Source organism: Sceloporus occidentalis, unplaced genomic scaffold (assembly GCF_023333645.1).
Source record: "Sceloporus occidentalis isolate IW3139 unplaced genomic scaffold, rSceOcc1.0.p SCAF_15, whole genome shotgun sequence".
NCBI classification, from domain to species: domain Eukaryota; kingdom Metazoa; phylum Chordata; class Lepidosauria; order Squamata; family Phrynosomatidae; genus Sceloporus; species Sceloporus occidentalis.
The window spans coordinates 2,954,676-3,243,033 of NW_028316995.1; the positions used below are offsets into that span (position 1 = coordinate 2,954,676).

The 288,358-nt window shown below is 37.6% G+C and overlaps 4 protein-coding genes across 4 annotated transcripts; 3 read left to right on the plus strand and 1 right to left on the minus strand.

Moving 5' to 3' along the window:
* Window positions 1-22,330: 22,330 nt before the first annotated feature.
* Window positions 22,331-28,576, plus strand: LOC149303145 (protein phosphatase 1B-like). Its single transcript, XM_089481561.1, has 5 exons — window positions 22,331-23,176; window positions 24,401-24,518; window positions 25,150-25,261; window positions 25,706-25,763; window positions 28,547-28,576. The coding sequence occupies exons 1-5, from the start codon at window positions 22,331-22,333 to the stop codon at window positions 28,574-28,576; spliced, it is 1,164 nt and encodes a 387-aa protein (XP_089337687.1).
* A 9,138-nt stretch (window positions 28,577-37,714) lies between these two features.
* LOC149303146 (amino acid transporter heavy chain SLC3A1-like) lies at window positions 37,715-49,949 on the plus strand. Its single transcript, XM_089481634.1, has 10 exons — window positions 37,715-38,126; window positions 39,642-39,821; window positions 39,997-40,151; window positions 40,460-40,585; window positions 43,009-43,128; window positions 43,461-43,585; window positions 46,420-46,621; window positions 47,649-47,790; window positions 48,533-48,651; window positions 49,509-49,949. The coding sequence occupies exons 1-10, from the start codon at window positions 37,715-37,717 to the stop codon at window positions 49,947-49,949; spliced, it is 2,022 nt and encodes a 673-aa protein (XP_089337760.1).
* A 3,174-nt stretch (window positions 49,950-53,123) lies between these two features.
* Window positions 53,124-68,513, minus strand: LOC149303147 (prolyl endopeptidase-like). Its single transcript, XM_089481351.1, has 14 exons — window positions 68,394-68,513; window positions 64,180-64,308; window positions 63,248-63,314; window positions 62,813-63,016; window positions 62,161-62,284; window positions 61,245-61,461; window positions 60,527-60,712; window positions 56,797-57,000; window positions 55,760-55,935; window positions 55,464-55,680; window positions 54,892-55,041; window positions 54,631-54,757; window positions 54,331-54,416; window positions 53,124-53,171 (listed from the first exon to the last, which is right to left on the minus strand). The coding sequence occupies exons 1-14, from the start codon at window positions 68,511-68,513 to the stop codon at window positions 53,124-53,126; spliced, it is 2,055 nt and encodes a 684-aa protein (XP_089337477.1).
* A 655-nt stretch (window positions 68,514-69,168) lies between these two features.
* LOC149303148 (calmodulin-lysine N-methyltransferase-like) lies at window positions 69,169-224,060 on the plus strand. The gene is made up of 11 exons (XM_089481352.1): window positions 69,169-69,309; window positions 70,102-70,277; window positions 74,152-74,216; window positions 180,506-180,566; window positions 181,757-181,811; window positions 182,905-182,968; window positions 187,746-187,812; window positions 203,672-203,746; window positions 210,109-210,172; window positions 213,242-213,373; window positions 223,983-224,060. The coding sequence occupies exons 1-11, from the start codon at window positions 69,169-69,171 to the stop codon at window positions 224,058-224,060; spliced, it is 978 nt and encodes a 325-aa protein (XP_089337478.1).
* Window positions 224,061-288,358: the final 64,298 nt, after the last annotated feature.

Genomic DNA, 288,358 nt, shown 5'->3' on the forward strand with positions numbered 1-288,358 from the left:
TAAACCGAAAGCACATGACATTTTGTTCTGGAGAGTCAAACTGAGTTATGTATTTGCAGAAAATAAACAGTAGTATGAGCAGGCGTGCTCACACACGCACAAAACAATTTCACATGTCTATAAAAACGCAGTGTTATGCTAAATGTGCTCTCCCAGGCAAATTGCTTCTTAAAATAGCATAATGACTAATCAATAGAGAAAATAAGGTGCCTAAAAGTGTAGAAAGGGGCCTTCCCATGCATCTCTACGTGTTGAGTTAAGAAATACATTTGGCAGATGCAGTATATTAGATCGATGCATCTCTACACGTCATGTTAAAAAAAAAAAAAACATACAGAATTTGGCATAACAGATCCAGTATATTAAATCTAGCTAGTAAGAAGCGTGAATTTGACTTTTATAAGAAATTAAATATAAAATATCAAACAAAGCAATATATCTAGTCATATTATTATTATTATAACATTTTATTAATGCCGCACCAGCACATTCTGCAACAATAGGGAATACAAAATGGACAATTTACAAAATCACATACAGTAAAACGTGCAGAAAACAGAGAAAGAAAGGGCCCTCCTCACTTGTTTCTGTAAATCAATTAGTAATGTTACATACTACTTGTTGTGTCCTGTCTACCCATTGTACAGCGCTACGGAATTTGATGGCGTTATATGAAACAATAAATAATAATAATGACTAAAAAGTTTATTTTAAGAAAAAACTGAAATGTCACATCTTAAAAAAAAACAAAACAAACAAAAAAAAACCTGGGATTGAAAACCATCCCTGTGATTTTTGTTTTATTTTTTTTTCATTTTTAAGCTATTACAATTTATTTTTCTGGTCTAGAACCAGAACTGCTTAGTATAGTAAGAGAATTTCATGGAAATTGTCTATTATTTGCAATAAGTCATTACTAAGATTGCGCTCCAATATTTATATTCCTCCTCTGCTCTAGTTACTTTAAGTATTTTTTTGTTCACACTTAAGAAAAAATAAGCATGATAAGTATGTTGCATTGTGCTCTAGGTGACTGTAACAGGGACTGTTGCTATATCATATAAGTAAATCAGATGTTTTTCCTTTTGCATGTATTTGATTGTGTATGGTATGTTTTCTAGCTGTCAACATAGTTACTCTTATATTTCATAAAGAGTGAATGTATCTATTTGCTGGTATTTGGATAAAATAAACTACACATACATATAAATACTGTTATACAATATATATATATATATATATATATATATATATATATATTATAAAGGTATGCAGGCCAGGCATTGTAAACTTTCCTCAGTGTTATGCTAGCATAATATAAATATAATATTTTAAATACCAGAGCAATCCTCCTTGGTTGTTAATATATATATATATATATATATATATATATTGTAATAAAAAAATAAAGTGAAAATACAAATGTTCCTTTTAAAACAAAACACTTTTTTGTAAAGAATAAAAAGAGGTGTAAAACTATGTATTTAATCTATGTTTCCTGTTCTCTTATTTTTCTTTCCCTTTTCACTTAATTGTGTACAGAGACTTCATACAGAAAGAGACAGAAACAGTTTAACCCAACGCACAGGACGATCACTTGAGTGGAATCCGAATGTAATGTATCATCAGAGCGTAGCTAAAATGGGGGGAAAAAAACCAAAGATCAAAATCTGCAAAAATAGCTAATCATAGAAATCACATAAATTGAAAGTTGAAGAAGTTTTTTTTTATAGGTCCTTTATTTATGTCTAGACATGTGGAGAATAATACATATTCATCAACATTTTAGTTAATATCAGGATTACTTTCACTGTATTTCACTGAAAAGGGAAGCTCTAAGTTTTAATGTGTGTACAGTTATGAAACTGTTGAATTTTTTTTTTTTTTTTTTTTTTTTTAAGGTGGAGATATCTAAGTTGGAAGCTTAATGGAAAATCAAAAGCTAATCAAAAAGCAGATAAAGTAGAAGAGAACCACAAATCAATTTTAGGTGAATTTGATTATTAATGTAGTAAAATATTTGGCTGATAATGCCCAAAGAATGATGAATATTGCAAAGGGGTTCAAAGCTAAAACAGGGCTGGGAGCAAAGCCTCTGAAGACAAATCCATACATCATAAGTAGTAGAGGTATACAATTGTGGTGTATTAGCCTTGCAAAGAAAAACAGCAAAATTTGGTGACCATGGTGCGATTATTAGTTAAGTGAGTTTCATTAGATTGAAATAACGCTTTCTAAGGAAAAAGCTAAGTATTCTTGAAAGCTTGGAATCAAATAATATCTAATTAAATAAAATTTACTAATAAAGGCATACCCCTCTAATTAAGGCTATTGGGAGGTATGATAAAAGTATAATAATTATAAATCACTATTTTATATAAATACAATAAAAAAAAATAAGAAAATAGTTATTTTTATGCCAGCATTCATCGTTTGAAATGTAATACATTTACGCTGTACTTATCAGCTTTTAGTTACATATGCTTAAAAAATAAGCTTGGCTTATATCAAGATGCATAATTGTGTTTATGATTTAACCTTTCCATTTTTTTTAAATATAATTTCTTCCTTTTCAATGGCTATTGAAATTTTAGCCGTATTAATATTTTTCTTTAAGTAAAATATATTGCTTTTTTTTAACAAGCTGGGGGAAATAATTTACTGTTACACTGATATATTTGAGCACTTCTTGCGGAAATAAATAACTGCTCAATAACAACAGGAACTTAACAAAAAGGGAGATATAATACTGATGAATAATCATGCAGAATCTGAGAGGAGGACGTTAAGATGGCTGCTCCCAAGGTATAGGATGGGTTTCTTGCACATATATTGCATATTCTTTGTTTTGATCTGGAAACGCTGATAGAAAAAGTGACGGATCCACTTTAAGATGGGAATCCTGGGTTGATTTAGAATAAGAGACAAGGCTAATTTACAATCATTATTAACAGAATTTTACACTTCTTAAAAGCATAAATACACGTAGAACGCTTAGCATGTGTACAAGTGTGCTGCTAGAAAAGTAGACATATGACACTTGCATGAAACAAAAATTATTTGGCAAGCACCGCAGTTATATAATGTTAAAGCCAAAGCTATTTATTGCTTACATATTTTTATCTATCTTTTAGAAGCAGAACATATTTCCTCTTGTCATGCTGCTTAACTAATTTTAGTGCATAAATTCCCTCTAAACATTTTCGTCAGCCTAATTGTGTTTCATTGACCAGCTCTGTCCAGTACCCCTCTACAGACCACTTCGAAAACACTCTGCATGAGATAAGCTCTTCCCGTTTCCTTTATCTCAGGGTCAGTCTTCTATTCTATTCACATTTCTGGGATTTTAAGAAGAAACAAAAATCATAATTTGCACTCTGATTCTGAACAAAGGTAAGTGCTATTTCTGAACCTGTTGTGTTAGCACCTTAGCCAGAGCTAAGATCCAGTAAGTGGTAACCTGCGTAACCTCGTCAGAGCGCTATCCATTACCTCATCCTTCCAGCTGTGTGTATTTGTATTGTGGCCCTTTATTACTGTTACCAAGGCTTTTTATGCCTCTTTGTTACCATTTAGAATACAGTTTTTTCCCCCCACAATTTAATTTATAAACACATTTTCTGTTTGCAGTCGCTGTTACAGTTTGGGGTATTCAATCTGTGGTTCAATGTTTCAGATTTTTCCTCCCTGATTTGATATTTGTGTTGATCCAGAACTTTAAGATGCATTGGCAGTAGTAGGACTTTTTCCGTTTGTTTACCTGACTTTCTATAGTTACTTATACTACTAATCATTACTAGAAACCGGTGCCTGATTTCATATGATTGTTGTTAGTCCAAAATGGTCCTATTAGCAGGCAGCACAATAGTGTTTAGTCATAAAGGAAATAGTTAAAATGTATTTTTTGTTAATATATGCTTAGTAAAAGTCCTTATTCATCATTTATGGATTTTTTTTTCACTAAAGATGGAGTTAGCAGGATAGTTCTCAGGACAGTTACCTGACTTCACTATACATTTTGAATGGCAAACCGTATTGAGCTTCTGCTCACACGAATAAATTAAATGACGGTGTATAAAGCATACTTAAATCAGTTACATTTCTTGAAAGTCATGTCACTGTTTGAACTATACATTATCTTCATACTGTATAGCAAATTCAGAGGGTTAAGATCACCTCTCTCCTGCAAACCCCCTTACCAACTCTCCTATAGTGAATAAATCTGTCAACTTTCATGTTACCTGCCATATTTGTACTAAGAACATTGAATAAGAGTCTTCATTAACAAAAGTAATGTATATAGATGTGTATTAGTAATCCATTTTATCCGCCTACCACTGGGAGCAGCCATGTTAACATCCCGTTCAAAGAATCAACATGATTGCCTATCACTTTTAAGTTGCTGATTGCCTTTGGTATACGCCGAATCCACCTTTATTGAGGTAATACACTCACTTACACTTAAACCAAGAATCTCACAAAACTACTAACAGCTACAGCTACAAGTCTACAATACTCTATATAAAGACAAATTGGCAGACTAGACAGGCCAAATGGTTATTACCTGCCTTCAAATTCTATTTCTCTATCAAAAGTTAGCTTAAATGATGTCAAAAGCTTGGCCAACAACGCTTCCTCTGAAATCATATGAAGAATCAATATGCATGGACAGTGGTGTAACAAAGAAATGTTGCCTTCATGGAGAAATTGGAGAGATACATTAAGCTGCGTTATCCTTTTTGCAGGTGGTCTGCTGTTCTTTTAGCAGGGGTACTTGTTGTCTATCTCTAGTTACTCTTTTGTATTTGGCATAAGATTACATAGTATATAAAATATATATAGATATGCGCAACAGTTTGATATGCATCCCCCTTTTATCTTACAGCACTACACCCATACTATTAATTGTACCTCCATGCATCTGATGCTGAATAATGCGCACATTTTTCTACGTGTATTTTTGTAGTGGGACTATATCTCGGTATTAGTTTCCAAATAGTGATGGCTGTTTTTGTTCTAATAAATGGCACAGCTGGGACCCTTTTTATTTTCTTCAGACAGGATTCCTTTTATAGCCATGCTGGTTCATCTGTCAGTGCCCTACCCTGAAGGTTTGAAATATTCTTTACAGATATCTTTCAACACACTAAATAAGTTGGCATTGATAGGAAATATGTATCTTGGATCCATTTATAGTGACCCTCATGTGTTACATACCAGCATGCTTACTTCTCTTGCATCATGTTGTTGCTGACGAATGTGGTTTCATTTGCAGTCATGCTTAGAATATAGCAATACGTATTAAGATTATCTTCCATTTACACAAAGCTCTACAGAATGCTAAGCAAATTAACCGTTGCAGTTCTGTTCATTTCAGTTTTCTCTCTGACCTTTCAATTATAGAAAACAACAAAAAAAAATGCCTTTCAGCATCTATAGTAACAGTCAATCAGTGTCAGCTTTTGTGTAACATAACAACTCCACATTTCCTGAACAGTTCAAAAATGGTATAATATAAGGCGGATGTAACTAAACTAATAAAACATATGTTTTAAAAATCAAATAAATCCAGAATAAAATATTTACAAAAAGTAAAGTCCAGGAACTGCAATGCCATCCATTTCTGTGCTTCTTCAAAGCTGCTCCTGGCAACTTCCAAATGCCTCCGAAGGCGTTCAACTTCCACATTAATGTCAGAAAATATGTCAAAAATCTCAGTCAATTTTAGAATATAAATTCTGAACATCCTTTTCTGTTGCAACAACCAAAGAGTTTGGCTAAATAACAACAAAGATTGAAAGGATTGTTTCCATTGCCTTAGAACGAATTTCCAACTCCTGATGAAACCGATCAAGGCACTCAAACATAGCCCTTTTCATTTCCTCGGGCAATGTGAGACCAGCATCCTTTGCCTTCTCCCCTAGCATTTTTTCTATGCTTTACTTCCTCTCTTCTCTACATGTTAATTTTCTCACATAGTAGTTGCAATTTTATTGATCTGCCAGAAACAACTTCAGAGCTTGTAGATCCACAATAGATTACTCAAGAGTAATTCCCACTGTTTGCAAATACTTTTGTGTGATATTAGTTCCTTCCAGAACTTCACACCAGAAAGAAAGGTAACACAAAAATGAAAAATCATATACAGCAGACAGCAATGTCTGGGCTGATCCTCTTGTGTCAACATTTTCTTGGATATTTCACAGAATTTCAAGGGCTAAGGTCAGTTTTTCAAAATTTGCCCTCACTGGCTTCACCGCGTCATAATGAACACTCCATCTTGTCTGGGAAAGTCTTTTCATTGTCATGTCTATATTTTCAATCAGTAGTTCCATGATGTGTGGCAACTGAAAAGAAGGAATACACTCTCTCCAATGTTTCAAAAAAAAAGTTCCAACACTTCCAAATGAGTGCACCCTACAACGGTTCAGAAAATGGTTTGCACATGGCACAAAGCCTTACGTTTAATCTATTTTATCATTGCCTGAACACCACCACGAATCCCTGCCATAGTTGCAGCATTGTCATATCATAATTTCATTGTCAGCATCATAATTTGAGAAAAATACTACCAATTCCAGGCCTTTGTTTCCTGATGCCAATGTTTTTGCCAGAAACAAAGTTACATCCAAGAGGTGATGCGCAAATTGTTTGACGGTGGTACAGCATTAACGCTATCATTATATACAGAGGCAAACATTGATGGTGCCACAGCATAACTGCTATCATTATAAACTGAGACAGACATTGACGGTGGTACAGCAAAAATGCTATCTTTATATACTGAGGCAGACATTTACGTTAGTACAGCATAACGTCTACCACTATATTATTATTATTTATTGTTTTATATAGCGCCATCAAATTCCGTAGCGCTGTATACTGAGCCAGGCATTGATGGTGGTACAGCATAAGTGCTATCATTATATAGTGAGGCAGAAATAGCAGTGGAACAGCATAACTGCTATCACTATACACTGAGCCAGACATTACAGACGATCATAACTACCATCACTTTACACTGAGCCAGATATTGGTACAGCATGACTGCTTCATTATATAGTGAGGCAAACATTGATGGTGGTACAGCATGACTACTATCATTATATACTGAACCAGACATTGACAACTGCTATCGTTATATACTGAGGCAGACATTGAGGGTAGTGCAGCATAACTGTCATCTTTATATACTGGGCCAGACATTTACGGTAGTACAGCAAAACGACTATCACTATATACTCAGCCAGGCATTGATGATGGTACAGCATAACACATATCACTATATACTGAGGAAGACATTGACGGCGGTACAGTATAACTCCTATCACTATATACTGAGACAGACATTGATGGGGGTACAGTGTAACCTCTATCACTATACATTGAGACAGACATTGATGGTAAGGCAGCATAACTCCCATCAATGTATACTAAGCCAGACATTGATGTGGTAGGCCTCTACCATACTGACTATTAAGTAAATTATAACCTCATGAGGGTGGGTCATTCCAAGACTAGGGACAGACTATGCAAAGTCTTGTAAAAGAGCTTGAGGCATAGATATTATAGCACAGGACAGGCAAAGAGTGGAGGGACCAGATAAGGGAGAATATGTAGTGTCAGATATTTTATGATAGAAAACATGTATTCTATATATTCTGTATTTTACATGAGCACAAAATGGAGTCAAAGCCATTTTATTTTACTTAATCATATAATGATTATTTCTTTCTATCTTTGTTCCCTCTATAATTGAGAACAAAGAAGTATTCATGTATATAGATGTTTCAGTATATATGATCCAATTAACGTTATCTTCCATGAGAAAGTTAAGGAGTAGACACTACATATCCTTAGGAATGTAAATTGGAATGGGAGGTATGGGTGACTACAAAGACCTGATTTACTATCTAGGAGGTAACATCTAAAGATAAGGTGACCAAGGATAAATTCCTAACACATATGTAATGGTCTTAAGTTATTTCTTAGACCAGAGCGTCTCTCGCAGGTAAATTAAGAAATTACAACGATGTAAATACGAGTAAAAGTCCTAATTATAATGGGTAAAACCCACCATTATGATTGGAGAATTCCAATCAAGAGGTGGAGGCTATGATAATAAGCCCTGTCTTTAAAAGCTTAGGTTTTTAATAATTAAGGGTCGGACCTTAAAAAAAAGAAACGGACCTGAAACAGACAGACCCTGACGGACTCATTTAAATTTACCCCAGAGAATCGGAATCTCAAGATCCTGGCACCATAATCTTACTCTTAGAATTACTTTGAGTCCCAACCTATATAACTTTTAGAAAGTATATTTCTTTCCGCTTAATTTCTTGCCACTGAACCTGGATTAACTTCTACAAGGACCAATAGGACAACAGCAACAAGTGGTGGTAAATATAATTGTTTTATTATGCTGAATAGAGATAAATTTTGTCTTCTTCATATAGAATTCCCTGTTTCTGGGAAATAAATAATATATTGCATTATTGTATATGACGGCTTGTGAGACTGCAGCTTATAACCCGTGATAGTGACAATAATGAAAAGGTATTTTTACCTGTAGATGAAGTTTTACATTATTTGCATCTATTAGGAATTTCACTAAATACTCTTAGACATTATTAAATTATTTTAATCTGTCATATTAGTTGAACTAATATAATAGAGTTAGTGATCTTTTTATTACCGCCCTGATTATCATTTTGGTTGCTGAGTGGGATGGAAATTAATTGTGTGTGTTAGACTCATAAAGTAGTAATTCATATTGATAATATCGATAATATATTGTAATTGGAACTGATTCAATTTGACATGTTTTATATCATGCACTGTGTGACTCATATATATATTTTATAAATTGTGTTTACAATAAATAATATTTTTGATTGATTATTATGGTGATATATATCTAATTTGAATTATAATTTTCGGCGATCTGAAAGGATTTAGGATCGGAGATAAAATATAGGGTATCTCCTTAAATTAACATTGTGGATGTGGTTCTACAATCTTTGGTAGCGTCGTTATTTTGCGTGTGTGATAAAATATTGGTTTTACCTATTTTGTCTCATTAATATCCCTAACAGTAGGTATGGGAACAGTTATGAAGAGCTTTGTAGGTGAAAGTCAGGATTTGAAATAAAATCCTTATACCTATAGGCAGCATGTGAGGAGATTGACAGAGGGTAGAGGTATTAATAAAGTGATGGATAAGGAAGATTAGCATGGTGGCAGTATTTATGATGGATTATAAGAACTCCTATCACTATACACTGAGCCAGACATTACAGTGGAACAGCATTTCTACTATCACTATACACTGAGCCAGATATTGGCGGTGCTACAGCATAACTGCTTCATTATATACTAAAGCAGGCACTGTCTGTGGTACAGCATAACTGCTATCATTATATACTGGTCAGACATTACAGTGGAACAGCATAACTCCTATCATTATACAGTGAGCAAGATATTGACGTTAATACAGCATAACTGCTTCATTATATACTGATGCAGACATTGTCAATGGTACAGCATAACTGCTATCGTTATATACCGAGGCAGATATTTATGGTAGTACAGCATAACGCCTATCACTATATACCGAGTCAGGCACTGACGGTGGTACTGCATATCTTCTATCATTATATAGTGAGGCAGACATTGCAGTGAAACAGCATAAATCCTATCACTATACACTGAGCCATACATTACAGTGGAACATCATAACTACTATCACTGAGCCAGATATGGACGGTGGTACAGCATAACTACTTCATTATATACTATGGGAGACAAGGCAAGACAAATAAAAGGGAAAACAGTTAGGACCGAGTTGCAGCATTCAAGTTGCAGATGAATACAAGGAATGTTTTTAAAATGAAGGCTACAATTGTGACACAAAGGAAGTGACCATTGGGATAAGAATGGCATTAAGAGCATCTAGCAAAGGAATGTTAGAATTCGTGGGATTGACGATAAAAAATTTAATTTAGAATTTCTAAAGAAGTTTAAGGAGAAAGATAAAGGGACAAAAAGGTAGTCATCAGCATATAGGTGGGTACCATAAGTAAGAAATTAGTTTGACAAGGGAAGAACTATGAAGCGGTTCAATGTGTCCTGAAACAGAGCTTTGGGGTATGTCAAGTGAGAGAGGAACCAGAGCGGATGAGTTACTGGAAATGGAGTCACTGGAAGTGTAATTAAGTAGGATGAGAACTAGTAGAAAAGAGTGTTATACAGAGCAATGTAAAGGGTTTGAAGAAAAAGATGGTGGCCCATTGAAAGATCTAAAAGTAGTGAACTTTGGATTTGCCAATTTTTCCTTATTCTTTAGTGAAAGGTGTTTGGTTCAGGCATCATGTTAGGTTGAGGTGCATGTGAAGGAAATTAACCCCCTTAAAAGGAAAATATTGCAACCCTTTTCCAAAGAGGTAAGCTATTGAAATGATTGAAAAAATGACACAAGCTGTGAGTGCAATAAGTAAATCTGAAGATGCTAAAAAATAAGTGGCAGGTCCCTTTAAATCCACCTTCCCATTATCACAACTGTGATGGTCATGCTGCGAGGGTGTGTCAGTGTTAGCTTTTATGTTCTAGTATATGGCCCAACATGGGCCATGTTGGCCCAATAAAAGGTTAGATTAAAAGTATTGTTCTTGTGAAAAATTCTAAAACTATCATGATTGAATTAGAAGTATAGCTACTAAGAAAGTACTGTTGGATCTGGTAATTACTTGAAATGTAGGTATTGTGTAAACCTATTATCACCCATTAAATCTGTTCAACTACTTTTAGACTGACCTTAAAAAAGGAAATCCAATAAAGTTACTTAACCTGTTGAATCTGTGGATAACGGCATTAACTCCTGATCAGCAGAGTAACTCACAACAGAGCAATTCTATACATTAATCATATGGCAAAATTTATTTCAAGCATTAGTAAATTTTGTTCGAAGTAAAGGATCAGTTTCCAATAAATGTGATAAGTACTATATTCTGTAATATTTATATGATTTAAATGGTTAAATAATGGTGTGGTTTTCAGAATAGTTACACTAACCACCAATAACATGCAACAATTCACAATGGGAATAAGAACACGCTTGTATATAAACAGTCAATATCTTGGAATTTGGGTGCTATGGACTACCACTCTTGTGATGCTTTTCCAATTTATCATCTCTTCCTTAAATATAAGCTACACTATATGACCTAAAGTATGTAGACACCCTCCTAATTATTGAGTGTAGCACAGTCTGCAACCTTAATTCCAAGAGGGGGTTTGCATCTTGGAATCCAAAGCAAGATGGGAGCTATCTTGATTTTGTCATCTTTGACAGGATGCCACCTTTGACACAAGCCGGTTTGTTAAATGTTTGCCCTGCTAGATCTGCCATGGTCCACTATGAGAGGTAGTATGAAGCAGATGTGTCTAAGAGTAACAGCAGCTCAGCCATGAAGTGTTAGTGTAACGGGTCTCGGTACCCCAAATGGGTATATCTGGTTAAGTCAGCTTTCACTGCTACTCCAACCACTGAACCTCTCGCTTATTATCGACCGATGTCAGAATGTCCAGCGCTATCGCCTTCTCCTGAAAAAACTTCAGCCAAGAGTAGATAGATAACAGTACAAGGGGGTAATTTGCATACAATAGTCACAGCAAGACAAACAGTTCTCAATCAGGCCCTCCTTTGCACACTGCTCAGTCGTTGCGCTCTGCGCCACCTAAGCCGAGTGGGGGGGTCACTATTGTAGTCTCTGGTCAAGATGGTAAACTCAGGCAGTTCCCTGACTTCTTGCTGAAACCAGTTTAAACTGAACATCAATTCTTGGTGTAAATACTGGCCATACAGGTTTCTGTCCTGTAAGTCCTGACCCGATGGAGAGTAACACACCACACATAAAACCCACTCCCAAAATGCAGGTACCCCAAATCTGTGTCTGAGCTGCACAGACTTTCTCTAGAGTCTCTAGTAATTGGGGAAATGTGGCACTCTGTGCCTGGGGAAAGTAGTAGAACCAACAGACCCCTTGTACCCAACTCCCTAGAAACAGAAACCCCAACTCCAAGGTCAGGGCCCATAGTCTATAGGGAGGCCCTCGGGCTCCTCCAGAAGCCAAGGGCACCATGCACATTAACAGAGCAGGGCCACCATGTGAAGCACTCAGCGCATAAAACTCACCTTTCGTCTGTAGCATCACTTACTACAGAGTTGATTGGTGTACAGCGAGCAGAATCACTTTGGACAAAATTTCTGCTTCGTTTTTGCTGTGTTTGTTTTCTGGCAACAAATTTAGTTTCCCCGCTTTTCGGCTTGGACTAAATTCAGAAGCCTTTTTTGATTTGGAACAACTTTTAAGCAGCGTGCCCAGAGGAGATCAGTACAATAATATAATATACATTTAGGGCCAAAATCCCAAGGCATTTCCATGAATGTTATAAGGAGAAAAATAGCTAATTTAGAATAGTGTGCCACAATTTAACAGATAAGTTAAACTATATCATAATGGAAGGATATCTTGGCCCATTCCCATTATGTCAGCTTGTTAAAGGGATAATCCAGTGTACTAGGCACTCTTTGTAAGTACCTTAATATTTATTCTACAACCTGTATAAAAAAAAGATGATTTACTTTAAGTGAAGCTGTAGCTCCAGAAGAGACCACTTAGCTATGATACGTATATGGCGGCTGGACCTAAATTAAACCGGAGTAAATAACATAACAAATGTTGCTGAAAAAAGGAGAACCAACTAACAGCTACATTCCCAGGTATGCTTAAGAGGTTAGCGGCTTTTCATTTTTAAGAATTTTTTTTTTTTACGTCATTTATTTCTGTTTAGTGGTAATTTACTGAGCGGGAAGTGGGGCATGTCGCAACTCCACTACCGCGGCCTGGAGTTTCCCTGCAGCGAATAAACCCCTCTGTGACGTTCCATGCTCTTGCATTAAAACAATGGCCCATAAGAAAGGTTGCAGCAACATAGAGTGTCGCTATGAAATTAGCTTTGCGTGCACATGTAGGTATCAGTCAGCTCAGTGTCAAAATATGAGTATACACATAGGCTATATTATTATTCATTGCTTTACATAGCGCAATCAAATTCCATAGCGCTGTACAACGGGTAGACAGGACATCAAAGTAGTATATGACATACCAATTTTACTTCTGTTTACAACCTAGAGGGGTCATCTTTCACTTCTATAGCGCCAACAATGTACACAGCGCTTCTTACAGTCCATACATTCAAAGAGTCTGAGAAAACTAGAACTGGGAGACTTAGGCGAACCCATACATTAAAGAGGGCCCAGCTCACACTCTGATACAAATGATTGATACCATGTATTTTTGGCATACATGCATTTTCCGCCATACGTTCCTCACACTAAATAATTTGCAGGGCTTAATTTTGTTCAGCGTTTATGTAACAGTTTGCCAAACTTTTAGGACATGGTAGCTTTATCTGTCAGCAAATCGCCCGCGCAACCCAGTATGCCTGACAGAAACGCAGTGAGACTTGTTTTGGTGAAGCGATTGGCGTCACCCTCTTCGCGCATTGGCTAGCGATGAGCTCATGTTACATCCGGGGCTATCTCCCCCCCCCCCTCTTTCAGAGATTCGCATTGAGGAAAACAACATTCATTTTGCATTTTCTCGCGGACACGCCCTCCTCTCTATAATTGGTCATTGTACACGTCCGTCAAGCTACAAGATCCAATGAGAGTTCGAAAGACAGAGCAACATCTTCCCTTCACGCAAGGTTGGTTACGTCTCAAATTAAAACAACTCCCCACCCGCTTTCGTGACCGGCTGTCGTCGTCGCTGCTGCCTAGAGCTGTAGTTGCCGCCTTGTTTCTGCACAGGTGTGAAAGTCATTCATCCTGTCTTTTTAGCGTCCCGTCACCGCGTCCAATTCAGAAAGAAAGTGCTTGTCAGAGACAGAGCCCAGCACTTTTGCACAGACTGTCAGACTGACGTCCTCGCAAACCAATCATAACCTGGCTTTCTAGGCCGCTGCCGGAACGTCTTAATTGACAGATAGCACCAATGGCCAATCAGATACCTTTGTGTCATTAGCTGGCTGGAGGGATTGGCCAATAGCAGACTAGACTGCTATATCTTCTTTCCCTTCCCCCACGCCGCTGAGCTCGGTCGTTGGTGTAAAGGATCCGCGGCCGGTTAATGGCTTCTGTAGCGTCATGTAAATTGGCTGAGCTGTGAAAGCCCGAGTTCCGTTCCGCGTCTTCCTGTCAGGATGAGAATTTAAAATAATATTTGAAGTAAAAGGGGCGGTTCAGCTTCTGACTGGCGTCTGGCACCCCGCAGGAGAAGGGCCCTGTCTTTCCTTTCACCTTCGTTTGGCCCAAGATGCGCGAGGCGCCTGCTTCCCTCAGAGCGGCGTCCAAAGGCGTCATAGTCTAACAGGCCAAGCGAGGCACAGCGTCCGGTGGGTGTCATTAGGAAGAAAGCCGCAGTCATTTGTGCCGTTAGGTAAGTGCCCTCAGGCGCCCTCTCTTTTCGGTTCACCCTGTCATCCCACCTGCTGGTGACACGCAGAGAGGTCACCCTGCTAGGGCCGGGGCATCCTGTGCACATGGTGATTGGCGGGGTCACGGCCTGAGGTAGGGCATGGCTCCGGGCCCACATGCCCCAGTGACAACGTTTGAGTTGAATAATTGGTAAAATCTCACTGTAACTTAATGGGTCTAGCGTCTCGAGTGTATAAAACTCTTATAGGCTCTATCCAATGCTTGCAGTGATATGTCATATATAATTATAAATACATACACACTTGCATATGATGTACCTTTTCTACGAGGGACTTAGGTGCAGATATGTCAGGGATCAGAGAGGCAGCAACAGCTTATTAGCTGATGTTCCTACAATATACACGTTCTTAAATAGATACCTCATCAGTGTTTGTTGCACACCTAAAAGGTGTTGCCAAAATAAGCTTGGTGTCATATACACTTATTGTGACGCCCTGTGGCACGCTTACCTAATACACTTCATACATATGGCCAAAGCGTGAATACAGAGGCTGGCAGCACAGGGATTCCACTATATTTGTCTTACTGATCCCTCTACCTTTCTCAAGCCCTTGGATCCAAGCATATTTTGGTAATAAAGCTGGATTCTGTATGGTGATATTTAAGGGTGCTGGGAAGATTGCTTTCTGTTGCTTTATATAGCTTTAATTTTAACCTATTAATGAGCCCCCCTTAAACATATTAATACCATAACAGTTGTTGGCCATTGTTCCAATTAATTGCATGTTTCCAGGTAGCCTAAAACGTTTCATATTTTTTTTATTATTATAAATGATTTTCCCCTGTTTTATTTGGGTGATATGTTCTCTACTTTTCCTACATTGTTACTGTCATCTCAAGGGAGATATTTTCAGAACGTACACTTTCCTTTAAATAAGGATAGGGAGCTTTTTGGATTAATGATTATAAACATCAGGTGACAGACAAACTAGATATGCCGAATGGTCCTCTTATTTTTTTTTTATTTTTTTCTCAATTATTGTAAGTCTATGTACTAAGTCATACACACTCTTCTGGCCTTCATTAGGCACGGCTATGCAGATCAGTAAAAATCTCTTGGCCATAAGGTTTTGCCTATAACTTCAACAAATGCGTCCGGATCTGACAAATTTTCTTTGAGGTTGGATGAATGTTGACTGATTGTCTGGTATCGCGCATTTACAAAGTTTAAATGGTTTCTTATGCACAATGTTCAGCCTTTATTAATAGCGTATGACTTGAATAGGTTTTTGGAGTACATATAAATAAAGGCAATAAATGATCTTTCTTTTATGTTATTTAAAAGTGCTATAACCATGTAATTCAAATCTGACAAATCTTAATTTGGGAAACTCCAAATATACCAACAATAATAACTTGTGTTGGGTTTGCATATGTGGTGTGTTAAGGAGCTGCACAGGAAAGTATTTTGTAAGTACTTAAGTATCCGTTCTTTACCTTTAGCGCCCGTTGTGGCTGCTTCTGAAATGAGCATGGGTGGTCTTCTTAAACCCCCTGAAATTCTTATGGAAGCCAGCCTTGAAGAGGAGCACAGCATGCATGAGCACTGGCGACCAGGGTATGTTTAGCTAAATATATCAACTGGAAGCCATGGGCTGGTGCACCGTGGAGTGGTAATGAACGTAGGGATTTCTAATTCGTCCTGCCAAGCATTTGTTGGGGGGGGGGGCTGTTAATTTAAAGAGGACGGTATCGTGTTCACAACGACCGGAGCGTCTTTTTAAATGTCTTCCTGTGTTTTCATACTTTCACTTTAAGACAAAATGAGGGCAGCACATACGCTGTTAAAACAACTATAGCTGTTGGGATGTAGACTGTGCCCCAAAGACATTTATGAAAAAATTCCATGCAGATCCTTACATTCTTGTGATCAACTCCACATTTTAAATATTTGTTATAGAGCGCTTATACAGACGATAACATTTAAAGGTGCTCCACCATAGTGTTCACTTTTCCCCAGTCATCTAGACGCTCTATACTTGACAAACTTAGTATGGAACTAGAAGCAAGCCCCGTTCATTTTATTTTTGTATACTAGGATACAACGTAAAAACCCACTTCATTGCAAGGGGTATTTTATACCATAGACTGAAGCTAAGCTTGTATTGTTTAACCATAATTCTTAACACATTACAGTAACGCAAAAGCTAACATTCTATACTTGCATACACACATGCTAACACCGTACACTAATGTGCACACTACATGTAGACACACACTCATGATGATGCCGTACTGTGACATACACAACACCATACACTCTTAATGTTGCTCTTTTGTAGGCGAACGCTATATACATGTATAAAGACGCACTCAAACACTATTCACACATACCCACTCAGTCTGACACAAATACAATACAAAAGATATACTGACTCTGACACTACATCTGTATAATCCCATACACACTGATATTGCAGTACACGCTCTGACGGACTCGGCACTACACGCACACACATTGAATCTGACATAACAGTAAACACGCTTACAGACGGACTCCAGCCAGTGTGAATCTGGCGCCCTACGCGTGGCTGTGGTGAAGCGAGTGCTGTGAGGCGACTTGCGGGGGTCGCTGGGACCCTCTTGGGCAGTGTTCTGGGCAGTTTTGGTGAGCGTGCACTGCCATATTGGAACTCCTGGAACTGCCACCAGCTGTGCTCAGAAAACGTATTTATTTATAGGTGTGTTTGTATATTTAATATATACAGGGGTTGAGAAATCTAATTTGGTTAGGGGGAAAAACAAACAAACCCAAATCATGACTTCTGTAAAAACCGTGCCATACTCTAACGCATGCTAACACCATACGCTAATATCCACACTAACACTATATGCTCACATACACACTCATACTAACGCCATACATGCTAGCACCGCACTCAGACATTAACATAAACACACTGGTTAAAACTATATGGACACAAACATACAATCTGGTACTATGATACAGTAGACATGCTGACTGGCACCAAACATTTACACACGCACACGCTGACTCCAGCACTATACATAAACACATACACTACAGTATACATGTACCCGGTGATACTGCAATACACACACATGCAGACTGACTCCAGCACGGTACATACACACCCGGGCTGACTCGGCACTATACAGTAACACATGCACACTGACTTACACTACAGTATACATATACTGGCTCTAGCCCTATACATACACATACATATACATGCACTCTCCCTCCTGCCTAGTGGAGACCAGCCACACTCCTGGTCCTCATCGCGCCCCCGCAGGAAAGTGCAGGGGGCCGGATTTAATGACGGCAAACATGCAAAATCCATGGCACCAGGAATGGGTTTCTAGTCGCCATGGTGCGTTGGGATTGTTGAGCCCTGATATGTTTCTAGTCATTTGGCTAGCAGTGTCATACTTACCTGCAGTGTACTTGGTCATCAACAGTTTTTTGGGGTTTGTTTTTTTTTTTAGCTGTTTGCTAGAGCTTATTTGTAAGTGATCCCCATAACTGGTTTCCATACCTTATCCCTGTTGGGGTCAAACATCATGTAACTACAGAAAGAAATGATCTGTTTTTTTATTTGTTGGCAGGTTAATGTTGGTGCCGTGTCTTTTGCTTCTCTTTGAATGGTGTTTGATTATCCTTGGCTGTAGTTGAATGGCTTCCTTGGTGTCAGTAGCTCATTTCTTTTTTTTCCATTACACTTTGAAGTAAATGCTTGGTCGCAGCAATTTATTTTTTAGTTGTAACTGTTGATTGTTAGAACCCCTCTTCCTTTGCTTACTTAAGTTAAGCCAGGAAATGAAGCACAAAGGAACTGTTTGGCCAGCCAATTAATGCAACATTTTGTATGTGTGTGATTATGATATGTAGATATATCTGTGTTAAAACTATTATAGCAACTGTCACTAGGCTTTAATGTGAAAATTGTCTTTACATTCCTCTTTAAGCAATGGTGTACTTGATTCTGGTTTGTAATATCTTTGGATATATTTATCTACGGTTTTGTGCACATGAACATATAACCTCAGTTCATCTACCGGTTTCAATGGCATAACTTAAACGGTGTGTGTTTGAGAATTACAGGTTTATAACGGTCATCAATATGTTTGTATGGAGAACAAAGGTCCTAATTGTAATTTGCAGCATGTCTGTATGGACATGTACTCCTGTGTTTTAAGCTACCTATGCTGACAGGTTTTCTGCCTGTGGTGTATGACGAACATCAGTGGGCGTTAGTGTGGTCTGTGGTTAAGAGCGTTTGGTGTTAAGTTTATCAGCCTTTAAGAGTGATTGGTGTGTTTGCATCATACCGGTGAAGTCTGTGTGAGTTTGCCATGGTGGCGTGATGTGTGGTCAGACCTCGGCCCTGGTTTTTGTAAAATACATATTAAAGTTCACTTTAGCTTGCTTTTTCCTGCATATATTTGTTGTTGGAATGGAAAAACTGTATTCTGTCTCACTTTCCTCCTCTTCCTGGCTACTGAAGTGTACTTAAGTATATTTCCTGCTTTTAGTGCAGGTGGGGTAGGTGGAAGATGAGACAGCCATCTCTAAGTGTAAGCACTGGCTTATATGGAGTAAAATGCATACAAAATCGACTTCAATATACATTCTTAGGGTATCTATTCTTGTAAACAGGGTCCTCTTAATATATTGATTCGTCTGTCCGTCCTAGTTTTGTCGCTTTGAAATTGTGTAATGTAAGAAGTACTGTGTAGGTTGTGGATGCTATATAAGTAAAAGATGAGCATGCAAAAACTGTTAAAGCAGTGGAAATTTATCTCAAACGTTTTTGTGAAACCCTTTAGCTAATTTATGTGCCCATATGGAAGTACCTGTACGTTCTTAAAAAAAAAAAAAAAGGCTTAAAAGCCTGTTGAGACGTAATAGTACGTCCTGACTTTCTTGCAGAGACCCCCTGGACTCCCCACATGCCAGCATTGCTGTTTTAACAGTGCTGGTATGCTGCTGTGTCAAGGAATCGCATTGCCCTAGCAATAAATGTAAAAAGTATAACCCCGCAAACCCCTTAAGCCAAAAGTATTAAAAATACTACCCTACAGGGTACTATGCAAGGGATGGCCCAGGCCCTCTAGAGCATAGGGAAAATGTTTGTTGGGTTTGTCCATAATCGGGTTACTGAACATAAATTGGGTAACTTTTCCCAGGGGCATTGAAGATTTTCTAAAATTGCAAAACTTTTTTTCTCTACTAGCAATTATTTTTTTGCATGTTTCTATAGCGTCAAGTGAAAGCCGGCCCCCCAACAAATTTTATATATCAGTGTAATATAACTTGTGTGTACGTCAAACACTGAAAAGCAACTCTTAAACCCACAAACGGTAAAATGGCAAAAAATGCTTGGTCTTTGAGGTTTCCAAAACCATTGAAACAGGCCGACTGATGCATTCTGCCTTCCAGTAATTTAACTCTTTCTCGGAATGCGTATAGTATTTACACCTTAAGGCTTACAAGTACTTTGAATACATTTTACAGTATAGGTAAAATTTTGCTGGAACTTTTATGTAATATTCCGACAAACTATGTTGAAATATGCGCTTCATCGTTTATAACATGAGTTGTACACATATTGGTCTTTATTTACTAAACCTCACCTATAGGAAATGTGAGGAACGAGCCTCAATTTTTCATTTAAAAACGATCTGGTCCTGCATTCAGCTATACCTTTTACAGGGTTATGTCTGACTTCTTATAAAAAGTCTATAGGTGTTGCCTTTTGTAATGCATAATTTAAATCACTCGGGCAAAAATTGTCACCTGAATTTGTCTTGTAACAATTGTTATGCTGGATCATGACAAATGAATGATATGCACCATAATCTCCATTACTGTCAGTTGTCATAAAGAGGTTATTCCTAATCATGTCCTCACTGATTGGATGATAGTCCACCATTTACAACAATGTGATAAAACTTTGTGCCTTAGAAAAGTGTCTAAAATCTGTCTAAATCCTCACCCAAACCAGCGTTTTTACCATTCGGTTGAATATGACTACACGGTGACTTTAAGAGGTATTCGCAAAACTTTGCTCTGCGATAGAGATGGATCTACATGTACCTTTTTACTGCGGCCAAGATGCAGAGCGCCGCTGTCAAACATGCAGCTGCCTGTAACTCATCCTGACACAATGTATGGCCGCACAGAGCTGGCTTTAGTAGCTGTAAGTGGCTAGTTCTTCAGTGAGTTCCTCCAGCTGCCCAAGCCAGCTCTGCGCAGCCCCTAGGCTTCGGCTTGGCGGCCGTTCTGCTGGCAGCCTCGGTGCTGTTGTAGCTCTTATTCTAGAAAGAAACCAGCAGAGAGCTTATCGAAGCCTCACATCTGACTTGCAGGTGTGAGGGAGTGCGGTGCAAGTTTGGCGGCCTTGGTTTTTATTCTAGTTCTTTCCTTACTATGGAGGGTGTTTTGTCGGTTTGTTGATCTGCTCGCCTGTTAAAGCCTTTTATTATAAAAAAACAAACCTGTCTGCTCAATCAGCCAATATAAATAAAGATATGAGCTTTCTTAAACACTCTTCACTATTATACAGCACTAGAGGTAGTAAGAGTGCCTGTATGTTTCTTGGAGATAAAGGTTCTTTGAAATAGTGCCTGTCCTGAATCTGGAGGTTATAACATAGGAACTCGCCACTCAAATGTTATATATATATAATTTATTTATATATTCTCAATGCAGTTGGGTATCTTAGTGCTTGTATTGTTCAACCAAGTAATTATGCATGTTTTTTTGTTTGTCTAGTCGTGCTGATGTTGCTTTTCTTAGTTTAGTCAAACTGGTTCGCTTGAATTAAGGAAAATGTAAATGCTAAGTCTCTGTCCCCACCCAAACGGGAAAGTAAACTTAGTTTCTCTTTGGCACGTGTTCAGAAAATCTTAATGGCGCATTTGGCAATTCTGCTTTTTTTAAATTATCAGCTATGTATCTGTGCCGTGTTCATCATTTACAACTGTGATGTTTTTTGTTTTTTTTTTCTTTTCTTTAGGGTGCGGGATCACTTGTTTAATAAAAATTTGCAATTTTAATAAGTGTCCCCGGCTTGCATTGAAGCTATTAGAATTTTTAGTTACTAGTGATATTGGCTTAACAAATGATGGCCTGAAAAGTGCTGAAACACGTATTGTACAGAGGAAGCTGTAGAAGGGAAAAGCTATCTGTGTGCAGACTGTTTGGTTTTTCCAATAATTTAAAGCAACATATAAAAGGAAGACATAAACTAACAAAATCAAGAGCAGAAAAGCCATTAAACCTCAATTCAGTAAACTGAGGAGATCTGTATAAGAATACCACATTCATAACTCACGACAAAGAAACATGCGCAGCAAATAAACAACTTACAGTACTGTTTTATAGGGAGCCCTGTAAGCACTTTGATGTTTATAATCTTCAGGGACTTCACATTTTTTGCATGATAAGTATTGGTATGAGAAAACCCAATTGTTAAATTGGATTTTTATTAATTCAGACCACAAATATCCTAATATAAATATTTTTTTTTGGGGGGGGGGGGGGACTGTATATAGAATATATTCCGCATTTTTTCCTGTCTTAAAACTTGCTACACAAAACATTCTGCTTCATGCAATTTCAGTTGAGTTGTGTTTTTATGCACTAAGGTTATTAATATACTCTTTAGAAAGTATGTATGCGCTTACAGATCCAGAGCACTCCTCCCGTGTTCTTCTTGTGAGCTCTTGCAGTATGTATGTGTGACACAACAATAATTCTGTTATTAAAATTTTCCCCTTTAATTCCAGATTTAATATTTGAATATGGGGGCATTCTTGGACAAACCAAAAACTGAGAAACACAATGCCAACGGAGCAGGCAATGGCTTACGGTATGGACTTAGCAGCATGCAAGGCTGGAGAGTAGAAATGGAGGATGCCCACACGGCTGTTGTGGGTATACCTCATGGTTTGGAGGACTGGTCCTTCTTTGCGGTCTATGATGGCCATGCAGGGTCACGTGTTGCAAATTATTGCTCGTCACACTTATTAGAGCACATCACTGACAACGAAGACTTCAGAGCAGCCGAAACTGCAGGGTCCACTCTGGAGCCATCGGTAGAAAATGTCAAAAGTGGCATTCGAACTGGGTTCTTAAAAATTGATGAATACATGCGCAACTTTGCCGACTTGAGGAATGGCATGGACAGAAGTGGGTCTACTGCTGTGGCGGTCCTAATTTCACCTACTCACATGTATTTCATCAACTGTGGGGACTCTCGGTCTGTATTGTATAGGAGTGGACAAGTTTGCTTTTCGACACAGGATCACAAACCCTGCAATCCAAGGGAGAAGGAGAGGATTCAGAATGCAGGCGGCAGTGTCATGATCCAACGTGTCAATGGGTCGCTGGCGGTTTCTCGTGCCCTGGGGGACTATGACTACAAATGTGTTGACGGGAAGGGACCTACTGAACAGCTCGTTTCTCCAGAGCCTGAAGTCTATGAAATTGTACGAGCGGATGAAGATGAGTTTATAATATTGGCTTGTGACGGCATTTGGGATGTCATGAGCAATGAAGAGCTCTGTGAATTTGTGAAGTACAGGCTTGAGTTGACAGATGACCTTGAAAAAGTGTGCAACTCGGTAGTGGACACCTGTTTACACAAGGTGAGGGCACCGCAGCCAAGTGTATATGTATATATAATGTGTATGTGTGTATATAGGAAGTAGTTACTGATAATTTTGTGTAATGTAAAACGAGCTGTTGATGCAGCTTTTATCTAGTGTGGAAATTGTAACACTATAGATTGAAACGCACAAAACTGCTCCTGGTAGTTGGCGCACATTTAATGGTTCTGAGAGGATTGTTGTGGAAATTGGTAAAATTGCATCAATAATCTCTTAAATAGTGCTTATTAGTAACTGAGTATTCGCCACCCTTCTAATGGCTGCTAACTATACACTGATGCTTCGGTGCGTTGCTTACTTCCTCTGGACAGAATGTTTCTGTGCCTTACATTGACTAATCCTGGCTTTACTTCTGAAACGTTCAACTTTTACAGTAGCTTATACTTTTTTTTTTTTTCCTCCATAAAATGAATCTATTCAATGAAACAGGACAACATCCTAAACGGCTTAATTACCTGATGCTTTTACAGTTTGCCGTGTAAATGCTGGTTTCAATTGCGTTAAATTCTCTTGACTCACTAAGAGGGTCTCAAGTTTAACTCAATAAACGTGCACTTTAGCAATGTTTTCTGTAGCTATGGCAGCAGACTTGCGCCTGTTGGCTGCGTGCTTCTCTGTGTATGACCATAGACTACAATTAAGAATATACCGAGAAAATATGAATGGGGTGAAAGTTGAATTCTAAACCATGCCCAGAAGAGGTAAATAATACAAGGAACAATAACAATCAAACCTCTTGTAAAGGCGATTAACCCCCCCCCCCCAGACCCCTCTTATCCAATAAGGCCAGATATAATGTGTAGCTATATCAGTTGTCGTCATTAAAAATAACCTTCCTGAACTGTGCTTTGAGTGCCAACTTTAGTTTTTTTGGGGGACTTCAGCATATAATCTATATAGCAAGCTACCTTACGTGTCTTGTTTTTTTAACAATAGATATGTCTCCTTCCATAGCAGTTATTGTACTTGATGAGGACAGTTGGTTCTGATGAAGGTTTGAAGCTGCATAAGCTGGTAGAAACGGCATTCATGGGAATTTATAGGAATCTTTCCGTTTTATTTTGGGTGTAATAGTGTTACATAGATTTTTATAAATGTTTAGGATTTGATATATGGAACAAAATGCTGCTTAAAGGATAATTAAGGTACGTGAAATGTTGGACGTCATTTTTTTTTTAAAATTTTTTATCTTTATGTACGCAGGGAAGCCGTGATAACATGAGCATTGTGCTAGTGTGTTTTCCCAATGCCCCTAAGGTCTCTGAAGAAGCGATCAAGAAAGATGCAGATTTGGATAAACACTTAGAATCAAGAATTGAAGGTATTTTCAGTGTTTACATTTTTACTTCAATTTTACAGTCTTAACTTGTAGTGGATATTTTTTTTTATTTTAGGACCTGAATGTTTTCTTTCTCGCTCTTCTCCAGCGTCTTGTGGGAAAACATAAGCCTTGATTCATCACTACAGTCTCCTGATTCTTAGAAATGTTCCTCCGTTTCAGAATATTGAGATATTTGCATACAGTGGTGTTGATAAACCGTGAGAGGTAGCAGTGATGTTATTGCTCACAATCTAGGCCGCATTTAGTGAAGTAAAACCCACATGTATCTGATACAGACAAGACCTGTTTTACTCAACATGCTGCAAGACTTTTTTCCTCTTTAGAAACACATTGCCTGCTTCAGAGATCAGCACGTAGTGTATGAACCATGTGTTAATTTCTGAGTGTGATGCAAATATCTTTTTTTAATTAAACAATTTACCTCCACGGGTGCCGAATTTAAAGAGCTATTTTTATTGCAGTCACTAATTCAACATTCCCAAAAGACTTTAAGCTGTGCTTGCAAGTAATTGGGGTTTTTTTTTTTGTTTGTTTTTTTTTTGACAGGTGACCTTTAGTTTTCATGCAATATGTTGTATTGTAACACAACTTCTTGTTTGATCCCACTTAGAAATCATGACAAATGCTGGGGAGGAAGGAATGCCAGATCTTGCGCATGTGATGCGCATTTTGTCTGCAGAGAACATGCCTCATTTGCCACCTGGAGGTGGTTTAGCTGGGAAGTGAGTATGAGTGTCTGTAAAACCTAGCTGCTTTTAAGAATGGCAGAGATCACGGTTATAGTAGCGTGTGGGGTAAGTGGGTGACTTGATTTGAAGTAGCGGGGAAAACCTGCGTGGACAGCTTGAGGTTAAGAAGCTAAACAGGGTGAGACAGGAAGATGCATATTTAATTTTTTAGGTGGGGGTTACACAAACTATATACTGTAAATCCAGAACAGGCAACAAATGGATTTCAAGTTGTAAGTCTATAATAATTTAACCCCATGTTTGGATTGTTGTGAATGTGTAATAGTCCAACGGTGTAAAATGTTGTAGCTTTAGAAGTGGGAAAACAAATACATCTGCCTTTTGTGTTGGACAAATAGTAACTTTTGCCTGCAAATTGATTAAACGTCCACTTGCCCCATGCATATGAATTTGACCTTATGGTTGTTTTTTTTGCAGACGCAGTGTTATTGAAGAAGTTTATAATAGATTGAATCCACATAGAGAGAATGACGGGGTAAGTAGGGAGTAACAGAGTAAAGCTAGCCTACAACTGAATATAAATGCTTTTTTATAAGATTATTTGTTTTTAATGTACTTGGTGTTTATCTGTATTGGTACATAAATAGTGAGTGTCTTAAGTGCTGTCTGGGTTTCATACGATCAAATAGCATATTCTCATTGTCATTCTGTTTTAGAATGGTACTTAATTGCTTACAATATGTATTTTTTAATTCTAGATGCATTATTTCACTTAGGTGTGTAATTTCAACTGTGGTAAGAGCAAACTATAAATGTCTAGATTTTCTGTGTGCCTACTTACACTGGGGTCTTGAATCTTAAACAAGGACCCTACTGGAAGCGTGGAAAGCGCAGCGCATGGGAAGGTGGTGGAAGCTCTCAGGGAGCTGAGGATTAATCATAGGGGAAACTATCGCCAACTCCTGGAGGAGATGCTATGTAGTTTCAGGCAGGTTAATGTGCAGGGTGACGATTCCACCTCTGCCCCAACAGAAGCTTCGACTTCCAGCAGTCCTGTGGATGCGCCAGTCACTGGAATAAGTGAAGAGGAACCTTGAGCTCCACTTGCGTGGTTCTTGTGTGTTTTGTGAAAGGCTAAGCTTTGATATTTGTATTGTTAGTCTAAATATTGGAGAAGGTTTTCTGTAGTTAAAGTTGTCTTCAGGGATTATGAACTCTTCTGTGGGTTTTTTTCTCCTCTTCACTTGAAATGTCATTTCACTTGTCATAAACAAATGCCACATATGAGAACTTCAGGAGTGCATTGCACCTTTGTCTGGGGGGGGGGGTAGTTTTTGGGGATATTAAGGAGTAGAAACTGAAATATTATAACATGGGTCATATGAGCCCACACCTTAAACTGTTTGCATTATACTTATGTCCACTGCTTGGTAGAAGTCTGTCTAGACCCCTAATGGCTGAACAAATGTGCCACAGAAATGACCAGCCTTGTTAAAGGTATATATTGTCAGAATAATTACAAAAAACATTGTAGAGCAACTTAAAACTATACCTTGTGATAAATTAGTGAATAAAATGTTTGTAGCATTTTAATGTTATAAGAAACTCTTGCTTTGTGTCCACTGGAATTCTGATGCACAGAGCCCTCTTATGTTCGCTTTCTCTGCCTCTTCTGTGTTTCATCTTTCGCCTTTCTTGTATTATTGAAGTCTTTCTCAGGATAAGCCTGAAATCTTTGAACCGTGAGATTATTTGTACCAAAGGGGAAAATACTTCAATGAAATGAGAGTAAATAGAATTTATGTGAGAGTCAGTTAAGGGTTTTTTCTCCACCAAAAGTTTCGTTCTTTGTTTCACAAACTCTAAATATTCTTACCTAAAGATATGAAAGGAAGTCTGAGCACACTTATGTGGATTTCATAGTTAATGTATGGTTCTTTAATAGTGTATACATTCCTTACACCCTGGGAAAAAAATCCGCATAGACGATTAAAGGGCAATACAATTCAAGGCTTGCTATGAAATCCTCCAAAATTGCTGAATTGTGGTAAAGAATTGAAACTTTTTGTTGACCCATGCCCTGCCATGACGCATTAAAGTCAAACATTCCATTATGTGTATACACTACCATCCAAAAGTCTTTGGTTCACTTAGTAATTTCCTTGTTTTTGAAAGAAAAGCAATTTTTTTTTTCCAATAAACCATGAAAAGAATCAAACAGAATCAAGGCTGGTTTTTAATGGAATATCTTCATGAGTGTACAGAGCCCCTTTTTGCAATTATGTTAGCTACAAATGTACTTATTTTCCACAAACAGTTAAGTGACCCAAACTTTTGAACTGTGGTGCAAGTTGTACTTCTTATAGGATAGTTCGGTTTTTTTTTGGGGGGGGGGGAGTCCCCCATAAGTGTTACCTAGGTGAATTGATGAAAGCTCTGTTCACATAATGCTGCGTTATAATTAGATTTACTTAGTTTTTAAGCAACAAATTATATTTCCCAACGCAAGGAAGTGCATACTTTATGGATGGGGCAGAAGATTAGCCCAGGCAGCATGTACAAGCGTTTCCTTTTGCCCTTTCTAATAACCTGCAGCAGAGTTACAATGTAATTTAAAGAATGAATAGTCCATTATATTGCACAGATGTAACGGTCTAAGCAAATGCATCATTATATCATTTGTATAACTAAAATGGAATGCATTATTCATCTCATGGCTTGTGTTTCTCAGTCTTTCTGCCCTGTAAGGTGGATAAGTTATTTTCCAAATAAATCTGGCTTGGGAAACTATTTGTATTGCTCTCTATTCATATGGGATTCTTCAGTAGCTCTTTAAAGTATATTCTTTGCAACAATTTTTATCCTGATGACTGGAAATGTATACTTCTAGGTAACTTAACCGTTAATCTGTAATATTGCATTTTGTTTTCGGCCAGTTGGGTAGGGGTGGAAAGTGACAATTTTTGTTTTTCCTCCCCTTTCTGAAAATTGGCCTCTAATGTACAAACGAAGCTTTTTTTTCTGTAGTATCTAAATTTTTATACGCAATAAATATTAAAATGGTTGAAAATATCAGTACAGCATGAAGTATCTTTTTGTTTTTCTATTTATTTTTTTATATAAATGTAATATTTTTCAGTACTTCACTGCATAACATGACTTTCAAACCTATTTGTCGGCTATATTGCCAGTGTTTGCATAATGTGAATCAGCCAGGTAGGAAACAAAGCTGGTAATATGACTTCCTGTTTTCTTCTCTGAAATACCTGAGTGCAGTGAAAGATATGGTAAAGGTTTTGTTCTTTTGTTTTCTTGTAGGGTGCTGGCGATCTAGAAGACCCATGGTAGCCTTACAAAACTCCTAATGTTTTTGGTCTGGAAAAAAGGGGGAAAAACTTTTAAACACCGTTCTCTTCAAACCAATGGGGAGATCTGGTGAAGCGACAGCTATGTAAAAAAATAAATAAATAAAAAAAAAAAATTAAAAAAAAAAAATGGGCAAAAAGAGAAATGATTAGTATTTTGCACCATTTGTTGGTTTGTTTTATAACATTGTCACACGTAGCAGTATTTTGCCAGCCTCAGGATTTCTGGTCACGTGCAGTAACACCACTCCGTAACACTTACACTTCTGTGCGTCAGAGGGGCGCGCTTTGTGCGTTGCTTTGCAGTGCGGTACCCGCTCCTCTGGAACTCAGTCTGGCTAAATTGGAGGGCCTCGCAGTGTATTGTCTTGCAGGCACCTTTGGTGCTAAGAGCTTAGGAAGAAATACGATGCCTCGTGCCGTTTTATTAGATGTACCAAGGTGCATGCAGCTGTACTCGAAAGGTACAGTGCTTTTGAATTAAACTGTCTCGCATGTAAGAACACTTAATTGTATGAGACGTTACTTTTTACTTTTATCATTTTATTGGCTGCCTTATATCCCCCACTTATTTTTAATTTTTTTTCTTCTTGCTATAGCTGCAGTCAAAATACACGCCACCTTGTCCCCCTTCATTTGTTTCTAACGACTAACCAAATTTTCACGAACTGAGACTGTCCATCATACACTTACGGCCAGGCAGATTTACATTTTCTCTGTCCGTCACTGCTGCAGTCTTTTTTTTTCCCTTTGTTCCAATTTTTCCCCTTTAAACTATCCTTTTTATAATGTAAATCCTGATTTTGTTCAAAGTGGTTTTCTAGTTTTTTTTCTTCTGATTTATCTCTGTGTAAAATGGTAGCATTGTGTAATGTGGGTAACTTTTTAATTGTTTGCATTATTTTTGGAGCTCAACTTATCAATTTGAAATGACTATATATATTAAATCTATTTTAAATCTTAGCAAATACAGATATTTTCATGGGTTCAATGACTTTCATTTTATAAGCAATGGGCATGGTACAGAGTGGCTGTTGTGAGGTACTTGAAGATTGTCTAATTCTATTTTTGCAATAACTTTTGGTTTTCTCCCTCTGAGTTGTGCATGTAAAATACTGTTATGCTGAAGACTGAGCAGGAGAAATATTTAGGGGGTAAAACAATGGGAAGGGCAACAAGGAATGTATAAATCTTTTCATTTACATGCTGTGGATGCCTTGTGACTTTTTTGTTTCCCCTCAATAGACTATTTCATTCTTCTCTGTAGTTTCAGCTGTTGGGTTGTCGGCTCGCTTTCAATCAGATTACATTCACTTTATTTTCCTTGCTGGAGCTATAGACATACTAAATGGTACGGAGTTCAGCTACCCCAACTTTTTTTTTTTGTTTTTTTTTTGTTCTTATCCCCCATTTTTTTTTTATTGTTTAAAGACATGCTACCATATTTTTATTTATTCATTAGATTTTAGATTTGTAAGTTAGTGTTATATTTGATAATGCAGATCTCTATACTTTGTCCATTGGCTGGGATTTCTTTTAATTGACATTTAATGAAAGAGCACACAGAATGGCTTGATCAGTATCCACTCTATTCCAAATCTTACTGATACCTTCCCAGTATGATATTGTGATGTTTCATACAATACAGTGAACATAACCAACTTGTTACCTTCAATAAAGGATTGCTAAAACACTGTGGTATTTGCTTTTTTTATTGAATTGTGCTCAGTTGCAATGAAAGTTGTAAAGTCCACACACTAATCTGATACTGTATTTCATGTGTTATTGTTATGATTACTCTTGTTTGCACATTTAACTTCTCCGTGGAACATAGTCTGCTATCTAGGTTGCTGTAAAACTAACTGCTGTGGAAAGCTTGGTCCTCTGGCATTAAGGCTGTGGGTAATTGGAGCCCTGAGGTCTCTGAGCGGCCCCGTACTTGGTCCAGTCAGGGGGTGTGGACACAATTTAGTGATTTGGGGCTAGCACGCTTGTTGGTAAGCACACTGAGTGCTTTGGACCCCTCCAGGCACTTTTACACTTGCGTGTTTCTATCCCCAGCCTTTTGGGCTAGGTGTGAGGTGCACAGAAATGTTTTCAGTGTGTAGGCAGTTTTTATGCTTGCACTTTCTTTTCCTTTGCACAGTGCATGTTTGTGTTCGTGAGGATTTTATACTTATTTGTGCCCACCAAAAAATTGCCAAAGTATATCCCGTGTTTTTTTTTTTTTTTTTCTCCCCACATCTCTTCAAAGAATCCATTTAAAATAGGCTTGCTTGGTTTGTCGTTAATAATAAAACTATATAGACTCAACTAATTTAATTGGGGAAGATGTTTGCCTTAATAATCCCTAAACAAGCTTTCAGATAATTTATATGCCACAGATGTCAGGCTCACAGGTATTTTATGAAGCCGTCTGTTAACAGGTTTAAAAACATGGGCAAGTACGTTGTACAAAATAGTTGAATTCAGCCAGAATATATTTTCCGGCCTCTGGCAAATCTTGATATAAAGACCCTTAAGAAGCTGGTAGTTGTGAGCAGTTAAATCCAGCCAGTATGTTGGCAGGAGTTCTACATGGTTCCTAAAAGCATACGTGTGAGCTCTCTGCCAAACATACTGGGTATCCCTCCAAAGGTTAATCAGGGAGTTGTCCTATTTGAGACAAGTCCATCGTTCAGTTAATCACTGAAGCCTAATTACGCTTTTTTGTTTTTTTTCTTTTTTTCTTCTTTTGTCTATCATATCATGAGGTGTTTTCCTGTAGTAAGGCCAGATCAAAAACCAAAATAGCCAGTATGGTTTGTTGGTCCTAGGGAGGTCTCTGGGTGATAGTAGCACCACTCGCCTCAGGGGTAGTCTAATGGCTCAGTTATCGCGGTGGCTAGCGTTTTGCTATACATCACGGGTTCTGAGCCCTTTAACGTAAAGATACTAATCAAGTGGTTTTGCCGTATTTCAATTGGGCCATAATTTTCTTAAAATACCCTTTTTGCTCAATTTTATAAGATGACCCCCCCACCAAAAAAAATATGAAGGAAAGACTGAATATTACTATCCTATAGGAAAAATTTTACTAGTACTTATTCGCAAACTATTCATGTTTCATAAAAACTGATATGCCACTTAGCCCCCTGAGACTTACCAATGCACCCACAGGCTCGATGTTGAGGTCGGGGTCCTCTGTGAAGGCCGTACTATCGCTTCATAGGGCTGAATTTTATGCTGAAGATAGTTTTTAATGAGTTTGTGCGTTTGAGGCAGTTGTCATGCTGCAGAAAAATATGGGGCCAATCGGATACCTCCCTGATGGTATTTCGTGATGGTTAAATGTCTGTACTACTACACATTAAGACCAGTAATTCTGACAACCTCCCCAACTCTATTTGCAAAATTGCAGCTCCAAACCTAGAAGAACTGATGCTGTTTTAAAGGCAAAAGGTGGTCACATGAAATTTTTTTGTTTATTCTGCTCACTTGCTTTTTGTTTCATAACATGAAAAATGTGTGCCCAGAATGCCTTGTGCTCCACTACAAATCTTTTTTTTTTTTTTTTTCTTTATTTTAAATACACCCTTTTTTTAATAAAATAGTCTAGTATTTTAGAACATTTTGTTTCCTTTTTTAAAAAAAAAAAACACATTTATGTATGGGTGTTGAACATCAGTAGGCCCTACAATGGATATAAAAAAAAAAGTCTACACACCCTTAAACTAATACTTTGATGCACCTTTTTGATTTTTACAGCAATCAGTCTTTTTGGGTGGGAGTCTGTTAGCATGGCACATCTTGACGTGGCAATATTTGCTCACTCTTCTTTGCAAAGCGCTCCAAATCTCAGGTTGTGAGGACATCTCCTGTGCACAGCCCTCTTCAGATCACCCCACAGATGTTCAATTGGATTCAGGTCTGGGCTCTGGCTGGGCCATTCCAAAAACGTTCTGGTGAAGCCATGCTTTTGTGGATTTGAATGTGTGCTTTTGGGTCACTGTCATGCTGAAAGGTGAACTTCAGCTTCCTAAGGGACGCTTGAAGGTTTTGTGCCAAAATTGCCTGGTATTTGGAACTGTTCATAATTCCCTCCACCCTGACTAAAGCCCTGATTCCGGCTGAAGAAAAACAGCCCCAAAGCATGATGCTTCACTGGGTATGGTGTTCTTTGGGTGATGTGCAGTGTTCTGTGCCAAACGCACCTTTTGGAATTATGGCCAAAAAGTTCAACCTTGGTTTCATCAGACCATAACACATTTTCCCACATGCTTTTGGGGGACTTGATTGTTTTTGCAAAGTTCAGCCGGGCTTCAATGTTTTTCTTTGTAAGAAAAGGCTTCCGTTTTGCCACCATACCCCACAGCCTCTTCATATGAAGAATACTGGAGATTGTTGTCGCATGTAGCACAGGGGGGTGTAGACTTTTTATATCCACTGTAATCCTTGCTATAATTGCAAAGAGGGAGCCCCATCCATCACTAAAAAAAATGTGCGGATAAACTGAACATGGAAAAAGGGGATCATTGAAAACAAAGATGCTAAAATAAAAGCTGGTGTCGCTTAGTAAATTTAAGGTTAACCTTGTTAAAAAGGGTTATACTTCGCTAACTTTTTGTTTCCTTTTTACTCGCTGCTTGCCAATCTACGATCTGGTTTCCATCCACAGCGTTACTGAGACACTAATCCATCACCTTTTGATAGCTTCTCTAGATTATGGCAACTCCCTACCAACTGTCTCCTGCACTTCGCAATTCCATTCCATCCTGAACACTGCTGCCTGGTTAATTTTTCTATTCCAACGCTTTTCATCTGCTGCCCCACTTTTGTATGTGAAATTGTTCTGTTAACTGTTATAATTTAATGTAATGTTGCCAATCACCCAGTTGGCTCCCTATATACCATCCAGCATTAATTCAAGCTCCTTGCCTATAGAGCATTTAACACCCCCCTCTTAGCCAAATACTCCTAACTGTCCTCTTCATTCCTCCCATGACTCGCATCTATCATTAACCATTACCTCCTCCCACTCGCGTGTCCAGGATTTTACATGTGCTGTACCACTTCTCTGTAATATCCACATCATAGCTGTTTGTTTTTTTTTTTTGTTTTGTAATACCACTGAGTTTGCTGATTTTCTGTAAATACAGCCATATGAAGCCAGGAGATGGCACTGTAGGGTTTTTCTTAAATGGCCATTGTTTTTGGGTTTGGTTTTTTAGATGTCAAGTATTTGCAGCAATATTAAATATTAAATGAACACACTATGGAAGATTTACCCAAGGGCTCAAGAGAATCGAAGATACCTGTGTTTTTGCTCTTTAGTGTTAATTCTTTTCCACACGGGTGCAAATCATTAGTGGTTCTGTTAACCAATAACGTTATTCACAGGGTGCTAAACCAGTACTGAAGGACCATACTTTTCTTAAATTTAGGGATTACCTGTGCTTATCGGGAATATGTGGAAATGGGGGGGGGGGGGGCGCTCATCAAGTGTACTCACTCTAGTTTAGATGGAATGTTAATTGGTAGCCACAAGACTGCAATACTCTAGTAGGAAGGTCATGACAAACACTTAATAGTAGAGCTTTCTTTACTCAGTACCTGAAGGAGTTTTCTGCTGTTGCTGTTTTTGTTTTTTTTAATGGAATCGTATCTAATCATAAGAATGGACCAGGTAAAATCTGTAGATATATTTCCTGCTCTCGAATATTGGTGTGTCTCAAGCAGAATGAGTGGTAAAAAATATATACACACCCCCACACCAACAGATAAAATCAGATCTATAGACCCCTCAACTCTGTACCCTCCTACCCAAATACACCCCTAATAACCCCTTTGTTCCTCTCATGACCTGTGTCTCTCCTACCATCATTACCTCTTTGGTGCTATACCCCATCTGAACAACCAACAACCTCAACAGCTCATCCCGACTCGACCATCTTCCCACTTCCCCCTAATCCACTTGCCCTAATACAAATAGGAGGAAATAGTTTATTAACCAAGGATTTTGATATCTATTAAAGGTCCTGGGTGATGTGTGTGTGTATATATATATATACCCCTCAGTTGTTTTTTTTTTGTAGCCATTGTATGTTCAGCCCTACTAAGTTTAATGGAGAATAAATGTTATGGATAAACTATAAATGTTTGACTTTTGTTGCTGTTGGCTCCTAGGACAGTTTAGATACACTAAATCAAAGTTAAGGGTGTGTATCAACCAATCTCTTATAATTATGTTTATAACCATTCTGTTTATTGCTGAATAGACTGCCTTCATTCGTACGATTGCTGAAGTTTGACCCATAGCTCTAGATTATGAGCGAATTTCTGAACTCCATGACACAATGGAATGATAATCAAATATGAATCTGCAGAGATACTTACATAAGCACATGATTGTTAATGATTTATAGAAATTATCATCTTATAAATGTATAATTTACAAAGGGCAAAACCTAGAAATGGATTCTCATTGTTTGCATCCAGATACACACACGCAATGTAGATGCTGTAGCAGTATTACGATCAATGAAACATTAAAATTAATCATCTATATGAAAATTACATTAACACCGATCCGACATGTATGGAAAAAGAAAAGGCCCTCCTCTCGCGAGTTTACCATCTAAATGGAGGTTAAGGTGAATGAGGGACCTGTTTACATTATGGAAGCAGAGCTGGCACAGCCGCCTCGGACTACTTTATAAGGCACCACATGCCTTTAAGTCACTGAGCGCTGGGATATGACGCCATATCCGCCAGTCCACAGCGATAACGGGTCCATGGAGGAAGCGGGTGGGGAGACTGTTCAGGGTCTGATTGAATAGCGTAGAGCTCTACACGCTGCCCGGGCTAAGCACCGGGGACTCAGAAGCACCGGTAAGTTGGGGGGTAACACAGGAGGATCCAGGTCCCCTGCATCGCTGCGGGGGATCTGGATCTTAGTCTCATAATCAGACTCGTCTTATAATCGAGCAAATACGGTATTTGTGTAATGGCATTTACTCTTTACTGACCTGTATAACCTTTGCCAGCTCTTACCGACCAGCGCTCGAAATCTGATCGCAGTGCCAGCCGCTTTTCCTGGAGATCCGCGGTTTCACCACATCTTGGAAATTTTTTTTTCAACTTGAGCCTACAGTCAGTTGGCACGGACAAAAACCTGGTTTTACTTCATTTGGTTCCAATAAACTTACTTTATTTGCAGACCTGGAGGCTGGCATTGTTGTCAGCTGTGATATTTTGGGTGACTTTCATTAGCCAGAAGTTTCCAGCTGGGTGACCGAGACCGAGACATTCTATTGTTTACTGCTGTTAGCATGAGAAGGACCCGGTTGCAGCTGCCTGAAAACATTATATAATGCAAAAGAGTAGAACAATTGGGGGGGGGTTAACAAAAAGAATACGTATAAAAGTTTCCTTAAAGTGGAAATAAACTTTTTACTTAGAACACTGCTTGTGTATTCTCACAATATCCTCAATATCCTAGCTGCTGGGAATTGATTATTAAAGGGTTGCAGGGAAATTTTATTAGACTCATTTTGTATTTTATCATATTCTAATAGCAACTTATGCCCTGACCTCTGATTCTGTAGCAGAGGGGCCATCGTTACACCCCATCTCTACATGCCATCTCCAGCCTAGGCGAGGTGTTACTTATCAAATCCCATAATCAAAACTGGTTTCAGTGAACTTTTTGTTTTAATCCAGTCCATTTGACTCTTTGTTTCCCTTTCATGTCTTGAAAACAACCCCCCACTCTTCTCTGTTTGAATTTAGGTTAATTAGATATGAAGGTTCCCCCGATGGGAGGAGAGGCCAGGGCTGCGACTAGGGCTACTGGTGCATGAATGTTGTGGGGGGTTTTTGTGAGTGGGGCTATATTTATTGAGCCTTTTAATAATGACCCACTTTCGTAATACACAGACAACAAAAGGGACGTTATAGAAACCCTAAAACAATGCACAAAAATATTCACAATTCCCTTAGTTCGCAAAGACAGCATTAGCCGGTGTAATCAGATCAAACGATTTTAGTATTTGGTATCTTGCGGCTACATAAGTAAATTACAAATAAAAATTAAAACACAAAACTCACAAAATCACACTATTACCTCAAACATACATTTGTTAATATAAAGAGTATATATTTTATTTTATGTTCACCATATTATCATGTCATATCGTGGCCCTCTGTCATAGGACATTGTACGGTCTGGGAGGATTGTGATATTTTTTTCCTCTGTAATAGCCCCTGGGGGGCAGAATTTGAGACCTGAATGGGGACTAGCCATAGGGCAATTTATTAAGCGTTATCCTTTCATGGATGAGCTGGTATCATGCTTCTTTCCATGTCATTATTGAAACCCAAAACCTCTACTAGTAGAGACCATTCCATGTATCCACGGAATCCAAAGCGAAAAATAATTGTTGCTGTTTTTGCAACAATTTCTTCCCTCTATTCTCGTTTAAACACCGCCTTACTGTAAAATATTCTGCCTTCAGTATTTTACCATCCATGATATAAGATTTTCATTTCTCGGTCTTAACCTATCCATGCATTTTGTGTTTCATTTAACATGTTTATCGCAGGTTAAAAAAAGTCAACACATCTTTTGTTTAAATCCCTAACATATTTGTTATTCTAGGTAAATGAGAAGTGGTATCGCTGTTGCACACAAAGCTTGTGCCATGCAAACAAGTTAACAATATAGTATTTATCTTAATCTAAATATGTCAAAGGCAAATAAACCCAGACAATGGATTCCTTGTCCTGCTTAGAGCAGAAATTCCACTTTACTCCGCATTCCATTTCAGTTGAAACAATCGCCCTTCTTCCATACAAACATCACATTGCCAAGAAGGACTTGTAGGAACTGCACAGATTGAGATGTGATTTCAAAACCTTATTAAATAGAGAGCAGGATAGAGACGATTTGCCTACAATTACCAAGCTCAGTATGCAGCAGTGGGAAATTAATGATTACCTACACTTTGTATTCTTTTGTTTGACTGTACCTTGACCTACGAATGTGTATTTAAGGGAGTTGTTTCGGGGCAATCGTACACACGCTTAACTCTGATTAAGTGCAGGGGCATAGCTTTCCTAGAACACAGAAGCCTCTGCAGTTATGGCTGAAGATTCGGTTGAGTTAAAACAAAAAACAGGGTTAGAAAACAATGGTTTTGTTGCTGACCATGGCTACGATGGTGAGGGCAAGCCAACCACCACCCAAACTGAAGATGGCCATACTCACGCAGTTCATGTTGATGCGTTGCCCGAAGATAATCTGATCTTGAAACCTTATGCTGGGATGCCTAAAGATGTATTACTTCAGTTTTCGAGGCGGCCATGCTACAGAATAACTCGAGAAATTCTTTTCTGGTTGATCATTGCAGCGACGGTAGTAATTGTGGCTGCAACCATTGCAATTATAGCCCTGTCTCCAAGATGTCTTGATTGGTGGCAAAGTAGTCCTATTTATCAAGTCTACCCAAAGTCTTTCAAAGATAGCAACAATGATGGAGCTGGAGACCTCAAAGGTAACTATTTTTTTTTTTCTTCTGGCTTCTGTAAAATGTATGGTTTCTGATGCAGATGTTTATGGGTTTCACAGAGCAGATCATGGTAATTGTATGTGATGTAGGGGGTTCCGTGTAATCGGTGAAATTTCAGCAAATCCTTAGTAGGATAAATGTTAGGGTCTTTTTATTATTTTTATTATAAGAGGTTGTGATGGTGGCTGTTGCAGAGCTGTGGTTGGGCACACCATCATCTTTGATCACCCTAATCTAACGCTCCCTGTTAAGAAATAATCCCTGCTACACAGCTAGCGAAATATATGTGTATTTCCTCTATATTCACCAATAATAGGAACTTTTTGGAACACGGTGTGATCACATAAGCAGCTATGCATTCTGAAATAAATTGCATATTATTATTTTTATATCTATTCCGTCTGCCCAGTTCACTTATTAACCTTACTTGAGTGCCACCTAAAATTCTCTTTCCTAAGTTTCTCTGGAAGGTTTATTCATTAGTGAGTTGTGGGTGTTCTTGTCTGTACGCTGCTTCTTCACACTCCAATTCACAGTTTAGTGAATACATTCTTAGCATTGCTTTGGGTTCCTCTCTAGATGAAAAGCTTCTCACTACCCTTCTTCTGTGATGCCATTGGGTGCGCAGCTGTGTGTAGTAGTTTCCCACATTCAGGAGTCATAAAGATTTAGTTTGTTGAGTGTTGTATAAAACCGCTACCTTAAAACCAACGAAAAAAACACATGATCTATTTTGGTAGACAAAAAGCAGCGTTTCCCTTTACAGTGGATTCGGTGATGATGCTGGAACTCAACACAAACAATAAAATGCAAGAGGAATGAGATCAAGCATCACCTATGTATTCTCATTTCTGGAGAGGGAGAGATTAGCCGCTGTATGTTTCTGTATGTTACTCAGCCGTGTTCTATGTGATAACACTGGACTCCTTGTGAACACACGACAGTTAAAAATAGAGAGCTCCATTTACAGCCCACACTCAATTTCCACAATTCATTTCCTACTCTTCATTTACATAGTTCAGAGCTGTGAACAACCCACCACTTAAAGGGGTAACCCCTCGCATACGGAGGAAGGACGAGTTAACCAGAAGAAAATATAAAATGACCATTCCTGTATTGTGATATACAAAGTATTGTGAGCTATAGATGAATCAGGGGTTTAAAAAGCTGCCTTGGTTTTCCCCACTTGTGTTCTCTTAATGTTGGAGATTGTCCCAGTCTTAGCCAGATGCATACAAAGTATAATAAATTGCATAGTGATAACTCACTAATAATCAGTAATGGTCTTGCATGAACACCTGTCTCTAGTAAAGGAAAGGAAGCCATTTTACGGTAATTTTCCCATTTTAAGATGGAGAACCAGAGATGGCCTCCTTATTATCTGAATCCCTGTATTCCAGAAAACTCATACCTAAACTAACCAAAGGACCAAATACAACTCATCCCTGCCTTCAAGTGCTAGAATAACTATTAACATTCATTTTGTCTGTGGACATTTAGGAATCCAAGAAAAAATCGACCATTTTCTGTATCTTGACGTGAAAACAGTCTGGGTTGCTCCTTTCTATAAGTCTTCACTAAAAGATTACCATTATGCTGTTGATGACTTCAGAGATGTTGACCCCACATTTGGAACCATGGCTGACTTTGACAACATGATCTCAGCTTTGCATGATAATGGTGAGTTGGTGGTTAGGCTTCATCATGCTTTCTTCTCATATATATATATATATATATATATATATATATATATATATATATATATATATATATATATATATATATATATATATATATATATATATATATATATGCTTTAACTCTATATTTAACTATGTGTTTCACCTGTTTCTAGGTTTAAAGCTAATTATTGATCTAATCCCAAATCATACAAGCAGAAAACACAACTGGTTTCAACTGAGTCGTAATAAAACTGGGAAATACACGGACTACTACATCTGGCATGATTGTCAATATACTGCCGACCAGGCACTACCTCCAAATAACTGGGTCAGTAGACTTCCTTGTCTATTTATTAAACACGTGTTTGTCTGCGAAGCTCTTCGTGCGAGCTGGTGCATCACTAGTATAGCGGGGGAACATAATGCACGTTACACGACCCCACTGGGTGCTTCAGTTACCAGTGTGCTTCCGAGTATCCCTGTGGTCAAGCACAGGTGAGAGAACATGAAGGCCTGTGAAGCCGGTGCCGACATGCTTTACCCTCACCCCTAAAACAAAAGTGTCCCACTCCAAATGTTGGAGTATATTTAAAAGATATCATTAAAATAATACTTTTTTATTTTCATTCTTTTCAGGTCAGCGTTTATGGAAATTCCGCATGGGAGTACGACGACACCAGAAAGCAGTGCTATTTTCACCAGTTCAAGAAAGAACAACCTGATTTAAACCTCAATAATCCAGATGTCATAAAGGAAATTGAGGTAAGAAATAATCATATGGAATGAAAGGATTTTATATTTGTCCGTAATGTGTGTATTGTGTTATAGTGAAGAAGGGAAGAGGGGCAGAAAGCATATGGATGTGTTGATACTTGCTTATACTTTCCTCCTCTTCCGGCACATGGAAGGTGTTACTTTCCACCCGTTTTAAGAGATTTTTTTCAGCTAGCAGTATCTCTGTTTCTGTGACATACAAAAAAATAACTAGTAATACGGCCCTTGGACCGAAGGGAATTTTGTTGTCTCAAATTCCACATCTAATCTAATCTGTCACATTATATGCTCTTCCGTTTTCAAATATTTATGTTGGAAATTGCTAATCATGTTACATGATAATCACAGCTAGGACCTTGTGATGACGCACCATAAGTTATCATATTGTTTATGTATTTCTATATCGGCCGGATCTTCTATTTGTACAGCAGCGCTTGACTATTTCAGCTCCTCCGCATTGCTTTCTATTGGTGGTTTTAACGTGTAAAGATAATTTGGGGGCTGTTAAAAACATGCTGGTGTTTCCAGCTTCCTTTAATAAACCGGGCGCCATAACTGCAAGGGTCTCCTTATTAAACCTGCGATGCAACCAGCACTTTACTTTTCGGGCTAAAACTGTGGCCCTTGGTTTATATTGTTCTGCTCTGAAATATTATCAGACAATAGTGAATAGCTTAAAACAGCTGCAACGAAGTATGGAGTACCCCAGAATGAGCATGACCCACATATTTCAAACATATTGCAAAAGATCAATTATGATCTAGAGACACATTCAACATGCATGTAAACATAAAACCTAATTTTAATGCAAAGCAGTAAAGATGGTGCAATGGCCATAGTCGCTATGGTTACTGCATCACTTTATAACTGAATTTCTATTTATAAGTAACCCCTATTTTGCATTCCCCTCTGTTTTACTCTGTTAATATAGTCTCTTTATAGCACAATCACACAAATAAATACATTTTAACTAGCATGTTTTTTTTATAAGTACTCCCGGGGAGTAATGGACCAAAGACAGTAGCCCTTTTACCCTTCTGACCGCTCTATCTCGCCTCTTTTCCCCGTGTACTTGTTACTTGCTCAGCCGTCTATTTCAATGTTCTACTAAAAGCTTGACGCTGAAAGTTAGAAGGTTAACAAGTTTACTGTTCAATCAGTCCGTGTGTCAATAACTTATAACATCTCTGAACTTCACCCTTACAGCCTTTCACAGTAATTAGGAACTGTCTCTGCATACTTCACATTGCTGACAAGTTGTCCAAGAAACCTTTGAAACATCTTAGATTTATAATTATTAACACCGTTTTATGAGTGACACAAATTATCTGTTAAGCAAATTATAATTTATCACCCTGAGCGATGAAAGTGTTTAGAAGGAGGCAGAATGTAACTGTGTATCAAGTTATCTTCCAAATCATGTTCTGAAGTACCGTTATCGGGAAAGAATTCTGAGCAATAAGACTCATGACAAGGTCCTTTATTTTGAAGGGGAGGGCCAGTAAGGGACAGAGGGGCTTGCAACCTCCCAAGGGCTGCTCTGGTTTGAAGATCTTGCTTAAATATCGTTGTGTGTCTTACTTGTAATTCCAGTTATAGCCAATTGGGTATAGTATTTTTTAATGAACTAGATTGATTCATTGATCAGTACACACATTTTCTATAAATAGCAAACAGAGCTGTGTGTGAGAAAAGTGAGTGAATAAAGAATAAGACATAAAAAAAACCATAAAATCCAGTGCTGTATACAGTAATACATTTCTCACGCCTATGGGTATACCACCCATAGGGGTGAGAAATGTGTTACTGTATACAGCACTGGATTTTATGTTTTTTTTTATGTCTTATTCTTTGTCACCAGAGCCCTGGGAGTTGGAGGGTTCTGCGCAGTATCTTAGCTGTCCCTAGCGCTGCACTCTTCTGGACGGAGTGTTCTGATGTCATTCCTGGAATCTGTTGGAGCCACCCTCCCAGTTTAGGAGTCACAGCCTCGAGTGAACCTATAACCACTTGGCCCACTTTGGCCTTTACTTTCCACATCTTCTCTAGTTCTCCTTTCAGGCCCTGGTACTCCTCCAGCTTCTCATTCTCCTTCTTCCTAATGTTGCTGTCACTTGGCACCGCTACATCTTTCACCACCGCTGTCCTTATCTACCACCATGATGTCGGGTCGATTGTCCGGCACCTGCTTGTCCATCTGGATCTGGAAGTCCCACAGGATCTTTGCCCTGCTAATCTTCACAACCTTCTGTGAAATCTCTCATTTGGGAGGGTTTAGCCCATACATGTGCAGAGATTCCTGTACACAATGCCAGCTACTAAACACTTTTAATCTGACTCTAGTAATAAACACCTGGGATGAAGGAGAAAATACCTTGTACTGAAACTTATTGACATTTTTCATTGTGTAGGACATTATAAAATTCTGGCTAGAGAAAGGTGTTGATGGATTTACAATTGATGCCGCAAAATTCCTTCTGGAGGCTGGACATCTCAGAGATGAACCACAGGTCAACAAATCACAAAACCCAGTAAGTAACCTCATTTAAGAAAATACCTTTTAGAACACTCAAGGAATTTTCTGTGTGCAAATTTAGTCAGACTAGCTACCTACATGTTTCCAGTGGCTGGCAATATCTGCATGTTGCTGACATCACATAGTAATAAGTAAAATGTATTTTGATTAAAAAACCCAAAACTTAATTATTGTGAAATATGTGTGTATATGTGTATGATTCCATAGCATTTAAAATGTTGTCATATGCAGAATAATACCTTGTCCAGAAACAAACATTGTATTTTGCATCAGGTCTTAACTGTTCCATCATGACATTTAAGTATCATGTTATGTGTATGATTACAGGATACAGTTACAAATTATACAGATCTGTATCATGACTATACAACCACCCAAGTGGGAATGCATGACATCATTCGCAGCTTCCGTCAAGCAATGAACGAGTATAGTAGAGAGCCTGGCCGTTACAGGTAAACAAAACGAGATAAAGCAAGAAATAAGTTCTGTAAAAAAAAAAAAAAATAGCAAGTACAAACTCAACATTGCAATTTCAGATGGACTCTTGGAAGTGCAAGGTTTTGCTTTTAAGTAATACCGTATTTGCTCGATTATAAGACGACCCTGATTATAAGACGACCCCCCAAAATCTGAATATTAATTTAGGAAAAAAAAGAAAAAGCCTGAATATAAGACGACCCTATAGGAAAAAAGTTTTACCAGTAAATGTTAATTCATCTAAACTATTTTTTTGTTTTTAATTTCCTCTTATTTACCAACCTGCCCCCAGTTATGCCCATCTGCCCCCAGGCATGCCTTTTACCCTCCTATATGCCACTCTGCCTCCAGAAATGCCTTATACCCCTATATGCCACTCTGGCATATAAGGGGTTAAAAGGCATATCATGGGACAGAGTGGCATATAGGGGGACACTTACATACGCAGACACTTACCTACCCACCCAGACACTTACCTACCCACCCAGCAGGGGAGGGCTGGCAGCCTAAGGCCTGGGGGGCAAGTCTAGTCAACTGGCCCGTTGCACCATCAAAGCGGCTGCGAGCGACATTGAAAGCGGCCGTCGTGCGGCAGTCACTCCACCAGCGCCTAATGAAATTAAAGTGGCCGGCGTGCACGCACCGCATGCCTCAGCTCTTCATCCCACCACTTTTAAGACGTGGGAAGAGGAGCTGAGGCATGGCCATTGGGTCTGACAGCCGCATGATGCAGGGGGGTACCTAGAGTATTTGGCACCTGTGGCAGACCCTGTATGTGGCACCCCCCCACACACACACACACTTTAAAACTGCATAGTTTCTATGGTTAGGCAAACATTGACAGGGGTACAGCATATTTGTTATCATTATATGCTTAGGGATTATGCGGTACCACCGTCAATGTGTGCCTATACATTGAGCCAGACACTGACAACCCCTATCACTATATACTAAGCCAAACATTGATGTGGTGTAGGCGTACCACTTTAGTGACTGGCATAGTATATAGTAGGGATGCAACGAAATGAAAATTCTGGACTGAAACTAAAAATTCAGCATTCACTTGGCCAAAACTGAAAAAAAAAACAAAAAAAACCTTTAAAATACTTTATTAAAAGTAACACCAAAATTAGACAAAAAAATCAACAACAATATTAACATATATATACACACAAACACACATATATATAACAACAATCACAATCCTATCATGCCCAGGTTCTAGCATGTGCTGGCTGACTTAGCATGATAGGAGTGTGATTGCTGTTTGCAATTATATATATATATATATATATATTAATACTGTCATTGAATTATTCTGTCCAATAAAAGTGTTAACACACCGAAGTTGGACCAAAAAATAATTTATAACAGCAATCACACTCCTATCATGCCTAGGCAGCCACTACATGCTGGAATCTGGGCATGAAAGGAATGTGATTACGGACTCCCTATGCCAAGCTATCCCCCAACACTTACACATCCATGCTATCTGAAACCCTCATTCACAAACATTCAGCATAACACCCATCACTCTCACACACTTACATTCAGCATAACACCCATCACTCTCACACACTTACATTCAGCATAACACCCATCACTCTCACACACTTACATTCAGCATAACACCCATAACTCTCACACACTTACATTCAGCATAACACCCATCACTCTCACACACTTACATTCAGCATAACACCCATCACTCTCACACACTTACATTCAGCATAACACCCATAACTCTCACACACTTACATTCAGCATAACACCCATCACTCTCACACACTTACATTCAGCATAACACCCATCACTCTCACACACTTACATTCAGCATAACACCCATCACTCTCACACACTTACTAATCCACTCTTTCCTACCTTTTCTTCTTTCACTCTCACTTTTCCTCCTCCTCCTCTTCTTCTTCTTCCTGTCCTTCCGGTGCACTGAGCGCGGAAGACGGTGGGCGTGGCTTCAATGTTGTGGCGCGCGCATCGTTTCTGAAGGCGTGCCGGCATGGTGGCACCCCTCAGATGAGCGGCAGCCGGGACGGACCGCCCCCCTCCCCACCACGCCAGGTACGCATGACGGCCGCATTCAATCCTGCTCGCGGCCGCTTAGTTTTTAACTTTGCGGCCGCAGCCGCATTGAATGCTCGTCAGTCCGGCCCACCGGCCCGGATTTAGGGCGGCCTGGGGGGCAATTGCCCCCCTGCCCCCCGGCCCAGTCCGCCCCTGCCACCCAGACACTTACCTACCCACTGAGACACTTACCTACCCGCCCAGACACTTACCTACCCACTCTGACACTTAGATACCCAGACACTAATATAACCACTCACGCACTTCACTCACCGTGATGCCTCAGCAGGCGCTTGCTGCAGCTCCCACGGGATTACGGCATGACGCTGTGTGACCCCGCTAGGCCCCGCCTCCTCCAGAAAATTGAAGAGGTCTAGCATTTGCTCTGAAAAAAACCTTGTCTTATAATCGAGCAAATACGGGAATTTGCTTTATACTGGGGAGGTTTGATGAGTTTGGCTAATTACTAATTAAATACAAAAAAACCAAAACAAAACACAAACAAGCTTAAAACAAGAAAGAAAAAGGAACGTGGAAATTAACAACAAAAATATAATGTGAAATATGCAAAATGGACAAAAGGACATGTTAGGACATACGGGTACAGTAGGAGAAGAGGACCCTGCTCTCAGGGGCTACAGTCCATTAGTGTTAAAAGCATAAAGAAAATTACAAAAAAAGTTGTAAATCGAGAATTGTTTTTAAAGTTTTGTAAATTCCCTTTTAGGTTTTTGGGTGCAGAGTCCAATGATGAGAATATGGTTAGAAACACTATGATTTATTATGGCAATTCTTTCATCGAAGAAACAGATTTCCCGCTTAATTTCTACCTGTTAGATTTGGGAGAAGGTATTTCTGGTAATTTAATATTTGAAACGGTGGACCTCTGGATGTCATCTATGCCGAAAGGAAAGTGGCCCCAATGGATGGTAAAATATATTACATACTTAACAAGACTTTCACTGCACTTTGATGCGATTTTTTTAATATTTAAGGCTTTTTATGCAGGGAATTACTTCTTGAATTGGCAGTTTACCAACCCCCCCCCCCCCCCTCCAGCAGGGCACTTAAACTTAAAACTTAGGGAAAATACCTATACAACCATGCTTTAAATAAGCAAGAATGTTTATTAGTTACAAATAGAAGCAACCAACTTTTTGACCATCAGCGTCAGGAATAAGTATTACAGACATGGATGGCCGTGGTGGTTTCTATATGACTTATAAACTTCCTTGTTTATATAGAATGTGCATGGTTATTATTTTTTGGGGGGAATAACTCCCAAACCTGCTTCATACCTCTTGTTCGAACTGAATTTAATTTTAGGTGTGAGCATGCCCGCCTAATCGTCTTGATGATACCTCTTCCTCTTGTAATAGTTGGTCATATCTGGGTTTGTGAGATGATGAAACATTTATTACTTAATCCCCGCCTTCCGGTGGGGGGGGCTGCAGTTTTAGGTAGTCATTTTTGTATATTAAATGCCTTGGCTTAGTGGGGTTTTTATTTGTACAGTAAACTAACAAAATGCTACATTTCCCTATAAATTACATGTGTTGTAGAATATAAACTCCGTGCATCATAGATCTTTGCTCTTCTTTAATTGAGTGGATTATAATCATCAATTCTCACTGGCAGTATGTTTCACTTTTATAATTGGTTTGGGAGGTGAATTCAGTATCTTTGGCCGGCCAGTTGGGTCGGCTAACATACAGCTTTTGTTGTTTGTCATTACAATGTAATAAGATGTATTTTCTACATTTCTTATACATTTGCTTCAGAACTGAACCAAGTTCTTCAAGATTATATAAATGGAAAGAATGTGTTTGACTCCTAAGTGATTTCTACAAGAGTATAAACACATTCTGGTGTTGTAGGGGCTTCTTACCGTCATTTTCAGAGCCTTCACGATATCCCTGTGCAATTCCTGATAAGTATTTCTGATATCACAATTAGGTTGGAAGCCCAAGTAATTCTCGCATTGCATCACGGGTTGGTAGAGAATACATCAATGTTATCAATATGCTCCTACTGACACTCCCTGGCACGCCTATAACGTATTATGGGGAAGAACTTGGAATGGAAGATGATCCTTTAGCTGATAACCCAAATATGAATGAAGAATATGATCGCGTAAGTAAAAACAGATTATTGTTGTGGGTAAAAAACACTTATTTTTTTAGGACTGGATAAGTAGATTGTTTCTCCAGCCGCCCCCTTTATGGCCCTACTTAGTCACCGGACCCTTTTCTGCTTACAAAACGCCCAATTGCCACATTTACAAGATGGCCCTATTTTTGATAATGAAGATGTTCGACGGCACTTCCTGTTAATATACCACTTCAATTATAATTTTCACTATGTATAAGTGATATGTTAAGAAGGCGTGAACAATAGCAAAAGACAACGGTATAAGATGATGATAATGAGCAGTTCAGCCAGATGTTAGCACTCATGGCACGTTGCAAACTTTGACAGTCAAATTGTTTGTGTAATTGTTTTGGAAACATTTAGTTTAAATGTTAACCTCTTATGAAGCTGGGATCAGTGGCAAAATGTGGCAGGGTCAGCATTATCTAAACAATTTCCTCTCCTTTCTCCTCGTTCATCTTTACAAAGGCTGCTAAAACCAATCAACAAGAATCAGCAACTTAACAGGGAAGAGATTACCATGCAGATCATGGAAACGTCCTGTATGGCATACGTTAGGCAGGGTTTTAATAAGTGTAAACATCATTATCTTTTTATGTAGTATAATCAACAGTTAAATGTAGGGTTTGAAGAAAAAAAAAAGTTGGATCGGCTTTAACTTCATTGGTGCCTCTCGTTGCATAACCTGTAGACTGAATTTCCAGAGAAGACGCCGATGCTGTGGGATTCACATCCAAACGCTGGATTTAGTGAAGCCAACGCAACATGGCTTCCAGTCAACCCGAATTACGCAGAATCAAACGTGGAAGTAAGTATTACTACCCAGTAACAGTTCCTCTCGTTTTCCTCCGTTATGCCCCATTATAGATCCGGTGAGTCACGCTGACATCCTTCACACCTTGCGTGAGCCTACTGTTGACCGAGCCAGAGCTGTATTCATTAACAATGACTTTTAATTTTAAGTCACTGTGTAACGAAGTATTGATTTTCTGATGATGAAATATTCATAATTCTGTTTCCTAATTATTGATTTTCACAGCTGGGTTTTCTAAGCTCGTAATAAGGCTCCAGAGCATTTAACCCTCACAGTGCTATCTGTATTAAATGTATTAAAGGGCATTCTTTTGTTCAAGCCTTTAGCATAATGAAGACATAGATATTGAATAATGGGCATTTATACACTAAAGGCAAGTTTTAACACACTTGGTTCAGTATGCATTATAAAGGGTTAACCCTGGCAGGTTACTGGCAGTTTAAGGGCAGAGATGTATTTAGTCATTTAACTGATTTAACCATGCATTATACAGGCCAGCTCTTATTGCAGGAGAAGCTCACTGTATGCCCCTGATTTAGTAACTAAACTCCTTTGTATTTCCCTGATTTTCACTCAAAGGAGGATTAACCCTTGGAGAACCAACCACATAGGGATATATGGTTGGCCAAGCGGATCCAGTAGGCTCCCTCACCCATTGAGCCCCCTTCCCACATATGTAAATCTAACCTTATAATTAATAATACAGATGGGCTTTTGAGACAACAGTCATTAGGTGTTTTGACTCTAGATTCTACTTTACTTTGTTCTGGAGAAGCGACAGGTTATATTCTGCCTACAAAAAAAAATACCATGAAAAACGTTTGTAATATTTCCCTTCTATGTTTTCACAGACTCAAAAGACCAAACTAGATTCACCGCTAAGTTTATACAGAGACATAAATTTACTACGAAATAACGAGCTACCTATTCACAGAGGATGGCTGTGCTACGTATGGAATGATTCCAACATTTTTGCCTATGTCAGAGAAATGGATGGCTTAAACAAAGTTTTCATGGTTGTGCTGAACTTTGGGACTGGATCAACTATAAACATGAAAGCGTCAATTCCAGAACTTCCAGCCAAAGCAACAATTAGACTCAGTACGGTGTCTGCTAACAATGGCAAACAAGTTAACACAGACAGTATTCAAACACAGACAGGAGAAGGCTTGATACTGCAGTATAAAACCAGCAAACAGCTGCATAAAATGGACTCGTTCAGGGATAAGTGCTATGTATCTGAAAAGGCGTGTTATTCCAGCGCCTTCAATTTGCTTTATAAAAATTGTTAGGCATTGATCCTTGTGCAAATTTCGTGTGAGCTCCGTACGAGGATTTTGGAATCTTTAAATCCTACAATGAAGCATTGCAGCAGTCTCCAGCCCTGTGAATGCCAGCTAATAATGATGGGAGCTGCACATGGTCCTTCTCTGGTCCGTGTGAAATGCTACTCCCATGATTCTTAGCAAGTCCCACACTCACGGGACTCTTTATTCCACAGTAACTGGAATATCTCATGTATCTTCAGCCTTTTATGGTCCATCGCAGAAGATATTACAATCCTGAATGGTTTCTTTTTTCATATAAATGATATTAAACAATATAAAACATGCCTGGTGGCATTTAATTTTCATAGCAATGGGTGTGATGTATTCAAAAACAAACATTGGAAGCAAATATCCATCTGAAATACTAGTGGAATTGAAATAGCTCAGACATTTCATTTATTTAATGTAAAAAATGCTTACATTTGCCCAGTTATTATACTTTTAAGCCTTAGAGGGAGATACCTGTAAAGAGAAATTGTGTGCAAAGTGGTCCTACTAGTCCACCACTAAGCCCTGGCCAATTACCAGGTATGTCACAAAAAGCTGGTCACACAAGACCAATGATGTAACTGATAAGCCATGTGTTAAAATGGCTTTGTCTGATATCCCAGTCTCCCCTCTGCCAGCAAGAACCATCATTGCTAACTTTCATCTGACATATTTAATGTAACAGCACACGGCATGATGACAGTTACCCTGAAAGTGTTCTTTTTTTTTTTTTTTTAATGCTCAAAAAGAAGTTCAGGTTTGTGACCACTGGAAGCATCGGACAACGTAATAGAGACCCCAAGACATCTGTACACCAACTTCTGGGGTCTCTGATGACCGTCTCTCCCGCCTGATCACTCATGCTGTAATCATGAAAGCATTAGCAAAAAGCAAAACAATAAAACATAAAAAATAAGGTAGCAATTATTTAAAAATTAAAACAATCAAAGGTAAATATGTGGGACCCCAGTGACATTGTTATGGATATCATATAAGACGGATCCCTGTGGTCTACAAAGCCTCAAAAACGGCAAAAAAAAAAAATTAAAAGGTTTTATCATAAAGCATAACAAAACCAATCGTAATATTACAATAACCAATGTGTAATAAATTAGGCTCAAAGTACAGGCAATAAAGATCAGTTTCTATTATGCTGCCTTCCGTTGTGATGTTAATTAGTGTTTACCTGCCAGGAAATTAACCCAGACGTTAATTTAGTGATCCTAGTTTAGAATCTTGGTTTGCCACTCTAGAAATAGCTCCTGAAATTATTTTCTGGTAGAAATCAAAATAAATATGTTTATAAAACTCAATTTACATCGATGCTCAGGCTGCAGCTGATCAGCTCATGAAATAACTTTATTTGGTCATATAAAGGAAACTTGAATCACTTTATCCTTCATTCCATTTTGGATTTCAAGGAAGCGGTAGAGAAAGTAGAGCACAAGTGATGTGTCCGGTTACTGATAATATAGACAAGCGGGTAATCAAGCTCCAAATTGATTTTTTTAAAATTTTTATTAACAGCAAAAACTGGTTTCTTTAATACATAGGCATGGTAATTATAATACAACAGGATGCTATATATACACAACCCCCCAAATGAACAGCAGAGGTCTGATGAAATATATAATTATGTATGTTAACTCGAACCCGAAACAACTATATGTCACAATTTACATAATGCCGCATGCTCCGGTAATTACCAGACCTTTAAATCACTACAAAATCAGGCCAGTTTGTAGCTAAAATAATCTGAGAATCTTAATTTTCACATAAAAATCTGACTCTCGCATGAAAATACACATTAGGTGATTCAGGGGCATTGAGAGAATCGTGCCGTACACAGCTTTATTATTTATAGAGCGATCAGACCAATTCATAGTCTGATCCCAGGGGACAATGCCCAAGCATGTTTAATGTTAAATACCGTATTTGCTCGATTATAAGACGAGGTTTTTTTCAGAGCAAATGCTCTGAAAAATACCCCTCGTCTTCTAATCGGGGTCGTCTTCTAATCAGACCTCAAACAGAGTCTGATTAGGAGACTAAGATCCAGATCCCCCGCACCGCTGCAGGGGACCTGGATCCTCCTGTCTCACCCCCCCCCCCATCATACACACTTACCGGTGCTTCCTGCTGTATTGCCGGGGCAGCGGGTTGACGTCTACGCGATCCGCGTAGACAACGTCCGCTGCAGCCGGAAGGAGGTGTGGCTAGCAGCGGGGGTTGTCTGCGTCCGTCGCGTAGACCTTCCCCGACTGTCAGAGATCTCTGACAGCCGGGGAAAGTATATGCGACGGACGCATACAAACCCCCGCTGCCAACTCCACCTCCTTCCGGCTGCAGCAGAAGGCGACGTCAACCCGCTGCCCCGGCTGGAAGCACCGGTAAGAGAGGGCTGAGAGGGGAGAGAGGAGAGAGGAGAGGGGAGGAGAGGGGAGGAGAGGGGGAGGGGGGGGGGAGAGTGTGTGTGTGTGTGTTAGTTAAATGGGGGCATAGGGCATTTCTGGAGTGGCGTTAAGGGGGCATTTAATAGAGCACTCTGCCTCCTGAAATGCCTTATACCTCCCTATATGCCACTCTGCCCCATAATATGCCTTTTAACCCCCTAAATGCCAGAGTGGCATATAGGGGTATAAGGCATTTCTGGAGGCAGAGTGCTCTATACAATGCCTTTTAACTCCCTTAATGCCACTCTGCCTCCTGAAATGCCTTATACCTCCCTATATGCCACTCTGCCCCATAATATGCATTTTAACCCCCTAAATGCCAGAATGGGATATAGGGGTATAAGGCATTTCTGGAGGCAGAGTGGCATATAGGGGGTCAAAAGGCATACCATGGGGCACAGTGGCATATAGAGGGTTAAAAGGCATATCATGGGCCACAGTGCCATATTGGTGTGGCAAGCCTGGGGGCAGATGTGCGTAACTGGGGGACAGGCTGGAAAATACAAGAAATAAAAACTTTTTTCCTAAGTTAATATTCAGATTTTGGGGGGTCGTCTTATAATCAGGGTCGTCTTATAATCGAGCAAATACGGTATGTATACTAGTGCTTCGTTTTAGCAGTAAACCATGGACACCATAAGGATGTCTACATTCTGTATTACATATCTCGTCGGCTTATCATTCTCAGGAGTTTTCTTTAGGCAAGTTGAAGTTCTCTGTACAGAAAAGCAAGCTGCATCGCTACCTGGAACACAGGAACAGATATGTATTAAAGTGATTCCTCCTTTCTTCAAGTGAATTAAAATATACGCTGTTGGCTTTTACACTTTTTAAAATGGTTCCACTATATATAATGTAGCTATTACATTTAGGTTGGGTTTTTTTAAGCATATTTTGTTATTTTCTGTCTGGTACATGGTACTAGAACAGATTATAAATAGAGAAATTAACCAAATAAGAGGAGGAAAAGGTTATTATGTTATAATTTACATATATATCATATGGCCTGTATAAGGCAAAGTTTAATCAAGACATTTTTAGAATGTCACCTAACCAAAGTACAAGCTCAGATTCTATAGGTGAATTTTGCAATAATGAAATTAGTAAATTGAAACTGCAAATCTCTAAATTACCAATATTTTGATCATATTTTATATATATAAAAAAAAAATAATGGGACAAATTGATTGTAAACACCTAGACAAATATTTTACTCATCTACAAAAGCTAATGAAAAAACCTGCTAAATACCCAAATTTTAAATGTTTTTCTTTGCAAGTTATAGGGCGATAAGGGTGTAAAATGTCCCTTACATTCTATACTATTTTTTTCCTATTTTTGTACTTTGGGGCAAGAAAGAGATTTTTTTATGTATATTTCTACAAGGTGTTAGGGCACCTATTTAAAAAACAGAAATACAGGTTTTTCTTTAAACTGCATGGTTCCCCTTATGATGTAATGGTGATCTCACTGGAGTCTATATTTTTAATTTTTACATTTTTATTTTTTTATTATGCTGCCTTCCAATATGGCGCTTGTGATCATACAGCACCTTGTTTTTGGTGTTGCTGAATGCCTCAATCGTTGATTGCTTCCCAAGATCCCTTATTCCTATGATGTGCCAGGCACGCAATTGTCGTTAACTGCATGTTTTTCCGTGATGTGCCTGGCACGTCAGTTGTTGTTAAGGGGTTAATAGGTGTTTACATTGAGATATGCTTGCACAGCTGGTCATCCTCAACCATTTTCAGTTGTGTGTTATATACCCCTACCTTCTTAAAGACTTTAAGCTTATTCTGCAATGCTGTACAAACATGATGGAGCTATATTATGAAGCTGTTATTGACCCAAAAATGATACGTTCCACATTGCATTTGCTTTGGCATTATTAAGTATTTATGTACCTTTTGCAATGAATCTTGCCAGGAGAGTGAATCGCAATGGCTACCCCCCGCTTGAATATCTAACAATATAGATGGCATGGCAGATGCTGAAAAAAAGGGAACAATAAAGAAGAGAAACTAGATAAAGCAGAAATACTATACAGAAAATGTAAATCAAACACACAAAAAAATCACTGCATTGAATATATCTTGCTTCTTGTTTTACATTTTCTCCAAGCAATATTAGGTTAAAGGAATATTCTTATGATACAAATAATTCCAAATTCATTTAATAGCACTAACAATATGCAAAACAATTACCTGGACTAATTGCATTATGGCAATAATTGTCAGCTGCGTTCCTAAGCTTTTTACTGTATCTCAACAATCCCTTTAGCGGAACGCGTTGGTCATTTTCATACGCTGTAATTAGAACTGAAGGGTAATTCTGTAAGATGAATCACAATGAGTACATCAACAAAAAGCAACACAACTGAAGTATTAAAACCATTCTCAAATGAACGTAAAATGGCAAAAATGTGGCTGCATGGGTACTTTACATCTCAGTTTGCTTTTTCCCACCTGTGGCCTGATATTCTGGTAAGGACAGTACATTTTAATGCACTGATGGTGTTTGCTGTTAGAGACTGGATCCCCCCACTCCTCTTGTTCTTCCACCGTCAGAGGCAATGTTGTATCCATCATGGTGTTCAATACATCCAGGAAAGGAGCCTGGGAAGGGAAGTGTTCCTGGTTAAGCCCTGCCATACATAGATATATCAGCCAGAGCTTTGTGAACCGAGGCTGAATCAGACCAAGGCCTAGCGATTATGCGGGCTCTAATATGCTCTCAAATGGAACCCATACAGTATATGGGGGGAAAGTAGGCCTGTGTACATGAAAGTAAACCGAATGGAAGTTGGTTAACAGTATAGGGGGGTAGCTACCTTGGCTTTAATGTACAATAAATACAGTTGAAATGCCTTTTTTCTATTTTATTCACACACAGGGCAATAATGCAATATCTGGGTCTGGTGGCTGGTTACACTGCAAATTAACACGCCTACTCCGCCAGTCGCATGTGTGCTGGTTGAACGATGTCCATTCACTTTTCACCACTGCATTAATGTGAGCTATTACATGAACTAGGTTACCTCTAAGACCACTGTTTTAAAGAGTCCTGGAGCCGAGTTATGCAATGCCCCAGCTAGGACTCCTCCGGCACTTGATGCTTCCAGTGCTGTCCTGTTGGACTGGGAGAATCCCTGTTCATGCAGATGCACAACACAAGCGCGGAGATCGTCAAGGCCATTCTGCTTTTTATCCAAAATCCCTTCTTTATGCCAGTTATGGCCTTTCTCACCACCACCTCTGCAACACAAACATGTGCTTAAACATACATGTGATGAGTGTATTTATTTATGTGCACACATTTCGATGGGGTTTTTACCTAACGTGGCAATAGGCCAATATCCAGCCATCGTCAACGAGCAGTCGTTTCTCAGCTTTGAAACTCATGTCTAAATCCATGCCATAAGCTCCGTAGACGTGAATCAAAAGAGGCCTTTGTTTGAGGTCGCCACTAGATCCTTTATAAAGGACTGTGACTGGCACCCTCGTGCCATCCTGTGAGATAAAAACAAATAAGGTAACGTTAATTCTGTACTAAAATATTTATCATTTTACTAAATTATATCTAAACTACCCACAATAAGGTTAAAGAATAATGAAAAGTAAGGTACCACAGACGTACCAGTACAGAAGGGGAAAGGGGCCCTGGTGTTGCAAGCATGCAGTCTATATTTTAAAGCTATATAGCAGGGCTTAATACATCCTAAATCCTTTATGTCCCTGATTTTAAGGAGAAGACGGGGTTCAGAAGGGTCATCTAAAGTTGCTTTACGCAACGGGAGTAGCGCGGTTGTATTGAAGAGTGGCTGAGGGTAAGTGAGTTACATGTGTTGTATTTATCAGCTTTATTTAATTAACATTGAATTGATTTTTCTACAATTATTTCATGTATTTATATTTTAAATATTTAGATTTTTAATATTTATATTATTACGTATTTACTTGATTTATTTAATGCATTAATTTTTTCACTATTGTTTAATAAACGGATAATAATTTATACTTCTCAATATTTAGCGTATTCATCAATAGTTTACTAAAAAAAAATTCTATTGCGTTTAGCAATTATATTTAGAATGTAACATATTTCATTATTATTAACGGCAAGACGGTGTCTCCAATCATTATGTAACTTCTTTAACATTGTTGTAGAGGTCTCCAACGGACTTGCACTAAAGAAGCCTTTGGGCCGAGGGGCCTTTGGAAAGACGTACTCTGTATCTCGGCAGAGCTGGGCTAATCAATACAGAAAATAACCATTTAAGAAATGTTTATTTTAAATTCACATTGAAGCACAATTACAGCAAGCTGCAATAACAGACCAAAAAAGTCAAATTATAGCTAGTGTGAGCAAACCTTGCTTTGGGCTTCTATTCTTTCGGTGCCATAACCTTCGACATTTACGTCTTTATAACTAGCTTCCACCGCCAGTCTGTTTTCAGACAATGAATAGTTAAATAGGACAGCTTGCTGTATTGGTGATGAAAGATAAAAACTGAGGTTTTCAGCCTCATACTGGGGGTGAGGACCTGGTTCAAACGCACAGGCCCAAGCGGGTAACTGGTAGGGAAACAAAAAAAGAAAAAAAAACATTAACATTTTTGCAGCTAGTCAATTGTCCAATGATTATTCTGTTTTTCACCTCAAAATCTCTGCATATGTATGACAGATTTAATCTGAAAAGCTGTTTCACCCCAATTCATATGATAATTATATATACGGATATGAGAGCAAAAGAAAGCATTATAAACTCGGAACAAAACACTTGCTGACGGTGGTAAAGCTTTCAATGGTTCGCTGCACTCTACTTGTTAATAACCTTTTTTTAAACACTATAATGAAATTCAATCACAATTTCAATTAAAAAGTGAAATATGAAACAGGTCATGATTTTCTTGTCAAATTAAATTTGGTCTATAAAGTGATATTTAAAGTCAAATTTTTATCATCATCAAAGGGAAAACGCATTCGCCCTTCTCCCTGCTAAATGTGAACAGGTAGCGGCTTTGGGCCGAGATGCCAGATTGTTGCTGTAGGAAATATAGACGGAATGAGAAATAAATGTATTGGAACGGTCTGTATGCTACAGAAGGTGTAAGTTTATTGCGGGAACATCAAGTAGCTTCCCTCGGTAGTTTCACTTCCCTGGTTAATCTAGGTGCCGGTCCTTTTGATATACAAAATGGCAGTTTTCCCCAGAGAATGGATAGCCATATATTCACGCCTAACTGATGAGAAAGAAGGAAGATAGGGATCTTTTCACCTTAGGTCTATATCCTGGAACCAGAATAAAAAATTAAGGTGTGGGTGAATTGCTTCCTGTCATACTTGAGTATGCGGGAAAACTACACAGAGCAGAAGAAGAAGTGCAGACTCTTTATGTATAAAAACCTCACCCAAAATGAACGTTAAGGGGTTCTTTTCTAGGAGAGTCCCTAAGAAAAATCTCCTGGTAAGGAAAAGGCCTACTACAGCGTACAGACCTGACCTTGGGTGCTAACTATATTTGCTGCTGGTTTCAGACGAAGTTGTGAAGTAATAGAGTATTATCCAGTTTATGCTTTTGTAGTGTTTATTTTGCTGAACATTGTTAGTTTAAGGTGTATGTCGGTGATTTATTCCATTTTTGTTGTGATACTATAATAATGTTATTGTATATTTTAGTAACAGATTGTTTTGTGGCCTTATTTGTTACAATATAGTTATATAGATATACACCTGTGTCTGTGTCTTGTCACACAATTTCTTACACTGCCACAAATTCTTTTTTAGCTTATTTATGATCTGCAATGAGCTTCTGTTATTGGATGACTTTACCGATTAACAGTGAGGCCGGATTTTTGTAGGTTACGGAAGGTTGCTCCTGCCGGTACCCCAAGAGGAGCCAGAGGAGATGAAGCTGCAGCCAGTACCAGTCTCAGGGGGCCACTACCATGGCTGCTTTAAAACATGACTTATGTCCTGTAGTTATCCATCCGGGCAAACATCCAGCACAGAAGGTTTGCTCTACACCGCCATACACGAGAACAAATTCTTCCGACAGCCAATCATAAAGCAGACATGCACCCACATCCATATTCAAAGATCTGGGGGTCCCAAAAAACTAGATCTTTGCCAGGTCCGATGGAGACATGATGTATGTCTCTAAGTCAGCGTTGAAAAAGATGCCAATGTTACCACTGAAAACCAGTTCCTTATGTATGTGCCGCTTGTATGCAGTTTAGCTGAAGAATACAAATGTTTAATAATCACCGATGCCCATCTTGCAAGAAACATAACATAAATCATGCTTAGAACACAGCTCTGTGCACGAAGACACTATTGAGTCCAAAGTTTATTCCACTATGTATTTCAGCGTGAGCATAGGTCTCAGTTGTTGAAAAGAGGGCTACTATTATTCTGCGATTGGTTCAAAGTGCTGCGGAGATTGTTGTGTAAAGTAGTTATGAAAAATACCCCAATGAAAATCCATTTGGAATGAATAATATGTTATATTCAGTAAGTAATTCTATTCACTTCCTTCGTTCCTCGCTCTCTCCCTTACATTATGTGCCCTCGGCCAGCTTGTTCTTGTAATGTAACCAGTTTGATTTCAGCTACTGATCCTGTGCTATGGGGTCGCTCCATAGTATTTAGTCACTTGAAATTGGTGCCTTGTAAACCGAGTGCTACGGAAAACTACAGGGCAAAACAATAAGCCTTTTCTTGGCACATGTACACTTGGTGGTTAGCGGCTATTATGGGTGAGATTCTCGGTGAAAGAAGAAAAGGCAGAAAATCAGTATTCATTCTCTGTTAGCAGCTAAAAAGGCCATACGTTTCATTCTTCCTCCGCTGCTAAACATAACAATTCAAGGCGACGCAATGAAAAATTAGAGACTGCACGGCTGCAAACAGTCACGCTTTGATTACATTCTAATTTCTTTCATTTCAGGCATCGCTGATTTGTAGGCTGCAGACAGGTGAGGAGAAGCAGCGTCAGAGAGGGAAAGAAAAGATTTGATGCTCGAGTTGCGGATAGAGGCCATGTGAGCTCCAGGTAAAAAGTGAAGTTCTGATGTACTGTATGCAACCAGGCGGAAAAAATGGATCCACAAGGGATACAAATCTGTATTAGGGAGCTCTGAATTGACAGATGAATATGCAACAACAGAGAAACTTAGCAGCATACATTACTGACAGCGTCAAGGCCAGAGACACTAATGAGGAACGAGTTAAACCGGCCATACACTCCCAATATCAATCCTTTTTCCCAAAGCAGCCGCAACACCACCAGTTCCTTAGTAAATTAAGCATTAACAGCCTAAATGAGAAATAGGTAATGAAGTAGTCCTGGGATGCAGACCTAGGAGGTCTCCGGGTTATGCACTGCTGCCCATTGTCACTTTTGTCTTCATCCGGGCAGAGGAAGCAGCGTTTAGCCATTTCTGTTCTCTACCCGCTTAACATAGTGCTTAATTCTGTCCCTCATGGAGTCACATCCCCAGAAAAGGGAGAGCTCCAGGTAGCCTGCTCTGAGACGTTCTCAGGTATGACCGTTGGTCATGTAAGTCCGGCACAGGTAAATCAAACAGCTTTACATAAGTATTACCCCGTAGCTACGTCAGACTATTTGTAGAGAGGGGTAAATGTCTGACACCTCTGGTTTAAGGCATAAGAATTTCTATTTAAACAAATGGTACATGAATCTAATCAGCCTAAATGCACTCTGTCTGCTTTGTTCAATTACATATTTTATCTATAAAACAGACATCTGAATTCCCTGAAATTGGAAATTATAATTTAACTTATATTCTCCAAGAGCAATCCTTACTACTCATTATAACTGTGGGGAAAGCAGCCATTTTTACACATCACGAGAAGCTGCTCTGAACCGTTGTCAGTATTAATACACTGTATACATTCACAGGGCTTTGTGCCCTAATCAGCGGTATGAAAAATGATGATATATATGGACTCTATTGAGTAGAAAGTACAATAAGTTATTTAAACAGGAAGGTGCTGTGGGACATGATGCATTTAAATATACATTTAGTATGGTGGTAGCCAGGAAAACATTTGTAGATGTTCGCATCTTGGACCTTACCTCAACAGAATGAACAACCTTTTCACTGGTGAGGGAAATCACGTCCAAGCGGAGGTGACCGTGATCCTTTAGCACCATCATACAGTGATCCTTTAGCATCTCCATGTCCACGAGCTTCACTTTTGATTTCACTTCATAAACCGGTTTCCACTGTCCCATATCACAAAAAAGTGGTGCCTTCATTAACTGTTTCAAAAGAACATGAATTATATGCATAATGAGAAAATACCAGATTAACTCAAATAAAGGCATAATGTGTGTCACATTTGGTCTATATAAAGGGTCGGTAATATTTCCTCCTCTATTTCTTACTACAGTTTTCACTACAATTGCACCTAATTTCAAGCTAATTAAAGTGTGTGAGATCCTTGCGCTACGTATTATGCGCCCACATTATTTATCATTGGTAGCAATTCAGAAAAGTCCTCCCACCACGTCCAATTCACTCCAAAAAATAAATTATTGTTTCATAAATACAGAAAGCAAAGACCAGGTCAGTGAAGAACTTTGTGTGTGTCTGGCAGCAGGATAGCAAATCCCATGCTAAAAGCAGAATCCATGAATTACGATATTATATATAATAATGTATTATAACAATCAGAATTTAAACTATAAACACACACTTTGAAAAAATAAATGGTTTTAAATACATTTAAAACAAAACTTAATTAACATGGAGGTTCATAAATCAGACCACATGTAATGCAGTGTTAGTTACCTTATACTCTGCTGATTCTCCATGGGTGGTGAGGAGATAGAGAGACCCCCGTCTATGCTCTACATGGTAAATCATTCCTGGAACTCTTTTCTGCACCAGAACGGGATCTTCCAAAGGATGGCTGCAACGAACCAGCCAGACCTCCGAAGTGCTTTTACTGTTACTATTAATTGTCAGAAAGCGCTTGTCCCTTGTGCAGTATAAATCCACAAAATACCTGTCAACAGAAACGTACGGTTTGAGGAACATTTTTTTTTGAGGATGGGGGGGTTGTTCTAACATCACCATTTTGGAAGCAAGTTTTGCAGTTACTGCTTATTTCATATAGTGGGCGATCACGGTATTTGTCAACTTTGTATTCTTACTATTAATTTAACTAATCCTTAAAATAAACAATCCTTAAATAATACGTGAATAATGAATAATAGCATACCAAGGAACATATTATTCATATTATTTCATGTCTTTTCTTTGACTGTAGATCATCTGTTGTATACTAAGGCGGGACCTTGGAATTATGGAAATATTATTATTATTTCAATAAAAATGAAAAGCAAAGCATTAGACTTATCCATTCTTCCGACCGCAGTGCTGGACAAAGCACATCCAAAAACCCATTTAGGGTTAAACCTACAATGAAATAGTGTTTTGCAGCAAGGAAGATGTATACATTGTGTGAATTTATTTGAAACTACCTAGCCTATCTGCATTTCTGCTAATTACGCTACACAGAGCAAATACAGTAAAGAGAGACGGCCACAACCCAACCTTCCTATACAGATCATGAAATCTCAATGTTTCTCACTAATGTGTAGGTTTCCCTTCACACAGTCGCTCACTGTTTCACTACATACAATTTGTGCTGCACTTTTTCTTCCAGGAGAAATGGCTATAATAAATAAATAATTTCACTCACCGGGGATCCTGTTCACTATAAACCAACTTAGAAGTGTATTTATCTCCATATTCAGTCAGAAAAACATGGTGGCAACAAAGGTTCTCCTGCTGCGTGTAAAACAAGATGCTATCTGTCACCCACTCTGCAGACAAAATAAATGGGAAGTTTACATGCAAACAAAACTATATTCAAGTAATAGCAGTGGCAGGGAGCGTGCAAAAGGAAAACGCTCCCAAATAATGATTCATTCTGGAAAATATGTTTTTTGATGCCTGTCTTTCTGATGTGTACAGCTGCAGTCTAAAGGCTTTCATATCATACGGTCTAATAACTGGTGTCCTCCGCACCTTCTGCCTCTGTCTAAAGTTCTCATCTAAGTAAAAGTATTTTAAAATTTAAGCCTGCCTATTTCTTTATGCCATATATCCATCACATGCATGTTTACTTTCCCTCGCTGTATTAACTTTTACCAATTCTGCTAACAGGCTGTTCCACTTATATTAATGCTCCTTACTTCTAAGCCTCTGACCCTATAGTTTTGGGCTATGACTTCTTCTAATGCCTCTCCTTCTCTGAAATATACTCCTCTGGAGTCACACTCCATCTCTCCTCCAGCCTTTCAAGGGCTGACTTGCTAGCTTTAAATTGTCAGCGTATCTTTAGAACTTACCAAAACTGTGCATATTTTGTATACAATGTGCTACTTCTGGCACGCCACCTAGTTTTACAATAATGCAGGTCGATTCTTCTCTTTCAGAACTCTTGAACTTAACAGCCAAGAAGTTCTGTTTGGATGAAATTCTTATGCGTTGAACTATGTGATCTGAGAGCCCAATATCGTCTGAACGCAGCAAAACCTCAAGGCTTTCTTCACCTAGAATATACATAAAAAATTAAATATATCAGAAAGTGGAGTGTGCGCAAGATAGAGCTTTGTGCCTTAATTACCTCTCAGCTACAGTCCGTGTATCAGATATGTATTAACTGTTAAAGTTCTTGGACTGAGGCATCGCTGTGGTGTTTGGCTGGACCAGTATCTAAAGCAGAATGTTGGAATCCAGCCATGGGACAGATTAAAGACCGGTTAAACATAAATAAAAATTACCAATTTTTGGTTGAAAACGACAAATGCAGCCATTGTCTTCAAAGTACATGTAATCCCCTTGTCTTACCTGTCAAATAGAACAGAAATATTTCTTAAACACAAATGTTAGATTCCTGCAAAACAGCTTTTAATGACACATATCTTATGTCATATACATGGAGGAAAACTTTTTTCAGCTGAATCTATATACAACGTCAGAACAAAGAAACCTCAGATAAAAAATTTAATATTGAAAGAAAAAATCAATATTAAAACTGATTAAAAAAATCTACACATCAATTATTACATTTGGAACTATTGCACCAGTAAGCATGGCACGGTTTACAATAAGGCGCTATTATACTTTTATTCCACCCTCTAATATGCAAAGCAAATAGCAGATCTCTGATTTTATCGTTTCATCTAAAGGTTCAATGACATTAAAACAACACAGAAAGCTGCAAGAAGCCGTTTCAGTTTCTAATGGGGACAGCCTATCCGGGAATGTCTTTGTGTCACGTGACTATTAAGTATTCCGGGCAAAACCGCTAATTAAGGCAAAATTTAACATAATTAAATGTTTGGCAAAGTCTTGGGCATACAGCAGCACTAGGAGTGACTAGCCATAATCTCCTTAAAAAACTTGCATCAATCAGCTACCTCCTACTCCTTCCGTTGGGTGAGATGTATTCCAACCGCAGAAGAGTATGGTGGAGGTACCAAGGCTAAGTAGGCTGGTTCAGGGAATGTATTATGATCTGGAAGATGAAGCAGCCACATTTTCTACATCTACTCATCTTTAATAATGACAGCCGGAATGTTTTTGGTGTCTGTAGACACTATCACTCCGTATGCATAGTTGCATGCAAACCTTTCACTGAAATAAGACCGAATTCATCTCCATTTTCTAGCACCTCAATGTAAAAATGATTAAAGCTAATTTGTCACTTTACCATCTCGGTTTCCATTCTGCTAGGATAATTGGTATGCATCACATTTAATCGCTTCTCCAACATGTCTGCTAAGTCACGGTACTTCACAGAGACCGTCTGCCAGTGCTTCCGTTCCCAGTCTAGAAGAACCTTCAAAACAAAATCCAGTGTTCTGTAACTTAGATTTTCACCCCTAGACTTACATTTCCGCATAAGAGACACGGTATATAATTAAATATATATTTAAAATGTTTGAATTCTGAAATTCTAGTATTTATAAAGAGTCATTCTAATGCTATGTTTTAAAAGTGAAAATAAGAGAGCGGTAAGTAAGTTTCGAAAACTTTGCACCAGGTAAAAACTTTTATATAACTCATTATTATTATTATTTATTGCTTTATATAGCACCATCAAATTCCGTAGCGCTGTACAATGGCTAGACAGGACATAAGTAGTATGTAACATAACAAATTGACACTTGAGGCACATAAATATATATAAATATGAATAATACATGCGTACACTAAAATAGACTTAATGACACATATTTAACCTATAGTGCTGGGAACAGGGAGAAAGAGAGAGAAGAGCAGAGAAGAAAGACAGAAAAGAGAGAAAGCAAAGAGAGTAAAAGGTAGAGAGAGAATAAAACATGCCTAGGCTCTATTTATTTACTTGTGACAGGATATATCACATTTTTTATTTGTAACTTATATATAATATATATATTTGCCACAGGTAATTTTATCACAAGAAAATAAATCCAATCAATACATCCAAGAACCCCCCAAAACTTTAAATTCCTAATAAAAAGGAAATTATTTCACAGTGGCAACGGGACAGTTGACAGGTACACAAACACTCGCATTTATAATAAATCAGGAAATGCAAAAATATCCAAAATTCAAATGGTTTTCTCAAATGTAACCGTAATGTATATTTAGTGCTTTATATAGATTGGGACCCACATACAGTGCATCGTTGCACAAAATCCGAGAGCCATTTAAATCTCCCATCGCTTCCAACCGCTAGAACAACAGGTGTTTCCCCCAACACGTCGCTCTCTTGAATCTCACACAGTAACACTCAACGTTCACATAACAGAATCCCACAAGACTTGATTTATACATTAAAGAAACGAAGACTAATTGCACAGAACGCTAAGCCACCTTGCTATGCCATGTAAGACTTTTTGGCAACCGAAAGGTGGCTACCAGTTTTCAATCAAGAATATTGTTTTGCACACCGGTGCGCTATCCTCAAAAAGGCAAAGCAAAATAATCCAAGGGCATGTTGTTCAAACAGTTTCTGACTGATTGTGGCAGGAGGAAAATACCATAAACGCGATAGGACTAAATAATTATGCTTTTTCTCGTAACTATTTTTATTTTTGGAGTTTTGAAACTCGCCTCTTACGGTTCATAGCTCGAGAAGTCTGTCCGTTGTTTGTAAATGTGAATTTAGCATTTTTGATCATTCATTAAGACAATGAAACAATGCCCGATGCATTTAACACTATCACGCGCACTTGAGTGAAAGAAACATTGCCCTTTCAACAGATGTCACCTATTGCTGACACTTGGCTTTCTCACTCATACTTCCAAATGTCTCTCTTCATAAGAGATTCTTTGAACCCCAATCCCTTTGTTCCTTTTTCCTCCCCTGATGCCCCTCTTTTCTAGGAGCTCAGAATGATCGGTGGGTTTGAGTGTATCAGTGTTCTACAGCCCTAAAAAGCATAACTGAGAGTGTAGAAACACATAACCTGCTGCCATCTAAGAACCACTTCCTCAAACTTTATTTGGTTCTTGGTCATATTTTATGATTTAGATGTCCATCCAACTTATGTCAAGAAATCCCTTAAACTATTAAACTCTAGCGTTGCTGCAGCAGGGTCATTCAGCTACGTTTTCTGTGAACAAATACAAAAAAGCCCCCAAAAAACAGAAAAAGCCACTTTAAAGTGACCTGGCCATTTGTAGAAGAGACCTGTTAAGTCTTCTCCATGTTGGTCCGATAAAAGATATTACGTCCAAAAAAGACTCGCTTACTATGTTTGCTTATGGCAGGACATTGAATTGCAGCCCTCTTAAGTCATCCATACTAGTGTTTTAGAATTAATAAAAATAATAAAAACCTTGTGAATCCATGTGCAATGTATTGTATTGTGGAATTAAAAAAATAGGTAATTCCCTTTTATCAGTCATACTAAAACCTTTGTTGAGCCACAACTTATTCATTCAGCTCTCTGTCAGGAACAATAAAAATGGAGACACTGTTTTCTCTTAATGCTCTCATTCATTTTCTTATTTTTTCCACTAACCTGTATTAAATTGTTTGTAATAAATGCAGAAGGCTTGACATATTAAAATTATTATCGGCTTCTTGTAGCCATATGGAGTGTCTGCAGCTCTTGAATATTGGGGTTTCCACGCCTTAGTTTCTGGCCCCAGACATGTAAACATTACGGAGTTTCAGTTATTTACACCTTATCAACTGTATTAAAATATTTATAGAGATAATACACAAAAGAGATTTTCACAGTCTTAGTTTCTTCTTACCTGTTTACCCTGCTAAGGGAATCAAATCTTAAGGTACAAACAAAACGTACGTACTCATGAGAGATATCCACCACTCAATGCTACTAAAATGCACACTGGACATAATACTTAACTTTACAACAATACTGTGGTAGAGGAAATTCTACCACAGTAGAATGACTTTATTTAACATTCCAAAAAAATTAAAAAAAAAATTAATTCGAATACTGTGGGGTTTTTTTTTTTTAATACAAAAACGTGACTTTGTTTAACATTAAAAAATGTAAAAAAAAAAATACAAAAATATAAAATTCAAATACTGTGGTATTTTTCTACAAAAAACATGGCTAACATTCAAAAAAATATATACAAAAAAAAATAAAATTCAAATACTGTGGTATTTTTCTACAAAAAATGATTATTTAACATTAAAAGAAAAATAAAATAAAAATACGAAAAAAAAATTCAGATACTGTGGTATTTTTCTACAAAACATGACTTTATTTAACATTCAGCCTGAAATAAGTATTGTAGATTAAAGCAGCAGAATATAAAATAATTATAATAGATCTACATTTTCAGTGGCTTAGTTTCCATAAACAAAGTTCTACATATTAATAAATAATTTAGACAGTGAACTAACTAACCCTGGAGTGTAAAAAGAGGGGGATTCAGGTCCCGAATATTCTTAGTACCACAGTAGCCATGCAAACAAGACGGTAATAACTAAGTCCACTTTACACACAATATGGATAAATATGTAAATGCATAATGTTTTGCACGTTTTTAAGTGCTATTTTTGCAGCACAGACCCGAGAAGCTTCCTGCTTTGTTTTGTGTGCATGGTTTTGTTTTTCCCGTCACTTTTTCTGCCCTCCTTTGCAACCAGGCACATAGTTCGCTGCCGATGCCACTCTTTGTTGGCTTCAAGGTTATAAAGCAAAAAAAGTGCAGTAAAATGATGATGTTAATGGCTGACAGACAGTATTTAATGCAAGCTTTGAGGACACTGAGGTTCTGTTTCAGGCATAGTTAACTACGTGGTAACTACGCCTGAAGAAGAGACCTCAGTGTCCTAAAATCTTGTGTTAAATAATATTCTCTCAGCAAGCCATTTTTACTCTAAGTTTGCAATTATTGTCAAGTACCTTCACCTTGACTCCTGTCCATTTTACTGGTTTCCAAGGTACCATCCTTTCTCTCTTTGCTTCAGTCTTAATATATTTCTGCCAAATGTATGGACAAAGTAAAGTAAAAGAGGGCATTATAGACATTTTTTTTATTATTTTAAGTATTATACAGTCACTTTAACTTTTTTTGTAAATACTTTGTTTGTAAAAGAAACGTGCCACAAATCACATCACACAATGTGTTGCATCCGGCACAGAAAATAGTTTTGGTATTTGGGGCCAAAAAAGACATTAACCAGCATATTATGACTTATTTATTAATAAATGCAGTTTATACAAATTATGACGCAAGCATATCAAGTTACAGGGTGCTGCGCATGCAGCATTTTTGTGGAGCACCCTAAATATATATATATATATATAACAAAAATATACGTTTTCTAAAGAACCAACATATTTAGAGGAAATGCGGAAACTGTAAAAGAGAAGTATCTGCTAAAACCAGGACTGAGAAGGCTTTAGTGGACTGGAATGGTAATTAATGTAGAACTGTCTAAATTCATACCTGCCAGGAAGAGAATCCCCGGAGTAAGCCGTGCCTTGAATATTTAGAGTACTTGTGCTTTATGTCAGATCTCCGGCGGCATGTGAATAATACTTGGCTCATAATTTTTGAGTGGGTCATGTTTCTAACATTAAAAAATCCAAATGTTCTCAGAAGAACACCCATAATGATTATTTTCTCAGTAAATAATAATTATATTATCGATTCTTAAAAGTACACAAATGCACTCATCACTGTGTGTGTGTATTATTTTTACCACAGAAGGTCAAATCCAGATATGAAATAATAATAATAATAATAATAATAACGACAAATGAAAATGCTAAACGCGTGTGAAGCAGTCATACAGAACTCTCAGGTCAGGGAATTAGCCCGCAACATGTTACTGGTCGCACGATTATGACGTCACTTCAGAGCACTAAATACACGTCAACACGATTTCTCTTCACAGAGGCATTTTGGTGTAGCCAGATGTTTTAAACCGCCATGGTTATTGGTAATAAATAGTTGACTTCTTAATACAAATGCTTGTCTTCAGTGCCGGAGACGATATTTAGCTACGGTAATATTCCGTGTAAAGTCTTGATTGTTTAGAACTCTGTGCAAGCCCGTCGCTTCGGCGCCGTCAGTAACAGTGGCAGTCTCCTATTGGCTCGCAGATTTGGAAGGGCGCGGCGTTTAGGTTCTCGTGTAGTTTGTTTCCGGAAGTAGCCGGCAGCTTGTGACAGGTGCATGTGTGAGCTACCGAGATAGCGGTTCTTGTGCCTTCGGGGATATGGAGAGCACTGGGCAGGAAGCGGGTACCCGAGGAGAGGGAAATTGTGGGAACTGTACCAATACGTCGAGTGGAGAGGCGGGCAGCCCTCTGAAGAACAGAGCTGGAGTCGCGAAAGCTCGTTGGAAGCTCCTGGGACAGGTACGGCTGCAGCTGCCTATGTGCTGCACAACCTCAGAATGTGCGGGGACCCGTTTCCCGCCTGTTATGCTGAGGTGATTGTACATCCCTGTAAATGTAACCTCCTTCTTGGCCAGGCTTTAAATGCTTGCAGACAGAGGGAGTATGATAGATACATAGGGTCCATGTATGGGTTAATTGTGCTTTATGTCGGGCCTACCCTTTGTAAGGTTCTGCCTCGCCCTTTAATGTTTAATCACCAAAGGGACATTATGAAGGGTCAGCCCTGCAGTTTCTGCTACAAGATGAGCTCTGCCGGCCCTGAATATTGTAGCTGCTGAGATTTCGTCAACGTCTCTTTGCACATTGAATTATACATTATGCAGGACCAGCTTAGACCTTCTTGCTGGGAACTTGCCTGAGACGACCTTTCCTAGTGAATAGTGAATTTGTTGAAACAACAGCGCTGTATTTTAGTGAATTGACTCCTTTGAAATGAATGGATTCTTTCCTCTCCTCTGTGATCGCAGTGATGTCCCAGCTATCGCATATCATAGTGATATCCCTGATGGGTTGTGCAGGCTGGGTGTCTGCCCCTACTTTCCATCTTATATTCTGTACCATCGTAGAGTAAGCTTTAACAGCCGTTATTTCCATAATGGTGTAAATGCGTTGACATCGTAATGCTTGGTTTTAATGACACGACGGCACGATACTGCTTTTTCAGTTCCTTCCTTTGTCGTCATTTTTCTTTTTTGTAAATGCTTTTTCTGGTACGTACGGAAAACAGGATATTTATTTTCTTTGATGTAGGCTCTGAGGAAAAAAAGCTTGGATGATGACCATTTGAAGAAAGTTTCTGTCAGAAGATTTCATTCGTTCTGTCTTTTCTCAAAGACTGCTGTGGATGAGGAGATCACAGAAGATGGTTGTCATACTTGGTATCAGTACGCGTGTGCTTCTTATCCCGAGTACAGTGTTTATTTGAGGTATGTAACTCATGAATTACTTATTTTTTTTTATATAACCAAATGGACAAAAAGCCTCCAAGAGTGTCCGTGTGGGAAACTAATTGGTTGTGGCACATCTTATATGGCTGAAGTGACTCTTGAATGCTGTTGACTCTAAAGCTTGTTCCTGACACCCTCACTGATGTAGAATGCATGTTTTAGTACTATGTGAGTATTTCTATATGCCCACTTCAAAAACATAATAAAGAATTTAATTGTGGTAGAAGCTGCCACTACCACCCTCCTCAGACAAATCTTGTCTCTGGTTACTTAAAGCGGCCAGTCAGTGTCAGATTGAAATCATTGGGAGTGCTTTCCACACGTGTGCCTTGGGGGGTCTGAACAGGACCTGCCTGCAGCATTTGCCGAGCCAGCGCTGAAGGTTCAGCCAACATCTAAATGGCATCCTCTCTGAATGTTTTCTATTTAACCTCATGACGCTGCTTTTGGTACCTTCAGACTTGAGGTCCTCCGACAGTAGCAGAGTGTGAAATTGGAAATACTTTTATGAATGCTGTATGTATTTGTGTGTCCAGCTATGCTAAGCTTGGTATCCATCCTTTCTGGGCTTTGTTTGTGGAGTCGCTGCAAAGAGGTTAAAGCAATGCTTTCTTAGTTTTGTTGCATCCTGGATTAAATAGTTTCCTTTCCATTGTATGATATGCACAGTATATTATAGTGGGGAAAATACCATGAACGTTGCTGTTTAGCCAAGATGCTGTCACTGAGTTATTACAGTAGTAACAAGCTAATAATTTTTCAGATGATCTTAAGGATTTGTGTATCTCAAGTTGTCCTGGAGAAACATAATTAACTGGTGGACCAATTGGCCAGAGGTAATCTTTCTGCAGTCTGAGCCAGTAACTTTGATTCATAGGGTTAGGTTGCCTCGTCTTGCCGATGATTTCCTTAAAAGAGAAGCTAGAAAGAATTTAGTAAGTAAGCAGGGTGGTTGTCGTTGGACACTTTGTATTGCTCTAAACCTCAGAGGATCCATTACCTGCCCTCCGAGATTAACATGTGCTGAATTCATGGGTTCATTGCACAAACCTCTGTGCCTCCATGCAGAATCTTGCAGGTTTCTTGACTGTCCCTTGCAGAGTCCCCACTTACTGGTAACATAAGTTAGTTGAGTTATCTCTGCAAATGATTCCTCACCTATAATGTATGTATGGGGGGGGTAGTAATTTGTTTTCAAGTAGTGGCACTATGGCTTGCATGTTTGCTTTCCCCCCTCTGGTGGTTACATTTTATAGTGACGTTTAGTATAGATTCCTTAAATGGGTTTTCTGAATTTTAGAGCTAGTTATTTAACAAGTTTGTCTAGAAAAACTCTTCTTTTAATTATCATGTTTCTGAATGATGTCATTTACCCTGTGATCCCTGTGGCTTGAGTTATTTTTACGAGCAACACCTTTCCATATCCATGAAGCCATTTCCCCGTGCTCACTCCGAAGCCCTTGCCTTTCATGTAGAGAGGATGGTCAGAAGTCTTGACCGGTTTATTAGTATATTATGCATCCCCGGCTCAACCCTTCTTAGGCCCTTAATGTTACATAGTAAGAAAAAGTTACAGCTCTCTGGGAAATGCTATTGTTATTATCTTTATATAGCGCCAACAATTTACACAACGCTCCTTACAATACATATATTCAAGGAGTCTGACAAGACTAGAATTGACAAACCGATACATTAGCTGGAGATACCCCGGCTCGCAAGCTATAATACCCTTAAAAGTTTGCTTCACTGAACCAAAATACATTCGGCATAAGTACCTCTTTAAAATATGTATATGAGAAGTGTACTGCTGGTATTGTGTAGTGTTGGGCTAAATATATATTTTTGTTGTCTAAAAATAAATTGCATAAAAATCAGAAATTTTGCTTTGGTACATTAAAAAGAATAGTTTCTTAGCAACACAGCTGAGACAGGGGGAAAGGCATCTTAACCCGTATGGTTCAGTGTATGTTGATGTAAGATTTGCTTTTAAGCTAGAAAAACATATCACATGTATTGTATTAGAAACTATGGGGGTCATTTATAAAGTGAAGTTCAGCTGTAAAGCGCTTTTACCCTCTTAGCACATTAGCCTCTTGCCTGTAGCAAGAATAATGCCCTTCTAAACTAATGCCTTCCAAAATCCCATATCTTATCTTTCTGTACAAGTCTGAAACCTGTGTAATTAAATTTACGTGTTAATAATACAACTAATGTAACCAAAACAAGCTAGTCATGTAAATGCTGTGATGGTAGCGGATGAAAACACCAAGCTAAAAAAAATGCTAACTGTACGGCCACCTAAAGTTCCTTCTTTTCAGCGCTACAAGAGTTGATCTGCTCACATGTGCCGACTTTATATTGTGGTCGGTTTCCTCAATGCACCAAGTTTTGGGTGCAAACAGTACATTAATGGGGAGTCATCAATGCATGGAAAAAGATGTCACCCATGGGGTACGGGGAGAAACGCTATTCCACATAGCAGAACATTAAGTATCCAGTTGGATTAGTAAATAAATCAGTTTTTTTCCTGTATACTGGACGTGCTGATCATGTCTGATTTTATCAATTCAAGCTAATTTATGATTATTATGGAATAAATATCACCATTTACCCATATTGCTAACTTTTGATTCTGTCTGAATGTGAAAAAAATGTGACCTAGTGAGGATCCACAACCCCCTTGGATACCCGCACCTCGTGCTGTGAACGAATGAGAGAATCTTGAAAGAATGAGTTTTAAATTTACATAATCCTAAAGTCTCTTAGATTTTTATGTTGGAATATACTACACTTTATTTTATTTTCACTTTTTGTCTTTACATGCTTCAAGCAATCTGTACCCCGTGTTCCATGTGAAATTCCTAAGAAGTTTTTTTTGTTTTTTTCTGGTGTGGTATAAGTGCGCTTTCCTACACATAAATACATACATACTCTTAAGTCTTAATCATTTGAAAAAACAGAAGCATTGAAGAAGCTTTCTGTTTCTATGACAACCTATTTGTGCCTGTTTTTGTCTTACATGACAATTAGTCTCTTCGGTCCCATTAGGATATACAGGTACGTCCTGATTTTGTTGCAGCGCAGAGACATCTCCCTGTTGGGCTCTCCCCTGCTGGCTGATCACAAGTATTGCAATTGGCAACACAGGACTGAGGAGCCCTGCTAGCTGATCACATTGTGATCAGTATGAAGGAAGAGAGGGGGGGGGAATGTTTCTCTTCCTTCCAAAAAATTTAAAAGAAAAGAAGGTGTCCCAAGGCTTGACCCTTTCACTAAGTAAAAAAAATCACCCCAAACCCCTTAAGCTAATATTACATTTTTTTTTTAAATATTATGTAAAGCATGTAACATAAAAAATGGTTTGTGGGGTTTGACTGTAATCAGGAGATGATGCTGAACATAAATTGGGTCATTGTTCAGTTGTGGCACCTATAGTATAGAAGAAAATGCATGCAAAAATGTGATTTATTCTCTATTTTAGTACAGGGTTTTTTCCTATTATCACTAATTCTGTTATGTATTTCTATGATTTTAAAAGAAAATTCTACTTCTGAACAAAACAATGTATAACTTGTGCGTTCATGAAACATGGAAAAGAGAAATCATGGTTTAACAAACGTGGTATAAATGACAAAAAAATATTATGGTCCATTGCTTAAACCCTGGGCCTGAAGGGGTTAAGTGTGTTACATGATAAAAAAAAATGATTTCTGCAAATGGTTTGGGGATTTAACTATAAGAGGAATTTTGTATAGATCTTTGAGCTGGTAATCACTTTAACATCAGCATTATTCTGAATCTGAGTTAAACAACCTAAATGAAAATTAATAATTTGAATGAACTTGTTTTCTAGGCACAATTCTGGAGTTTTAAATGTTGCTGAAATCCTGACAAGTTTTGACAACACTGGGAATGTGTGTAAGTTATCTACATTATTTTTATGTTAATAATATTGCCACTTATTTTTGTCATTAAAATCAGTATTCTGAATGCAGAAAAAAATGTGAGCATTTCCTGCAAAAAGGCCCGAATTCATAGTTTAAATTAGTGAAGTTCAGCCTACAAAATAAATAAAGTAGGAGAAGCTACTTATTGATAGTGGAAAGTAGTGGGTCCGTAAAGCCGTTTGCAGGAAGTGGCTGCTGTTGGTTAATGTAGCATCTCGCTGGAGATCTCATGTACAGCATTGGTTGGAAGCCACTGATGAGAAAAGGTAGGTGTTGCCATAGGTGTAAAAGTGTGTGCATCTTATGACTTAAGCATGCTTTGTGAAGGGCCTATCCCATCAAGGTTGGAGCTGACCTTGTGGCATGCATTGTTAAATTATTATTTTGAATGTTTCAGTCTGAGATATGCGTAGGTCCGCTCAGCTGTTCTTGCTGGGGAAGCTTGTTGAAAGCAAGTCTCCTGCAAAATGTTCTGCAGCAAAGGAGACCGTAGCAAATAACCTTCACAATAGAGGATAATGAGGCGCAATATATATATATATATATATATATTTTTGTTGTGAGAGAATGTCCTTGTGTGTATAAACTGACAAACATTAATTTATTTAACTTGTGTGTGTGTGTGTGTATATATATGTTTTTTTTAAGTCTATCTCGATCAAATAGCACATGCAAATGTATTTGTGTAATATAGAGCAGAGATACATGCTCTAACCCAGTGCTACATTCAACCAATTGGGAGGATACATTAGCATATGAAAAACCAAGGCTGATCTTGCATAGATCAGGATAATATATATTTTAATGAATGTAGACCCTGGACTGGTATACACCCTGTTTACTGCATTTTGGGGAAAAATTAGGAATGGGTACCCTTTGCTTTCTCACAGTCTAGAGTGCATCTTCTAATCTTCCATATATAGTGTGTGTATGTGTATATATATATATATATATTATATTTTAATTGTGACATGTTCTAAGGACGTTGAAGAAGAAAGATATTTAGGACCCAAAATGCTCCATAGTCTCTACCTCTACCGCAGTGCTGCCAGTCAGAGATAAACTCTACTTCGCAAACTCTGCCCCGGTGTCCCAATTCTCCGGGGTTAGAAGTTGGTAGGAATGCCCTCACCTGTTCCAAATTAGCAGGTTCATGACTGTATGTTTCTAAAAGATTGGTTAAACCTTTCATCATTTTGGCTAGGAGTAGTAAGTAGCTTTTTATTTGTAGATTTGTTTTTGTTTCGTAAAATACTGCCTGCTGGTTTATGAAAATAAACTTGCACAACTTTTTTAAGAGCTGTGGACTGTGGTTGTACCCTGGAGAAATGTGCTTTCTGTCCATACAGGTATACAAATGAGATAAATATGTAAAATATTAAAATTGTGTATATACACACATCGCACATATACATACACTCATAAAACCAATACTTTAACTTTGCTTATACACTATTCAAGACAAGTTAGGGAAAATAAAAAAACAACATAAATTATAACACCACTTTTTTCTAGCAGTTGGGTAATCCTGAAACTGGTCATTTTGACTCCATCCTAAAAGATTGTTGTATATCTTCTACTTGGTCCCTCATTACTTACATAGTTACATAGGTCTTTTTTCAACCTTATGTACTAAGTCCATCAAGTTTAACCCTTCTACCTAACCTTCCTGGTCTTGATCCAAAAAAACCCTAATTAAGCTACTTCGAATTCTGCCATCAGGGGGAAAAATGACTCCAAAAGGCAATCGGATTTCTCCTTGGATCAAGAAGCACTAAAATATTAATTCTAATTTATAGCCCTGTATGTCATGCCTTTCTAAGAAAATATCGCTGTCTATAAAAATTTCCTACAACTAGGGCCATGTACGCCGTAGCCCAATTACTGCTGATTTGTTCATTAAAAGCGAAAGAAACAGAATTTAAACTAAAAAGCGATCGCCCCATCTAGTCTGCCCATTTGTGTTTTTTTTTTCTGCTTTGATGACCTTCACGTGCTTCATCTTGGATTCAGTAAAACTTTATTCCTGCCCCATACTGGCTTCCCTCACCGTATTGTATAAACCTCTACCACCTCTGCTGCCACTCTCTTGGTAAAGTAGAAAATGAAATCCGCGAGCGGTCCAGGACCCATCCTCCCTTTACTACGTTCTCCAGCTTGTCAGAGAGCATGTTCATTTACCAAATTTAGCAAACAATTAGCAAACTTTCAGCAGGGGGCGCTGCTGTTCCAGCTCAGGCAGTCTGTATGGATCTCACGGAAGTGTGTTTTGGATGGGAAATGTCTGGTGTTTTTATAAGTTGTATCTGCTGACCCAACTGTTTCATAATTAGAAATGCAATCCAACTACCGCGTTAATTTAATTCATACGAACCTTTAAACTTCTAGTATATAGTACTGAGTCGCATGTGGGGTGAAAACAGGCAAAAGAAACCTTTTCAATGCAGCTCTAGAATGCTGTGCTTCATTGTTCCCATACAAGTGAGTTCTTTTTGCTGTCGTAAAATCAATAAATCTGTTGTAACCGGTTAATAGCTTTCTACTTGAGCTAAAAACAGAGCATTTTTTTTTTATGCATTTTCCGTTTTTCAGTAATAACAATGTATGATCCTCTTTTGGATGTCAGGATAGGGATCGCTGGAAGCATCTGTAACATATATGAAACGTTCAATGGCATTCATATACTTAAAAACTCTGAATAAGTCCTTGAAAGTGGAATGGTCATTATTATGGGGGGGGGGGGGTTTGTGTCCAGCAACTACAGGCACTACCTGTCCTGACATAGCTCTCCTCCAAAATAAGATTGGCGTTGTGGTCAGCATTTTTTTTCTTTGAGAAAAGCTTTATTATTTTACTTTAGTTACATTCTTTGTCGGTTTAGAGAAGGGTTATTTTGTGGGTTTGTGAAGCAGGAACATTTTTCTTTCTTTCAAGCCAGTCTGAAGAGAAACTTATGTTTGAATGTTTACATTTTGTGCAATTTTTTTGTGATTCTGTGTGATAGACTTGTGCATCCAGATTCATAGGAATTTCTATGATTCTCCGAAAATGCAGAGGGCCCCCCCAATGAAACAAACGAAAGCAAAGCAAAAAGCTAAAACATTTTGTTTTGAATTTTTTTTTTTTTTTTAATTCGCCTTCATTCACTCTCACAAACTCACTCTCTGAATGTCATCTTCTCCACCAACTGCTTCCGTGTCTCTGTCTTTGTTTCTTGTTCTTCTGTCTTCTTAATTTGTCCACTTCTGCAAAAGGGTGGAGCCTCCGGGCTTCCACCATATTGGTGTAACGGGGGGGGGGGGGTCTATGTGGCTCTGCCTTTTTGCACAAGTCCACAGAGAGACCGGAATAATATTGGTAGATTCATAGAGAAAGAGAGATGCAGAAACATTTCTCTTTCTTAGCGACTCTTTCTTCGTTATTCTGGCCTCTCGTAAAATTTTGGCAGAAGGGCCAGGCACGCCCTGTCCTCGCTCCTCCTGTCAGTAAGTGGGTGACCAGGAGACTCCGCCGCATTAATTCAATTAATTGAATTAACAAGCGTTAATTAAATCATACAAATTAAGCCACTGCCACTGGAGCCGTTTGGTGCTGTGATGCAGTGCAGTCTGGGCCTGATATACTTAGTATGACTGTCATGATCAGGAAAAGAAGATTTATTTTGCTAAAAACACTTATTTGATGGATGTCCATGCAGCTTGTCGTGAAAACACAGATCAGAACTCTAGAATCAGTAACTTGAAGCGAATTGTACATTTGTTCAATATAATTGTTCTGTTAGCATGTACAGTATATCAGGCCTGGACGGCACTACATTGCCACACACCAAACAGCGCCAGTTGCAGTGCCCGGATGCTGCGGCCTCCACCTGAAGGCCAGAATAATGAAGACAAAGAAAGAGAAGTGTTTCCGTGCCTATTTTTTTCTGCAAATCTACCTGTATTATTCTGGCCTCTCCGTGGATTCAGAGTTCACCGGGAGGTCATGTCAAGTTGAGAAGCGGACAAAGGAAGAAGACAGAAGAACAAGAAGATGCAAGAGAAGAAGCTGCTGCATGGAGACAGGGACACAAAAACGGCTGACGGAGAAATTCAGAGAGAGTGAAAGAGTATGAGGGTGAGTGACGACAAATTTAATTTCCAAATACAAAAAGCCCTCTGCTTTTTGCTCAAACTGAAAGGGCAGTAAGCGAAATCCATTGTCCGAAAACAAATGGACCAAAAACAACACAATTTGTCCAGACCGTTTTTGGTCCATTTGCACAAGTCTATATATTCGTCTTAACTGTTAAGGAGACTAGAACCCAAACCTCTTATGAATGAATCAACAAGTATCAGCAAAGTAAAAGGTAACTCCCACCATCCAGAGCAATTTTATTTTTTTTAAGCATTAAGTATACATACTTACTGACTACACAACTAAACCACCAAACAAAAAAACCTATGGGAGTTCCTCTTTAACAGGTGAATGATTATGGACAGAATGAATCATTCCAACCCTGAGAACAACAAGTTAAGGTAGCTTATTCAGTGTCCTGACATACAAAATGCTTGTATGTGCTTTACCATGACAGGGACGAAGTGAATGGCATATCTAATGAAATAAGGGGATCTAACATGGAGAGTTTAATTAATAAGACATAAAAGTGCTCAAAATGTATAAGAAGAACTGTTTAACGACTTTTAAAGCAATAGCCAAAGTAGATTATTAATATTGAGAAAAGTTAAAATAACAGGTCACGCATTATCAGCACAGATAAAAAAAAATTCTGCAAAAACCTGAAAGCGAGGCATATTATTTCTGTGCAGGGTGCAAATTAGACAAAAATAGATGTATGCATATGACAAAAGGTCCTGTTCAGTTAAACAAAAGATTGCATGTGTTTCTAGAAATTGTAATTTATTAAATTGAATGTGCTTGTAGTGTTCAATATGTTTCAAGGACAATGAGGAAATTGAAAGAATTTTAGACTATAAAAGAACAAAAAGATAATTGGCATGCTGTAGCCAGACACTTAGCAAAAATGTGATAAGTAGAGAAAAGTCACATTTGTTGGTATTAACCAAGTTAAGACAAAGCTAGATAAGTCTTTGTTCTTATATTATGCAGGGTACTTTTTTGTTAATATTCTTTTTTCTTAGATGTATTATAATTTCCATTACGGAGAAGAGTTTGTGAAAATTGCAAGTTAAAAAAAAAAAAAAAAAAAAATTGGTACCATCTCAACCACGTCTCATGTGTGACATGTTTTTTTTTTTATTCTTAGCCTTCACAGATGATACACGAGGTACATATATTATATCTTACTTAGGCCATTACTATTTATTTTTTTATCCCCATTTCTGTGTTTATGCTTTTAGCTTATTTTTTTTTCTTCCCTTTTTTTAAATGAAAGTATAGAACTGCCTCAATTCCTGGTCCCTGCGTGTATAAGATACAGCTTAAACAGGCAGTATGCTCATCCTTAGGGTATGTTTTCATCATCTCGGCTATAAGCTGTTGCTTTAATTGTGCCAGAGAAGTGAAGTGAGCCTTCGGCTTTTCTGAGAGTTAATTTTTTTACTCTCACCGTGCATTGTGTGCTTGAAAGCAAGCATTTATGTTACTGAAACTGTAGCCATTGCTGCTTTACTCAAGCTTTCCATTCAAATTAAAATACAGGTAATGATGTTTTTAATTATCGGATTTGTCTCTCGAGTGGTAGTCATGTTTAGTTTACAGGTAAAATAGTCTGATGTCTTATACAGTTTATTCATTCAGACTCCTGTTGGTTCCTTAACAATTATAAATGTTGTCATTTTGCCTAAAACACCACATTCATTGAAATGGACAGACAACTTCACTAGAACTGTGCATATTAAAACAGTAGAATTGCAAAATAAGAATTTGACAACTTGGTAAATTTAGAGGGACTATTTAGAGTTTTAATGCATTAAGGACATACACCAAAACGGATAAGCATGATCTCTGTTAATATTATTTAAATGACCATTTAGATAAATTAAAATACAAATACTCATCCCCAGAGTAATATACCCTTGTAATGCTGACTACATATAAAGGAAGGGAGATCAAAAATAAGAACCCCCCCCCCCAAAAAAAAAACTACATTTCTGACTATAAATGACTCCCTAGTTCTATATGAAATCCTGATATAGAGCTTTTTGGGGGCTAAAATGGCACTTGGTTCTCGTTACAATATTTTTTACAGAATGTTCTCTTTACCTTATTTGCACTTTTTCTAACCACCTTGCTGACGTTCTTTCATCATGTCCAAAACCAATCCCGCCACGCAGACGCCATTGAAGAGTTGCGGGAGAGTAGCGACACGTCTGCTGGTGAGGGCAGCCCCCTTTAATTCATGGCCCTGTAGTATCTTTTCTTCTAGAAAAAATGGAACTTTGTCTCTCCAAATATAGCTGGGCCCCTTACAAATGTAATGGTTGTACCCCCCGTGATGGTGGCCCTGCGGGTATTTTGTGCCAGTACAGCCTTTTAATATAAGGTTTCCCATGAACTGTCCTTACGCAGCATCCATCTCCATAACTCTATATATATACACACACACACACACACACACACACACACACACACACACTGCCTTGAGATGTTATATTGTCTGAGCTTGACCATCAAAGATCGTCAGTCAGGTGGTATTTTGGGTGGAAGAAATCTGTTTGTCCATACAGCTTAATTAGTCAGGTTGTGCGTCTAGGTGATTAAAATTGAGTCATTCTTTATTCTTACTGCACATAGTACTATAAGGAGTCTCAGGGTGTATAAAAAAGAACATTTTAATTTTATTCCATAAGAATATCAGTTTTAATTTTCCTTTCTCACCCATATAGTATATACATAGGATACCATTACAAAGTTCAGTGCCTAAAAAGCTTGCCACTTTTCCTAACATTTTCTACTATTAAAACTTAGGCCATTCAAACAGTAAACATACAGGAGTATCGAATCAGTCATTTAGTCGTATACACTTTCAATGCTGGTTTGCTTCCTTTTGAAATAACAAATCACTCCTTAGATGCCATGCCTGGCGTCTATGTACAATGTTCACGGTTACGAGCAATGTTCCAAAGGACCTTCTCTAAACGTCATTCTCTCCAATTATTGTAGGGCCTTTTTTATTTTTGCTGACAAAGTGAAAGGTTTCTGGGAGCTTCTTTCATTAAGCTTTCTATGAAATGTTCACTCAATAAACCCAGCCGGTCACATAGTATTTACATGCGCTCCCACACGCTCTCCATTATTTGTACCTGAATTATTTTAGGGATAAATAACCAAAGCACATTAAACTGATATTTTGGATTCAAAAAAGCATTTGATTTGTAGTAAGTAGAAATGTATGCTGCATGCTATTTCCCTCTGTCTCCTGGAGGACATGCTGCTGCTGTGTTAGTAGTGGTTTGGTCATTGAACATCCAGAACCCTTTTTTATGGTGTATGTGCCCTTGCATAGTGTCACACGCTAGTGTAAATTTAATAGCTAAGCCAAATGAAGCTCCTCTCTAATTCAATGTTATGCATGGGCACCATGGACCAGCCTGCTTTTGCTATTGAAATCAAACTGGTGTCCCATGCTAAAATACTCGCTGTAAAGTGAGACTTGGTTTCTGGTTTACGTGGAAGTACATCTGTCTGTCTGTCTGTCTGTCTGTCTGTGAATATCCTTCTTGATCATTGTTTTTCAAGGGGTAACTTAGGCATTTTCCTCTCGAGATGTCTATTTATGAAGACTGACTTTACCGATTAGTAGCTGTTTAGATTTAATAATACATTCATTTTTGTAAGGCTTTAGAACACTGTGATACATTCAGATGCAGCAAACAGGGATGTGAAGGGAGGCGAGACGGAAAGAAAGGATCGCCTCTCCAGGAAGAGACTTTTAGGAGTTGCAGAAATGTTCTAGAGGACGTGCGTACGGTAAAAAGGTATAAAGTACGTGAACACTGCCAGTAAATACTTACTACATGTCTGGATATTACCTGTTATTCAATAAATTGATACTTGAAACTGAATTACATATTTAATATAGTTAACAGCATGTACTGCAGCCATTAACTCTAACCCATCTGCACAATTAAAAGTCTTAAATAACGAGATGTAGCATTATGATGCCTTCACCATCCCGGTACCTGCTCATGTGGAAAGAACACTGCTGAGTCTTTCCTGAGCATTAGATTTTTAAACAATAGCAGAAAGGGACAGAACACAAATTGTACACTAACTGGTATTAAACCCCCTGTCAGTAATTACTTGCAGCTTAATTGAGATTATTTCTGAATGTTTCTTTTTCTTTGCGAGAGAGAGTTTATTTCTATAATATTTTTCTTCCCTACATTATTGAATAATTGCACTATTCATAACATTTTATTAATGAGAGAACTCAGGAGTTGTTGGAAACCTTCAGCTAAGTGACCTTTAACCAGAACACAAAAGTCCTTAGAATGGATCCTTTAAATCAGAAGTTATGTCAACAGTTCTTTGTTCAGAATAAGATCACATCTTCAAGACAATGCAACCATATCGTGGAAGGCAATAACCTGAAAAAAATGAATCTGATGTAATACTGGTACTCTATTCTCTAGCATACATTTTAGTGAAATAATTCTATTAGTTTTTGGGTAAGGATAATATTATTAAAACAGTGTGGCTCTCTTATTTGGTGTATAACTATAAAGAGGTGCCATGATGGCCTGTTACAGGAGTGCAAACTAGATTCTGACAGTCTAAGCTCTGGAATTATGTTCATCATGTTCCTATTATAACCAAGCTTGTTACATCCCTATAGCGTTCATACAAGTAATAGTCATATGTGGGACCTTCACTTTCTACCTCACTCAGGTGTTTCAACACTCAATCTCACTACAATCTGAGTTTTGTGCATGAGATACATTCACCCCACACTTTGGGCCCCAGTTGGTGGCTGCCACGTATAAAAGCACATAGCACTAATGGAGGAGACCTGAGAGTACCCAGCTGTTCATTCTGTACCTAATTAAGTACATGAAGGTTTGGTGGTAGGAACCCTGTGCACTCTATATTTAAGGGACAGATGAGATGGAGAAAAAGGAGGCGAAATAGTGATATAAGTGGCCATGATGTTCCAAAGTTCTCAGAAACCTCAGCGCTTCCCGCATCTGTTTTACCAAGTCCCACAACCTGACCAAGTGGACCCCTGAGAAGCTCTTTTAGACCATAAATACACATGCTAACGGTTAACTTTAGGAATTAATCCTTTGGATACCTGTGGCTAAGGCTGGGGTGCTAAGGCAATGAATGGGGAAGGGGTTAGAATAACTGCAGTGTGTTTTTACATTCTGTACAGCAGAAGGGTAATGGATAAAGACTTATTACTCCACTAATTTTCACGAGACTTCCCTTAATCCACCGATATTGTTTGTCTTGAGGAGTGAGCCAAGACATTTTAGTAGTTTGATATTTTGCATTTCCTTAATATGTCAACATAATACTTCCAAGGCCAATTCCGGTATATTTCTGCTTTATTATTTAAAATAAAAAAATATATATTACTCTGGGCTGGCTGTGAGTGCTGGGAGCTATAGTACCACCACAGCTTGTGTAACCAAGACCTGAAGAACACAAAATGCTGACACATTTTTTTTTTTATTTATTTTTTTTTAAATGTTGATTTGCTATTTTCTTAATGTTTTAAAAAATTCTCTCTAACCAAAATAAATTCCGTAACTATTAATTTCCACCATTTAATAAATTTACGTCTGGTCCTAACGTCTTCTATAGAAACTCTTATTATCTGGCATAATAGCAAACGGGAGTCAAATGGCAAAATGATTGTTTCATTGTGTTTAGAGGAAGCTAATTGTTTATTTTGGTTGTTGCTTTTCAAGTAAGACAGAGCGAAGCGTAAAAGCTTCTCTTCGGTGGACAAACAGTAAAGAAAAACTCCGCTAATGGCCTCCTTTAGTGCAGAGAATGGTTGACAACAATTGTACATCAGCCTAAACCAGGAACTCCTTCTTTGGCTGCTAGGTGTTAATGCAAATGTGTTCTTGTGTTTATTCAGCCTTAAGGCTCCCTTCTTTTGATTTAATTAAATCTAATTGGTTATATCGCCCCTCCCAGTCCCCTGAGGTGTTTTTGTTTATTGCTTACGCTTCTCCGCAATGCATCTATTCAAGGCACAAAATGCTTGATAAATAAGAGGCCTTTATCCCACGGTGGATTTTCTGGCGGATAATTTCCCTCAAATAGTTTACTTATACTGTTAAAAGTAAATGACCAGTGAAATAACTCTTTGGGTGGTAAATGTAGCATATCTGCAAGCAAGTACTTTAATTAGGGTAATGATGAGGAAATGAAATGAAGCCAGAGTTCTGCTGTATAACATTACATTAGCACTGCTCGTGGTGAAGGTGCTTATTCTCTGTTATTAGCATGCAGGAATGATCACATATGAGGGAAATGTAAAACTACAACTGCTACCTTTCATATCATTGAGTATGATTGGAATTGTTGATTCACAAGGTATACCCAGCTCCTGGTCAGTGTGATATCCTTAATAGTTTGCTCCAATATTTAAGATATTGCGTTTGTCAGAGAACTTAATCTATCCGTTTGTCCTTTGTGTTTTAGGTGACTTTCATATGTGATTTAAACTTTATCGGTGTTTAAGGCACGGTTTCTCATAGCAGGTTGAGTTCCACAATGATGGACAATTCTACTCATATTATTTTTATTATTATTATCTTTTATTTTTTATTTATATAGTGCCAACAGTTTACGCAGCGCTTCTTACAATACATATATTCAAGCAGTGTTCCCTCTAAGCTGTGCGCTTGTGCGCGCGCACATAGCTTTTTTAGAGAGCGCACATGTCCAAAAATTGTGCACACAACTGTTTTTCTCCAAAACAGAAAAAAATTATAATTTTTTTGAAACTTTATGCGGCGCGGATATTGTGCGCGCAAAACTTTTGCTCTGTTAAACTTTTTGCACAAGAGAAATTTTCTGCGCACGCCAGCTAAGAAAAATTAGATGGAACATTGTATTCAAGGGGTCTGACAAGACTAGAATCGACAGACTAATCGATACATTAAGTGGAGAGAGCCCGGCTGGCCAGCTTACAATCTTGAGGGAATGGGGTGACAAACATAAGGAATAGTGTGGTGGTTGTATCAATGACAGGGAAGTTCTAGCAGTTAAGATTGTTATAGGCTTATGATAAAATATTTACCTTTTTTAATTTCTTCATGATTAATGTAATGGTTTATGATAAGATTAATGCAATATATAATTATCTATTAAGATTTAGTGTACTCACACTTTCATTTATAATATTGTAAGTATACTAGTAGATATCAGGCAGTCATAACGTACGATGGTCAACTGTCTACGTTTGAGCTTTGTTTTTATAAAACTTACATATTTATTATGTGTCACGATCTTATAGGTGGGTTTCGTGGTAAACAACTTTGAGCGACATATTCAAAGTTTATTCAGAGTGGCATAGTCAAGGTCATCCCATGGGGCAATGCCAACTTTTGGCTAAGACAAAAGTATATAAAATAGCGAGATCGCGAGTTTTTGAGGGGCGGAGTACGGCGCTTACTGAGAGACTGTATCTCACGGGAGAGGACTGCATTGGGACTCGCGGGACCCGCCAAAAAACTTGAGGGCGGTCTTGCTGGGGCTGCGGGCGGGAGCGGGCGGTCAGGCACTGTACCTGCGGGTCCCGGTAATCCCGCGCAGTCCCGCAAGGATGCCTTCTCGCTGCTCCATTAGTGTCTCCTTTCTTGCGCCGCCCAGGAACAAGGCGGAGTCATGTGATGTGACGTCACTTCCTGTCACTCCGCCTTGTTCCTGGGCGGAGCAAGAGAAGAGACGCTGTGAGGGAACAACTCGAGGGCAGCCTTGCGGGACTGCGCGGGAAATCAGGTAAGGAGGCGGGCGTGATTGGCCACAAATGTGGCGGGAGCAGGCGGGATTGGCCACAAATGTGGCGGGAGCGGGCGGGAGCGGAACACCCACATTGCGGGAGCCGGATTCAAAACAGCGGGAGCGGGATTAAAAAAGCAGTCCCGCGCAGGGCTCTATCTCACGGTATGTTGAAAATTATTATCTTTATTGGCAAGCATTATACTTATGAACTCTGCTTTATAGATACATTTTTCGATTCAAGTTAATTATTGTTTGTAATATATATATATATATATATATATATATATATATATATATATATATATATATATATATATACACCGTATTGGCTCGGATATAGGCCGCCCCCGTATATAGGCCGCACCCTAAAAGTTTGGTGCTTTTTTTAAAGAAAATTTTTTTTTAATAGACATGCTGCCACTCTGTCTCCCCCCCCCCGAGATATGCTGCCACTGTCCCCCCCCGAGATATGCTACCACTTTCCTCCCCCCCCGAAATATGCTGCCACTGTCGTCCTCCTCCTCCACCCGAGATATGCTGCCACTCTGCCCCCCCCGACATACCAGAGCAGACTCCCGGGTGTCTTGCGGGGCCGGCAGGGGACATCTACGCAATACGCGTATACAACTTCCGGTGCCGGGACAATTTTCAAAAATTGAAAAAACCCGGCTTTATTTCATGATGCTCCAACAAACATCCTTTATCAGTAGACCTGGAGGATGCCATTGCTGTCAGTCATTTATATTTTATATTAACACAGGAGCAGATATAAAGTGTAACAAAAGCAAGTGGGGTTATTTTCATAGTTTTAAGAGAATCATATGGTTAAATAACAGAGCATACGCAAAACCAATAGTAATAATAATGGAAGATGACCTTTTTAAAGTGGGGATGTTATTTTCCCCAAGCCATTTTTTGTGAAGGAGGCAAAGCAAATGTTATGTTTGTTTTCTACATCATTTGAGAGTAGTGTTTTACAATCCAGTGCCAGATGTTTAGACATTTTCACTGTGCTGTGTAATTAGCCTTGCAATGGGTAGACTATAGAAGCGTAGCGCTCTTGGATTCGCATTGGTATGTGACGCTTCTAAAAGAAGCAAATGTGCCTGGTTTTAAGTCCAGGGCATCCTATTTTTGTTCTGAAGTACTCTTCAGAGAAAATTAAACATGTAAGTGACAAAATCAAGTCATTATGTTAATTGACTTTGCAAGAAGAGATCCTTTTGACATTTTCTATTTCAGTTAAAATTACTCAATGTTATTATATCACAATTTCTGTGTCCTGTTTTATTATAATTGGGGAAAACAATATAATAGCATTTATAATAATTATAATATAATTACATTTCCGTGTCCATTTTGTAGCCATGAATACATATTGGATGCAAGCCAGACCAATATTTTTTCATTTTCTTTTTTTATGAAGGAGGGCAGCACCTCCGCTCCCTCCTGATGTGTGTGGTTACTATGTTTGTAACTTGCTGTTACATTTCTAAGGTTAATGTTCTGTTTGAAGGCTATTTTAGTTTTGCCATCCCCTGCAAACGTGCCTTTAGCCTATAGAAACGTGTTCTACCATCAATCCTATACATTCGCGTTCTAATATCAGTCTTTGTCATTTCTATAGTTCATACCTATTTTGAATACAATTACTCAGGAATACATTTACATTCTGTTATGGAAGTCAAAAAGTCAGAACATGAGTAGCGTTATAAATTCTTAAGAGGAAAAAGAAACCAATTGTGTTGTCTTTTTAATTATGTTAATGTGGCAAAAAAGCTTTTCGCCAAACATTTTTATGAAACCTTACTTATATTCAAATTGTAATGATTTAAGGAAACTCTGTACCCTGCGTCTAAGCCATTACTCGAAGAAACTGTATTTTTCTTTAAATGTAATGCAAATTTTAGCAGGGAATTAAGTTACAATATTTATTATTTGTTTGCTGTTGGCAGGTGCATTTTTGTACTTTTGACTGTGATTTTACAAACATACCACGAGAAAAACTGGGAAAATTGTTCTGCTGTAATCATGCAGGTGAAAGAATCCAGTGGGAAGTTCGCATTGTGAAATGTCACAGAGCGAATGTTCAGTTTTTGATTAATACCGTGAATCTTGAAACCGTTCCAAGTGGCTGCCATTGTGCCGTTTAATACCCTGCGTTGTCCCTTGCAAATGTCTTCGTTTTCCGCAGGCTTTTCTTTTTTGAACAGAGTTATGAGATTAGCAGGAAATCACTTTGAGCCATTAATAATACAACATGTACAATAACAACCAGCCTTTGGGGAAAAATTGGACTACCTAATTTTTCAATGCTAGCAATTTTTATTTTATTTTTTTTATTATTTTTCTCTTGAATGGCTTACGGATCGACAACAAATCGCTGGCTTTTTGTTTTTTTTGTGTTGACATTTTAAAAGAATTTCATTTGTAAGCATGCAGTAATGATATTCAGTGTAGATGATCTGGTAAACCTGTGTAAGTAGCTACTTTTAAAAAGGACCCTGCAGCCTTTATTTGCCCTTTATTGCATATGGTGGTTAAGTGGTACCTTTAGATTAACAGGGTTTTTTTTTTTTTTGCATGCAAATCATCAATCACCAAACTCCTGTCCTATGCGTTTTCTGTCTTTCACCATCTCCCAGCATTGTAGAAGATGTATTTGGCACTCATACTTGCCATCAGCCTATTCCTGGGAGTCTAATAAAACCCCCCTGTGTGCCGTCGCATAATGTGCTTCCATTGATGTCCAAACTGGAATAATTGCATTCCGCCGGGGTGTCCTGTTGCACCTCTGTTGCTGCAGAATTTATTTATCAGGTGAGTTTTTCTCTTTTAAAAAAAATAAATAAAAAAATAATAAAAATGTTTTTTTTTATATGCATGTTTCTTGGTGTGGATGTATGACCATTTTTAGAAAGTGTGTTGGCAAATGAAATTTAATGCCCCACCCTTTTTTAATGTTTTAATGAGTCAAACTATTGAGAGAGAAAAAAAAATATTTTCCAAAGCAGGGTGAATAATTAGACTTGTGATACTTTCTAAATCCTCCTTTAACGCAGAGCCATCTCTTCAGGCCACATGAGTGTGAGTCACGTTTTGCACAATTAATTTGGTGAGTAAGTACATCTTTAAAAGGGTTCAAACGGTCTCGTTGCCCACAAACTAACTTATAAGAGATTTTAACTTATAGATTTTAGAATATAGTGCGCAGAAATCCTGTTGTTCACATGACTGGACTTCCCTTGTAATATTCCCTATGTTTATGATATCCCATACTTATTGTAGAAGTATTTAGACCCCTTATCAATTCTGTACTTACACACGATACGTTCTGTACCGTGTGATGTTTTAAAATCAACAGGACATTTCGGCTTATTTTGGTAAAATGGTATTTAAAAAAAAAAAAAAAGTAATAAATGAATATGTACTCCACCTTCCATACTGTTTAGATGCTTTGCGATGGGTATGCTATAGCTTTGCACAGATTTGCACCAGATTATTTAGATTGGATATTTCGGACTGCAAATGCACCCTCCCATTACAGCCTATGTAGAGCCATGGTCTTGACTGGAGCGCAGTAACTTCACTCCCATTACTGATATCACATTAAAAATACATTTTAATTTTCTAGCCCTGTCTGTTTGACAAGCATCCTGACTCCTTAACATACTGTCTTAATCACCAAGAGCCAAGCACTCTAAGGAAGTTAACAGAGGAACTAACTTTATTGGACAAGCAGGACTTAATGAGCATTGCAATAACGGGGGAATTGGACAGTAAGTGTTAAAAGCGATTGGGAAGATATGCTGAGGATAGGTTTTAAATGCAAAAGTATGCTGTACCACTGTAAACCTCCTCCGTATAATTCCAATGTGCGTGAAAAGGATATTGCTGCTCAACACTAATCCAGATGTGATGTAAGGATTGGTATTTAGGCTGGCGTGACTCACCCGCAGCAGATTACACCCCGGTAGTGCCAACTTCCTCTAAATTCCCAAAAGATTAGGCCATGATATCACCAACTACTGCTGCCAGCTGTGGTTCCCCTCTGAGATCTGCTATTGTGTGAACTGAATTTATACATTACAAAACATTTAATGTGATGGTGGAATGTCTTTAAATGGGCTGTGGAATATGTTTAAAGGGGCTGTTCCACTTCGGAAAAACATCAATCGCGCTCTCTAATGTGTTAAGCAAAAAAAAAAATAAATCTTAGAACATCTACCATTTTATTCTTTCCTCCACATATTTATTCTTTCAGCCACATAAAATACACATGCTGCTAAGAAGCATCTTCAATTTCCATGACAACCAAACTGAATTTGTTTCATATGTTTCTGGCAAAAAATATGAATACGGGTAAATTTTACTTGATGTCCAAACCTTTTCTAGAAATAATTCTTTAAACAGTACTGTACTGGGAATATTGTTTCTAATGATGCAGTAAGTTACCAATGGGTTACTTTAGCAGAGTGGGCAGAACATCCCCTTTTAAACTGACTTTATTAAGGGACACTTCATCCATCATATGCATTTAACCCTTTCTTGGCTTTTCTTTATAGCTTAAAGACCAGATATTTTTTTCATTTTCATCATATGTTTACATATTTAATGTACCCACACAAATTAACCATAGTTCTGTTCAGGAGAAGAGAGACTTTCATTTGAGATGACAGAAATACATATAATTTCTAGTTCTAATATAAGAAAAAAAGTTTGTTTTTGTTTTTCTGTAATTTTGCTTAGGATTTCTTCTACACAGTAGGTGCAACTGCTGAACAAATGCCAGATTTATCTTTTGGCAACATCCAACCTGATCCAACATTATCTGATTACAGTAATACCCCACATACATACTTTTTTTGGTTCTAGAGGGTCACATCCATCTATTACATATTGCCCTATATATTTTTTATCTTATGCTTCTGGATTTTATTTTTAATATGGATAAAGAAAAACCCTTTGGGGATCTCTGTTATATATTACAGATAATCAGGCCCCTATTTTAGAGTTTTTGGGGGTTTTTTTAAGTTATTTTTTTTCCTGTAAGAAGGAGAGACTCATTCCCCCTCTGATCTCCTATGTTCTGATCACACTGTGATCAGCAAACATGGATCCATAGCCCTGCATTGTTAATCTCGATCAACAATCCGAGCAAGGTCTGATCAGACACTCCTGGGACTCTTCATTGACTGCAAGTTGCTCGTAATAGTTTGGAGCAGTCCTAAACATTGTGGGCTACATCTGATAAATGCTATTTTACCTTTGCCCTTAGTAAATTTAGTAATTTAAGTTTGGGGTCACTTAGCTGTTTTCATGGAAAACAAGCTGTAACATAATTGCCAAATGGTTCACTAATGAGCAATTGTAAATGCGCAGAGCAGGACCAGATAGACAGGCTCTACGCCCAGATAGCCTTGGCAGAACAGGCACACAAAACCTCTGTGTCCGGAAGCGACCTGCAGCTCCTCTTGTCTCTCCGGGGCGAGTTGGCCTCGATTCTCAATCGTCGACTGCACACTTCTTTTCTGAAAACCAAGGCAATATATTACGAGCATGGCAATAAGCCGGGTAAATATCTAGCTCGGGCTTTACGGGCCGTACAGAAACCGACCTATGTGCCCAAGATACGCTCCTCGAGCGGTCTCCTTCGCTCGCACCCCTCTGATATCTCTCGCTGTTTCCAGAGCTATTACGAGGGACTCTACAACCTCCGCGCGCCCCCCCCCGGCCTTCCCAGTCAGTCCCTAGAAATCAGGTCGTATCTTGATAGGACCGTTAGACGGAAGATCACGTCGGATGAGGCGGCCACGCTAGACTCCCCAATCACACTGCCAGAGTTTCTCCTTGCCCTTAAGTCCTCCCCGGCTGGGAAATGCCCAGGCCCTGATGGGCTTCCCTTACGCTACTACTCGGAATTTAAAGATATTTTGGCCCTTACTTTGTGAGTGCCTTCAACTCTATTCTGTCGGGCGGTCATATTCTGGATCATACTTTGTCAGCCGCGATTACTCTCATTCCAAAGGAGGGCAAGGACCCGGAGCAATGCAGCAGCTACCGCCCAATTTCATTGCTGAACGCGGATCTGAAACTACTGGCCAAGATCCTTGCCAACCGAATCAAGCCTTTCATGCACTCACTGGTTCATCCAGATCAGACAGGCTTCATCCCCGGGCGTGAAGCCAGGGACAGCACTATCAGAGCCCTTTCACTTATGCACTACGCCAAACCAACCTCCACTCCGACCATGCTGCTCTCCACGGACGCTGAGAAGGCCTTTGACAGGGTGGACTGGACTTTCATGCTGTCCACCCTGTCGCATATGGGTTTCGGTCCCGGATTACTAACCTGGATTCGGTCCCTGTAATCCACTCCCTCAGCTCGCGTACGGGTTAATGGCTCCCTCTCGGGTTCCTTTGCTATCCGAAACTGGACGAGGCAGGGCTGCCCACTTTCCCCCCTGCTGTTCGTGCTCTCTGTTGAGCCCTTACTCCAAGCCGTGCGGATGAACCCTGATATATGTGGGTTGCGAGCTGGGGGTACTCATCATAAAACTTTAGGTTACGCGGATGACCTACTGTTCGTTGTGTCCCACCCCCAGATCTCTCTCCCCAATATCCTCCGTGAGTTCTCTTTATATGGTGCTCTTACAAACTTCAAAATCAATGCATCCAAGTCCGAAATATTGAACATAAACCTTCCTCATGAGGTGGTCTGTCCCCTGAGGACCTCGTTCCCTTTTACCTGGTGTAGCTCTAAGCTCAAATATCTCGGGACCTGGCTATCGCCTGACGTCTCACCCTTACAGACTACCCTCCGGTCTGATCTGAGGTCCTGGAAGTCGTTGACGATATCTTGGTTGGGTCATATCAATGTGCTCAAAATGAACGTCATGCCTCGTTTTCTGTATCTGTTTCAGACCCTCCCTATCGCTGTCCCCCCCTCTTTCTTTGCTTCTCTGCGCACAGCGTTTCTGCTCTTTGTCTGGGGTTCTCGGGCCCCTAGGGTACGCCTTGCCACACTAATTCTCCCCAAATTTAAGGGCGGTCTGACCCTGCCCTCGCACTTATTACAGGGCGTGCCATCTGCTACGTGTGCTGGAATGGTCCCACAGCCTGGCACACAAGCAATGGGTGGCTGTTGAAACCGCCTTACTGGGCCTTCCTATGCGCTCTTTGCCATGGCTTCTGCCCCCTACTACACGGGGAGCGGCTTTGCCTCACTCCTTCAGACGGGCCACTCTTGATGTCTGGTTTCAGGTTCTCAGGAAGACGCGCCTATCCTCGGTACCCTCGCCGCTGACCCCTGTTCGGAATAACCCTGATTTCCCCCCTGGGATGGGCGGGGCCCTCTTCTCGGCCTCGCCTGGGGGCGGGAGGTCGGAGATCCGCACTTTCCTCTCCAGCGAGGGTCTTAAGCCTCTGGATCAGCTTTTCCTTCGCACGCCTCCCTCTTTTTTAGACGCGTTCCACTATGCAACTTCGTGCGGTCACTCCCCCGGAGACATGACATGTCGCGAGCACTCAGTGTTTGAGGACCTATGTGTTGCTGCTGAGCTCCCACCCCATGGCATCTCGCGGCTATATGGTCTGCTCCTTGAGGCACTTAACCCGGTGCCCCCTGTGTTTATGGGACGGTGGGAATCTGAGCTGCGGGTCGCTTTTACGAGGGAACAATGGGAAAAGATATGCGTCTTCACCCTTTGCTGCTCCAGGAGTACCAGCGACCAGGAAATGTCATACAAGCTGCTGGCCCTGTGGTACCGACCCCCTGCCTTGACTTCTATATACCGCCCTGACGTGCCGAACAGGTGCTGGAGATGCGACTCCTTCCCGGGCTCTCTCCTGCATTTGTGGTGGCTGTGTCCTCGTATAGTTCCTTTCTGGAAATCTATTTATACCCAGTTGCAACGCCTCACGGACCGCGTGGTCCCGTTCACGCCGGAATTTTGTCTTCTCCTTCATACCCCCCTCTCGGAACGTTGGTTCCGCAGGTCTATTACGCGCCATCTTCTCACAGCAGCTAAGGCACTCATCCCGCTGCACTGGGGTGATCCTGCCCCGCCTACCTTTAAGGAGTGGGTCCTCCTAGTTGAACAAACGAGGGTCCTGGAGGAGTTACACCTGCTTGCCACGGGTGCGGAGGAGAGATACCGGAAGACTTGGTTTCACTGGCTGGAGTTTGTCGCAGGCCCTCTATTGGATTAGTTCCAAAGAGATGTGTTCTCTTTGCATTCGGTTGTGGTGGCCAGGTGGGGTAGTTTTTGTTGTGGTGTTTGTGGGTTTTTTTTTTGTTTTTTTCCCTCTCTCTTTCCTTCTTTGTGTTTCTTTTTTCTCTCTCTTACTCTCCTTCTTTCCCTCTCCCTTCCCCCCTCCCTCTCCCGCCTCAGTGATTCCCCTTCAGTTTTGGGGCTGCTGAAACGAGAGCTCCTCTAGCTACCACGTATGCAACAACACAGTGCCTTTTGTAATAACTTGCAAACCCTTATAATAGGGGTTATCGAATGTACCTCTTTGCCTCTTGTCATATGGCTCTCTCACGCACAAGTGCGCTGTTATGTAATCTGCCCATTTTACAATGTACTGTCAACTATGTCTCAATGCCTCTTGATGTCTGGCTCTCTCTACGCACATATGAGCTATCATACTGCATCCTGCCTCTTGTATTGAGATATGTTACTGTAGGTCTGTTGTTGCGATCATTGTTTTCGGTTTTACCCCGCATTCCCCTTTTTTCCCTTCTGTATCCCCCCCCTTTTTACTGCAAAAATTACAAAATAAAGAAATTTTGATTTACCCTAATGAGCAATTGGCCATTTAAACTTAAATTTGGATTAGCGGACACAGCGTGCCATTGGCACACAGGAGTGATGGGAGTGATAAAAGGCCTTTTCCAGCTACAATAGTCATTTACAGCATTAACATCTGTGGTCTTTTCTGATCCATTTGATTTTATTTTAATAGGCAAAATTAGCTTTTATTTCAAAACAAGGCAGCTGTGAAGTTACAAGCACTGATCCCTGCATGCTAGTCGGTTGATCTCCCTTGTAAAAAGGTAAATGATGTGGCAGATATATGGCAAATTCCAAGGGTAGGTTATTCGTAGCCGACACTCATCTAGGTGGAGACAGCCTTTAACGAGTGGAGAGTGGATGCAACCAAACACCGCTTCCCTGCCTGGAGAAAGAAACCGACCTGAATGCTGCAGGTCAAACCAAGAGAGTTCCAGTGGTAATGAGTGGGGTCAAGTGATACTTCTTGCACCCTAGCGTGACTTTTCATGTGTTTTGGACCTGTCGGTTAAAAATAATCCCAGTAGAATGAGATGTATTTTCTTTTCATGCCCTGTTTACAATTAATTCCCTTTATTTTGGTAGTGTTCCTAGGAGAAAAAAAACACATGCAGATGTAGCCATGGTTACCGTGTAGTGTTAAGCAAACACTACGGTCTTTATATGATGGGTATGATGTTTTACAAAACAAAATAATTCAATTGTGTTTAAATAAAGATAACTTCTATCTTATCAGTTTCCTATCCCTCCTACAGGAATGTTTTAGACTATGGTTCATGTGGTATAACAATAATATTTGAGGAATGCGCCAAATGTAAGGCATTGTACAGCACCGCACAGCACCGCAGCACCTGGCTGCTGAATTGCATCTAAGACATCAGAAATACGATTTATCGATAAATATTCTGCATGCCTATTCGGTCCTATAAGGCTTTCTCTCGCCTGTTAACTTACTCATTTTGGGTTTTGTTGAGGAGAAGGATGTAATACCGCAAAAGATAATGTGATGATTTCATACTTCAACACTTCATAGTCCAAATAACAGTTTTTTCCACTTTTTGCTGTGAGAATAAGACCAGATCAAAAATTGTTATTAACTCAAGAAGCTGCTGCGGCAGAACATCTCCTCCATTGCCTATCATTTCCCTCCACTGATTGGCTGCTTCAAGTGGCCAGTTAATTGAAATAAATGGGTGCACTTTCTGCACATGCTCCCATGGGACTCATTATAAACACGATAGCTATAGTGTTCTCTAAATCAAAGTCTCTGAAATAAATCTACCCAGACTGTTTCTCTATACAACACTGAACACTAGGATGCTTGGCATTTTAGCGAAATGCCACGGGTCCTGTATATATCTGTTTGAAAAGATCTATATCTCCCAATGTTTGAAATGGCCAAATAGGGAAACTTTATTTTAGTGAATGTCATTTGAGGTTTATCAACATACTTTAGGTGCCATTGTTACAGATTCATGTTTTGATGAATGATTTATAAAATAAAATACTTATGATTGGCCCATGTCCACCAAACATTAACATAATTATTTATATAATGCCATCGAATTCCGCAGTGGGCATAACAATTATTAAATAATGTGGACGGTCCGGGATCAGGAACTGATGGAGTTTTACAGCTGTGGAATAAACGCAGTTGGGGTTCTGAGGTGGTGGTGGTTCCTGAATAATGGTCTGCAACTGGACACATACAACAACAAAATATGATTTTATTAATCTCAAACTTATCTACACCTTAGACGAAAAATAAATAATAAATGACAAACTCCCTTTGCAACTGTTACAATTTTTTTTCTTTTTTTTTTAATAAACATTCTAGTATTTGCAAATAAAATGTACACATTTGAAAACCACATCAGAACTGTGCAACATGAGACTTATTTAGATACCATGAATGCTTAAGTTCCAGATGGATCAGCCAGAAGGGTCAGATTGTGAAGAAAAAGCCATCACACACACTTCATCAACACTGTGGAATGAGAGACCGGTGCATTTACTGAGCAATGGATTTACAGCAAGCGTATAAACTAATTGGTGGATAAAATGCCCCAGGAGCAATGATTTTAAGGTCATAGCAGGCTCAGTGAATAGAGCTGACTTAAACTGTGTCTCACTGATAGCTGATCTTACCAATGAGTGGGCCAGGAGCACTGAAGCTTGAAGCCTTTCCGTGCGCTTTGAATGGTATGTCAGCGGTCAATGTTTCTGAAATGTTTTATATTTGTCCAGTCAGCTTAAAATCTTTAGGTTGGGCCTCAAATTACTCGGTAAAGAAAAGAGAGAAGCAATTATTTTCAGTCACTGATTTTTCGAGGTCTTTGTGTTAATTATACAAAATACTTTGAATTCAACAAATTGCAAACATTAAAATAATCACCCCGCACTCACAAAAAAAATCCTTGGGACGTCTAAATATTTTTTGCAAATATTATTCAAGACAACCAAAATGAATGATCAGACAAATTAAGTATTTCACTTTAATTTGTTAATTTTTGGATATGTTTTCTTAGATACTAAAATAAACTTCAAATTGTTTATTCTTGTTTTTACATCCAAACTTCTTTAAAAGAAATATAAATAAAATGTCTCCACCAATTTTATTTATTTTTCCTTGAATCTTAATTAGAAAATTTGCTATGAACCCATAGAAGCAGGCAAGTTTAGTTGGTAGTGGGCTAGTTGTAAATTTCAGAAAGAAAGCCCAGCCAGACCTGAGCTACGGTTTGGTGTGGCTCTAATAACCAAAAGCTTCAGACAGGTAGAAAAAGTAAATGTTATGGTATCAAAAAAACCAATTGTGTTTTCAACCTCCGTCTACCAATTTAGCTTTTGTAAATTTCAACCAAGCCATCTTTAACGAGAGACAATCAGACAATGAGCGCAATGGAATGGCCCCCATTTACTACCAACTTCTGCATGGCTCAGTTGTGATGTCTTATCGACAAAGCTTGGAAAATGGGACACTAATGACAGAGCGGTGTGGGGTTTCTGCCAGTGGCTGGTGCATAAAAGCACAAAATATTTTATTATATATCATTTTTGGTTGTGAACCTACCACGTATTTTTTTTTTTTTTTTGCTGAGCAGATCTAGTACCAAAGTGGTTTATCCACTAAAGTAGGAGTTTGCAGGAGAAATTTGGTTTCAACTCCCCAAATCCCCTAGCCATCCCTAGCAAACTTCTCAGCAGGAAATGTTGAGCTTATGCTGCGTAAAACCTAGTTCAAGCAGTGAGTAGGAAATTTCACCTTCATGCTCTATACAGGGCTAGGTAAGCTATTTTTTGTAGAAAGATTATGGAGATAACTACAGCTTCTTTGCAAACTCCCTCTTTAGTTAATAAGCTCCAATGAGTTTAGAAGCTGGAGCTACAGCTAGACCAGTATCATGAAGCTTGGTGTCGAGCCCAGTAGTCCGTCGTGAGATGCCATTCAGTGGATTGCGCTCTCGCTAAATGCTGCTGACAACTCCCTCTGGTTTTTTTGCGTTTTGCAGCAGTTTGGGCTGCCCATCATTGGCAGGTAGGGGCTCCCATTGAGTGTTGTTGGAAATATCACACAAGCCAGAGCTGAATCTGCCTGAATGAATCCCTCCATGAAAAAAATAATTTAAAGGTGACCCTGTGTATTGTGTGCATTTAAGTACATATAATGGCTGGGGTGTCCCCTTAAACAGATGTAGTATTTTGTGTATGTCCATGAAAAGCAAGAATAGCAAGCCATCATGTATTTTGGCATATTTGTGATCGTACTGAAATTGTATAATTATCTACAGCTGTCTCTCCTGGAGCTATCCTAACAAACCTTTGCATTTGAAGTCATGCGGTGCGAGAGTAATTCAGTTGTAGCTCCTCTGGTCCTTTTATGTAGTTGCAAACAATATTTCATACAAAATCATATGCTGAATTACCAAGAGAAACCGCACAGCTAAAAGATCTGTAATTGAGCCGTTCCACTAAAATATTGATTTTACATATAGGCTTCAGGCACAATCCTTTCCCAATTACCAACTAACATTGCCTTTGTATTGATTGTAGCCATTGTTTGGCTGCAGTAAATATTATCTTATTAGATGAATTATACTGTAATGGGGTTATTTTCATATGAACATCAAGAACACAAGATGAGCTAATTCTACAGCAACCTGAGATATACTCCAGCTTTTGTCTGATAGATGAGCGGAAACAACATACCGAAGGTCATTCAAGTCGTCATATTTCTTTATTCATAACGTTGCTTTTCTCTTTAGACAATAATCCATGTTGAGCAAATAAACCTCAGCAGATCTGTAAGGGTTTTTTGGGGGGGGTCTATAGCAGCATCCTATCTGTGCGTGCTTTTGTGTCCCATGGCAAATAAGCATTCCCTGAAAAAGTTTACATGAATAAATAATTATTTCTGGTGTGGACCAAGCCATCCAGCTGTACTAAGAATGTTTTCAATGCTACATTTACTTATAAAATTGTTATGTTCAGCAGCGTAGATGGAATGGTACTTTTAAGTGCTTGCCTAGCTTGCTGATCTTCTTTCCCACGATTAGTAGAATAATAAAGGAATGCACACAACGATCTTTAAATGTAAAATAACATGTTAACTGTTTTAATGTTATTGGAAGCGTAAAAGACACAAGCTAATGAGAATTAGGAGATATGGAATTGTGTACTTCCTGCATTCCAGCATTAACACAAAATGTCTTTTTTTTCTTCCAAATGTATAGATGTTTAATGATCCTCTTCTTATACTTACATACTTAACAGGTACCTGAAATGTACTATGGTATCTACAATTGTGAATTACAGGTACACCCTGTGGCATTTCGTTAGAGAACTAAATTTCAAGTATAAATGTACTTTCTTAGCAACTGGCTCAACTGAAAAGTTAACTAGTGTCTCTTGCTATTCAGCCCTGTATCCAAACCTACTGAGGTGGGCTCAGTCAATGTGCAACCCTATGCAACCATCAACTATTCTGCCTCAATATCTGGACCTACTCTGTTTTGAGGCTTCTTAATTGTTTTTGTCATCACCAACCATACTTAGCTCTTCATGCTCAGCATCCAATCCTACTCGATAATTCTCTGCTGCAGAGCCATCAGATACATTTACTTCCGTCTCACTGCTCCCAAAGATACCTTTAGCTCTGGCTGCTTTTTTCAGCCCTTATGAAAAGAGGTTGGTGGCTGATCCAGTGTCTAAAGTGTGTATATCCTTTGGAATGGTAGTGTGTTTAAAAATGAGCTCTTCTACACATTATAAATTTCAGTATCAAGAGAAAGATTTTGCTTGCAGAAGTGCTGATTGTGGGTAATCTGCATCAATATATACTGCTGCTTCTCTACATGAATATTTGTGGTCAATACAAGAGTCTGGTCACCATGTGCAGACTATCGTAAAAACCCATTAGCCCAGTTAGTGCTGTTGGAAAACATCTGGTTGTATTCTCAATGTTAGTATACAGTGTAAGAGGTGTTACTACATTTGTCTTTTTTTTCACTCAGAAAATATTTTGACAGCAGATGTGGACTAATTGTGAAACAAGGAAGTGTTAACCTGACTGCTTTAAGTCCTTAGTCAGAGTTGAAACATCATGGATATGTATGGAAATTTGCATTAGCTTTTGTGACCTCAGAGGTCCCTTCTTTAAGTGAAAACCATCTGCAAAAGAGGCATCTGAGGCCGACACAGCTTATGCAGTTGTAAAACTCTTTTTATACTGCCCAAATAAAGGGTATATTGGCTTTGACTAACGACTCCATTTTATCATGGGCTAGAATGGATATTTTTGTCATAACTAATTTCATTAAAGGGCTAGTTTTCTGTCCCATTCACCCTCATCAACAAATAATTCATATTAAAATGCATACTTTAATATGCATTCTTTACCTTTAGTAGCTGTTTGTATCAATCAACAACAACCAGGAACTACACAGTAGCACAAATAAACTAAAACATGCATATCCTGAGAAAAGAAAGTTATCCTCTTAATGAACAATGGCGTGCCTGACACATCATGTCATTAAGTGAGCTAAGAGAGAGCGATCACAGGTTGCTTTCTTTGCTCAAACAGTGTTGCTGTAATGCGTCAATGTTGAGGGACATGGAGCGTCATGTGTGTCGTATACAATATTGCGCCAGACACCTGCTTTAAAAGAGCTTATGCGGTGATCAAGAAAATATATATATCCTAAGATTTAGCGCTGGAGAGAGTTAAAATACTAGCATTTGAAATACCCAAGGGATGCCTAGTTTTCAAAAATATTGATGGGGTAAATCAAATTGGTTCTAAGATGTTGAAAAAAATGCGCACCTTCCAAATGTGGCTTTTTACCCGACAACCCGGCAAACCTTGGATGGTGTCACTGTACTCAGGAGATGTTGCTGAACATATTTTGGGGTGTTGTTTTTGTCAGTGACATATACCAGGAGCTATAAATACATACCTGAAGTACAATTTGTATGGAAAAAAATAAAAGTGAGAGTGCTTTTTTTTAATTATTTTCTTAATGTGAAATAACATAATGATCAAAATAATGGTATCTTCTTGTTTTAAAAAAATAAATATATATATATATATAACCTGTGTGGGTACACTAAACGAGTGAGAACAAAATTACAGCTAAACACAAGCACTGCAAAAATGTTAAAACAGCCTCGGTCACGAAGGGTACAAAAAGAAAAAAAACAGCCCGGTCCTTAAGGGCATATATATAGATTCCTTGGACATGTTGAAACCTGAGACCTCCTCTCCGTATACTGGCAATGATAATTCCTAGGCTGGAGCTATTTGTGTATTTTTGTTTCATTTTTAAAAATCCAGGCCCTTAAAACAAAGTTAACGAAGTTAACCAAGCTGTATGCTAGCCACCTAATGAAACCAGTCCCCTAAAGGATTCAAATGTTATTCAACCAAATTGAAACTACTTTGCCATATCTGAAAGCAAGTTTTCTAATTCATATTTTGTGTAAGTATTAATGTTTTCCTGTATATGAACCAAATATGTATTTTGGGGAGATTGTTTCTTTTTTTGGCCAAATGTTGGTATTCACCTTTTGAAATGTACACTCCTGTGTCCTGATTTCCTCCCCCCTCTGGCCTCCTATAAGCTTTAACTCTGCTCCTTGTTTTTGGATAGTGATCCCAACCTTCACGGCCAATGAGCAATTTCCTCAAACTAAGTTTGACAAGATTTTTCAGAAAACTAAAGAAGCAAAATGAAAAACACAACAAATAGTCTTCCAAAAAAAACCAAACAATTATAGCAGAAAATATTTATTCTACAGATATTAGTGCTCCAAAAAATATGTTTTCAGCTTTCAACTTAAATTGGAATGAAAATATTCAATTTCATTTTAGTTTCATTGCTGCCGCTGGTTTATTGGCAGATTTGTAGAAAATATATAATCATTTAGAGCCGGGGACACGTCCCCCTAAACTGTTTTTTAGGAGATCTATATACTGTATGTGGCCATACTCCTCCCCTCCAATTCTTGCACCCCCAACATGTGTCTCAATTTGAACACCTTAGACAGGCTGTTGCATATCGATGGTGAAAATCTGTTCTTAAGCAACAAAATCCAGTGGCAATATCAGGATCGTAAAAGGAACATTTTACATTGCCTCTACACACCAGACCAACCTCATACTGCATCACGACAGACTAAATGTTTAATTACCCTTAAACAGTGAAACTCTGTAATATAGAATATGTTTTGTTGTGTTAGGTAAAGCAGTGGACATTTTATCGCCGTATATGTACGCTTCAGTTTACTGCGCATTCGTTATATTTTTCATTAAGTGCATCGGACATATGTACAGATAAAGTGCATTGGTATGCGTGGTAATTTGTGTAAGAAAACTTGGTATCAGTTCTTAAGCATGTGACCCTATTCCATACAATTGATTTCAATATATGAAATAGACTATGGGGGGGGGGATAAAGGGCACTGATCTCACAGAAATAGCCTCTAATGACACAACGTTAGGGAATTCAACCAATCGGTTACCTGATAAAAGGTGTACCACCCTAAAGACGCCTATATTAGACAACATAGAACAAATATAAAAATGTTTATATCGCTATCATTTTATTTAGATAGATTTATATTTGTTCTGTGCTGTATAAAACAAACTATACTTTAATTTCAGTTTAGAACCTGAGCTGTACTATATGTATAAGGGCCACTTATGTATTTAACAACGTTGTTCAAGAAAATGGCAAGTATCTTGTAAAATCTTTTTTATGCAGTATTTTAAAGAAAAATTGATGTTATAGACCCACTTACATAGAACTGCGTGTGTACATATATATATATATATATATATATATATATATATATATATATATATATATATATTCACCTAATATTAGCCCAAGGGTCGTATGAACTAATACGGTAATGTGACCATAGCAAGGCTGAGTGCCCTGGTGTCTATGATACAGGTTCAGAGCTTTGACAGCCTATTACTGAATGTAATGAGCAACGGTCTTAAAGTAAGAAAAATTCAAGCTGACAGCTTGGCAATGAAATTCAGCTAGTGGCATAATTTTTGTCTTATTTAGTATAGAGAGTGGATTTCAGTTTGATTTAAAGAAATCTGTATCATGAACTACATGGAGCAAACAATTTGTGCATCAATAATCTAGAGACTTTGAATCATAGTTTCACCGGGGGCATAGAGGTCCCATAGCTACAATTGAATGCAATGTTAGAATTATGGGTTTATTGTTCTATGTGTTATATTGGATACATGGGGGTAACAGTGTTCATGGGTTAATAAACAGTCTTTCTTGGCAAAGAAAACACTATTAACTTGTAACGTTTTTGGTTGTTTTATACAGATTAGTGGACTTCTAGGGCTGTAGAACATTCATATGAAGCAAGCCTTCTGAAATTCCAAAAAAATAGATGTCATAGGGGGCCTCTTAAAGAGCCAATGAATATGTAAAAGATTCCTTTATCGCTAGAACATTGGATGTTAGCCTTTGTTAATTATTTTTTTTATATGACATCATACCACCCAACTGTACCTGCCTTTGGCCCAATTACATACCTCCATAGCGAAAAAAAAATGATGCATTTTAGTTACACAGTTTAATACCGTATTGGCTCGGATATAGGCCGCACCCAAATATAGGCCGCACCCTAAAAGTTAGGTGCTTTTTTAAAGAAAAAAGTCCCCCCCCCCAGATATGCTGCCACTCTTTCCTGAAGATGTACCCCCCCGAGATATGCTGCCACTCTACCCCCCCAAGATATGCTGCCACTCTGTCCCCAAGATGTCCCCCCCACCAGACTTACCAGTGCAGACTCTACGGGGTCTTGCGGGGCCAGCAGGGGACATCTACGCATAACGCGTATTCAACTTCCGGTGCCGGCACTTCCGCCGTGGGAAGTACCGGCAAGGAAGATTGTTCGCGCAGACGTTCACTGGCAGCGGCGATGCAAGCATAAACAACCTCCGCTGCCGGCGTGCTTTAAAATCTCCCTTGCTGCGGGGGATCTGTATCTTAACCCCGCTGCCTGCCCGGCGCCCGGAACTGCATGTCCCGGGCGTCGGGCGCTAGACCCCGAATATAGGCCGTACCCCCACTTTAACGACTTAAAGTGGGGGGGGAAGCGCGGCCTATATTCGGGCCAATACGGTATATAAACACAGTTTCTATTTAAAGAATTTAGAATGTTAGGTATATATTACATGTGTATAATACACATTACACAAGTTTCAAGGGGACATTTTATAGTAAAAACTGTAAAATCTCAGGCTTTATACTATTTTAGGAGTCTTTCAAGAAGTGCTTCTCAAAGTCTTATAAGATAGCAAAAGAAAAAATTATTTCAAGCTCCTGGGAAATAGAAGAGCAGAAGGATTTGGGTCCCAAAGAGATAGTGTCTGACGTAAATCCAAGACTATTTGGTTTATTTAAGAATGTAGCAGTGCTTTACAGCCAAAAAATACATTACATTAATTAAATTAATAAGTAGCTATTTATCACTCATAAAGTAACACACTAATGTAATGGTTGGTATAGCCATACCATAACTCCCTTCAAAACAGGAGAAATGTTAATGTTTTATGTATTTTTACACTGACCATTTAAGTCTGCATTTAATTACAGAAACATCATTATACTTTCTGGTTGTACGCCAAGTCACAGCACATGTATTTCAGGTCAGATGTTCAGGTTACATAGTTTTGAAAGGGGATCTATCATCCTCATCTATGTTGGTTAATTAGACAGGAATGACTGTCAGTCAGCATCCTGTGACCTCTCTAATATGATTACATTTAGGAAATAGAAGTCCTGTTTCTCCGGTTTTAAACAAATACGTTCAGGCATCTCTTTCTTATATAGTGTAAACCTATAAATTTTCATAGCAGTGATCTTTGGATGAGGATTGTGCCTCTAGGAAAATTCCTAAATCCTCGAATTGTGCAGTGACTCATAGACCTCAGTAGATGACCTGTTAAAATCTGTTTTCACCTAGAGGCACATGGACCAAGTTGGGCAACAAAAGGGAAAGACGCCTAACTGATTCTTGAGGAGCAACTTGGTAAACACAACCTACTAACCAAAATAATAAAACACATAATAAAATGACTGCATTAAACTTAAAGGACTTTAAGTATAATGTAAACAAGATGGGAAATGAACCTTTAAAAAAATTATATACAGTTAAGCTAGGAAAAATAAGCCATATTTAACTTGTTTGCCAATTACCCAACTTTTCTAATTGCAAACAGCAGATAAATGTGTCAGTCTTCTTTTAATTTTAGATACTAGATTTGCCCAAAAGTAGGTAACCATTTTGTCTATACATACAGTATACGGAGCCTTGTCACAAAGAATACAAAAATGTATTACGTAATTATTACTACTTTTGATCCAAAGCAAAGCATAATTTTTGTCTTGAGCTATACATTTGTCATGGTATTGAACAACTGGTGTTTTTGTTTTTTTCTTCTACATCTACAAATGTAGGTAATTAGTGCCCATCCTGTTTTGGGTCTTGCTCTACCTATTAAAAGGGTTAGCTGCGTCATGTACATAAAGCCTTGTAATTACAGATATCCATTTGAACTGGATGTCCATTTTTCTGCTAAAGTACTATATAATATATAGTGGTGATACCTTATATAAAACATGGGGTGTTTCTCAATAATGCTCTCAGTATGTGTTTTGCAGTCCATCTCAAGAAGACCAGAGGACTGTGATCTCATGCTTACCTTTTTTTATATATTTTTTCCCCCCATTCACTGTTTTGTAAACCTGGATTTTCTGGTCTCTATGGTGGCCCTATCCATAGAGAGATTAGGAAAATTAGTGGGTTAAGAATTACACGTGATTATTTTTAAGACACTACTGTCTGTGGAATCCACAGTGTGATAGGATTCAGGGGTCTAAGGGCAGGAGGGGTGAACCTGTTCAACCGTGACAAGTACCCTCCAGGTAACCTCTACTCAGTGGATAATTGGGATCAATTTTAAACCACCTTTGCGTTAGTAAATCCCTCTATTGTGCTGTTTTGGGAGGTCACAAAACTGTTTGTTCAGCACAGTTTCTTTTCAACCATGACAAGTGAATCCTTGTACATTCTTTGTAGAAAAGCCCCTCTCAGGAGTAGACTAAATTCAGATAACAAATGATCATCTCATTCTTTAACAGATGTTAGGAGTGGAAAGAAAGGAATGACCTAGGATTACAATAGTACCCTTTAACAGATCATACACAAGAAAACAATGGATACTGATTATCCTGACACCGATGGTGCTGTATAAATGGTGATAAAATAAAATAAAATTAAAAAATGAACAGGCTTTCATAAGTAACTCATTTTTTTATGGGTCAAAAGGTAAACCTAAATTTAAGGTGGGACCCATCACATGCTTCATTCTGATTTCTATGGAATCTTCTAGGATTATTTATTATTATTAATATTATTATTATTTAACCTAGTTCCCCTACAACCATTAGTGTTAAACCACGAGACCATTGCTATGAAATATCAAATCTCTAAACCAGCGTAATTATCACTCATTTTTAACTGTACAGACAACTTTTTTAATGGGTTTCTTTCCCATATGGGACTATATATTCCAGATTTAAGGGGGAACTGTTACTAGTATCAGAGAAATGTTTCCAAAGGTATTTTGTTGTTTTATCTTCCTAAAACAGATCTAGTTTTTGCATTATATTGTCTAGGTTTGTTGTGTTAGGCCAACTATTAAAAGATTTCATTGGGCAAGCAGAACTTTCTTAGCATTGCTGTAGATAATCGGCTCAGTGTGGGAAAGTCGCCAAGAAAACCACATGACTGACAACAATGGCAGCCTCCAGGTCTGCCGATAATGGAAGGTTATTGGGATAAGTGCCTGGAGCCAGGCCTAGGGCGACAGTCTCCCTGATACAAAATCAAGAGGGGAACCTTGGGGCAGATCACCTTCTCGGACGATAAAGTCCACCTTCTGCTGCACAAGGGGCCGGTTATAAGGGAGACTTTTGATCTCGCCAACCGGCCTATTCATGCTAGACTTCATTAAATGCGCTGCTGGCAGTCCGCTGGGATATGACTTGATATGTCACCACGTAAATTCTTTAAGGCGCCCGTCGTCTTTTATTGTTCCAGAGGTACTGACCACGGGTACTGCCCAAGGTTTCTTCTAATTTTTCCATCCTTACATACCCCATCACCACTCCCTCCTTCCCCCACCCCAATCCTTTCTCCCATCTCGTTCCCCATTCTTTCCATCTTGCATCCCTAACATCCTTCCTCCTCACCCCCCCCCATTGATGCTCAGTGTTCCTGATGTGAATATTTAATTTAGAGGCAAATTTACTTGTCAAGCAAATTACTGGAAATGCCAACTTTAAACACACCAAAAAATCTTATCATTCATTTTCATTTGCATCTAGCCATTCAAATGCAATTGAGAATATGACTTTTGGATGTTATTTTAGATGCCCGTTATGGGAGCTGCTTATTCTTGTATCTCTTAATAAACCTCATCTTGACATATATCACGATTCAATTCCTTAAAAAAAATTTTCACACTTCTGTTTTTTTGCTAATAGGATCTTGAGTGATTTGCCTCTACTTAAAACAGTTCTTGATGAGCTCTTTAAAAGACCAAAGAGTCCTGGTATATTTTATGCTGGAAAGCCACAACAGGAAAATGTTTGAAGTTCAGAGGGCATTTTTTTCTATTTTTTTTTTTCACAAATTCATTTAAGTACCAGTCTTAGCCATAGCTTTAACTGGGGCAGACAACCATACAAATGACTTGCGAGAAAATGAAAATAATGGACTAAGCTGGGTGCCGGGGGTGGCAGTTAGACTCCATGCACATCAATAAGCATTGAGTGTTATTCTATGCTAATGTAAGCCTGATGGATCAGCTTTCCCTTTTAGCCTAGAGGACCATTAAGCGCTGTAAGCCAGGTCAAACTGATACTGTAAGGCAGGCGGATCCCAATGGCTGGAAACAGAGCCGCTCAAAGCAAAAAACAGCCTTGAAATGATATGTCAGACCAGCATTGAGGCTTTGTTTTATCAATCACACAGTATTTGCTTAACCAGTATCAGAAAGAAATAAGAACTCGGTTAACCACTTAAATGCCAGGGACATTGGACATTTTGCCGTTTAACACATTACTCAATCTCTGGCTTTTGAAGGGTTTTTTCCCCGTATATTTTTATTACTATTCTTTTATAATTGTATTAATTGTGCAGTATGCTGAATTTGGATATAGTTTCTTCCAGATTTTTTTTTTTTTTTTTTTTTACCTCTTATCCTGGTAACACTTAAACAACATACGAAATGATAGTTGAATCAGGAATAATAAAACGCAGTGTGTGTTTATAGTTTCATAGAAACATCATGATACATTTCAAGATATTTAAATGCATTTTGTCCTCGGGGCAACAGTCTGTTAGGGCACTTATTGAGTCGATATTGTTATTTAATGCTACATCTACAGAGAAAATTATAGTTTTTTTTTTTTTTAAACTTTTCTATCTTCTAAGTGCTTTCCGAAAGAAGACACTAGAGAAATTTTAAAATTACGCTCAAAATAAAGCCTGAAATGTGTGATTATTAATACTGTAATCTCTTGGAAACCCCAAAATATCAAATGATTTTCTTTCATGATAAATATCTACTTAAAACTGCTGCTTAATCCTCTATATAGAGACAGTGTGGTGTTAAATATCTTTATGGCTGTCTTTTGAAATCATTACCCTTTATAGTGAAGAATGTTTTTTTCTCATTTATCAAAGATTTTTTGTCTTCATCTAAATACTTACATTTACACATTCCATACCATATGTCACCTGTACTGGGGTTAGTATTGTAAATGATTTTGTGCATAGGTGCATGAATGTTACCCTCCACTGCAGAATGCATCTTATATAAGCAATAACGTGGCTGTAGGTGGAATGGTCTCTGTTCTTATAGTGTTTAACGGGCTGAAATGTGTCCCATTATATAGAAACTTGACGATTATTAGACGATAGCCATTGGGATAATAACATTTTGTTTTACTTAGAGGGTGGTAGATAAGTGGAACAGTCTATTAGCAGAAGTGATGAGAGAATTTTAGAAGATCCAATAGCTTTGCACGACATGGGTTACCAACGTTAACATGTGATAAAGTGTGATTAAATTAGCCGAGGGAAACAACATTCATCCTTGTGAAAAGTGTCCCAGGGGTATAGTAGCCAAAAACACTATTGATATGGTACACATACATGGGAACTTCCCAAGGTTTGGCTACCAGGCGCTCTCCCTCTTTTGGTGGAATTGCTTAATGAGGGGGTGGGGCTAGCTGTATACAGGGGTGGGGCTAGCCTCTAGTCTTAAGTGGGCAGGAAGTAAGGGGGTGGGAAGTGCACATGCTCAAACACTCTCCCCCTGCATGGAGAAAGAGGAAAGTGACTTTGGATCAATCGCAGAGAGTTCCCATGTGTGATTGTATGGGCTCGGTGCAGTGTCCAGTCCGCTTCATGACACATTCACGTAAAAGGAGAACAGGAAGGATCCAGTCAGGGCTTTAGGTAGTGCCCAAAATCTTTAAACCGAAGAGCCCCTTTGTAAAGTAGTATATTGTGGTAGAGAGTAGGCTTTGTCGTTAAATTCAATTTACAACAACAAACAGCCACCTAATAACTTAATGGTGATAACTAATTGTGCAAAGGAACAGGAAGTCGGCTGCTCTCATGGAGCGCGGATCTTCTGTGCCACCGCGCTCTGGAGTTTTTCCACCTCTATCCTGCTTAGTTTAACCTAGGAATTCACAGTCTAAGAAAAGTTAGTAACCTTCCTACAGTTATTTTTGATCCAGTAGTTGCGCGCAAGTAGGGCAGAGGCACACAGATCTTGGGCATTTTGGGCAGGCAGCGTAACCATTGCTATATATTTTGCATACAAAATGAACAAGAGAATCGGTTAATCTGTGTATGGTTCAATTTGTAGAAAATAAGGCTAGAGAGGGAGGAGACCATACAAATCTCTCTAATCTGTTTAAAGTTATAAAACTACTGCATATGGCCGCAAAAGATAATGGCACAAAAAGGAAAAAAAAAAACACTTGTGGGTTGATTCAAAGCACAAAATGCGCCTGCTGTGTTTTCAAATCCAATATTAAAAATGTTGTGTGGGTGGCTGGAATATTGTTAAAATGTAACAACTAGAATGTCAGGAATAGCATGTTTTATAGTATTGATAGTTATGAAATAATACTAATATATCTTTCTATAGGCATAAGGATATAAATATAGTTCCATTGACACCTAACACTCTATATTCCATAAACATACACCTTTTGTAATCAAAACAGACCAACCAAATAATTTTTATTGATTTTCATGTACTCAAATAATAATTTAACCAAGTAAAATTTACTTCATTCATTCATTCATTTGCTGGAAACACTTGCCGTGTGACACAAAAGTGGGGACTGATAGCTTCTTGTCATATATGAAACTCCGTTTAATAGGGTTTTATTTGTTAAACCTCAACTTTTTTATGTTTAACCCCAAACAATGATAAAATAACACACCAATTCTAAACCTGCACTCCAAAGTGTTTTACCCAAAGTATCATGGGTGCATGGCTGCATAGTCCTATCCCTTACTAATTTGTATGAAATTGACAAATATCTTTTTATTGTGCTTTAGACTAAAAACAAGTGCCTCGTATTATGGAATTACAACTCTCATGATCCTCAGCTTGTCTTATGCACAATTATTGGATGATAGCTGAGTAACTTCTGTTTCTGCATCTGCAGCCCTTTAGCTTGGCTGAGGGTGATCTCGGTTCTAATCCTTCATGCCTTGAATAATAGGAAAGGGAATTTTTTCTATATATATATAAGAATGCATTCTTATACACTGGACTAATACGGCTACCCCAAACTACAGTATATATATATATATATTTTTTTTTAGAACTGACTAAAAAAGCAAAGTTTGAAGTTCTCGAGCGCACCTCGATGCATTCTTTTCCTTGAAGTTTAAGTTTGTGTTTGCTTTACAAAGCATGGAAAAGCTTTTACACTAATGTTTTTGAGGCAAATCTCCAGCAAAAGTGAGGACACCTGCTGTTGAGAAAAGCGCTTGCAGATTCCCCACACTTTACCAGCTCGAGCAGAGGGACCTGATGAGCAAACTGTAATATTCAGGAAATCCTATAGGTGGCAGCAGCTACTGTAAATTTGACACCAGTCGACAATAGAAAAGGTCAAGTTTGAACCGCAGACATTGATGGTCTCTTCTTTGAAATACGATACAAGTTGAAAATATCATACGTCATTGGTCTCCCTTTAAAGATTTAAGTAGATTATCTTTCTTCTAAAGTTCCATGTCACACTTTTAATTACATATCATTTGATAACCTGATAGAGGTAGGCGAGAGGGAAAGTTCATGTCTGAGTCTGTGCTACTTTTATTTTAAAGGATCATCTAGGGGATCACTGACTGCAAATATTTACCATTACTGGATAAAAAGGGGTGAAAATAGCACAATGAATTTCTTCTTGCTCTCTCAGCTTTAGATTTATACAAGATCTCTAGCATTATCTCTTTGCACTTTTGATAATGTCTGATAATTAGATATAATGAACAGGTAAGAATAGTATGGCGATAGGAATGTTCAGAATAAATACACTAGGCGTGGTAGTTCACAATATGGATATACACTGATTTACAGTATTTGTCATTATTTTATGACGCTCTACATGCTTTCTGCACATATACAACTATCTGATGCCTGCAGTTAGGACACATGTCTGAACCACCAGTATTGGGTGATACCAATTACTGCCATTGTCACGCCATACACAACAAATAGCAATATATGATAAAAAAATCTAATTTACGGAACATGGACGTTCATGTATTAAATATATTTAAAAAAATGAAATTAAATATATTTAGCCAAAACGTGTTAAATTTACTCTGCTTTGGGTATTAAGCTAATATTTCACGCATTTTTTTTTATCATTTCGCTGCCCTTCTACTTTCCATGTACAGCAAAGATGTCAATTTGTCTTTTTGTTGGGGAAAATTAAGAAAACATTTTTCAAAAAATAAATAAAAAAATATTAATGACTTCCGTATATATTGATATAGGCCCCAGTCTTTGTTGTGACAGAAGATGCAGCCTTTTCTTAAATTAGTAGGTGTGAGTATTACATTTTTTATTTTTTTTTTTTTTTCAAGGTTAAATTCCTCCAAGCACACTGAAAAAAAGGATCAAGGGTCACAAGCCACTATTTGTGACCTTAGGCAGTTTCTTTTTTTTATCTCCCTAAGGCACAGACACAAGATCACAATCTGTAATCACAGTTCTGGGGTTCATTAAGATTGTCCTCTGCACTAATAAACAATTTTTAGCAATACTGCAGAATAACACAGAATAACAATCCCATTGTACAGCGCTACGGAATTTGATGGCGCTATATAAAACAATAAATAATAATAACACTATGTTGGGTGGCAGTCTCAGCCAAACTTCTATCCCGCATCTTATCCTTATTTACGTACTTTATCTTAAAATCTATTAATGTTAGAATTGTAGAAGTTCGAGGGAGAGGAATATACTGCTGCCCATTATGTTGTCAAGTATAACTGTAATATTATTTACAAGAGAGTAATGAGGTCACAAGAGCGCATATGTCTGCGCATGTGTAATGTGCAGCAAATTGTCTTGGTAATGAAAACATTCTATTGATTACTCTTATTGCCTAGGGTAATAAATTGCAAAAAAAAAATCGCAAACCAATTAAAGAGTGTGAAAAGAATAATAATTACATTTGTGTAATCCATGTCATAAAACTTTAAGGAACACATTCAATAGTCATTAAAACATTGACAAGGTGCTTGGAATGCAACATTCTCTACCCTCTTGGCTGCTAATCGTTTGTCTCGTAAGAAACTATAATGAGTATAATGTTTACATTATATGTTTCAGAATAGCGTCTTTTTTCATCTTTTCTAACTGATCCACGGGGTAAGTAAGTGGGATGGTAAATAGTGAGATATATATCCTTTATTTAACCATTTTCTGTTGACATTACTGGATTCCAAACCATTACATGAGTATGGGTGGGATTTAGAACTAGCATCTTAGGAACTTGCTTATTTTAATACCTACTTCAGTAATATTTAGCTTCACATATTTACAGGCGCTATATTTAGTTGGGGATAGGTTGTATTTGCTTTTGGATCACTTTCCTGCATATTTGGGGACTTTTGTCAGCAGCTCGTTGAAGATATTCCACAATATTGTTTCTTCACTTAATGGAGAGTGTGTTTTTTTCTTCTTTCTTTTATATCTGTTAATCCAGCAATGCACTTGAGCAAAATGAAAGGTAGCCCAGGGAACCAATGTAACAATAGTAACTGTCAATTAATACTGTTACGGCTCAGGTGACTTCAGATTGACTGTACAATGATCAAAACCACACAGGATTCCTTGTTAACATCTCTTGTTGAAGAAACCTGTGCGGTCTTCAAGTCTTTGTATTAAATGTTAGTTAATGTATTATGCTGCCCCGTTAAAAGCTATTACCAGCAACAATCAGTGTGTGTGTGTGTATGTGTGTGTGTATGTATATATATATATATATATATTTATATATAAAGAATAAAAACAGGAGATGGCAGAGACCAGTCTATATGGCATCTTCTGAAAGTTCTTGGAATGTTATCGGATTATTGGGGCAATTTAATAATAATGCTGAAAAACATCAGCAATATTAATATTAGTTGTTGCCGATTATCTCATGGTTGTGGTGGAATCTACTTGGTCCGTCTTTCCTACTTGAGAAAGAGATGTTACGACATCACAGGGTATTGTTGATCATCGTATCTCTTACTGTGGTCTTCGTGATGAGTTGTGACAGAGTGCATGAATGTTGTCTTCGGGCACTTTGTTATATTTTAATTATTGGATCTATGACTTACATTTTAACATGATAGTATATGTTTGATAAGAAGTAGGTGGTAAATGTACCTCATTTTAAAGTAATTCTAGGTAAAGCAGTTGAGAACCGCACCATCGTACTTGATACACATGAAGGTTTTGCTTTGAATTATGTGCATGCAGACATCACCTGACTCTGCTGGTTTAATGGAAGATATTGGCTTCATAGTTAGGAAAGGACTGACAGACAAAACATAACTGGGGCACAAACCAAGTCTGACGGATCAATGAATTGATGGGTAGGTGATGGGTTTGTTGAAAGGTAAAGGTTTCTCTTCAAGAAATCCTTGTGGGGTATATTTTTTCCCCAGGGGGTTCTTGGCCATCTCACTTAATAATGAAGAAAATCTCCACAATTTACTTTTCAATAGGATGTATTTGATGGGAAATAAACCCGTGTTTGACCACATACTTAAGCATTGATAAGCATGCATGTTTTAACATAGTTGTTGTCATTCTTATTTAATGCAGTTGATATTGTGTTTTGGGTTAAGCTTTAGTAAAGCAAAATGGTTGTACCGAGGTTACAATATTCATTCTACATTTCTTGCGTCCATCAACTCTCTGAGCTCTGCTTCCTCTGAGTTTACAGAATAAGCAAGCATCCATGAATTTGTTCCTTACATGAATGGATGACCTTCCTAAACAAAACTTGATTAGGCCATCAGATTTTGGCTACGGCTCCTCGTGATTGGTATTACTCCATGCACAGGAAAGTAAGGTCTGTGCTGTGGAGCACACATATCTAAGTTGATCAACACTGATGTCTTTCATCTTTAGTTAGACCATGTGTGGAAATATCATGGTCATCAACCTTATGTGACCATGAAGCGAATAATATCTAGATAAGTGGTTAGTCTACATTCTGGGTTCTGGTTCTAGTAAACTGTTGTGTCCTTAGTGACCACATACCATAATGGCTCACCTACTTTCTTTATGTAGAGCAAATCACAGTATCCAGTTAATTATTCTGCATCTTGGCACCATGCAGTCCGATGCCATAAATCTGAGCATCACACGGATAGAGTGGAGAGCAAAAGACATACAATTTTAACATTGTACTATTAATATCTCCACTTTTATATATTGAGAGCAATTTGGGGGGAAAAGGACATTTTAGAAACAGTAAACTAGATCTATGTGTCTGTCCATCCACCGTCTAGAATACTACCATCTAGTATTCTATGCCTTGACACATCAGATATTTTAAATTACATGCGCTATTTTTCAGTAAACCAGAGAACCATCTTTCCTTTCCTCTCTAATGTCTCCTGCTGAGTAAGTGCTCCTTAAGGGAAATTATACCCCAAAAATAAGTTAAGTGTAATTGCCTCCTATAAAAAGTCTCCGGCCACCAGCTTTATGCAGTGGCAATTTCTCAGCCAGTCTTCAGCCCTCTTATCTTGACCATAGCACAATGAGCTTAAAGTGGATCTGTCGTCTAAAAAAAGCTTCATATTAACCAATAGAGAATTAAACTGCTTGTATTAAGTGTCAACATTTCTTAAGTACAAATCAGGATTTGCTTCATTAAGTCCTATACAGTGTTTCCATGAGAACTGCTGCTATAATACTTTTTTTTTATGGCTGCCTCCTGATATTGCAGGCTAATTAAAAAAGGTGATTAGTCAAGAGAAATGATTGCATATGCTTCAGATTCTTAGTGTGGTCCTTGGCATCTGGGTTCATTATGTGATATAACGGCGCTGTATATCTGCCAGCCTGTCAGACAAGAAGAAGTGCTGCATGTATGGGTTTAGTTAAGGTATATAATAACGCGCTTCTCATAAATGTCTTACAGAACCCTAAACAAACCCTCATGTTCATTTATTGGTCCAATTTTATTAAAAAAAAATATATATAATGTCCCTGGTTTTGCCAAGCCAAGTGTTTCTGTCTGAAAAACTCAAGTTGGCAGCCTAGACTGTCCCCGAGGGGAATGTGTAGAAAGTCTATTTCCTACCAACTATTGCGTTTGTTTCCCTGTTGAACTCAGCAGCACATCTGGCGGTATTATGTGGTTAATGTGGCTTGTAAACGGGCCCCCTTTACCCTTCTTCGCACAAATTGGACATCGCGCATGTGTAATGGTCGACAATCCGAAGAAAAGAGACAACATGCAGCCAGGAGATGACTTTAGTTGTTTACTGTCCTGGATAATGGGGGACTATTAGCATCGTAAATTGAAAATTAATTAAAACATTTGGTTAATTTACCAATTCAAGCAAAATGGGGTTGCCTGTTTGGAGGAACCTTTCTGAGTTTAATTGGCTCTTTCCCCGTTGCTTTCAAAATGCGTACCTGCATTTTTTTTGTTCTTGTTAGTACATTGATTTAGAATATTTTGACTTGCTTTATTGTGGTCACTTCTTTTGGTTTTAATCCTTTGCAGAGGCTTCTGTTGCCACAGAAACATCAATAAAAATCTGTAAATATAGCATCTTGAAACGCTAAAACACTTCTCATCGTAGCGCTGCTCTTAATGTTGTTATGCTATTCTTTGCTGTTTGGATTTTTTTTTTTAATGGTTCTTTTTTTCAACAATATTTATTTCTTCCATAGCTTTGCCATTTTATAATTTAATTGAACACATCTGCTGGTGTATAATATCAATAAAATCCTTATAGTTCTATATACTGTCGTCACCTCTGTATCCTTTGAGACCCAAGTCAGCCGTGTGTTCTTTGTTACTACCAAGGAAGAAATGTTCCATATTTAGTGTATGATGTTTGCATCTGCATTTTTGAAACATTAGTCATTTTATTTTTTTTATTTTATTTACTCTGTGTTCCAATTAGGTACTTTACAAAATAGATTAGCCAAAGGTGTCAGTTGTCAGGAGCACAAAGCGATCTCAGGTCTTACAAATGTCAGACCCCAGAGACTTACATGTTGCTCCTGAATGGGTTATTTAGTAGAGAAACTTGCTCATCATAACAGTCGTTAATTTATCTTAAAATAAACGCGTAGAGAACAGCTTTGAAAATCCTCGTATAATTCGATTCTTGGCTCTTATGCTCATGAAATGAATGAAAGATTCTTGACTATTAATATCCATTACACAGCAGAATGAAAAGAGAGTGACAATATTATAAATTATTAACTGGACAAGCTGAGAACTGAGTTGTATTGTGTAGCTGACCCTCACGCTTAGATGATTAAAACATTGCAATGTACGAATAAGAGAAGTTTTTAAATTAAGGTCGTGATTGACTGCATGAACGAGACATTTTGGGACAGATTTCTACGTGCATTTTTACATGTACTTTTCTGTAAAATAGAGTAGCAAAACCATTGTTGATGATATTTTTAAGATAATCTAAATTAAGGGTTTAATGTATTTTTTTTATTTTGATTTGTTTTTTATTCTGTTTATTAATTTCTGATGGTTAGTTGCCTTGAGACGGGTAATTTCCCCGTCTCCTCTGGATATGTAGGACCTGGTCTCTCCAGTGGGATGTTGGCAAAATAACTACTTAGTGGCAACACGAGCTGCCTTTAGGATGTCACCTATGAAGATAATGCTTCTCCCCCTATATTATCTATACATGTTGGTTTGAAATCTGCATTTTGTTAGTATAAGCTCTTAGCATTTTCAAAGTTCTGTCTTCAGAACAAGTCTTCTGAGGCCCTTAAAGATCATGTGATTCTATTTTCTGTAGTGTCCCAAGACTTCATCTTTTTTTTTTTTTTTTTGGAACAATATGGTTATATGTATTTTTCCTTATAAATTAACTACGGTATCTTTCAACATATAATCGTTATTTACACAGAGTGAGATTTTTTTAGATGTTTTTATTTATGCTATTTGGAAACTATATCACCCAAACTTTGTTTTAGGTTGTCTTGTCCACAGGATAATTGAAAATATCTTACTTTGATTTCAAAACTCTCCATGGCTTTAATATTTGTCGCCCAATGACTGCTGAGAAGTTTGTCAAGAACATCTGAACATTTCCTTGTAACCAGTCAAGACCAAAATGCAGCATTTATAGAAGCAAGCTCTTGGTAATTGGTTCTCTGTGGCTCTGCCATAGCCCATTGCAAAGTTCCTGCATCCCTGCTTCAAGAAATGCTGCCCACCGCCAGGGATTGATTGGAAGAAAGATGACAAATATTCTTTAATATAACACAACTGGTTGGCATGTTGCTTCACAGCTGTTACTCAAAAATTATAAAAGAACAGTACCGCTGGGAAGAGAATTCCACAATTTGAATTTGTTAAGATGACAAGAAAACATATTGAAAAATCAACATGCAAGAAAACATATTTAATTTATACAGGACACCAAGCAATCATATGAAAGCCAATCATGAGATATTGCCTTTAAAAGCGTTTCTGTCAGGAGCCTCAGGATTTGAACCAACCACCATGAGTGTGGGAGCTGATGCACTTACCCTTCTCGCCACTGGGAGTCTATGGGGTCACTGGAATCCCTGCCGCCCCTTGGACATGTCAGCCTTACCTGTTCCTGACATACCTGTTGCTGATTTAGTAATCGAGCCTTTAAATGCTGAAGCTGTTTCCGACTACCTTGACAGATTCCTCTCTTCTGCCAACCAGTTTTGAACCTTGTAGCCATTAGCACCAAGGGTGCAGAGCTAAGACTATAGCAGACATCTACCTACAAAGAGTCACAAATCCATCCGTCCCACGCAGCGCTCAGAGCTTTTAAGTTTTCCTGATCAAAAACTGCCGCCGTAATTAGAATTTGAGATTTATGGGTGTTCCTCAGGATACATTCGTCCAAAGATGTTAATGATACCAACAAAGGCACTCGAGGATCCAGTAGTGATGATGGAAGACAACCAATCCAAGGGAAGCTAAACCTAATTTAACCACTTTCAATAATATCAAAGACGAGATTAAACCCAGAAGTATGTTTGGTTCACCTACAAGACATGTCATTTTTGGAGATTATCTCTGTAGTTTATTTACAGTACTGTTGCCCTTACGGGTACCAGACACCTGTAGCACACTTTTTATGTGTCTCTATGTCTTGTTGGAATGATATTCTTCCCAAAAATCTTTTGTGAAACATTTTAGCAATCTTCTCTGGGACCATCAGAACCCGCACATGGAATACAGGTTGCTAAGCCTCCTCAGTGCCGCGTAAAAGCACAAACTAGGTGACCTGGTAGCCTTTGTTTTAGAAAATCAGCCCTACATCAAATGACTCAATAACTAGGCCAGTGATATCTGTCAAGCCATTAGCTGTTAGAGGATTAAATTGAGAGGAAAGAGCATTTTTTGGAATATTATTTTGTGTTCAAATCTTGCTGGTGTTTACCTCAGTAAGATATCAGGAAATTCACTTTATTTCCCAGCAGGGAACTCCATTGTATTCAAAACTCCGGTAAAATATACATTTTCCCTCTATTTAACTGCTAATGTTTAATTGGTATTACTTTAGCAGTTTAAATGGGCGACTTGTAGAATAATATTATTTTTAGTACTTACTCATTTCAGTAAAACGCATGATCATATAAAAAAAATATATTATTCCCCAAAAATACAACATATATTAGGTCTAATCAGAAAAAAGACAAGAGGCAAATTATGGGCAGTGTACACAAAAGCAAGGATTGAAGGCTATACTTTTACTAATACATTTTTCAAAATGTATAATGTATTAAGAACATGTGAGAACATGACAAGTAAATCAATAAGTGACAGAGAAGGGGTACACATTTGCTCAATCGCCACTGATGGCGTACTGTGATAATTGTTACTTTATTCCTTTGATACATGTAAATGCAAGGCTTAGTAATAATACATTAGGTTGGGTAAAGTTAAATCACAAGCCATTTTATAAACAGATGGAATATGAGTAGAGATTGGCACGGCAATTTAAGTAATCAGAACAGAAATATATATATATATATTTTCAAGATCCTGCAAAAATAGTACATTCTAGATCATTTGGAGATCTAATAAAAGAGGAGCTTTCTACAAACCTGAGGCTATAGAAGATTAAATAACCGTAGTTTGATCAAAAATAGATAATGTGTGTACTTGAATAGACTTTATCACATAGGTTGTACCTCTCCATGTCCAGAAGTGAGGGATTGTTAACAGCACTGTCGTTTCCTCATACAAAAATATCCACATAGAGAGCGGAAATTACTCTTTCTATGGAAGATAAAGCAAAGACTTCCAAGAGCCTCTGGTTTGAGATGTGGCCACTTCATTGGTTCAAAGTTTCTCATTGCTTCTAAAGAAGAACTAGAATTGCTGTCTTTAAAAAACGGTTTTAAACAAAGACCCCTTCATGGTATGTGTCTTCTATTAGAGTGGTCAATCATAGAAAATGACATTCCAGATATCGGTGCAAAGTCTTTGTCTAATGAGGATTTCAAGTTTCTGTGTTGATTCAGAATAGTATCTGGTAGTCATATATTTTTTGAAAATATGTTGGAGCTTCTGGCCCCAATTTCATAATCTCTTTGTTGAGGAGAATTTAAGACAGGGGTGAAATTTTCATTGAAGGTCAACAGATCTAGAAAGCGTATCTAGATGGATGTAACTTCTCCCCCACAGGGTTCTTGAAACCAGAAAGTGCAAGCAGGAACATGCTTCTTATAACCCTAATGAAATCATCGGAAGGTGAGCTACCACTAAAATCACTGGTAAAGAAGCATGGGAGTGCCACTGAGCATGTGCAAGAAGTGTCTAAATGCTTCCACTTTCAGAATAAGCCAGGGAAGGAGTTGAATAAGACAGTTCATGAAATTAGAGTTGGAGCGGTCTTTTAGGAATAGAATTTACCTTAATTTTTAGGGTACAAACGATACAATATTTCTTGAAGGCAAAAAGCAAACCCTCCATGAACTCCAGAATTGAAGTCTATACCTGTTGATAAAGGCATACAGTAGTGAAAAACATTCTTTTATTTTGCTATAAACCAACGCTCAATAGAAGAAAACAAACTGTATGAATGCTTACTAGTTTAGCACCTATATATCATAACTAATTGCTATCACCAAGAGAAAATTAATCATCCACACAGTTTTCGCATAAAAGAATAAAAACTCTTCTTTGGGGGGGGGGGGCCTTCCTTAAAGATTATATATACATATATATGTTATACTGAAACATATAAAACAATTACGTGCACATAATCTTTTGTGTTCCTTATCAACCGGTGAAAATAACACTTTCTATGATCCACGTCTTCCAACTGAGCCTAAATGATATTCATTGGAGCTGTAGGAGGAATGTGAATGCTTCTATTTGTGTGTTTGTTCTTTAGATATGCAGATCCATGGGGTGGCTGTAATAATGTGGGAAGAAGTGATAAGCAAATTCAGAAGCTCAGATGTTTTCTTACTATACACTCGTAACGTATGATTATATCAATGAACATGGAGATTGGTAGAAATATATTTTTAAAATTCCTTAGGCATGTACTCTTTGTGAGCGCGGGTCGTAGTGCAGGAACATTATCTTTTGTGGTCGTTCCTTTACACAAAAAGCTTGCAAATCTTAATGTGGAAAAGCACTTTTTTTTTTCTTCTTCCCAATATGGTCCCCCGCTTAGCTTTATAACTGATTATATTATGGTGGGAGACGTCTGCTTTTTTGAATACATTCCAAACTGTGTTTTGGGCTTTTATTTTCAATGATCTGAACCTTTATTTTTGTGTTTTTTGGAAACATGTTTATGGATTAAAAAAATGCATCATAACATTTTCATATGAGCAAACATCAAACGTAGAATGGCGCGTACTTACAAAACAATCTTTGCTTAAGATTTTGGTTTTGGAAGGATCAAATTCAGTATTTTGCCAGTTATTGTATGCAGTATAAAGGAAAGTAGAGTGTAGTAAGATCACGGTTAGAAATGGCAGAGACAGTTTCTCCTTCAAAAAAAAATTTAAAATAAATGTTAATAAATAATAAAGATAAATGAGTAAATATTTAAAGCCATCCAGTGATGCCATCATGACATTTATTGCAAGATACCCCAAAGGAGTCCATGAACACCCCAGGGGGATCTCTAGTCATTTTGCATTGCTCTTTGGTAGACCGGTACAGGAATAAAATAAACACTAGGTATTCCTATCAAATATCTTAATGTTTAATAGACTACCATATAATGTAGTGAATAAGGAATACTTTTGGCACTGTGATCTCTACCAAGGCATAAAACACCCTACGGGTCATTAAATTACCTGGGACAGAATGACCGTTGGCAAATAGGTTATCTGCTTTTCAAAAACAATGCAATCTATAAGCGCTATTAAGGCTATAAGGTCCCAGCGTATCAATATTTTGAAAAACTAAACAGAAATTATTGCACATATTCCAATACGTGCCTGTATATTTTAAACAGTTTAAATTAATTATTGAGTAATTATAGCTAAAAGTTGCGAAGGCGGTTGTTTCCTTTAATTACATCTTTAAAAGAGTAACGTTTTATATTTTAAGACCACTTTACCCCCTGAATCATGGTTGGTTAGGTTGTTTACTGGCTTGCCCACCGTGAGATATCTCTAAATACATAGACATTAATATGTAGTTGGTCCCCCCTTTGCAGCTTCCACTCTTCTGGGAAGGCTTTCCACGAGATTTTTCTGTGGGAATTAATACACAGAATTGGTATAAAACTAGAAGATACATTTTGAATGCCTTAACTTCCAACTTCCCTGCAGACTATATGCAGACATACTGAGCTAAAAGAACTGTAATTAGTCCTTCCAGGTAATAGAATCCATCCGTAAGCACAATAGCATTATCATGTTAATCACTTGAAAATCAACTTATCATTGGTATATTTAGAAGCCTGCATGAATCCATATGTTTAATGAAATGATTCATTAAGGAAAGATAATTACAACTTTCATAGTTTCATAGTTAATTGGGTTGAGAAAAAGATTCAAGTCCAGCAGTTCCAAGTACACATTTGGGGGAGCTAAAAGAAGAAATATTTAAATATTATTTTTTCCTATTTAAGTGATAAACTGATAACTCCTATTTTAGATTTTTATCGAGTCAGTGCTACTGTTCTGCTCTTCATTGTTCAAACCCTTTATGAATGCTTTCATCAGAAACCGACCAACCTTAAAACCTTTTTCGTTTAGCCGTGAATTCTGTTCCTTTACTACTCCTCCTTATTATGTGGTGTGATGCCTTGTGTGTCATCAATATACTTCTTGTTATAAAGAGATATCCAGTAAGCTTTCAGCATTTTATTACATATACTATTGGTTATCGCACCCTCGTAGGGGCATCTGCTGTGAGAGTCCCTATGCCTTAAGTTAATTTTATTAAGTATCTCTCAACATTCTCTGCGTTACTAATTTTAATCTGCCTTGATTTATTGCTTAATATTAAATACAGAAACCACATTTAATTTCTTATTTACATTTAGACCTATATATTCTCAAATGTCCAATATGAATAATAATATTTAGGAACATGCTTCTGACAGATCCTAGACAACTAGTAAACCAAGTGCCATCACAAAAGCAGTCTACTGCTCTTGGCAGCCGCCATTGAGTAAACAATCAGAGCTCTGATAGAAGTTTCTCCTGATTGGTTCCAGCATTCTGTTGCCTGATACCCTGAGGTTTAATTGAACAGAAAAAGGGAATCCCCTAAAGCCACCACTAAGGCCTAGGGACCCTCTCGACAACTAAAACATGCATGTTTATTAAAGTATTTGTTAATGCTAAAGTAAAACTCTTCCAAATGGGGCGCACATCCACATAGGGGAAAAAGAGATTTTTGACAAAAAATTGCGTAACGCTGTATGAAAATGAAGCTTAGCAGGATTGCAAGTAAGTAATGCACTCACATTTCCAAGGACATAAATGAGCTCATCATAAAATATTCTTTAATTCTTTGTAGAACAGATGAAATGTACAAAAGCGTGTAGAAGGTAATCAGCATTAAACCAGGCACAGGAAAGTCCACCGTCCAGCAGCAAGAACTTCCCAATATATCCCTCTCTCAATGCTAAAGTAAACAATACATTGTACTTATTTTTTATCTTAAAACTTTAACCCCCCCCATTCATTAGCGATGTATGAGTTATTGCATAATAACGCAGTCATGCCATCTCAAAGTTGTAACATTTAGATGTCCCACCTGGAAATATAATGTTCTTGGTTTCTAGTCATGGATTTTTATTTATTTTTTTCCAAACCATAAAAATGCTCTTATCTTGAACTAAGCCTGTGTTACAGAGAGCCAATGCAATTGAAACACAAAGCTATTTGCAATAATAATGATAATTATTGTTTTGTATAGCGCCATCAAACTCTATAGCCCTGTACAATGGGTGGACATGACAAAACAAGTAGTATATAACATAACAATTTGACTTACAGAGACAACAGGTCAAACAAGCTTACAATCTACTAGACTACATGTCCTAATAAACAAAATGATAACCATTATGTGCACAATATATAGTCAATAAATGGTCAGTCTATCTGTATCCAGATTTCAATGTGACGGTTATTTATTTTTACATTTTTCTTTACAGTGAAGAAGTACATCCAGTCCATGGCATTTTTAGAAGTGTTCCATTCCCTGCTGTACGTAATCTTCACATTCTGTAAAATTGCATGTTTAATGTAATTAAAAAACACCACTTGGCCAGAGATTAGCTGGAACGTAAAAAGAGACTTTCTGCAACAACTCTACCATACCATGCTTTGCCATCTGAGCTTTAATAGCCTGAGCATATGGGGTCCAGTAAGTTGACATATGTTTTGTTCAGTGGAAATACTGCTGTGCCCTTCTGGGCTAGTTGGACAGGATTTCTGAAGTGCGCAAATCATGCTAAATGATGACTTTCACTCCATGTAGCCATGGCCTAGAAGATATTGGGTCGCTGTGAACCCGCAATATCTTGGAATTTAAAGACGATTAAACCCTACTTGTTCTGCTCCCCATTCGCTGGTCTATAGAAACATCTGAGTTCTTTAAACGGTACGGGTTAAGATCAGCTAAAGGCACTGATTCTTTTTCTATTCATTCCATAATACTGAGCATCCCACCGTTGTATTGTTTGAGTCAACGATCCACAGGGTAGTCAATAATAGAGAAGGAAGACAGCTGGTGTCTAAGTAGTAAGGCTAAATACCCCCTATAGAGTACAAGAAGCAAACTCACCCTTTATCATTATGAAAATAATCATAGTTCAGTATAAGATGTGCAGGAAGATTCCATATACATTTTAGAATATATTATAATTCTTTCCATTTACGAGCGATACACTCACCAGGGAACCTGTGTCAGAACGTAAAATGTTTCTCAATGCTCATAGACTTTTTATACTCTGCCTGAAATAACAATAACAAATCACAGGAGGGTTTATTAATACCCCGCGGTTGGACGGTAATCCCCTAAAGTTATATGGATATTAAATTATCACCGCAATTGATAAATGAAGAGGTGTAGATGGTTAGATGCACAAATATTGACAAATCATGATAATGCATGAATGTGCTTTATCTATTTGATAGCACTCGAGCTTCCGTCTATGTGCTACAAAGTATTTACTAAAGGGATTTTTTAATCCAGATTTTTGCTGGTGTTATGCAGCATTTTAAGGTAAATCAGAATTTTATTGTAATTTTCAAATAATGCAGGGAAGGGGTACAGAAAGGAAAAAAGGGAGGGGAAGGGAAAAAGAATCTACATAAGCGATACACAGTGCGCCAAGGCGCTACAAAAAAAAAAAAAAAGGGTAATAACAGTGTACATGGACAGATCACACGCAAGAACACACGGAGTGCCCACACAGCGAAGGAACCACAGTCCGGAAACACAATGCGGAAGAATCATCCCGTGCACCTAGCCGGGCATAGCAGCTCTATGAGGATCGTGAACAGTTGCGTAGAACATATGAAAATCAGAATGAACAGCACAACAGGCAAACAGAATTGTGGGAAGTGCACTAATCAGGGGATACCACCGAATCCCCCCTCCAGATCTGGTCCCGCGCTAGAGTGGCACCATGAAAGCACTAATGATAGGGAGCTCATACGAAAGAGAAAATATGTAACATTTGAGATTGATGGAAATTATCTCAATATGTGCCAGTTTCCAAAGCCGGGAATGGTAAGGCACTGAGAGGTGGAGCAAGGCCTGGCTGTAACAGTTAAATTTATTAGCTTGGGTGGAACTGCAGCATAAATTGGAAGCGTATTGTGAGCCCTACCAACAGGCAACGCAAGAGCTCTATATAAAGCCTGAACCCAAGGGTTCACAGGCTAGAGGGAAGCGCAGAGCAGACCAGAAAGAAAGGGCAAGGAAGGAAAAGAAAAAGGGTAGAGAGGAACTGGAAGGGAGGGGCCAAAGGAGGGAGGGACAGGGTACAGACGGGAGAGGAAAACAGAGAGGACCAGAGAGGAAGGGAGGAATAGAAGAAAGAAAGAAAGAACTACAACACAAGGACAAAGAAAGACAGAGGAAGAAAGAGGGGAAAAGAAGATGGCAAAGACGTACAGTACACAAATCACTCCAACAAGGGACGAATAGCAGGGTCACTCACGAAAGACAGCCAATGGAACCACGTGGCCTGATACCGCTCCATGCTCCCAGAAGCAACATGATGAAGTTCATCCAGGACCCGGATCCGCTCCACCCTGAGCACCCACTCAGCGAACGTGGGGGGGGGGCAGGACAGCCCCAGTGTAAAGGGATTAAAGCCTTAGCGGCCACCAACAGATGGCAAAGTACCGATCTCCGAAAGCGCTGGACGGATTGGGGCATATGGAAAAGAAGGAAACACTCCGGAGTAAGAGGGGGAACCGAGTCCGTAAAGCGGTGAAGCGTGGAATGGATAGCAGTCCAGAAAGGGACAATACCCGGACACTCCCACCAGATGTGAAGGAGGGAACCCGGGGTGGCGTTACACCGCCAGCAACGGTTAGGAACATCAGGGCGGTAGGTAGAGAGTAGTGCAGGAGGTCGATACCAGAGGGCCAGTAACTTATACGACATCTCCTGATCCCTGGCACTCCTGGAACAGCGGTAAGTGCAAACACATATCCTCTCCCACTGGGGCCGCGTGAAGGTGAGTCGCAGCTCCGATTCCCAACGACCCATAAACGCCGGTGGCACGGGGTTAAAAGCGTCGAGGAGGAGGCCGTATAGACGGGAAACACCATGAGCCAATAAGGAGGGCGCCACACAGATATCCTCAAACACAGTGAGGGCACGAGAAAGATTGTGTTGCCGGGGCAGAGAGCAACAGAAACTACGTAGCTGCGCGTACTTAAAAACATCAGAAAAAGAGGGAGGTGAAGAAGGGGAGAGCTGATTCAGGGGCTTAAGGCCCGCAGGCGACCAATAGGAGCGGATACTGCCAGTGCGATCAGAGGGAAGGGCAGGGAAAAGGAACTGCCCCTGGCCGGGTGGGAAGTCAGGGTTATCCCTGACAGCGGTCAGAGGGGAGGGAACAGTGGAAAGTCGAGTGTGCCGGAGCACGGAATGCCAGACGTCCAACGTGGCCCGTATAAACGGGTGAGGCGTGGCTAGAGACCTAGCCGTCGGAAGCGACAACCAGGGCAGCACACCAGCAGGGGATCCCAAGAGGCAAGACTCAACAGCCACCCACTGCTTATGACTAGGGCCATGGGCCCATTCCACAACCCGGAGAAGGTGACATGCCCTGTAATAAGAACGAGGGCAAGGCAACGCCAGGCCCCCCTGAGATTTGGGCAAAATCAGAGTGGAGAAACGAACACGAGGGGCCCGAGATCCCCAAACGAACCGCAAAAGAGTCTGCCGCAAGGACACAAAGAACGACGAGGGAAGAGAGGTTGGGGGGGTCTGAAAAAGGTATAGTATACGAGGCATGATAGACATTTTAATAACATTGATGCGGCCCACCCAAGAAATCATCAGACATCTCCACCGTAGCAAATCTGCCTGCACCCCAGCAAGGAGAGGCAGGAAGTTATAACGAAAAAGCTGGGAGAAGTCAGGGGAGAGCCAAGTCCCCAGGTACTTAATTCTATCAGCACTCCATCGGAAAGAGAAGCATGGCGAGATGGAGCGAACTTCAGAACAAGGCAAGGTAACGTTTAGAATTTCGGATTTGGAAGGGTTGATCCTAAAATTCGAAAGGGCACCGTAAAGCGACAGTTCACGCATGATAATAGGAAGAGACAGCCGCGGTTGAGAGATGGTGAAGAGGAGGTCGTCCGCGTACGCCAAAACCTTATGATGCGTGCCCCCCACGGATAGACCGCTAATGTCCGGGTTACCCCTGATGGATTTATGCAGCATTTTAAAAGCATTCTTATGGGACAGAGATGTGACCAGGGGCTGGGATTTGGCCAAAAAAATTTTGTGTTTATTTTTGACCTGTTGATTCTGTAAATGACTAAAAAACGTTTTAAATTGTTTTTATTTATGTTTTTGAATTGACAGATATGTTGTGCTGTTACTGTAAAAATGGTTATGGTTCTTATGGCTGCCAAACACTGTGATACACTCATACCCAGCAAACAACACCTAGAAACGAAGGGTATCAGGGGACGAAAGAGGAATGGAGGGATTTGGGTCCCAAAAAGGCACTGTCACCCTAAAACTAGGACACCATACTTTTTATGGTGGATCCAATGAGCGATTTTAAGATTCTCTCCCACTTTGAGTGTTCTTTTTACATGTACTAATTGGGGTTTTTAAGATTCTATTTGTGTCCTTCCTATGCAGAATTAAAGTGTATATTCCTACCATATGTTTCTGTATTCTGATAAAGATACCTTCTCCACTTTCCTGAAAATCATGGAAGGTTTTTTGTTCAGCGGACCCAAATAGAATACCAGTCTAAACAAAGATATGTGTGTCCCCAGGAGGACATGCACTTGGATTTAAAGCCTTAGCAAACACTTTTTGCTCAGTTATATCTTATGCTAAATACATTTATTTGCTGAATATTTATTGACATGGATAGCCTACACTGAGAAGATATCATTTTCAGATTAAAAGCCAGGCAGCACATTCTTAATTAGTATCCTATGAAGCTAAAAATTAAATCACAACCAGGGAATAGTTGTCATGCAAACTGAGTCCTCAATTATACTAAAGATTCTGGTTCCTGTGGTGCTAATGTAAAAAATCTTTTACTCTTAGTGATAGCTCATTTTCGGTTAAATATACGTAAAATAAATAATTGTGCAGTTAGGCTGATTATTAGAACAATACAGGTTTTGCTGTTCGTATGTTGAAAATCCTTTTCTGCTTTTTGATTCAATTGGCTTGGCTGGAGACTAAATGCAAGTCGGGTCAGTGTAAATCTGAATATTATTCAGTATAGAATATAATGCATTTTATAAGGCAGAATGTCAGATCACGTAGACTTCCTTTTAAAGCTAATCCGTGGCACGAGAAACATTTGGAAACTCCTGGTTTTTCTGAATGATTCATGCCATCAGGCTGATAGTTATGAGAAGTAAGGGTTATTTCTGTGGACTATGTAATACATCCACAGAAGGTTCTTCGAGATGGCTGGACTTTGAGTGATATGGCTAGCTAATCATCCTAGGATTGATAGGTTGGCTTATGTACAAAAGAAAACAATAGTTGGTGCAATGGATACCAACCTATTATAATGCGATCAATACCATTTTTAACGTAACTCTGTGACCTACAGTAATTATTTATTAGCAGTTTAATGAACGAGATATATTTGTAGTGCTGGCCTTTGTAAAGTTCTCAGTTGTCTTCTGGCTGGACTGCAGCATTTGTAGGTGGAAGATAAGACGGTAATATCGCCTCAGTGCTGTGGATACACAGGTGGTAGTGGATATCGGGTGGGGCTCTGGTTCAAAGAGCTTGTGGGGCTCCTATCTCCCCCATGGGTCCCCCACTCCTATCATGCACTCTCTGTACTTTTATGCCTTACACCCAAGCTATTATATGGGCCGCATGGTTCTTATCTGCCATCAACTTCTGTGTTACTCTGAACATGGCCTTGAAAAATATTATTTCCCACCTTTCAAGCTGTCCTGGTGATGGGTCCACACGTCGGCTCTCTTGTCAACCATTAGGTGTGTGTCTAGGTAACATTTGGCTAAATACACTTATACCCCTTGTATTGAGTACCTTCCTTTGTATAATAGCTCGTAGGGCTTTTTTCGTGCTTATTTTTAAATGGTTCTATATGTCACCGGCATCTTCCCTATCATCCTGAATGTGCTCTGTACTGGTATAAATGCCTTATAATATAAGCAGCCAATAGGATGGTACTCATGAGCAGAAAAATTTTATTATATATATATATATATATATATAATAATTAATATTTTTGTAGCATTAGAAAAAGCAGCTACCCAGGTAAAGGTGTCTAACAGAGTTAATATATTACATATATATATATATATATATATATATATATATATATATATATATATATATATATATATATATATATATAATAACTAGATCACTGTATTTTCATTCCCATATGGTTACACGCAATGATCACATCCTATCACTGAAATGACAAGGAGGTGAAAACCAGTTTGTGATTATACATAATTTGTATCATAAATTTCATCATGTGAACAAAATAAAATGTTGCCATAGTTTGTTTAACCTTGGAACGCCAAAGGGATGGACAACACATTGTAGCGTTTGGGAAACGTTGGTTTGTAAATGCACTTGACGAATCTCTGTCCGATATTAGCCTCGTTTTAAGTGTTAATTCTCCTGTATTGTTGTGTTTTTTTCCTACTTGAGCTTTGATCGCATCATAGCAGGTTCTTCTAGTTTATTCACTTAAACAATGTTGTGTCATTGCTTTCTGCTGTGATGTCGACAATAACACTTGACTCCTATAAATTACAAGCGCCAAAGTGTTGCCTGGCACCGTGCATTGCACTACAAGCTGGTATGCGTTCTGTACACCCTTCCGTACATAGAGAATTACATTTTTCAGAATCAATCTGTCAAGTATTTATGAATAGTGCACATTAATTTCACTCTGTTTTTGACATCAGGGAAAAAAATATTTTACCCTGAATATTACCACTGTTTCATGCATACCAAAACAACTCATTTCAGTGTGACATTATTACTCCAGGTGGCCTCTTAAGAGTCAGTTCAGTGTGATTTCAAATGATAGGTTACAGCGCATAAAGGAAATTAAAATAGTATCATACTTCTGATTTAAAAGCCAGTTAATTGCAAAGGCTTGTTAATAAACAGTAAAAAAAAAAAATAAGCGCAGCCTTACACAGATTGCATGGTATATAAATAAATCAGGAAATGGAAAGTTAAATGTTATGACCATATTTATAGAAAATCGCTGCGAACGACAGGATTAAAGTGGGGATATTTAACAGTATATGGCAGAGCATTGGACTTCCGAAGCATAATCAAACTGTAATCAATCATCTAGATTTGGCTACTTGGATTCTAATAGCATTCAATATAGGATCCATGATTTCAATGTGTGTAATGTGACAGTGTAAACCCCAGGGAGATGCTTAGTGTGGCATTTGCGTACAGGTGCTATCCAGATCGTAAATATGGGTCCCTGGGGTGGAGCAATTGGAGAGCAGGGTGGGCCAATGCTCCGTTTCCCCATGCTGTGGAAATTCCATGCCGGGTTTTCCAGGAGGCAAGAGATCTGAAGGATCCGGTCTGGGATTCCTATGGGGCTGGCATCAGGCACAGGTGCAGGACATTAAAAACCCCTGGAGACTGATACTCAGGGAGACTGTTGGGGGTAGAGGAAGCTCCCTGTGCTCTCAGGGCAAGGAGAGGCCCTGAAGAAGACAATCCTTGAGCCAAGTGAGGCAATACCTGCCTGGACATTTTGTGTGTTGTCTGGGAGAGGTTTTCCAGAGCCTGGCGTAGCTGGGTCTGGCTGGGAGGTTGAGGTAGTGGGTGATTAGGCTGGTCAGTCTGGACCAGCATAGTTCAGTTAGAGAGGTTTTCTTTTTATGATTTGGTTTTTAGGGTTTAAGCGGTTAAAATAAAGCGCTGTTTTGTTCAAAGCTGCTGTTCCTGACTCTGATTGCCCTAGAGGACTGTGCTTAGGACCCCTAAAAGTGACATGTATGGCCCTCATGCTATAGGGTTTGTCACAGTATATATATATATATATATATATATATATATATATATATATATATATATATGTGTATGTATGTATGTGTGTGTGTGTGTAAAACCAAAAAAACACTTAATATGCACGCTATACCTTATTGTCCTGATCATAGACCACACCATTATAGGAAATATTAATAATAATACATTTTAAATTTCACTCTTTTTCGTTTCTTTCTTCGACTGCTTCTTTTCAGTATCGGCTCCTTAACCAGGCCTTCCGGAGCACCTTCTCAAAGGGGCAGAGCCTCTGCTCACACCCTCTCCCCTGATTGGAGGACTGGGGAATAGGCGCTCCACGTGGTGCGCACCGCTGCTCTGCCCTTTTGCTAAAGTGCTCCAAGAGGCCATAATAATGCCGACGGATTAGCGGGGAACGAGCAGAAACAATTCTCTCTCTCCGAAATTAAGTCTGAATAAAGAATGCAGCATATAATGGTGACAATACGGTATATTGGGCTAGCAAAATATATAATGAAAATATTATTTGTTTGATGCATTATTATTATTATTTATGGTATATTTATTGGATGTACAAGTTCCAGGCATAGAAACATAGAATTTGATGGCAGATCAGAACCATTCGGCCCATCTAGTCTGCCCGTGATTCTTGATTTAAAGACTGAAACCTTAATCAGTCCTTGGTCTTGTCTTAGATTCAGGATAGCTTTATACCTACACCATGCATGTTTAAACTCCCTCAGTGTTTTAGCCTCTGCCACTTCTGCTTGGAGGCTGTTCCTCTTATCTAGCCACTACACTCCTGATCATACACGCTGCATAAAGCATTTGCAGAAGGCAACATATTAGGGGTTATTTGTAATGAGAAATCCTAGAGGAAGGTTTTAAAAATGGTCACCACAGCAATCAATCAGCAAGAACTTTACATTGGTTGTTATGGTGATAAAAACCCTTTTCATTTTTTGCCCCAGAAGTTATTTTTCTTAATGCCACCATTATTTCTAGATTGTAAGCTTCTTTTAGCAGGGCCATCCTTATCTTTTGCATCTGTAAGTCCACATTCATAACTGATGGACTACAGGGTCCTGTTTACCCATTGTACAGCGCTGCAGAATATGATGGCGCTATATTAATCAACAAAAAATAATACCGTATTTGCTCGATCATAAGACGATCCCCCAAAATCTGAATATTAACTTATGAAAAAAAGAAAGCCTGAATATAAGACGACCCTATAGGAAAAAGTTTTACCAGTAAATGTTAGTTCACGTAAACTATGTGAACAATTGTTTGTTAATAAAAGCTATGATTGAGAAAAATATTTTGTTTTTATTTCCTTTTTTTTTTTCAACCTGCCCCCCCAGTTATGCACATCTGCCCCCAGGCTTGCCACTCTGCCCCAGAAATGCCTTGTACCCCATATAGGCCACTGTGCCCCATGATATGCCTTTTAACCCTCTAAATGCCACTGTGCCCCATGATACGCCTTTTAACCCTCTATATGCCACTGCGCCCCATGATATGCCTTTTAACCCTCTAAATGCCACTGTGCCCCATGATACGCCTTTTAACCCTCTATATGCCACTGTGCCCCATGATATGCCTTTCTGCTTCCAGAAATGCCTTATACCCCTCTGGCATTTAGGGGGTTAAAAGGCATATTATGGGGCAGAGTGGCATATAGGGAGGTAAAAGGCATTTCAGGAGGCAGAGTGGCATTAAAGGGGTTAAAAGGCATTTCACAGGGCACTCTGCCTCCAGAAATGCCTTACACCCCCCATTTAACACTCCCCCTCCCTCCTCCAAACTTACCGGTGCTTCTGAGTTGGGGGGGCACATAACACAGGAGGATCCAGGTCCCCTCAATCTGAGCCCCCGGTGCTTAGTCCGGGCAGCATGTAGAGCTCCACGCGAATCGCGTAGAGCTCTACACGCTGCCCGGACGAAGCACCGGTAAGTTGGAGGGGGGGGGCATAACACAGGGGTCTTAGTCTCATAATCAGACCTATTTGAGGTCTGATTATAAGACGACCCTGATTATAAGACGAGGGGTATTTTTCAGAGCATTTGCTCTGGGAAAAAAACCTCGTCTTATAATCGAGCAAATACGGTAGTTTAACTGTAAAATGCGCTGACTCTTTAATTAGTGTAGTTCTGGACATAAGAATCCTTTTGTCCCACCGCCTGTATATATAGTTTAGATATCTGTCTGGTCCCTCATTAACATTAAATGTCCTTTTTCCCTTGGGAAATAATTGTTCATTACTCTATGCTAATAGGTATTCTTACAGTAATGTTTAAAAGCCATCATTTAAGTATCTCATTGCATATAATTTGCAGTTATTAAGCAATAAAGGACGCATGTTAAATATTACTATGAAATAATCCAGGTACAGATCAGAGATAAACTGCCAGAGGTGACAGCGGCAGCAGCTGGCCTATTGAATTTCCCTGTGAAGATGTCTTTGTGCGATTTGCTGAGGTTTCTGTTAAAAATCACAGCGTGGGGTAACTATTATCTTTTGCTAGTGTTAATAGGACAGGAGGATTCATTTTTAATTTTCAGGAGCAACCTGTAGCATCTGTTCGGTTACCAAACATGTTTCACGATGATGAAAGTCTTCAAACAAATCTGTAGATCAGGCAGAATTCTCAGTGGCTTTGTGGGCTCCTGTTTTAGGGTAATTACATGGACGGCTGCCCCTCTAGGGTTACAGGGCCCAAGGGTATATATAAATATTTTACACTTCCATGAAAAATGTACCGAAGCAAGTTATTGTCTCGATGAACGAGCCTGACTGACATTTGTAAGAGTTGTTGGGATGCTCTTATCAGGTACATTGGAGTTTTTGGTGCAGACTAATTCTTCACAATCAGAGAAAAGTCTTCCAGCCATTTTCTTGAAGTGACGATGGGCACCTTATTCATGGGGCCCAGGACTAACGCAGTGGTTCTTCCTATATACCCCTTTGGTTACAGGTCAAAGGCCTAGATGCAGTGTAAGGAAGGTTTACTTTACTGAAAGGTAGATAGAAGAGGAGCAGCCTTCCGGCAGAAGTGTTAAAAGTTAATACACCAAGGGATTAAAGTTGTTGTGAATGTAATACTGAACATGGTTTTTAGGCTCTAGGTTTTCTGCCTACCCCATATATTTTTTCTTTTACCTTTAAAAGCTTTGGATTAGTGCAGAAGGGCTTTTATGTTATATACTGATGTTTATAGATACTAATACAGAAAATAGTATTATGGGCTGGTTGGAAAGATCCTCCGATCCCCTTGACTGGCTGAAATTGATTGAGGTCTTTGCTGTTGTAACACGGACCACAACTGCAGTTCCCATATGGCTGCGTTACCACTAAGTGAAGCTGTGTGTTGGGTTATGACATCATATCTAGTACATCACAGAGGGTATGGTAGGTAGATTGGCCTGGCCTCTTCTCTAACCCTTCCCCTGCCATCCTCTAGCTCTACCCTCACCCACCACTAGCCAAGACCCATAACTTTGATGCCCCACTTTCGACACCTGAAAACTAAATCTGGCGATTCCACAGGGATCCCTGCTGTAGTATTCACTTCCCATCTTGCTACTAATACACCAGTAAGGTCATAATAACCAGGCTGCAAAGTATAACCCACTTGAGTGCTAATGCTGAGAGCAGGGCACGGATTATAAAGTATTTCTCATAATTAAAGAGTGGCACAACCAAGATTAACCTGATGTCTTTCTGTTTCCCACACTCATCGCCTTATTTATTTTCACTGGTTTGGCCCCTTTAATTTCATAATTTACCTGTGTGTTCTTTAATTTCAGACCACCTAATTTCTTAAATTCCCTCCTTTAATATAGTTTTAAATTGGCCCGTGGCTTAATTCCAGGGGAAGCATCCTTGTCTTGCCTCTGCCTGCCGAGTCCAATGTCAATAAATTGCTTCCGGGATGCGTCCAGGAGGGCTTTGATTGCTAGGCTAGTATTTGACAATGTTATTCCTGATTACCTGCCACTGAGAACACTCATAATGTAAATCAATAATGCTTGTTCAGTAAGTGAGCTGGGAGTTACAGTACTGCAAAAAAAGGCTAGACTGCCTCGGGCAATTGTCAGGAGTGGGCAGTTTATTAACTTTTCACCAACCATGGGCGCATCGGGGTCAGATATGAAGTGCTCAAATAAGCTTGTGATTTCTTTCGACAGAGAGCTCTTAAAACATTATCACAAAATACTGATGACTGTGGCCAGTGTTATAACATAAATGTATATTTGCCCAAGCTGTAGAAACAGGAGATGTAATGGACATTAGAAATATAGATTGTTACATTTAACATGGCCATGGTCGTCATACTGGGTGGAAAACCGACATATTTATAGCTCAACATCAACCACAAAAAACATTTATTTTCTTCTTTTCCCATGAGGTTTCCCAATACACATCGTAATCGTCATACTTGAGAAGTCAAGATTTTTACACCAATCTCAGGGTGAATGGGCGAATTGTAAAGTTCTCCTCTCAATTTAGAGCTCTATTCTTTATATTTAGAGCCTAAATCCCTGCTTCAATACAGGTGACTTAATTCGGAATATCTTTACCTCTTGGCAATTGGTGGTTTTTATTAAGAACTGTTATTAGAACCATTTATCGAGTCAGTAGAAGGTTTATGGTGGACTATTAAAGGATGATTCATTGCAGAGTCACGGGGTCAGCTCATTCAGTTATGATAATGATTTATTTTCATTAATTTATTGCATTTACCCAATTATTTCCCTTTTGGCACTGTCTACAAAAAGTAAAATGCTTTATTTCTGTGAAACTTCCTACAAGGATCTTTTTAAATACGTTGATAAAAAAAATGTCATTAAACTATTGAAAAAATACAACTGTCCGCACGCTTGCTTCAGTGCCACAGAACTAATTACCTATATAAGAATGGCTCGGAGTGCTGAGGGTTGTACTCGAGTGAAACCTTTATAACTGCCAGTTATGCACCCCTGCTGTTGGGCAAAATAGGTTTGATATTTTGTCTCTCTTCACATTTCGAGCTCCTTAGATAAATATACTTCACATTCACACCCCAGAGGCCTAAGTGTAGTGAACACATCATAAAGCCATCTCTTATTATCACTCCAGTTCAGTGTGATTGACAAAGTCTCTTCTCTGGAGGATTGTGGTGCTAAGCTGCAATGGAGTCTTAATCACATTTTACTTTGGAGAGGGTGGCCCCATAGGTCAGGGCACCCGTTAAAGTCTCACGCTGCTGTGAAATGCTGTCACAGCTGAAACTGCTTTCATGTTTTCTGTGACTACACTGATCATTGTACTGCCACTGCCTGCTAAGGAGACATGATTGTACCATAATTTTCGCTGACATTTCATTGAGCAGTGTCATAACTATTTGTGCTCACATTACATAATTGCAAATCGATGCGGCATTGCATGTTATTTACATCTGAACTATGCGGATGGACTTCGAGTCCTAATCCTATCGCAGGAAGCGAAGAGAGGTGGTCGTAATTGTCCTACAACAACCATCGTTATCCTGAACAAGTGTGATACACAGTACCCAGAAAACCTTTTATTGCGCCTGACTGCAAACATCGGACTCCTTATATTCCATCTAAGCTTGCTTGGGCTTGGAATCCAGCGTCATGTGAGTGGTAGGTGCTACGTGCCCCTGTGGCACTACATTTATATATAACGTTGTACGTCAACAGAGCGACCTCCCTAGTGTCACCTGGGAGCTCAACGTGTGTGGCCGGTTCGACAACATCAAATATTCCACTGTCAAACGCATCAAATAAATCTTAATGGAACATTCATTTCAATTATAAAAGCAAAGCAGGACCTCATACCATTCCAAGCCTTACTACCCCGATATTTCAGGTGTCAAGATAGGGACACCTGGGTTCGGGGTTTAGTATGGGCATGGTTGTTGTGGAATGGTTTGGGTCCAGGTGTGGCCACCCACCTCCCGTACCCGCAGACCTACCCCATAGGAGCTATAATGGAAGTTTGTGCTGCAGAGCATCTAACTAAAGTGTCCCCGCAGCCTGCAACAGTAAAAGTGGGGCAGCTGCCCAGTTCATTCCACCAGTGTCCAAAGATCAGGACGGTCCCACGGAAGCCAGGACTGCTGGGAGATCTGCATTATGTAGGGGGCTATTAATGTAATAATATAGATTATGCTCGCTGAATGGCACCTGCCCATTGGCTCCAGCTGGACAACGGTTTGTTTAGTAGAAAGGAAGTAGTCATGCTCTGAAAACACTGTATTTACTATAGTTACTATATTCTGAAGAAGCTATTTTATTTTATTATAGTTTATTATCATATGGTCATATTAGATAGGTGTACTCCATCACTTCATGGAACATGATACGTTATAGTACAAGCTGGATTGGATCAATGGAAAATATTTCAAAAGAGTATTTGATGTCAGGGAGGGTTGATTCCAATGAGTTTACAATATAAAAACATGGGGGATTTTTTTGCCCTTGAGGGCTACCAAGTCTATTATTTTAAATAATTGCATTAGGCTATCGGTACATACATTCTCTAAACTCTGGATAATCTCAGTTGCCATTGCATTTTTTTTCATCACTGAACATCTTCATGTCCGTTTTGATCGGAATGAAATGCCAGATGTATCTTTTTATGTACATTTGTCTGACACACTGAAGACTTGGTTGGGAAATCTAAGACGTGATCAGTAAAGTGGCAGGCGCTGTTTTTGTGCCCATAATTCCCCAGCACACAAGTTGACATTTGTAAGCAATTGAGCAGTCTCCAAGGTTATTTGTGCATAGAACATATAAAGTATATATTGTATGGAACTGTCAGCACTGCTAATAAGAAAGTTAAAATCCTTTAAGATATTAAAGAGGTACTTATCTCCCACAGCGCAAAAGTTACAGCTCTGCCAAGTCCACTCCTTTTCTGTCAAAGTGGTTACTTTCTGCACTCAAGAGCAACATTCAAAGAAAGTGCTATTCACTGCTCGGGTCATCAAAATTGCAATTTAAGGCATTTAGCTAAGGTTCAGCAGTATGAGTTGTGCTAGGAGCAAATGACAGTGTCTTGCGTGCAAGACAGCATTTCCTCTTAGAGCAGTAATATCAGAGCATAAATTGTCAAAAGGGGATAGTCAGGAAGGAAAAAAAAAAGGGTAAGAACCAATATAGCAGGTCAGGATATAGAACCTGTTTATTGCTGGGTAAAGCTAATGCCGTGATCCAACCTACATCTTTAAAAAAGGACAAATTAGCCGTTTGGGTTTGTAAGGGTAGAGGTGAATAACACTGCAAGTACACTGCTCTCCAAAGGGTTAAAGGGAGTTAAGACTCAACTCAATAAATCGAGTCATGGAAAGATTATGGAATTATAAAACACTCAGCATGGAAATGTTTAGATGTATTATCAGATGTTTTTCTTGCTTGAGATTAACGTGTCAATGTATGATCAGCTCACGTTAATCAATGAAGTATATTACACATGTCCTTCGTATAAATAATATGTTTTCACTACCTGGGAAAATGTTTGCAAGCTCTGATGTGTTATTAAATATAGATTAAGCATAGATTGTAAATGTATACACTAACATCTATATTGCATAAGCATTCACAGCTTCATTTGGAAATAAACAGGGCTACTTGAATCAAAGCCACATACATGCCCCTTGTTTGGCAAGAAAACCAATAATATATGGCGTATAATTAGAATTTTAGAAAATCTACTGTAAATCATGTTTTTATTATCAATGCAACCGTGATGTTGTCTGGACCGGGAATGTTAAAGGGATGGTGAGGCTTGCAGGACAACTCTGACTTTTGTTCGCTGCTTGCCGATGGTTTGGGGTTTCTCTGTGGTGCCATCTGAATGAAGAATTGGCAGAAGCTTGTAACAGGAGACAGTAGGAAAGTAGACGGTGTACTGGAGTCCATCATTGGGCAGGAAGGAAGGGAGTTGGAGGTTGTGTGGGAGTAAGTTCACATGAAATGAGCAGCTTGAGAATAGTAGTATAAGTGTAAGAAAGAAGATATCAAAAATACAGCTTTTGGAAGCGTGGCCTCAGGGAAAAAAAAAAAATTGAAATGATAGTTTACGTCTGAAAACCTCTGTGCAACAGTACAAATGCTAGATTACCAAACTAATACATTTGAATTACTTTTACAAAGACAAAGCTGCTGGATCACAAAGACCCTCTGTAAATTATCTATTGCTTATGTGAACTCAGTATTTGCCTATATATGTGTGTATATATATATATTTTATATATATATATATATATATATATATGCAAGAAATGAGAAGCGAATATATAATTAGAACATCATATCTCCTTTTATGTATGTAGTTATCGTTTTGGATAGGTTTGAAACTATTCATGTATTTGATAAACCCATGCACCTCCCTTCTTAGGCTTTATTTCATAAACCTTCCTGCTGTTTTAAACCAGTATCTCATTTCACATCGGCTTATTCTTGATTAGATTCTACAATGTTCCAAATACAATTCCTTGAATTGGATTTTACCCCAGTGGCTTATCAGATATTGGAGATAAATGAATGATGAAAAGATGTGCTGCACTGTCCTATAACTGCAGGTAAACCGTCTCCCTGTACAGATAATATCTTATCATCTCTGTTAGGAAAGGTAACCTTTTTGGTAAAGTAGATATATTTCTAGAAATATATGAAAAGTTTATATATTACTTATTTTTCTCATAGAATAAAGGCGTTCCACAGGTCACAGCCCATATAAAAGGGCAGTGATACCTATGAAATGTGTCATTCTCTCCCACTCATTATGTAGGTTGGTTATCTACCTGTAGAGGAATATATTAGTATCCTGAATGCAACATTAATACCTAAACTAGCTTCTACTTTTACAATGGCCACTTTATTAGGTACACCTTTTCAATTGCTTGTTAATACAAATAGCTAATCAGCCAATCACATGACAGCAACTTAATGCCTTTAGGCATGAAGACGTGGTCAAGACAACTTGCTGAAGTTCAAATTTGGCGTAAACAATATGAAAGCAAGGATCCATCCTGCCTTGTATCAATGGTTCAGGCTGGTGGTGGTGTAATAATGTGGGGGACATTTTCTTGGCACACTTTGGGCCCCTTAGTACCAATTGAGTATTGTGTAAACACGACGGCCTATCTGAGTGTTATTGATGACTGTGTCCATCCCTTTATGACCACATTGTACCCATCTTCCGATGGCTACTTCCAGCAGGATAATGCACCATGTCACAAAGCTCACATCATCTCAAACTGGTTTCTTAAACATGACAATGAGTTCGCTGTACTCCAATGGCCTCCAAAGTCACCAGATCTCAATCCAATAGAGCACCTTTGGGATGTGGTGGAACGTGAGATGTGCAGCCGACAAATCTGCAGCACCTGTGTGAAGCCATCATGTCCGTGTGGACCAAAATCTCTGAGGAATGTTTCCAGCACCTTGTAGAAAGTATGAAGAATGAAGGCAAACCTAGGTCCTACCCGGTATTAGCCAGGTGTACCTAATAAAGTGACCAGTGAGTGTATATACAGTATATAATTAACTGTAAAGTTAATTTAACTATAATAATGTAAACCTAAAATAATTTAACTGGATCTGACTCTACTGGGTTGCGTGGCAGCCCCCGGGATCCACCACTTTAAATGGACACCCCAGTTTTTAAATATATATGATAGCTGGGATGTTCTTTTAACTTTCAATGATGCCCCCTTGCAAATGCTTGGAGGGATTTGGCAGAATCCCCTCTATATGCATTTGCCCTTTTCAACTATTTTCCATGCAGTAGTAGCATGACTGTGCGGCCACTTTTTCTAATGGTCAAACAAACCCTACTGGTTTTATACATACCGGTATGTTTCCATGACTTACGTTTATGAACTAATGACCTAGGGAATTACCTACGGTACTTTCTGTGTGAAGACAACATGACCAATTTTGAGAACACTGTAAGTAGGCAGAGGTTTTCAATATAAGCCCACATTGTTTAGCAGCTCAGATGGATCTTTCCGATGGCTACAAAGCCGCAGTGACCTACAAGCTGAGAAATTCCAAAATCCTATAATATTGTAGGTTATTGGCTAAAAAAGCCAAGTTGGCCTAAGGTAAGTCAGCTTGGGGTGGCTTGACACCTGCAGCCCTTCTGTGTTCCATAGAGAAAGTGAATTTTCCACAACTAAATCTTTTCCCCAGAATTGATTGTTTCAAATTCTGGCCCCGCTCTCAGATAACAGAGTCACTGCCAAGAATACTCATAGACTTTACCTAATGCAGTAGAACTATGTAGTGGATACATTACATAAGATTAAACATAAATATAGGTTAACATGAGAATTTAACCCAGGTAATAACAATAGTGACAGTTACTTCCTATAAAGTAAACCCTATTTAGTTTCTGTTTCTTATGTTACGCTTAAGTGTTGGGAAGGCTTAGAAACAATTAAAAATGTCAGCATTCTGAGAAAGACGGAGGAAACTCTGTTTATAAAGATGCTGAAATGCTGACTAGTTAATTAAATTCAGCTATTGTGATTTTTTGCTAGCATACACGTGTGGCTTCAATGACCTCGGTGTAGAACCACGGAGCATGCGCAAGACGTTTACAGACGGGTCCTGGTTTCTGTAGAGGCAGATGCCAGGAGAAATGTTAAATAAGACAGACGTCTCAGTTTCTAATAACTAAATAGTGCTTTCTACAATTTGCAAGCAGTAGCATGCATTAAAGGAGGAAGAAAATATAGCGTTACAATTGGATTTTTACTTTTGTTTAAATTGATGATTATCTACAAATATTTGTATACAGTATAGTGTACCTAATATGCTTGAAAAGTAATGGATTCCCAGGAAGAATCAATATCAGCATTTGTCTGTCTGGTCATGGGATTACAAGGAGCTTGAACGCCAGATTGACCTTTGATGATCAGAGTCTTAAATCCCTACCTCGCTAGTTTCCAGAGGCCAAGGAGACATCTTGCATTGTTACCACTGTTTTTCCCAATGTGGAGATGATGTCATTAAAAGGATAGGTGTACGTCAAGTGTAAAAGGCTATCATCATTTTCATGGAAAGAATAAAATGAGAATTGTGTATCCTTCATGCATGTCCTGTAGTTTGAGGACACAATAGGGATTGTTTTAGCTCCAGAATGATGCTGATCCAACCCTTAGTGAAACATTGATATACATACATATGTGTGTGTGTCTATATGCCAATGACATTCACCAACTTGTTGCAGCTACGTTGCTACATATTGGTCCATATTTCCTACACGAAGACCAAGCATTGACCCAACATGCTGTGCTCCAGAGGTTGTAGAAGGTTTATTGCTTATCCCCTTAACGACAATCCACGTACATGTACGGGGTTGCCGTGCAACGAGATAACGACAATGCCCGTATTGTATTGTATGGGCTGCCGTTAAATAGCTGCATCGCCGAGATTGCGGTATTTTCGCCACGATCGGCGGCTTTGCAGCATCCACGGAAGCCTCACAAGTGAGGCTGACCGTGGATCCGGGGAGGAGAGCCCTCCCCGGAAGAAAAATGGCGCCCGGCTAAAACAGCTTAGGAAGCGGTCGGAATCGCTTCCTAAGCATAAACTGTGTCGCTGACATGCCTCAATATCGAGGCATGTCAGTAACACTACCCCCCTACCCCGATAGCCTTGTGATTGCTCCGAGGAGCAACCACAAGTGCCATCCTGTAAATGACGTTGCCGTCATTCACAGGATGGCATTAACAATAGATTTGAGTTCATAGAGGGTCTATCCAGACCCTCTTGAGAACTCTCGAGCTCCTCCTGGAGGTTGAATGCAGGTACTGCATCCAACCATGCAAGGTCAATGGAGCCCAGCTCACTGAGTGATTAGTAAAAAAAAAAAATGTTTTAAAAAAAAATAAAAAATAATATGGTAACATGTAAAAATCCCCACTGTCACCAAAAAAAAATAAATTTTTTAGAAGCAAGTCCTAAAATTCTTTATCTTTACAAAAATTCCAGCATGGAAAAAGTTAAAATATTGGCATTACAAATGCCCATAGGGTGTCTCGTATTAAAAAATGCATGAGTGGATGGGGTAAATTGAATTGGCCGGGTTCAAAGATGTCCCAAATATGGGACATGGGGGCAGTAGGATCAGATGACTAAATGGCATAAAAATACACACCTCACAAAGGCGGCCTTTTACCTCCCAAATAACCCTACAAACCCATGCATGGGGGGGTATCACTGCGCTCAGGAGATGTTACTGAACATGTATTGGGGGGGTTGTTTGACACGGACATATACCAGGAACGGTAAATTTATACCTGAAGTACAACGTGTGCAAAAAAATAAAAAAAAATGTACTACCATAAAGTTTCACAAAGGCTGGTGGTAAAATTAGTGCATGGAAAGGGTTAAAATACCAGCATTTCAAATACCTCAGGGTGTCTAGTTTTAAAAAATATATGATTTGATGGGGTAAATTGCATTGGCCGGCTTCAAAGATACCCGAAATGGCACATGGGGGAAAGAATTACCAGATTTGGAAAAAAAGGTTTTGAAATAGCAAAACGCTACCTGTACTTATTGCCCCATAACGTGCAGAAAAAAGCAAAAAAACATAAAAACATTGGGTATTTCTAAACTCAGGACAAATAGTAGAATCTATTTAGCAGGTTTTTTCATTTGTTTTTGCAGATGAGTAAAAGTTTTTTTTGTTTAAAAAGTGAGAAAAAGTAATTTTTTCACAAAAAAATCCCCATATTTTATCATTTTTTTTATAGTAAATTAGATGATATGATAAAATGAATGGTATCTAAAGAAAGCCCTGTTTGTCCTGAAAAAAACAATATATAATATGTGTGGAAGCATGAAACGAGAAAGAAGAAAATCACAGCTAAACAGCAACACCGAAAAATGTTTAACCCCTTGATGACAATTGCCGGTCCGGGCACGTCACCGAAAATCGTGACGATTATGACAATTGACGTGCCAGGACCGGCACGTCTTTAAACGGGTGAAAAAATCGATCCGTGATCGATTTTTTTCACTCAAACGGTGTTGCTCTAATGCCTCGACATCGAGGCATTGAGCAACACCAAAAAAAACATTCCCGGCCCCCCCCGATCGCTCCTAGGAGCAAATAAAAAAACATGTTTGAAAGACTGCACGTCTTTCAAACATGGTGGCGCCCGCCGCCGAAAAACGGGTTTAGGAAGCGATCGCGAGTCGCTTCCTTTGCTTAGCTGGTGTTGCTAAGATGCCTCAGTATCGAGGCATCTTTGCAACACCTGTTTAGCAAAGGAAGCGACTCGCGATCGCTTCCTAAATGCTCAACTTACCTTCCCGGTGCCGGCGTCTTCGAAACACATGCGGTGTTTCAAGATGGCGGCGCCCATCAAGCCGGGGGCGGAGCCTGCTGTCATCATCGGGGGGGGTGTTGCTGGATGTCATGGACATCCAGTGAATAACACCCCTAGTGGTCAGATCACTCATAAGAGTGATCATGATTTGATAAATCAAAGGCAATGTTTTCTAAACATTGCCTTTGATCAGTATTGGATCTGCCTCCCTCCTTCACTTGCTTCTAGTGAGGGAGAGAGACAGATCAGTGTGTTTTTAGGTATTCTCAATAATATATATATATATTGATCCAAAGGCTCTTATAAGAGCCACCCATTTAATATTAACCCCTTCATTGCCATTGATCACTGCATAAACGGTGATCTTGCATAGTGGCAATTGTTTTTGGGGTTCTTTTTTTGTACATTTTTTTTTTACTTGTACTTTTTTTTTAGGGTTTTTTTAATTTTTTTTATTAGAGCCATTAACCCTTTCCTTCCCCACTATTTTTGCTGCAATTGTTGCCATGCAGCGGTATACGGCTGAGGAGGCATGTTCCAAATTTGGCCCTTTTGCCCCCAAACAATCTGACAAACCCATGCATGTGGGGTATCAATGTACTCAGGAGATGTTGCTGAACACATATCGGGGTGTTGTGTGACAGCAACAACATACCAGGAGCTGTAATTTTACACCTGAAGTACAAAGTATGTTTAAAAAACAGCAAAAACAATTACTATCACAAACTTTGACAAGGGTTGGTGGTAGGATTAGTGCATGGAAAGGGTTAAACTATCAGCATCTAAAATACCCTGGGGTGTCTAGTTTTCAAAAATATATGGTTTGGTGGGGTCAATTTAATTTGCTGGCTTCAAAGATGCCCCAAATACCACATGGAGACAGAATTACCAGATTCAGAGAAAAATGGTTTTGAAATAGCAAAACGCTACTTGTACTTATTGCCCCATAACGTGTAGAAGAAAGCAAAAAAACATAAAAACATTGGGTATTTCTAAACTCGGGACAAATAGTAGAATCTATTTAGCAGGTTTTTTCAGTAGTTTTTTATGATGAATAAAAGATTTTTCAAATAAAAGTGAGAAATTTTATTTTTTTTTCAATTTTTCGTCATATTTTATTATTTTTATTATAGAAAATTACATCATATATAAAAAATTATGGTGTCTGAAGAAAGCCCTTCTTGTCCTGAAAAAAACAATATATAACTTGTGTGGGTTTAGTAAATGGGTTAAGAGAAAATTACAGCTAAACACAAACACCGCAGAAACGATAAAACAGCCATTGTCACGAAGGGTACAAAAAATAGAATCAGCCTTTGTCACGAAGGGGTTAAATAGCCATTGTCCCGCAATATACTACGAGTAAGAACCCCTATTGTCCTTAAGGGGTTATTATGTAGCGAAACCCAATGTTTAACTTATTAAACACATTTTTTCCTTTATCTTGAAATCTTGTATTTAATATTATAACTTAGAATAATTAAAATTCATAAGTATCGACTTATAACTAATTTTGATTTTTTTTTTTTAGTAAAAGTAGAGGTCTTATTGTCTAACGTAATAAAACGTTAAGTATCCATGGACATATAACTGTGAGACATGTGCAATTATCACATACAGCACAACAGGATTTAACAGAAGTAATTTTTGTATTGTTTCTTTTATGTGGGTGTAATCATTAGCTTGAATGTGCCTCCTCTTTATATTCTATATCAAATATAAATCAATGAATGTTGAAGTATAACTACCACTATCCTCAGCCAGGGATTTGTTTTAAATGGAATAAGAACTGCAGCCATGAATGACCTTGAGGACAGACAAATCGGCTCTAGACTGGAGGCTCCAAAGGTTACCAAAAGTGACACAAAATCAATTCAGTTCAAATGTTTTAGATCCATCCATCAATACCCTGCACCTGTTTGCCCGTCTGACTTCCTATAATTATATACCTACTTGTGCTGGCCCAACAGCCTGTCCTAATTTTTAGTGGCTTTTAATACAAAATGATTACTCTGGCTTAAAAGAGTTATTACATTCTTTGCTATCAATGTAGGGAGGTTTTATGACAAATACAAAAATCATGCAGCCTGGATAATTTTCTCTTTTAACAGGATTATTCTTCAATCAGATATTCATTTAATCCAAAGTAAATCTACTTAGTAAAGCAGTCATACATGTAAGGTTAACATGAAGAATAAGTCCAATGAAATGAATACATTAGAAATGATCCCTTTATTGTATTATCTCCATTAATGTTTGTAACATTTACAAGCCGCACACAATATTTTAGTAGCCATATTCATTCGTCTTTTATTAAAACATAGCACAAAAACACGCCATTAGCTACCTTTTACTAGCCATGACTGAGAGAATCCCTAAGGTTTCCAGACCTGTATAGTATTCCAATACATTGAACATATAACCTAACAGCAATATGACTGTAGATTCAAGTGTGGCCTTATATTATACAGTTTATTTTATCTGTCTGTGTGGCAGCTAATCTATCAATCGGACGTCTAAATTATGTATTTGTCTTTGCTGTAAGAAAGTCAGCCACTTGAAGAAAATGTAAGAATGAAATAATTTTAGACCATTACATTTACTTAATTTTATAGGTATAGTCATCTGGTTGCAACGATAGAGTTCAGTGTTTCTTGGAACTCTTTAAAAGACCATTTTGTTATCACACGCTGTATACTTTGTCTAGATTAGTCTGAGTATGTAGCCATGTGTAAAGGTATCGTTGAATCCGCTGACAAAACTCTGAGCTTAAGGTACCTCATTTTGAGTGGAAAAAAGTATATAACCATATATGACCAGGAGAAAATGGAGTGTTAGTTGGGCCAACATTAAAAAAACTGTAAATTACATAAGCATGCGGGCGTTCAGAAGTCAAATGGGAATTGAAAGAATTTCTTTCATTTCTGCTCGAAGAAGAGACCTCTCGAAGCTTAGAAAAAGTACCTAATTTTGTAACTAGTCCTAATCCACAATTTGGCTAAACTGTTTTTAATCCTGGCTTTATTTTGCTATAATAGTTGGTCTTGATATAGAAATTTCAATATTCAATTCAACCTGGTAGAAACTTAAAAAAAATACTCAGCTGTCTTAACAGGTTGTCACAAATTTATATTAAATTTCCCTTGAAACAAAACATCACTGTAGTTATCGCTTTGATTATGGTTTAATGTAAACACTGTAAGAAATGGAATCGGTCATAATTATGGAAACGTATTAAATGCAATACCCACTTTAGATTGACATTGGAATGTAGTCATTGTATGCTCGGATTTCAAGGGAAATAATTAGGCTTGAGTGGGATCAGTGCATCTTAAGTCTCTATGCAGACGAGGGCACAGGTGACTACAGGCTTAATAGAGCATAAAAGGTCAAGTCTTAAAATGCATCCTTCTTTTGTTTCTTGACCTCACCAAGCTGTGCCTCTTATGGAGTAACTAAAATGCTTGAAGTCATTGCTGCTTTCATGATAAGGCCTGGAAATAGTTACAATAAAATATAAACCGTGTATTAAAGCCCTCTGTAATAGTTTCTGCGTAACATGAATCGAATGGAAATCAATCCAATGTAAGAAGTATTACTAATGTTTTCCGGTTTGAAAATGTATCCCTTTGGTTCTCCTTTATCCAGAGGTATTTTCTCCACTTTGTGTTGAGTTTAGAATTAAGGGTGTGGACCATACCTAGAAGAGTTCTCCGTCTTCTACAGGAAAACGCTTCATCAAGGGATGGAATAAGCATGCATGAAGGTGGGTCTAGACCCAGACAGCATTTGTTAGGAAAGAAAGTGGGCAGCGACTAGAAGAGAAGTGGATGGGGAATACCTGAGATCAGACATCAAAGAATGAAGAGACAGGACTTCATCTGGAGACTCTGGGTTAAACCCGGAAAGTTCCCAGGTATGGTGGTGACGTTTGTTAGTTCCTTTAGTCTGGCCTTTATTCCATCAGCTTGAGGACCTCAGACCTTTCTTGGTTCTTGGTTCTTGGTTCTTGGCCTTGTCGTATGTTCAGGATAGCCTTATGCCTCTCCCGTGCATGGATACATTGTTCATAAAAGCTGCTTCCACCCATGGCACTTTGAGCCTTGCTTATTAAGCACAGCCACCCTTGACCCACACTTTTTAAATGTATTTTCCTTCTTTTGTGCGCAGGTTTGTATTGTTGCTTCAGAAATGTGAGCACATAGCTTTGGCAAGAACTGACATGGTGCATTGGAGAATAAGTGACCCTCCAGTGGCAAAAGGACATACAACAGTCTAATATTACTCTCCATTCTACTGTCATAAACCAGTCGCAATGATACCAAAAGGGTGTTTTTTAAAGAATTAATTTCTGTTTAAAAAGCCATTAAATTGTGAATGTACCTTTTGGATTCTCTCATAGAAGCTGACTTTTTCATTCCCTGTTGGAATTTTCAGAAAACCATGTGTATCTCCTAATATACTGTTTGTTTTCTTTTGCTGACGGACTGACAGTTGACGGAGTGCTGATGCGCGCTGATACTGTCAGCATGTCTCATCCAACAAGCGGAAACTGGGTGCTGACAGAGCAATGTTTTCTCACTTTTCGTGTATTGCTCTCCGCAGAAACTGTGACACTGCTCTTTGCATATGCCCAGTGTTCCCCAAGGGGAAAAGGGTCATGTACAAAGTATGAAATTAGAGATGATTAGCCCAGTGACATGTTCTGGCCTATGCACATTAGGCCTAGGGCAGCAGCCAGAAATGATTGGGCTCCTGGCTGGTTGTAGCTCAATGAGTTGCTGGTGGAGATGAGAGATCTCCTTCACAACAGGCCTGTTTTAAACTGCTGTGGTCTGTGCTTATTCCTGTCGCATTACCTGCCAAGGCAAAGCACCAGGTATGAGAAACCCATGCAATGTAATTTCTTGTAGTTGGCTGGGGTTGTCTGGTGTAAAGCAAAATGATATACCAGTAATCTCAGTTCAGTAGATATTTATTTGGGGCTGAACCACAGTGCAAGTTGGTTCAGGCAGTCAGGCAGTAGTTTTTTTTTAATTAATAAGTATATTTAATTCTAGATTGTAAGTCTCTTTGAGCAAGCCCTTCTTTACCTTGTGTTTCTGTAAGTGAATAATGTTATGTCTTGCCATTATACAGCACTGGGAAATATGATGGCACTTAATAAATTAATTGCGGAGACATTTTTTTTCTTCATTATGTCTTAATGTTCCCTGAAACAGCAACATCCATACAAATGGTTCCTTCATCTCTTAGTGAAATACATAAAAATGATTGTTTTGTATCAGTTTAAAGGAGGACCCCACCCTGGCACACATTCACTCTGCATCAGGCAACCTACCCATGTATCATTTCGTATAACAGTTGGAGAACCCATGGACCAGCCATTAATATATGATGCATGATGGCGGGTCACCTGGTAACTAAAATCACTTCCTCGTCTACCTTGTGTGGCCCTCAACATTTCCCGCCGAACAGCAACAGGGTTGCTGAATCGCCGGTCTGCTGTGGCCTTTGGCCCTGATCTCTAATACAACTCTTTAAGCCACTGAATTCCAGTGAGAATTCATTACATTGGATGGCAATTTAGATTTCAGCTTTTCATGTCAAACACAGCACCCCTTCTTCTTATGCCCTGGAAAGCTTTGAGGTGAGCACTTCTGCTGTTTACACACCTCATTGGGCTTGCACTCCTGGAGTGACTTTCATATTCTGGCTGTCATAAAATAGTTACTTTCATGCATAGAGAAATTATAATATACTCAATGAGTACCACAATCTAACACCAATCACATTATGCTGTCAGAAATGTGAAAGTAACAAGGGAAAGGAAGTCAGATGTAAAGCTCCCTATATTGGTCCGATTGTGATGACGGAATTCTCTTGTTAGCCATAAAAGGATCATGGAATTAAAAGCCTTTTTCAGTATTATTGAATAGAAAGGTGCTTTACTAGACGGTATTCATTCTGAATCCTCCGTGCCTTATTCCAGGCAACATAAATAAAGAACAAAACAAAGAAGTGGATTATAGTACACCGGGGACATGGCCAAGAAAAACTATAACTTGCTGCCAAAACACCACTTTTGTTTCTTTTCCAGGTCAAACTGTCAGACAAAGGTTTAAGATTATTTCTTAGGTAAATGAAATCTCTTAGAAATATAGGTTAATGACTGCAGTCTAAACATAGATTATTTAATGGAAAAGAAACAGAAAACAGCACCCTCATTAGATCAGAACACTCCCAAATCTCTTTTCTGTTCCATAGATTTGTTAATTAATTACTCATATTATGTTTTAATTGTACAGCAGGAGGTTTAGAAAAAAAGTAGCTTGGAACAATTATTGGCCCAAATGTTGTGCATTACAATGAAGAAGCTCTGTTAAAACATGTCTGAATCCGATAGCTTGTAGTTTATGAAATTGACAGAAAAAAACAACAAAACCTAATTTGTGGGCTACTTCTTGGGCAGTTAGTATGGAAGAGCTCTGCATATGTTGTCCACTAAACTGTAGTACCTTCATGACATAATTTTATCCAGTAAACTTCTTAAGACTCAAGCCCTACCCCTACAAAAACCGAACCCCCCCCCCCCGAATTTGGAAATCCCCATGTTGCCCACAATGGGAAGTTCCCAGGTATTCATATAGACAGCAATATATGTATGATTGTTGAGCAGAGGTGCAATCTGATAAACTGTACAACCAAAATATATAGTATACTATATTTGGTAGTGAAGAACTTTAAAACCATTTTAAAACGGAAAAGTCACATGGAGGACTTCTCCTTGAGCATAAACACCAGTGCTGTATACAGTAATGTAGCATTAACCAAAGTCTGGTTTTATCTCCTGTCGCACCAATAAAATTATTTTATCTGCAGATCTGGAAGCTGCCATTGTCAGTCAAGTGATATTTTGTATTGACTTCCCCTGCTTTAGCACCACCCTGAGCTGATTCTTTATGGCAATGCTAATGAAGTCTGTTTCTCAAAGTTTCAGTAGTCACAGTGTCCAGCTGACAGAGCCATTCTATTTACCACAGGCCGTATGATGAGTAATGGTGGTCATTTAGTTTGTCAGATGGAGCTACATACATCAATAAATAGTAGCTATGATAGCGGTACCACCAGCGTACTGTATAGATGAATATTATGCAGTATGCAAAGTAAATCTATTGTTAGTTGACAGCTCCACTTAAAACATTAAACTGGAAAAGTGTCGGCTATGAAGCCAGGGGGCTTCTGATTTTTTTCCCTTAAGTTTTGGAGTGTTCTTTTTCTTGAAGCCAGCCTCAGACCTATCTGTAGAACACGGACTTACCGTCTTGGCGTATACATAGGTGTTATTAACCAACTGGCTTTAAAAATCATAAAGTAATAGCAACTAGCAAAATGCTATATTAAAGGAGAATGCTTTTTTAAATTCCTACCATTTAAATAAAATGGCGTTTTATACAATCAACCGTATTGATAACCAAAGAAATATTTACTTACATAGAAGGCAGATGCCAGCCATTTCACAAATGATATGTGTTAAAGAAAAGAACCCAACTGTCACAATATTGAATTTATTTAAATCATCTGTTTCAAGTTGGTCCACAGTGTAGGTCTAGAAATAATCATACTTATATCAATCTATATCGCATGACTTTTTGTTATCTGTAAAAATAGTGTTTTCCAGTAAATTGTCACTTATTATTCTTCATTCAAGGCCACTAACATAAAAACATGCCTCAGCTGCCGTGTCAGAAGAATAACGACAATTTTATGTTTTCTTTGGATGCTGTTTGTTGATATCTAGACTACTGCAGCTTGATTGCCTAACATTAAACCTGTAATAACAGTGCAATCATAGAAGTATCATCGTGAATGCCTTTGCAATAGAAATAGCATTTACACTGCTGCAGAATGGTATCAAAGTTTCACTCATAAAGCTCTTATTTGCTATCATTGATCTGCCATGGTCAGTTGTTAGCTGTTCTCATCTGAGTCGTATTGATTGTATAATCAGTAGATGGAGGCTACGGGCAGATAAAATTCAGCGTTGTTGGACAAATAATTGGCTGCTTGCCTGTTGACCTGGACCCTGCAGTTTGTACTTTGTACTCTGACGGGATTATCCCTCATTTTGAACTGACCCTATTTTATAATGGAGAACAGTATGCTATTACAAGAGATAAATGCCATCCTGCTTTGCAGTCCATATGGTGAATAATTGGGCTATCTGCAAAAGAATAAATAAACAACTAATAAAAAAGACATAGGACTTATGCAGCATTTATGTAGGTTTTACCAATAAACTTGCAATCCTCAGGAGTACCGGACTCTCGGACACAAAGTGAAATGAATCTTAGCAGGATTTCCACAGCCAGTGTTCTCATATATCCAATTCATTTAGGGGGGATGTGATTCTTCAGCGCGCATGTCCTGCCATGAGCCAGGCTGAAATGAAAATGATGCAGAACACACCTCATCCCCAAACACGCAAACACACACAAAGCGGAACACCAGTACCGGAAGCAAGAGAAACAAGAACAGCATTATATGCGAACCAAACATGAGCGATTTGAGTATTAAACCAAAAAGAGAGAGTGCAGTGCAAAACAAATTTTAAAAAGTACACCTTGTATGATACGTTTAAATATTAAAAAGAAGCAGCCACTAACTATATTGCAGGAAAGTAGAAATCACCTTCTAAAACAAGCATAAATAGCACCACCACATAGGGCACTTTGTTTTCGACGTCCGGCACTGTCCGGTACTGTCGTCTTATCCTTGCTTAAGTGTACCTCTGCGACCCAGCTTCCAAACCTCAGTCCTCGTGGCACCGTGATGTAAGGGACTCTAAGATCAAGAACCTCTAAGAGCAACATGTGTTTCACCTGATGGCTTCATCAGAGCAGTAAAGAGTGTTTTTTTTCCATTGTGCATGAAATGTTTGTGAGTATATATATGGCAAACAGGCACGTTACTTGTTTCCATTTGTCCCAGAGTACACAACACAGGGATTTCATTTGAGAACTTCGATTAATTTAACGCACGTTTACAGACAAGGGGTTTATATATCTGCCGGAGCCAGAGGCATGTTCTGCCTGCGGGATGATATTATTGGATATTAGGTATAGGTCAAGTTGGAGCTGGCTTGTTTAGCAATGTAGCTTTCACAGTGGGTGTCAAACCTCAGCAGCAGTTGGTTGCACAGAAGAAATCAAGTGTTAGAGGTCTCAGGTCATCTGGAACTGCGGTTGTTTTTCCTGCCTCCCTGATGCACGATCTGTTACTTACGCTCTCTTTCTTTATCTCTCTCTCACGGTCTTCCTTCCTTCGCCTCTGTCTCTTTTCTGCGACTACAGTTCATCTCTTGCCTCTTCTTGTCCTTCTGTCTCCATTGTTCTGTCTTCTTACTTCATCCGCTTCCCCCTGGTATCAGCTCTATTAGGCGGGCCTCCCAGAGCGTATCCCGACCCTGCCCTTGCGTAAGTACTTCAAGAGAGAGTCCTCTCAATATTGCAGGTGGATTCTCGGCCAAAGAAGCGTTTCTGCACTTCCTTCTCCACAAGTCCATCTGCATTATTCTGGCCACTTGGAGTACTTCTGTAAAAGGGTAGATCCACTGCGTGCACATTGGGGATATTGTCTCCCGCTTCCCTCCAGAAAGCCTGGTTAACGGAACTGATACCTGGGAGAAGCGGGCAAAGAAGACGGAAGAAAAAGAAGAGGCAAGAGTGGAAGAGGAGCTGCAGAAAATGAAAGGGACATGGCGGAGAAGGTACAGGCATATTGATAGAGAATATGAGAGAGAGAATTGTGAGTATGAGAGTGTCTTTCTGGATTTTGGGGCCTCCGACCCGCAACAAAAGTCCCTGAAGCCCATTTTCAGATCTTGGGACATCTTTAGTCGAAGTTCATAACTTTTGTTGGGCCAGCATAGAAAAAGATCTAATATCACATAATCTTTCTGGACCTCAGAGGTCTCTTTTTCAGATGGAATTCCTTAATGATTCCATCTAAAGAAGAGGCCTCTGAGATCCAGAAAGCTTATGCTACAATACATCTCTTACCATATTGACCCCATAAAATGGACCAACTTGAATTAAGGACTCAATTCTCCTTTTGGCCAATACAACTAAATACATATTAAGTTTGGAATTTAAAGGACAGGTTTGATGCTAATGCATGGGGTTAGGACAATCTAAAATGTATGCAGAATTACATGTTATACATGAATATGGTTTGTTTTAGTGTTTGCATCGTAAACATTTTGTGTTCTGCTTAACAGTACTGATGTATTGAAAGGGGATCTATCACCATCACGGTTTTCAGCTTTGCAAAGTTAAGTTATTAAAAATACCTTTTGCTTTTCAAGTCTCAATTTAGGATAGCGTTATCTAATTAATTTCCCCATCCTTTATTACATTTCAGATTTCAGAACAGATGAAGAAGTAGGCCTTGCACTTTTGAGCTTACAATCTATTCAGAATGTAACTTATTTATTTGAAATTTGAAATTGCATCCTTCTTCTAAATTTACAAAGGATCAACAACAATCAGCAGGGGAGGCTACCCGGAGCTCTCCCTCTTCCAGGGGAGTGGCTTCATGAGGGGGTGGAGCTGCCATATATTCCTTTATATTTTTCTATTCTATGTGAATTCGGTTTGTTTTTTGTGTACGTAGCATTCCATTTTTTTTAATATCACTACTGAATTATGTTACAAAAAGGCCACGTGAAATCGCATTTTCATATTTTTTTTCCTTTACACGTTTTACAGAACAGCTATAATTTACATTATTGTTTTTATTCACGTATTCTTTTTTTTTTTTTTAAATGCTAGACAATCATGCTTCACATGAAAAAAATAGAAATCAGTTCATGCCTCAACTGGCCAACTAAAAGCTTTGTAATGTATGACAATGTCTTCAACACCTAACATTACACAGACCTTGTTTACAGGAGTGGAAGGAATGAAAGCAGTAGGAGATCATTGATGATGGGTTATTACTTGCATGTTTGCATTCGATGGCTGCTAACTTGAGTTACGATGTCTCATCAGCCGCAAGTAGTGTTTAATAGTTTGTACACTATTAACCTAAATCTCAATTGTGATCATAATTTACTTCTTTTTTTATTTTCATGGCTGACACGAGAATGAAATACTGAACACACTGAGTGGATCTTTTTTCCACTTTATATTCACTAAGTCAGTGGACAGTGTTTCGGGAAGAGGGTTATGTTTCACTCAACTCTGCAGAATATGAGAGCGTGTGATTATGAGTGTCTTTCTGGATTTTGGGGGCTCCGGCCAATTTTCCAATCTTGGGACCTCTGATGTCTTAAGTCGAAGGGTAATGCCTGCCTGCTGCAAGATGGCACTGCCAGGTCTACCTCGAATTAATGCACATGCTGCTTGCCTTTGGCCATAACAGTACAGTTCAAAATCATGTGGATGGTAGTATAGCCTACCATGCTGTAAAAAATACAGACATGACTCTGCATGATCACTGCAACCATAGTACGGTATTCTTTTTTTTCATTGTTAGTGACTCACTGAAAAGAGTTTCGGACAGGTTTCCCTTTATTGGTGTTATCCTCCCCCCTTGAATTTTTAATTTGTGCGTGAGAAAAGGAATAAGGAAGAAGAAGATGTGTTTGCCGATGCTTACTTGTGCTGGCCATCCTTTCCTTGCAAAAGCCAGACCCTGTGGGACCTGGCTGTATCTGTGAATTAGTTGTGTGCTAATGGGGGCCGTTGGCTGTCTAAATGGATATACTGATTGATTGACCCATTGTGGTGCTGGGAATCTCTAGGGGAAGACTATTTGGAGCTACCCCTCTTCTGTGGGAATGGCTTTGTGAAGGGGTAGGAGCCTTTCGTGGGTTGAAAGTGGCATTTGCCAAACACCGCTCACCTGCCAGGAGAAGAAACTGATCTGGAAATGCGTGGAGACTCCGAGTCAAGCCCAGAGAGTTGCCAGGTGTGCAGATTGCCAAAAGTACAGAACACAGTTCTATGTTCATGCTTTCTGCCCTAGAGCAAGACGAGGTCTAGCTTTCAGCTAAAATTGCAGGTTATCAAGAAAAAAAGGTAAGATCTGGGGACAGTACAGTTCTAGGTAGCCATATAACAAGTGCTCACAGTGATCGCACATAAGACTATGACCTTGACCTATTTTCCATTGTTAGATTATTTTCTTCCTTAACTTCTCTTTCATTTTGCTTTGTCTAATCAGTTATTTTTTACATGTACAAATTATTTATTTTTCATAGAACATGTTCTTCACAAAACAGAGCCCATTGTAAAACTCTTACCCACAATTTGTAAACCTTGCATAATATTGTCTTTTGTCGGCATGCTTTACTGTCGAAATTCAAAGAACATAGTAAAAAAAAAAACATTTTCTAATATCTACACGTCTGCCTCTTAGCTGCAAAGGCTGAAAGTAAATGTTTTAGATTTTATCAAGCTATTGTGATACAGTCAGCACTAAAGCAAGGAGACCATTTTAGTTCACCGAACGACGCTTGGAAAAAAGTAACAAAGCATCTTATATATTTCCAGCTTTCACTGCCATCTCCGCAAGGTTTTTAATCATATATTCTGTTTAAATGATGAAATATTTATATGTACTAGTAATAGCTAAACATTTCTTAATGGACTGATTTCCTTTTTAAAAGTAAAAAGATGTTCTGTGTGGTCTACAGCAGGTGTGTTTTAATCTTTAATAGGTCACCTTCCCATGTGCGAGTAGGCAAGCTGTTATTGATCAAAGAGGAGGTTTTTTTTTTTCCCTGAGTTCAGCTCTGGCTTTGAGTGACAAACTTTATAGAATTTGACTTAAGATGAGTCAGAAGACAGTCGAAACATGCGCGCCCGCACTCCCATCAGAGTCATTTTTACGACAACTAAGGAGCAGAGCTCAGAGATAGATACCGAGCTCCGTGCTGGCCCTCGGAGATTAACTGAATGACAATTCCCAAGACTGTCAGCTGAACCAATTAGATTTTCAACCAGCAGACACGGAGGGTGGCACTTGAGGACCCTTTTGCTTTAGGTTGGAGGCATTCCTGACTTCAACGTGATGACACTGATGATGACACATTGAGTATTAGTTGGTTTGAAGACAAGTTAAATTAGCAGTCTTGAAATCATTGTAACTGTCTCCCTGTTGCCATATACAGTGGATCCTGTCAGAAGCAGGTTGATGATTTAATAGTCGTTCATGAGTGGATCTGAGCACTCTCTCTTTGTGTTTGTGTAGTTGTCATGCTTAAAATATTCATATGAACCCTTGCAATATTTATTTGAAAGCGCATTTTGTACAGGTCAGCAATAAAGCTGCTACAGCCTCTCTTTATGTATTTATTTATTAATTTTGCTGGTCTAAGCAGGCATTTTTAAGTAGTACTTACACAGTGCTGGATGGCAGTGTTCAGTTATCAATAAGATCCCTGACTTTGCCTTTGAAGACCCTGTTAAGCCTATTGCTTAGCCCTGTGTTTATATCCCTAAGACTGCAAATATTACACATTATGTAGAGGCTGTATCCTCCTATGCATCATATTAGACTATAAACCAGGAAATATGTCTTTATGTGTGTGTTGGAAACATAGAATAAAATATTTATGTAAAAAGTACATTTATTTACATGTGGCCCTAAAAGGGAACAAGCTACGGAGCAAGAATGAGATAAGAGTCCATCGAGTCTGCTTCAATTGCAGTCATCTGTAACTTTATCTTCTTCCCTTGTATTTTTTGGAAATAGAATGTTAATAGTCCAATCACACTACCCCCAAGAAGGTTTTGGGCCATGATCAGCCACGGTCCGTCACGACTGATGGCCCTAACAATATATTTCTTCATGCTTGTCCTTGCATGTACACCAACCTTGTAGGCTATATAAATGCATTAACCTTTGTACCCCTACATATTTATTCTACAGTACAGTACACTACAGTTTTTGGAACCAGGTACAAATGAGGTCTCTGTGTAAAATCAACTTAGAATACTATGTCTGTGTCATGAAAAGATTATTATGAAAGGCAACTTTAATATACTGTATATGATATTTATAATTTATATAGGAGGGACTCCTATGTAAACATGTGTTTATCGGTGGAGCTTTTTGGGACACTAGACTGTCTGACTGTACAAGCTGCATAAACGTTCACATTACTGTCCTTACTAAGAAGCTGGCAGCTTACACCATAGTTTCTATCATCACAACTGTTTCTGTAAAATAATTTGACCATATCCTCATGCCCAGCAGAGGACCATATCTGCGGAGCCAAACGCTGGTCTGGGGCAGATACCTAACCAAAATTCACAACTCATAACAACCCTTTTGTAGCAAATTACTTTCATTGACTTGATGTTTAACAAAGTTATTTTTGTATATTTTTTTTCATCCTTTATACTTTAATGAAGTATGTAGAAGAATGCAGTTTTTTTGTATTGGATTGGTTGGATGTATTTGCACTAGTATAATGCTTTTATTGCATTTGTATAATATCTAGAAAATGTATCCAATAAATTATTTCAGTTTTAATAAATCATTCCTTAATATAGACTACAATATTTTTTACAAATATAGTAAAAAAAAAAAAAAAAAAGCTATTAAACTCACAAATATACATTACATTCTAATTGTGTGGAGAAAAAAAATTAAAATATTTCACAGAGAAGCTGTATTATAATTTTATTAAAATAAGTAAAGTATTAATCTGAAGCCTTTTTGCAATAGGGAAACAGTTTGTATTTAAAGAGAAATATATTCAAATATTAGTAAAATAATAATAAATAAATAAAAAGTTATTCTTAAAGGGTCCTTTTCACAAGTAATTATAATATACATTATATACATATATATGAACCTCATTAACTCTTTATTCTTTTTTACTTAATTGTACATATTAGTATTTTTAAGCATTAAAAGCAAAGGATAACATACTGGCTAAAAAAATTAGGTATTTTTCTCTTTAACAAAAGAGATGTCACTTTTCGGGCTTTGGTTGCTGCATTTAAAAGGTCTTTTTCTCTTGTAGCCATATTCATCTGATTGCTTGCTGTGAAAATTATGGTACTTGGCTTTTAAGGAAATATGGTCACTACTTCCTTCTTCTCCGATTTAAAAGTACTCGTGCCTTTTATGAGGCAAGAAAAGCACCATTTCTGAATACATTTGTAGAACTCTTTTAAACTTTCTTTACACTAAAACATTCTATTTAAACTTCTTTGTTATTAGCTGAGGTCTGATTTAAAAGGTACTGTCAACCTGTCCAGTACTCAAATCAAGTATTTTTTAAAGTCATGTCTATAATAAACTATGACATTTTTCTTCTTTTTTTTTATACTTTTTTATAGTTACCCTCACTATTTTCCAGGAGTTCCATGTAATTTCTTTAATAATATATTTTATTTCCCTCATTTGTTCTATTCGTCTTTATGTTTATTGTATTAACCATACCAGGAACTGGAAATAAAGACTTATTCATGACTTACCCCTGCATATGATTGTCAAAGGGGTTTAGGTGAACAGCATCTTGCAATTAACAGTAATTTTTGCATTGCAATTAGCTTTTGTGACAAATCCACATAAAATATATTCTTAGTTTCAAACCTAGGTGTTTCTGACATTGCTTTTGGGTTGATTCATTGTATTATTTTTTGTTTGAAAGGATAATAAAATAAATATGTGTATATATATATGTATATATATATATATATATATATATATATATATATATATATATATATATAATCTCCTTTTAAGGCCTTGTTACTTGTTCATTTTAGTTTTTCATAAATGGTCACTAAAAATAAATAAAAGTCAGGGGCGTACCTAAAGTATTTGGCACCTCTGTCACGCTTTTTCTCTCAACGTCTCCCCAATTTTGCCATTGACTTCCATGTCCCTTTCTACTTTCCTGCAGTTTCGCTTCTTTTGTTGCTGCTTCGTTTTCTGTCTTCTTCATCCACTCTCCTCTTGTCTTCTTTCTTCGTCTGCTTCTCTGTGAACCAGGCTTCCCGGAGCACTTCTACAAAAGGGCGGAGCCTCCGCGAACACATTCTCCCCGGTTGAAGGGACAGGGGAGAGGCTGTGACTCTTTCTCTCTCAGAAGCGCTTCTGTACCTCTCTTTCTCTGCAAATCTTTATGCATTATTCTGGCCTCTTGGAGTACTTCCACAAAAAGGTAGAGACACAGGGACAGCCTCTCCCCCGTTCCTCCAATCTGAGGCGAGGTTCACGGAGAAGCAGATGAAAAAAGGAGACAAGATGAGAAGCTGATGAAGAGAAAACAAAAGAATGAAGAAAGAAGAAGAAGAGACAAGAAAAGAAGTGGAACAGCAGGTAAGGAGACAGGGGCATGGAAGTTCATACTTACCTTACTGTTTAGTATGTATTAAAACAGAATATCTGAGCTAATTTGGATCTTGGCTTTGTCCCTCAACTGTATTATCCCTGTAACCTTGTATCGTTGAATTTCACAAGACTAAAAATGAGTACGTTAGTTCTTGGTGACAGCACCTATCACTTTAATGTTACCAGGGCCAGCCCTACCATGGAGCAGAGTGGGGCAATTGCTCCAGGCGGCACTTTTGAAGGGGCGGCACTTTGCCTCCCCAAGCCCCTTTTTTTTTTTTTTTAAAGCGCAAGAGAGTGGTTTCCGCTTACCAAGTTGTCAGTACCCGCTCGGCGCCCCTCTCTCCTCTGCGAGCCCTCTAGTTCGGTCTTGGTGCCGGCATGTAATGCTGAGCACCGGAAGATGATGTCATTTGCGGCTCTCAGCATTACAAGCCGGCACCGAGACCAAGCAGGGAGACTCACTGCAGGACTGCTGAAAGGTAAGTACAAAGGGGGGTGGATAGGGCAAGATAATAGGGAGGGAGGGAGATGAAAGGTAGATAATAGGGAGGGAGGGAGGGAGAGGAAGGGTAGATAATAGGGAGGGAGAGGATGGGTAGATAATAGGGAGGGAGAGGAAGGGTAGATAATGGGGGGGGGCAGCAGAGGATGGGTAGATAATGGGGGGGCGGCATTTTAAATTTCACCCCAGGTGGCATTATGCCTTGAGCCGGCCCTGAATGTTACCATAGCCAAACAAACACAAGATTGCCCACTGCAGAACTTTAAAAAGTGTCAGTCCGATTATAGTCTCTCTACATTTACTGTGTCTCCCTTATTGAGAATATTTCATACAAAATATATATTTTTCTCATTAAGTCTCCATGTTCAGTGGTAAGTGGAATAATTTTGGTTCCAGTGTGCTTGGAGTTGCAAAACTTGTAGTTTTGCCTGGAGCTCCTGTCATAAGTAGGTTTGGATTTATCGAACACTTATTTTCTTTGTGAGAAGAAGGGGGCTAACTTTGCTTCCTTCCATTATCTGTTACTATTGATTATCTACTTATGACAGATCAGTTGTGCTCTTTTATCTTTGCAGGATTTGTATTTGATAAGCTTATTTATCTCTATCGTAATTCCTCTCTACATCTCCACTTCATGCATTTATTTATTGTCGAGAAACCTGAATATAAGCAAATATGTAATTTGTAAGCACTTGTAATACTTTATATCCCCATAAACATAGACACTTGAGATGGTGCAATTGGTTAAAAAAAAGTTTCTTAACCCCTTGGTACCTTAAGTCCCAGAGCAATTTTGCCATTTTCACGCTATGTCAGTTCAGCGATTATATTCTTTTCCTGTGAATAGTGTACCCACGTAAACTATATATTGTGTTTTCAAGGAGAGATAGAGCTTTCTTTTGATACCATAGTTAGATGATTAGCTGAAAATTTAGGGTGAGATAATTAGTAAAAACTAGGGAAAAATAGAAAAAAAAAAACAAATTTTTTTTATAAATTTTCCCTCTGAATCCTCACAAAATTAGGTAAAGTGATGGAAAATCCCCTCCAAGTTTATCAATTCAGGTGTCCTGATTTCAAAATACCTAATTTATATAGATTTTCCATAATTTCCCAGCACTTATAAGGAACCTACTATAAGGTATACATTAGAATTAGAATTTTTATGCTTATGGCTTAACAGGTTTGGGGGTTGTGAACGGCAGCAGGGGGGGTATACTTTTTAGATGTTGTGTTAGGGCAATGGGATGTGTTTTTTTTTCTTTTTTATTATGTTTTATATATATTTTTTATTTTTATTTTTTATTTTTTTTTAATGGTTAGATGTCCTCTTAGGGACCTCCTGAACATGTTGTTAATGCCAGTGATGTCTCAGTGACATCACTTAGCTCACTTTTTAAAAGTGATTTCTTTTGTTTCTTTAAAACCATCACATTTCTTTTTTTAAATCAGTAAAAAAAAAATTCTTCATTTCATTTTTCAGCATTAGAAAAGAGTGAGAAACATGGTTTTTCCTCCCACCGATCACACCGTGATCTCTATGTAAGTCCCCACAGACTTGCATAGAGATCACAACGTCTATGCCTCACTGGAGCGATCGGATATCCCTGCAGAGCCTCATCTGCCATGTAGCGGCAGGGATGTGTCCCTGCCGCTGCAAGAAGGATAGGACGTACCGGTACGTCAATAGGGGATTCTTGGGATGCATTTTTTTTTACGTACAGGTACGTCCATAGGGGACTGAAGGGGTTAAAATTAAAATATACATGAAAAATAAATATTGTGAGTTGGTGTAAAGATATTTGAGCCAAAGTTCCCATGTGAATGTATGTGCAAACCTGCCAATTTTCGGGTCCTTTTTGCTGTAATGTCTAGGCATACCTGGAAACTCCTGGGTTTGACCCAGAGTCTTCCTATGATCCTGGGTATTTAATGCTGCAGTGAGAATTTTTAACCCATGACTTACAATGTGTGTCACTGTACCTAAAGGAAGTACCGACAGTACCAACTTCTGTAGGGGTTCCTGTTCTTTTTTTCAGTTTATAAACATCCAGTGACACTCGGTAATGTGAGTGTTGCAAGATCTTCATGTATGTGTAACGTTGACAGTTGTCTCCATTAACCAAACATCAGAAAGGACCCCTACCATGTAAAAGATACAATTTGTGTCTTTTAAATGACCTTCCATAATGCAGGATCTTTCAAGCTACCTGTAAGAATTTCCTTTTGTAAATCTAAGCAGCTGCACTAATGCCTTATGACATAATGTGAAGGGATTAAAGCAAATCAATCAACGTAAACATGTTTTTGACAGGCATGTGGTGGTTAAGTGGCAGTATATAGAGTGGGAGATATATGTATAACTGAAGAAAAAAGGAGCACAAAAGCCAGCAGCATATCTACATTGTGACAGCATCAGATTATCCTTACATGAAAATCAGTTATCCTTCATTTGCATATTAGGGCAAAATGCCATGTTAGGAGAATTTAGCTAATTAACGTAAAAAGTATTTTTGTTGGTCTCGTTCAATATATAAACCAGTTTTATGTTCTGCAGATCAGTACCTGGAAAGCATCCACTATAGAAAAGGGATCTGCAAAAATTAAGCTTTTACAGACTTTGCCAGAACATTCGTCATTTACACCTTTCCTCGGTCGGAGGCGTTGGAATACTCATAGGAAGCTCGCAGTGCTCCCCACTAAAGAGAAATACCTTAAGATTCTTTAGTGACTGCTACGTGCCAACTAGGGCAGGATCGGGTGGGACTTTGGGGCAACACTGTTACAGGGGGCATCCCCAGAAATCTTATGTAAGGGACAGGTTAAAGCCCACAGAGAAAGCAAGTTTTTGTTCCCACAAGGCTGCATGAAAACTAAAGGCTAACTGAATGCCCAAACATAATGAGCTATCTATCAGATAATAAAGTATAAAGGAGATCTTTACATATGTCATGGAAGCAAATAAATTTTTACACTAATATACAAAGACATGCAAAGCCATAATTCTTATACACACACACACACACACACACACACACACACACACACACACACGTATGCAACCACTTAAGAAACACATGCATTAATATTGATACATCTCCAAATAAATACAAATCCAGAGTGTCTCTGCTCCTGTGACTGCAGGCTTCTGCCTGGGGGACACAGTTACTCTGAGCATTTCCTTTTCATTACAAGTAGAGAGTAATGCAGCTTCCATTGTTACTTACAAACCCATGTGATTAAAGGAGTTTCTTGCTGCATGATCCTGTCACATGACATAAAGCGAGAAACTCATTCTTTCATCATTTATCACTGGGTCCCTGCAATTATCCCTACTGCAGGACAGGGAGCGCAATGAAAGCTGCCCCTGATAACACCTTGGCCTATAGTGAATTGCAATAAGGCCTTGAGATGGGGCTGCGGACCTGCATATTAAAACAAATACCGCAAGAGGGACATAATGTGCATTGATTACCTCTACAACTTTGTGATCATAATCCAGCACTGTGTGACCCTAATCTGCTATTGAGTGAAAGGTTTTCTTGTTAACTCTAGTAGCAGAAGTTCTGGTTCTTATGCAGTAGGGGTCCTAAGTGTGAAAAATTGATTCTCTTGTGGACTGAGTAAACAGTTTAGGATTGTATGCAGTGACTAAATTTTGGAACTTTGTTATACCCTCAGATCTCACTTAATGATCAAGGAAACATTTCTCTTGAGAAACAATATTAAAAAGCGAAATAACTGCTGCTAATTTCAAGCAGTTTATCTGTGACTAGCAGAATCTGAAATGCCACCCTCTGGGTTATATTCCCAAAACCTCATTAGTTAAGTATTCTATATTCTTTATAAAACACCAAGATCTCATTACCTTTCAATGAAGATATGTTGCTAAATCCCTTCGAGGAGGCATGTTCTGCCAATGCCTCTGCTCAAGCATGTACAATAAACCTGTGTTTTTTGCATCTGCAGGAAGCTACGGGGTGACCCACCAAGCAGCGCCCCCCACTGAAAATTGAGAGCAACATCACATTAGAGGGATAAGCTAAACAAACTGCATGCTCAGTTGATCATGTACCGTACAATGAATTTTTAAAGAGGCCCTCTCTAATAGTACAAACAATTTTTTATTGAATATTAGGGTTATGTAGCCTGGACGCTAATTTATTTTGCAAGCAAACATGATTTGACATTTAAAAACTATATAGCCTCAGCTTAAGGGAAGTATAAAGAACTAGAAATTCCCTGGGATTTATTCACTAAGGTGTGAGTTTGGTTTCTACTTCCTGGAGTCGCTATGCACTAATGTTAAATTAGGGATAGACAACTCTTGCAAACTGTCTCTTAAGTGAATAAACTTCTCCGGTAAAGCGCATGAGGCCTTGTTACTGACAGCTGCATAAATGTCTCTTAGGCTTGTAGAGCCCCCCAAGCCTTTGACATTGGGGTCTGTCTGTAGACACTTTGCTTGATCCATTAAGGCAGAGTGGGTACTGGTCTGTGGAGCTTACTTAACCCTTGGGATCTCCTGTCTTCTTCCTCAGATGGAGTTAAATCTTTTTTTGAGTTGGCTCAATAAATGGTATCAGCTTAAACCAAATACTCCATTTTCTCTTGGTTTATATGGCTATAGCTATTTTATCTAAATAAGCAAGCAGGGGATGGAGAAAACAAAGTTGTATAGGTATTGATACGCATATCCCTTCCACTATGGGTTTGAAGAGTAGCTGGAGATTTGCATACTAAAGAGATTGTGCAAGCTCTATGGTATCATTGATTGGAACCATCCAAATCTGGCTTTTGATACAATGTTACATCTGGAAAGGGTGTATTATTATTTGGCCAATGTAACCAATATTTAGCAGGTTCTATAAATATCGCTCTAAAAATAAAATGCAATAATAATAACACAGTACACAAAATAATGTGTGTGTATATATGATATATATATCAATATCTATTGACAAGTGTAACATTATTTGCAATTAAAGAAAAAAGAAAGCTGTAGTCCTCATAATGTCATATTTCCATAATAATTTGATTACTTTCACAGTCACCGCCATTTGTTGCAATCCTCTCATGGTAGACAAAAGGTTAATGGCGTCAAGAAAGTACTAAATCAAGCCATGAATTTTCCATAGTAGGGTATTAATTCTAGACACGGAACATTATTTTTGTAAACGTTGCAAAGCCTACTGTATATTATCAGCAACATTCACAGTTGGCTCATAGCAGAATGCAAACCACTCTTGCCTGTGAATAAACATAGGTCTGACTGTGCAAGATGATAATTGCTCTGTATGCACTTCCGTTGGTACCTACTGATCTCAGCTAAGTGGTTACTAAAGCGTATTTTCCTATGAATCTCAAGCACTTCTGAGATTTTTGAAGGACTTGGTTACTGATTGTTCTCTTTCCTTCATTTAAAAAAAAAACGTTATTAATCTATTATATTCCATCTCTGACAATTCTGGTTTTAAAAGTAGAATATTTTACTTTTCTTTATCATGCTCCCTTTTTTTTCTCTTTCATTCTCACACTGTTGACCTTCATTGTTTCAATATGGTATTCGCCTAGCGCTTTTTATCTGGGATTGACAGTGTCACTAAAGGGACAACGCTTGTAATGGCACTTTTCCTTTTTTTTTTTCTCTCCTTACTGCGTATGTAAAACGGACTTTTAAAGTGTTTAGTGGTTAATGGATCATGTAAGGTCAGTAATAGTCATTGCTGTTACGGTTATTATTTCCTCTTTTCATAGGAGGTTTTTCAGCAAAATGAGATTGTCACACTTTCCCTTTCTTCCCTCTATGAAGCACGGCGACAGACAGTTAAAAGCCTCTTCATGTAAGGATGTGATTTCATAAAGAGACCCGTACTGGATTATCCCCTTCACTTTAAACTTCTGCCAGCTTGTACAAAGAGATAAAACAGAATAGCCATAGTCCCAGGGGTGGAGAAGTGCTGGCCTGATCTGCTCGTGTCCACAGCTTTCATTTTGATTAGTCACATGTGAGGAGAATTCACTTAGGCCGAGAGGTAAATTTAATACCAGTTATGCCCATGCTGTTCGTATCACAACCATTTTCACATGATGCCACTTAATTCCCTGAGAAGCAGAAAGGTAAATCGGTGGCTGGCCGGCCAAGGTGTCATAATGCATTAGGACCAGGCCTCGCTGCAGGGGATAATGGTTCTGATTGCTGTTGACTCATGTCGCCACCAAATGCCTCATGTAAAATAAGTGACATTTAAAAGGAATCAAGACGTGAGGAGTAAAAAAAAAAAAAAGAAAGAGAAAAGAAAGAAAAAGGAAGGAAAAAAACACATCCCATAACACTAATCTTGCCACCTGAACGTACAGTCTTTTTTTTCTTCTTCACCCTGAGTGGTATGAAATAACTCGATATGCCATGAGTGACCTACACTAAGCTTTTAACTTCCTGTCTTGTGTTTTTTGAGAAAATCAGTAAAATTGCTTCTGGGAACTGCTCCAACTTGTTATCATTTATTGCTGTTTTTCCCCTCTTTTTTTTTTTGTCCTTGGATATTTTTTTTATTTATTTTTTTTAACACTTACGGCCGAATCACATTAGACAGTTACATACAGCAAGAGGCATCCTAATCTCCAAAGGCCTATTTAAATCTGTTTGTTTTTTTTAATATAGAGAATCAAATTCCAGTTTACAGTAAGCATATGCTTCAGTTGACATCTGTTTCGAAGACTTAGATGCTTTGTTTGCATAACAGACACCAATAAGTGGCCTTGTTTTAAGTCTGTTCACTCAGTTGAATTTGGATTGTTCAGCTGGGGATTTGGGTTGCAGCTGATCCCCTACCGCTTACAGCTGATAGGAAAAAGCGAAAATTGGAGAAGGCCATTTCTATTTATTAATGCAGATTTTAACATTCTCAATGAACCACTTAACCAGACTTAGATGAGAACCAACTCTTTGCTTGTTCAAGCAAAGTAAAGGGATATGCTTCAAAGCACCACATTTAAGCTTACAAAGTATGATTTTAACATTATTTAAATGTAATTTGTATTATACATTTTGCAACAATTTTCACAATCTTTGCTCGTCCAAAGAGGGAACCATTTATAGCTAAGTGCCAATGACGGACACGCTTATTTATATCTAAAGCACAGTGCCTGATAAAATCACAAGCTGATTTTTTAAATAAAATATTCGTTTGAGTCCGTAATAATCTATTGTAATATAATGATCATTCCTTAATATTGCTAAACATAAATATAACTTTTTATTATTCCTTATATTTGAAGTATTATTAAAGAATTGTCACATGATTATGAATATTTTATCTTCATATATTGTATGTATTTGTTTTTACATATTTTAAGGCAACCATATACTAGAATATTAAATATTTTGTAACATAGCTCCCAATTAAAATATATAGTTCTAAATTGTTACATATGGATATAATTGTTACAATATTGCATTTTTTACACACACACACAAAACATATTATACAAATTATACATTCAAGGTACTTTTGTTTTTTAAACATATTGCATTTTTTGAGCATTCACTTGCAGATTGTTATATTTTTATAGTGTCTCTGTACATAGTTTAGAATTTTTTTTAAACAAATTATTTTTGGAAGAAAAAACACATATAATACTGTTATATATATATATATATATATATATATATATATATATATATATATATATTTGTTTCTTGTTTACTCTTTTTTCAAGCACCAACTTTATTTTTTCCCCCATTAATTTTTAGATATGGTAAAAATTTCAATGAAGAGAGATTCTAGATGACAGGGCTATAATTTTAAAGCCAATAGAAGAGGAGGAAGCAATTTGAGCTTAGCTGAAATATAATCTTAGGTTGTCAAGAAGAAAGCCATTCTCCCTATGCTAATCAATCAGTATATCAACAAACCAATCATCTCCTCAGCTTAGCATATATCCTAAGGTTTGATATATCTATTAACTGCCCATCATAAAACCCGTGTCTGCGTGATGAGTTTTCTCCATATCTTGGCATTTGGAGTCAGGTAACGGAGCTATCACTCCTTGGATAAATACCAAATAGATATTTCAATTCTTTCCCTCTGCCATTGTGACAATCATCGAATGCTGGAAATACCAGAACGCAATACATTTTAAATAACTTCTCCATTAAAAAAAAAAAAACGGGGAAAACCAGGAAAATGCAATCATCGATCTTGACTTGTTTTTAATAAAAAAACAAAATAAGTAACATAGAATTTATTTTCAGCTCAGATTCCATCCTTGCACAAAGATTTAGAGAGATTAGCTTTTCTTGATTTGGACTTGCAATGTGATTTCTGTGTTAACAGGCAGATGCAGTGGTTTGTCTTATGGAGGAGACAAAGGCAAATACAGTTACGACTCGCACTGTATAATTATCCAAGAGGAGGTATACTCATCCAAATGGTGTTTTATCAGTGGCACATATGTTACCCTTTAACAATGATGAGTTAAATGTCTTATTCATGCCATTGTTATATACATAGAACCTGACAACATGTGTTACTCGCTGCTGTGTTGCTACCTGATCATGATTTGCATATAGTTTTGTTTGCAGGCCATGAAGTGGGGCGGAAGTAGAGCCATGGGATGTGAAGGACATTTTCCCCCTCCAGTGAACTGTTGCCCAGAAAGGTGCAGGTTAGGGGGTTACATAAAATGATAAAAGATTAAGTAACTGTAAGACGATGAACCTTAAATTCAGCTTTACCAACCCACATGGCCTAAAGATGGTAACCCCAAAATACCTAGAACACCCTGTTAACATAATGGACACGTAGCAACCCAATCTGTTTCATATAATTAATGTGTATTTGCATATCAGGTAACAGAATTATTTTGCTTTAAATGACAACACACTCTTTCTTAATTTATTTTTTGTAACTAGTCTGGATTTTGATTGTTTTTCGCTAGGTTTAGATAATCTAACTTTCTGGATGGAATGTGCAGTAATACCCATACCTGGGAGTTTCTGGTGTTGGGAAGGAAGTAGGTAGGACGAGACTGGAAGGCAGCCAAACAGCATTCCTGTTTCACCATCCAGAAATATTAGTAAGGCTATGGTGGCCCATTAATTATCTATATGCATTAAATATTACATATAACATACATTAAAATTCTAGACATTAGTCCAGGGGCTTTTGGCACTGCTATATTTATCTTGTCGTAGGCATAACTCAATGTGGTGCCACCAGCTGCTCCCTCCATGGTCCTGTCCTTACCGATGAGTGCCTGGATATGATGTCATATCCCAATATGCCATCATTTAAGGATGCATGGTGCTGGGAAGAAGGAAACTATGGAAGGACTCTGCTGACATAGGGCTGCCTCAACTAGGACTAACTTAGGCTTTCAGTGGAGTTTGTTGAACCCCCCAATGCCTAAAAACTGAATCAAGGAGGGAAGCAAGAACTTGAGGCAAAACCCAGCAGCCACATTCTTTCAAGTTTTGCATACTGAAGAACAGGGGAAGGTAACTGGCTTCATGATGTACCTTGCATCCTGTAGATGCCAATATCTTTCACATGCCCTGTCACAGATTCTCATTTTGGTGATTTTACTCATCGTTATAACACTTTCATACTGGATGAGTGAGAAACTGATGGTGGAAGCAATTTAATTACTGCACGCTACTCCACTTCTCCGGATTAAGGTTTAGACTGACAATCCAGAGCCATGCTATTAAACAATAAACATGTCCTTGTTAACTTGACTTGTTTTTCAACATGTGCTAGACTGACTATAAACTTTCTTTTGTATTGATGGGCTCTGTTATACAGGGATGATTGAAAACAACCCCAGGGTGTTATCAAGAGATCTCTTAACAGCAAAATGGCTTTGGTCGCTGCTGACTGTTATCAGAAGCATGTCTGTGTGATCTGTGCTTTTCTCGGAAGGTGTACAAGCCATTAAGGCTGATCCAGTTGGTGATGAAATTTACCTACAAATATGCTCCACTGATCAAACCTGGCTCGCTGCTATGAGGGGTCCAAAGCCAAAGTGCTTCTCCTTGCTTGGGTTAGTCAGCTTTCCTGCCACTTATAGTCTAAGCTTCTTAACATTGTTCTTTGTAAGGTCCACCAAAGGTATTTAACAATCATTGATAGATTAGATGCTTTAAAAGTTTGGCCCTTATAGAAAAACAAAATACTGAGGTGAAAAAACTTATTTTCCCAAATCTGTTGTTTTAAATTATCCGACTAGAGTTAGAGATCATGTCTTTCTGACTTATCCGCAGTCTTTGGTAAAACATTCAATGCAGGTGATGACAAACTGGATTCCAAGCTTCCTCATGAACGCCAATGCACTAAAGGTTTTTGTTCAATAACAGTTCTCAGGAATTACCACTTTGAGCTTAATCCTGGGCCATTGTTTTCAATTGTAATAAATCTTGATTTTCAGCATAAAACACTGCAGACACAAACGCTTAACAAGCTTATTGCTGTAATAGTTACTGTTTTGGTTTCTGACTTCTAATACCGATTCTTTCTAAAGGTTGTACATTTACATGTCCAGGAAACTTAGCATCTGTTTTAATTTTTTTAGTACTATACACTACTGAACATCTTCGAAAATTATATATATATTTAATCATGGGTCGAGACCCAGAGAAGCAATGCATAGGAGCTGTGTTAGGCCTCCCACTCCAAGCCCACTTAAGGCTGCCTGGGTCTAGCCACCAGCATGCAGCTCCCCCTCCCACAAATGAACTCCCCCAGAAGAGCGAGAGCTCCAGGTAGCCTACCATAGGAAGGTCCCAGGTATGTTCATAATAGTTATCCTTTAAACAAAGAATAATTCTATTACTTTCTCTAGGATACTAACAGAAACCTAGTTTATGGGCGTTTCGCGAGTCAGTGTAAGAACTTGTGCTTTTGTTGAATAAAGGCATTAAAAGATTTTTTAGTAGGCAGAATTTCAAATAATTTGTAAATATACTTGTCAGTACAAATGAGATAAAACCAGAGGGTTATTTATTGACTCATTTGATTGAAAAACGCCTTTGTTTTTGGCATTTAGCGGATTATAGCACAACCAATCTTTACATGTCTATTGAGAAGATGCCATTTTGCCTGATTTCTCGTGTCGTAATGCTCAATATAGCAGTAACACAATTCTGTGCTATATTAAGCGACGTTACCTAATGTTCAAGCTAATTGATACCAAGGATGTGTGTTCCATTTCTAGAAGGATTAGCGAGCAGGGAGTTAATCCATGATAGGACAAAAGGAGGGAAGCATAAGGACCAAGCTTAAGACACAAGCAGATAACTATAAATTGTCTATAAAATTCCACATTATGCCCCCCCAACTCACTTTGATTTTTATTACTTTTATTAGTTTATTCTCTTTAAGGAACATATATCATTTTGGACTACTGTGTTCTATGGCTTCACAAATCTCTAGAACTGGAGAACTTCATTGGAAAGTTAAGAGTCTAATGCTAATGACTCCCATATTTTACAGAATTAGAAATCATTTTCCAGAAATGTTTTTTCAAAAGTCTAAAAGGTATTTTAATTTTCTGAAGCAAGAGGTTTTACTACCCTGGACGTTCAGCATCCTGTGTTGGCTCCTGGTGTCTCAAGGGCATGTAGACCACAACCTGGCCCATAACCTCTAACATAACGGAAACATAGAATATTTTGCCAATAGATCCTAATGACTCTTTAGAATTCCGTGTGTGGTCACAATTTCTGCAAACCTTTAGAAAATAGAAAAACTGAAGCTTGTTATACGCTTTCCTTGACCAAAAGCACATGATACATATTAAAACAGAACTGATATCACTATCGTATAGCCTTCAAAAATGTCTCCTTTTATCCTTGTTGCCTCTTAACTGAGTGTTTATTCCAATCAGATAATATGAAAATACATTTGCTAATTCTAACATCAGGTATCCTGCCACTCTTGCTGTTGAGATTGCCAGTTGATCATGCTAAAATGCTTCCCTATCCATTATTGGATCTGAGAGGGAGAAGGATTAAGAATAATCTGACTTCTTAGTTAATGTGCAAATCATCTAAAATGCTCAGCTCTGAAGCGCCTAGAACACTATATTGAACCGAAATAGTAATAACATCTTAGAGCTTTTAATAGTGAACGAAATATTACATTAAACTCTAAAGTGTTGTTGTCCTTTTCAGAATGTAAAGGTGTGATTTATATTGAAGTGGTTAATGAATGCTTTTAAACTTGTTTTGAAATTCTACATATTATTACAATGGCTGGAAAGCGGCAGTGTGTGTGAAATTACAAAATATACAGAATTCCTTTAATACGCGTCTTTCTTATTTAAATAGAATATATTTTCCAAATGCCAAAATAGTTTCAGAATTGAACTGCGTTATAATAATCATAAAAAAAAAAAGGCAACCGCTTGACAAATAATTCTTTGAAATTGTTAAAATGAATTATGCTTTTAAAACAGATTACGTGAAGTATGCCTAATGAAGCATAATTGTATAATATAAATTATAACATGCACCATTCTTTTAAATTGTTGTAAAGAATTATATTATTGAAAAATTACATATTTGCTTAATATCAAATGATACAGACAATAATATCCAGTTAGATAAAGTCTGTGTGTTCAAAACAGCTGTATATTCTAAAATTAACCTGTTTGCTGCCAAAAAAAAAGCTGACAGTGCCACGCATTTCGCTTCTGCACATCGAGGCATTTAAACCACGGATTCCCACAGACGGCAAAGAAATCATCCAGCGGCAACAGAAGATTTCATTTCTTCCGGGATGGAAAAGGTTAAAAAAAAAAGTTTTTAAACTTATTAGTGTAGTTTAAGCTTTGCATCCAGTTCCAAATGTTGCATTCATGGCTTTCCAAAAGTCGATGAAATAAATTTGAGAAATTGTGGGAATATTAAAAAAAACCAAAAAAAAAACAACCTATAATAATAGATTTTTTAAATATGTTCGACACATCTTTGTTAAAAAATTAAACCAAGGATTGGTTTTGAACGAATAGTCCTATATCCTTACAGATTCTGTGGATGGATGCATCTAAGCTTCTTATTATATTGATGGGGCTTTGGTACTCCGCAGAATATGAAAAAACAAGCAGCTGCTTCCTCCATCAAAGCAAAAGGCAGACTGAGTTTTTATAAAAAGAGTGTTCATTTCTTCTATTGCCAAAATTCTTACACAAAACAAAAGAGCAGTTTTAGCACATTAGTGCTTAACTAGACAAGAACAACTGACAGCAAGTGATAAGCATGTCTGCTTTTCACAACCGGTAATCATTTTGGAATAGATGTTTTAATATACTTGCATGTAAAATGTTGTAATTTACATCTACAATGCTACGTGCATTTAAAAGTCTAATTTGTTGTGTGCTTGGTGAACGTGGTCACTGAATAAGGCTTAAACTTTTATTATGCCAGTTTTGAGGAAGCAAAAATCCGCTGAGGTTATTATTATTAACCTTGTAGAAATGTAAAGCAATTTTAGGGTTATTTTCTGCCTAAATTGGGAGACTTTGTACATTGCTATGTTTCTGTGGTTAGCTTTGATATAGCGTAAAAAAAATCTGCTTAGTAAATATATGGTCGCCTTTATTACACATGTAATAACACATTCAGCAGCACACGTGCAGCAGCCACAGAAATTTCTCACGTGCATTTTTTTTTGGAATTGATAGAAAAAAAGAAATTCATGACACTGAAATGGATTAGCAGAAAATTAACTTTTTTTTTTTTTTGAGCTAGCTAGATTTAGAGTGTGCTACATTTCCATACCTGTGGACTCTCCAGGTTTGACTCAGAGTCTCCAGGGTCAATTTCTTCTTTACCTCCTTGCACACGTTCTGCTCCTCCTCCATGAAAGACACTCTAAGGCTTGCCCCACCACCATGTGAAGCCCACTGCCCCAAAAGAGTGAGAGCTTTGACTACCTAAGAAGTTCCTTGCTAAAACACACTAGAACACCTTTTACTTTGAACACTGTAGGGTATATTCCTTAAAGTGGTAATTTTTAGGTGCAGTGGACGTTTTAACTCCATGACATCATTATGCATTATCAACAGAACTGGCAACGTATTGGATTTTCACCCGACGTCTCCAGGTGAAGTGCTGCATCTTCTGAGCTCTAGGTTAGTTCTTCAACTTCCCAGTGGGGAGCAATATTTGGTCACGATCACTCACGCCTAGGTACTGCCTACTACCACCCCACTTCCCAGCCTGGGGCTAACTGCTCCCCTATTCTTGGCCAGTATCACTGTCATACCTCTTGTCTGCCCCTATAAAGAGTGAGAGAGGGGTCTCTGGTCAGCCAGTTAGCATTTCCTACAAAAACAGCTGTCAAGTCATTAAAAGTAATAACTGGGTAGTACATATTTTTAGCATCGTATACCAATACATTTCTGCGTAGGCAGAATGAGTCTGGAATAACAGCTGGATAGGGCTTGGATTCCCTACCCAACTATAGTTGGGCACCGGCAGAATAAGGAGAAAGGTAGAGGGAAACATTTTTCCGTGCTTATAACGAATGGCTCCTTCTACCAAGTAGCCAATGAAGGACATTTTAAGAACGTGTGATTAGAGGTGAGGCTAGGGCTGACTCTGTGACACCTTGATAGCTATTAAGAAGAATACTTTTCACAATTTATATAAACAACTTTTCTACTGTTTATATATATAGATATATAGATATATAAATATTAATACAACTTTTACAATTGTAGAACACTTACAGTTACAAACTCCAAACCAGCAACAGGACCTAGAGGAACATCAGGGGAGGGAAAAGCGACAGAGGGATTTGGGTCCCAAAAGAGTAACTGTCCTTCGTAAAGAGGGACACTTGAGTACTATTGCAGGTATTGACATCTCAAGTACCAGCTATTATCATAAAACAGCTAAATACACATATAATTATGTTTTTTCATGATTATAAAAAAGTTGTTATAATAGCTATTTAAAAAGGATAGAAATAGAAAGTTTTTTAGGAATTAGTATTTAAATTGCAAAATCAGGAGCATTGTTCGGTAAATGTTGCCTAACCTATCATTATGACTGTTCACTGCCACATTTTCAGGGAAAGTAAAACAATTGAGGTAGTTGGATTATTGTTTTTTTTAAACCTGGGCCATTCTTGAGCCAAATGAACATTGTTATCAATGCACTGGGCTTTTACACATGGGGTGGTTTAAAAACAATTACCAAGATGCACTTATCTCCATTTGTGTACAGGACGATGAAATGGTCCTTCTACAATGTAGCTGTTCTGCAGTTATTACTTTTTTTGCAAACATTTCTGCTCTACCAGACTAAGCTTAAATTACATGCAAAATGCCCTTTGTTTGAAGATTTTTCAGTTGAAATGTCCAATTTCAGAATTTTTAATGCATGTTTTTTAGTATCTCTCAAAATCGTTCATTAATCATGAACTTTAGCAACATAACTTCTAGTTCTGTTGAATGCTCTAATCTTTTCTCAAACAATCATTCTTTAATAATGTAAACATTTTGCTTCAATCATAATTTTGACACTTAATATGGCATGTGACACAAAAGTAGGCATTGATAGGTTATAGCCATAGAAACCTTGTGAGATCATAAAAAGTGAAAGTCTACTTGCATTGTTATCGATATTTATTATCTATTATCTATGCACTTTAAATCCTGAATAATATGTTCTAAATATTATAATATTATATACACTAGAATGAACTGATGCTAAGAATGAAAATAACCAATAATTAAGGTAACATTATGTTCATTGTGCAATAGGGAGATGTATTTTAACTTCCCGGTCTCAGGACCTACATGATTATTCCTCCCCATTAAGTTATCTCTCCTCTGATAAATTACTGATTGCGGTTAATTTGGTTGAGGCAGCCTTTGTAAAAGTGGGGTGAGAAGAAGTTGGAGAACTAACAGGACAGGGTATTGATTACACATGCTGGCTGTGTTAGACTCACAGTTCCAAAATACAATGTTAAACAACATGCGTTCAAAACAACTAAACTTAATGACAAACAAAAAGAGAATCATACATGACTATAGCAGAACACACAGGTATATAAATGAAAGAATATACATTAATATTTTATTATATACTCAGTGCGTAATAATACCTGAGCCTCTACACCAGTGCTCCACAACCCTCTCCTCAAGGCACACCTAACAGTCCAGGATTTGGTTTTACTCAGGTGTTGCACAATTAAAAGCCCAAAACACCTTAGACACACCTGAGTAATACCTAAATCCTGGACTGTTAGGTGTACCTTGAGGAGAGGGTTGAGGAGCACTTCTCTACACTGTTGGGATCATCAGTGTCCCTGTCCTTTTATCTTGGGGCTCAACCTCTTGCTTCTTCTGTGATGTGTGCTCCTGGGTGATTGCAGTCGTGACACTGTCTGAGCTGAAATCAGTGCATGCAGTCGGATGTCTCATTAGACCCCTTGAAATCTTGCATATGCCAGAACTGAAGCTGTCTCGAGGTGGACACCTTGCGGTTGCGCACTGCTGAGGATACCCCCCCCCCCAAAGTGAATACTTTGTAGAGTAGCCTTTTGCAGCAATCCCAGTTGCAAGTCTCTTGCGGTACGTCTCTATAAGCTTGGCACATCTAGCCACTGAGATTTTTGCCCATTCTTCAAGGCAAAACTGCTTCTGCTCCTTCAGGTTGGACGGGATCCACTGGTGTACAGCAATCTTTAAGTCATACCACAGATTCTTAATTGGATTGAGTTCTGGGCTTTGACTAGAATTCAAGACATTTAATAAAATAAATAATGTACCATTTTTTTTTTTACTTACAATTCCCAAGCCCAGCCTTAAGCTATTTTGTGCTTACCTGTCTAGCAGTAGAGAGGTCCTTATTTCTGTTGACAGCGCAATGTCACTCACCCTGCTGAGTCCCACAATCTGACATCACTCGTTGGTGCTCAGTATCCAGTCACAGTGTGCTGAATTATTATTATATTTTATTTATATAGCGCCAACAATTTACACTTTATACATTAGTGAAAGAGGGCCCTGCTCACAAGCTTACACTCTAGAGGGGACGTTATATAGATAAACATGGTGAAAGAGGAGAGGTAGTGTGGGGTTGTATTAGTGTGATGTGAAACTAATCGTATAGAATGAAGGAGAGAAGAGAGGGGATGTGGTAGAGATATTTATATACATAAATATATCTAATATAAAGAAGTTTTATTTAACTGAGAAGGTAGTAGATAAGTGAAGCAGCCAAGGTCTTTATATCAGAAACAATGGGAAGACAAGGTGACCCGAATGGATCTTTTCTGCCATCAAATTATGTTATTAGACGATTACGATTTCTTTTAGTAGAGCAAATAAATGTTTCTGCTTCTTTTGTCATGGATAGTTAATGGTCTTTATGTCCCTGGTAGGACCTGCTAATTATTGACATAAAGTATCATAGAGAGGTACCAGAAAGAACCTAGAAGTATATCTTGGCTTTTATTTTTTGTCTTGGACAGGAAGGGGCACAAGACCTGTGTTCCATGATGTAGGAAGCAGAAGCATACAAGAGTTGTTATCTTTCATACATAGAAAGAGCTATCAGAAAATGTAGAACATAGAAAATAGAATGGATATTTATTTAGCGAAAAGCCAACAAGAATACACATTGTTCCCTCCTTAACTCTTTATACCCATAACTGCTGTCATCTCAGAATCTTGTATCCTATTCTATGGTTTTGGGTTGTTGTTTTTTTTTGCATTTGGCAGCAAATAATGAATTTCTATTTTTCTTACAGGCGTCTGGCCTTCTGAAGAAGTATTGGCTTATTACTGTCTGAAAAACAAAGACTTGTTCAGGTAAAGATCTGTGTATGCATAATATATCCGAGTCGATTAACTTTAATGCGTTTACATGTTAAACTTTGTTATGATTACAATCGCCAGATTATATATATTTTTTTAAAAATACGTCGCCAACATGTTGCTCTTGACAAAGAATTTTAAACGGCCTGTGGGTACTAATATTGCACAGCAAGCTTATTGCCATACGTCAAAGACTTTTGATTTGCACTCAAGGCATTTTATTTCAGTTTGATTTTTTGGGAAACAAAAGTGAGCTTCAGTCAATCAATGCGTATTGTGAAGGTCAGACAGAATAACAGGCATTTTGTAAACTCTCTTCTGTCATTAGAACCGTTGAGCATTATGTAATAAACAATACTATATCATTTAGCTGTGACTGCCGGCAATGGCCATATCAGAACACTGTGTATTTTCCTCTTTTTAATATTTGGTCTGGTGCCAGCATTGAAGTAATTCGAAATTCAAAGACCTGAGGGCACAGCGAAACACGCGCGGGTCTCGGCATATGTTCTTTTACAATGTCGCCGACAATAGCAGGGATGTTGTAATGCGGTCTGTTGAGGTTTACAAGGTTATTTACGATCTGTTAAGATTTTGGGTGGTAAATAACAGTCTGTGCCATCTAACTTAAATCAAGCCGCTGTACTCTGGAAGCACACGTTCAAAGACATTTAACCACGTTAGTGCCTGGAGGTACATCCATCGCCTGAGGCATCTGGAACAAATTCCTTGTACCCGGCACTGGAAGGGTTAAATTGACCCACAGTGTTTGAAGGAATGAGAACAGGATTAACAATGCTTTACCCGGCTAACAATTATCTTTCGTTACTCTAACTAGTTTAATGTTAAAAGAGACGACTATTGACAAAGGTGGGGGGGGGGGGCTGAGGAACTTTCTAAGATTTTTTTTTCCAGCTCAGCGGTGGTAATGTGGCCAAAAACACTAATGAGGGAACCCCCTACCGCTACGACTGCTTTGTGACTTTCCCTTTTTCATAATTATTTTTAAAATGCAAAGCGCCATGAGGTCGCCCGGTACTATCCTTACAATTCCTACAACTTCCTGATAACTTCCATTTTTTTTTTTTACTACTGCAGATGGCAATTTATTCCTGTATCATATATGTGTCTGCCCATTTTCTTCTCATTTGTATGGACTCCTACGTCTTCTTTCTCTTTTACAGGGACCTCGCTGTGTGTGAACTAGGGGGTGGCATGACATGCTTGGCTGGGCTCATGGTAGGTCTTTTCTCAATTCCAATCCCATTCACAGGAAGGAACAAAAGGGAAAAATGTTCCACTGCCTCCAACTGATGGGTCAGAGAACTGTCAACGGCATCAGCTGCGGTCAAGCCGCATTTCGAGAGACCTTCTACCAAGCTGCGTTCTCGTATCATATTGATTTTACGGTTGCCTTGGAGAGCAGAAACATTTTCCTTGAGTGTAGTCAATATCTCTTGTTGTGACATTCCGATCCATGGTATTTTATGTCATGCCATAGTTGAGGCTTTTTTATGCCTGCCCCCCCCTTCCAGATTATAGTCCCATTTGCTAAAATGCAAGAAAAAAAAAAAAAGACAAATCACAGTTGGAGCGCCATGATATTGCTTTTAATGTTTTGGCTGCATTATTACACCAACAAACATGATCCGGATCTCTCGGTAATTAGATTCTTTTGAATTAGATTGGCCATTCAGGAACGTCGGTCACCATTCTCTGATTTGTGAGTCATTTATTCAGAAGATATTATGTCGCAGCACAGTGCATTAGACAAGTTTTTTTTTATGCCTCCGCAAATAAAGGCATATTGTTACACTGATTGGCATTTGACAAACCTGTCTCGTTTATATAATGTGTTGAGGTTACAGCCCAATGTGCGAGGATGTCAGACTCACAAAAAAAATTACCCTTACAAAGCCATCTGCCTGCAATGCAAAGTTATATGAAGGGCATCACGCAGTCAGACAGAAAGAGGTTGAAAGGCAGAGTGACAGCATTTTATGATGCCTGTACTAGATTAACAGAAGCCCCGCAAATGAAAACCTCTCAGAATACCATCATCCGCTGTCACAATGCAATTACCCAACAGAATGATAGCAAGATAGAGACTCCCGCAAATGGAATGATAAAAGTATTGACTGATTTGATTGAATGATTAAAATAATGCAGACGTAAAATGAAAAAAAAAACCCCAAAAAACAGATTTGAAGATTTTTACGGAGAAATAGGTGAAGGAGCATGATACTGAAAGCTTGTCACTCCCGTCTTCACTTCACAAAGACAAGCAGTTTTTTTTTCTCCTCTCCTTCATTGTCTGCTCCTTTTCCTCCAGGTCGCTGTTTGTGCAGATGCCAAAGAGGTCTTGTTAACTGATGGGAATGAAAAGGCCATCAAAAGTATCCTTATTAAAATGTAACACAGGTTGGTAATGTCCGTCTATTCATACGAACCGTGTACCGGGCACCGTGTAAAACAAGAATAGCCTAATGACTACCGGCAAAGATGCACACTGAAAACGATGCTGCGGGCCTAGCCGTACAACAGAAAGCTTCAATTATCTATTTAAATGGAAATGGAAAAATCTTAGCTGATGATCTGTTTTTCTCTGCACTTTGCTTATTATTGTTCAGTACGCTTATCACTTTAACGAGGGATATTCCTGATTAACCCAAATCCCACTTATTCCTATTTAGCACATACTAGTCCTTTATTTTTTCTAATTTTTATGTAATATTTAATATAATAATTAGCTTTTTTTTTTTTCTTTTGGGCTGTATGCGGGAGCTGGTATCTTGCACATGTTTTAAGCTGGTACCTCACCTTAAAGTAACAGCCGTGAGAACTAGCGGAACAGTTGTAACTAGACGCTCATGCACGGTCTGCCTAAATAATGCAGGTGGGGTCTTTCACCAAAAAGAAACATCTTACAACTTCCTTCTATAACTCTAGTGGGTTCATCGCTAAGGGGTCTTGGCAAATCATGGGGCATTTGCATGAAATGCCTTTGGTACATGTCAAGAGATGGAGAATATAATACGTAATAAATTAAAAATTGAGAATTATGGAAAGATAATAACACATGAGATTGATGTGGGAAAATGTAAGAAAATAAAAAAAATTAGGTTATTTTGGAAGGAATAATGGTTACAGATGTATTAAACAGTATTATATTCCTTAAACTATACAAAATTTATATTGTGATTAACTCTGGAGACCGGGTCAGGACGATAAAACAGTAATGGCAACATATAAATATCATATGATAGTTGCTGCAGAAGACAGGCCAATAGCACATGTTTATCCGTGAATCCCGTTACAAAAATCCAAAAGATTCCTGTAAGTTTATGTTGTGTTCAATATTTAATTATCGCCTTTATTTCTTTATAATTGTATCAGATTTGAATAATGTATATCCAGTTAGAATTTACGTTGCTAATTTACGCTATTAGGAATATTCTGCCACATATAAGGCTATTTAGCCATGACACTGCTCTGCGGTGTACACAGACTATGGGGAAATTGAACTATACGCTAGGAAGAATGATTTGCAGCTGCACAGAATGGTAATACTGGCACGGAGGGCCGCTTTCTACAGTGAAGCTGTTGGAGATTAAGAGAGGAAATAGAAGATGTCTATTTGCATTTGTTCTCTTGATTCATTTAACGTGAATTTTCAAGGAAGATGAAATTGTTATTCCACTGCAATTATAGCGTCTAAATTATCCTGCCTCCAAAATTCAATACACGTTAAACATCTAAAGAAGGGTTGTAGACCAGTTTGAGATCATCCCCATAACTTTAATCATGATTAGAGTGCACACTATAGGTACTTATTGCATTTCAACCTAGACTCATCTATGGTTGTGCCATTATTATATATAGTGATCCAGCTCCCTTGGGCGTAACAGGATAGTTGGTTAGATGAGAGAGCTCATATGTAACCAGCCTAATTATATTAGGGAGCCTCCGTGCCATCTTTACCATGCATTGCCCCAACCTGAAAAAAAAAATCTTCAGGTCTTGTGTTTATACTCTGCCCGGCCACCATTTGCTTTGTGTGGCAATTGTTCCATGTGTAGAACAGTTTGGATACTGTTGTAAACGCATTTCTTTAACCCCTTAATGACAAAGCCCGTACATGTATGGGCTAAAATTGCATTGTTTTCAATGGGTTTAGGAACCGCCCATTGTCCTTAAGGGGATAAAGTCTGAGCAAGTGAGGGGACCCTTCGAAATAACAAATAGTGGAGATGAACATTTTATCAAAATCAGTTGGTTATTTCAGAGGTTAACCTAAGTGGTTTAGGTGCTGAAGTACAATAAAATAAATCCCACTAGTTTTCCATTTAAAAAGCGATTTTAGGGTATCTTGTTTCGCAAGGTGTGTGACAATATTCCTGCCTTTCCTGATTGGCTACTCATTCTAGATTTTTTTTAAATTCTTGCAAAGTATTTATTTTAAAAACAGTGTTCTATGTTCTATTACTTCTCACTGTGCCAAGTCCAACTAAAACCGTTTCATTATAAAACTCTTCAAACTGCTATATTGTGTCTCAAAAATGTTAACACATTGGTGGTGTTAACAACTTAGGCAGTTTTTATGTTAATAACAAAGCCCGTTTATATGTGCTATTAACAATTTCTTTAGGCAAGTGAGGCACAATCTGCTTTATTTCGTAGAAAGCTCAAAGCTTATATTTATAGAAAGGAGTCCAAAAGAATTTTGGACTCCTTTATTCTAAGCCATAAATTGTATGATTTCAAACCTAATCTTTTCCTCAATAGGTTTCCCCGCACGTGGCGGAACTGCCCTGCTTGATTTATGGCACGCCAGATCGGTATTTAGTATAATGATTACTGTAAGTTCCGCCTCCAAGTCATACACAAAACTTTTCCTTTAAAATGTAATCTTTACAAGTTAAAAAAAATTCTACCATTTTATTGCACAGTGTTCAGTATGACACCGATATGTTATTAATTTCAAACTATTATACTCAAGCAAAGCATAACTTGGTGTTATTTTTTGTGCTTAATGCAAGGAGTGCTTGAGTTGAGTTTCGCTGCTTTGAATTTTAGGTCCCGAATACCACTGGATGAAACTTGAGGCTTAGTGAATAGAGCTCAGATTACAGTATATTTTAAGGTAGAATTTAGTGTTGGATGGCGTTGGATTTATAACGTCTAGCTCAGGATTGATTAACTCATTCCTTAATCAGTCCTTGTTGTAGGTTCAGGAGCCATATCCCTATCCAATGTATGTTTACATTTCCACGCTGTGTTCACCTCTACAACCTCTATATATGTAATGACTATTCATGAATTGCTGGACTTGTCAAATGTCCCAAGTGTAGTGTACATTGTTAGTCCGTTGTCTCTGTGTTTCATAGTTCATAGTGCCAAAAGCCCTAAACGGTGCATTGTAATGAAAAGAATATGTGCCTATGGCTTATTTAAGCGCCGCAGGGTTAAGCGAGGAGTAGTCTCCAACTGGAAAAGAGATTTCAGTGCTAAACACTGTTTAAATTGTACGGCCAGTAAGCCTACCCACTCACTGCTATTTTGAGCTGTTAAGGTTGGTAACCAACTGCAGAGAAGTAATGTATGGTTGGTAAAAATAATGGTCAAAAAGAGCTAAAAATTCTGTGTTATGCAGCAGAAAAAAAGGTACGCTTATACCAGCTTCTGTATGGGCAAAGAGACAGAATTAAGCTAGAAATACCTTCAGATTCCACTAAAGATCAACCTAGCAATAATTATTAAAGCCTAAAATATTGTTTATGGCAACCAGGGGAGTGCAAATGGGCCAAGCGTGTGGATTGGCATAAGCATAAGTGCTATATTGGCATAATTTTTCCTGAATCCATATACAATATATAGCTGAGTAGCTCAGACTACATCCCACATACTGCATGGAAACAAAATGGCCGACATGACCCTGTCAGACCTCAAACTTTCTGTGAGCTGAGCTGGACTCACTTGCAACATAAGAAAAGACCTAAATTAAACAAGGCCACGAGTTTGAGTCAGCGTGGCCCTGACTCACACTCCTCTGCTCTTTGTGGGCCGGGGTAAGCTATACCTTAGGTCAGAGCCAAGGCCACATTGACCAGCTAAGTGAAATTGTTTGTACCTTGGGCTCAGAAGACCTCTTAGTACTTCCAGTTTTCTGTACCTGTCTATAGTCTATAGTCTTCTGTTTCGAAATTAAAGGAACAACAAAACGGATTAGGGAAACCTTACATCATATTCATATATTCTGTGCTTCCAAAGGGCCACATTCTAGAGAAGGCAGAAATTGCATTGTTCTTTTCTTCTGCAAAACGGAGATGCTGCTTAATACTTAATTATTTGAAGGGATTACATCATTTTAAGGGTCAGATTTGATGAACTACTTTGTCACACAGACAATTTGTGAATAAGCGTGTTTTCCAAGTTCCAATTTCCCCTTGATGAGTCTTTAAGAAAGATATACACGCACACAATTCCTAATATGGAAAGATGTTTTTGAGTGTTTTACGGCAATATTGTGATTTTACATTATACGTACATTTGCTTTTTTTAATATTACATTTTTTTCATCTTGAAATCGTGCTGTAAATTAGTAAATTAAACACTTGTATATAAAACACTAGTAGTGCATTTTACGAGTATATGTCAAGGTAAAAATCCTTTTTTAGGGGAAGGAGGGGGTTGTTTCTCAAATTTTCTTGCCAAGCACCAATGTCTTAAGTAGAACTTTTTTGGTTTTCTTATTTTGATAGAATGTTTTTTTTCTTTTATGTGTTTTTGTACTATGAATTGTTTAAGTACAAAGAAATCATTTTGTCAGCATTGCTGAGTGGTGTTCTGTTTGTCCTACATTCAAGAAGGAAAAAAAAAACACTATTGCATCAGTCTCTCTATATAAGCTAAAAATTGCAGGTGGCATTTTGTTCAAAAGAGTAACACCATGTAGCTACATTGATTTCATTTTTGAAAATGATATTTGGCAATAAAAAACCTGTTCCTTTCCTATTTATACTTCAAAACTATTTTTATTTGCACGTTACTAATATTGAATGGTCTGCAGCAATTATATAATCCTTCGATTTCTAGACCAACTGGGTGCAACCTAGAAATTTCAGAGCAAATTGGATGAAAGTAACAATATACTCCTTAACAAGTCCTTTACAGATGTGGCCGACATTATCAGAAGGAACAAAAACACAGAAGTACTTAGAAGTCAATTGATATCCAGCAGGTATGTCGTGTTTTTATTGTGTTATCGTGGAAGGAAAAGAAACAATGTTCTAGATATACAAATTTGCTATATATCTGTCAGGGCAGTGGCATATCAGTGGGGGGCAATCAAGAAGGTAGATGGGTGGTGGAGCAAACATTTTCAAGACTCTGTTATTCTTGTTGCCATGGTATGCCCCTGTGTCAGGGGGGGAGAAAACGAGAAAATACCCAGTAACGTTGTTCATTGAGATACACAGGGTCCAGCATCTAGTGCCGTTAGAGTAGCAGTATATGAAGTGTTGGCTGGATACTGGGTATATGATGCTCAAAATGTGACTCCATTTTCAAATTGATGTGTTCATGTTCGGCAGAACTTAGATTAGAATGAATAGAATACCAGTGCATCATGGTCCAATTCACGACACTTCGCCAGAACCATTTACGCAATAAAGAGAAAGCGATTCATAGATAGTCTTCATGCTGCTTTTACCTGGGAACTCTTTTAACCCCTTCAAGACCGGGACGTACCAGGTACGTCATTGATGATGCGTGATCCAGCGTCGCTATGAACGCTGGGATCGTGAGGGGTGGCTGCTACTGAACGCTGGGTGTCCCCAGCGATCCGTAGCAGCCACTCCCCCTCAATTCTGTGCATGTGATCTCTTTGAAGCGAATCACGAGCATGGAATTCAAATATTTTAAAAAAACTGCGGTCTTCAAGGGAAGAGGCAGTACGGAAGTTGGCTAAACTACCCATATTTTATTTCATTTCAATCATCATAATGCTCTCTGCGTGGTCACAGAATGAATGCTGATTTTGGGGGGGGGGGAATGTGATTTGCGGATAAATGTACATCTCTGAGCATCCATGCAAGGAGATACATTTTCAGTTTTACCATCTAGCAGTAATGGCTTGCCGAGTTTCAGATGTGCCTTTATTTTCCTTACAGGTAGATTCCCTTTAAAATGTTAATTGCTTGACCTGGCAAGTTTTGGAATGTATAATGTGGTTCTATCAGTTTTTACATATTTTGTGTGTAATTTTGCATTCAGCTGCATGAAAATGCAATTAAGGTCTATGTTGTTTTGAATACCTGATCCTGCTCGTTTTTGATGTTGTGGAAGGATGTGGCAATCGATTATTTGGTTGTAAAAAATCAGGCACAATAAGGCTGCCATTAAGTATGTGCAGTTGGGTTAATTAACATTACAATGACCTAGTTAACATCTCATGACCCAGTGTAATCATAGCTTAGCATTCAGCTGTAGTTTGTATGCCCATTGTAATACTAACATTTGTCTAAAGAGCGCATTAGGGATTTGAGTGATATCCATACGCATTTTGCTAAGCTCCTATGCAGAGATGCTGACAGCTTTATAAAATCCCCATTTAAACACGTTATTAAAATGATAACTGTGGACTTTGTCAAGTTTTTTTTTTTTTTAAAACCAAAGTTGCCATCAGTCCTGATTTTGCCAGGAAAGTGTCTGCAACCGACAAATGTCTTGTTTTTTAAATCGGGGCTGAGGGGAGGATGTGCCCCATTGCAACGGAGTGTGAAAATGTACTACTTCCATATAGAAACTAAAGTCACACTCGCCAGTTTAGCGGCATCACAATGTGACATCTCATTCTTAGCCCGTCGTAGCACTTCTGCTGTGACCGCTTTGGAATCTGCACTAAAGCGCTTCAAGCTGTGAGTTCAGATGGAGAGACGAATGGGGATTCTGTGTAATGGCTTGAGCAAGCTGATCGTATTGTTTAACCACTTTGTGCCTTCATCATTTTTGAGTCATATTAACTTCATCATGATAACATGATGAAGAGAGTGGCTGCAACTCTGTGCAGGCCACTACCATCTGGTTCGCGGGACACGGCATTGCCTCTCTACGGAGGAAATCATGTGGGAGCCAATAGCATTGTCTAGTTCTGGTCATGTGATTAATCAATATTTCAGTGTGCAGCCTATGAAATATTTTTTTGGGTTTTAGTTTTATGTTGAGGAGTATAAATTGTGGGATGGGTTAAAGAGGAGGTTAAAAAACTACAATGGGATGATCTTATCTGAATGGAATGTATTACCTTGATGAGTGTCTTCACAATAGTTTCTGATGGTTGCTTTAGTATTTTATTTTTGTTTAATTTTTTTGATCTTTTTTCCTTTATTGTATCTGTAAAGGCTAGCGGGATTTAAAGTGTTTCTTAGCTGCGCTTGCTGTGTACAATTTAAAAAAGTAAATTTATCTCCATGTATTACTACATTTTACCTACTAAATGATGGGGAAAATATAGTGTCTAAAGTAAGCCGTTTCCACACTAACTCAAAGTATATAATTCATATAGGTGAAGAGAATCCTTCAATAAACAAAAGGTCAAATTTTCATGATTTATTTACTAAGTTATAAAAGTATGACAGATGGGGATAAGTGAAACAGCCTCCCAGCAGAAGTGGTATAGGTGAATAGAGGGGATTTAAATTATGGGGTAGGTATATGGCTCCTGAACAAAGACAAAATCAAGTACTAAGCAAACTTTGGAACCTCACAGCAGGTTGGAAAATATGGGCCTTTTATCTAATTTGTCATCAAATCTTTTTTTTCTGTTTTGCAAGACTCTCCCATTAGAATAGTGTAACAAGGTAACTACCTCTTTCATTTAGAGCACATGCATAATTCTATCATCTTCTGTGCTCTTTCCAGCATGTCGGATAGAACACTTACCTGAACACCAGCAGTAAAAGTGGACAGTCATTAAATATTAATCAATATGGCTTGCTTTACATAACATCTCTCCCTATTATTATGTTTTGGTTAATTACATCCATGAATAAGGCATTTAAAATGTTTTATATTTAACTATAGCACTTAAGATTGATAAATATTCTGTAACATGGCATTTCAATGTTGTGTAATAATGTTAACCATGGCAACATCAATAAATAAAGATTTGTCTTGGACTGTATATTTAATTATAGCACTTTAGCTTCATTAATTTTGTATATAAAATAGTTGGTTGCATATTTTACATTAAACTGGGTTAAAATGGACCTGCTACATTTTTCTCACTCTACATTTTAAGGTTATATACACTAAATAAACAATATATACCATTGTGTAAGATAGAAAGTACACCATCTTTGAATTATATGGTTTAACATATCAGGACATAACAATCATCTGTTCCTTAGCAGGTCTAAAAAAAAATAGGTAAATACAACCTCAGATGAACAACAGCACATGACATATTGCCCTGTGTCATGATTTACGCAACAAAAATAAAGCCAAAATGGAAAAGCCATGTGTGGAAAAACTAGGTACACCTTTACTGGTTCCATAGAAATTAAGATGCTAACTAGCAGACAGGTGCTGATAATAATTAAATGCCCTGGATTAATTGATCGTCACCAAGTGTAACCACCTCTATAAAAGACAAAGTTTTAGTAGTTTATTGGTCTGGGGCATTCAGGTGTGTGTTAACACAATGCCAATGAGGAAAGATATCAGCAGTAATCTTAGAGATGCAGTTGTTGCTGCTCATCAGTCTGGGAAGAGTTATAAAGCCATTACCAAACAATTTAAAGTCCATCATTCTACAGTTTACGATGCTCAGAGAAATTACCAAGTGTAACCACCTCTATACAAGACAAAGTTTTAGTAGTTTATTGGTCTGGGGCATTCAGGTGTGTGTTAACACAATGCCAATGAGGAAAGATATCAGCAGTGATCTTAGAGATGCAGTTGTTGCTGCTCATCAGTCTGGGAAGAGTTATAAAGCCATTACCAAACAATTTAAAGTCCATCATTCTACAGTTTACGATGCTCAGAGAAATTTCAGAAAAACACATCTCAGACTCTACAGGCCTCTGTTAGCATGTTAAATGTTAAAGTTCATGACTGTACAAAGACTCAACTGGTTTGTTTGTAAGGGTTGCCTGGAGAAAGCCTCTTCTTTCTAAAAAGAACATGGCAGCATGGCTTAGGTTTGCAAAGTTGCATCTGAACAAACCACAAGACTTCTGGGTTTGGACAGACGAGATCAAAGTTGAGATGTCATACAGAAAGCGATTAGTTCAAGTTATTGCTGCTAAAGGTGGTTCTACAAGCTATTAAATCATAAGGTATACTTACTTTTTCACACAGGGCTTCTCCATTTTGGCTTTATTTTTGTTAAATCATGACACAGTCTATTATGCCATGTGTTGTTATTCCTTATTTTTAGACCTGCTAAGGAACAGATGATTGTTGTTTTAATATAAAAAAACCCCCCAAAGAATTCAAAGAGGGTGTACTTTCTTTTTCACTCGACTTTTTCACTTGTGTGTGTGTGTGTGTATGTATGTATATATGTGTAAATATATAGCTATATATTATATGTCATATCTCCACTATTAAGTTGCTGATTGGTTTCAGACAGCCTTTTTTAAGGATAGGAGGCGGAGATAGGAGAGAACGTCAGTACAGTAAATGCCATAGATAATGCTGGTAATGCCACAGGCTGCCACCAATCTCAGCTGTGTTGAGCTAAATATCTCCAAAACAAAGACTCTTATTGCGAAAGTAAGTTGTAATGAATAAATGTAGTTCTAATAAGAGACAGTTCCCCCTTAAGCTAGTCGTAGCTCCTGAGTTAATCCCACTACAGCAATTCTGCTAATATTTTTGCAGCGGCAGTAGTTTTTTTTTTATCCTTGAACTTATCTTAAGTATAATAATTATTACATTGTCTATGCAGTTCCTAGGAATACATTAATATGCCTGCACTGAAAAAATGAACAACCCACTGTGATAACTGAAATACATAAATATAAAGGCTTAATAAATAGGAGATAATACCCAAGCACATATAGCTAATCCCCTAACTATTCCTGTCAGAGCTGCAAAAACACAGATACAATGTTAACAATCAGTTTTAATGGTATATTTTCTTTAACTTACTACACTATAAAAAGCTCAGTACATCATTTACAAGCTCTGTTAATTAAATATTAAATACAAGGCAATCACATATTAAGAAATGTTTTTTAAACAAATAACAAAATGCATGTGTGTTTGGCATCTTTATTTACCTGATTCCTTTTTGATGTAGAAACATGATTCCTTTCTCCATATAAATATTTGTGTTTCACACACACACACACACACACACACACACACACACACACACACACACACACACAGACACACACACACATAAATATACCATATTGGCTCGAATATAGGCCGCACTTCCCCCCCCACTTTAAGTCTTTAAAGTGGGGGTGCGGCCTATATTCGGGGTCTAGCTCCGGGCGCCGGGCAGGCAGCGGGGTTAGGATACAGATCCCCCGCAGCGGTGCAGGGGACCTGCATCCTACTCCCCGATACGCTCAGACAGCCTCCCCTGCCAGCACTTCCCACGGGGGGGGGGGGCCGGCACGGGAGGTTGTCTAAGCCCATCATGCGCTCGGTCACCGGCTGCGGAGGTTGTTTACCCGCAGCCGGTGACCGTCCGCACGATGCGTTTTACCTCTGCCCCCAAGACTTACCAGAGCAGACTCCCGGGTGTCTTGCGGGGCCGGCGGGGGACATCTACGCAATACGCGTATACAACTTCCGGTGCCGGCACATCCGCTGAGTGGCAGCATATCTTGGGGGGGGGGACAGTGGCAGCATATCTCGGGGGGGAGGGGGGAGGACAGTGGCAGCATATCTCGGGGGGGAGGGGGCAGTGGCAGCATACGGTATATATATATGTATGTATGTATGTATGTATGTGTATATATATATATATATATATATATATATACATATCTATATATATATATATATATATATATATATTAGTACTAAAAAAATGTTTTTTAATGCTGTAAAGTAAGAATGCTTTCAAATTAGACAGGTTAATAGTTTTATTTTTATCATTTCAAAATGCAAAGTCAATGAACAGAAGAAAAATCTAAATCAAATCAATATATGGTGTCACTGCCCTTTGCCTTCAAAACAGCATCAGTTTTAGGTACACTCGCACACAGGTTTTTAAGGAACTCAGCAGGTAGGTTGTTCCAAACATCTTGGAGAACTAACAGTTCTTCTGTGGATTTAGGTGCCTCGGTTGCTTCTCTCTTCATATAATCCCAAAAAGACAAGCTCACAGGCCGGTTCATGAACTGCTGGCCTATCTGTATGTGTTAATGTATATTGGCCATCCCATATTTAAATTTTACTGCGTGAAATATTAATGTTAGCGCTAAATAAATAAAGTATAACAATTATTCAAGGAGGACGATTCGTTACGTGACATCAAAGCCGCAGTCCCTCTCAACTGGCCAAATCATAATTTGGGCATTTATCTCTTACTAGGCTTGTTCTAATCTCAGATTTAACATCTCTAGACTTGTTCTGAAGCGAAGATATTTAGAAATGATAATTACTGCGTTTCTCAATGCGTCAACTCTCTGAGTGATCAGTTTAATACATGAAGGGCGAGTAATTGAAAGAGCACGAGATACGCGATGAGTTTTGTATTAATGGCTGTAGTAATTATATTCTGACACATTGAAAATCATATTAGTGCACGTGGAATCTAAAACATATTTTCATTCATTAGACTGCAATAAATGCACAGTACTTCCAATCATTAGTGGATTCAGTGTGCCTACTTAACAAATAAAGACACCACATACCCACCCAATTTATTATACTTCACTTGTAAAGAGAGCACGTCTCATCTGTTAATGTGATATCCGACAGTGTTTTTCAAGATTTTTTTTGTTTTTTTCTTGCCACGCACTTAGTGCGTGAAAGAAACTCTTGTCGGACTCCGGATCTAATCTTGCAATATCAATCAAAAACAAATTTAATACACAGCGCTGATTTACATTAATGCAAGGCTTAAGGTCACTTGTGATTATTTGAGTGTGTTACAACATATGGAGCTGGTGAATAATGGATTCTGACCCCCTGCTGCAAAGTAAGATTATGTTTTCAAAGGACATAATTTTGTTTACTGGGTGTTATTAATCTCCAATTAAAAACATTGCTCAACTTCCTCATTTTTTTTCTTTTTTGTACAGATCACAGTTGTTTCTATATATATATGTGTATATATATATATATATACTTACATTTAATACGTTAAACTAAAAAATGTTTTTAGTTTTTATAGAATAAAAATAAACCAGAGAATTAAAGTGTTTAGTTAACTTAATTGGAATGCCATTATACATTGATCTGGAAGAGAATACTTAAATATAAGTAGGAAATAAACACCTGGACAAACATACTGTGATTATGCTTGAAAATCATTTTAATTGCTTTGTTTCAGGAGGTTGTAGAAGGAATATCTAGATCCTCTGCTGGGTACTTGCTTCCAAATCAGCTGGATCCTAAATATGTGGGCAGTATTATTTGCAGACAACCACACAAAAGCAAAAGGGAAAGCGTTTGTCGAATTTCACAAGCATTCCATCTCAGAAATGGGCTTTTTGGCCCTCAGTATGGCAGGTAGCTTAAAAATAAGGTATATAGAGACTATACTTTTTTAGTCAGTTTTTTATCCAAAGCAGTCAAAGAAAGGTTCAGTTTGCTGAAAAAAGTAATTTTTTAGCGTTCAAGTGTAACAAAAAGATATCATTGGATCCATAGAATGCATGTATGAGTAATATATAGAGGAATACATAATAATGGAACTCTCACCTGTAGATCCCCCTAGTAACAGAAGAGCACACATCTTAAGAGCTTTTGTTGAAGGGCTATGCAGTTGTGTATTAAACAGAATAAAATTAAAGAAGTGAATTGTTTTATTACATTACTGACCCAACATAACTTTACGTCGTGATATCTAAGTAACCAATAAACCAAGCCTCATTTTTCTTCTGTTAAAATAAATTATAGTAAAAATCTGTGACCACATAACACCTCCCATGTACCTTCATTCTCTCTTGCGTGGATTATCCGTACATATCCAGCAGGCAGCCAGGTACATGGCATTTATTGGCCTTTTGCCATAAGGTGTCAAGGCTGATTTTCATCCCCAGTCTGTTCCTGGAACACAGTTTGCACTTTTCTATCTACAGTTCATTAGATGTGTTTAAACTGGAGACTAGCCTGGAGGATTACTGATCAGATCAATGTAGTATGTTTTAGAGGCCATTGCTTGATTAAAGTAATGGGTTTGGGGTTTATAGCTTTTGACAGGATAGTACCATGAACTAAAAAAGTAAAAAAAAACAAAAAAACATCAATCAGCCCTAGTTACAGAAAAGATGGGCCCAGGATGCCTTTAATCTCTTCTTTCCAATAATGGGCTTTCCATTCTAACCAGGGCTAAAAAAGAACTCAAGACTGGCTTTTAAATTGAAAGCATTCCAGCCAAAATATTTTGGGCCATTTCAAAATAGGCACTATAGTACTTAGCTTGTGTCCTTAAAGGCCGTTATAATAAGAATCTGTTTCTCAAATATATAACATTTTTGATGGCCGTTTCTGAGATGGATGAGTGTAGAAACACCTATTTCCCAAACTAAGTTACTGAAAACATTCTTCTGTGCCCAATCACTGTAATGGTTTAATAACAGCAAGACTAATACAATACCGAGATCATTCACAAAAAAGGATAACAGTGATCTAGTTTTTGTTTTCTCAAAGAAAACTAAAAACTAAAATTCTAGCAAAATTAATTGAAGACAAACAATTTCAATCTTTAATAGCAGAAGGGTGTCCCTCTGTTATAACAGTGTTGTCAATTTTTGTAAAATACTCAAATAGATTAACCCCTTCGTGACAAAGGCTGATTTTACTTTTTGTACCCTTCGTGACAATGGCCGTTTTAACATTTCTGCGCTGCTCGTGTTTAGCTGTAATTTTCTTCTTTCCCGTTTACTGAACCCACACACATTATATATTGTTTTTTTCAGGACAAGAAGGGCTTTCTTTAGATGACATTGTTTTGATTGTATCATATTATTTACCATTAATAAAAGTATAAAATATGGTGAAAAATGTAGAAAAAAATGACTGTTTCTAACTTTTAGTTGAAAAATCTTTTACTCATCTATAAAAGGTAATGAAAAAACCTGCTAAATAGATTCTACTATTTGTCCTGAGTTTAGAAATACCCAATGTTTTTATGTTTTTTTGCTTTTTTCTACCTATTATGGGGCAAAAAGTACAGGTAGCGTTTTGCTATTTCAAAGCCATTTTTTTCCAAATCTGGTAATTCTTCCCCCCATGTGCCATTTCGGGTATCTTTGAAGCCGGCCAATGCAATTTACCCCATCAAGTCATATATTTTGGAAAACTAGACAGCCCAGGGTATTCCAAATGCTGGTATTTTAACCCTTTCCAAGCACTAATTCTACCATCAGCCTTTGTCAAACTTTATGGTAGTAATTTTTTTTGCATTTGTTTTTTCACACACATTTTACTTTAGGTATAAATAAACAGGTTCTGGTATATGTCACTATCATAAAACACCCCAATATGTGTTTAGCAACATCTCCTGAGTACAGTGATACCTCACATGAATGATTTTGCCTGGCTGTTTGGGGGCAAAAGGGCCACATTTGGGACATGCGCATTTTTCAATGTTGAACTTTGGCATTTGGGGATCCACTGCCATGCCCTATTTGGTACATCTTTCAGCCGGGCCATTTCAGTGTGCCCAACAAAACCATATATTTTTGAAAACTAGACACCCCAGGGTATTTTAAATGCTGGTATTTTAACTCTTTGCATGCACACATTTTACCACCAGAATTTTTTCAAAGTTTGCAGTAGTATTCTTTTGTGTGTATTTTTCCCACACACACCTATGTTATGTATGAATTTACAGCTCCTGGTATATGCCGCTGTCACACAACACCCCAATATGTGTTCAGCAACATCTCCTGAGTACAGTGATACCCCACATGCATGGGTTTGTCATTTTTGGGGGGAACTAAAAGGCCACATTTGGTACGTGTGCATTTTTCTAATTGGAAATTAGATGTGTGGCCATCCTTCCCCCCCGTGTTAATTGGGACATTGTTGAACCCGGCCAATTCAATTTACCCCATCAAATCATACATTTTTTTAAAGTAGACACCCCATGGGCATTTAATATGCCAGTATTTTAACTCTTTCCATGCAAAAAAACAGAATGTTGCAGAATCTTGTAATACCTTTTTTATTGGACTAACAGTATTTAAAATAATAGACGAGCTTTCGGGAGTCCTCCCTTTATCAAGTCAAAAGCATTTCTGACCAAGCAAGTGAAAAACACAGTTTAAAACTGACCAGTACATGTTCTGATACAGGGTTAAAACAGGGGTTAAAACAACACGGTAGAGAATTTGCAGACAAAAAACTAAGAGGGTCGTAAATAGTGGCATATACTGCACAGATAAGGCTAGGGGGGGGGAGCAGGGGTAAGCGTGTAGGAGAGAGAGAAGAAGAGAAAGGAGAAAAAACCCCAAAACACAGGTTATAGGAAGTTTTGATAGTGTGCTAAGAAGCTCAAATCCACATTAAGTCCTCTGTTTTTACAATCATAAAAATGTATCATTTTGGCTTCAAATGTCTTTCTTTCTTGGGTGTTTTTGAAATGACATCTCAGTGTTTTGATTTTAAGGTCATGTATGAAGTGACCTGTTTGGGTGAAGTGGTGCCCAACTGGAGTGCAAAGGTTTTCTTCATCATGATGGTTGATGGAGTATCTGTGCAGATTCATCCTTTTATTGAGTTGCTGGCAGGTTTCACCAATGTAACACCCTATAGTACATTTGGTGCATTGAATCATGTATACAACATTTTGTGAAGTGCATGAGTATGATCCTTTAATATTGTATGTCTTGTTGTGGGTGGCTGTGTTGCTGGTACAGATGTGTTGGCAAAGTTTGCATCTGGCAACTCTTTCCATGCGAGAATTGTTTTAAGCTAATGTGCTAATTTTAGGACTTGCTCACAAAAATATATTTTTTATATATATATTTTTTTTTTTTTTTGCCTTTTTAAAAAAAAATTGTAAAAAAAAATTTCAACTTGAAGGTTCCCCTGATAGTGACATCAGTGGGAAATTATTTTTACATTTTACTGTTTTTTTAACTATTTTTTTCTAATTATTATTAATTTTATTTTATTTTTTAATTTATTTTTACTAATCACACTGTGATTAGAAAGCTGGGCTCCATTGGCTTGCATGGTTGAATGCAGTACCTGTATTAAACCTGCAAGTGGAGCCAGAGTTCTCTAGAGGCTCTGGAGACCGTCTAGCGAACTTTTTTACCTTTATTGTTTTTTTTTCCCGGGCCGCCGCCATCTTGCGGATGGTGAAGATCACCGGCAGCTGCGGCTGTGACCGCTCTCCGGAGCGGTCACAGTCCATCCAAAGGTAAGTGTTTGGTGTCGCTGGATGCCTCCTGATCGAGGCATTCCAGCGACACCATTTAAGTTTAGGAGGTGATCGTTGATCGCCTCCTAAACGCTTTTAAAACGGGCGTCGACGCCCCGGGCGTTGACGCCCCAGGGAGGGGCCAGACATGGCCCCTGGTGCCGATCGTGGCGTTGCTGAATGCCTCGAGGTCGAGGCATTATAGCAACGCCGTTTGGGTGCAGAAAGCGAACGTAGATCGCTTTCTGCACCCGTTTAAAGACGTGCCGGTTCTGGCACGTCATTTGTCATAATCGACTTGTTTTTCCCTGCCGTGCCAGAACCGGCAATTGTCATTAAGGGGTTAAAGATACCTGTCCTGGATGATGTAAATTTCAAGTGTTCCAACACCTGCCTAATCTGCTCTAACAAAGAGGTAACTGATATGGTTAAGGATCTCGGTTTGGATTGAAGGCAGAAAATGTTTGCTTATCTACAGTATCTACAGAAACAAGATTTTTTGGATACTTAGAAGATCAGGTTGTTCCACTTTTACATGATCTTCAACAAGCCAGCTGATAATAAGAGGTTAATTGATGTATGGGTGTCCTATGGCATTTAGACAAATATGCAACAACACTATTCTGTGCAAAAACCTAAACGCAGAGGGACTTTTGTTTGCACAAAACGGTGTAAATATATTGTACTATAAAACAGACTGGTCCAGTACAAAACTGAATTGGTCTTTGGTTCTTACATAATTGTAAAAATAAAAAAGGCTAAAACTCTAGCTGATAGGCATCCACCGTAAAATTGTTCCAGGGGATGGAGGGGTCAAAATATTAGCCATATTGTAGGGGAATAGGGTGGCGTTATTAGAGAATGTTTGGACGGGGAAAGTACCCCTACTGCAGATACCGATGCTCTTTTCTGGCAAGTTAGTATTGTGGGTTTTTTAAAATTCATTCTTGAGAAAAAGATGGGTCTAGGTGGACCAATGCTTGATAATAAGTGTTGGTGGTTGCCACTGAGCTCTTCGGGTTTTGTGCCTAATACCTAATGTGCCTAAAAGTTTCTTGGAGGATGCACAGATACATTGGATATTAGTAGCGTAATAATGAACTCTCGTAAACTTCATTTATATCTTCTGCGTAATAATATAAACTTCAAAATATCCACACTTCTGCAATTTCTCGTAATAATGGATTTGACAAAGTCTGTTGTCAAATATAGAAGTTTATTGTTTCTTTATATTGCAACACGCTACTTTTTTCAGAAGCGTTATGAATTTGTGCTTTGGTAGTGAGTACCATTTGGAATATAATTAAATACTTCATCATTTGTCATTTCTGGCACAAAATAGCTGAGGAATGAATATGCTCTTGGAAATGCAGAGGTGACTCTTTAGAATTGTCTGCATTGTCTATAATCCTATAAAATTTCTTGCGCAATTCTATTTCATTTTAATTAGATTTCCGCATTGTGAAGAGAAATTTATTGTGAATGATAAAATTGGGGTTTTATGATTTTTCCGTATCGCTTTTTCTTATACCGTTATTTCATTAACAGCAATATACTGGTGTAGAGCCAGCAGGTTTACATTGCTTTGGTATTACTGAGCTTTGATTGAATTCAAATGTTTTGGATTAATTCCATTGAGTTTTAAAATACAGTATTAATGTTCAGTTGTTACCTTGAATAAAGATGGCTGCTATTATAAAAATTGTGATATACAGTCTTTTTCTAAAGACTGATATAAATTGTAATAACTTAATTTTTTTCCTTCCGTAAGCCCCAACAATGTGTGGTCTGATAAATACGCTTACAATGACGTTGCACAGCTGTAGCAACCAAGTCTAGAAAGGTAATAACTCACACAACTAGTAGAGAAAATAATAAACCACACATATTAAATGTGATGTTGTTTTTTATATTTAATGGCAGATAAGGGCCATTCAGCCCATCTAGTCAGCCTTTTTAACCTGCTGCAAAAACCTTATTTGATTTGTATAGCTACATCATGGAAAAAAGTAAAAGAATCCTAACTGCCCTTTAATTCCACCTCAATGCTCGCGGTCATGTAAAAACTGCATTAAAAGGTTTATTGAGATGTTAGAGTTTCTTAGAATCAGTCCTGTTCTTCCAAAGCGCCCCTCTATCCCTGACCTCGTACAATCACCCCCCATGCCCTTCAAACTAGAAGACTTTCAAGCAAACACTGAAGGTGTCTGAAATTGGCAGGCATCCAGAACAGTGCTGCGAAAAGGTTTTGAACAAGGAACTACAGAAAGAGGGTACGTTATTTTAATACAGTGTTAGGTATATTTACGTATACACGGTTTAGGAAAAAGGCCAAGGTGGAACAGCAGCTTTAAATTTATTGTATTAACCGCTACTGATTCCCTTGGTCGCTGATGCTGTGGCTGATGTCACCCGTGCCCTCCGCTCTTCTGGATTCTCATCCCTTGGCATGTTTCCTGCGTTTGGATTCTCATTAGGCTTAGAACATTCTCACTTACTCCAGTCCTGACCTCTGGCTCAAAGTAACCTGATTCTATGGACTTGACCTCTGGTGTGCCCCTTTGGCTTGATTTGTCTTCTGATTTGGCTTAGATGCTCTGGTTCTTCAGATGTTGCTGCCTGGTTCGGTATTTAGTTGCTACTGGTAGTGCCTTACTGCGCGGGCTATCCTTGCCTTCCACTGTCATTGTTCGTATTGTTTTGGTAGCCGCCAACGAGTGAAAGCTGCTACTACAGCAACAAAATTAAACTGTTTCACAAAGACAATTTTACTCATGTAATGAAGCCAGGGGTTAAATAAATCTAAGGTTTTTAAATATACAGGAAATTTGCAAACTGTATGGTCTAATCTTCCATGAAAGTGTATACTTCAATTACTGTTGAAACAAACTCACCAAAAAGAGCAGTGTAAGGCCCTAACATTCTGTTTTTTTATTGAAGTCTTTCTTTTACATTTAAATTAAACTGATGATGAACTTTGCGTTTTAAAAAAATGCCATTATATCCTATATTAAAATGGCATTATTTCGCATCTAGTTGACTTGTATTCTCTAAACTTCTTTGTTTCGCTTCCTTTGCCTCTGATGGTTTTTTGTGTTGTTTTGTGTGTGTGTTTCTCATTGGTTTTTCCAAATGGACACGCTCCCTCAATATACCTAGTTGGAACATCTCAAGAGTGAAACATAATCCAGGTAGTCACAGGTTAAGTACAAAAAAAACAGTAAAGACAAAATTCAAAATGTGAGATCTCACCACAAAATAGGCTTATATATTGTAAAAACAAAACAATTGTTGACCAAGAAATATGTAAGATATGAGAAAGACAAGCCATAAACAACAAGTTAGTTACTTCCATAAGCGAAGTGAAAATCCAAAGCCACAGCATAAGATTTCCAGAAGTCCAAGTCCAAAAGTCTAGGGTTCCAGAGGTCAGCAAAGGGTCCAACCCAAAACAGTAATAGGAAATAGCTGAAATAATTAGATAAATAGATCAGTTTGTCTTAGTCTGCCAGAGCCTCTTAATGTACGGACCGTAAGAAGCGACGCTATATCAATAAAACATAATAACCCATCCAGAAGAAGTAGTAAACTGGATAAAATCATAGGCAAAACATAATTTCTAAACATTTCTACATGTAAAAAATAAAAGTTACAGGACTGCAGACTGTTCCCAGGTTAACTTTAAAAAATATATATATATATTGTTATTATTATTTATTGTTTTATATAGCGCCATCAAATTCCATAGCGCTGTACAATGGGTCTACCAACTTGCTTAAATAATGGACTTTATTCTGGAATCCACATTTTGCTTTTCTCTTGAAGAAGAAAAAAAAAGCTACATGGTGCCTTATAAACATGTATACAAAATTTTAGGACTATTCAGTGTGGCTGAAGCTCAAAAAAAAAATAAAAAATACTCTGTTAAAATGAAGCACAGTTAACCAGCCACTTTTATACAGAACAATGATTATCTGATTTTTATTTCTGTAACAGGGAGATACAGTTTGAGCCTTCACTTGATGTAGCTACCTATTGAAAATATCTGATTGTATCATGTAGAGAAAATTGTTCGAGCTGCCAAAGCCATATATTGTGGGGAAAGCTGAGCTATGCAGACTGATCTAGTAAGACACTGTGGATGATTGTAACAGTATCCTCGCTTTTAGGTATTTTTAATTGCATTGCTAACTAACACAGTCGTCTGGCATTCAAAGAACGTTTAATGAATGATGTCTTTAGCGTAAACAACACTCCTACCTATTCAAAGATCTTACGAGGTTTATTTGGGTTTGAAACAAAATGTTCGCTATTAGATCCTATTAAGAAGACTCTATGCAAATTTGGTCTTTTTTCTTTATTGCTTTTGTTTCCACCAATTAGAAAGTATTCATATAATAATATATTTCATATGCGAGAAATATGGCCGCTATAGCTGTTGAAATGATTTCAGCTGATGGCGTAATTCTGTTAAGAATTATCCCAAATGCAAAATATTAAAACCTCATATTTTCTTTTATTTTTCTTTTAGTGTTTTACGATGGGATAATGAGACAGACGTCTGTCAACTGGAAGGACATTTTGACATTGTTATGTGTGCCGACTGGTAAGTAAATTTAAGAAAAGGAAGGGGGGGGGGCTAAATGTTAAGGGGAACAGAAAAAAACAGATTTGCCGAAATAATTGTGGCAGTCTGCTCTCTGCCAGATGAGCTAAAACAACAAGTGAGGCACAAAACCACCTTAACCTCAACAAATTAATATTCATCTCCGTGTGACAGTTACGAGGTAGTTTTCTATCAGACAGTAACTTCTACCACATTATTTCCCCAAGACTGATCCTGAGAAGTATTTCCATTTTGTGAAATTGCTTCTGTTTCATGCTTGACGTATCTGTAAATGGACAAGTTAAGCAAATTGCAAATAATTATGGTTCTGGGAGGAACAGTCTGAAGAAGAGAGAGTTTATCAACACAAACAGCTCAATTAGCTTACTTGTTACTACAGATCTGACTATTGATATTAATGCAAGACTATGAATCTGTTCTTTTTTTATTTTTTTCAACCAAAAAAAAACACCAGTGAAGGCTCTTTCACAATGTGTTTTGACGAACACCTTCTTAATTAGTAGTCTCTAAAAATTCATGAATAAAAAAAAATGTCTTTGAGTGATGTATGGGCCAGTGTTGCCATATAATAGCCCTTTCAAGTTCTTTCATAGTGCTCAAGACCTTTACAAAATTCTTAAACTCCTATGTATCAATTGTGAGGGAAGTGTCAGAAATTATATTTGATATTTACGAAGATTGCTTGAGTATAGTAGACAATCATTAATAGCCAAGTAATAAAAGGTAACACTGTATCATAGTGTGCATTCTACTTCAAAATGATCTCGGCACATATAGTAACATATAATTAAGAAAACAAGTATTCACCATTTACCATTTAAGCCATGTACATTAAAGCCTATGCTTCACGGGTAATAACAGGCCTTGGGCTTTTTTGTCTTTTTGAATGCAATATATATAGATATAAAGGTGTACATAGACATTGCATCATCAATTATGCCATTATGCTGCATTATAGTTTCAAACCTAGGAAAAGAAAATTCAGTATTTATTAAGCATTCCAAACCATATTGTTATTTTTATATATTAGGTACATATTTAAAAAAACAAACCAAAAAACCTGAGTTTATAAAAATGCGGGTTTCCCCCCCACACATTTATCCCATTATATAAGAGATGTTCTTCCTAAATGTGGTTGCACATGTCCTGTGTATGATGTAGATAAAGGCACATAGCCCTGGAAAGTTTTTTGAATTTCAGTATTTATATGATTTTGAAAAAAAAATAGTATTTTATAGCATACTGATATTAAGTTGTTGAGTTGATGTAGCTATTTTGACCTTTTTAAAAAAATAAATAAATCAGTTTTTCAACTTGTTAAAAGCATATTTTGAGATGGTCAGATGAACAATTGATTTAGGGAGTACAGTAAGAAGTGTGGCTAGGGGGTTAGGGCCTTGCCTGGACTGGTCATCTAGCACTCCGCACAAATGCCGGGTTGGGCTCCTGGCCCACATTGCTCCATAGACACCCAATTTGCCGCTCCAGTGTATACCCAGCCACCAGCAGCACTTACGTCACGTGCCAGGGCGGCCTCATCTTCCCCAGTCCGGCCCTGGTGAGGGTTTACCAACACTTTTTATAACTTTTTATTATTGATTTAATTCAGTGGAAAAATCTATTTTATTTATACTATTTGATTTCTAAACACGTGTACTGTTTCTATACACATTATTGTGCCTTTTATTGTTGTAGAACACAGTGATACACTCATACGCAGCTAACATTCTGACCTCCTAGATAAGATGGACATTGGAGGAGGGAGGGACGTTGGACATAGGGCATGTGGCCTACATATTACCAATGGCAATTAATGGAATGGTCTTGGATGATTCATTGTTAGCTACAATCAGTTTTTATACATAACTTCCCATGCGTCTAATCACCTTATATTACCTATGTCATTATGTGACCCTAAGGCAATACCTGCAAATATGTACCTTACTCTAATATAGTAAATATTTGTGTATGATTCTGTTACTATGTGGCAGATCATGTGTGATGTAATCAGGAAGGTCCTTTGTTCAAAAAAGACAGACCTGGGTTTCCAACTAATCGCTGATAATGTGCCCCTGAAATACATCATCTGATTAAAATAAGGAGCTAAACAACACCATATGATTTCTACAAGTAATTTAGTAAATGCCTTCCTCACCAAATATTAGAATGGATACCACAGGTTTCATTGCACAGATGAAGTTAATGCCGGGCAGGATTAGACCAGATTAACTATGAAAGTCAGATCAGAGAGCTGGCGGCCATGAGCAGGAAGGCAACAGTCTTTTTAGAGGCTTAGACCAGGCTCACATATGGATGTTTTCCAGATTATGTGGGTGAAGCAAGGTCTTGCCAAGAGATTTAGAGTTACATTTGCTCTTCACACAAATATCAAAACAACTCTGGATTTTCCATCTTTTTGTATCCATGATCCTCATAATGCATGACGTTATGTGCACCTACTGTGGATGTGTTCTTGAGAACGCCAAAAAAATAAGAGGACTTGTGACTAAATACAGCAGAAGCAGCTATCATATATTCTATTACTCAGATTTATATTTTCACATTTGCCTCCACCAAAAGCACTTACAGGGCATTTCATATAAATTTCCCATCGTGTCCCATAATCCTCCAGTGAAGTTTGGAATCCTGTTCTTGGCCATCACACCAAATATTCATTTGATTTCGATTTTTCTCCTGTTCATTCACTTTTTGTTAAATGATAATAAACTATTAACATCTTAATTAATATCTGTTTTTGAAAGCATTTATTTATTTGCAGAAATAATTCTATTTCCCACATATAGACACTGAAAAGCCTTTATGCTTGCTTAATTGAAGTTGAGATTAAGATTAATATTAACAAAGGTGAATGTTGATTTTCATGGTTTATTGGACATTAAATGGGTTTTGATAAAACAGATGCACAATTTAATTGAACAACTGCTGGATATTTTACTGTCCGTGAGCAAAACGGGGCATCATAAAGCTGCTGCAAGAATCCAGAGTCTCAATTTAAATAAAAGATGCATGGATTGCATTCCTTTTTGAAGTATTTCCAGCAAGGGTAGTATTGTCTGGTTCTCTGAATAGCCAACCGGTGGTACAGTGGGCACTCATTTACATGAAAACAAGCTCTATTCAGAAGGTAACAGTGACGGCACATTGAGGTACATGTATAAATATACATGATTGCATTCAGCGAATGTTGGTGTCCCTAAATCATTCATATATTCATATTTACTTTGACAAACACTTGTAAGACTTAAGTGCCTTTCTCAATACGTTATTTCAATCCGCAGATATACTCTTTCCTCAGCACATATGCAGAATATTCAGTACTGTTGCATTTTAATAATCTTTTATTATTTTTGAAAAAAAATACACAAGGCCACATTCTATAATAATTCTTTTTCTAGAATAAGGTGTAAATCCTATATAAGCTTGTGTTCTGGGAGTTAAGACGGCAATTGTGTTATGTACCGGAAAGATATACCAACATTCCAATGGCTATGTAACTACCAGAGAAGAAGGGATAAATGTTTTGTTCAGTTGGGTAAGAAGAGGACAAAAGGAAGGTGTGCAAGACGAGTGTTAAGAGCGTGTTGGCCTTAGTGTAATCGCAATTATATAGTTGGCCATTCAGATAGGAAATGAAGATGGAAGGAAGGTCCCTTTTTTAAAAAAAGTAATGGGGAAATTTGAAAAGGATCAGACACAGTATGAGAAAATGCCTTCAACGGTGAATCAGGAGCAAATAGAAACAGTCTTTTTTTTCTAGTACGGTGAAAAAGGATGTTTCAACCGAGAGAACCCGAAGCTCAAGGGGTGATAATTCCTTGAGAAATAATTGAGGCATAACAGCAGTACATGTGTATAGAACACTGTACCTTATCTCCCAAGTGTCCATGTTTAAGAGGAATCCAAATCCTCCCTGTCCCACTTTCCTCCCTGATGTCCCCCTTTTCTAGGAGCTTGGAATGTTTGCTGGGTATAAGTGTATCACAGTGCCGTACAGCCCTAAAAGTGAAAATAATGTTTATAGAAACAGCAGGACTTACTGGCTTAACTACAGGGGTCTAACACTAGGGGGCCTGATGCAACCCCTGCGACCCTTTCTTGTACCCTTTCCTGTCTCCTTGTACCAGTTCAAAATTGTTTAGATCAAAGCAGGTCGGAAGTGCCCTTTCTGAACTATTTCTAAACTAATCTTGTCCCTGAGGTAAAACTGAGACTGCTTGTGCAGTGTGCGTGAGCAGCCAGAGGGAAAACTGCAGGAGCGGTGAGAGGTAAGCGGGGGTGGGAGAGAGGTATGTGTATGTATGTAAGCATGGATGTGTACTTGTGTGTGTGTGTGTGTGTGTGTGAGCATGGATGTTTACTTGTGTGTGTGTGTGAGCATGGATGTGTAACTGGGGGTGAGATGGAGTGCGTGTTAGTGAGTATGAGTAAGTTTGTGTAATTTGTGTGTTTACATATGCTGTATGTTGGAAGGGGGGGACAAGGGGAAAAGAAGGCGCAGACCAGTTGTGTGAGGGCAATGATGGTACAGACTAGCTGTTGAAGTTGGGGGGAATTTTTGCACCAGGGCCTTATGGTTTCTAGTTACACCCCTGGCAGGACATATGTGCACTGGAGCTTCTATATATAAGTGATTCTGCACATTAAAGTATATGAACTGATGCTTTAGACAGACAGACAGATGGATAGATAAATAGATAAAACTAAAGTAGTCAATGAAAAAATATGTTTTATATTATTGTACAAATATGTTGTGTAGTGTTTTTTTGGAGTTTGTTGTTACAAAAATAAAACAATACAAATAAGCACAATATTGTAACTACAACATACAGAGCCATAACATAGGAATTTTGGTCCCCGAGGCCAGGTCAAGAGGTTGCTTTGCAGGCTAATATAAAAACCAGAAGCCCCTGCGTGGTGGTGCGGGGGCATTGATGCTGGGCGGCTCAAGCTGCCCCCATTTGCCCAATGAAAGTTACAGCCCTTCCAATATACATATTAACCCATATCCAGTGGATATAAAAAGTCCACACACCCCTGTTAAAACATCAGATTCTTGTGATGTTAAAGAACGAGACAAAGATAAATCATGATAAATCAGAACTTTTATCACCTTTAATGTGACCTATAACGTGAACAATGAGATCCCTCTGATGCTTTGGAAGCTATCTGCTGACCATGGCTTCTGCTCTGAGATGCAACTATGCAAATGTCAGGTAAATCCTACTAGAACAGCTGAACTATATTTCTGATTAATCAGAGTCACTTTAAATGATGGCGGGTGTGTAATGACTTCTATTTTACATGAGTTTGAATGTGATTGGTTAATTCTGAACACAGCCCCGGTTATAAGAGGGTGTGCACACTTATGCAACCAGGTTATGGGAAGTTTTTTTGTTTTGTTTTTCCCCCTCAAAGATTTCAGCTTGTTTTGCAATTGAATTGTTCACGTTATGGGTCACATTAAAGGTGGAAATAGTTCTGACATGATTTATCTTTGTCTCATTCTTTAACATCACAAGAACCTGGTATTTTAACAGGGGTGTGTAGACTTTTTATATCCACTGTATTTAGAATGGCATAATTTACTGCCTTTTGATCCACACAGGAGCATTAATTGTAAGACGGTGACTGCTCGTAGGTCAGGAATAAGCCGTATTATCTTAGCTGGATCCTTAGCTATTTCCAGGACATGACATCTTTTACCTTGGTGGTGTTGAGCAGCTGGTTTGAGGCTTCTTGAATTACTTCTGAGACGTTCATCCAATTTGTCTGCTCTGGATATTGCTGAGTTTCATTGCATTATTGGGTTCTACCTGCCTCCTGATTTAATGCTTTGATTGTAATTGATGAGATCTTTGCACTGTAACCATTCATATATTTTTCTATGATCTTATTCAATTACATTTCTATTATTACATAACTTTAGACTGTACATTGTTCAAATTAGTGATTCTAGTAGTTACAGTTCCACCATAATAATAATAATAATAATAATAAATAATAGTGTATCTCAACATACAAACTAATAGTACAAACTGTTTGATTTGAGCTACACTCTCTAAGGTAAACAGAATAATCTCCTTAAAATATTAAGAATAAGAGATCAAGCTCGGATTGTAAACTCTGCTAGACTAATGAAACATTGTCTTCCTTTCTTGCCAAACCTTAAAAAGCATACATTTTTGGTGCTGTATAAAATAGAGTTTTTGACACACAGCCATTGAGGATGCACATGCAATTAGCCACGTATCTGTCGTCCACGGTGTCATTAGAGCGTAAAGCCCATTTTAATCTAGATTCTCTCCTCTTCTCAATGACAGCCTGTTTCTGGATCAGTACAGAGCCTGCCTGGTTGATGCAATAAAGAGATTACTACAGCCCAGTGTAAGTATGTTTCTATTTTCTCTTCAATACTGGCTTCAGAATAATTAGTCTGTGCACAATGATTGAGACAGTAATGGAATGGCAAGATTAATGTCATCTAATACTGTAATACTTATTATGTCCAACTTCAATTGAGTCCTCTAATCTACCAAAATTCTTCCCTAATCATAAAGTAGGAAACTTCTTATACTTGGCCTCGTGATAAGACACACAGCGGGTAGTAAAATAAATGAAACCGCTTCAAAGATAGCGTGAGATTATATATTTTTTTAATCAAAGGGTTTCTTAAGTATTTTTCCCATGATATCAGTATATTTGCATTAAAGTAAAACTAAGATGTTTAAAGTTTTCAGTTGCCTTCTGTGACATAGAACCCCTTCAGCAGATGCCCCTGGCATTGTGTGTAGTTGATTTACATAGTCTATAGTTAAAACAATTGTCCTTTCCTTTTGATATAATTACAATCTTTTTACAATGATATTTTTCATAGGGTATGGTTCCGCTAAATACAAAATGAGAGAAATGAGTGAATAACCAAACTAACTAAGCTAATACTTATGAGACACACAGGGTGTTGGCTACCCTGTGCTCCCCATCTTTTGAGGGCATGGCCAGTCAGCCGTAGGGGTGGCATTCTGGTGGGCGTGGAGTGGCACTCTGGTGGGTGTGAAGTGGCACTCTGGTGGGCGTGGAGCGGGTGGGGAATAGGCAGTAATAGGTGCAATGTGGGGTGGGCATGTGTGTGTGTATATGCCTTTGGGGTGATAACACATGTTCAAGGAAAGGATTTGCTTGAGCTAATACGACTGCTCACATAAATCCCCTACAATCAACAATTTGGCCTTTCAGTTCTATTTTTTGTATTTTTTTTTAACCAAATATTTGGAAATGAAATCGCTATACTAAAGACTGAGTGGACATGCATTATTCTGTGCTAAGAGATTCTACGAATTGAAGGCATCCAGTTCAGTGTGATAGATAAAGCGTCTCTTGTGTCTGACATGATGAGGTGTGACGCAGTGTCTCCCCCTGCTGCTTGGAGGACAATTACTTCCCTCTGCCTACATGAAACACCTTAGGTTCTCTCAATGGCTGCAAACTCTGACCTATATAGTTGTGAGGGAGCAACTTTTATTCAAGATATGTTTTCCTCTTTAAGTATTTTGATGCAGCCTACATGATTTGCAGCAGGTATACAGAGAATTGGAGCCGAAGTGGTTTGTGCTGTGAAAGGGCTATGCGATGCCTGACTTGTTTTCACAATTTTCACCACCTGTGATGAAGCTCTGATAGAACACAGGTTTTCACTTTAACTTTCAGATGAAAGGCGTGCTGGTGGTTATGCCTGCGGTATGCTGCAATGCACCGCTAAAGTATATTCCTGCTGTTCTCCACGAATTGATTGTGAGTTTATTTGTCCTTATGCTACAGATCGCTGCTGCTCTTCACGGATTGACTTTGTGTCTTTAATACGCAGCAATGCACACCGCCTGTGAAACGGTTCCGATGGGACGCTGAGCTCAGCTTTCAGCTTCCAAATAAAAGATGTTCCCTATGCAACGCGGGTTATGTTTTCAATCTGCTGCTTTGTGCAGAGATAATATATTATCTGCTTCCCTCTATGAAATGGCTCCGGTTGTTTCCACATTTTTTTCACTGAAATATTATTTCTGCTAATGTCCACTTTCACGTTTAGGATAACACTTGGGAACATTCCCTGCTGTTCCCAGTACCATAGTCATTTTTTATGCCTTCTAGCTATATGTTTTGAATTTGATTTTAACACAAAATAAGATTTTTTTTTTTTCTTTACTCATTTCCAGCCTAGCCACCGCTAGCTTTCAGATTTTTACCCTCAAATTTCCCCTTTAGTAATCTATCAGGAAGACAGAGGCAAAGAATAAACTATAGCGAATTGATCTAAATGCAGCGAAACTTCTTTTGTCCTGCTTGCTTTTTGCCTTAATGCCCTTCTGCTGGCAGACGTCTACTCTTACCGCTATCAGCTTAAACAGGAGCTCTCCAGGAGGAGTGACGGAAGACCTTCTGGGCGTAGAGGTCAGAATAAAGAAGAATAAGAACATAATCTCTTTCCGTGGTTCTTAGTGTGGAAGAAATGGGGACCAAGTGTGACCACAATGCGGTTTTGCCTTATGATTACTATATGACAGTGTGTCAGGAGAGCACTGTAGAGTCTGTGTGTTCATTACCTTTGAACACACAGAGAGCTTTGAAATAAGCTATTTTCAAACTATAAACTTCATACAGAGACGACTGGATCTATAAGGGTCTGCTTGACCCATCTTAGAATTCTGGAACCCCAGGGGTTTTGCTGGGAATTGGGGCTGAGGACATTGGTTTTATTCCATCCTGACATTAAGAGAAAAATAGCCTAACGTCTGTAAAATGTATGAACAAGAAGTGAACAGCGTGAGTCACAGGGGTCTATTCATTAAAGACAATTCTTTAAATATGCAGCGAGTTGTGGTTTTAGCTCCTTCGCCTTTAAAACTTGGTGTTTTTATGCGTTTTTATACCGTTTTCAAAAAGCATATGTCCAGCTGCTATTGAGTTAGACCTGTTCTTAGATCTAGATGTTTCCAATTAATAACACTAGAGTATTATAATATTTGAAACAATGAGCACGTTAACTAGCAGCAAAACTACAATTCCCATGATGCTGCCCAAGCAGCTGGTTATAATGCTACCTGTTGGCATTTCTTGGCTTAAAAAGGAAAAAAAACCCAGTAAATTAAAATGAGGCATCCCTGTTAGCATACCTAGGGACTATTGGTAATTTCCCTCATTCTCCCCGCCCCCTTCCCCTCCTGGTTTCAACCCTTTAAAGGCTGTCTGGGGCTAGCCCCGCCTTCACGCATGCGAAGCCCTCCCAGAAGAGGAAGCCCCTGGGTATCCTACCCTGGGAAGTTCCCTGGTATACCTGTTGGTACCCTAAAGAGTTTGCCTATATATACATTTATAGATTTGGCTTAGATTCACTTTGAGGTTGTTTTTCTGAAATTTACATTCAGTTCTATAAATAATTGTATATATGTGTCATTTCTTTAGGGAAAGGCAGTGCTATTTGCCCCATCAAGAGGGAATACATTAAACCAGTTTTGCAATCTTGCAGAAGCAGCTGGATTTTCTATCCAAAGACATGAAGATTATGATGAGCACATATCCAACATCCACTCCAAGGTTAGTTCTCTGCTTGAGATAGATAATACTTTAAGCCACATTGCATTTTAAAGAGATCATGGTCTTTTTTTGGCAGGTAACACGATTAAAGCAGTCCATAGGTATGCTGATTCCAAACAGCATCTTAAAAGTGATTATTTGGTGTCTTTACAACCGACTTGATATCTCCACGGTGATAATAAATCTGGCGTTTGAGTTTCCATAGTAAAAATGAAATGTTTCTGCGTGTTACATTAATATTTATGCTGTGCATTGTGTAAAGCATGTATATATATAAATCGTAAGAAAACAGGGATTAGCATTAGTATAAACAAAACAATTTACGCATTAACTAATCTAAGTGTGAGATATGCATGAAATAACCAGAAGCCTAATGTCTAATTGTGTAATATCATACCTTAAATCCTTATCTCTGCTTGCGTTATGGCTGGGTCAGCTGGCAGCTTCAGACGGCTAAATCTCGCACAGAATTTCACAGCTGTGAGGTTACATGTCAGATCGAGGAGCTACAAGATTTAGGTCAAAAGCACTTATCTGTGATTTCTAAGCTTGCTTACATAAAGCCACTGCTACGAGTACTACTTGGGTCATTATTTCTAGGTACAAACTAACGCGTTACACAGGGAGCCGTGTTCTGTCACCAACTCCTGTTACTTGCACTTGAAGAATACTTCCCTTATACCTAGTGAGTATACAGAGAATGCAATTACAAGTGCACACTCCTTTACTGAACATAAGTATTGGTTTATAGGGACATGTTGCCATTAAGTGTCCTAATTCAGGGATATTGATATGATATTGAGCAATACAACAAAATGTTTTGGGTGCCAGGGTAATAGACGCTAAAAGTTAAAGCATAAACACATTTATATTTCTTTACCCCTGTTTGAATAATTTTCCTAGAACGTTGTTTCTCAAGCTGTTCCCGAATTCTACAGAAATGGCATCTGTAAAAAACAAAAGTGATTACGTTTAAGATGAAACACTGGACCAGGAACAATTTATCTAGATGTATTAATGTAGGTTGGTGGTAAGTGGTTCCCAGCAGCTTTCTAAATACAATTTTAACAACATCAAATGTTTCCATTTTTACATATTTTAAGTAGTAGAAGTTATCATCTCATGCACAAAAAAATGGCACTTTATGGTTTCAATTGTATTTACAGATTTTTTTATATATAATAATAATGACAAATAATTATGCTGTAAATATCGCAAGAAGGATTGAAATTATCGTAAGTGGCAATACCCAGCATCAAGCACATTATTAATTTGGCAGTGATCTTGCCCTCATTCATACACTTGGGTTTGTATACGCAAAAAAGGCATGCTAAAAAGGTGACAGGGGCGTGCCCAATCTTCTGTATGAAACCAAGTTGCAGTCCTCAAAAGTGCATGATGGTGCCAATCCCTGTTGCAGTGCAGTATTCTTTTCACCTTCTAGAGAAAACGTACACACACAAGCATATACTTACATACATGCATACACACTTATTCACATTCACTTACATGGCAACATGGGGGCACATAGCCCTTAATGTTGCATGAGGGTTTTGGGCGAGTAGGGGTTAATTGTGCAGGTAAGGGTTAATAGGGTGCGCGTGGTAGCTAGGTGAGCTGCTGATTGGCTATGGGTTGCGCGAGAGATTCTGGCAGGAAGGGTTAATATAAATAGCACTGCGTGGGTAAAATTGCTTGCAAAAATCTGAGGTAACTAGCCAGCCCTTCCCTAATAAAAAAAAAAAAAAAGTTTTATTATTGGCTTGTCGTGGCTTTATTGAGGGTATGGGTCAACTGCCCATTAGAGGGGGGGTGGACAACTTTTCAATTTTGGTTGTAAGTCTGGCTAGTAGGACTGACTTAATGGTTAATTTATTATGTGTGAAGTTATGGTTATTAACTTATGGTTAATAAACGGTTAATTTTATAGCCTCAATAAAATACCACGGCCTTTTTATATCCAAGTTCATTTGTCTGTGTGTTTATTTAAGGTTATTTGCACATACACCATTCATGCATACACACATACTCACCACACTCAGGTATGATACTCACACACACGTACGTACATGCACGTGCACATTTACATACATTTACATACGTCACACAGCTTGGCAGATACAGTTTATTTTGGCAATACCAAGACGTGTGTATACATAAAATATATATATATATGTCTTATGTTTCAGTGCTCCACCGCAGTGCATGCAGCTTCAGTACTTATCTCTAGGATATGACATCACATCCTGGTGCTCAGCAGTGAGGGAGCAGTAAAGCAGCGGTCTGTATGAGCAGACCTCGCGGTCCCTTTATTTTGGGCTGATCTAAAAAATTTACGGGTCCGTTGGCAAACTGGCTGTGTGCCACAACGGAGGCCTTGGTAGGCCAGTTGTTGCATGCATGTCATTGCTGCTCTAGAATAGGAGACAGACGCCTATTGTGTCCCAGGAGGCACTCTTTGATCAGATTCCAGACAGGAACTGCCCATGGAACAAACCACTGGAGGAAGGGGGAGGTGGAGTCTACTCTGCTAATTTTATCTTAACTTTTACTGCAGCTTCTCTGCTTCTCATCACACACTGACGCACGGAAGTGATGTTGGGGCTATGAAGGACAATGTGTTTGGGGAATGGCAGCTGTGGATGGGCGCATGAGGATGATTATTTCTGGGAACCTTAAATACTAACGTATATGAGATATGTTAATGTGTTTTTTTTAACTTTCTTTAAATTCTTTTACCTAACGTGTATAATTTGTAAACACTGCACCATTTACCCTTGCTTCAGTAACATTAACCTAAAGTTTAGATGACCTTTTTCTGCACCGTTGGGGGTTGTTCCCTGAACTAAATTAGATGTAAGCATTTCATAACAGTGTTTCGAGTTAATGGCTGTTAAAAATTGCTCATGGACACTGACGTTCAGTGCATAACTAAGAGCTTTCAATATTGAGAAACTTTTAGCTTTTGACACTGCTGAACGTCTGCATATATTAACAATACATTATATATTTAGTGTATTTCCTTATAGTACATTAAGATTGTTCATTACATTTATCTTACATCTAACTGCTGTTTGTCGTGGGTCGTACCTGGGGATTTCTCAGGGTAGGCTAGCCCCAGGTACAGTACGCCTAATCCTTTTCTGTGCTTCGCAGATAGGACTAACCCTAGTTAGACTTTAAAGGGACAGGAAGTGGACAGGAAGTAGGGGTGATTGTCCCATGATTTTCATATGTAAGAAAAACAAAACAAAAAATGCAAGATGGCAAATCCTTCATATTGGATAAAAGTATCAAGCAGGATTATTTCCATACTTTTATTAACAATCTTGCGTGGGGCATCTCCACTACTTTTGTTTGGTCAGCAGAGGGGTTTCCTGGTAGGAGGGAAAGGTTAATTAATAGGAAAATGAATAGGCCTGGGTTAGTAGTAGCTACAGATCAGCATGAATCTGCGCAACATGAGAACTTTAGTTTACAATAGCTGGAGTGGTAAAGATTGGCCACAACTACCCCAGTCTAGATTGTAAGCTCACAAGAGCAGGGCCCTCTTCTCCCAGTTTGTTATTGTTTGTGAAATTTAATTATTCTACTGACTTTGTTGTAACTGCTGGCGCTATATAGATAAATGTAATGTAATGGTGTTTAGCCAGTAATAGCCGACTGTATATCATGGGAGCTGCAGTTAGTGTGTACACTAACTATAGTTACAGTAACCAGCTACTATTCCTACCATTGCTGGCTCAACATCATAGAGGTGCAGTCAAGAAACGTTAGTGTTGTGCAGTGTAGCATTCGAAAGACAATGAAAAAAGGGTAGTGGTAGTTAGATGGGAGTAAAAATGGACATAATGGGACACTTGGTAGTTTTCCGGCAGTTGCTATACATTTGGCACTCAAAAGTGCTGTTATTAAATATGTCATGACGTTTAGCCAACTAACTGGATGGCTGAGAATCATGAGATGTGCATTTCACAGCAGCTGCAGTGTCAATCCATAATGGTATAAGAACTAACCTTTGACACTCCCGTTGTACTTTCCCATAAGGTTTAATATACCAGACTGGCTGAGAGTCATGAGAACTGGATTAGCCTAGCTGCAGTACATGCTTGAAATAAAACTACCTTGTGTCTGCAGTTTGCAAACTGTCTCTCTAACCAGGTGGGGACTCTATGCCTGTGAAGAAGCAGCTGCCATAGTGAAGGGGAGGAGACCCAATACAGAGAGGGGAAGAGAGACGACCAAACCACTCTGACAGCAGATGGGTGCACAGAATAAAAAAACTTTTTGGCAACTTATCAGGTGTGGTTTGTGCCTCTAGTTAACCTACTCTAAACCTTTTCTCCCTCTCCTGCTTCTGATGCTCTTTGAATTTTGAGGGGAGAGTCAAGTGCAATGGTAGATTTTAAAAACTGCATCCCTATTTCAGCTTTATATAAAATAATGCTGAGTAAAGCATTTAGAACAGAGTGGGGCTCCACACATTTCTACTTTTGATTCTTACTCAAAGGATGTTGCAGATCAGAGTGGCTCTGAATGTATCAAGTAGCCCATATTTAGATGTGATACTTATGGAAGGAGGAAGGGGGCTAGCAGTGATCCATCAAGTTTCCAGGTCAAGGGTTCCCAGGTTTTTACAACCCTTATTCCTTTCATGAGCTAAGGGGAAGGAAGGCATAACGTAGCATATACCATCTTATTTCCCCCATGAACCAATACACACAAAAAGTTTCCAGATTAATCATTAAGTGAATAATTCCCAAAATTGAAAATGCAGGTAACATTGCTGAGCTTTTTTTGACTCTCAATTACGTAATGAACCTCAATTACCATATTTTCATGCGCCTACCCAGAATCCCTTGTGGTTGTGAAAGCACCATGAGATTTCTGAGGGAAAAACAAGCCTTCTGGCTTGTCTGGTGTCTGTAGATGAGTGTTTAATAATACTTCTACTACCCCTTAAATTACGTAATGGAAACAGTGTGCTCCATGTCAGTAACGTCTGGGCGTCACGTATTTCACAAAGCCATTTAAAAGAAGAAAAAAATTATACACGGTTTTATTGCTTAAATACACGATTTTATTGATAAACACATTTTCTGTCGCTTCTACACACATTTATTTGAGTTTTGGGTCTATAAAACATTGATATCCACAAAACATTTTAAGCATCACAAAAAAAGGGGAAGAGGTGAAATGTGCCATTAGGGTCCTTTAAAGGGACTGGTCCTTCAAATGTCTCAAGTGTCCCTGTTTTGAAGTAGTGCTTCCCTGTGAGCTATAGGATGCCATAGCTGGATAAACCGTTTCAAGTGTTTTTATCCTGAGGTCACCATAATCTTTTAAAATGAAGAAACATCAGCATATATATATTGCATTCTTTAGCAGATGGAACCCAAGAGATCCGCAACTTCTTGCTGGCTATTTATCTCATAATCAAATCCACATTTATACGGTATGCCGCACATAAGAGCCTTTAATATAACATCAATGCTATATGCTGTACAGAAAATTACGGTTTGATCTGTCGTGCCCTCTACTCCAAATAATAAATTCAATTACTCCCCTAACAAGTCTGTGCAATGTTGTACATAAAAAAAGAGAAAGGAATTGTGTTCATATCAGTTTTACATATCTAAAGAGTACTTATTTAACAAATCTACTAATTAGATTTCTGCAGTTGCTGAGTACAAAAAAAACTCTCTAATCTTTCGTTATTGTTCTCTGCACATTTTGATGGTTCCTCGTCTATTCAATTAAATTTGGGTTAAGTACAAACTATCTTGCACGATGAAGTTATGTTTTAAAGTGTTGTAAAATATTAAAATGAAATAGTAACTTGGGAGGCTAAATAATGCTAAAAAGCGTGTACTTCACATACATATCTAATACATAACTAAATATTAGATATTAATCTTTGTTATATATGACAAGAACAAATATAAAACCAGTGGCTTGTTCTAGATCAGAACTAATGCCAACCCAAGGCTATTAGCAAATTATTAAATGGAATAATGTAAGTGGCCTTGGTGGCATTAAATATTTGGACACCTATATGTCAATATACAGTTAAAAACATTGTAAGCCCTCTTCTCCATCTGTACCCGTATGTTTAATACCTGTTAATGATATTTAAATTGTCTGATTTATTTCACTATCCCCTATTATAACAGTGCTATGGAACCTGCTGGTGCTATGTCGATAAATGTGATGTTCTAGTTTCTTTTGACACATTCTGCACTCTGTAGCAGAATCACCTGCCACCTTGAGGATGATAGGAATTTTGCTGCTTATTCTTAAAATTGCCGCGTGTTCAAGCAAGCATTGCTGGCCTTAAAAATGACTGCATTAAAGCAGCTTTAGCGATCAAACAAACTGGCTTTCTCAAGGTACCACCGTAAATATTTAGCTTTGTGAAGACTTACTTTAACTGCCCGTATATCTGGAATTTGTTTTTCAGGTTTTGGTATCAAACTTTACAAATGGCAAGTAAGAATAATTATAAACTTTTAAGTAAATGAGGATTTTTTGATAAAATATGTTGTTTCTTTTCAGCAGTTGTCAAAGATCACATATTGTAAACATTTAAACATTAAAAAGCTATTTGTTACACACATCTATATGTTTTCTGTATACGCCATCACTAATGCCACACCAGCTGCCTCTACAGTCTCCTCTATCTTAAAGCACTGCAACACGTGTAAGGACCCATGGGGGTATGGTGTTGTGAGTCGGAGTCCAAACATGCATAGGGGTCGCAAAATTAGGCATCAGTACAAAAAACAATGCTAAGTCTGGTCTGGTACAAATGCCAAGACAGATCCAGATGGCAATCAGGCATGGCGAACCAAAGTAAAGTACAGGGATACGGGCAAAGCATAATACAAAAACAAAGACAGAAACAAATAGGTTTTAGAGCTACTCCGTATTACCACTAATGCGAAAGTCTGGCCAAAATATGGGAGCTTCCCACCGCTTCACGGTACTTCACTCCTAACGCTAAACTAAACAGCAGGACACCAAACAGGGGAAACCGAACCAAGGTGTTTAGGGTGAGGCAGGTTAAATACGATAAAAAGAGAGACATAAACTAAAACATGCAGGGAACTGGATGCAAACTACTGCCAAAGCCCACTAGGCATGGAGCCTGACACCATAATGCGCAGGTACGCATGTTTTGATGCATGTGCATGCTGAGAGACGTCAGAGATGCATGTAGCCTCATCAACAAACTGCTTCTACTTTTTTTAGAAGTCTACACTTTATTCCAAAAACTGGTATCTTTTATTCGGTTCCTGATTTCTTGACTTTCTGGATTGTTAGCTCTTTTGGAGCCATTGCCTACTTCTCAATGATTACTGTAAAATGTTATTGATGTCCACCTCTATCTGTATCTTGACTGCTGAAACCATCTTCTTCCTTGCCTCGCTTGTTTTTGTGTGACTGGTAAGTCATCTGTGGTATGGTGGCTTTAACATGTCTCTACTCTTTGCGGGAGTGACATCAGACATTATGGTCTCTGCGTTGTCCATCTCTTTCCAATATGAATCCTTCCCTTGGTGATAACCATAACAATGTTGCAAGCAAGATAGAAGGCAACCAATATTTAAATTTTTTGCTATTGCTAAGACAAAATAATCAGAAATAGTTATTACATACACAGCGAAGGATTAAACTTCCACTCTAAAAGTGGTGACTACTTTCTAGTGCAGGTGTACGTAATAACATTCAATCTCATAACAAATACTTTCATTTAATTTTAATTTTACATTTTATAGTGTCTAGAAGTTTGATTTGGAAACCAGTAGCCAAATAGTCGGTTGCACTGTGTCCATGCATTTAAAGGAAAAAAGTTTTAACTAATTTGTAGGACTCTTGTTCCACCTGTTTTGTGGCTAAGCTTGTCTGTTCTTATTTAAGTTTAAAAGGGTAAAAAAAACACCATAGATTTGTGGCAACTTTAGATACATTGAAGCAGTAAGAGTAGGAAGTCTTGCTTTCTAGATGTTGCAGTCTAGGATGGACGTGGGTAAGCGATACAGAAGCTGTAAGTGCTCAGAAGTGGAATTCACTCCAGCCAAAGACCCCACGGGGAAAAGAAATGGATCAGCTCTTGGGGTGAACCGTTTCCCTCCTCTTGCATTGTGATTAAAGATTTCATAGCTGGCCTCTTTACATTTTAGTGTTCATTTTACATGGCACTAGTTTTTTATTTGTTTATAATTTTGCAGCCTGCAGATCAAGACGCACATATGAACTTTATACCATGTTCTAAATTTAAAGTCCAACTAATGTTAAAAATATGGCACAAAACTCCTCTTTCCCTTCATCGTGGTCAATAATTTCATTCTTTTCAAGGCTGGAACATGTTTTGTGCAACATTGTTGTGTAAATTATAACTGCCAGTCCCTTGTTCATCGGGAGCTTTTGTTAGATTTCCTGTTCACGCTGATAAGTACAACTCAATATTTCTGCCTGGTTGGCAGGATTGGGTTTTTCCGCCCGCATATATCCTTCAAGCCTCATCTTCCCGAGGATGATTTTTGCTCCAAAAATAAGAAAAGGCGTTTCCCTTCAGGCTACATGTTATCCTCTTATCCCTACTGTTTTGGAATAGAGCGTAACCAGCTGGAGAACTGTAAGAAGCCTGATAATGCCGCTGTTTTCTGCTGTCCTGTCTTAATCTTGTTACACAAATGGTTGTGAAGAGATTCATGAATTTTAATTTTGCCCTCTGCATTAGCACCTCATGTCACTCATACACAGCTGCATTCTGCAAGGAGTTGTCCACCCCTCCTCCTACAACAGGGGGAAAAATTAGTTACAATCTTGGCAGTAAAGCAAGTTACAAAAAAAAAAAAAAATTCTGCAGATTTAGGCAACCACCCATGAAGCTGATTAACAGTCAATGATCAGGAGGAACAGCTTTACCTCTTAAACTTTTCACCTCTCATTGTTAGCTGGGAAATTTTATTTCCGTTTACAAAGCAAGTCTGTAATCAAAACTGTACCATGCTACCCTATATGCAAGTGCTTTTGTTAAAATGTCCTAAACCGTGCCACCAGCCTTCTCTAGGAACCAAGCTATGTGTAAGGTATGTTACGATTTATACCTTTTTGGGTTTTAGCAGTTACAAGATTTTTCTAGTAAAGTTAAATGTATTAAAAATACATTAAAATGATGGCAGAATCATTTGCAGTGTAATTGTGTGATTCAAAAAATGGAGAAAAGTCCAAAGAAAACAAAAGTCATTTTTAATGACTCATTGATTGTATTATTATAATGTTAATTCTAATTTATTTGTATTTTTTTTAATAAAATTTTGGAAAATATTGCATCTTATTGCTCTGTAAACATGACTCTGTCCTTTCATCCAATTTGTAGCGACATATCTCTCATTTGTATAGTACGGTGTTGATAATTATGGGTGATTTCAAGGGTCAGCAGGATTGATTCCAAATCGCAGTTGCTCTACAGTCCGTATCGCTGCGCATGTTACATCTTATTAAAAGAGAAATGTTTTATATGAGGCTTATTTGTTCTCTTAATTCTCGCCAATCTTATTTTGTACATTAAATTGTTTTTGGTTAGAAGGCATTTTGTGCTAGTATGGTGTACAAATCTGTTCCTTTGTACACACTTAAAACAATTAGTCTTTTTTGTTCACATTTTGGGAAATTGTTTTTTCTGGCACCCACTATATTAAGCATGTACAATTTTTTTTTTCTATCTGCACTACTGTACATTAATAAAGTGTGGGGACTGTCACTCATGTACGAGCAAAAATATCTCGGTATATCTAGTGATTTAGTGTAACAATAAATATAATCAGTGACTCTTGTGACTTAAAAAATATTGAATAAAAAAACAAAAAATGATCTCTGAAAAATAGCATCCTTATGAGGTCGCAACAGATTATCTATAGAATCACCTGTGGTTCTGCATTGTACCATGCATATCATGTGACCTTTTAAATATCATAAGCAATCGCTCATTCTTAGGGCATCCCTAACCAGAATGCTAACAGACATATGCACTGTGTGCACCAAAACGCGTGTACATCTGCCCGTAATATTTTCTGAATTTATTTTGCATTAAAACCAAGCTTAAATTGTGTGCTGTTTACACAACCAACTCACTCTACTTACAACACATTTGATGAAGAACATAATTGGGTCTTAACAAATTGCTGAGACTCACAAAATGAATATCTTGCTACAGAGAACAGTTTCCCTGCAGCGTACATTAACCCTTTCTTGTGAGTCCACCAGCAACTAACAGAGGAGACATATGAAATAAAAACAAAAAAGGCATTCCATGCCATTCCTGATTTATATATTACATTACAATTATTTATTTAGCGCCAGCAGATTCAGTAGCGCTGTTACAAGCAGTGGAATAAATTTAAATAACACAATAACAAACTGGTACAAAAGGAGAAGGGGGCCCTGCAAGCTTACAATCTAGTCAATCTGATATACATATATAATCAATGTTTACATTGTTTTATTTCATATGGTATATATAGTCTTCTAATTATGATTATGCTGTTTCACCATTAATTTGTCCAGTTCGTTAATTTTCTTGTTATTTGATTTTTTTTCACAGCTAAAAGAAGAAGAAAATGCAGTTTATGATGAGAACATCCACTATCCTATACTTGTTGTTCTTTCCAAGATTACATAGAGAAGATCTTCCTTGCTTAAATACGCTCCTGAGCAACGATTTAACCATTTATTTCAAACCACCTTTTCAGCATAACAAAACAACAAATTTCTTTAATAAAATGAGTCCACATTTTAGTAATATCTCTTTGGGGATAACACTTTAAAAAAAAAAAATCAAGTCATAATAAAAATAAATAATTTTAAAAATACATTAAAGTGTTTTATATATTTTTTGTTGTATTTTGTAATATTTTTTTAAATGAAGATCAGATCCGACCGTTATTTATTTAACTTATTGTTTACAACCAGTATGTATGTGGACATTTCCTCTTGTATGGCTATAAGAAATCAGTGTATCAGACAAAAGCTTCATGATCTGACCATTTGTCCTTTGGACACAAAAGCTCACCCGGCCCTCTGCTCCTCCTCCTCAATTATGTGTGATTAGTCTCAGTATGTTGAGTCAAGAAGGGGGAGTACACTGAGTGCTTATTATCTGTTTATACACAAGAAGAGCACATTTAGGGCCTCTCTAAGGAAGAAAAGTGAGCTCTAATAAGATTCCAAATGAAACGGGTGTTCTTTTGGAGCCTCCCAGTAAAACGTAGCTTGTTTTAGTTATGGAAATGCTGAGTTCTACTGTATGGATGTGTGTTAATTAATAGAGGCCAAGCTTCCATGATTGCGTAAAAGGGATACAAAGTTTTATAGTATCGGTTTTTGCACTGAAGGAAATTGCCTATTTTCACCTATTCACAAAACACAAAATTAACAATAAAAATACAGGAAATCCATATTTTTTTTCACAGCTTTCATCAACCCAAAAAGTGTATAAATACACATACTCAAATGTTATAAATATTTTTTTCCAAGAAGGAAAACATGTAGTAAAAATCTGGAAAGTGTTAAAATAGAAATAATACATTGTAGGATCAATGTCAGCAGATGTGAAACAATAAGGTCCTGGTTATGCGTAACAGCAAATTATTTTAAGTTGGCAGTATAAAAGACAGTGACTCACAACTAAAAAAGAAATAAAACCAATGAAGGTTTCTTATCTCTGTATCGAGATACTTCAGATTAAAGCCTGTGGTTTTACATGATTTCTGACTAAACAGTCTGGCACTTAATCTCATGATCTCATGCAAATAGCTCACTATGTTTGTATAAAACACAACAAGTATTCCTAATCCATATATATATATTAAAATCACAAAAAGTATAATGCACCCATAAGCACATTATTAAGTTCCATGAGATGATGACGAGAGTAAGCACTGATTGACCTTGCTACCCTAGTAATCTGAGATCTCATGTATATTGTTATTTGGGGTTAAAAAAAATGGATTTAAAATCTTTGGATCCTTTGTAATCTAAAATACTGTGTGTATGTGGCTATTGTCTCAAGAGTAATCTTGTTATAACAAAAAAAAATAGTATATTTTTTAAAAACATGCTTGTCCGGTAGAGAACACTAGTTATGGAGAAAACATGTTCTTTCGTTTAATGGATTTTTTTTCACTCTGACATGTAGATAATTAGATTGTTACTCCTCTTATCTTGCTGTGTACTATGCTATTGTTACTGAGTAACAAAATTAAAATTAGGAAAGTGGCCCTCTTAAAAATTCCTTTTATAAGTCACCCATACCAATGTGACTCAGTTCCACCTACATATCTTGTTTCGCATACCGCCCAACATTTAAAGTTCCCAAATTGGGGGGACCTTGGCTCGAGGGCATGGTTAGAGGTGGGCGAGGGCATCTTTGGAGATGGTCCATTCTAGTGATGCTTTCAAGAAGAATGCCAGAACATGATGCCTTATCTCGGCACAAAGCCTCAATGCATTGTGAGGATGCCAAGTGGGAACTGTAATCGATCTACCAGTTTCACAACTCTGTGGGTGAGTTGCCTAACAACCCATGATCCCCACTGCCCTGCTGTCAGAGACAATGCCTGAAAGTCAGGACTGCCTCATTTAAATCAGGATGATTGGGAGTTATGGGTTTTGGTCAAGTGCTGGTAGACCATATGCCTCTAGTGGCAACTCTGGAATACCGGCACTGCTAGTGGGGCTATGAAATGACAACTCATTGGCAACTAGATTTACACCTTGCTACTTACAGGACATTTAATCCTCTGGACACTTATCTGGGTTGACTGTAGCCATAACTTTCTATGATGCGTAAACTCACTGATTGTTAGAACATGGCAACCCCTAGTATATATTTTTATTTTTTTTACCTGACATATACACACATTTTTATCAATTACCCATATAGTAGTAGCAAGCGAGAGAATAGATCTCTTGTAATATGAGTAAAATTGGCCTCTAAATTACACATATATTTGTACTGGAAAATGAATTTATTTTTGCTGTAGTTTTGGATAAGGAAAGTAATTATCATTATCAGCTGTGGACAAAAAGCACAGAAAATGTACTGTATAAACACCAGTTTAAAATAATATCATTGCGGACAGCAAATATTATATCATTTTCAATCACTGTAATAATGTATGGCATACAGTGGCACCAGAAACATACAAAAGTTCGAAGAGCTATACCAGATGTCACAATTCGCCTACTTGGAATCCTTCCAGCTTTATCCCATTGTACTGCGCTGTGGAATATGATAGTGCTATATAAATTAATAATAATCTATGTATTTGCTCTTTTATTGTATCCATATTTAATAACTTTTTTCTCAATTCTCCGTTAATTGAGCAGCGTAAAATGTAGGGAACGTGAACAATACACAGGTACAAAATCCAGATGTTGTTGAGTAGTGTACAGACAAAAGCACATGAGAGAGCAGGAGGTATATGAACGGTAGATCCCACAGGACAATCAAAATAATACATATAATAACATGTACAGGCATATGGTGAAGCGGAACCGTGCATGAAGATACTGAATTGAGAGATGCTACAATACACTCAGATATGTAAAGTAAATAACAGATACATCTAGATGTTACAGAGACGTCAAAACAGATATTGTTACATGAAGCCCCAGAAGTGTACAATAATGGGTAGCGCCACATGGCAAGCCCAGCACATCATCAGTAATCAGAGAGCAATGCAGAAGTGAACATGTGCAACTTGGCGGGGGGCTTTGATCCTTGCACTAAACTAAAAACAAACAAATCAAAGAGCTCCGAGAGCAGCCACTCCAGGCGGGCACCAATATGGGGATGGAGCGTAGTGTCAACTCGGTCGTGATGTGAAGTGTAAGGCCATATGGTAACGATATAGCGCAGATACAATGTATAAAATAAACATAGCAATATAGAACAGAGTCCCAAAATGTGTACCGTCTGATGTCCCTACCAGTCCTAAAAGTGTTGCGTCAGGGCATTTGCTGGGAAGATGCGGAAAGGGAGGTAGCAGGCAGGTGAGGGCCAAGGATAAGCCGAAAGTCTGTAGAAGAGACAAATTCGTGCCACCAGAACCACCTCTTAGTATGTTGGTATCCCTTCCCCCTGGATGTCCACACCATCTCCATTGGTTCGATTAAAGTTAGTTTTTGTAACCACAAGGGAATCGGTGGAGCCGTGGAAGTGCGCCAAAATCTGGGTATCACTGCCTTAGCAGCATTCAAAAGGTGGATCGTGAGCGATCTCTTACATGCATGTTGCTGGAGAGAATTGAGGTGTAATAAAACCGCCTCAGGCTTGCAAGACAAGTCCATGCTACCTACCCACTCCACTACCCTCAAGACTGCCTGCCAGTAAGGTTTAACCACAGGGCACTGCCACCAAATCTGGTATAGAGTACCCCTGTCTGCCCCACACCTCCAGCATACATCAGGGACCGAGGGATAGAACCTATTGAGATCCACTGGCGTTTTGTACCATCTTGTCAAAAGTTTCATATTTAATAACTTGACCTCTAAAGTTCTGATAGCATACTGTGTATAAATGGTTCTTTAGACATACACTGGTCCTGGTGTAAAAAAAGTCTTTAATCTCATGACCCTATGATATCGGTCTAAAAAATGGTGTGAATACCGTGCAAATGCAAAGTTCAACCAACTTTATTCGGCTGAATTTTGGACACAATTTGTATCTGCTGCTAATCTTATGTTGTGTGTTACATAAGGCATTGACTGAAGTTTACCTCCCTTTGGCAGAGCGGTGCGGCATCCATGGTGACTTTTGTGGGGCCCCCATTTGTAACGGCCACGAGTGCTGAGAATATAATTTCTCTGCCTTTCCTCATAAGGACTTCCACATAGTCGCAAGGCAGGCTCATTTCCAGCTTTGGCCATTTCAAACGCTGGGAGGTATTCTATAGCTTGTGCTTCTTGTTTGTAAATCTGAAAAAGGTTTTGCAAATATTTTGTTTAAAACTGAAGCAAAGTTGAGGCCAGCATTATCTCATCAATTTCTAGTCCTGATGTTCTCCCGTTTCTCCTCACCCACAAAGGCTGTGTGAACAACAACAAATGTGATGGGAATCATATATCAGGTGATGGAGAGCAATAATCGTGCAGATCCTAGGTAAAGGAAATGTAGGTATTGCTTATTTTAATCTGTAAATATTTTAATTTATGTGTAGAACTGTAAAAAGGATTAGGAATAAGTGCCTCTCTATAAATTACTACCATCCAATCCATCACATTTCATTGAAAACACCTAGGTAAGTGCCCAGGGGCGATTGAAGGCTCTGGTGGGCCCTGGGCAAAAAATATAATAGTGCCCCCCCCAAAAGAGAGAAAAAACACCGTCTCAGATAACAATCCCGTAAGACACGAGACACAGGTCTCTCAACCTGTCCGCTGTGCGGAAAACAGCAACTGAGGAAAACGAACCAGAATGGAGTTAATTTGTAAGTAAATTGGAGCGCAGAGCCTTGACGTCTTCAATTAAAACGTAACTTTTATTTTTGGACTCATAACAGCATAAAGCAAGCCTGTGACCAGCCTGATGCTTTTCGGCCCTTATAGACTTAATAATAAGGCTGTGCTCTCCAACTTATTTACGAATTAACCTTATTTTGGTTCTTTTTCTTCAGTTGCTGCTCCCCCCTCCCACCAAACTGTGTTTCCAACAAATTTATGCTCACACACCAACGCTTATACACACACTCACTCTCCCTCTTACTCATTTCCTCACTCACCTCCTTACCTCAACTGGAGCTTAACTTCCGACTGGGAGGCATGTAAAGCCCAGCTCTTGTGGCCCCCCTGCTGCTGGGTGGCCCTGGGAATGTGCACACTTATTAATGCAGCCCTCAATTCAAGCGCCTTTCAATTCAAAAGTTTCTGAATCTGTATGTATTTTTATTCATCATAGAACAACCATAATCCTAATTTAAAAACTAGATTTTTTTTACAGAGCACAACCTTCTTTTTCTCTAAATCAAGAATAATTGTGACAAAATGAGTTCTATGACCACTTGAAAAGCAGGCAAATTTATTACATAAAATGTAACCAATATGTGAGTGTTTATTCTATTTTCAACTGGAGTATATTCCAAGCAAACATTAATAACCCTCACTCCGCATGTGAATTCAAAAGAGTATTTAAAAAGCTATAGGGCTACACAAATGATTCAGTTTTAAAATATCTCCTTTATACAAAAAAGGTTTATACATACAGCTGTAGAGGCAATATTTTTCATACATTTTTGGAAATACAATACAAAGTATTTGGAAACCGAACCGAAATGATATCATATGTCTGTGACAAGGCAGCTAACATAAAGCGTACAATTATTTTTTTTAAATTCTTAAATTTTTAATGATCCGATCTTATTACATTTTTAGTAATAAAGCAGTTGTTGGTTCGCTCCTGATTTCTCACATTTTTTTCTGCTCCATTTAAGGTTCTGGATGGATCCAGGCAAGGTGAAGGTCAAGACCACTGTTAGTTTGTACACCCTGGCCGAACAAAATCATGGATTGGATTTCTAAGTGATGGTCTTATGTCAAGAAGAGTAATTTGCCCTTCTCTTGATACCACATCAGTAACAATTAGATAAAGACTGGGGATATATTAAAACACTCATTAACTTTAGGTGGTTTTTTTGGTAAAATTTGGCTTGTAAATAAAATTCCTTTGAGTGCCAGACTTTCTTTAATACAGAGCGTGCACTTTATTTAAACCAGGACATAAGCATATAAACTTTAGTTTGTGGACTCAAATGAATAAATAAACTATTGTTCTACATTACAGTGGAACTGAAATCTAATTAAACTTTTTTTTTTAAAATATTTTGTTAAATTATCTTGCTAAAGCATAATATGCAAATAAAAACTGAAGAAAGTGCTCCATTGTGATGAATTCATTTGGCATGAAACTAATTATTACTAATGGAAGACTACATTTATATTTTTGGGGTGTGGAGGCATTTTGAATTCCTCTGCTTAGTGAAATTAAGAGTTAATTGCTTTCCTTTTCATTTCTCCACTGCCTGTAGTGTTAGCTGCACCTGGAAAAACAGCTTATTCTATCTGCCTTTCAGAATCTCATCAAAGTGGGATTTGCCAAAATACACATACATCTTGTGGAATTTTCCAGCCATCACAAATACATTGTTATAAAAATAAAAAGATAATTTTCCCTAAAGGTAAAATGTTACCTGAATTGCATATTTATCTCACTATCCTCCAGTAGAGTTGGGTATGACTACCTGTGCATGATTTTTGGTCAATGTCTCTTTGTAGGATTACGCTTGTATTTTAACATTTTTGATAGTTTTTTTCAATTATTGTTTTTTTGGTATTTGGCTGGAACCCTTCTGTTGTTGCCCCCATTGGGTTTCTACTTAATCTCCTTGGTGTGGATCAAAATGACTGTAATGCACAACTTCCTGTTTAAAAAAAAAAAGTTTGTTCCAATCTTAAATTATTCTTATAAATGATGATGCAAAAATAATTCAGTATACAAGCATAACGATGGTGGTCCCCATAGATCCAAACACACATGTTGTCAATCAAAAAATATAACCACAAAAAAGGCAGTTAAGAGAGCCCCCAATGTTTTGGTGGATGCTAGCAGTGTTTTTAGTGTTTTAACACCCAGTTAACTGTATAATATTAACACCTTAACACCTGAGCAGTGGCATATTCATGCTTAGACTGACTATGTCTAGTTCTAGGACAATAGGTCCTTGGAACTGCAGCCCTATTGGATTATTGACCTCTTTGGTGCGCCGCAGCTCTTAAACGAAAGATCAAAGATCTCCCTTGAAATTGCCACATCTTCAGCACAGGAATTAATGGGGAACACTGGATCGTGATATCGTAACCCATCGCTCTGCAAGAAGAAAACCTGCAGTTGAAGTGGAAGACCCCCATCAACATTATTATTATCTTTTAATTATATAGCGCCAACAATTTACGCAGCGCTTCTTACAATACATATATTCAAGGGGTCTGACAAGACTAGAATGGACAGACTAAGACAAACCGATACATTAGGTGGAGAGAGCCCTGCTCGCAAGCTTGCAATCTTGTGGTAAGTATGGGTGTGTGGCTATAATATATAGTGGGGTGATTTCAGCCCTTCCTGCTAGTTTTTTTTGTAAGAAAATACCCACAAGGGTAGAACCAGCAACTAATGTTTCTTATTCTCTGTGAGTATATGAAGTGCTAAAATTTTGTCTTGGAATAAAGGGGCATTAAAAGTGGCAAAAACAACTACATTATAACTTAAATAAAGCTACCTATAATGTTATACCTGAACTAGCAATATTGCGACCAAACTCTAGGCTACCTAATGCACAAATCAAAGAGTAATTCCAAGGAGCAAGCCGTATTTATATTTTGGACAATATGAAGAGCTGAGTAGTCTATAAGAAACGCTATACAAGTAAGGTAAACTCATTCATCTTTTCTATCACTAAAAGCCTAACCAAATGGTTCAGTGGTAGGTACAGTGCTTCCAGTGTATATGCCCATACCGGCGCCAACAATGTTTTGGCTGCCTCTTTAATAAAAACAAACATTTATATATATATGTATATATATATATATATATATATATATATATATATATATATATATATATAAAACACCAGCTTGTCTCACAACAGAATATCCTTATTTGACAACCCCAAACAAGGCTTCATTTTAACAAAATCAACCTTTTGTTTGAAACCACATTTAAAAAATAGTTGGAGTTCAATGGCAGTTCTTTAATGTATGTCTAGTGGGTGAACGGAAACAGAAATATGTGTCAACTTTTAGGAAATGCAGCCTTTGCTAATGTTCTCATTCATTTGTTCAGTCTTTTCAAAACGAGGTAATTGATGATTGATATATGAGATGAATAAAACAGGGGTTATGAACTTGTAGGTTTTTCAATCTACAATTGAAACGGAACAATATGGATTTGAACTGTGGTGTTTTTTTTTTCTCATGACTCCATGGAGACAGATTAGCACATAAGATGCTATGATATGTTTTAGACAAAAAGCCCTTTAAACAATAGAAAAGCTCAATAACAAATACACCTTGTATTAAGATACAATAATTCAGTTATGTAGCTAGAGGTTAAGGGATGACACAAACATTTAAGACAGCTCATCTCTAAAAATGTAGAGGTGGCGGAAGACTTTTGCTATATTCCAAAAAGCATGTAACGCCGACAGTTTCTATTGCTTCGCAAATGTCAAACATTATGTTTTCTGGAAATATTGCTTGTATCATGGCAATGCTTTTGGAGGTACCTTTGTTGAAAGAAGAGAATCTGTGAGGTTTCTCTGGGAACATTTACAACTTTTCCCCAAGCTATACTATTACTAAGCAATAGATGGAAAAGTCCACTCCAGACCTATTTTATGTCTGTCATCTTTCAAATCAATGGTAATAACAGCAGCCATTCACGAGTATGCTTGCTGAACTTTTTTTGCTAGCACACCTACGACTGTCTCCTACCATTCCCAATCATTTCAATGGCATTTCAATGTGCAGGAATTCTCCTGCTTAGACTTCAGGTGTCAGTAGAAGCAGTAGTGGTACTAGTACTAGTGGTATCATTTTCTAATTCCAATAAATACAAAATACGCATTCACATTGGGCTCCAACACACATTTAATGTAGAAATGACAGGGCCGTGTACGGCCAAGACTCATTGATGCACGTCAAATCCAACAAACAAGGTACTGTAGCTCCCATGCCGACCTCTGTCCAATGCCGAAAGCGTCTACAATGGGTACGTGAGCATAACAGCTGGACCATGAAGCAATGGAAGAAGGTGGCCTGGTCTGATGAATCATGGTTTCCTTTACATCACGTTGATGGCTGGGTGCGTGTGCGGCGCTTACCTGGAGAACACATGGCACCAGGATGCATACATGGAGGCTCGCAATTTACAGGACTTAAAGGATCTGCTGCTTACGTCTTGGTGCCGATACTACAGCAGCCTGTAGTCTGTACATCTACAGAGGTCTAGTGGAGTCCATGCCTTGACGGGTCAGGGATGGTTTGGTGGCAAAAGGGGGAACTAAACAATATTAGGCAGGTGGTCATTATGTTATGGCTAATATGTGTATGTATTACATAGAAATATAGAAACACAGAATTTGACAACATCTAACACTTTTATAACAAATTACATTCCTAAAGTTGTGAGGTCTGTTAGAAAGGCAAAATGGATGATCATTTTTTCTTTGTCTTTCTTTCTCTTATGTTAACTTTTATTTGTTTATATACCTTGAAAACGCTGGTAGTAGATTAGACGTGTTTTAGAAATAATTGTACTGCTTTCTAATCATACATTGTTCTTGGTACTACATACCAATTATTTCCACAGGTGAGTGAATTCTTGTGCTACTGATAAAGAACGTCCATTGTTATATAAATGGCCTATAGCTAATCACTGTAGATGCTTCTGCTTCACTAACAAGATCGGTACTTTCCTCTAACTAGAGCATGACCTAGGAACAGTGCTGTATACCACATAAACTCACATACAAAGTATCTTAACCCCTACGCATCCATAATGATGTCCCATGGTTCCGTGATTTCTTTGGTCAACGTAACTCCACTTTAAACAAAAACAGCCCCTAGAGACAAACAAAAAATAAAAACCCCCCCACAAAACTGGCAAACATAAGAGCGTTGGTGTTTTTGAGTTATACAACATGTAATTCATATAGGTACTCATGATAAATAATAAAAAGAAAAATCATTGTTGAACAAACACACAGGAAAAATTGGTCATTTTTTCTAATAAAATATGTCTAAAACCCCTGGACGTAAAAGGTTTGATCCAAATCATAAGATAAATGTATTGACATTTGTGTCCTTTTTAAATGTACTATGCTGCCATATAGTCCAGTATTACAGTAAATATATGTACTAAGTTTGTTGTTTTTACCCATTTTATGTATGAAGTGTGTAGGTCATTTTCTACCCCTATTAGCAGATTACTATCTATATGTATATATATTTTTTTTTTCTAAAAGGCATTTATTCTGAATTGATATATTTTTTTAATTACCAGTATTTTTATTTCTACATATCACAGAAATAATTACTGCATTATGGCTTGAGTGATTTTTAATTACTCCTTGGCCATGATCCCACTCACTTAAATGAAAATGCGAACTGAAACTACGCCATGTGCCAAGACACAGATGTCCACCGTATGTTCCAACAACATGTCAAAGTTTCATGAACTACAGGAAAATCCAATATATTAACACTTCCTGACAGACAAGTCAAAAGTAACCAAAAGTAACCACTTTATATGTGTACTTTATAAATGGATCCCATTTTTAAAACCTTTATAATACCCTCAGAATTATTGTTTAATGAAACCAGACAAATGACCTGGCTTTATTTAGGTAATATGACTTTACAAGGTCACGCCACACTACATCCATCTAAGCTTATCTTTCATTGTTACACTTTAAACCACTTATTGTTAATCGATATAGAGTTTTACTGCTGACAACATGGAACTCAGTCTCAAGGTTAGAAGCTCATATTTACAGAATAGGCAGAGACAGATAGGATGCTTCATTTTATTAATCTAGATCTTTGTGGCTCTTGACAAACAGCAAACAATACTTTGCCGTCTGATCTTATAAGTTACAAATTTTTTGAAATGTCTCATTTTACTTTCTTGTTCATCTCTCTTATACTTGTTTGCATCTTTCTTTTTGATTTTTTTCACATCATTTTATTTCCCATCCAAGGCTGGATTTAGATTCCAGATGCCCCTAGGCACCAGGACTACTATAAAAATAAATAAATAATTTAATAGCAGGGATTGGGAAAAGTGTGGGTGGAAAATGATCAAAAATAATCCGCTTGCATTCATTAACGGTTAGCATTAATTGTGTCGGAACTGCTTTCCATGATGTACCAAAAACATAAAAGAAGAGAACAGGGCACACTGCAAATCTGCAAACCAAAACTGAAATCAAGAAAATTTTTAATATATCAGGCAAGAACAATACTCAAAGCCCTTGAAACACAACATTTTCCTTGAGGGCCTGTTAGCCCGTTTAGCGAGCTAGATTTGCATTCTGCCATACAGCTATCAAGGTTCAAACCTGAATACTGTCATTAGGGTAGAATACAATTCCTGCGCCAACTCTGCTTACAGTTGACTTAGGAAATTCAATGAATGAAAAATGCCTGGCATCCTCAACCCTTGTAATATAACTTGGCAGGTCAGCCCGTATTTCCTACTTCAGGGCCGTTCAGTATGTGTCCTCAACATAAGATTGTATCCCATTGGTAGTCTTGCTTGATGGCAGATAAGAACTGTTTAGCCCATCTAGCGTTAGATGATGATCTTGTATTTAAAAGGGTTTTAACTAAGCATGCATAAAAAGAGGTATTGATTCAAGGGAGGAGGATATCATCTTGCCTCTTTACAGGTCATTGGTAAGACCTCATCTTGAATATGCGGTACAATTCTGGGCACCGGTCCTTAAAAAGGACATTATGGAATTAGAAAAAGTGCAAAGGAGGGCTACGAAATTAATAAGGGGATTGGGGGATACTAGTTATGAAGAGATACTAAAAAAGTGAAAATTATATACACTGGAAAAACGGTGTCTCAGAGGGGATATGATAACATTATATAACTATATGCAGGGCCAATATAAAGAGCTCTTCAGTGACCTGTTCATTAACAGAAATATACAAAGAACAAGAGGTCACCCTCTGAGACTGGAAGAGCGCAGGTTTCATAGACGACAAAGGAAGGGATTCTTCACAGTGAGGACAATAAAGGTATGGAATTCACTTCCAAGGGAGGTAGTGTTATCCAATACATTAGATACCTTCAAAAGGGGCCTCGATATTTTCTAAGAAAGGCACGATATACAGAGCTATAAATAGAATAATATTAATATTTTAAGCTTCTTGATCCAAGGAGAAATCCGATTGCCTCTTGGAGTCAAGAAGGAATTTTTTCCCCTGATGGGAGAATTCGAAGTAGCTTAATTAGGGTTTTTTTGCCTTCTTTTGGATCAAGAATAGAAAGGTTAGGTAGAAGGGTTGAACTTGATGGACTTAGGTCTTTTTTCAACCTTATGAAAAAAAAACCAAAAAAAAACTATTTAAGGGAATAAAGTATTTACATTTCTTTCATATCTCCCTTCTCTCTCCTTTCTCCCAAACTATACATGTTAAGATTCCTTAGCCTTTCCTGATAATTTTTATCCTGCAAACCATTTACCATTTTAGTCACCCCCCTCTGAACACTCTCCCATATGTTGTCATCCTTCTGGAGATGGGGTCTCCAGAATTGAACACAACACTCTATGAGAGATCTGACCAGAGATCTGGGAAGCGGCAGACTCACCTCCTTCTTTTGTCTACTAATGCTATTCAACCCAGCAACCCTGCTTGCTTTTTCTGACGTGATGCATTTTGACTTGAAAAATGCATTATTTGGGGGGTTGTATAAAAATAATGGTATACCCAGAGGCTGTTTGGCATGATGATCTATATATGTATACTGGGGATGCTCTGACTGGTATGACAGTGCTATGCTTATGAGGGCAACTTTTGGTGTTACATTGTTATTAATGACTTAAATGCAAGCCTTACACAAATCAGATGCAAACTGCTTAATTTGGAGCAATATTATACTCTTAGAAACCAAAGGGATACCTATCTAGACAACTTCAAAATGTCAATATTTTACCTTGTATGTGGCATAGATTTTCTGCTGTAACGTCTTTTCACATAACTGTCAGTCCAACAAGAAACTTTTAAAATTAGTTTTCTAACTATTTGGTTAAAACTTCTGATATATTAATATTAATTAATATTTTGGAGTAAGTATTCTAAGATAATCGTATATAGAGAATTATGGGGGAGAGCTGAGTTATGGGCTCAGTTTTTAGTTTGTGAGTTGGAGGAAAGCAGGCGTAAAAAGTTGAACAATTAATGCGAGCAACATGTCACATGATATATACAGCAGGGGAACGCAACTACGGCAACAATATTTATCCCTTACGAATGTCCTGGTGTGTAAAGCGCTACTTTCTGCCTATTTTCAGAGATAGGTGATTTTTTTGGTTCACGCAGTTCTTTTTTTCGCACCTAGTGTGGAGATTGAAAACTGAAGGACTTGTACAAAAGCACACAGGACAATAGGGCTATACACTTAAATATATCGTTACAGACACCATTAAAGTGTGATAATTAGTTAGTGAGAAGTAGCCATCTTAGTGCATCAATTGCATGAAATGACATGGGAAAAGAAGAATTTTCTTTCACGTCGTCTCCCACTGGTTGTCCATTTGCATTTTAATACCCAGTTTGTCTTGTTGCAGGGTAAATACTGTTTGCTTTTTGCCTTTTACATGTACGTAATACCCCCAAAACTATTTAATATCATGTAAAAATAGGTTAAAAATATTGGTACAATTGAAAGATGTTTTTCTATTTTTTAAAAGAAAAAAACACCTGTTTTTTTTTTTTATATATCACTTAGGGACTAAAGATATTATTGCTGTTCTGGCTAAGGTGACCAAACTGTTAAAACACATTACATGACAGACCTTAAAATAACATTAAAATGGAAGATAACGGAGCAGTCAAACAGTTAAATGAGACACTAGATAGTTAATGGGTCCACAAAGTGTAAATGTGTACAGTAGCCGAATCCAGGAAACTGTGCAAATGAAGATGGCTTTAGCATTGCAAACTGAGGAAGAAAATTATTTTTAATTAGCGCCTTCCTAAGAACTACTGATTAATACTGTTTGGTTTGGTGAAAAGCTTTCAGCTGAGTAATTTGTAAAGCCATTACAACATTTGTCAGACCAGGACTCCTGTTGTTAAACACAAACAGCAGATGATAATGGTGGGAGATGAGTTTGTCATGCAACAATTTACCTTATTACAAAAAAAGCTTTATATAAAACCCCGTACAGTAGACAAGAGCAAAAATGACATATTTAGAATCCATTCAAAATTGCTGTGCTCCACACTAGTGTTTTGGTGACTTGAAGCAGAATGTAAATTGCATTTGTGAACAATTTAAATATATTGTCAGGAAAGCGCAGACGAGGCACCTCGTACGTCTTTAAGTCACATTGTATCCAAATCTGTAATTTTGCAGCCATTTGTTCCTCTTTATTTTCATAGGGATGATTTTGTCTTTGTCTATTCTCTATATTAAACTAAAAATGTATTTTTTTTTTAACTTTTTTGTTTTGTTTTATTATTTCACAGACTGTAGACATGGGCAGTGTTACCATAGTGTCACTCTGCAAATTTAGTTAAAAGCTTGGCTTTGGCGATGCTTAATAACGTTAATGTAGACATTTTCAGAAATGCATAAATCTTTGAGTTGTAAATAGAGTGGTGTATTAAATTATTGCAATAACCACGGTGTGTGAGCAGCGGAAATTATTGCAGCACCATGGCGGCGCGTGAGGGATTTTCTGCAGACAGGCCTGTGGGTAATAACAAGGGTTGAGATTCGTGGCAGTGCCAAATAAGCTTCAGACGGCATAATAGTCTGCAAAGAAAAGCCAGAGAACACTAATGTAAAAGAGGAACTGTCCACCACATGCAGTAAAAATCACCAAAGGTCATTTTATGGTACCAATTGTGACACAAAATTGGTGGTCATGCTACATGTCTAATACTCAGCACAGCTTTATAAATGACGGGCCCCTAGCGATGGCTGTCATTAAGTGCTTTCATCATAATAAACTTTAAACTGTTGGCTTTATGAATTGCCAGCCGGTTTCAGCTGCTCGCTGGATAACGCTTGCAGCGCTTTAAGTGTGACAAGGCCTATTAGGAATTGCAACCATATTTCAAACGTACTTTGCTTCCCCACTCCTGGGGTGATTGCTGCTTATTAAATGGCACCTGGGAAGATTTTCCTCCAGAAATCTCTGATCAAGAGCTTTTTTGGGCTTTGACCTCCATTTCCTTTAAGACTTTTCTAAGGAGTTTTATAAGAGCAAGACTCCAGAGAATTTATAGCCACTTCAGGTTTTTTTTTTTTTTGGTTTTTTTTGCAACTCTCCCATTGCTACATAAAAAAGAAAACTAAGAAAAACAAAAAGCTTTTATTGTTTCAAAGGTGCTTGTTTGTGAACTTGCCTCATCTTGATTGATCTATAACATCTTCCCATGAAAAAAAAAACAAAAAACCCTCCATGCCAACAACAAGGAATCTTAATATTTTTAATATTAAAATATAAGGAGCTGTTTAACTTTTCCTAAGCATTAAGAAAATTACACTTGTAGTTTTTGTATATTCAACCGTAAACATGCAATTTATTAAAATCAGATTTTACTAGGTAAATTAAAAAAAAGTGTTTTTTAGTCTATGCGTAGGTGGTGTTTTTTAAATATGTATCGAAAGGTTATATAATGCAACACATTAGTAATCAATGAGACAGACATTTTTAGGTAGTGCTCGTCTTCTAAAGGATATCATAATATCATAATATATACTCTATCTATCTATCTATCTATCTATCTATCTATCTATCTATCTTTCATTCAGAATAATGAAATATGTATTTATCTATGTACCAATTTATCTCTGTCCATCAAGCCAAGCTTCTGTAAGTGCATGTGTATTTCACAATGAGACATATATAAGCAAGTTATAAAACACTTACATGGTGGACACAGGTGTCTTTCGTAGGTTAAGAGCCCAAGATGTACAAGACGTTACCTAATGCTATTATTACCATGTCGTTTAAGCCAGGTAATGTCACAAAAGCAGTTTAAATAAATGTCTCAGCCATGGACAATTACACAAGTAAATTGAAAAAAACCTTTGCGAGATTAGATTTGTATTTAGTGAAAGCACCTAGGGCTTTGGGTGTGGGGCAAAGCGTTTAATAGCAGGACCACCACCTGCAGTGAACTGCTCCAACCCCTCACTTATGGGGAATGAAGGGACGACATGGAACTGATACTTTTCCACATAGCATTTACAGGAAAAGGGAGTGTCATTTGCTATTTATTTGCTATACTAATATATTATTAAAATGACATGAACTTTTTTCTCCCTCTCTTATTATGCCACACGATCAGCAGACAATTATCTGCCCACCTCTCCTACCCGTAAAACACCCTCCAACACCTCTCTCCTATATCAATAGCAGATCACCAGGGCAACTGCTGGCTACGCTGGATGCAGTTTAAAGCTAAAGTCCCATTAGACTCCATCACCTCCATTCTTATCGGACCTTTGACCAACACTTCCCACTGTGACATGCCTTTTATATGTATAGAGATATTAGACACGTATTGGTCTTATTATTAGAAGATGTGCCATGTTTTGGATGATAGATTGAGGGCAGCTAAATATGCATGTCATTGAAACTTTCTAAGGAGCCATGACAACCACGAATTGAGAGAAATGTAGCTCTAAGACACACCTCCAATCCTGTTTCATTGATTGGACTCCAGGTTTGCTAACTCCTGACCCCAATTAGCTTTTGTTGAAGTGATTAGCTTAGGGGTTCACATATTTTTTCCAACCCACACTGTGAATGTCAGAATGATGTATTTAATATGGACAAGAACAATACAACAATTTGTTTTATTAGTTAACAGATTGTGTTTGTTCGTTATTCCAACTTAGATGAAGATCATATCATATTTTAAAATAAATTTATACATAAATGCTGGTAATTCCAAAGGGTTTACTTGTTTTTTCTTGCCACTGAATATCTATGAGAAATCAGATTCACTTTTCTCTACCCTTTAAAAACTGCAAAAAAAACCTTTTCGTTTCTGATACATTATGATAGGAATTGAACTTTTCATTTTATTCATGCCCACAAGTTTTTGGTTTTTTAAGCATAAAGGCTTTCTATTCTAATGTCCATTATCTTACATGCTGCCCCTGGTGTACTCTCTAATTCCATGACAGGTAACAGCTTGATAAATAACCATAAAATGGCCACCAAATGTATAAGTCATTCAAATCATCAGTCTAAAAGGACTTGGGCTAAGTCAACAATTTGTGCATTTAGAGTGCACAGGGCATTCTGTGTTTAATATTTATGTGTTGTGCTGGGCTCGTTGCCTACAAAATTGTTCTATGCTTTATGCCTTAAGTTGCAATCTAGTTTGATTACCATGGAAACACATCTAGCAAAAGCAATTTTAAAGTGGATCAGAAAAGACCCAGGAAGAGCATTGTAGTTCCCAGGCTCATTGAATAAATATTTGTCCGCTATGGAAATGGAGTCTTTTAGTCACAGTTGATACTTTTTATTGGACCAATGCGTAAAAAAAAAGGATTTATATAATTATAAAGTCACATAAGTTTTTAGGTCTTTAGGTCTTCAGGCATCTCTTACTCAAACTCAGAAAAAGGAAGAGATATTTGAGGTACCTAAAGTTTATGTGACTTTATATATTTTTCTACATTAGACCAATACATGTGGTGAACCCTCGACTAAAGACTCCATCCTCTCTTGGGCTTAAATGGCAGTATCTGTTTTACTCTGTACAAGCACACAATTGTGTGCATATCTTCCCGCACACATATTTTGACTACTCTAGCTGTCCAATAAAGGACCATCTTAGGTTGAACTTGATGGACTTTGGTCTTTTTTCAACCTTATGAACTATGTTACTATGTTACTATGTTACTATCTTGCAAGAAAAAATTGTTACAAATGGATGTTGTCAAATTATAGACAACTTATATATAGAATACATATATCCAATGTGTCCTTCTTTAGGAAGTACAACTCCTTGTTTTTCCTCCCTTGGTGTGACAAAAACTCACATAAAAGCCAGAGTAAAGCACTGCCCCTACCAACACTCTTTACTTAGTCTTCTGAAACAAAAGTGTCCCTGTTTGGTCTTCTGGAATGTTGCAACGTGTATGTGTGTGAATGTTCAAATACTTTTGAAAAGTGGTTCATGTTGCTCTATTTTTGGTTTTATATATTCTATTTTTCTTAATACATATAACACACTCTCCCTCTGCCATACTATATCTATATAGATCTATAGAGATCTATGGATTTGGGCCAGAGACCCACAGGTATCACCACTGATTACTGGCCCTCTGAGACAGCCTTCTTGACCCATGTTCAACCTCTTGCAACTATCATTGATAATAGTATGCCTGGCATGCCTTTAGCATTTCAGACCACTGCATTCTCTTGTCCCATAGAATCCAAGTCTCTGTTGGAAGTGGAAGAACCTGCATGGTTTAGCACCAAAAGACAGGGACCTATCATGAGGGCCTGGCCAAGATATTGTGCGGCCTGGGTCCAAGGATGAAATGTTGCTCCCCCCTACCAAAACCACGGCCACCAAAACCCACACCCAAACCCAGACACACACAAACCCAGAGAGACATACATACATGTACACATACACACGCAAATCTAGGCAGACACAGACAAGACACACTCACCACCCAGACAAACATAGTTACATACCCAGACAGATATACACATACCCAGACAGACACACAGATAATGAGGCTAACATACCATAACATACCATATAACTATATTCCCATTGATATTTTTCATTTTTAGCACACTTTAGTACAGTAGTTTTTAGGTGATTAAGAAATGGGAAATGGCTTTAAGCAAATCACAAAAGCATGGGAAATACCAATTTCCATCATCAGGGCAATAATTTGGAAATGTTATGAATCAACCTGGAGGAGGATGTGTCTCTACATTGCCTCAACGCACTGCGAAGAGGATGGTTAAAGTGGCCAAAAAAATCTCCAAAACTACAATCCAATGTCAACAACATCACCACAAGTTGTTTGGAAGGGTTTCAAGAAAAAAGCCTCTAATCTGATCTGACTCTGAAACACCAGTGGGTTTGGCGCACACAGAGTGGTAGCCATATGGAAAAGTACCTCATACCCACAGTTAAATATGGTGGTGGCTCTTTAATGTTTTAAAGCTGTTTTTTTGCCAAATGACATGGACATTTTGTTAGGATACATGGCATCATGGGCATCATCAAATAATGGTTACGGACCATAAAAGTAAGGTCCTTCCATGGCCATCCCAGTCCCCTGACTCGAGCCCCATAGGAAATCTGTGACGTGAACTGAAGAGGAGAGTCCACCAGCTTTGACCTTGAAACTTGAAGGATCTGGAGAGATTCTGTATGGAGGATTGGTCTTGGATCCCTTGCCATGTATTCTCCAACCTCATCAGGTGTTATAGGAGAAGACTCAGAGCTGTTATCCTGGGAAAGGGAGGTAGCACAAAGTGTGTGCCTATAATTGTGGCACACATATATTTAACAATATGTTTTTTTTTTAATAAACCTGTGTTTGCAATTGTTTGATATTCATGTGGGCAGGGTATATTTGTGTATTGTTTGAAGAAAAGATCAAAAGGATAAACAACGAAGACAATTTTTCATAGCCATCTTTGGTTATATTTACCAAGGGTGCCAATATTTGTGGAGGACACTGTATATGTGTACTCATCGACCAAACAAACGTACTAGTCTGCTATGAACATTCCATCATGGAACCAAAGGTTCAGCACTACCACAAACACACGTAGTGTGCTATACATTTCTTCCTAATAATAAAGCTGTTGTCTTGAAACAAGCCCCGGTGAAACCACCTTTGGGTGGAGAAGAAAACTACATTTACTCTGCAAAGACTAGCCTTCAGTGAAAATATTATTATTACTCATAAAACTAGTATTAGGATATTTATTGCTGATATTTTAATCACATTGGTTGTAAGGTATCCCTTATTAGTTTCTGTACTAGTCATCATTTTTTTAATATGAAATTCTCCAGAAAACTTGTTCTGATATATACTTTATGACATCAAAAATAACATTGTAATGCCATAAATCAAAGGAGAGCCCGATTTGTTGTTTTTAATTTTCATTATACAGGGCAGCACCAGACAGCGAAAATATAAAATATAGAAATCATTTTAAAAATGATTTTATTTATTTACCCATAACAGAGCAATAAAGGTGAATAAAGCAATATAAAGGTGAATAAATCTGAAATAATTTGAGAGAAATCTTTAGTCATGTTAACAATAAATCCATAAAAATAATAGGAACTATTAAAAGGAAATATGTGTATAAAAGGAATGATTTACTTACTTACTTATGTGAAAAGGATTTTCTACAAATTTATCATAATGCCAACTGGTGTCATATCGAAATATTTTAGAATATAGTAGATGCCTCAGTTTGCATGAGGAAAGAAAATCTATTGAATGCCAACATTTTCTCTTATTTTACAGGAAAACTGTACATTTCGCACTAGTGGCGATTATACCGGTTATTATTTTAATGCTAATACATTTGTAATGTTCAGGTAACAAAATACCTGGCCCCACAGATTACATTAGCATGCAACCTTGTGATCATTTGCAATATATGCTATTATAACACTTAGACATGGCCAATTCTTAGCCTTTTTAAAGTAATTTAGCATTTAACAGATACTCGTATTATATATTAAAAGTCGACAGAGCTAAATAGTTTGACAGCCTTTCACCCGCCTGTGTGTGTCGGGGGGATATATAATGTGCCATTGCCACATTATATATTTTATCTAGGTATCATTGTTCAGGGTACTGAAAGTAATAAAGGGAGAGAGAGATTAAAATAATAATTTCATAGATGTAAAAATATTAAACAGAAACTTTACTTTATATTCTATAAAATATGATTTTTTAATGTTGGGTTTTATATATATATATATAAATAACTCAACAAGAAAAATAATGTTTTATATATGTATTCACACATATACATGTGCACATAATTTAGGTATACAAGTGTTAATATCTATCTATATAGATATAATATAAATTATATCATAACTATATATTGTTATTTAAATGTTTTATATTTTATATATAGGCATGCAATTGTACATTCTGATGTTAAAAACATTTTAGTAACTGATAGTAAATCGTAAATAGTAAATCTGTCATATATTTAAATATGGTGTTATATGCTTCAAACACCTAAACAGTAAACATCTGTAAGTGAAAAAAAAAAAAGATAATAAAAAACATTATAAAGCACAAATTGTAGCTACTCCAGTTTCCTATGAACTGCAACATGCAGAGTTACAGACTAGTCTGACACTTAATGCTTTTAATTTGCCTTTTCCTTTACATTTTTAGAAAGATCACATTTCAAAACCATATAATTGTTCAATGTCATTCATTCTGGGATTGTCCTTTAAGAACTACGCTTTCCAGGGAGGCCGGAACTACGCATCTGTTGTGTCCTGTGGCTTGTTCCATACAGTCAGTGTCTTCTGGGTGGTCAGCCTCCCCATTAGGGACAGGTGCCTGGGTAGCAATAGTTTTAAAGATTTACCTTCTTCTTTTATTAAAGGCTGTTTCCTACTTTCTTCGCCACCTGCCTGTCTGTCTTGCCTGAGTGCTTACAGTAAAAAAAAAGAAAAAAAAGACCACAAAAATAACCAAGATTTTCTTAGCATCAGAATCTCAACTTTGTCATTAAAACTTTTTTATATATTTATTTTTTGGATGACCCATAGTGAAAAGTGGTCTTTTATTCATTTAAATTAACTTTATCAACTTTTCTTTGTATTAGCAAACAACACGTTTTCCCCCTTTTATTATGAGTTTTATTTTTAAGAACTTTAAGAATTTTATTTCCTGGATAATAGCTGGCTGTTTGCTTTGGAGAGTGTATGCTTTGCTTGCTTCCCTTTCCCATTGTCTTGGTGAATGATCATTTCATTAGGTTAGCTTGTAAACATTTAATGTAGGTTGCATTATATGTCTAGGAGAAACAATTTGTGTGACAGACTATCCCTCATAATCCCTCTCTTCAGGCTTATTCCAACAAAAGACTCTTAATACTGAAGATGTTTTGTGGGAGGAGAAAACATTTTTTAAACAAGCATTTTTTTTTCCTGTTTCAGCGCAGGTAACAAAGCCAGCGGAATTTCTACAAGCCTTGTTAGGACTGGCCTATTGGTTTTAGGACCACCTGCTGATTAAGCCATTGGTCAATAGATTAACTGCTGCTATATCTAAGTGTTAAGAAAAGCAAGTTATGTGGCAGAACAAACAAAAATCAAACCGCCCTTAACACATGGTCATTATAGAAGTGATTATTCCACTTCCAACTGTAAAACAATTAGACCTGATTTTGGAGACACACCGTTCTTAAGCATACTGGCAAAAGCATTGCTCAAGGAATCCATACAAAATAAGTCCTGTTTTTGGTTTGTTTTTTTGTAAGGCATGGGAGCTCATTCTGTGTTAGGACTCAAAACATATACTTTACAAGTTTTCTTTCCCCTGTTTTCGATCATTGTCCTGGTACAGGCACACATTAAGTTTCATACATACACACGCATATAGGTGGCGCTATCATATAAGGTTAAGTGATTGCTGAGGGAACCCCATTTGGGGTTCTAAACGGCCCAATAAATGGAGGGAAGAGAACTGTGCAAGTGTGATAGATCACGTAACACACATAATTAAACATCGCCAATAAGTGACGCAGCCCGTGTATAGATCAAAGGGTAATACTAACTCATGTAACAGAAATACGTGTCGCATTAAATTTGTCACTTGAGCTAGAACTAAACCCATAGAGAGAGATTGATCTACAGAAATTAAAATATATATCCCATTTGCTCATCATGGCAGGATAAGTGAAAAAGTATTAGTGTTACCTGTATATGTTATTTTATCTTTTGGCCCTGTGAGTTGCTTCAGCATGTTTGCTTATAGAAGGATCTGTGGAATCAATTCTTTCAAACTTCTGACACAGTCTTGATATTATCTGTTTGTACAAAATAGTCAAGACTTTAAGTGGATTTGAGAGAGACCTTGAGAGGTTGATATAAGGCTATGTAGTTTTACGATATATCTGATACTCATTGAAATGTTTTGGAACACTGTTATGCACCATAGATACTATTACAGAGCACGTCATGTATTATATATGTTATGTATATATCTATCTATATATATATATATATATATATAAATATATATTATCAGCATCGTTGTGTTAACAGGAAAAGATTAGAAGATAAAGATAATATATAAATTTATATTGACCAACATCAAAACTATGGCAATAAAGTAAATCATTTGATTGTAGACTCTATTGTTTCATAATTAATATGAATATTCATTCTACTTTTCAAGAATACATATAAATATATATATTTGCATAAAATATTGGGGATTATTTGATCTTTGTTTTCCTGCGTAATTAAGGTCAACATCTGCTAAGAACATGTCATAAGACATGCCTTTTAAAACTCAAACCTACTAATACATAGGTGTTCCTCTGAAATTCTGTTCCTGAAAAAAATATGTCTGCTGATACAGTATTTGAGACATGCTGATCTCAGTCATTAACAGTCATCTTTTTTACCAAGTCTGTGATTTTGTGATGAAAAAAGAAATTGACTGAGTATTGATCGGTAGAGCTAGAATCATCTTGTTAGCACTTCCCTGCAACATCTTTTTTAGCCCAATTTTGTTTATTCTTAAGGGAGGTATCTTATAATGTACGACATATTATAGAATATCTTGACTTTAGGTAATTACATTTTCTGTGTCCGTTTCCAGAGCATATTTACACAGTATGAGGTCATACCCTTAACCTCACTGAAATTGGGGTAACATTTTCGGCTTTATAACGAAATACGCATTCATGTTAAACAGCTGAGAATTGGTATATGCTATGGGCAGCGGTGAATAAAAAATGTTTTTTTTTTTTACGTTCTCTTTTCTTGGCTTGCATTTAAGTGGTGGGTGTTATAAAAAAAGTGTGTGACTAAAGGTCTTTTTAAATGTCCAGGAATCAGAATGCATTCTGAGAAACAATCACTACTGATGATTGTCCTACTAAGCTTTTCCAATCATAGTCTGGCAGTTAAAATAATACTTACCTACCAGGCATCCAGCAGGGCTGATCTACCTTTTTCTGTGAGAAGGTTCATGTCCAGTCAAGCTTGATTAATCTGCTGCAAGCCCTGAATGATCCCAAATACAACACGTAACAGCTACACCTGTTTATCAAGTCAGTTAATTTCCCCTCTTCTGTCCCTCACTGAAAAGGAGCATTAATTAAAACAGTAAACAACCAAGCTCCTATTCTAAATCAGAGCTGCAGGCTAAGAAGAGATAACTTATGGGCTCCTGAGAAGAGGGATTTTCAGTTAATTTATGGAATTTACTGTCACTGACAGGCCAAGGCAGCTTACTTAGCTGAGAAAATTCGAGCAGACAAGCTTCGCCTAAACACCTCTTTATTTTCGCTCAATACCTACAAATTCCAATTTAGTTGTTTATTAAAGGTTCAAATCACCAGGAAAAAGCTAACCTACGTACAGATATGCAATATTTTCACGAGTTTTTTGTACCTTATTTTCTTCATCTATGTTACATGAGATAAGATAAAAATCCAAAAATGATCTCTAACTGCTGAATTGCATATACACGTTTAATGTTGGTATCTCTGGATCAGTACAGTGTGTATTGTTTCCACATTATAACCCTTGTGTGTCTCATAAGATCAAAGGACAATTTCTAATTGACGTTACCCATGTTGCCACAGCAGAAGCTCATTACAGGCAATGTGGCCCAGCCAGTAGTGTGAGTACTTTTGTTTCCTGATGTCTTGTTTTCATGTTTAACTCTTTTGCCTGCTGGTTAGATTAATAGATTTGTTTTGCTGTTTCAGCTAATAATATGTTTTAACAGATATAGTTAAGTTCTAAATAAAATAACATCCATGTGTCAAATATTAGAATGGAAGTGATAACATACGGTTGGATAAGAAGCCATCCCTTTATGACTGTACATTTATTGTAACTCTTAATTCTGTGGCAGGTGTTTTAGGGTAGGAGTAGCCAACCATGTGTTGATATTAAAAGGGTTAAGTCGTCATCAGTATATTTTTGTGTCTCTGCAGAGTGTTTATTTTAGTTTCCCACGGTGTGTTACATGTATTTAGACATGTCTTGTGGATGGATGTTGGTGTATGCATTTTCTACCGATTTTAGTATAGCTTTTTTTTCTAGTAGTGTAATCTAGACTCCATGATCGTCATTTGAGGATTGGTCTGGGAGCTGAATTGCAAATCATGCATTTTCAACAACCGATTAAAATTTAGATGGGTCACTGAATTGAGCACCATATGCTAAAGTAACCTTTTTTTTAGTATGTATACCTTAAAAGATGATTGGTACTTAACACCCTTTCCTGTCAAGTGCAACCTTTATAAAACAAACACTTGCTGTTTGTAACCTTGCTTATTTTATATAGAAAATCATTTATTGACTGGGAAAATAGTGTACGTGATTGTGACTCATGAGGACAATACATGTGAAATGCTATTTGTCTCTTTTTAAAATCAGACTAGTAACACATTACCTTCTTTGTCATATGATTGACAGATACCTAGAACATGTATTTCAAACATCCATAGACTACATTACAGTCCTGATATAAATGAAACCTTGGAGCAATTGAAGTGGAAGCAGGACCAGACTGCCCTTCTGGCACACCAGGCAAATGCTGAGGGGGGGGCACTGGTCAACATCACTCCATACTCACTTGATCTACCACCCCATCCACAGATCAGGTGCTGCAGTTCGTAGGCACAGGCTTGAGAAAGAGAAAAGGAGAGAAAAAGTGTTAGCCAGTTATTTTTTAGATTGCAATATTTGCCCCAATGTGGTTGATAAGCTAGCATGTGTCCAAATAATGCCATTTTGCAATTATATGCAAAAAAGGTAATCAAAATCGTTAGAACCATGAAATTAGTGTACAGACATGCTTAAGCATTCGCAGATAAATATCTGTAAGTAACTATGAATCTAAGTATTTTTCTTGCAACCATGTATTCTTCACCTGTGCCTTTCTACTTAAAGCAATCTAAATATGTATCTATCCATCTATTATATCTATCCCTAGATCAATGGTTTACTTAGCTCTTTACCAGTCCATTCATGTTCTAAATTAAACCTTATATACTAGATTAATATTTATGGAAAGCTATAGTGGAAATTGCGACACGCAGTCCAAATTATATATCTAAACAATTTAATTTGAAAACAAACACGAATGCAATTTGTTTTCAGTACAGGAGTAGTGGAAACCGTTGGAAGCCCTTTCAAAGTGGTCAAGAGACAAAACAGGTAAAGGTTAGTGTAAATAGTTGTTTTTTTTTTCTTTTCTTTTCTTTTAAATATATGCTTCTATAAAACGATCAGTGGTCATACATAAATGACTCAATGGAAGCAACTTCCAGGAGGTACCAACCTTCTGCATTTAGGTTAGCGGGAAGCGGCTGTGTGGGAGTTAATAACTACTGTGCAGACTAATTATAAGGATTTGGTTTCCTGGTATGTTGGAATGTATTACCTGCAGTTAAGGATGCATAAAATATCAGGAACCAGAGGGAATCGGAGGAGGCCAAATGCCACAGTGAATTCAAGACCTATCCCTAGGTTTATACCCACAATCCAGGCCCATGCTGAGAGACTAATCACTTGTCCATTCTTAGTCCTGTTGTCTAATCAATCTCTGAATAGCAAAACTTACAATGCTGAGTATGAATTAGAGTGGGGAATAAATGTGGATGCATAGTTTTTTTGCAACAATACCTAACTGGGCTTTTCAAAGAGGGCAACCGAGAGACAAAAGCACGGCGGAAATTGAAGTAACTTTTGGAGGCCCTCGCAGTTCCTGTCAATACAAGTTAGTTCCATAATGGTGCAACTGGTCTCTTTTTTTGTGGAATGGATCAATTGTGCCTTGTAAAAAAAAAAAAAAAGGATAAAAAATTATACATTTCTGCTATACTCCTCTTAAATAAGGGCATATTTTCTTCTGTTGGAAAATAAGCCTTGCTTTTTATTTATTCATTATAAAAGCAATGGTAAAATATTTAGGTCATTTCAAAATAAATTGAAAGCTCAAAGGGCTTTGTAAATGTCAGGCATATGATATTTTTTTTTAAGATGTATTTATCCAACAAAATATGTTTTATTGTGGTGTAAAAGTGGTTCAGTTTTGTTCTTCTTTATTTTTAATAATAATGCAGAGAGTATCAAAAAGCTTATTGGAAGGTCACATGTTTATGCATCTATTCAGCGCCTTTCAAAAGTTATATGAAGGATGAAAGGCAGAATATATAAAAATTCAATCCCTGTTGTTTGTCCTAACCTTGCCACATTTATTGCACAAATAAGAGGAACAAATTTGTATTAGGACGTGCTTCTAGATATGATTTTTCATTTGTCACGAGATTGATAATTTTATCCATTCATCAGCACATGTCAAGTTTATCTTTTTATATTTTGTAATTTATTAGCATGAAGCAAGAGAAAAGCCAGCATGGTCACTTCCCACAATGGCCACCAATTTGATTTTGGCTTTGCTGCCTTTATCTACGTTACACTTAATAGTAGATTTTGACCGTACATTCAATTAAACATCAAATATGGGTTTATACAGACAGTCCGCTTTCGAATTTAGTCGGGCTAGGTAAAGGTTTTAGAATTATACCGTTTTCAAACTATTACAGGAAAAAGACTGGATTCTGGGGCAGAAAATAGAAGCTGACAATGTTTTTTCATTCTATATCACACGGTCTCTCAAAAAGTCTTTTCAGTTAGTTATGTGAAGTCGATATTTACTGAAATCCATTCTTATTTACACCCATTGTTCAGAAAGCCTTCCTAGCCAAATCTTGTTACTGTGCTTCATGCTAATTGCATCTTACATTATATAAATGGCTTTTTAAAGAAAACTATAACATTAAGCCTTTGAAAGTTGTGTGTTTCTATTTGCTCAAATTTGATGCACTTATTTTGAGAGGGTCATTGCAAGGAAAGCTGTGGAGGCAGGAAGAATGTTCTGCATAATAAGCTTAAACAGAAGCTTTTGTGTGTCGTAGTATTCTCAGGCCTGGAAATTAGGCCTCCTTTTACTAACTGCAAGCTGAAGTGGTTCATTACTGTGGTTTCCTCCTCCAGACCTTGGCCCAGCCATTCCCAGTACTCAAGGTCTGTAACTTCCTTAAAAAGGAAGAAGGAAAACATGGCACACAAAGGTCTTGTTAGCACTTCCTATGTGAAAGTAGCAGCTTTCTAAAAGGTACAACTCCAATTACCTCACATTGTGGGGACGCGCACAATTCCGACAATGGCTGTGGTCTAGCAAGTGGCATTCTGTCTTTCTGGAGTTACTTCCCTAATTAGGAATGAAGAAGCGCTATTCTAGCGAGTGCATCTATTTACGATTGACCACAATGCTTTAACTCGAGCATCCTTCTGAAAGAACAGTGTTAAAAAACACAAGTGCTCTTTTGGCAGAGTTGTCCATGGGGAAGCACCACATTCCAAACCGTTACACCCTCTAACATATATATAAAAAAAGTGTAGCTGCTTCTTTTTCCAGTATTGTTCACACTTCGGGATTCATTTTGAACAATAAAACTCCTGCCCAATGGGTTCTGGGAATGACAGCTGACAACAGAGATGCATTCTTAGGAGAGTCTAATGATGTTTAAAAAAAAAAGAAAGAAAGCAAATATTTATTGCTTTTGACAGTTTCACAAGGGGCAAAAATCTTTGTCGGGGGGCTAACGTTTCCACAGCTGGTAGAGGAAGGGTAGCTGATGAGGAATGAAACAATCCCGTTACCTTTGTTTGCACACTGAAATCTAGAACAAGCAGTTACATGAAAGATTGCATTCATTAAGGTAAGATAAATGGGTCTGCTGTATGATTTGTTGTGAATATGATAGCAGAAATCCCCCCAAAACATAATGCTTACAAAGCTTGAAGGGCCGTACATGGAGGATACATTCCACTCTAAAGGGTTAAATATGTTTTACATCTGCTTGCTTTATTACCCACCAAACAATATGCATTTGTTTGGTCCCTGTGGTTATATAGATTAACTGAAACACGATAAACTATGAAAAAAACTGAATGAGAAACATACACATATTTTTGATTATTAAAACTGATGACTGACTTTCACAAAAGTCAGCAAAGAGACCATTTGGAAATCCCTTCTGATTCTGATCCCGAGTTGTCTTCTGCATAGAAGAAACAGAATAATTTCATTGCAAATTACTCAGATGACTTCTATTTAGATATTTGTAGAATTAAATGCCATACATTAAATAAATATTCTTTACACAAATATAAATACATACACAACAGTATGTGTGTACATATTTATTATTTTATATAACTACATGAAACCAAGGCATAAACACACTATCTTTGACGTTTTGACCAAATATTTACTATTTATGTCTATTTAATTAATGTTGGTCCTATCTATCATTAATACACATATGTTTAGCGCCTAGAATCAGTGACCTATATTAAATTCTTATTGCATATCTTGCACTTAAATATAATCCTTGTCCTCAATGTGAGTTATAGAAATGTATCCATGTTCTTATATAAAATTTAGTGGCATGTTAAATTTAAGCGTTTGGTACATTAAAATATTGAAAACCATATTGTATATTGGTCTTACAGTTTTATAGTTAATATAAACATATGTAAAAATATTAATATATGTCTTGATTGTTAATATAAAACATATTTCATATATCAAAAATTTTGTTCCATTAAAAACTTGTCCCAGACAAACATTGTAATTTTCCTTTTGTGAATTTTTTAGAATACTTGCACAGAATATTCTTAGTTATTTATGAGATCTACCACTAAGTAACTCATAATAGTGACATTTATATTGTAGTTAAATATATTTAATCAATGAAGACATGTCTAAATATGGAATTCCAATGAATATAATTGATGTATATATATATATATATATATATATATATATATATATATATATATATATATATATATATATATATATATATATACTACCATGCATAGAACTGATTAAATTATACTTCCTTTACCCCAAAGTATGCTGGGTAACCATCTTATTATTTATAATTTATTTATAATTAAACAAAATAATAAGATAAAAATGGAATTTCACAACTAACCCCCTCTGGATGAAAAATATTATTAAAAAGTATTTCACGGTTGTTGAATAGGTGTTTACTTTTATGACAGCTCAGTTTTTACTGACATCTATATTTATGGTTTCAATGATTATCAACAAGATAAGAATCAATCCCAGTACAAAAAGTATGCAACAGAACTGTTTTTACAAAATAACATTAATTGTACATTTAATTATATAATTGTATACTTTAGATTGCATTTAAATAGTCAATTTTTATTTATTTTTGTAATAATTGTATAGAAACACATTTTTATGTTATACATTTACGAGATGATCCTATAAGAGCATAAATGTAATGTTTCCCTTTTATGTTTATTTTTAAAACAGTATATAGTTCCAGAAATTAAACATATATATATATATATAAAAAAATACACTGGCATACTTAAAACACTGATTAATAAAATAAATTCTAAGATTAATAGTAGTCATAATGGTGACTGTACAAAAACTAGCATATGAATTCAGAATATAACTTACATTAAAAGTATTCTGTGCAAGATCTGTTCTGTATAACGTCTATAGGATTTTATTTTGAGTTTGCCATTGAGAGAGATTAAGGATAATGCTACCATATGTAAATTATAATGGGGTTTGAAACATCTGTAGTGTCAATGTCATTGTTAATGACAGAATGTGAACTGCATTATATTATATGAATAATAGAAATGTGCACAACAGAATATTTACAGCTGAATGTAAGATAACAGTCAGCAAAGCACCCAACCCAGCACCAAGGACACGCCAGGCTTTCTTAAAATACACTGATCAATAAAAAGTATTCCTTAACACATGGTATATGTGCTCATTGGAATGTTAACTAAATAAAATCAAAATATAAATATATATAATACTCCCCCAATATTGCACTGCAGCACCCAGCCTGAGTATTCCTCCAAATACTCCAAAATTAAATGTAGTCAGAAGAAGGGGTGCGTATACATAGGGAGAAAAAACAAAAAACAAATCCCACAATAGTGTAGTATGTTTGGGAAAAATACACACCTTGGTTCCCACTATCAGGTTCTGCGACTTGCCAGTTTAATTGCATGAAACCCCACAGAAGCGATAAAGAAGCTTTTAGGTTTACCTGGCTACAACATAACAGCCCTTTTTTTTTGTCACATGACAATTACATGTTCCCAACAAAAAAATATTAATGAAACAATATGTTACATCATTAATCAACTGTTTCTGAAATAGTCTTGGACTGTCAAGAGTAGTAGGGCTAATATTTCTAATGCTGTATTTAGTTAGATAAGGGTTAAATTCAGCAGAGAAGGTAGAGCAGAACCTTTTCATTCAGCCCACAAAAAAGTAACTAAGAAAACACCTAAAAGTAATAACTAATTATATTTTCATGACAGAATTATTATTATTATTATTATTATTATCTGCATCCTTATACTTTATTTATATGGGGGGACTTTGACTTTTGCACAATAGCTATTCATCAAGAGAATTGCAGTTGTACAAACGGAAGTGTATGATGTTCCGAAATGTTCTTACTGATCAATATACACCGTGTGATGTACCAAGCTAGTGGGGGCTTTTTCTTAAATAGTGAGATAGTCGCCAGTGAAGTCCTTTGTGAAAATGAAGACCCATATCATTGGCATTGTTTGTGGTGGGGCTGCTGTACCTCAGGGCGTCTGCATTGTCTTGCTAATAGTGACAAATTTCCAGCACTTTGCTTTGCAGAGTTCTGAAAAGGAGTTCTGTTAAGACATTTTCACGCCGAGGCAGGTTCCATTTGTTCCTTCAAGGATGCACAAAAAAAAAGAGAATTCTTCTGTGGCGTGAAAAATAGTTCCCAAACAGGTTCAAGTAAAAATATGTAACTAATTTATATGTAAATAAATCAGCATACAAACATTCCTACCTACATAAATGTTATCCACGATAAGGCAGCAAACCGTTACAAAGAAGTGTTTTGAGTAACAGAGATGGAGATGTCTGGATTTTTTTTAATTATTGTCTCTGACTGATAAGATGCTAATTTGGATATTTGAGAAGCTGCCAAGAAGACTGTGGGATAAAATATCCATATTGATGTCTTAGGGATTTTGTAGACTTTCATCAAAATATTCCATTATGGTGACCAGAGTAATAAAGAATACGAATGTCCATAATAATAATAATAATAATAATAATAATAATAATAATAATAATAACGACAATAATAATACTAATTATTATTATATAAAATATAATGATGGCACCACAGCAAACAACACATTATGAACATAGATTGTAAGCTTCTGAGCCGGGCCCCTTTTAACTAATGTATCAGTTCATCTTAGTCTGTCAATTCTACTTTTGTAAGACCTTTTGAGTGTAAGGACTGTAAGAACGCTGCGTAAATTGTTGGTGCTATAGAAATAAATGTGCAATAAGTAAAGTTTCTACACAGCTGATATCATTAATAGCACCCAAGACGATTCGTAAGTAACTTTTGGATAACGAGAACACATTTCGTTATTTCAATGATTATTAAACTTGGCAACCACAAAATATGGCTTTCCAACCCTGAGTTGGGATAAAATTGTCGTAAGTCATCTCCGAATCATTTGCTCTTCGTAATCAGAACTGGTGGCCATTTTGTTGATTGTAAAGTAAACGCCAAAATTAGTCATATCAATGTTTTTTGTCATTTATTTAGGAAGTTTGCAAATTGCTTGTAAACAATACGAAAAAAACCCATCTGTTATTTGAAACCAGGTGGCACGCGTATTTTAGTGCCGCCATTAAGCCACATGTGGTAGACACACCTTTGGTCCATCTACAAGTGTAAGCAATGCAACTTGTTATTACTTTGTCAATCACTAACACTCAAGCATATGGCCAAAAGTAATTCTCGCACACAGCATGCGACTTGGAGCATTGGTTATCTGAGAATGGTATAAATATGACATTTCAAAAGGTTTTACTTTTAGTCCCTCACAGCTGGTGTCCCCTGCTACATGATGCCATGAAAGTACAGTATTTGTTTTTTTCTTGCCTTACATCACTCCAAGAACAGACAGCTTTAGAAATCTTTGATGGCTTTGAATACTGGAAATCTTTTTAATGGAGAAAGATTGAGTTGCAGGCATAAAAAGTAGTATAGGTGTGTAATTATGTCCATAAATTGTAGGAAGAACACGAAGAACAAGTTGTGAAGTACCTATAAAGTATAGAACGATTTACAAGTAGATTCTGACTTATAGCATTTTAGAGCTGTGTTTCTTCACTAAAGAGGGAGTTTGTGGGTAAGTCCCCATTCGGTATGCGGTATCATGCGTAAAGCTCAGTACATACATAAGGTATAGTTAATGTCGGTGGAATTCTTGAAGGTCATCTCAGCAACGTCTCTGTGCAGTACACAGGGCCAACTCAGCCCTTCTCACAGGGTACTCTTAGTGGGTTGCCCCAAAGTTGCAAAGTGAAGTTGGTGAGCTTAAATCTTTAACCCACAATGCATAGATCGAAAGAAGTATTAGCCAACATGTTTGGTGTCTTGTTAGAACACGTTAGGATGTCAAGAATTTGAGTAGAAGTCCTTGTACAATGTTGAAGGTGACCTAGAAAAAATACTCTTTATAAAGATGACTATAAAATTAGGCATGACTACAACTATAGACTATAAAATGTCAGGTTGATAGGGAGTGTGAAAGCTGTCCCACTTAGCTACAAAATCACCTGTTAATTATTTTTATTTGGCCTCAGTCCCATCATTAAAACTATGGATACAGCTGGCATGAAACAACAAAAGGGAAGTCAAACTTATCAACCTACGTTCCTACAGAATGTGATTTTGCATTACTGTCATACATGGATCTCTTGAGGTTTGACCCCAAAATCAAAGCTTGAAAACCTAAAACTGAATATGACCATTAAGAGAACCATCTGGTTGCCCCAATAACTAGCTGATGCAAGAGAATCTTTGTGATGGCCTTTTAAAAGGTTATTATTTGGAAGACTTTTAGGTTCAGGTAAGAAGTGTTAAGAAATTGTAGACTGGTGAAGATTTTATTTGTCCAGCTCTTCTCACTACACCTTAATTTTGATTAACTGTACATTGTGTTGCAAACAACATAGATCTGTTGCGTTCTATTACATATACAAGAGATACAGTTATCTTATCTCAGTTTTCTTTGATTGTCGAAAATGTCAAGTAAAAAAGTGTTCAAATCCCCTTTTTATTCATAGATATAATTCTAACAATGTTATGTATAACCTTTTTAAAAACCCAGGAATATTTGTTTTGCATTATTTCACTGGGATGTTACTGCAGGCCTATTTTAATGTTTTTCTGTCAGTCTTTTCAGTTGAATTGGGTGATTGTGTCCATGTTGGGAGAAGGGCGTTTGAGTCTGATTTTTTTTTTTTTTTTACTGTTTGCTTTGATTGTTTATTTTAGAGATGCTGCTTGGACAGAAGATTTGGCAACATAACATGACATCTAAATTTGATATATACTGTTATAATTACCTTAATAAGTAGCATTTTCCGCTCTATAGCTCTTTAAGATTACTGTTGTGTTATAATATTTTTATTTATTTATTATAATTTTTTTTAGTATTTATTTTATTTATTTATTTTTAATAAATTCTTAGTGTGTTTAAAATGGTACTATTACTAATGGTATTATAAAATACTATTATACTTAATTTTTGCTTTTATGTTTTAGAACATATATATATATATATATATATATATATATAAAATTATTTTTAACCATGGATGTTATGGATATCTTACACTACAGGCATACAGCTGTATACATTCATTGCTTATACAACATCACATAATGTTAAGAAGAAAGATTTTGTTTATGTGGGCAGACTAAACTACTCAACAGTTAATTCACTTATGTTAACATTGCATCTATTGTATATTGCTTGAGCTGCTATTCCCCACAAAGAAAATACATTCTTGCATTTCAAAATAATATGGCATTTTTCTCTGATCTGTAATGTACCTAGGTTTATATGGCTTTGTTATGTCTAGTTATTCCTTGCAACACACAAAAAATTTACTGGGTAAGCTGAAGGAGTGACGAGTTGTCATTTAATACATGGCACGGATAGTAAGGTTAATTATATGGTGCATGATTCCGAAAAAAAGTGGTGAGTAGGGGTATGTATATTTAAGGACTTAAAAAGGTAGGGTGCCTTATTTTTTGTTTTTGTGGTGGATGAAGATGTAACCCACAAGTAGATTTTGTCCTGGGTGATGCTAATGTCAAGGTGCTATCCGGCTCCCACATTCGTGTTATATTTTGTAAAGGCACAAATGTTTCCTCATTTTATTTACATAGGTTATACGTTAAGCTTTACTCCACTCCCCATCAATGGCAGTTCTCACTGTAACCCTAATATTCTCTGTGTCAGTGTCCCCCATCTCCTCCCACTTCAATTTTTCCATTCTCACTCTGCAAATGTCCCACTTTTTACTTGTCTTGTGTTAATTTTAGTGCCACTTGGGGCAAAAATGGATCCCGCTCTTACATTTGTGAGCTATACTGCCCTTCTTGTCCTTGCTACACAGGAGTCAGTCACGTATTTCAGTCTATGCATATGGTGGAAGATCTGGTTGGGCAGAAGCTCATCTGCCACAAAACCCTTTTGGACAATCAGGCTTCCCAAAAACCAGGATCCCCAGCGCCATTCCTCAAAGGGCCGACTACATGGGAGACTTCTTATCTCTCTAGCCAGCCGATTTATACTGAAGGACTGTGTTGAGCCGACACAGCCTCGGCGGCACACTGTACTTGGCACCATGTGTTATTAGTCCTTAAGTGAGTGTCGGGATATATTATTATATCTCAATGCTCTGCAGAAAGGATGGCGGATGCTAAGGTGAGCGCTGGGGGAGTTGCCCTAGGTAAGACTTAGGGCAGCACTGAAGACTGCAATTATAATAATTAATATATAATATGAGTATATAGATTGTCATTGTTATTTTGAGGGCATAATGGTAGAAATAAAGAAACCTTGTTTTCACCTTTCTTCATTCTTATCATCCCAAATATTTAAAGTGTTTTGTAATAGCTTTCAGAGCATTTTGAAAAAGTTGTAACAAAATGTTTTCAAAGCATTTTCAATGTTTCATACAATAAGGGTCCTTAAAAAAACCCAGAAAAACATATTTTTTTTACAAATATTTACATTTTATTTATTTGCCTTCTCATCTGTATACATAACTCTGGTGCTCAATTCACTATACTCATCAGCCATAACAGAAACATAAAAAGAATGAGTAATAAATAAATAAATATTACATGTACAACTGATTTCAATGCAAAAAAATACAGTTGTATTTACAGATTGCCTATAATATCAAATTCTAATAAATTGCACATGCAATTTTACTGACTTGTGCTCTGAAAGGATATATAATTACCTGCTGCCATAGGAATGTGCCTTTTATAATTGACTTCTAGCCCTTCCTATTTGAATGTAATTAAATCAAATACATTAAAATAATTAAGCACTATTTTCATATTTCAGTAGAACGCAATCTCAAATGTACTAAATAATTACGATTTTCATATTCAATAAGAAAACCAATAAATAAAATAATTAGACTGTTTTTTTGTCTTCTCACTAACAGTCCCATAAGGTGGCCAATGAGTTTCAGTTTTAAAGCTTCAATTTGATTGGAAGGGTCTTATTTTTATCTATTTATTATATGGGAGGAAAAACTTCTTGTTTGCTACGGAACTCTGAAATTTTCTATATTTTCACTAAATCAATGTCTTTGCAAAACCAAGACTCGTTAGTTCCAATTTAAGTCAATTTAAGTACACACAAACACTTAAAAAATAGCAGGAACACATCTTTTTTTCAGTGAACTTTTTCTTTCCTTTTTGTCAAAGGAAAAAAACATAGTAACATATGATTTACCAGCATTAGATTTCACAGTCTATTTGTTAGAAGGAAAAAAATATTTAAAAAAAAAAAAAAAGGAAAACAGGAGAAAAGGTTTGCACAAAGAACCTAAACTGGTTTAAATGACTGTAGCAGACAACTCATCCGTTCATTGAACGTCGTATGAAGCTGTCATCCACAGTCTATTCCCTAAGGGCATCCATTCATCCATTTGCAAAACAGTTTGCATTATTAGTTAGGTAATTAGTGTTGTAACACAATAAAGATCTTAACCTCATGTTGTTTTGAACAATCATCTCGCCTAAGGTCACTCTCCAGGTGCCGGTGCTATATTTTTACTCTGGCTATACTAGGGTGGTGTTAACGCAAGTTTAAGGCAGCTAAACAACATGCCGGGGCTCTAGTTAAAGATAAATGTAGGAAACCGATGGATGCTTCAGTGATCAACAGACACTTGTTCTGATTTTGGATCTTAATTGGAAATAAAATATTTTAAGTAGATTATTTACCCTTCAACATACTACCGTAGTCGTTTGAAAATAAAAAAGGCCTTTATTGATCTTTCCATCAAAGATAATCTAGAATTCAATCTGTAATAAGAGTGCCACTAGAGGAAGACATGTATTTATGAATCAATGTTACTTATAGCAATACATGACAGTTATGATACAAAAACATCAACGAAGCGTATAAGCCAGAGAAAGTGAATTTAGGAACAAAAGAACATTGAACACGTTTTTGTTTCTGTAATGACTTGGTGCGGGATCTAAGAAAAAAGGTTGTTTAGCATTAACATGATGAAGATAAATACTTTTGGTCTTTGCACAATACACAAAGAAAAGTAAGTATATTAAGGTTGTTACAAGAATACAGCTGTATAGAGGGTCTTGGAGAAGAACAACTTCATATAATACTATTAAAGTAGATAGTACAGCCAAAATATGTATCATACATTAATTCAATGCAAATATATTGTGGCTAAATTAACAACAAACTTTTAAAGGAATAAATATATATATATGTATAAAAAAAGGAAATAAATAATCTAAACTTTGAATTTGAAACTATTCTAGAATAATTCGATAATTGCACCTATGCCTATTTCACGGGCTTACTGTTGTGATGATTGAAGCAACAATAAGGATATCTTCCAATATGCAACCAAATTATTTTCTGTAGTCCAATCTGATTTTAGACTAGGTATGTCTTGTTTTTTCTCCCTGCTTTCTAATCTGTTAGGTCAATGAGAGGTTGTGTTTCAATCAGTGAATAGTTGTACGGTTCAATATTGTTATTTAACCTGAGATTAGCAAAATTCAATATGTTTTCTAGAGGAAAAAATGATGATGCTTGGATGCCAGAGGCATGTATCATAAGATGATGGAATGGATGTTGTACTTAGTGTTGTGTGCAAAAGCCTTCCAGGTGCACAGTTACCAAGATAAATGTGAAATGAAAAACATGAGCACAAAGGTCTAGGGCACAACAAGGATTTATATTTAAGGCAAAAGCTTAAGAGTCTGTAGGGTTACAGTTTGTTTACAAGGTGAATTCATGAATTCTGTGTCAATTGGAATCTGTATTGCGTGCACACCGGATTGAAACAAGTTGTAATGAAGTTGTTATTGGGCACCAGTTCATGAGATGTTACTGAATTAGAAAGAGTACTTGGAAACCCTACACAAAACTTCTTATCTTCCCCCTACAAAGAGAGCAGGCAATAGGAAACTTATTAAAATTAGTTTACAGTCCTCCACGGTGTAAATAAGCCAGCAGAGGAAATACAAGATCTCCACAGTAACTGGACCATTGAGCACCGGTGCACAAGGAAGCCTGATTGCCCAAGTGGATTTTGCAGAAGAGAGCATGGTACCCCTCAACATCTGCTGATTTGTTGACCTAGGCCATAGAATGGCGCTGGCTGTGGTTCCACCTTAAACAATGAAGAAAGTTTTTTCACAATAAGGACCATAAAGTTCTGGAATGCACTACTTTTTGGGGCTGATAACCACAAGTACTTTGGAGGATTTCAATCCTTTGAGTGCCAACCACCTATGTAATATGTAGGTTCCTCACCTATGCGCATTGTCTATTACCTGCTTAGAAAGCACTTTTGGAGCACTGAGGTTTGTGTACAGCAGTCCTTAAACCCAGTGGTCCTGTCCCTGTGCAAAGTATCTCAGCTGCAATACAAGATTGTGTGTTAATGCAATTAAAAATTAAACATTTTTTAATACGAGTATAATTAAACTGCATCTTATGCAATTCATTCATCATTTCCAAAATGCTTCTATTTGCTGTGCAAACATAACTGATAGTAAATATTATATATGCATGTCCCTTCCTTGGGAAAAACTTGTTGTTTTTTTTTTATCTGAATATGTGCAACCGAAGAAAGAAAATTGCCAGAGTCATAGATATTGAAGTTTCCTGAACATTTTCTGCAGCGCCCAAGCCAGAGAGAGCAGGGTCCATGTGTGTCCTTCACACCAAACCTCTATTCCGCATAATGGGAGATCTGTCCCTCTTCTGTGGTCACTAATATTACAAGTATATATATGATATAAATAAACGTTTTTCCAACAGTATACGTTTTTGGGATTTTCTACTGTCAAGAGTGTAATTTTAGCAATACATATGAGATACACTAAAAAATAATAAAAGAGAAACATCACAAAAATCAAGAAAACATAAAACAAGGCCAACCGACAATAGCCCAAGTGTGCAGCTAGGAAATGTTGTATTAGTATCTACTGGTTGCTCAAATGTTGGAACCACTGAATTACTGCTTTTAATTAAGAAGGTTTTAGTGGAAATGAAAATGCTTCTTACAGTCATTATTAATATAAAGTATGAGCGAGATTAGAACGGACTTATGAATAAGCATTTGATTTCAGACTCCTGCTGCGAATGCAGGTTAAAATATTTAGTGTCAGCTAAACTTATCATAGTGTTAGCTGAGACTGTATCAGATGTCTTGCTTGTTGCCTTTCATATTCTGCATGCTTCATTTATAAAGGAAAATCTCCTTTAAAAAACATTACTTAATTCACCCTAAGCACATCAGCTTGCCAGCGCGGAAAAACCTACTCTACTAAGCATCTTATAAGCAGGTTCCTTTAAGGGACAGACCGAAAGGAGTAGTAGTTGGAATACCTAAATGTTTTTCTAGCAGCATGGAGCATAAGTGATGTCATTCACTTTTTTTAAAGGGACCCTTTGTCTAAAAAAACATTACATTAAGCCCTTTTGAGTTTTTTGTGATTAGGAATTAATGGACAAAACATATTGAGCCTATTTAATTTTGTTCTGACAACATGTGGCAAATGGCAATGGTAATTTTTTTTAGCAAGGCATAACACATTTACGGCCCCACAAATATCCTCATCAACTTGTTCTTCCCACTTATCAAGCTTGTTGTGATGCAAACTAATGGTTTGTTTATATTCTTTTTATGCAAATTGCTGCCGTGTTGTGTAGCACTCCATTGATACAATCTAAAGTGGATAATTGATCAGAGATTAGCATCCTTCCCTTTTCTTTTCACATAATCCCTTATCTCCTCCCTGTCTGTTTACCCCATCAGTGTTATAAACATTATACTTAACACCTTTTTGAAAGGCTCATTACCTTGATACACAACTATACAGGTGTCCTATGGCATTTTATGTTTGCCATTGTAACCCAAGATCTGTTATGTTACTGGATTTTAGCTGTCCTGCAGCTGCGGTATTTTCGTTTAGCTGTACCCTAAACAAAATCTCTACATTTTATATGATCTTGATTATTTGCGTCAACTTCTTGCACCAGTTGTAGTCTGCCCTTCTTCACCATGCAACTCTCCAAAGCTCTGTTAGATGAAACATTTCCCATCACTTACCTGCTATAACATTTGTTTAGTTCCTATATAGTTTATTAGATTGCAAAATGAAGACACAAGTGTCTTGTCTTAAGCTAATGATATATCCAGCTCCGACATATCATAACAACTGTTGTAAAGCAAGTTACACAAATTGAGAGAATGCAAACTAAGACAGCCAATGTCATATTCTGGCCTAGACAGTGACTTGTTTAACGTGGGCGCTGTCCTAGGCCTGACTCAGCACAGCACCCCAAGGCTAGAGCACTGCCCCGGGCCAGGCCTAAGATTCCCTACTGAGGCTAGCTTTATTCATATGTGCATATAAAGAATATTTTTCAGGTCAATAAGGTAAAAGGAAATGGGGAATTTAAAAATATCTTTAAAAATGTTCATGCATCCTGTTGCCATTTAATGCTCTGTTGATATGTAACATTGGATACTCTGGTTGATCTATTGTAATAACATTCCCCAGAGACTTCTGTACAAGGTAAAATGACTAAAATCTGTCATGAATTACAATTTGTAATTATGTAACCGTGGTTCGGTTAAGAATAATGTAGATCTTTAGGAAATATTACCTTAGAAAGTGGGCAATTATCAGTAATTAAATTAAAGATACATTTCATTAAAGATGCAAACCTGATCTATCTGTATATTCTAGGAAGGAGTTCGTATACTTGTTCAAACGTATTTTTTTTTTTAGCTACGCTATCCAAGTAAATATGCGTTTGGCTGAATAGATCTCCCACAAAATCCTCTTGGTTCCAGGGGGATGGCAACAGAACGGACAGCAGAAAAAAATTATTCATCTTCCTGACTTTACTCATTATGTCGGAGGAACCCCTGTCCTTCAAGAAATGGAGCGTTTGCCTGGTATGATGTATAGTTAATATAGGAAGATATATGTATCTATATCTATATCTCTCTCTATATATATCTATCTATAATACAATTAAGTCACCTCACAAATTTACAAATTCAGAGTGATGCCAGGGGGTTAAACATACATGGGATAAGCATGGGGCTCCTGAATCTAAGATGAGACCAAGGACTGATAAAGGTTTGAGTCCTAACATTAGAAAAATGGATGGGCGAATTGTCCTTATCTGCCGTCAGATTCTACATTTCTAACTCTTCCACAAACTGCACTCACTATCGAAGTATTGAGTAATGGGGTTCTAACTAGTCCAGTGTTAAACCTCCTTTAAGCCAGTGTTGATTGTCTATAAACCATGTGGCCAAAGGGATTTAATTATACGTGCAGAATTTAATGGTAGCTTTGTACTATGCTGTAGCTTGTATGGGCAGCCTTTACATGGAAATACTAAATATGCCACCATTAAGTGACTGCGATTTATATTATCATTCAGTGAATAGACCTGTGCTGACCCTGACTTGTGGCTTCACCATTCAAGGCTGAACTGACTACTCCTAATGTGTCAGTACACAAAACCGCTTCATTGTTCTTAAGAGAATTATTCCTGAATAAACACAAAATTGTTGGGCTGAACTGCGTATCGCCATAGGAACCAAGCCTAGCGTTATATAGTCACCTTTCAACTAATTACAACAAGGCTGCTGGCTTATGTATATAAGGCATACTTCGCGCTAAACAAAATACTTGAAGGACACATTGAACTGTACTCATTTTAATATGTATATCTGCCCTCATTCAATGAATTCATGGACAGGAAATCATGTCTTTCTTGAAATAAAGTTAAAAAAAATATTCGTAGGGTGAGAATTTCTTTGTCTTTGATAGAACATGAGCGTGAAGGTTGTTAGGGCCAACGGAGGAAAAAAAAAACCATTCTTTGGGGGTGATAGAAATAAAATTATTGATTTGCATACAAATAATTTAAAAAGTGGATGGCACTAGAACAGGTTTTATTATTTTGCCCTGTTGAACAAGATGTGCGTAATAAGCTTTACAATCCCACGAGCCGCATACTCTCGTCTCCGACGTGTGTTTCAGGCGCTGTTCATTGTCATCAACAGAGATGTATTTTTCAGAGCGTTTGGTTCTGTGTATTGTTTATGTAAATCTCCCAGAGTGTGACATTGCAAGATAGCTTGCAGTACGGTGCTGATCCACGTTTTAGGCCGGCAGCCAATGCATTTTATCTGTAACTTCATTATAGTGATCTTCCAATTAGCTGTGGTCTGTAATACTCTGATTTTGGTGGCGGTAGTTTTGGGGGAGGATTGTTTGATAGTTCTGCTCGAGAGGCAAAATAAGGGGCCTTATTATAGAAAGTGCAGAGGTTTTGATGTAGCGCAGTTCTGTTGCAAAGTTTGCCGATAAGGGAAAACTGGCCCTTGAGCATCCATTCTGTTCTGTATATTAACACTCCTAATCTGCACCACTGATAAAACTGCAAGCTATTTGCCTTTGGAGGAATTAGTTCTGCCTCACTCATGTAACCAGGCGACGGTGATTAACCTTTAAACTGTCCAATATTCTCAGCAGACTCCTGCTCCAGATTAAAAACTATTTAGTTATGACCAACTAAATTAACAAGACTCTCTTTTAAAAAAAAAATAAAAAAATATATGATTGAAAAAAGAAAATGCATTAAAACATGAAATTGGAAAATTATGTTAACTCTTTGCTATCCTGGTGGGTCTTTCGCATTGAGTAGGATTTGACGAGGCATCGCCGAATGAAACACATTTGAAATGTTATTTCCAATCTATAATAGCAAGGGTGTTCTAGAAACGGTAGTATTTTATTGTTTTGGATTAAATCACTAAACTATAGAGATTGTAATCACAAAATTACTCAAATAATTAGGAGAAACACTAGATATTAGGAGAATAAAAAAAAACGTAAATAATTTTGGTTGCCTGTGACCTAAACGCCAAAAGAAACTCCTTTCTTCTCTAATGGATCCAATTGGGTTTTGACCCACTAGCCCCTGTGCACTGCCATTATCTCAATCCCTATCCACTATCTACTGAAGCTTCTTTAGGGTAAGCAACTCTTATTCCTTTAATATCAAGGTGCTCTCAACTTTGAATTTCCCTACTCCTCATGTATTGTTTAGCCTTACGTGACATCATTCATCTATTGTACAAAGTGTATTGCTCTTTACTGTAGAATAAAGTGTTGTTGATTGTTCATCAGTAAAATGTTATGGTAATTATGATCTATAAACCGGCGTTTCTTGTTTAGATTGTAAGTTCTGTGGGACAGCTCCTGTTTGCATACATGGTACCTTCTTGCATGTAATGAGCTTAATCAATGTTTACCGTCCTGCAAGCCGATAATGACTGTTGACACCAAGAAATTATTTAGAAACCTATATACGAAAAAAAACTACGAAAACGCATCAGTACATTTTTGCTAAATATATGGATTCTAGAAACCCCCTTTACCTCTCTTATTTCAGCATTCACGGATGGACTACGCATCACTTTAGAACTTAAGACATTAGTAACAGTTTCAGATGCATCTAAAATGTAATAGTTCATTTTGATTTACAATGTTTTAATAGGAACGATGTGATACAATAAAATGTCATAACATTTTGATTTGTGGAGCATTAAGAACTCTTGAAGGACTAATATTATTATTACTATTATTATAATTTATTTATATAGAGCCAACAATGTATGCAGCACTTCTCGCAAGCTTACAGTCTAGTGGATAGGTAACATATAATAATATAATTTGGCAACAATAGGCATATTAAAGCGCTTTTGCTAATGAAAGAAACAAAAGAAGGTCTTTTATGAAGATTTACATTTAGGCAGGTGCTGAAGACAAAATACTCCACAACATTTTTCTAATGTGATGATGGTTTACCTATTTCAAACATTTTATATGTTACATAACCCAAAATTGGGTCATAATGAGTTCTCAAAAATACATTAAAAAAACCAACTAAAATAACCTTTGACTGGAGGTGACAATTATCAACGGGCATAACAAACAGAGAAATCAGTATAAAAAAAATATTTTTTTTCACAAAATACATTTCGCGTAAAAAACACTATAAGAAAAAAAAAAGTTTCCTTGGTGCATGACTAGTCATCTTGTAGTTCTAGATGGGAAGAAGACTTGAGTTCTAGAATTCTAAGGATTATAGAATTCTAGAATGTGAGTAAATATTAAAGATTACAATGAATAATGTTTTTTGTTTCACGATTTATGTAATAGATGTTTCCATGAAGTTTGCTAATCTAGATGCAACGCTACTAGATTGTCAGTCAAACCACGGTCCACATTGAAACCGTCTTCATATAGCAATTTAAATCATTCGTGGGCCTTCCTCTGGCATTATTCAAAAGATCATAATAATTTTCTTGTGCCCATAGCACAAAAAAATCAATTATTTCCCCACAAAGACTTGAAAGTACTTAGCGAGTGCTGCAAGAAAAGCCGAGGGTTATATCAAATTGAAATAGCACTCATTACACACAACACAATTAGTTGCCACTAGTCTGGCCGGTGCTTTAATTCTGAATGGCATATCTTTATTATTACAGAAACAAGCATGCAAATGGCATTGTTCAGGATTTGCAGAAATCAATAGGAGATAGTTCTGTGTGTTTGGTGGCCACTGTCACTCAGTCTGCTGTGGATTTGAGATAATGTGTGTATTTGAATTAAAGAAAGAAATAGTCTACATTATAAGTGACACCCAAATAAAAGAAATGGGTAAATGATATTTGTAATTATTCTACTCATGTTTTTGTTGTAAATACTTGTCCTTTTTGTTTTTTTTTAATCAAAGGATTAATTGCATTTTAATAAGGCATTATGATTTTCAGAGCTTTAGTTAATTAAAACTTCTAGTATATAATTATGAAATGATGCTGACATTTTGTAAAGATCTCCCGTACGTTTGGAATATTGTATATATTGTATATATATATTGTATGTATATATATATATATATATATATTTTTTTTTTTAATTTTCAATTTCTATGAAGAATAAATGAGAAAAATGCTTAAGATAATAATGGAAGATAAATTCAGTAATGGGAAGGCTAGAGTTTTTCAGTATGCATAGACATGTAATGGATTTGCTGAAGATATTTGTATGGAAGCACTGTTTTTAAATAAAAGTGATCAAATAAGGTGTAACTTAGAAATTGAATTAACATTTCAAATATTGGTTAAGTACCTGAAAAAAGGAAATGTGTAAATACATTTCTTCATGAAACTACTCTATGAAGTAGAAAAAAAATATTGTACTAAAAATATTTGCTAAAGCCATGGGCCATGGTTTGACATTTTTTATGATTGGCAGCTCCCTTACCAGTGAAGGGATATTAAATGTCTAAAGTATGAAATATAATTTTTGTACCCAAATTGTTTATTACTAAAGCCCAGGCAGTGTTTAGATATGTTACATATAGTAATAGGACTTATCACTTTTACATTAAATAGCTATTCCTGATAACCTGATAACAAATTAAAATAATGAAAAAAAAACAAAAAAAACCATAAGAAACACTAAAAAGGTAAAAATCTGTTATCTTTAAAAAAATAACCACAGCTTGTTGAATAATACAGCAAAAGCTGTGAAATATGCATGTTCAATCCTCTTAGTACATTGACCCCATTTCACAATACCCAAACCCTTAGGCTACGATGCACTGCATGCAACTTTATCAGGAAAATGTTTAATTAATTTTATGATGAGAGGGGAGGCTTAGAATGGAGTTCAATATATTATAGGTGTCTTGGGGAAATGTTTTCTAATGTTTTCCATCCATTGTATAATGTAATCTAAATGAAACTTAGAGCTAGCATAAAATGCTTAATATAGTTGGTAAACTAAATTGGGATTGTATATTTATTAACATTTATCAAAAAGCATTTAAGTGGGTATATTAGGCAACATTAAAACATGTTATCAAATTTTATTAAATATATACTGTAAGCCCATTATGTCCTATCCATGGAATGCTATGCTATTACCATGGATATTAGGTGCCATAGGAACTCAGTAGTCAAAATGTTTCATTATTACTTAAAATATAGCCTCTTAACCAAATGTGCATTTATATTAAAATTAATCTAGGGTTATATATATCTATCTGCCACACTAAAGACAATTTTTTTTATTAGTTCTTAAAGGCCTCCCGGGATTTCAGATGATTCCATCCCTGCTGTCTGTCACCGGAAAGCACCAAAAACATTTGCAGAAAACTTAATTGAAAGGTACAACTTAATTGAGACTTTTTTCTTGTAATGTTATTATTGTGATTGTTTTCCAAAATATAGTAATGCGAGAGGATCTCTTTTACTTGCACTTACAAAGACATAAGTTTTTCATATTTACATTCATCAATATTAATTGCATATGTGCAGATTAAAGAACACAACTATAACATAATGTGTTACATGTTGATGGTAAATTGTATAAGAGAATATATCAGAAAAAAAAAAGTAGACTAAACATGAGCAAAGCAAGTTCCCCATTTACATTGACAATACATTGAAATGTCATTAAGGACAAAAATAAAAATAACCTCTAAGATTTGAGATTTTATTATAAAAAGGAAACATAACACTTGCAACTGGGAAACACAATATTAATTTGCATTTGGACATTTATTTTTTGTGTCTTATTTTGGAATTTCTATAATATGGTGGAATTTATGAAAATGTATATTTTTCTTTGACTGAATACATGTATTACTTAGTTTAGTTATTTATATTTTTAATAAATAGAATTTAACTGTGAAGTGAATCATTTTATAAATTAGTGGTTGTATCTACTTGGGGATCACAACATTTATTCTTAATTTCCAAAGGATTTTATAGGCATATCAGTCTTAAAATTCAGCTGCTATATTAATAATTTATTTGATTGGACAAATTTGTAGGCTAAAGATCTACATCAGACAGAATCAGATAGGTATCTCATTTACGACCAGAAGTAGTTTTAAAATGGAAAACCACTAACACACAAAATTATTATTAATAACAGAAATGCTGTTCAGGCTGAAGAGCCCAAAGATACCAAGCAGTGTCCTCAGCTTTCACAGCCGAGTTACTAATTGGGTGGTCCAACCTGCTGTGCTTCATAAAAAAGGGAACACACGCGGTAGGTCAGCCTCCAGCATGCTGTGGCAAATGGGAATGCTAAGAGCAGGGGCATATTTGGTGCCTGGGGCAGATCCTATATAATATGTAAAAATACCCGCAAAAAGTTTTTATTTTCATCCCAGCATTTCTGCTCTCTTCTTTTCACCCCCAGGACTTGCTTACTTGTTCCCTGGTGATTTAGTGGAGCTTTTTTATGAGTGAAACCACAGTGACACGCTACAGACTCCAGCTAGCGAGCAGTGCACTTAAAGGACACGCTGAGTGCAGGCGCACGACATCACAGAGGCGCTCAGCGTGTAACCCAGGGCGCTTAGCAATCGCGGCTCCACAGCATCAGCATAGAGTTGCCATACAGAGGGAGCTCAGCGCTCCGCAGTAGATGCACACAGACCTGTGAGTCTGCAGTGCAGCAACAGGACTCGAAGTCACCGTCTCAAGGCTGGAGGCAGGGGTGTAACTAGAAACCACAGGGACTCACCAAGCAATATGTCTGTGAAAGACAGCTTTTCGGTACCATCTTTGTCCCCACACCGCTTGTTTGTGCCATATTTGCCCCATACAGCTTTTCTGTGCCTATCTTTGCCACAAACAGCTTGTCAGTTCCCCCAAACTGCTTGTCTGTGCCATCTTTGCTACCAAACGGCCTGCTCATCCCAAGTATACCTCTGGCAGAGTGTTTTTAGTGGTAATAGAATTGGGGATACTGTTCTGTCAGTGACAACAGAAGAGTGGTGGTCTCTGGCCAGACCTCACCCAGAGTATTGTGTACAGTTCAGAAGATCCCACCCAGAAGGATATTGTCATTTTGGAGAGGGTTCAAAAGAGAGCTACCAAAATGGGGAATGGTTTGCAGGATACAAATTACCAGGAAACAGTTCTCAATATGTAAAGCTTGGAAGAAACTAGACAGAGGGGAGATGTAATACAAACGTGTAAATATTTAAAGGGATTTAACAGGAGAGAAGTTTACTTCAAAGGGGGAGGAATGGTGGAACAAAAGATCATAGTTTTAATTTACTGAGAAGGTGGTAGACAAATGGAACCACCAATTAGAATTGGTAGAGGCTGATACAGTAAAGGGACTTAAATATGCATGGGATAGGCATAAAGCTATCTTGAATGTAAAACAAGACCGAGGACTGAGTCTTACATGAGGAAAAATGGTCAGACTAGATGTGCCGAATGCATTTTATCTGCCGTCAAATTCAATGTTTCTTTTAATTAGGCTATGAATAGAACCATTTCTTTAACTGATGTGAAAACTATTGATTATTTACATTCCATGTGTGTGACAGAATATCAAAAAAATTAATTTTATGGGGGAGGGGGCTGAATGTCAGCCAAGATGACAACTTTATTCCTTAAGTTAGTCATAAGAGAGATCATAAACAACACAAAACACAATCTTTCCAATGTTTAGCCCTATAAATGAAAAAGTATATAACCTATAAAGTCCAGAAAATAGTTAGCAGCTATTTTACACCATGCACAAACCTTAATAGGTGACAGGATCCTATAATAAGGTACACACCATATAAGAGCACATGAAAGATGATGAAAGTTTGTCTCCTACAAACACAATAAGATAAAATAGTTCAGGAATTTTGGAGAACAGATTTAATTTGTATATGGTTTTGTTTAAACAAAAGATTTGTAACTTTAGGATAGCACACGCAAGTGTATATGTAAGTGCGTATATGCATGTATCTGTAAATTTTTTATGTGTGAGCATGGATGTATATGTGCAAGTGTGTATGTGCTTGGGTGTGTATGTCTAAGTGTGTGAGAGTGTATGTGTAAATGTTTGTGTGTGAGCTTGGATGTGTATGTGTGAGCATGGGTGTGTGTGGGATCATGTATGTGTGAATGTGTGTGAGCATGGATTATTATGTGTGTGAGTGTGGGTGTGAATGTGTAAGTGATGTGTGAGTATGAATGTGTATATGTGTAAGTTTGTGAGCATGTCTGTGTAAATGTTTGCGTGTGAGCATGTCTGTGTATGTGTAAGTGTGTGTGTGGGCATGGGAATGTGAATGTTTGTGAGCATCAATGTGTATGTGTAAGTGTGTGTGAGCATTGATGTGTAAGTGTGTGTGAGCATGGATGTATACATGTACTTGTGTGTGAGAATGGATATGTATGTATGAGGATGGGTGTGTATGTGTAAGTATGTTGATGAGTATGTGTGTGTGCATAAAAATGTGTGCCAGTGCATATGCGATTTACGCGAGGGTGCCAAATATCTACACCGGATGCCAAATACTCTAGGTACAGCCCTGCTATAACCTTTCATTCTCCATTATGGAGAACTATACACGTCACTTGTTAACTCACAACTTCTACTCCAGAGTCGATTAAGTGTTTACATATGGTAAACTGCTACAAAGCATCAGACATTGTGTGAACAAATTCATAGTGGACCATACTCCACTTGTTATATTCATTTGGATGGACCAACCAATTTGAGGAAACATAAGTGTTTTTCTAAAAGAGCTTCTGAGGGCATGAATTGTAACCTGGGAAAATGTGAATGAATGCTCGAATTTCAGACAAATTTATTGAATTCCAACAAAAATATACACATCAACTTTGGCCTCCTCTATGTTGCCTTCATTGATTCCTTATGCCTAGATATTAGAGGTAGACAAGCTCCCAGTAAGACCAGTGTTATTGTACACTGAGCTGCCTGGACAAAAATACCTCTACTCTTCTAGGTTTATTTTTTACTACTGCACACGCATACCCCACACACAAGAATATGTGTAAGTGGGATGTCTACCCCAGGGACTCATATGACCTGTGGTTAATAGAGTGTTTGCAGTAAGCCGGTGTCCAGTATAAATGGCAAATCATTTATAGCTGGTTCACAGTAATCCAATTCAAGGAAATTGTTATAATAGGTGTTATCTGTTGAATCAGTTGACATTTCTAAAATTAGTCAAGGTTCCTTACACATAGAAGTACTCTTCACTAGCAGAAGACATATTTGTCTGCACAGCTTAAAATATGGTCTGAAAAAAATAAAGGTATGCGCTATCTAGCCAAATTTTTCACACTTCTGTGTATTTCCAGCAAGAAGTCATATAAATTCGTGTGGATTTCCCCACACATGCATTACGAACATGTCATTAGATCTGCCACAGTTTTCGTTAAAGGGTGATTAATTCAAAGCTTGCTCAAATGTTTGCTCAGCAGCACAATACTGTATGGTGGGAAATGAACTCTTTAGTACCATCTTACCCTATCAGCCATGGCCTGCAGCAGGAAAAGAATGAGAGGAGGTCAGTCAATTATGTGTGGTAATCATCGTAAGCATATTATCTGAGACACAGATGTCTTCCATGACCCCGCACGGAATAGCTATTAACCCCATGGCAAAATAAAAATGGAGACAAGAAAGAGCATTTCCCAGAGGTAAAACCAGATCTTATTTGGTCAAGACTTGCCAAGCCTCCAAGAAAGTTGAAGACATGAAGCCATTTTTTTGCAGGAAAGTGTCCAACAAGCTGACCTTTTGACAATGAATTTGCTGCAGTTTTTTCTGTCACTATTGTCGTTACTGCACCTTTCTTTTGTTTCAGTCATGTGAGATAAATAGATACATCATCTGAAAATGAACCCAATAAACTGACTCATGACATAGTCTTGGAATTTTACAATTTTAGTTTTTTGAATATATGGGACTTACATCTAAATTTTTCAAAATACAGCAGAAGTTGATTTCTTTTGTAAAATGGTGTCCAGTTTATCATACGTTGAAATAGCCAAAATGAGGAAATGATTAATATATACTATATACTTTAGTATTGATACATTTTGAATGCAAAATGTTTATTTTTACTTGTATTATACAAGAGAACCTCTAGGGTCTTAGTATGTTCCCACAATAAACACTTGTGACCAAGAGCGGAAAACAGAGCTTACTCAATACACTGTTTTGGTAGAGAGAGTTGTTCATTTAATCCTTTTTGAGTTACTGCTACCATTTAGCATCTTTTCTAAGAGTATGGGAATTGAAACCAACTAGTATTCTAGTATGCTAGTTTTGCCACCTTGTGTCACCAATATCAGCTTCTCTGAGATACAACAATTCCTTAATTATAATGGTCCCTTAAGCTAAAAACAGTGACAGTAATCATTTATTTTCAAGTCTACGGCATTGGTTGTTAATGTGAGAATAAGAATATGATATAGTTTATTTAACACATTTCTGGGTTTTATAGTTATTAATTTTGTCCCTGGTCCTTTGCTGTTTTGCCAGGGTTACTTTTTTAATTGGTTGTAACAAAACAACTAAATACTAAGATCTGTACCCGTAGTACCCGTGTATTAAGTTTTGACTGTAAAGTGTTTTAGCGGTGTATGGCTGTACGATGTGTTCTGCTCTCTTGTGTAATAGCACATACCGGGCTTACCGCAAGAAACTCAAATACTCTAAGCTGTGCTTTTCTGTCTGTGGATTAAAATCATGGCAGGGATAGAAAACTATTAGGATACTGAGAAATATTTTAAGCTTAAAAACATATCTGTTGAAGGACTCCACTGACAAGAAAGACAGCAATAACCCTGAGGTGCTACAAAACTCATTTCAAACTGCGCTCACAACTCAAACTTTTGAACTTTAGCAACAATACAGAAGAACAATAAACATGTGTGAACAATGAGATTTTTCTTCAAAATGCTTGGAATGTCATCAGCTGTCGGCCTTCACAGTTCAATGCTTATTGTGCATTTGGTCTTACAAACTCATTGGAAAAGCTTGACACTGGTGTAAGCCGAGCTATAGCTTTTCACAAGGTCACGACTGTGACCACTTACTGTAAATAGCAAGGAATTTGATAGATATAAATAATTATAAACTAGAATGGTGTTGAATGGAAGAGCAATTTTTTTTTTTATTACAATAAAGGAACAAAAAAAATGGATTTAACGTGATAGAATTACAAGACCTGTTCTTATCCTTGGGCTATGGATATTATAGTTTTCAAGAATGGATTCAATTGTGTTTTTAATCATTTCGTTTCGAGGTGTTTTATTTGTAGATTAATGGGCATATTACAGGACAGCACAGATCAAAAACCCAAATATTAGAAGCAAAATAATATGAGATTCTATGTATTTGCAAGTCCTCTTCATTTTACACCAACTACATTACAATGATTCACATGGGACCCTGTTTAAAAGCGGATCTTAAGATGCATCATGGTAGATTGAGATTTACGTCACATTGGCTTCCTATGATTGTGGTTTTGGACCACCAAAATGAATACTGCCCAATTTATTCTACTTCTTCTATCTTCCTGTGTACTGTAATTAAGGGCATGTTTGGGCATGAATGTTTTATGTAAAACAGTACAAATAACTAAATTGTGCCATTCACTCCATTTCATATGATCAGAACTCTTCAGTTCTTCAGATGAAGCACTTCTTCTGGAAGAGCAGCTTAATGAGGGGCATAGACTAGATTCATAAGGGGTAGTTGGTTAGTTGAAAATTGCATCAAAATGCGTGGATCCCTTTCCCTGGAGAAACAGCAGAGTGTCCTGGAGACTCTGGGAAGCAGTGCTTCATTTGGAGACTCCAGTTGAGTCTCTAACCATTCCAGGTGTGAGAACTCTAATACTTTCATCTTAGCATCATTTGTATCAACTTGATGAGCTGGGAGCCTCAAAACCATCCAAAGGACACATTTGTAAAATATGCATTAAACTTTCAAGCATGTACCCTATCTTACTTTACACAATACTTATAATTTATGCTCAGTTTTTTAGAGATACGTGGAAGAAACATATGTAGAATAAAAAGTACTTCTGAATAATATCAACATGTTAATAGTCTTGTCTAATCATAACAGATACCAAAAGGAGATCAAGATTTACTTGCGCTCAATACATGAATTTTTTTAACACAGTGAATATGATTAGGAATTCCTGCCTAGCACATTAACTGAGGTTTAGGTAAAAGCAAAAATAAATAAATATTTTTTTTTTCCTAAATGTTTTTTTTTGTATTGAGTGTCCTCACATTATTGAAATAATGTTATCTTTTGCTAGTTAGTAAGAATAATGGTAATCAAATACAAAAAGTAGGCTATGGGCTATTCAAAGAAATACACAATTGGGGCTTACAAAAACATAAATATAAATCATTTCATGTGTTAGGACAATTGGCACAGCATGAAAACAAGTATATAATAAAAGGAATTAAGGAAATATGACCCTTCCGTCTTGACCTGTCCATTTTCAATTCATTGGGACATTTATTTCATCCATTTCTTTTATTACGTTGTTTAAACATAATAATGAGAACACTGTATTCGTATTTTTAAAAGAATGATATGTTCCTGCAGATCAGGGTTAGAGTGAATTTATGTGTTTATTTTCAGTGTTTCTGATCAGAAATGTGTGTCTACATGGACCCATTTTATCTCTATAATACATAAGTCTTGCATCAACCTTTTTCCAAGTAAAATAATATTTTGTATGATTTTGACCACTTTTTCAAAGTGAACACTTATATACAGTAGTTGTGGTATAGATGTGGTACAGATGCTCCATTTGGCATTTATTCATGGAAGTCAACTCACTTACTTTAAAAACAGCCAGCACCTTAGGCTTTTTCTTGCAAGAATAGCTTGGTTGGCCCTGCATAATGTTTATTTAACTCATACAACAAAACAGGTAATCCATACTGTAAATGCTATTTTAAATAAAATAAGGTACAAATGCCAGGGGTTCTATCACACCATGTGGCCATATATAGCTTAGCTTGCCATCAAAGGTGTATCTTAACTCGGCCCCAGCCACCCCATACCACTTACCTTTGTGGCCAAAGTCTACAATGCTGAGCCCCAGGAAATGAGGTCATATACCGGCGCAGTACATGGATAGCATGGAGTCAGATTACTATGGCGGCTCCATATGGGCTAGCTACCAGGAACATCTCTGATCTCGCCAACCGGCCAAAGAAGTGGCATGCCATGGACCCTGAATGCCCAATAGGGCGATCTGCACCGCCTTTTTCCTTTGACTTGAGCAAATCAGTTCTCTATTAGTAGTATGCATGAGGTATTGAAAATCACCTGATTCTTTTGCAAGATACCCCTCCCAGGGTTTGACAATGTATTCTCAAGTTATTGAGTTAAAAGCTGTAATTGTCCAGAAAAATTCCAATTAAACTTAATTTAACTGTTTAATTTACTTGCTACGTAAGGCTATGATCTCTTATATGTAATGTTTGTTGAGTTATTTTAGTTATTGTATGCAAACATCTGCTCAGCATTAAACATACTTGAATCTGCATACTTGATCTCAGTAAATAATAGTTTTCTGAATGTTTAAACCATTTGATTGGCTTTGTTGAAATATAGATGACCGATTAACCCCAAAAGCTCCAGAATAGTCTAATGTCCTCCCAATTTGACTTCATTATCCTCACTCACAAATCTGTATATCAAAAAATAAAACTAGAAAGATTATTTGTATGATACATGCTTCAAAATGAGTAAATCATAAAAACCTTGAAATACTAAAAATAAAATAAAAATAGGTTACATGATAAGATATACCATCCAGTAGTAGGTGCAACATTATGCAGTTTAACTTCCAGCACACTACAACACCCACAATAACAATTACACAATATATACAATAGAATATACTGAAATAATACAGTTGCATTGGAAATTAGAGCAAATGATAGTGAAGATTTCTGGGTTTGTAACATTGTATTGTAATTAATTTCTTATAAAATGTAAATAATAGCCAACTCTTATTATCTTCATTACTTTGGAATAAATACAGCCTTCTCTTTAATGAGATTTCGTCTGTGTTACCTTTCTTTTTAGAGGACACAATTAGAAATAAAATAAAAAGTGCTGAACGTGACCTTGTCCAGGTATACAAAGGCAAAACAATATCCTTAGTAACATAAATCTCTTGAGTTAAGGCATGCTACTACGCTCTGTGATCTTGCCAATGTGAAGAAGATACCCAAGGGAAAAAACAAATGATGGAAAGACTTTTCTAACTGTACTGTCCCTGGGACTCTGAGTGTTTTTCTATGATGAGCCTATGTCTCTGAATAAAACAGCTTCTAATTACTTATGGTATATATTAACATGAACACATGTCGGCACATGGCCTGTTGAACTTAAGATAATTCAGAGATGTCCAGATGCTGGACCAGTGATATCTGGTCGCTACAAAAAAAGGGCAAATAACAGGCATGAATGTTTGTGGTGGCATCAAGTCTTTCTAAGAGCAGCTGTACCTTCTACAACCCATGGATGGACACATATTCACAATTCTGTCCACTGCGGCAGAACCTGATTTTAAAGTTACTATCACAGGCTAAAGTCACCTATAGTGGTGGAACTATCTATGGAGGGCTCTGATTCAGGATCCCATACACAATGAACTAAACCCAAAAAGCTGTTCCATTTCTACTCTACTGTGCTGGGAAGAAAGATAATTTAAAATGAAAAACCCTGACTTCACATACCTTGTACAGGTATAAATGTGCGTGGGACATATTGTGTTACCTCTGAGGTGACATGTCTAGTCTAATCCTTTGAATGCTGGAAAAAAAAGTGAAATGCATTATCCAAAGGCTTTAAATGTCATCATAGACACATTATCATTTCCCAAGAAACACTTGGCCGGCAGGTAGCTATACATTTGTGAAGGTGAACGCTGTGTGATCTTCCAACAACTAACCTTTTAAATAATGCACTTTTTTTTCTTTACAGAAAAAATGTCATTAACCTTTTGAAAGAACTAATTTATTTATTTTTTATGTTTATTGTAATGGTAAAAAGTTCCTACATTTCTTTTCATAAGAACAAACAAGAAGGAGCCATGAAACATGCAAATGAGAAATAATGCAGTATTGTTTATTTAAGTTTTTTGCTATATTTCATGAAAAACAAAGAAAAATCAATACATTTGAAAGTTGAAAATATATTTAATACACACCAAATAAATGGATGGAAATTTTGCTAGATGTTTTTCTACTTCAGTTTCTTCTATAGGAATTTTACTTTTTAGCGCCATCTTTCCAGCTATACTCAGTATGATCTTCTGGAATACTCAGTACTTCTAAACTAATACTCAGACAAGTCAGCTAAATATGGGATAAAAAGACCAGCATGTAATGAGACAGTCTGGTCAGAAAATAACATTTTCCTAAAAAACAAAACAAAACAAAAAACCTTAAGTTAAGGAACTTTTCTCACCTCAACAGTTTCCAATTTTACAACAGTTTCCAGCAGGTTTCAACTAAAATATGGTTGTTTACAGCAACGTATTTATATTCAACTCACTGTTGCGTATGAAGGAACATATGACCTCCCACGGCTGTGTTATTGCCAAATATTTTAAGTTGTTATATTTTAAAAGATAGTCAAATAGGTAGATTCATTGATAGACATGTACAAAATATGGACAAAAGTTTTGGGACACCTGGCCATTACACCAAGTGTAACCTTGATGACATTGTACTCTCAATTCATAGACATTAATATGTAGTTGGTCCCCCTTTGCAGCTATAACAGCTTCCACTCTTCTGACTTGATTTCTTTTTATTTACAGTACGTATTTAAATACCCCAGTTACTGTTAATATTTGTTTAGAATTTTGATGTTTCCTCCAGCGGCCGGCACAAGGTGCAATGTGTTTATTAATATGGACGCTGACTCCATTAATGTGAAGGGCTTCTTTCTCTAACATCAGTTGGGAGGGTTGGGGATTTCAGTCTGTTATCGTCTGCCTAAAAGGCTCTTATACTTCTTCCAGGGAGCAGACACAATAACAACTCCAATAATTAATGCTTCTTATGGCCTTCATTTTCAAAAGGTCAACAAGGAAAGAGAAAATATTGTTTGTTGCCTCCTTACAATAAGTCAGAAGCATCTGTTTTAAAGTCTAGCTTTCTTTGATTGAAAACATAATGTTTGCATTTGTGACCACTGTAATGAATATACAGCAAAAATGCATTTTGTTCATAGAAAATTCATTTATTAACGCTGTAAGGCCCATCAGTAGGAAGCAGTTTTCTTCTCTAAACACTAGAAAACTCTTGGTTTTCTACTTTTATTTTAATTCACCATTTTTAAAAGAAAAATGTACCTTGACTGCATAATGTGGAAGGATCCTGAGATGAGCAGAAGAATCCTGTTTCGGTTAACTCCTCAATTATCACATCCTATTAGAAGTTCGCTATAAATATTTTTTGAAATTAAAAGTTGAAAGATTTTCCCCCCTTTATATACATTTCCCATATAAAAAATTATTTGCAACTACAACTGGGTACAGCATGCTGATCGTTTTAAAGTAGTATGTATAATACGCTAATTGTAGGAATTTATTAGTCAATTTGTTTGGTGGAGGATGTATTTAGTACAGGTTGGACTGCATAGGTTCCTTTGGATATTAGAAGGCTTTGTGAGGATTTTGCCTGTATTGTTTAGTTAAACAAGGTCCTTGGGTATATACATGAACATAAACTTGGGCTTATACACAGGGGTAGGCACCAACATTGCTCATTGTGGACATTTACTGGCGTCTGATTTAATGATGTTCTATGCTCCTCACAAAACTTGCCACGAACACTGGAGTCCTTGTACGAACACTTTACTTATCCCTGCTTATACAAAACAATATAGATACCTAATTGGAATCATGGATTAGTTCTACAAAACAGAGCCTCTGCCTGAAACACGTTAGGTGATTGTAATTTCTTTCTCTCCTGGTCTGGTTAGTAATGATGCTAGGATAAGGATTTTAATTTGAATGAAATCTCTCTTTGCTCTTTGTAGATAGTGGTGCTGTGCCTCATGGTTTGAGCAAGGAGAGTTGAATTTCGCAGGCTGAAGCACTGTACTTTGGGATGTAGGTACACTCCACTTTGTCCTCTTTTGTTGCAACTGTTGCTTTGCAGGTCTAGGTTTACATACTACTTTGTATCTACCTCTGTATGAAGTCAGACCTAGCCTCACCATTTTGATAGCCTAGAACATGCTTATGGCACTGTACTGCTGGCTTGCTCCATCACTATTATTATTTATTGTTTTATATAGCGCCATCAAATTCCGTAGGGCTGTACAATGGTAGACAGGACAAAACAAGCAGTATGTGACATAACATAACAATTTGACTTATAGAGACAACAGGTGAGGAGGGCCCTGCTCAAACGATCTTACAATCTAGAGAGCTCATTTAAGGAACTAGGAACCTTGTCGCCATCCGCATATGTAGTTTCTTTCCAATGGCCGGTTGAATCCATTTTGTTGTGTAAGCTGCCTTACAGTTTTCAATGGATGTCCTTAAAATACAATTTTCATCTAGTGTAGGCGATGAATATACATATTGGTAAAGTAATTGAGTCCTTTGTGTGGTGCATTACATTGTATGACCTTGATGGTGTCTATTGTTTTTCTCTATGCCTTTGGTATATTTTTATTGATACCATGTTAATATTCTTTTCATTGATTTGGCATGGAGTTCAGGTCAACCTTTTATATACTGTAACGTTCCACATGCATTGTGCACGTTAGCATTTCAGGCAGGTAGCCTGTCCTTTTGGTTCTCTGTAAAATATCAGGCTATTGTCAGACAATAATACTCTAATGAAGAAATCTGTTTTCATATTCCTGTCAATTGTTCACAAAGATACCGGTCATATTTTCTCTATCTATATTTTTATGTCCTTCAACCTTTCTCACATTACACATAATGTATGGGTGCAAATTGTTGAATATAACTGAATAGAATTTAATTCATCTAGGAACATTTTTCTGTGCAAGTGTTGACCTTGGGACCATTAAACAATTCTGTATGTTTCATCCAGAATAATGGCAGTGTGCACATATTTTTACACACATAACGATATCCAGTTGTATCCAGTTATATTTTAATGTATGAAGAACCTCAAATACTAGTATCAAAAGTAATATGTGTACTTATTTATCACAATGAGTTTTATCACTAGATATTGTGGATCTTGGAAACTGTCGCAATTGGATATGTCTGAAGTCTTTAATTGCATATATGGCATCTCTTAGAAATTAACCTGGGGTCTCAGCATTTCACAGTAATTTATTCTTAAAGTAAGATTTTTAGCAACCTACTCAGTTCTTACAAGAATAAAATACCTAAAATACCAAAAATATATTTATTGCCGTTCCCTGATTTAGAAACACTTTATATTCCTTTGAAGGTTTTTAGATTTTTATTTTTCAAATCCTACCTAACCGTAAGCCAAACGCTAACCCTATCTAACAAATCCTCCAGCCCCACCATAATAACTGCACAATAAATACTAAAAAAAAATGGACCCCTAGGATAAATTGGGGCCAAGTTAAAAAAATATATACATAACCTGGTGCTTGGTACCCAAGGAAACACTGTTTTCTTACTGTTCTCTGTCTCTTGTTCCAGCTCATTATCACAATAAGAAGGAGAAATGCAGAGATGATAGACAAAGGCAGTGCTTACAGGTATTGTCTTTGTCATGTGACTGTATTCGCCCATGTGATTCACTGTAGAAGTGATCACATGTGCAGAAGTGCTAGGCATCTGCTATAGGCTCACCGCGCAGTGCCCTCCCCCAAAAGTAGTGATCATTGCAATGTGGGACGCATGGCCTACAGCAGCCAATCGGTGGCATGAAACATCAGACCACAGAGAAGGTATTCTTCTGTATAATTGTTGTTCAAGAGGCTGAAGACTGGAGTCTCCCTTTAATGGAAGTCTTGCATACACCCTTAAAAATGTTAGCCTTCCACTGGGGTAGGTAGGGTGCTGCCCCAGTACACTATGGAAAAAGTGTTTTGAGGGATCAAGTATAGTGATCGCCATCCTGTGATGTTTCTGAAGATGTAATTAGCACACCAGATTTGGCCCTTCAAACACAAAAAATTGAATGTAGTATCAAATGAAACCCGATGATATTAACGCCATAGATTTCTTCTTTGCACCACATGGACAGGTCAATAGAAGTTTTCACAACAGTTATAATAAACCTGGAATTCATTTTGTTCTTTCAAGGAAGGGTTTCCATCAGGGCATCTTGACCTCAGTGTATGCCATATATAAAATAAGCCACTCTAGTAAATGAATTCCTTTGGAAATGACAAAGGTGATCTCTACTACAATCATAAAGGTTCTATTACAAGCCACAATTCAGTTATATGCTCAATAGGTTTGGTGATAAAGTGATTCTAATTTAAGAAGCTACTACGCTGAAGTATATGCTGTGTTTTACATTTATATTATTTATTATTATTATCTTTTGTTTATATAGCTCCAACAATTTACGCAGCGCTTAACACAATACATAAATTCAAGGGATATGACAAGACGAGAATTGACAGACTAAGACAAACCGATACATTAGGTGAAGAGAGCCCGGCTCGCAAGCTTACAATGTTGAGGGAATGGGGTGACAAACATAATGCGCAGAGAAAGGGTGAGAGGTAGTGTGGTGGTCGTATCAATGACAAGGAAGTTAAGGCAGCTAAGATGGTGCGGCTTCTCTGAAGAAGTGGGTTTTTAGATGTTTCTTAAATGTTGGGAGGGAGGGTGAATGCTGAAGGTTCAGTCGAAGTAGATTCCAGAGATATGGGGCAGCTCGAGTGAAATCTTGTAGACGGAAAAAGGAAGAGGTGATAAGTGAGGAGGAGAGCCTTTGTTAGGGCAGAGTTATGGTTGGAGATGATAGGAATAAGATTGGTTAGGTTTGGTGGTTAAGAGTGATAGGAATAGGGAAGAACATGTGGGGGACACAAGTAGCAGAGCAAACACAGGTAGGTTTCACATACATAAAGGCAGCACAAATTATATAATAAAATTAAACTATTTGCAATAATAATGGTGATACTCAATATGGCTTAATAAGCTTTATGCACATATTTAGATGTTTTGCTCTAGAGCTGTTTACGTATTACTTACATAACACAAAATATTAAATTCCCCCTCCAAGCTATGTTAAGTGGGGGATACCACAGCTAACGCTTTTTTTGTTAATCTAAATCACTGGGTATTATAACATCATTGCACATGCAGGCAATCAGTGGTCGCTTCTATGTGGCTATTATTGTGTCAAAATGGTCAAAAAGGTAGTGACATTGTCAAAACCTTCATATACTAAGATGCTTTGGGAACCCAATACCTTGGGGCCACTGCACCCCATGTGCCCCATGATCTCAAATCATGACCCTGTTTGGTTTAAGCAGACTCCTGGCGTCTCATCTGATTCATCCATACTATACAATTAGGGTAGAGTTTAGTGTCACGAAGGCCAGGGGAGAATGAGGGGTTGTTATTGTACATAACGGGCTCGTTATTACATATAACAAAAGACAACATGGGGTTTCATATCCACAGGAAAGCGATGTCAGTGTGTTACCATACACATGGTTCATTTCATTTGTTTCAATGGCTAGAAGCCAGCACGAATTGAATATTACTATACACCGGGATATGATAATCATAGTTGATGTGTAAAGCGCATTTACAATCGCATTGATACTATTCACCCACAAATATATATTTTTTCAGAATATTTTTTTTTTCCCAATAATAGAAAGCTTTCTGTTGATTTCCACCTAATGTGATAGGAATATAAAAGAGAAAAGTGATGGTATTCTGCGAATAAAATAATAATAAAAAAAAGAACTGTCTGAATGTAACTGCACCTTTTCATGTAACAGCTAAGGATGTATATGAGATAACAGCTCTGTGTGGATTGCATTTGGCCTTGTGCGGAGAAGGTAGAGTTATTTATCTTATCTTGATCTCCACACAACAACCAGCCTCTCTTCCAATTCAGCCTTAATCTCCTTAGTAAATAATACAGATATTTTCCCAATAACAAAAAATGGAGCTGCCAGATTCGGTTTGATAACACCTCTCATTTACACACCATTTTCTTTCAAAATCTGGCTGATTTCTCCTAATCTCTTTAGCTTATCAGAAAAAAAGCCCTTTCACATTTAACCATGGTGTGGTTCCTGCAACCAGGCTATTATTATTTAAACAAAACCCTTGTTGGCTACAGCTGCCTTTTTTGAATAGATATGTGACCTTCTTGTTCCATCTCTGTTTTCCAAATTGAAGACAAATGATTGTTCTGTTGTCCAATTTTGTTACATATCACGGTACTGCAAGGAAATGGCTTAAAATAGGATATTAATTGAGCCTAAGCCTTGAGGCTCTGTGTGGTGGATCATCAGGATGGCGTGTAATTTCTAGCCAATAGCCACAATTTAATTAAAAGAGATGTTACAGTCTCAAATAAAATATTTCAAGACAGGAATTAGATTTTCTGGGTATCAACTAAGTGAATTTGGCTGCAGAACATCTAAGGATAATTAAAATCTCACGGATCTCTTCAATTTAAGCAAAGGACGTAAACAGAATTAACCATATTTTGAATGTGTACATTGGTATGTCTACATTTTTAATGATATAATTAGTGAAATTACCCTTTTTAAACACTACATAAACAATCCGGTTTTGTGTTTACAGAAAAGAATATAAGGTAATACAGAATCATCACGTAGTGAATAAATCATATTGATCACAGACTGGAAAAGGATGAACCCCAATATGCGTTAGTGACCCCATGATATACTTATGTTCTAAAGCATGGCGTGGTATAGGAATGGAACAGCCAATAAGTGGGGTATTTATATGCAAGGAACCCCCACTTAACAAATAGCAATGTTTACAGCTAAGTGGATAATATCAGAAGTGCATACAAATGTAATTAAAATCTGTAAAAAATGCAGTAAAATACCTAGTTTATCTGTGAAACTGAGTTAGCTGTTAAATATATATTTTACATAGTAATAATATTACATCACAGCCTATAAAAATACTTAGCTGAAAAGCAACAATATCATGTTATATATATATATATATATATATATAATATATATATTAAATTAAATATATTTTATGACAAATATCTTGGAAGCTGCTGAGCCTTTTAAAAGAAAGATTAAAATATTGTTTTTTTCCCAGTGTTCTAATAATTTGTGTTGACAG

Coding starts and splice junctions, on each gene's coding strand:
- LOC149303146 (XM_089481634.1), top strand. CDS start 37,715: ATGGCTGAAGATTCGGTTGAGTTAAAACAAAAAACAGGGTTAGAAAAC. Junction 40,152..40,459: donor CACTACCTCCAAATAACTGG/GTCAGTAGACTT, acceptor CATTCTTTTCAG/GTCAGCGTTTATGGAAATTC. Junction 43,586..46,419: donor AGAGAGCCTGGCCGTTACAG/GTAAACAAAACG, acceptor ATTCCCTTTTAG/GTTTTTGGGTGCAGAGTCCA.
- LOC149303147 (XM_089481351.1), bottom strand. CDS start 68,513: ATGACCCACTCAAAAATTATGAGCCAAGTATTATTCACATGCCGCCGG. Junction 54,758..54,891: donor ACCAGAATATCAGGCCACAG/GTGGGAAAAAGC, acceptor TTCATCTTACAG/AATTACCCTTCAGTTCTAAT. Junction 54,417..54,630: donor CCATAATGCAATTAGTCCAG/GTAATTGTTTTG, acceptor CCTTTTTTTCAG/CATCTGCCATGCCATCTATA.
- LOC149303145 (XM_089481561.1), top strand. CDS start 22,331: ATGGGGGCATTCTTGGACAAACCAAAAACTGAGAAACACAATGCCAAC. Junction 23,177..24,400: donor TGGACACCTGTTTACACAAG/GTGAGGGCACCG, acceptor TTATGTACGCAG/GGAAGCCGTGATAACATGAG. Junction 25,262..25,705: donor GGAGGTGGTTTAGCTGGGAA/GTGAGTATGAGT, acceptor TTTTTTTTGCAG/ACGCAGTGTTATTGAAGAAG.
- LOC149303148 (XM_089481352.1), top strand. CDS start 69,169: ATGGAGAGCACTGGGCAGGAAGCGGGTACCCGAGGAGAGGGAAATTGT. Junction 74,217..180,505: donor TGACAACACTGGGAATGTGT/GTAAGTTATCTA, acceptor TTTTTCTTACAG/GCGTCTGGCCTTCTGAAGAA. Junction 181,812..182,904: donor CATGCTTGGCTGGGCTCATG/GTAGGTCTTTTC, acceptor CTTTTCCTCCAG/GTCGCTGTTTGTGCAGATGC.